We start from the raw sequence: 210,893 nt of genomic DNA, 5'->3' as shown, positions 1-210,893 counted from the left end.
TCCAGCTCTCTATCTATGAACCTATGTTGGAAAACACAGTGACTATCTTCATAGCTCAATGAATTATAATCATAAAGCTTAGAAGCCATTTACTCCAGTGCTGTCATTTTAGAAATGAGGAATGTTATGTGGCTTGGCCAAGGCTACAGAGGAAATAGGTATTAGAGACAGGATTCCATCCAGCTCCTCAGTCTAGAATAATCCCACAGTATTATACTATATCTTTGCCAAAATCAGCTCTCATGTCTGTTTTTATAACAAAAGGTCTGTATCTAAAAAAAGTTCTTATATATTGCAGAGGAAACAAGTTATTTCACAACAGACTTAAAATGTGATAAACATAGGACTCTTCAATGTTTTTTTACCTTATTTTTAGGGTTTTTTGTTTGTTTGTTTTTTAGCAATCCTTGCCCAGTTATGCCAAGCCCACAGAGTCCTTATTATGAAAACCGGAAAATACAAGTTTTAACTTAACTAATGGTCTTGGGTTTTAACTTAAATGGATTCCTGGGAAGGAGAGAGAACAGAACTCCTACCCATGAAATTTGTTTCCCACATATATAGTATTTAGTGGATTATAAGAAGGAAATAGGCTGTTGATTTATCAATGTAGATGATACAGTGACATTGACATCTGTTAAATCAATTAACTAAAAAGCCCAAGACAAAAGTATCTTCTCAGAGAATGATGTACAACAGTACCTGCCACCATAATTCAATTCACTTGAAACCATTTGTCAGAATGTGCTAGGCACTGTGTTAGAGAGTAGGAATCACAAAAGAACAATAACAAAATCATCTCTGCCCTCAAAGAGCTTAGATTCTTTTGAGGGAATAGCAACATAGTGTTGAGGTGTGAGAAATGAGGGTTGAGAGATCCCCTGGTCTGTGCTGCAGGTTCTTTAAAAAAGAATTCACAATCCTGAATATAGGCAAGTTTTGTGGCAAAAAAAAAAATGGGTTTATTACACTGAGAAAATAACTCAGTGGGCTCTTCTAAAAGGACTTAGTGGAGGTTTGGAGTTCACACTTTGATTATATTGGAGTTTTTTGGCCCAGAGATGAGGACCAATCTCCAGATGAATTTAAGGGATTAATTTTCAACACCATAAAGGGTGGTGACTAGATTACCTTTTGGCAGTTTCCCCTGTGAACAGGAGGATGGGGCCTCCCAGAGGCTGGGAAGGGTTTGAAATCTCTAACATGGGACCACCCTTCCCCCAAAGATCACAGTTTACATCAATAGAATAATGTATTTAAGTGTGAAAAGAACCTTAGAGGCCATCTAGTTCTGACAGATGAGCAAATTGAGACCCAGAAAGTGAAAAGAACTGACCAAAGTTACTTAGAATTATAGGTAGGATTTCATCCAAATTCCTATGGCTACAAACCCATCAGTTTTTGAACTACATTATCCTGTCATCATCAAGGACATTGGCAAATATGCCCTCAAATGATTTTAAAAGATATTCCTTTGGGGGAAGAACTTCCAGATAAGTTCTTTCTGTAGAAGGAAATCGGTCCCGTAGACAAATTCCCTGGCATTTACAAAAGTTCAGTGCTTGAGGGTGGATAATAAAAGGGAATTGAGAAGCAAGTAGGGCAAAAGGGGAAAGAATCAAACCATCTGGCGTCTTTTATTTTGAATAATTAAATTGTTTAACACAACTAGGTTGTGTTAAGTTCAGTAGTTTCCATTCTGAAGGAATGTTAAAGCTAATAATCATCCCTGAAGTTCTGGGTAGTGGTACAAAGCCCATTCACCCTATCCTATATGGTTGGCAGTGAATTGGGAGGACTGCTAATTTAGGAGAAACAGATTCTGTTCACCCTTAAATAGATAAACCTTCAATTCCTCTTCATTTACTGAGTCATGCCAGGAGGAGGCACATTTTGTTGAAATTTTCTATACACATTTTCTCTGGGGATTTTAACAAGTTAAGTCAACAAGCCTTATGAATTTACTGTGTTCCAGGAATTGTGCTGAAGTTAGACACTAAAAAAAGCAAAAACCAGAGAACCGTGTTCCCCAGAAGTTTACAGTTGCATACAAGAGACAATATGCGAATATCTACGTAAAAGTAAAATATATGCAGGGCAAAATGGTGAAAAATAACAGACGGAAGGCATTAGCATTCATATGCTCTCATTAAAGTCCAAAAATGGTAAGCACCTATGCACTGAGGATACAAAGATTTGTATCTTAAGAAGCTCCCAGTCGAACGGGAGAGTTGACAACCCATGTACAAAAATATAGACAGGATAAATTGGAGATAATCGATAGAGAAAAGGCACTAGCATGCATAGGTTCTGTTAAAAGTAAACAAGCACATTTAAGCACCTATGTGCCCAGTCTCGGCCATTCAAAGAAAGGCAAAAGACAGTCTGCTTACAATTTAATGGAAGAGACATACAGCCAGCTATGTACAAACAAGATATTGACGTGATAGATTGGCAACGGTAATCCTCTTCTCCCTAAATGGCTGAAAGGACACAGCAGAGAGAATCAAATGGATCTAATATAATCAAGCTTCCAAACTCTTAAGTCCTTCCTTTTACAGATAAGGAAACTGAGTTTCAGAGAGGTTCAGAGGGATCCAATTGACACTAGAATTCATTTTCTCTTCACGTCCTTTTAAATTAGAACTCGTCACTGGGTTTCTACAGATGCTAAATCAGCCTGGACCATTTGTTGCTCGTCTCTCTCGGAGGCAGACTGGCACCCTGGATTGCAACTCCACGACCTGCTCTAGATCGGGTGCTGTCCAGCGAACTAGGCTTCAATTCAACCGATGGCAAAGGCAATGGAGACCAAAGGATTGAAGTGATTTGGCAAACAGGAAGATGTAGAGGAGTGATGGTCCTTATGACTTTACTTGACCTTGTAAAACTCTGGGGAAGAGTCAGTGATTTCGGTAGAAGGACAAGGGAAAGGATAAGGCTTAAGAGCTAACTGCAGTAGCGCATTCTCCTCCCCATAATTTCCTTCTCCCCACCCCCCTCCCTGCTCTCTTCTCCTCCTCCTCCTACAGGGGCCAACTACTGCGACTGCGGCCAGCGGAGGGTGGCCATGGGGCGGGGCGGGGCGGGGCGGGGCAGGGAGAAAGTTGAGCTTCTGCCGGGGCGGGGATTCGGAAGGGAAGAGGAGATAAAAGGGCAGGTGGAGGTGAGGGGCGGTCTGAGAGCTAGAGTCGCACAGCATTCGCTCCCTTCCCCGGTCCCCGCAGTCCCCTCTCCCCGAGGTTGGGCGTCGGACATCCCTTGCAGCGCTTGTTTCGCGGCCCGTGCGTCCGGAGCCATGGGCGCTGTCATATCTGCCCTCCTGGTGGGAGGAGGTCTGGCCGGTGCGCTCTTCGTCTGGCTTCTGCGGGGGCATTCCGGGGACCAGGACGCGGGGACCGAGGAGGAGCGAAAGTTGTCGCCTGAAGAGGTGGCCGCAGCAGCCCTGAAAAGGGACGGAGGGAACGGAGGAGGAGATGGCGGGGACCCCTTTTGCCCCAAACACGAGCAGGTGACCCAACTCGGCGAGCAGAGGGAGGACCGGAATGTCAAGAAAGCAGCCGGAGGTACGTGCCTTCTAGCTAGCAATCCTCATTTAGGTGTTTGAGAAATCGTTAACGGTTCTAAAGAAAGCTGGGAGGGGGAGAAAAGGGTACAAGGTGTGAACACACCCCTAACTTTGCCTGGAGCTGAGTCACGTGGGTCCCTTCAGCCCCTTTTTCCTGGCGTTCCTTATGCCTGGATCAGCTTGGTTGGTGGATCACCCCCTTTTCTTTCCAGCCTCAACTTTCCAAAACGGGAAAAACGGTCAGAGGGGCCGAAATCAAGTATTGGTTCAGTCACTTATTACTTGCGTGACTTTGAGCAAATCAATTCGTGCCTCCAGGCCTTGATTTCTTATTCTATAGCAGGAGATGGAATTACTATAGGAGCCCCCTTCCACTTCTAAAATCTGAAGCCGTCTACTTTCCTCCATTCTCATCAGTTTTTACACCCCTTTCCCCGGAGCTACTTGAGGGGTGGGATGGGGATGGAGGAGTGTCTCTGTTCCTGTCCCTAGACCCTGAGAGCTCAGCTCAAGCTAAGCAGGGCGTGCTTCTCGCGCTCTTCTCCCGTCTCCGCCTTCCTCCCATCCCCTCCATAACTGCCCCCTTCCCTTTTCCCCAAACTGCACAAAGTGCCCAGAAATTCCGAGGCACTCTTCCCTTGAGGCTGGGAATTGGGTTCGGGAACCCCTACCATCTCTTCTCTAGCTTTGACAACTTGGGATGGTATGCGAAATCATCCGAGCTAAATTTGGGAGGGAGGTGAGTGGCAACGAAGGCCTGTCTCGGTCCGGAGGGAGTCCTGGACAATCCCATTCTAGAATTCTGCAGACACCGCCCTTCACCACCCCACACACTCTTCTCCCCCCCCCACCCCCCATTCTCCCCCCCCCACCCCCCATTCTCCCCGCCTCTCCCCCCCCTCCCCCGCAGTTAGTCGGCACAGACTACTTAGTTATTCCTTTTACTAATTTAATCTCTCCTGTTCTCAAAGTGCAGTCCTCAGAACCCTGCGATCCTGAAACCCTTTCAGGAGACTCTAGAGGTCGAAATTATTTTTATAATGCCAAAAAGTGATTTAAAATCTTGATTTATATAACTACCTGATTTGAGATTTTCATGAGCTTCAAAGTAGAATATTCATGTAGAGGCAGATATTGAAATCCAGTTGCATTCTATTAAGCCAGACTTTTGCAAGACTATGTAAAACAATGCTATTTTTTCTCACCAAATTTTTAGGAAAATTTTTTTTCATAAGTTTTTTCATAAAAAGATGCTATTTATGTTAACATAAGACATTTCATGTTACAAGATGTTATTTATGTAGCATATTGTTATTTTTAAAAATTAAAAAAATTTGTTTTAATTTCAAATACTGTAAAACATATTGATCACTAGCTATAATCCCCATAAATGAAAGATTTGAGGTTCCTTAATTTTAAGAATACAAATGGGTCCTTGACAATTTTTTAAAGCTATAAGGGGATTTTGAGATTGGGGTCAGGATATTTAGCTTTGAATCCCAGCTCTTTTCTAGAAGGCACTATCTTGATCTGAGGTGATCAAATCAAATAAAGTCTGAGGCCCAGTCTTCTACAAATCTTGTGACATCCCTTTTAGATGAACTAACTACTCTTTACTCTTGGGTTCCATTTTTATGGTCAAATTTGTATTCCAAAAATAGGGTAGCTCTGCCAGGGTCTTCTACACTATTACTTTAAATTTTTCTGTTCCTATTTTTTTTTTAAACTGAACCTCTGATTTCATTGGTGTAGACAAACTCCTTCTGCTCAATACGGTTGGCAACTGCTCTGCAATTTATAGATTTGGAAAGTTGCCTAGGGCATGGAGAGGTTAGACATGACCTCAGTCCCATAGCCAGTATGTGCCAGAGATAGGGCTTGAAAGCCAACTCTATCCATTACCTTGGCCTTTAGCCTCAAAAGAGTAGGGTAGCTTCCCATAAACATGCTCGGCTCTCCTATCCCAGGCCATCTAAATAGGACTCTGTCTTTCTAGCCTTTTACTTCCAAAACCCTTCAAAAAATTACCTATATTTTTCATCCCTGTTTCCTTGCCACCAACTCGCTTGTTTAATTTCTTTTTTTTACAAGCTTGCTTTCTTTTTTCCTTACTGCACTCTCTAAAGTTAGCAATGATTTTGATTGTTAAATTTGATTACCTTTTCTGTTTTCATAATTGACTTCTCTAACTTTTGCAACTGTTTGCCACTCCATTCTCCTGGATACTTCTGTATCTCCCATCTCTCTGCTTCTGTCTTGTTCATTCTATTTCCATCTCCTGGTCTTATGTTGATTATTGTTCAGAGCTCTGCCCCTGGACTCTTTTCTCTCTATATATGCACTCAGAAATTTCATCACTCATTCCCTGGGTTCAAGTATTTTTATGCAGATAGGTGCAGCTAGGTGATGCAATGGATAGAACACTGAGCCTGGAATTAGGAAGACCTAGTCTCAGATACTTAGTATCTGTGTGACTCTGGGCAAATCATTTAAATCCTCATCTGTGAAATGAGCTGAAAAAGAAATGGGAAGTATCTTTGTCAGGGAAACCCCAAATGGGATCACAGAGTCACATATGACTAAAAATAATATAAAAAACAAACATCTCAAATATGTCCTTCCATCCCTAATCTCTTTCTTGAACTCCAATCATACAACTTCCTGGAGATAATTCTTAGATGCCCTTTGGACACCACCAAATTTCACATAGATAAAATGGAGCCCTTTATTCGAGAATGTTAGAAGGTTCAAAAAGATGAATATACGTAAAGTACTTTGAAAACCTTAAACTGCTATATTAATATTATTATTGGTCTTTAGTCTGGTGATTTTCATTTGCTGTTTTCTACCATATGCCTGGTGAGCTCAAACATCTGTTGATAAGAGCAATACAAGGGTGTGAAGTAAATGTTTTAACAACTCGGCTGGGTGTGGGGGAAAGGAGAGAAATAGTATATAAACACTTCTAAATTTGATCAACTTTCGTCTGGACTATTCCAACAGATCCCTAATGGGCCAGCCTTTGTGTTCCAACCTACACTCCACCTAACTGCCACACTCCACCTAACTGATTAGGATAATTATCAAAACTTTCCAATTGCTCCACAATAGTTACAACATAAAATCTATGGTTCTTAGCTTGGCTTAAATGGAAAGCTCATTCCACACCCTGTTTCCAGCTCCATTTCTAAATTTTCTCCATTCAGTTAGCTATTCTCTAAACTCACCTTCCTCTTGCATTTACACAAATTACCCTCCTACATACTCTTTCTTTCCTTCAACATGGTAGTTGAACATTTTCAGTTCTCCTGATCTATACCTGGCCACTGGAAGCAGATGGCTCTGGAAGAGAAAATGAGACTGGTGACCTTGCATAGTCCTTCTTCCTCCCTTAAATCTAATTCACTTGCATATTGTGGTATCATCTCCCTGATATCCTGGTCATTTATCTTGGAGAAGGAAGGACAAACAACAAATGTTTTCTCTCTGAGATCTTCATTGATTCATTGATCTGGTAGAAGTTCTTTTCTCTTCAAATTTCCTTATATTTATTCTATGTTTAGAACATATATACTATATATAGACATAGTATAAAATTCCTTCCTGCTTCCCTCCCCTGTGCAAGCTCCTTGAGAACAGGGTTCATTTTTATGTTTGTATCTCCTGTAGCAAGCACTTAAGATGCTTCATAAAAGCTGATCTAATTGAATTAGAACATCAACCTAAATCATTACTTGCCTTCACAGTGAGTGGAGGAGGGAGAGAACTCAAAATTTTATAAATGTTTCTAAAAGTGATTTAATTTTTTAAAGGGGTTTTTAGATTTTTATTAGATTTTAGGAAAAATTTAAATATAAAATATTTTAGAAAACTTTAATTTTGCCAGAATCATGGTTTCTTTTTTATCTTTCCCCTCTCCAGATTTAGTCAAATATATATTCACACTCCCATCTTAATTCCCGAGGAAAAGCAAAAACAAAACACACACCTGATGTGTGATTTTTTTTAAGACCCTTAGAAAAAGGTGGGGGGAGGGCATTTAGTGTTACCAAAATGGATGCTTCCCCCCCCCCTGCTCCCAGCTATCAAAATACTTTCATTTTTTGAAAACATGGCTGATAGTCATTTTGAAGTCTTTATTCAATAATTTTGAAAGCAGGCAGTCCAAACCTTCCCAGCCTTGAACTCTGTTATTGTGATTGCTGGTGGAGCAACAACATATGACTTGGAATTGGGGGCCATGCGTCTTCTGGTCTCTGGTTAGCAGGAATGAGCATTGTTTGCAAACCCTGTCCTTGTTTGTTGTTCTTTGCCCCATAAACTGGGCAACATTAGGTCCTGTTTGATTGTTGGGCTGCTAGGTGCTCTGTCCTGAAATCAGTGACCTCTGTCCTTCTTGCTTCCTTTGTCACATATGGGCAATGGCTTATTTCTTGGTTTGACTGTAGAGTTATAACCTTGTTCTCAGTCAGAACTAGCATTTATTGAGCTAGTATGCTAGGCACTGTGCCAAGTACTAGGGATACAAAGAAAGAAAGAAAAACAAACCCAGATCAAGAAGTATGGATTTGTGCCCTGAGAGCACAATACTACAAATCAACTAAATATATTTAAGATCAATGTCTAGGGATATTGGAAGCTACCTAATCCAGCCCCCACATTTTTGGTGTTCAGACTAACAGATTGCTGGAACAAACTCATCCAAACAGGTCTTTACCTTTTTTCTACTGAATCAAATTAAATGATTAAACTGAAATCTAGGTCTAGGTCATATAGCTACGAAAGAGCAGAGGCAGCATGTGGAGCTAGTTCTCTGATTCTGAAGTGTTCCACTATATCATGGCTGCCCTATTTGACTTTTTATGGGATTCCTAATTTTTTGGGAAAAAAAAGGCTAAATTAAATGTTTGCTATTTGAACCCCCTCCTTTTTTTAGCTTTTGTCCCTCTGGGGTTTATTGACATCTGATCAGTTTATTTATCTGAGGTCCTTATCTTGAGGACCAAACTTAAGAACTTTCAGACAATTAACTGGGCATTTGTTTTCTCCTTTCCCAAATGAATCCTCTAATACTTGCAATGTTTTAATATTTTTTGTCTTTTAGAGCATCATCAGGAAAGTAATGGATGTTTGGTGTCTGAGTCCAAGAGCAGTGACCTTGAAGGTCCAACATGGAAAACGCAGAATAGTTCTACTCAAGACTTTGACTGTCTGAGATCAGGAGAGCAGCCCTTTTCCACTCAGCTGCTAGGGACAGAATCTCTGACTCTCTCGGGACTTACTAACTCTGTGAATTACTTGGAAGTCTTAAGTAGGGAAAGTCCAGAATCTTCTCATCCATCAGATCCTCTCAAAGGACAGGAGACAGCTGTGTGCTCTACAGGGAAGTTCCCTTCTGACAAACATGAAGAAGAATTGAAAACTCTACAGATGGAAGGTCCAGATTTGGTTGATCATGAGGACTGGGAAATGGTACCCAAGCACTCAGTATGGAGAGATGCTAGTAAGGGCAAAAGTTCTGAGCCTTCTCATGCTGGTGTATCGGTGTTTGAATGCCGGACCTCGAGCCCAAATCAGGGACTGGACTATGGAAGAGACTCCAAGGATGCCCAAGGTCAAGAAGTTCATTTGAAAACAAAGAGAGTGGCAGCAGTGTCCCCATTGTCTCAGCAAGTCAGCGTCCAGTTCCAGGTTCATTACATCACCACGTCAGATGCGGCGGTGGTGGCGGTCACTGGAGACCATGAGAGCCTTGGCAGCTGGCACAATTACATCCCACTCCAGTGTGGAAAGGATTGGTTCTGGTCCAGATCTGTCCCTTTGCCAATGGATATGGCACTGAAGTGGAAATTTGTGATAGTAGAGAATGGGAGCATTGTCCGTTGGGAAGAATGTAGTAATCGATTCTTAGAGACTGGGAATGAAGATATGGTCGTTCATAAATGGTGGGGCTGTCACTGACTGGTTTGGGGAGCATCCAAATAACTTGGGACTATTGTGCTTTTTATATCTATATCTATATCTATATATCTATATATAGATATATAGATATAGATATATATTACTATAGTTTTATTCCACAGAAACAAGAACTCCAGTGTTATCTTCAGTAGCTCTTTTAGCCTATGAAGTTCATCCAGAGTTATTGACTGCATTTTTGTGAAGTTGCTGCTGCTGAGAGTGCCCCCTCCTTTCTCTCCCCCAGCTCCATGGAGCTTTGTAGCATCCCATCCATTGATGCCTTCGTGCTGGTCCATTTCCACTTCATTGCCCAGTTGCTTGGGAGCAAGGTGCTGAGTGGGTCATAGTGGGAAGCAAGGTTCAAACCTGTGGGGGACCAGCATCTCCTTCAAAGGTCACCTAATTCTTAGCTAGTTTAGTGAATAATGAGGACATTGTTTGGACTGTTTTGAGAATAGAGGAATAATGTTGTTGCCTTTCCTTATATCTCAAGTGCCTGCTACAATTGCCTGTTGATTTAATGTAACGAAAGGGTCTTTGCCTTGTAGATGTCATTAGCTAAGACATGAATTAATATTTTATGTAGGGCCTAGGCCAACATTTTGAGCATTGTTTTTGTTTGTTGGTGTGTTCTTAGAGGGAGAATGTGTATTTTTAGCTTGGTTCTCTCAGTGACTGACAAGGTCATGGTAACTCCCCCAGTTGTACTTCCTCTGGGAATGGGGATGAAAGTGGGAATAGATTCAGGAATTGCGATGATACCACATGGATTCAACCCTAAAGCATAAACTTCTGGGTGCCCCATCTGGAACAAAGAAATTTCTGTAACATCCAATGTCTTCTATTTCCATCTTTCCCCACAGGCCCGGTCCAATATATATGTAACATGTATGTTTATGCTCCCAGTTCTGGCTGGCAGTTATGGGGTCTGTAATCATGGTATGATGCTAGTTGTAGACAACCTGGAACAATACTGCTATCCTGGAAATTATGGGGGAAATGAACTAAGTAAATAATAAAGCTTGCCATTTTCATATCTTTTACCATTGTTCATGTATTTGTGTATCAAACTTTGGAAAGAAAATATCAATAGGGTGACTAGTTATAAAACTAGAGGTGTTTGGGGGCAAAACGCAAAGGCAGAATTGAGATCATAGGGCTATGGGGTAGGGGAAAGGCCCAGGGAGAGGGTTGGAATTTTATAATTTTCTTCTTCGAGAAGGGAAAATTCAATCTAAATTTGATTTGGCAACTAAAAACAAAAGCAAATAGGTTTTTTAAAAAATACTTTCAAAATAGCCCTTTAAAGTCTTAAAGGATCCAATTCAACAAACATTTAAAGATCTTACTAGGTGCAAAAGAGAGAGGCAAGAAAGCACTTGTGCTCAAACTGAGTAAGTACAAAGGAAGCGCCAGGAGAGATAGGAAAACCTGGAAAACCTGGTTTTCCTGGAAGGTTAAGGAAAGGATCAGGAGGAAGTCGAGCCTGAGTCCTTGCTTTAAAAGGAAGAGACTTCAAGGTACATGAGAGCAGAGGGGAGATGTCACACCAGTCTCCTTTCCCTCCCTTCCTTCCATTGAGGACTGACTAGCCTTACACTTTATGGGGAAATTGAGGCTTTTCTTTTCTCTATTTCAAAATTCCTTGACATTATTCCTCCAGTCCAGACATCCCTCCAGATCTTTGTCATAAGACATTTTCTCCAGTGACCAGATTGTGGAATCATTCTCACTCCAGTATTCAGTTTCAGGAGCCCAGAAAAAACATACTTAAGAGGAACTTCCTTCCCAAAGTAGCGAGGTATATTCAGCTACCAAAATCTGAGTTTTATTGTCACATTCTCTAAAATTCAGCTCACTTTCTCCTTGAATCTCTGTGTCCTTATAGGAAAGCAGTTCAGATAATTTTTTTTGGGGGGGGGGTGTTTTATCAATTGCTTTTATCTTTAGAAAACTGATGGAAATTATTTATCTTAGAAAGATCCTTCTCCATACCTCAAAGCATTTCCCTAAAGTTCGGAGGGGAGATGAGCAAGTTCTGGAGGCCAGATCTACCAGTGCTAATGTGGCTTAGGAGAGGGATCCCACTCCACTCATTGGTCCTAGCGATAAATTGATGTTAACAGTAATACTTAAAATCTCATTCATCCCAAAGGCCTTTTATTATTCATTTTGAATAATAAATGAAAGGGTAACTCTTCTTTATGCAAGATTGCACCAACTCTAAATCTCAAACTTCCTGGTACCTCCTGCCTCTAGCACCCTCCCTTTCTCTAATTGAAAAGAGTGCATCCTCCCTTAAAGAGGAGGCCCAGAGTAGTCGGTCCATTTCCCATCTGGATGCATGACTATATCAGGTTGGGTACCTTTTGCCTCTGCCTCTCCTTCTCTCCTTCTGCTTCTGTCTCTGTCTTTCTCTGTCTCTGTCTCTGTCTCTCTTCATCTCTCTCTGTCTCTGTCTCTGTCTCTGACTCTTTCTGAATCTCTCGGTCTCCGTCTCTGTCTTTCTCTCTCCCTCTCCTTTTCTCATCCTCCCTCCCTTTCCTTCTCTTTCTCCTTCTCCCTCTCCCTTTCCCTCTGTCTCTCTCTCCCTCCCCACCTTCCCAGCTCTTTTGTATTGTCATCTTCCCATTAAACTATAAACTCTTTGAGGGCAGGAATTCTCTTTTGCTTTTCTTTGGTTCTGCAAAGTATTATGCTGTGTAGATACTAAATAGATGCTTATTGACTGATTAATATCAGATGAAAAAACATCACTCAGGCCTGGACTACCAATTTTTTTCCATTTCTTTGTATGTTACTTTTTATTTTACAGTTGTCTTTGGTCCCTGTGAACCTTGTCCACTTTGGGAAAATCTGGATCTCCAAGGTCTATTCTAACACAAAAATTCTATGATTCTTCTAGGTTTTCTAGATGTTGTATTGATTGCTCCATAACACTAATTCCTATAACTAGCATTAATGTTTGGCAATGTTTTTCTTTGGGAAATCATAGCCTGATTCTTTTTTGTAATCTTTCAGGTTTTTAAAATAGAAGGAAAAGACAATGACAATGAGTTCTAAGATGTGATTGACTAAGCTAAGCTTTGTCATCTCCAGCCATGAATTCAACTAGTTCCCTAAGATTTTCTTTACTAGGAAGTCATTGAAGAGACTAGGACTCTTTGGGGTGGGATCTTGCTTGTAGAACCAGAGTTCCCATTCAGCCCTTTGTCAAGGATTTATGATGAGTTGGAACAAAGCTTCAACTTTGTTGGAGTGAACTTTGTTCACAGAGGGAGAGACAGAGATAGTGGAGATAGTGACAGAGAGAGAGAAAAAGAGAGAGAGAGAGAGAGATCACATGAAAATTAAAATCAGATGAAAGGTTTTGGGAGGTAAGAGGCAGAGGATCTAAAAAAGTCCTGCTGAATATTTGAGTCAAGGTGAATCTTGAAGTATTCAGGGAGTGTCAGGAGAGAGTGCATTACATGTAAAAATGCATGGAGTGGAGCAGCTAAATGGTGCAGTGGATAGAGCACCAGCCCTGAAGTCAGGAGGACCCGAGTTCAAATTTGATCTCAGACACTTAAAACACTTTCTGGCTGGTGACCCTGGGCAAGTCACTTAACCCCAATTGTCTCCAAAATAAGTGACTAGAGATGGAGTGTCACATTTGAGGAAGAGAAAGGAGGCCAGTGTGACTGGATCTCAGAGTAGATGGAGGGAAATAAGTATAAGAAGGTTAAAGAGGTAGGAAGGCAGCAGGTTGTGAAGCATTTTAAATGTCAAGAGTATTTTGTCTAAATATTTATGGTACTAGGGAGCCACTGCAGTTCTTGGAGTCAGACAGTGACATGATTTGTGCATTAGGAAAATCACTGAGTGCAGGATGGATTGGGGGTTAGAAGAAGGGAAGAGAGCTTGAGATAGGGAAATCAGCTGTTGTAAAAGTCCACGTGAGAAGTAATGAGGATCTGCACCAGAACAGCATCTGTATGAGTGGAGAGGGGATAATGAATATGAAAGATAACTGTGACTAAAAGAACAAATTTAGCTATATCAAGTGAATGTAAGTAAGAATACTACACTGAAGCTAGGCTTGGGCAATTTGGAAGGCTGATGACTTCTCTGACAGCAATAATAAAGTTGCTTTAGAGTCTAAACAACATATATTTCTGAATATAAAATTACCTTTGGATTTGGGCAATTTTGGTATGCCATAATTAAAATAATGCATTTTTGACAAAGACCAATTCACTTGACAATGCTAACATATTGCTGAGAGGCCATCTTTATATCATACTGTTGCATAGCCAGTCTATTTCATGGAGAGTAGTTTGGCTGAGGGAGCACATTCTTCATCTCTTCAGAAAGGGAATAGGGAGAAAATTTCTTAAAAAGTCCTTCCCTCTCTCTGCCCACAGAGGTTGGCTTTAGGAGGTTGCCTTCCCTCTACCTCTCTCTCACTTCTTTTCTCTCTTTTGTCCTCTTTAAAGACAGGATGAATGGAAATTACCCAAGCCATCTTTGTTCAAAGCTTCTGGGGATATCATATAAACTCCTAGGTTTTTTTTAGCCCAGGTCAATGGCCTGTAGTTTCATATGTCCTGTCCCAATGCTATTTTCAGGAGCATGTTAATTCAGATTAATATTATTAGCTCAACCCCAAGTAGTTAAAATATTCAGTGACAATTTTTGCCACAGATGGGGATCCCCAACTCATAGAAATATTGTTTGTATTTAAACACCCAAAGGCTTTCTTGGTTTTCAATCTCTCCATATAATTTAAAATAGTATTTCAGATTAATCTGTTATCTAGAGAAAGCCAGATATAAATGAAACAATAGGAAGAGTTTAGCAAAGAGGGAAGAGGAACTGAGGCTTTAAATTTTTGTCCCTTCAGATAGAAAAAGGAGAAAAGAGATAGATGTTGTGGATTTCCTTGGAAAAGACCAAATTTATCTTCCCTAGTTGAATTTTCAATAAAATAGCTGAACTACCAGCAAAACTTCTAGTAGCTCATTATTCAAAATTAGTCTGCATGCAAAAATGTTCTTCATGGTTGCTGCTGGTGGCTCACTCTAGCATGGAGAGATTTGTTCAAAATTTGCCAGGCTCTTGGAATGGCCTCCCCCATTCTAGATCTTATGATGGTTCAGCCTCTTTCCAGGCTGAGAAACCACAACTGCCAGAAAGCCGGGCGGCTAATGCCTAATATAGGGTTACAGCTGTCGCCAAAACACCTACACCTGAAATTGTGGTATATGAATGTTATGGAATATTATTGTTCTGTAAGAAATGACCAGCAGGATGAATACAGAGAGGACTGGCGAGACTTACATGAACTGATGCTAAGTGAAATGAGCAGAACCAGGAGATCATTATACACTTCGACAACGATATTGTATGAGGACATATTTTGATGGAAGTGGATTTCTTTGACAAAGAGACCTGAGTTTCAATTGATAAATGACGGACAAAAGCAGTTACACCCAAAGAAAGAACACTGGAAAACGAATGTAAACTATCTGCATTTTTGTTTTTCTTCCCGGGTTATTTATACCTTCTGAATTCAATTCTCCCTAAGCAACAAGAGAACTGTTCGGTTCTGCAAACATATATTGTATCTAGGATATACTGCAACATATCCAACATATAAAGGACTGCTTGCCATCTAGGGGAGGGGGTGGAGGGAGGGAGGGGAAAAAAAAATTGGAACAGAAACGAGTGTCAATATAAAGTAATTATTAAATAAAAAATTAAAAAAAAAAAAAACACCTACACCTGCCATTTGGTCTGGGTGATGCGAGAATGCCAGACCAAGGGAAGCATTGGGAAACAAGAGGGAGCTCTTGGACAGCACCTCATTTAGCAGTTCAGGCCTAAGACAATATTTAGTACATTCAGCAGCAAACATCTAAGAACTGATTTTGTGCAAAGTACTATCTAGAATGCAGGATTTAAGTCAAATAGGAAAGAATTCTAGTCTCAGGCCACCTCCTCTTCATCCAAGGAACATTGAGATGGGTCGGCCTACCTTGGAAGGCTCAGATTGCAGCCAAACAGGTCAGGAAAAAAATGACATTGTAGGGTAGGTAGCATCCCACACTGTGTACCTTTGACCTATGCAAAGTGTGAGGGGAGGTATTTTCTTCCATCTTCTTTCTCCATGATTTTGCAGCCTTCATTTTGATTTATTTTCTTGGGATTGCTCTTTCCATGGATATTATTGTAGAGTTTGTGTAGACTGTTTTTCTGACTCTGTTCATATCCTAGTTCATGAAAGTCTGAGTCTCTATATCCCATTCCATGGGATAGAGGGAGAACAGAAGGAAGGAGGGAGGAAGAAGAGGAAGAAATAAAGGAAGATGGATGGAAAGGTGGGAGAGGGAGAAATTAAAGGAGGAAGAGAAGAGAGGGAGGGAAGAAGAGAGGAAAAAGACATCAAGAGACTACTATACGCAGGTTCTGTGCTAATGTGCTGAGTACCTTGCAAATATTATCTTATTTGATCCTCACAAAAACCCTAGGTAGGTATTATAATCCCCATTTTTATAATTGAGAAAAAATAGAAGTACAGGGGCTTGGCCAAGGTCACACACTAAGGAGGTGTGCTAAGGAATCCAAGGCCCAGTCCGGCTCACTGCCTGCAGTTTTGTGCTAGGATTTTGAAGAAACTGGAGTTGGGCTCAAACACTATTGACACTCTACAAATGTTTGCTGGCTTTGAGCACCCTAGAGCCATGATGCTCACCTTCTCACTGATACCCATAACTTTCCTGGAGAACTCCAAATTTACTCTAACATGGGTAACTGATTATGTGACATTCTAATTGTGTGCTATGTCCATGATGGTCCAGCTCTTGCATAGGCTGTTGAGATACATGTTAGAAATCTCTTCCGTAAAATGCCTGGAATATAATTATCTCTTGGGATATGTTGTTGTCCAGCATAGCCAGCCACACTCCGCCTTCATTCTTTCCTATTGAGGCAGAGTGGTGTCCAGTGTTCTAGGTGGAAAGAAATTAGAAATGGTTGGTAGAGCAGAGACACAGAAGAGTTCTTTGGAGCCCAAGATGGCCCTTATCCATAGGGCCATTGTCATTTTCTGATGCTGGTACAGGAGAATCCGGCTTCAAGGAAGCCCATGCCCAAGTTATTTCTCAGCTCCATTCAAACTGAATGGTTGACATCCTCATTTGTAATAGAATATGGTTTGATTTCCTATGGTTTTGTTCTTGCACTGGGTTGCTTTGATTCTTGGTTGCAAGTCCCCATGTCCTCAAGGAGGGACGGCCCTGCCCACTGGATCATTTTCAAGAAGACTAGAACTTCTGAGGTGGAATCTGGCTCATCCAGAGATGGTTTCTTGTTTTGTCTCACTGATCCATGTATCCTTAAGGAGATGCTTTGAGCCAAGCATGGATGATAATTGGTTTCAGACCCTATCCCACATCTCTGCTTTCTTAATGCATTGTAACAATTCTAAACAACCAAGAACAATGATATTAGTGTCAAAAAATGAATCCGTTTTAGTATTCTGGAACTGGTCCTTTTGCTGTTAGACCACATCTTTTTCTAATAGCTGGACAGTGTTTAAAAATTTCCATCTGAAACCAGATTTTCCCAAAATAATATTTAAAGTTCAGTAAATTGAATGGCCATGTTCTATATTCTCAAGAACAATCGGTATATATTACAACACAAGTAGCTCATTGCCTTAATGCAAAATAATACCTAACAAAACACAAATGCATTTCAAACCCAGCACAATTCAGGATTCTACTACAATATCACTATTGTTTTATGTTTTTATGATATTACATATAATTGTTACATGTAATATATGTTATATATTGTTTTTATTCTTATTCTATTTTATATATTTTCAGTTCTAAATTCTCTCCTTTTCTCAGCCCTCTTTAGACAAAAGAAAAAAAATCCCACTATCAGAAATATGTTCATGCAAAACAAATATCTGTCTTAGCCAGGTAGAAAAGCACAGTTCAAAAATTTGGGAGTATAGTCTAAACTTGCTTTTTCAGAAGGATTAAGACTAATTCATAGCTCTACCAACAACATATTAGTGTACCTATTTCCCCACATTCTCTCCAACATTTATCATTTTTCTTTTTTGTTATCTCAGTCAATTTGATGGGAATGAAATGATAGCTCAGCATTGCTTTAATTTGCATTGCTCTATTAATTTCAAACTTTTTTATATAGTTTTTGATAGTTTCAATTTCTTCCTCTGAAACTTACCTATTGATATTCTTTGACCATTTGTCAACTGGGGCATGGCTTTTATTTTTACAAATTTAGTTCTCCATATATTTTAGAAATAGAATATTGGAAAAACTTGCTCAAAAGATTTTTTCAAGTTTCCTGCTTTTCTTCTTGTTTTAGCTACATTGGGTTTTGTCCAAAATCTTTTTTATGGAATTATTTTTATGAAATTATTCATTCAAAATTATTCATTTGACCTCCTGTGAAACTTTCTATCATGAAATCTTCCTCTATTCATAGATCTGACAAGTAATTTTTTCTACTTGTTTATATCAACTTTTATATCTACTGTAACCATTTTGAACTGATGATCTTGGCAGGTAGACAACTCAAAATATTTTGTCTATAGTTATTTTAAATGGAATTTCTCTTATCTTTTACTGCTGGGCTTTGTCAATAATATAGAGAATTGCTGATAATTTGTGTGAGTTTATTTTATATCTGGCAACTTTGCTAAAGCTGTTGTTTTAAGTAAGTTTTTTAGATGATTTTATGTTGATTTATTAGAATGAGGTGTTAATCTATACCTAGTTTATCAGACTACTTTCCAGTTTCCCAACAGTTTTTATCCAATAGTAAGTTTTTGTCCCCAAAGCTGGGAATTTTAGGTATATCAAATAGTAGATTGTTGTGCTTATTGTTTCAGTTTAGTGTCCCTAAACTAATGAACATCTTTGCTTCACTCAGTCTTAGTGGAAGGTTTCTAAGAACCCTATTGCAAATAATGCTTGCTCTTGAGTTTAGAAACTTATCATTTTACAGAAAAAATGTATTCCTGTGCCTCTCCTATTATAATCTGCATTTGCAATAAAAGTTATGTGATAAAAGAGCTCTTTGAAGGGAAATGGGGATGGGGAGTCAGAACCAGAAGAATTTACAAGCTAATACTACCATTTAAAATGCTTTCTAGTATTTTGTCAAAAGCTTTGTCTGCATCTATTGAAATCATGAAGAACTAGATGGTAGAGTAGATAGAGTACCTGAGATCTGGTGTCAAGAAGACTCAAGTTCAAAACTGGCCTCAGATATGTGCTAGCTATGTACTCATAGGCAAGTCACTTAACCCTGTTTGCTTTAATTTCCTCAATTGTAAAATGAACTAGAAAAGGAAACATTAAACTCATTCAGTATCTTTGCCAAGGAAAGCCCAAGTAGAATCATAGATGGGTATCACTGAAATGACTTGAGCACCAACAAAATTGAAATTACATGATTTTTGTTATTTTCATTATTGACATGGCTAATTATACTTGTAATTTTCTTAATATTGAACCAACCCTGCATTCCTAGTATAAATCCAAACTGGTCATATAGTCTAAACTTGCTTTTCAGAATGATTGACTAATTCATAGCTCTACCAACAGTGTATTAGTGTACCTATTTTCCTACATTCCCTCCAACATTTATCATTTCCCTTTTTTGTTATCTCAGTCAATTTGATGGGTATGAAATGATAGCTCAGCATTTTTAAAATTTGCATTGCTCTAATTATTTTCTTTGTGATCTTTGTAATATATTGCTATTATTTCATAAGGAAGTATTTTAGCATTTACATTTTTTGCATCAATATCAGGCAAGTTGGTCTATAGTTTTGACTATCCCTTATTTAGGTATTAATATCATTTGCGTCTTAAAATTTGGTAAAGACTTTTTTACAATTTTTGTGGTACTGGAATTGGTATTTGTAAATCCATCTGGTCTTGGGTTTTGGTTTTGGTTTTTTCCTACCTTAGGGAATTCATTACTGTTTCATTTCAAACAAAAGATAAAACTAAGGTACAAATCTGAGAGCTCCTCTCTGAACTTCATTTAAAGATGGCATCCACAGAATTTCCATCATTCGCCACCCAGTTTCTTTACTGGACTTCATGATCTCCGGAAATTCTTAAAAATTAAATCCATTCAGAAATACCTTTTCGGTTAACCCTACTTCTGCAACCCTCCCCTCCTCAGTCTGATTGGAAAGGGTGGAGTATGGACATTGCAGAGCTTCTTCCTGGTTCTTTTCCATTTAAGGGTGGAAGCCAGGGAATTCTTACCATTTCCCACCCAAAGATGCATTTCTGGACTTCACCTGGGAATGCCCAGAAATTCTTTTATTCTGTAAGATGGAATGGAAACTCCCACCTCCTCAGATAATATTCCACAGGCTTCAGCATTTCATCATGCTCCTCCCCAACTTTTCAACTTCTATTTGCTCGCCCCATCACTTCCTCATATAAGATTATGATGACAGGGACTCTTATGCACAGAGTTTAGTGCAGTGCCTGGCATAGAGTGGGCGCTTAATAAATGTTTATTGACTCTGACTCTGACTCTTTTATTAAACTTTCACAGAAAAAAACCTTCCACAGAATAATAAGTATGTTTAACATGACAGCTAATCAGGCATAGTCCATATGTAATAATGAAGCAAGGGATGGTTCATTTCAATAGCATCTTCTCTTGATCTTTTACTTTTTGTATCCTTTTTTCTTGATTCCTGATCATTGAAGACATTGCTGAAAAAGGTAATAAAATACAAGTGAGTCTGGCTGAGCAGAGAAGCATATGAAATTTCAAGCTTCTCAAAAGCAGAGCTATAGCAATTTGGGGACACAGAACAAACTTCATGAACCATGCCCTCAAATGATCTTTTTAAGGCAAATTTATTGAGGAAGAGGCGAAGAGATACCTGAAGCTTTCATTGCTGACAAGGCTGCCTCCAAGGGATTCAAGGTGAAGGCAGCTCATGGAGTTCATGAAGAGGGAAGCTATCATAGACATACTAAATATTCTTGCTAACTAGGTGCAAAGTTCACTTGGCATTGTAGGACTCCAAATTCAGAGAAGGAGCTCTAAATTTCAATGCCCTGGAGCAAAACACCATTAACTTGTTCTTGTTACAGCTTTATTTAAAAAGTCAACTTACTTAAAGCCCAAGATAACTGTCTTCTGAGCTTGATCAATTTTATCTGGCTTCCAACTTCCCCACCATACTACCATTGCTCCCTCCAGGTCACCAAAATTCCCTGCCCCTTCCCTGATCTTTGCCATCCTGCTCTTTCTGGGTCTCCTGTGTGCTGAACTAGAAGCCCGTGGTTATCGTATTATGGCATCTCTGGCACTTACTACCGGTGAGATCTCCCGTAAGTCAACCTCCCTTGTCTCAGTTTCCTCCTCTGTAAAAGGAGTTTGAGCCAGATAGCTTCCGAGATCTAGTTCAGTTCTGCATCTATGATCTGTGACATGATCATAATTTCTAAATCAAAGAGACCAGAGGAGCTAGCATGGGAAACAACAATAACACATTTGTAAAGGCCTTTCGATCCTACCTCACAAGTCTCCTCACCAGCTCCTGAGTTTTACCTTGGACATTTGCCATATTTCTCTGTAAGATGCCAGCCCTCTAGGACAAGGTCTGCCTCCGTTGTATCTTTGGAAGCCCAGTTGCTGGTGTAGTTACCTGGCACCAATATTTACCTTGTGTCATTAAGGAAGGTTGAATTGAACTGAATTGGCCAAATTGTGTATTGCAACTGCACAAATCAGTCACCAAACCTCTCCTGTGTCGGTCACTGTGTTAGGTGATAAGGTTACAAAGACCAAGAATGAAACATCAGAGAAGAGAGCACTGAAAGAACCTATTTGGTTTTGAAAGACTTTTAAAAGATTTCTCTAATCATTTTATTTTTGTCTCCCAATTTCTTACTGTGTTAACACTGCTGGCTCTCCTCTGTTGCGATTAGGGAAGCAAGTTCTCACATCCTTCCCATACGTAAGGCACATGCTTATGAAGGTCACTTGTGAACACACTTAGAAGGCTTTTTGGAGAAGAACAAGCCAATTTTCTTAAAAGCCAGGAAAGGCTCCCCAATAGCATTCAGTACCTTGGTTTTTCATTTGTAAATCTTCTACCAGATTTTGTAAACTTTCCAGTCTGTTCTGTAGCTTCCTACAGGTTTTTCCAGTTGTTTCTACTGGTTGATTCTGAGAAACTAACAACAAAATTTAAGCATAAAATCAGAAGTTATTACCAAAAAATCCATTCATAGCCAACGGTTTTCCCTGTAAAGTACTGACTAAAGGGCCAGAGATCTCCTTTAAAGTATGTGACCCTGGTGGGCATGGTGGTGCCCTGGGCCTGAGGAGGCCAAAAGCGCTAAGCTGCAGTAGGCTAATGCAGTTGGGGGTCTGCACTAAGTCTGGCATTAGTATGAGCCAATGGGAGGGGGGACCACCAGGCTGCCTAGGGAGCAACAAATTCAACCAGAATGGAAAAAAAGCAGAATAAAGAGATCATGCTTCTTGGGACCAGACCTGTGAGTAGCCACTGACCTTCCAGTCTGGGTGAGAACAGGAGCCCCAGTCTTAAAAGCAAAACAAAACAAAGGAATCTTTCAAATACAAAGAAATACAAATAAAACCAAAGAAATGGAATTTGTTGTTTTAAAAAAAAAAGTCCAATTTACTCTCATCTAGGCCTGGGTGAAGGGAATACTCAAAATTTAATGAGCACTCTCACTGCAACAAAAAGTTTTTTATTAGCAAGCCTGAGTGACCTGGATATTTCCTTGATGGGGATTGGCCTAGCATAATTTAAATCAGGCATTTTATTTTTTCCCCTGAGGCAATTGGGGTTAAGTGACTTGCCCAGGGTCACACCACCAGGAAGTGTTAAGTGTCTGAGACCAGATTTGAACTCAGGTCCTCCTGACTTCAGGACGGGTGCTCTCTCCCTGAATGCAGGTATTGTTAACACTTTTGTGTTAGGGTCAGAAGTGAGGAGTGCATGATAGTGGGATGGTTGGAGGCCTGTTTTCAGCCTCTGAACTGCAGAGACGCCAGCCGAATGATGCATGCAGGAAGAGTAAGTATAACTGACATGATATCGTTGTGGCAAAAGTCAGAGAGGGTCAGAAACCAGTGTGGATCTCTTAGACTTGGATCCTAGACTTCATTAAACCCTAACAAATATTTGATCATGAAAGTGATCATTCAGGAACTAGAAAAGGAAGCAATCTTGAAGAGCTGACTGCGCTTCCTAAAGGATGATCTCACTTGATGTCTTTTTTTACAGGTGAATGAGACAGGAAGAATAGAGGGATGCTGGGATTGTAATTTAGAGATATTAGAAAAGGATTTGAGGAGGATTCTGCCACTTTTTTTAGATACAGATGAAACAGTTATAGATACATTTGGTACTCATTAAAATCAACTTGGGAAGCATTTTATAGTCTGGACTTGATTAACATATTTATAAAGGTCTTTTAATAAAGATACAGAGAGCCAATTTATCAAATATGTGAAAGCAATAAAAGTAGAGCCAATAGCTAACACATTGGATGATGCTGGTGGTTATTTTCTGCAGGTCCTCAAGACATAGTCCCTTTTCTCTTTTTCATTTCTCTTCCTTTCTCAAAAAAAGATTTCTGTCCATAGGCAGACAACTTTAATATGTATTTGATGTTCCCTCAAATATTCTAGCTTCCAGGTTCCTCAGTTTACTGAAGTCCAAAGATATACTGCTCCATACTACTCAAAGCTACACAGAGGGATGGGCCCATGTTCAATCCAGCCATCACTGCAAATAGTCATTTTCCATGTTATCTTTCTATCAGATCATCATCTCCTATTATTCCATATCTCCCTATGCCACATTCCTCCTAAGCCTAGAAATCTGTTCGTTCCCTAGTTCTTTACTACACAAAATTCCACATCCAGTATCTCTCCTGACCTCCAGCCCCCCAATCACCACTAGCCTATTGGACATTTCTAACTGGAGGCATCTCAAATTTAAGATATCAAAAACAGAACTCAGAATGTACTTCTCTTCCAAACTTTTCTAAAGCTGTTGAAGATATCACCATCCTTCTAGTCTTTCAGGTTTGTAATCTTGGTGTCATCCTTAATCCCTGACTCTCATTCATTACATATCTAATAGATTACTCAATCTTGTTTCTATCTCCATAGCATGTCTCACATATTCCCCCTTCCCTTGCCTTACATAGCTATAACCCTAATTCAGGCCCTCATCAAAACTCACCTGGATGCTTGCAATGACTTCCATGTTCATCTACCTCTCTCAGGTCTTTACCACTCTATCAGTATCAGGATCCATACTCTACACTGCTACTAGACATCAAACTAAATTGTTTTTCTTTTATATATAGTTTTCTTTCTGTTTATACAAGTACATTCATTTTTAAAAACACATTTCCTTATGAATCATGTTGGGAGGGAAAAATCAGAACAAAGGGGAAAACCACAAGAAAAAAAAAACAAAAGAAAAAAATAGTGAACATAGCATGTATTGCTTTACATTCAATATCCATAGTTCTTTCTTTGGATGTAAACGATATATTCCATCCAAAGTTTATTGGGATTGCCTTGGATCACTGAACCACTGAGAAGAACCAGGTCTGTCATAGTTGATCATCACACAATCTTGCTGTTACAATAAACAATCTATTCCTGGTTTTGCTTGTTTCATTCAGCATCAGTTCATGTAAACCTTTCCAGACCTTTCTAAAATTAGCTTCTTCATCATTTTTACAGAACAATAATATTCCATTACTTCCATATACCATAACTTATTCAGCCATTTCCCAAATGATGGACAACTAGTCATTCTCCAAATCTTTGCCACCACAAAAAAGAGGTGCTACAAATATTTTTACACATGTGGGTCTCTTCCCTCCTTTATGATCTCTTTGGTTTACAGACCCTGTAATGACACTGCTGGATACACAGCTTTATAGCCCCTTGGGTAAAATTTCAAATTGCTCTCCAAAATGATTGGATCACTTCACAATTCCACCAACAATGCATTAGTGTCCCAGTTCTCCCACATCCCCTCCAACATTTATCATTATCTTAGCCAATCTGGAGGTGTGAGGTGGTACCTCAGAGTTGTTTTAATTTGCATTTCTCTAATCAATACTGAACTAAATTGGTTTTATTTTCTTCCCTCCTTCCTTCTTTTCTCTTTTTTTCTTTGTACATGGTTCCTACATAGAGACATAAAAGAAATGATATAGATGCTGTTTCCCTGATTTTTTGTTTTTGTTTTTGCTTTTTTGTTCTTTTTTTCTTCCTTCCCTTCCTTTCCTCTTTTTTCTACATGTGTAGATGAGGGAAATGCTATAAATGTTTAGTTTTTGGCAAAGTATAAAGTCTCTCATGACAAAGATGAAGGGAAATGTCCTAAAGAGGAGGAGAGTTTGACAGATTCAGGACTGGCTGAATGGCTAAGCCCAAAGAGTCATCATGACTAGCTTAAGATAAGCATAGCAGGAGGTCCCCAGTGGAGGACTCCAGGGAGCTGGTCCTGTGTTGTTTAACTTCATTTACAATGAACTGGATAAAGAAATGTTCACATTTACAGATAAAAGAAAGCTGAGGAGAGCTAAACAGTGATGACAGAGACAGAATTCAAAAAGATAAACACATGAAAACATTGAGCTGAACTAAATAAAATTAAATTTAAATGAAGTTTTATTTTGGGATTCAAAGAACCAACTTCACAAGCACAACAGCAGAAAAGCATGAAAAGGCAGCAGTTTTCCTGAAAAAATTTGGATAACTCAGTGACCTGAGAGTTCAATAGGAATCAAAAACATATAATATTGAGCCAAGAAATGTAATGTGATCTGTTGTAATAAGTAAAGTATCTCCTTTAGCAACCTTAAAGTAAAAGTTCAGCCTTGCTTGGAATATTCGGTTCAGCTGTGATGACACATTTGAGGAAGGACATCAATAACCAGGAGACCATCCAGGGGGCACTGCTAGATGCTGACGGGACTCTCCTGCCGAGAGAGTGGCCGAGGGGTGTGGATGCCCAGATCCCACATACCGGCTCCAGAAAACCCCTGAGGCTCACAACAGACCTGGTAATGAGGAGGAAAGGCCATGACCAACTCATGTAGGTCAATGCTTCTGCTGTGGAACTGTATAAAAATTCAGGCCACAGGCAATGAGAAAAGAGGCTATCAGGCAAAGGGAGTCAGAGTGGCCAGAGACAGGGCATGTGTAGCCTGGGAGACAAGGTGGCTAGCCAGTGATCAAAGCCAGAAGCCATGGAGCCCAGGGCAGGCAAACAAGACACATACGGGACAAATTAGAAGTAATCCCAGAGGGAAGGCCCTGGTATTGAGAGATCAGGAAAGGCTTCTTGTATCTAAGACTTGAAGGAAGCCAGAAAAGCATGAGGTAGAGATGAGGAGGGATTTCAGGCATGAAGACATCCAGAAGAAAATGCCCAGAGTCCGGAGACGACATTTCTTGTTTGAGGAACAGCTTGGATGCTCATGTTACTGCATCATAGAGTCTGTATAGGGCAGTAAGGTATAAAAAGACTGGAAAGGTAGAAAGGAGACAGGTTATGAATACCTTTAAAAGCCAAAAAGAAGATTTTATATTTAATTCTGGTGCTGGGAGGGAATCATGGGAGTTTGCTGAATGGGATGGGGTGGGAAGATCAGTTTGACAGACTGCCACGGGGGAGAGGCCTATCTATGGCAGGGAGACAAGAGCAGCTACTGCAACACTTCAGGTGGGAGGTGATGAAGGCCAGGGTGGGGGCAGTGTCACAGGAGAGAGTGATTTGGCAGCCACAGGCACAGCCCATTTTATTGTGTTTCTCAGATATTGGGCTATATGTGGCAAGCTTACATGTTCCAAATCTATAAATGTCACTGTGCTGAGGCAGTTGGGGTTTAGTGACCTGCTCCGGGTCACACAGCCAGGAAGTGTTAAGTGTCTGAGATGAGATTTGAACTCAGGTCCTCCTGACTTCAGGGCTGATCAGGGCAGGACTGCGCCATCTTGATGGCCCTAAGGGCCACTTTCCCAACAGCACATGCTCATATTATGTCCGTGTCACATTTTGATAATTCTCACACTATTTCACTCTTTTACATCATTATTATATCTGTGATCAGTGACCTTTGATGTCTATGGTAAATGCTGTCATGCTCTGAATGCCCACTGTGCAGCAGTTCCTGTCTCAGTTTCTCCACCTTTCTCTCTTCACAGGCCTCCCTATTCTCTGAGATACACCAATATTGAAATTAGACCAATAATAACATTACAAAGGCCTCTTAAGAGTTTGAATAAAGGAAGAGTCAAGTGGCATAGCAAACTTCAATTAAGAAATTGCCATGCCACCTCAGCATCAGCAATCACCTTCCCTAATCAGCAGCAGCCACCAACATTACGGCAAAACCCTTTGTTAGCAAAAGATAGCAACGTGCTGAAGGTTCAGATGATGGTAAACCTCTTTTTTTAGCAATTAAGTTTTTTTAATTAAGATATATACTTTAAAAAAAGATACAATACTATAGTACACTTAACAGACAAGTGTAAATATCACTTTCATATGCACTGGGAAACAAAAAAAATTTCTGTGTCTCACTTTACTGAAATATTTGCTTAATTATGGTGGTTGGAACCAAATCCACAATATCTCTGAGGTATTCCTATAATTTGATAGGAGGTGAGAGAATGAGGAATTGACCATGATATCTAAGTATTACTTGGGTGACTCAAAATGGTGGTGATGCCCTCAATAGTAATAGCAAAGTTAGGAAAAGGGATAGGAGGTGGGTAGATGGTGAATTCAGTTTTACATATGTTGAACTAAAGATGTCTATAGAACATTCAATTCACAATGTCTCATAGGCAACTGCAGATGAGAGATTTGGAGATCAAGAGAGAGGTTAGGTTTGGATAAATAAATCTGAGAATCACCTTCATAATGATAAAAATGAGGAAAGCTAAAGAAGAAATAGGAAAACGTTCAGAATGGTGAGGAAACGTGTGGCTAGATTTTGATTTTGGCATTCTTTTGCTTTTAGATTTAGTAAAAGAATTGGTAATAAAAGAATAAAAACTTTTGACAAAGTTGTTTAATAATTCACATTGACACAAAGTGCCAAGAATAGTAACTTGCAGTTGCAAGAATTGGGACTGAAGAATGCTGAATTTAAAAGAATTGCAAAAATATTTAAACATAAAAGAAAAAGTATGAACTATTGATTTATAGGGAAAATACCAAATCAACTGATTAATATATGTAAGTTTTAGGCTACCTGCTTTAAAAAAAAAAAGAAAGAAAGAAAAAGAAAAAAAGGCTCTCATCAAGTTAAAGTATCAATGGGTTATTTTGGTTAATAAGACTAAGACCATAAGAAATCTCTATGTGAAAAGACATTTATAGTAACAGAAAAACAACAATAAGGTCTTTCCACATCATTGGGGTACCCATACCTTTAATGTCAGACGGATGGGTTAGTTTAGCAGCTCTGTAGTCTGATTTGGAGGATAGAGAATCTTCAGCTGAGCTGGTCAAGTGGGGGTGCGCTGGAGTCCTCTCTGTGCTCTTGGGCTCCTGGGAGAATTTTTTAGGGGAAGTGCCATAGCGGCTCCCGCCAGCTACAATTGAAGGACTTACTACAACACAAGCAAAATAGGAACCCATAGACTTGATGAAACATTATATTGACTTCAAAAACAAGTCTTTATCATTTTCTAGATAGCCTTTCCCTTTCTCTGCATGGCCTTCTCCCCGCCCCCCAACATTCCATTTCTCAGACTCATTAACAGCAATCACGAACACCAAAAAAAAAAAAAAAAAAGGTACCTACAGCATCTTGGAGCTATGATAGGCTGGTGTTTTGTTCTTTTTTGGTTTGTTTTCAGTGGACTGGGAAAAGACCAGAGTACCTCACTGGGAAGGAGGTATAGTGTTTCTGGCTATAGTTGTTCTTGAGTTGTTTCAGTCACGTCCAACTCTTAGACTCCTTGGCAAAAGGGATGTGCTTTACCATTTCCTTCTCCGGTTCATTTTACAGATGAAGAACTGAGGCAAACAGGGTTAACTGCCCAGGATCACACAACTAGGTAGATTCTGAGGCCAGATTTGAATGATTCCATGAAGTTTCTGATTCTGATTCCAAGCCCAGCATTCTATCCACTATGCCATTTAACTGACCCTACTGGACATGACACTTTGTAGCTGAGGACTCTGTGCAGATTACATAACATATAGCCGTTACTCATTAATATGGAATTTATTAGCTGATAGGACAATTTCCTCACAACAAACTTTGTGGAGCTCAGAGTACAAAAATGACAATATCACTTCTGATTCAAAAAACACTAAGTGAAAAGAAAGGCAACTGGGCGGCACTGTGGATAGGGTGCTGGATCTGGAGTCAGGGAGATTCATCTTTTTTAGTTCAAATCTGCTTTCAGATACTGTGTGACAGTTGTGTGCCACAGAACAAGTCATTTAGCTCTGACTCATTTTTCTTATCTATAAAGGAAAAGGAGAAAGAAATGATCAACCACTCCAATACTTTTGCTAAGAGAATTCCAAGTTGGGTCACAAAGAGTCAAACATGACTACAACTTAAGAACAGCAACGAAATGAAAGGAACTGTACTTGATGCTTTGATGATACCATGGTACCATCCCATAGTTTGCTGGAATGACAGCACTTGCTTATTATCACCATTGTATATGCTTAATATCCATTGTGATACTAACTATGAAGTATCTAGTACAAGTTTCTAAACATTTTTTGAATGTTGGCAGTATGTATTTTCATTTTATTTTTTATTTTTATTGTGAAGTTGGTACACACATCACCTAACATGAACATTTCAGTATAGGAAGAACAGAAAAAAAATGATTGTATATGAAGCTGTGAAGTTATGTTAAGTTCACTTTAAAAATGCATGTTAAATTTACTTTCCAAACTTTAACTTTTTGTTAGTTTCTTTATTATGAAAGTAACCAAAAAATATGAGCATTCCCTGAATCCTCTGAACTGAACTGAAAAAGATAAGACCATTCATCTTTGTAATCATCCAGTTCATCTGGTTAAGGATCCTGTTTCACTTAATAGGGTCCTGCTCCACTTGGCTGTGTCTTCTTTGAACTTCCTGCATTCTCTTAGTAATTCATTTTCCTTGAATTAATAATATTAGTAAAACCCAATTCCCCAAAGAAGCCAACAAATGAGCATAATTACATGAAACAATGCACAAATTGGCAGTGTATGAAAAAGCATGTTTTATTTTCTAATGGAACAATTAATTCTCTAGTAAGAAATGGGAAAACTCAACAGTTATCTGAAGTCATGATCAAATATTGTTGCACTATTTATAATTCCTAAATCTTTCAAAGTAGTTTTCCTTATTGTTGTTATTGTATAAATTATTCTTCTGATTCTGCCCATTTCTTTCTGTATTAATTCACATGCATGTCTTTTCAAATTTCTCAGATTCTATCTTTTTAACAATTTCTTTTGCATAATAATATTCCATATGATATTCATATATTTGTTCAGCCATTCTCCTGTTAGCACATTCTCTTTCTATTCCTTTGCTACAACAGTGCTGCTATAAATATCTTTTAAAAATATGATCAAATTTTTGATTGCCTTGAGATATATATCATGTAGTAGTAGCAGTGGGTTAAAAGAGTTGGCAATTAGTTGTTTTTTTGATTATAAATGTTATAATTAGGTAAGTAGACACCTAAATATTTTGTACATTTTTTGTTATTGTGAATTTTTCTATTTTCTATTTCTTCCTTTTGGGCTTTGTTGGTAGTTTATAAAAAAGCTGATTTTTGTTGATTTTATGTTCAGCTTCTTTGTTGACGTTATTTTAAATTAATTTTAGATATTTAATGTTCTATTAATAAGCCATTTTATCAGCTGAAAAAGTAATGATTTGTTTCTTTTTTGCCTATGATACTATTTCAGTTTTTGATCTTGTCATAACATAATTGCTAGTATTCTTAGAACTACATAAAATAATGATGATAATAAAATGTCCTTTCTTCACTCTAGTATTCCTAGAAAAGTCTTTAGCATTTCTACATCACAAACAATGCTAGTTTTGTATTTTAGATAAAAACTGTTCAGCTTAATCAGGAAAGGATCCACATATTCTATTTTATCAAAGACTTTTTCTGCATCAATTATATGATTCTTTAAAATGTTTTTATTAGTATGCTCTGATACTTATTCTTTTTCCAATCTTGACTCAATCCTATATTCCTGTCACAAATTCAACTTGATCATGTCATCTTTTAAATATGTTAATGTAGCCTCTTTGCTAATATTTGATTTGATGTTTTTCCATTTGTAGTCTTTCTCTACTTTGTCTTCCCCTGTCTTGGGTAACAGGGACCATAAAATGAGCTTGACAGAATCTCTTTTATTTCTATTTTTTTCCCCAAATAAATTTGAGTTAATATTCTTTGAAAATTTTGTAGAATTCACTTGTTATTTTCCCCTTTAATTTTTCTTGATACTGAGGTATGTGAAGTTTTTATTCTTTGTTCTATTAATCTTGGTATTTTATTTTTCATAAATAATAGTCCCTTTCATTTACATAACCAAGTTTCTGGCACTTAGTTGAACAAAATCATTTATAGTAATTTCTTTCATTTCCTCTTCATCTGTTGTAAATTTTCCTTTTTTAAAGTTAAGTAATTTGGTTTTCTCTTTATGAATCATGTTAGCCAATATGTCTATTTTTTGAGTTTATTTTAAAAGGGTTGTCTTATCAAGTTTTTGTTTTCAATGTTATTTGTTTTAATTTTCAGAATTATTTTTGTATTCAAATAGGTCATTTGTTTCTTTCCTAGTTTCTTTTTTTTTTAGTTGCATGCCTACATTAGTCTGATTTTTTCCCTTTTGTTGATAAAAACATTTATATAAAGAAAATTTCTTCTCATAATGTCTTTGGCTGCAACTCCCATATTTTTGGTATTTTGTCTGTCTGTTATTTTCCTTAGCAAAAGTATCTTATTTTCAGGATTTATTCTTTGGTACACATATTCTTTAGGAATATGTTATTTTTTTCTCCATTTAATTTGAATTGTTTTCCAGATGTCTTTTATTATAATTTTTAGTGAATTGTGATCAGCAAATAATGAATTCAATATTACTGCTTTTCAAAATTTGCTTATTCTCTATTACATATTGTTTTTAAAGATACTAAGCACAGATGAAAAATATGTATACCTCTTTCCAGCTCTATTTCACTAAACTTGAATACAATTCTATTCAGGTTCTTATCCCCTATCTTTCAGGTAGTCAGATGATTTAGATTTTCTCCAAAAGACTTATTTTTAGTAAGATATATTTTTTATGTATTTTTCAATCATTTAATTTTGTTCTGAAATTTGTTGTCTCAAGGAGTCATGAATTCTGTCTGGTTCATTCTAATTCTTTAGGGAAATTTTACTTATTTAAAGTTTTATAACAGTTGTACTAATTTTTTTAATTCTCTCTCCAAGTCTTTCCTTTTTAATATCCTTTTTCCCCTTTCTTTCCTCTAATACTCATTTAATTGGTTTTTTAAAAATTCTAGCTTTATTCCAGGAACTCTTGCCAACATTATGGCTGGGTTTGTTTGATGTATTGATTGTCTATAAAGTACAGTTATTTTCCTCTTCTGGGTTAGTGTCTTGGGAATTCCTGTATTCTATTTTTTTATTATTGGTGTCTTCTTTTTTCCCACCTAAACTGGGACTTTATGCCAGGTCCAGGCCCTTTGCACTTCTGGAGGGAGGGTGGGGCCTTATCTGGTTTATATCTCTGTTTGGGGTTTATTCAATTGCTGCTTATTAATGGTGTTGAGAATTGTGTTTTTCAAGTCACTCTAGGAATGGCATAGGCTTGAGTGACAAGACTGACACATGAATTCTGGTTGGAGTTGCTGGCCCCAACATGCTGGCATAGGAGGGTCAGTTGGATTTAAAATGATAGAATTGTAAGCTTGACTTGGCCAGTGCTCTCCACTCCTGCTATGCAGATGCATTTACCCTAGTTTGTGGTTTTTAATTCTGTTTTTAAAGAATCGTGTTTTTCACTTTCTATTCTAAGCTGGGTATTCTCCTTTCAATTTTTCCCAGGAGACCTTAATTTCATTTTTATCTTTAGCTTTATTTCTTCTAGCCACTCTTGAGTTCTTATTTTTTTCCTGAGGAACTACTACTTATATTTATTACAGAACTTGCTTTATTCTAAGCTTATTTATTGGATTTCTCTTTATCTACAACAGCTCATTCTATTTGGAATTTTCTTCTGTTTACTCATATCTCTAGTATCAATTCCTGGTTTTGGACTTAGTGCAATTCATTCAGGAGTGCTTCTGCCACAGTCCCAGGGAATCCCGGGCTTTCTTGCCTCTGTCTCTCCCCACCTCTTGGATCCACTGATGGCTTGTCCTAGTTTCAGCCCTCTGGGAAGTCCCTCTTCTTTGCAGGCAGGGCCTGCTGAGCTTCCTCCTCGGGAATCACCCACAAGACCTGGTCTTGTGCCTTTCCTTCAGGCCTCCTGAATGGTGCCAGTGTATACGGGCCTGCCTGCTGAGTGCCCTCCTGGGGGACACAGGAAGGGTTGTTGCCCCCTGTGGCCGCACTGACAGCATGGCCAGCTCCTGGCTGCTAACTCCAACAAACCAGAGTTTGTGCTTTGTGCAGGCCAGTACAGAGGAGCTTCCCGTTCTCTCCTTTGGTATTTACTAATCATTGCTTCTTTCTCTGCAGATTTTCTTGGGAGGGCAAGAAATAGGACATAAACTTTCCTGTCACCATATTCACAAAAAAATCATCTTGTCTAAAATATACAAACAACTTGTTGCAGGAAGCTTAACTTTGTTTCTGAGCCAATGCCGCTGCTTGAGAGAAATGTTCTTTTACACAACTTTTTATAAGCAGCATTCATCATTGCTTTTCTGTTCAAGGCACAGATCTGGTGGGAAAATTCATGCTCTGCCATCTGACTTCTTATATGCATGTATGTCTATGTATCTATATGCATATACATACACATACATATAATCTCATATATGTGCACATGTATTGTGTATACCTATACTTATGTAGGTAGATATTGATGCAGAAACAGGTACAGATAATCTTTCTGGCCTGACTCCTCCTCTGCACCACGTAGAGCAGCCCTTGGGACTGCTACCTGCACTGGGATGTTAGGATTCCTTCTCAGAACACAGCCTCTTCCCCAAGCTGAGATGGGCACCCCGGATCTCACAACACTCTGCTGCAGGGAGGCAGCAACATCCCTAGTGGTTCTTCCCTTGCATCCTTCTACCCAGAAGATCCTCAGTGGCCTCGGGTTCAGGATCCAAAGGTGGAGCTGTCCAGCCACGGGGTCTGTTATTTCCTTTTGAAGGTAGCACAGAGGGTGTGAAGCATATTGGGCTGGAATACAAGTACAGGGATTCTAATGCAGGGCTGGTCCTGACTACATCTGAGTGACCCAGGACAAATTGCTCTCTGGGCCTTGATTCTCTCATTCAGATGAAGAGTGTATTGGACAAAATGACCTTTCAGATCTTCCCATTCTATAACAGTGGTCCTAGAGACCTGTATTCTTTTTTTAATCAGATTAGTTCCCAATACTTTTCATCTATCTCATAGGACTGGCAGCTAATCACCTTTAAAGAGCATCTTGCCCAAAACTGAGTGTCTTAGAAAACATTCACCAGTATGTTTTGGGTAGAGCTATAGAACCTCTGCAATAGTTGTACTGTCTACACATTTTGGAAGCAAATTTGTTACTATTTTGCAGTTAAATATTCCACTTCACTTTTGTAGGTTTTAGATTTTGAAAGGCTGCCTGGACTCAGGATTAGATAAAAATCTTGCTTTTTAAAGACAGGTTTTTATATCATTTAGATTTCTACTATATCCTTACCTCCCAGAGGGGCACCTTGTAACAAAGAAAGGAAGGAAATCAATAAAACCAATCAGCACATTAAAGCAATATTCCACACCAGAAGATTCCCTCCTCTTCAGCAAAGGCCCAATAATGCCAGCTAATTTCTCTCACTTGGAACTCAGCTTGTACTTTGTTTAAGAGCATTCATTGTCCATTGTTTGCTGTTAGTTCTTTCCATTTGTCATCGTAGACATTATCCATTGTCTTCTTCGATCTGCTCATTTCATTTTGCCACAATTTATATTAATCTTCCAGTCTTCTTTGAATTCATCCTGTTTTTCACTCTTTACAGTCTAGTCATATTCTGCTTATTTTGTATATTCATGGACCATTATCTGCTTAGCCTTGCCCAATCAAGAGAGAATGGCTACTTCATTTCTAGTTCTCTGCTACCACTACCAATACTTGGGTATATATGTCATATATTTTAATCACTGACTTCCTTGACATGTATATCAATGTGGAAACTCTTAGTCAAAGCATGTGGATATCTTAACTATTTTTATAATTCCAGGCTGCTTTCCAAAATGGTTTTACCAATTCACAGTTTCACCAACAATGTACTAATGTTTCATGTTCTTCCCCTTTTTGCCCCAATAATTAACTAATTTTGCCTTTTTGTTATACCTTAATAATGTTCTGCTTAGTATTATTTTGAAATTTCACTTTTTACATCAAACATAAGTCATCCAATGTTAAAAACTCCCTGAAAACACACAGAATGCAACACTGTCTGCATAAAATATTTGTATACAATTTTTGGACAGAACTATATGAACTAAAAGGCACATAATTGTTATCTTAGTCAAATAATGATATATAATGAAAATGTCATTTTTCTAATTGTTTGTTTCTTCCTTTCTTTTTTTCATCTGTGTCTGGCAATCAGTTCAGTAATGCTGCTAGCACAAGCTGGCTATCCACCTGTTAGGAGCATATTAAAGGGAACTCGGGGCAGTAGGTCTAACAGTCCTTTTGACTCCATTATTCTATCATAAAAAAGGCCCCATCACATAATAGACAGAGGGTTGGCTTCAGAGCCTGGAAAGTCAGGATTCAAGTCATGCCTTGGACAGATATATGGTAGGTGTGCAACCCTACGACTGGCTCTTACTTTCATTGTTGTAGGCAACTCTCTAAGGCCTGCATTGGGGGAGGGATTGTTTGCACTAGGAATTCCCTATCCCAATGCAATCACTGGTCCAATCTTGATTTGATTTCATAAAAATGAAGAAAACACATTTTTTCTGACTATAAGTCAAACTATTGCTATAAATTGTTTATTTCCAAACATCTTTTACTTGTCATTGCTTCATGAGTCTGGAGTTATGCCTTAATTAGCTAAGTGTTTCCCAGCACTTATCACAGCACTCCCAATAATTAAATGTCTATTGAATTTGCTAAACTGAATTATAGACTTTCAATTTGGCCTACTGACAGCAACCGATTTTCAGTTTTTTTAAAAGATGTAAAGCCTTCGGTATAACTTATTGAAGTTATACTACTGAGCAACTTTCAAAAAATATTTCAAAATGTTGATTCCCATCCCAAATTTAAAATTTAAATCATTCTAAGTAATGTTTATTATGAACTGTATTAAATTGGTATCTATTGAAGAAATGCTAAATAGGAGAAAATATTTCATCATTAATTTTTTACTGATTATCTAGAAATTAACTGGAGCAAAGTTAGTATCTTGAATGAAAACACATTTTAATAAGTCCTGACTGAATTTGACTTCCGATAGTCTTATGAAGGAATTTTGTACTAAAAGACCTTTAAATATTAATTAAATAAAAAGGTACAAGAAAGAGAACAAAATCTCTTCCTCCTTCTTTCTGGTAAAATCCCAGAATGACTAAGATGTCAACCTGTACCTGACTGGTCAGTGCTAGTTTTAATTGATTAGCTCAACCAACTAGAACCATGTGATGGAAGTGAAGGAATCTGGATGAGCTCTTATCTCCCTTCCATTCTACAATACAAGAACTAGGACTGTAATTTGAAGCAGCAACATGTATGTCCCTGCTCTGAACAATCCCTGGGGCATAGTGCATGAAGCAGAATACTTGGACTGTGATTTGGTATCTATCTTACCATGTCTTAAGTAACTAGAGAGCATGGATAAGTGCAGATAGGGGAACTTCTGAGGTCTACATATCCCCCAAATGGCCCTAACCTAACTGAGTACTTTTTGTTTCTTTGTTTTTCAAACATTTTTCTATTGTTTTCAGTAAAAATAACATGAAACAAAATGCAGATCTCAACTGAATATATCTAATGAGAAACAAAGTAATTGGGCCAAATGGCCTGTTCATGCAGAATATCTGGATAAATTGTAATTGGAAAATACTCTCGTAAGCAAATAATAAACCAAGGTCATATAATTCGTGAAATTGTGTTAAGGTAATAAAAATGGATTTTTTGATTAGTAGAATAAATTTAAAAATAAAAAGTACATTTCCTCAAACCCTTTGCATATTCTATAAATATCCACTGAGAACTCACCAGTTGATGGAAAAGTGAAGGTAGTAGATGTATCCTCCAGGTCTCCAGCATGTAAAGTTGCAGGATCTCTGGAAGCAAAATAATGATGATGATAATAATAATAATAATAACTGACATTTAACATGCAAGAATAACATGAAGATTAATAGGAGCAAATCCAAAGGAACTAAAGTGGTCAGTGACAGTGGAACTGAGAAAATATAGACATCACCAAACCAAAAAGCTACCATGTTCTAGGAGTAGCTGCCTAGGAGATTCTTCGCTGGCACTCAGTCCTCATATCATGTTAATGAAATGTAAAAAATAAAACTGTGAAACTTAGACAACATATATTCTTGAGGGGGTGGAGGGAAGAGTTATTTCAATACAGTTATCTTTGTACATTTCAATGACATAAAATTTTGATGATTTAGGTTAGGAGACACAATATAAAGAAATAATTTTAAAAAGACAAAAAATATTTTTAAAAATAAAGTAAGTAAATGGAATCTCAAAGATCTATGACCATTAATTAATGAAAAAATGTAAATAATACAAACAGATAAATCATAAAAATCCTTTAAATTCACTCAGCTTTTATTTTTAAGACTTCAAACATGTTATAGATTAAATTAACTGATACAGATTTTAAAAGCTAGATTAACCACTATAAGCACATATTGTATATTCATTGCAAAATAATAAATTTATCGGATAATTCCTGATAGTATTAACCTAATTCAATGCTGAATTATCTTTAAGGCCTAAAAATTAATAGCAATTTCTTTCAATGATTCCCAAGCATATAATTTTTAAAAATTACTATTATGAAAACTAAACAACTTAACAACAACCAAAAGAAGCCCCTGAACATTCAAATCTATTTATTTCACTTCAAATTATCTTCCAATCTTTGTTAATGTGCAAGTGGAATGTACACTGGGTTTAAGCTACATGATTAGGTTTCTTATCCCACTTCTTATTCATGTCACCAGGGATAAGTCACTGTTTCTGAGCTACAAATGGGGATAATATTTGCATAGGCTTGTTGTAAAGAAAGCATCTGACAGATGTGCAATTTATCCATTTATATATGTAGATATTATAAAGTATGTCCACTCCAGTCTGACTGAATTTTTCACGTTGGATGTGTTTGTGAATAAATGCCGTTTATCAATGGAACCGCCTCATTAACTTTAGAAAGGGTCATCACCTAGTTGGATGCAGTGGAATGAATTTTTTGGATATAGCAACTCCCCAAAATCTTCTACTAAGGCACTGTGATCTGTCTGGATGGAGGAATACATACATACACCAACCAAATCAAATATGTAATCTGAAGTATGTGGTATATATACATGGCTACATACATAGTTGTACGTATTCCTTTATTTTTAATTATTTGACTCATCTAAAGTTCTTTACAATATATGATACAATAAAAGTATGGATTCAAGTTAATTCTCTCGCATATTTATAGCCAAGTTTCCCTATAGCATTTAGAAAATAGTGATATTCAAGTACATTGTTGTGTTAACTTTGTTTAGTTATGTGTTCATTTATGATATTAGTCTAAATATATTTCTAAAATTTGCTATTGGATTCTATTTTTTTTTTAAGTGGGAAAAGGTGTGTAAGATTCTAGGACATAATAGATTCTCTTCAGAGGCTTTGAGGGAAGACACAAATGGAAATCTCACAGGAGGATGGGCCAAACTAAAGTTGCAATCTGAAGTGATAACCAGAACAAAGGGACAACTTCCCTCATGCTTTAGTGTGCACACCATATTGGAAAAGAGAGATTTATGAAGGATCTTCCTTCCTCCCTCCTCCCCCACTTCCCTTCCACAAATATGTATTGAGAGCCTGCTAAGTGAAGGAACCTAAGCTATGTGCTGGGTGGACAAAATATGGCTCATTGTATTAATACAAATTTTCCTTTTGTCTTATAAAAGCTTTAAATACCTCACATCTCACAGAACCTTAGAACATTATTAAAAGGGACTTCTATTTTACTTCTACTCCATCCTCTTCATCTCCTCTCATTCATCTTTACAATACTCTTACAAGATGAGAAACAAAAAAATCAGCCAATCCACAGACACAGATTGTGAAGACTTCAAAAGACAGTAAACAACTGTCTACACCCAGTGATCCTTTAGCAAATGTGAACTCCTCTCTTATTGGGTCATGAAAAGAACAGCTGACTTGAGATCCAAACAAGCAATCTATTTTCCTCCCCCACCTCACTCTGGCTTTAATGAGGACAAATGTCAATGATCCTTCAGATGGACAGAAGAACTATCCAGGGATAGAGACTTACAGTTCAGAAGATCCTGGCTAGGCTATTGATGTAGCCAGTGGCGAGGGGAACAGGAGGAAAGGGAGACAAGAAAAGGGCTTCTTTCTCCTCAATTTTCTTATTTGAGAGACTGGACCAGTGGCAGGGAGCATTCATCCTAAGGACTTACCAAGGACCAGCAAGACCAACACAGACACAGAAGCCACTCCAAGAAATGTCACTTGTTACACAGATTTAAAAAGGCCACAATGGACTTGAGAAAGGACTTCCAACACCCAGAAGTTGTAAATTAATCTTTTGATCATATTAAGTTCTCTACTACCATTGTATCTTAAGTTTAAGCCCATTCTTTTCTCTAGGTGCTGAATACATTTGTGAGAGAATATAACCAGGCCTTTGGGAGGCTGTTTTGTTTGTGGTTGTTCAGCTGTCTGATTCTTCATGATCCCATTTGGGGTTTTCTTGGCAGAGATACTGGAGTAATTTGTCATTTCCTTCTGTGGTTCATTTTCTAGCTAAGGAAACTGAGGCAAACAGGGTAAAGTGACTTGGTTAGAGTCACCAAGCTAGTGAGTGTCTGAAGCCACATTTGAACTCAGGAAGATGAGCCTTCCTGACTTCAGACCTGGCACTCTTGTTTACTGTGTCACCTAGTCAACAGTGATGTTTTATACTGTTAAACTACACCTTGTCGATAAATACAACTTTCTAAAGAATGGAGAGCTGACTGATTAGTACTAATGGAAAGTACACCAGTGGGGACCTAACTTGAAACTCAGTGTGTCAGCCCTGAGGATACTGACAGCTACCTTCTGAAGAATCAGCCCATACAGCAGTGAAGGATATTTTAACAACAACAAAAAAAAATTTGAAATTCAAGGAAATGTTGAGTATAAGCACTTCTTACCTGCTATAAGTTTCACTTGACCTAGTGCTTTCAGGGGTTTCTCTAACTGAACTGCTTCTGTCAATAAAGGGGGCAGGAAGGGATGAAAGAAGAAAATGAATGAAACAGCATTTCCACCAAGGTTTGCGAGAGAATTCATTTAAATAAGATTGAGTGGAGAACAATGAAACATTACCACTGGGTATATGGGGAAGGGAGGGGACCCATTCAGTCTATATTCAATCTTTTCTCTTTTCATTTACCATAAATTTGTAGGATACTGTGTCTGGCATAAATTTCTCCTTTCTTGGTGACATATCTAGATTACTGACCTCATTATTTCCTTTGGCTATTGATGAAACATGAAGGTGATCTGAGATTCACATAAGCAAAAATTTCCTAATAAGAAAAACTAAGTTCTAATAAATGGGAATAGTAAATCCCATAAAATGGTTGTATGTATTCAAACTCACTATTTACAGTTATAAGTATTTAAAATATGGTCATTGGTTCCAGTCCAATGCAAATATGCAGTGTGAATTTAAATAATTCTATCACTTCATGGGATTCATTATTTACAGTGATTTGGACCTAGCCCTATTCAAAAGTAGAGTGGACGCAATTATTTTAGGAGGTAGTTCAGAGCTTGTTCCTCAATGGTTTTCAAATGGAGGTTGGATGACCACAAATTTAAAGGTAATCGAGAAGATTCCTAGCCATCTAAGAACTAAATGAAATCCTTTTCAATTAAGAGATTCTGATTTGGTGAAGTGTTTTTTTTTTTAAAAGTCTTACTACCTCAGCCTTGTTTTGGGGATGCTCAGGCTTAGTTTACCTTGTAAGCACAAATAAATATGTAGAAAGAGCCTCCTCTACTGCAGAGCTTCTTCAATTTCTTCCACTTGCAACTCCTTTTTGCCCAAGAAATTTTTATGCAGCTCCATTTTGAATCTGAGCTGGGGTGTTTCTGGCAGCATTCATGCATGCACAATGCAAAGTGCACATGTATGTTTAGAACTAATGCTGCAATGATGTTAAGTGATGCAACATGGGCAAACTTGCCAGAAACAGCTTGGTTCATTATGTGTTTGATTTTTTATTAATTTTTGGTTATTGTGTTCAGAAACTTTTTACTGTTGCCAAATTTTTCATGACCTTCATGTTCATGGTTACATGACACCAAATAGGTTTGTAACCCACAATTTAAGAAGCTTTGGTTCTACACTGAATCTGCTTTCTCCAAGATCAGTAGTGATAACCATCACCAAGATCAATGACCTTTGTTCACTCTTCATCCTCCTTGACTTTGCTCTGCAGGAAATCTTTCCCAATTCTCCTTTATTCTAGTGCCTTGTTGCCACTGATTATTTCATTAATCCTATATGTATCTTGTCTATCTAACTTTTTGATATTGTCTCCCCCATTAAATTGTGAGCTGCTTTAGGACATGGGCTGTCTTTTATCTCTCTTCATATCTACAGCACTTCTCACAGTACCTGCCACACAGTAGGCACTTCACAAATGTTTTCTGACTGACTTGGGAACTTATGTGACCAATGACAATCCATTCATGCCTTCTTAAAGAAAATCTTTCTTTCTGTGGTTTCTACAATACTGAACTATATATGTTTTATGAACTATATATTATTTCTCTTCCTACTTATTACTTCTTTTGTCTCATTTTCTTATTCCCATTCCCATGAATGTGGGTAATTCTAAGGTTCTCCCCTCTTTCCTTTTCCCTTTTCTCTCCATATGCTCTTCTTGGAGGATCCCATTTTCTAGAGTTTCCATCAACACTACTATATGATTACTTCCTTCCTAACAAACTATATCTTCCCCATCTTGAACTTGTGAAGTTTGGTTTAGGAGTGAACTATAACACATTTATCTGGAGCTGAATTACATCTTCAACTCACCCCAACACACTAGCCTTTTTTTTTTTCTCCTGAGGCAATTGGAATTAAGTGATTTGCCCAGGGTCACACAGCTAGGATGTTAAGTGTCTGAATCTAGATTTGAACTCAGGTCCTCCTGACTTTAGGGTTGGTGCTCTATCTACTGCGCCACCTAGTTGCCCCATACCCCAGCCTTTTAAATAACTTAACATCCTCGGGCTTGTCAAAGGAAGACCATTTTTTCTCCAGACTGTTTGTTTTCCATCTATCAATTCCTCATTTTTCATTCCTACAGCTATAATTTTAATTCAAGCTCTTGTTACCTTTTGCTTGGACAACTGTAATGACCTCCTTACTCCTAATTCTCTAACTGTAGTTTCTTCTTGCTCCCAAATCAGACTGAAATATTTAGAACTAAAAAGAACCTTAGAGATAAATCGATTCTGATCCTTTTATTTTACAAGTGAAGAAACTGAGGAAGCCACTCACTGAGGCAAGGTGAAGAGGTGAAATTATTTGATCAAAGTTTCTAGCGCTTTTAATATAACCTTGTTAATACAGAATACATCTTACATAATTCCCCCTACACCAAAATTTTCAGTAGTTTCCTCTTCTATTGGATTCAGCTCATCTACAAAGTGACTAGAATTGTACTTCTCTGGGTGAAATATGATGGTAATACAAGTTGCCACCTCTGCCATCTCAAGCCCACTCCTCAGTCTGACATTTGAAGGCCCCCTTAATGTGGATCCAACCTGCTTCATGAATCTTGTCTCTCACTCCATAATCTCCGTGCATCCCTAGCCAAATTGCACCATTCATCATTGCCTGATCTTTTCCTGTCTTTTTGTTTCTTTACTTTGTTTGTGTCTAGAATGGACACTTTTCACAGCTATCCCTGTATAAATGCTATTTGTCACCAAGGTCAGCTCTATGTCACTTCCTCCACATGGTCTTCCTCCTTCTGATGCTCTTCCCACTACTTGAATATTTTGAGTATTCCACTACTTGGAATTATCACTTTCTAATGTAATCCTAGTTCTCAATATACCTTGCCTTATCTTCCCCATCAGGTGGTATGATGATAATAATTTACATGTATATAGCACTTTATGATTTATAAGGTTTTTTCCCTCCTACCAGCTCAAAAGTTCCTATTAGGTCCATAAAGCAGGTGAGAACACTGAAGTCCAAAGACTTGGCCACAGTCACAGAGATGGGATATAGATCCTGGTTTTCTGACATAAAATCTGTTCTTTATTTAGGTTTTTATCCCAATGCCTAAATCAGTTATTTGCTTAAAATAAAGCAATCAGGAAAACTTAAAAGTCAGATGATAACTTTTTAGCAAGATGATTCCAATTTAGATGAGAAAATAGATTTCAGTGAAAAAAAAAAACCCTTTTCATTTTATCAACAACTTTTCTTTCAATTAACTAATGCCTTACAAATGCCTTACAAATTATTCATTTAAAAACACTGATCCCAAAACATGGTAAGGACTATATTAAGTTATGCAAAGTAAAGTGAGAAAAACCAACAAAATGAAGTGAGAAGAGCCAACTCATCGTGCGCAGTAACAACAATGATGAAATGATGATGGGTTGTGAAAAGAATTGGCTACTCTGATCAACGCAGTGATCCAAGACAATGCCAAAGGATGCATGGTGAAAAGAGAGAGTACTTATGAACTCTGAATGCAAAATGAAGTATAATTTTCTCACTTATTTTCTCAAGTTTTTTTTTGAAATATGGCTTTTTAGTATGATTTCACATGTATAATTAATTGATATCCTAATGCTTGACTTCTCAGTGGGTGAGAAGAGGATGGGAGGTAAGGCAAGAATTTAGACCTCAAAATTTAAAAAGAATGTTTAAAAAAATAATAAATCAAAATGCTAAAAACAAAAACAAAATATGTGGTAGGGAGGGGCGGGATAGGCGGAAAGGGAGGGAATATAAGCTCAACTGCTAGGCTGATGTTTTCCTAATTCTGGCTCTATAAACTACATTCAGAAACTCCAATTTTTCTTACCTGTTGAACATCTCTGTTCTCAGTTTAGAATCAGTAAGTGAATCTCTGACTGCATCATCTCTGTATGGACAAATATACCCCAAAGTTATTGGTATGAAGATCAGAAGTGTTCCTTATAGTTTCTAGATCCCCAAATTTCTCATATGAATATAACCTTCTATGAAGCATTAAGTAAGTTTCCAAAGTAAAGTTTGCAAAGAGAGCCTCTTGTCCCCAGGTTTCAGGGATTCATAATAAAAACCTTCAGAGCAGCAGCTAAATCTTTTCCGAGTTCTCCAAGTTACCTATTCTGTTCATGCTTACTACATTGCTTTATTTTAAGGCGTGCAGAGTTAAATTTTGTCATAAATAGATTAAACACTAGAGTAGCATAAAACCTGAGGAAAGTAGTTATTAGTGAATAGAACCAGGGCTAAGAGCCATGACACTAACTTAACTGACTGAGGGAGGTGAGTCTAGGGTAGGTTGAGGTCTGTTTTTCCTAAAGATGCAGCTTGAACATTTACACCTCAAAAATCTGCAAACACTTACAAAACAGGGCTTGATTGACTTGCTAGTTGTCTAGATTTTTAAAAACAATTGAGAAAATAACGATTTTGTAGATTAAATTTAAAAGCGTGTTGTTTATATGTGTAGATTTGGAGAGCCGGTTCTTAGACATTGACCAACCATCTATCAAAAGTAGATAAACATTGCCTTATTCATTAATCAAGCAAATATTAGGTTCCTGCTGTGTGCAATGCACTAGGCTTATACTGGAAAAGATAACAAAATAAATAAGACAAAGCAGGACAACAAAACAGATGCATAGATACTTATAACACAAATTAGACTAGAATAAGTACACAAGATGATTATAAAATTCTCTGAGAACAGAGGAGTGAGCAAAGTTCTAGCTTTGCCATTCACTAAATGTATGATAGGGCAAGTTATCTAACCTCATTAAGCCTCAATTTCCGTCATCTGTCAAACAGTTATTACTTGCACTACCTAACTCAAAGGGTTGATATTTTTAAAAGCAGCTTTGTAAAGTGCTCTCTTGGAATGAATTATCTAAGGCTGCAATCTTTTTTGACCATCATGATCTTTTTTCCTAAAAGAGAGATTTCTTATATTTGTGCTCTCCTTTCTCATCTCCTCTTTTCCCTGTTACTCCCAGACATCATTACCAGCCAAGACTCTTTACAGAGCAGCTCACAGGCAACCTGAGCAGCAAACCACTCAAACAGAGTCTGATTTTTGGAAGGGTGAAAAGCACATGCATCTTACGCTCCCATGTGAATGGCTCCTCCAGTGGAGGGTCTTCCAATGTCACCATCATTCTTAGGTAGAGACACAGAGGGCTCTTCATTGATGACACTTCTCAGCTCATGAAGAAGTTGTTTTAAGTCCCTTGTAGGGTCTTCTTTCAGGATAGCAACTTTGGCTGGTATCTGAATTATAACAATTGTTTACATAACAATTATAATGAATTAACTCTCTATACCTTCCAGATAGGTATATCCCCACCAATAAAGATGTTGCTAATTATATAGATCTGAATATGTGCGTGTGTGTGTGTGTATTCTAAAGAATTAAAGTATTTAAAATAGATATTAATAATTGCTTTTATCAGAAATATAGAATTTGGGCACTGGTAGAAACCTCAGGGGTTACGTGGAGTCCCTCATTTTACAGATGATGAAACTATTTTTTTAAAAATTTTTATTTAATAATTACTTTATATTGACAGAATCCATGCCAGGGTAATTTTTCTACAACATTATCCCTTGCACTCGTTTCTGTTCCGATTTTCCCCCTCCCTCCCTCCACCCCCTCCCCTAGATGGCAAGCAGTCCTATATATGTTAGCTATGTTGCAGTATACCCTAGATACAATATATGTTTGCAGAACCGAACAGTTCTCTTGTTGCACAGGGAGAATTGGATTCACAAGGTATAAATAACCCGGGAAGAAAAACAAAAATGCAGATAGTTCACATTCGTTTCCCAGTGTTCTTTCTTTGAGTGTAGCTGCTTCTGTCCGTCATTTATCAATTGAAACTCAGGTCTCTTTGTCAAAGAAATCCACTTCTATCAACATATGTCCTCATACAATATCGTTGTTGAAGTGTATAATGATCTCCTGGTTCTGCTCATTGATGAAACTATTTTTTTAAAAATTAGCCCTATATAAAAGTTTTACTGATTATATATAGTTCATGTTTTGGTAGTCCATTTGCTTTTGCACCAAAAAACCCTAACACAGCCAAGATTAGAAGGAAAGCACAAAGCTGGGGAAAAAATTTTTACAGCCAGTTTTTCTGATAAAGGCCTCATTTTAAAAATTAAAAACTATATCAAATTTATAAGACTACAATTTTCCAATTGATAAATAGTCAAAGGATATGAACAATTTTCAGATGAAAAAGTTAAAGCTATCTATAGTCATATAAAAACATTCTAAGTCATTATTGATTAGAAAAATACAAATTGGGGCAGCTAGGTGGTGCAGTGGATAGAGCACCAGCCCTGAAGTCAGGAAGACCTGAGTTCAAATATGATCTCAGACACTTAACATTTTCTAGCTGTGGGATCCTGGGTAAGTCACAACCCCAATTGCCTCAGCCAAAAAAAAAAAAAAATTATACACACACACACACACACACACACACACACACACACACACACACAAATTAAAACAACTCGGACCACCTCACCTCTCATATTGGTTAAGATGACAGGAAAGTTATCATAATGATAAATGTTGTAGGGCATGTGGGAAAACTGAGAAACTAAGACATTGTTGGTGGAGTTGTGAAATGATTTTGGAGAGCAATTTGGAACTATGCCCAAAGAGCTATAAAATTGGGCAAACCATTTCATCCAGCAGTGCTCTACTATGTCTGTATCCCCCCAAAAAAATCATAAAAGAGGAAAAAGGGCCCACATGTACAAAAATGTTTGTAGCAGCTTTTTCTGTAGTGACAAAGAATTAGAAAATGACTAGATGCCCATCAATTGGGAAATGGCTGAATAAGTTATGGTATATGAAAGTAATGAAATATTATTCTAATAAAAATGATGAACAAGCTTATTTTAGAAAGGCTTGGAAAGATTTACATGAATTGAGCAAAACAAGCAGAACCAGGAATAGACTGTACATAGTAACAGCAAGATTATGTGATGATCAACTATGACAGACTCGGTTCTTCTCACTAGTTGAGTAATCCAAGACAATCCTTATAAACTTTGGATGGAAAACACTATCCACATCCAAAGAGAGAACTCCGGAGACTGAATGTAAAGCAACACATGCTATGTTCACTTTTTTTTCCTTTTTTTTTCCTCTTGTGATTTTTCCATTTTGATCTGATTCTTCTCTCCCAACATGATTCATAAGGAAATATATTTAAAATAATGAATGTATATGTATAACCAAAAAAAGTTGTTTTTTACATATAACCAGGGAATAAACTTTTAAAAGAGTGAATTAAAAAAAACCCACCAAAATTAGAAATATTCTTCAAGAATTTATAAATTTTTACTAATTGTAGTCCATTTTTTTACATAATAAACTTTTTGCATTCTTCCTTTTTACAGCAGTGATATAATTTTGTAAAATTGTTTGGTATTTATCTGCTGTTCAAATATTTCAAACCTAAATGATTTATCTAAAGTTTCTTAAAAAGAAAAAGAAAAGAAAAAACATTCATTTGAAATTAACTCATTTAGAATTTATAGTTTTAAAAAACGTTGATATCTTCTTTTGTTTTTCCATTACCTACATGGCCTAATATAGATCTCTTCTACTCAATAAACTATACCTTTCTCTTTATTTTAAAAAGGAAAAAAAAAACAGGTCAAGAAAATCAACACTGCCAGAAGAGAGAGAGAGAGAGAGAGAGAGAGAGAGAGAGAGAGAGAGAGAGAGAGAGAGATCTCTACCACTGCATTTTCTTACTCATAAATGTGAGGAATTCAAGCTGATGGTTGTTGTTTTTAAGACGGTGAAGGGATCTTTCCATTTATATTGCTATAGTCATGGTATAGTCAGACTAAATGCTGTAGTCTGCATATTGCTATTCCGGCTTTGCTCATGGAGTTTACTTTTGTGTTAGCAAGGCAAGGGCTCAGCAAAAGTGTAGTGTGAACAATATTATAAGAGGAATATTTTAACCTATTTAGGAAAACAAGTTGCTTTCAAATACAAATTCAAAGCTGCCGGAAATGTCAGTTCCTCAATCTTCTTTAAGTCTATGATCTGTTCCTTTACTCCATCCTGGTATTCACCACTGTGCATTCAAAAACTCAAGACTTTTCTCTATTTGACCACAACCTCTACTTAGCTTATTCCTTTTCCCCCTACTCTATCCTTTTCATCTTTCAGACTTTTCTGATTTTTGTTATTTCCTTTCTAATCTTGGACCCTCACGTTAATCACTGTCTAATTCTACACTGCCTTCTACTTTTAAATCCCTTGCCCTCTAGTTCTGTCATCCCCTGGACAATCCTCAGCTTCACAGGCTGCAGAACAGAGCTTGATGGGATCATGACCATGCCATCAAATTCAGGTTATCCAGCTTCAACTTTGACTGTTTGCAACAAGGCATCCTTTTATTCCTCTCTCATAGATTCCTCAACTCACCCCCAACAAAAGTTATTCTGAATCTCATCTTTCCTAAAGTCTCCCACAATTCCTTCCTCCCTCATCTCACTGAAGAGTTGCTCACTTCTTTCTTTACTGAAGAAATGGCGGACACTCACTATGAGTTCCCTTTTCTCCCTTTTCTTCATCTCAAAACCCTTGCTACCCCACTTTCCACTTCCTTTCACAATTCTCTTAACAATGACACAGTTCTTTGGTTTTGCCCAGGCCTACCCCTCCATGTATCATTGAAGGCAAGTCGAAAAGTTATTATTAGCTTCTCAAGGTTTCATCTAGGAAATGTCTAAGCATCTGAAGTCTGTCCCTACAGCAGATCCAGGGGCTCTGTGCTGGAGCCAGCTCTAACCAGTTTGGAAGAGTATTTCATTTTCATTGTGAGCACGTAAAACTTAGAAATCAACACTCTACAGGTCAGGGCTTGATTTATTGTTTTGTAGGCAGTCTAGACTTAAGAAAATTTTAATAATGCAGATTTAAGCTCAAAACATTGAGTGCCCACATTTTTCCCCACCTGCTTATTAATGAAATACCGGCACAGTCTTTTATGCTTTGTAAACACCTTTTGACTTCTGCAAAGATACAGCAGAAGACTCAGGGAAGGATATCATCACCCTATTGGACACTAATAAAAAAAAAAGCCAACTGGTATTTACATTGCAAAGGGCTTTGTAACTTTTCTTTCATCTGAGCCTCACCAACGCTCACAGCCCAAATCCAGGCTGTGCCTCATCTGTCTCCTTTCTCTATCCAGGTAGCATATGATATACACCTATTGATTGACATTTACCCAAAGGGTCTCTCCCACGATGCTGTCTTTTTCTGGTTTCTGGATCTCCTCACTAAGATCCACAAATTTTAATAAGATATCCTCACTAAGTATATCTTATTAAAATACAATGCTAACATGACTAATATGGAAATGTTTTGTGTGACTACACATATGTAAACTATATCAAACTTGTCTTTTCAAAGATGGGGATGGGAATGGAGGGAGAGAATATGGAACTCAAATTTTTTTTAAAAGGAATGTTAAAAATTGTTTTTACATGTTATTAGGGGAAAATAAAATGCTAAATAAAAAACATACAAAGCCTCAACAGAAAACAATGCTACTCTATTTTATTTATCCCATTTTATTTCTTTTTTTAAAAAAAGTTGGGGGGAACACTTTTCTAGAGTGGCATTTCAATTATGGAGTTCATCCCACTAATTCTCCTTCCTTGTGTGGAGATCTGTAGCTCCTCTAGCTTTTTCTAATTTGTACACTTGTGCATAGCCAGCTGAGATCAAGGACTCTTCCACTGGCTTCTTTCTTGTGTCTTCCCCCCTGGTATCACTTGGCTATATCTAGTGCTCCTCTTATACTTGCAATATAGCTACAGGCTGTGGTATCCAGTGTAGTGGATATACATGAGTATTTTTTTCATTTGGGTTAAGGTTCTTTTGATTAAATTTGCAAAACTCTAAGAAATATCTTGCCAACCCTTTTTAGATGAATTCTATTCTACACTATTTTATACTTACTTTTTGTCATTTCCTGTATCTGCCCATGACCGTCATTAGCCCTACGCCTTTCCACCGCCATGAGTCCCTCCTCTCTGAGATCATCTTCCATTTATACTGTATATGTCTTGTATGTTCACAGCTGTATGTTCCCCTTAAGACTGTGAGCTCCTTGAGGGTAGGGGCATATTTTTTTTTTATTCCTAGTGCTTAGCACAGTGCCTGGCATATGAGTAGTAAGCATTTAGTAAATGCTTATTTTTAGACTGAATGATATAAATTACGATTATCTCAAATCCTGAATCACTGCAGAGCCTCCTAGAGGAGATTCATAATCACATAAAAGTATTCAGCCCAACTATATACACAGGAAAATAAAATCAAACACAAGAAGAGTGGATGTTATCCAGACAGATGTGATACTCCGTTACACAAAAAGTTCCCATCATATCTACTTTGGAAAACACTGTCTGTGTACATATGAATCATCCACTGAGTGTGAACAATGAACTGGGACTAGAACTGAAAAGGAGAAGAGGAGAAGAATTGTTTTTTAGCAAAGTGCACGATGATTGTAATGACGCCAAAGTTTCTCCCTGAAATAACTTCCCATCTTTTTTACAACTTAATTCTCCTGGTGATGCTGCATGATTTCAAGCCACAGAACCCCAAGATCTCTGAAGATGACACTGTTCTACTGGAAGGGGATAAATGATGACATCAGAGAGATGGATAACCAGAAGAGGAAAGCAGAAAAACTGCTCTTTAACTGACACAAATCAAAGCACTATCAAGACACCATGTACTACACAATATCTTCACATTTTTTTTGGAAGAATATCTAGCTCTACAACCTAGCAATTAAAATGAATAATTCCCATGTACATGCATATATTTTTTTTTAATGGAAGCCGTCTCCAGATAAACTTGCATATGTACATTCTCTTTTTTGCCACAGGATTAGAAAAGGTACTTACGTGAGATACATAGCTGATGGCAGACTGGGAAGTTGGTAAATTAGCAGAGTGGGGTCGGGAAGTAGGCAATGATGGTATAAGGCGCTGTTTCACTGAAGAACTTGAAGTATAGCCTGGACTCTGAAGTTCCTATATATTAATGTATAGATAGGCAAAATATTCTGAATAATTTCTGGCCTTTTGAATACAAAAAAAATTGAAACCCAACTATAACTTTATGCTATAAAATATCAAGCATTATTTGAATGTGACATATGAAGAATATAATTCTTTTTAATATCACAAAAACCTACCCCCTAAAATTGATATATTAAGTCCATTCAGGATTGATTTTTAAGTTTCTCTAAGGAAGTCAGACTCTTGTCAGCATAATCAAACTAATGCTCTAGAGGCATTAGTATGTGTCTTGGCTGTCTTTGGATTATTTTCATGATAAAGGTCTAGAAGAAGTGATACAGACAAAAGAAAACATTGATATGACCCAAGCTCCATTCTGCAAAGGGTATCCTACTGTTGAGAAAATGGAAGAGAGAGTACTAAATGAGACCCAAACTGATTCAATATAATGTACAAAATAAACAAGGCCTTCTTATGGTCACGAAAACAATGTATGTCAATTTTAGACAGTTGGATCATGACAAAACTCTAGAGTTGAAATGAAATAAATTCTACTGACTTAAGAGAGCAGCAGGTATCTGTAGGAAGTGCGAGATCTGAGCTCAATATGGCCAAAGGAAAGTGCTACTGTCTTGTCCTATTTACCTTTGGATTTTTATACCATTTTGCAGAGAGCTAACATTATAAAGCAATATCTAGGGACTATATCATCTCACCTAGGGTGCTGAGATATACCCAGCCAAGAGCCAGAAAGTTTCTACAGAGCACAGAACTAGAAACAAGAGTGTGGAATTTGTTGATATGGATGGATTTGCGGGAGAAATTTTCTAAGAATTAAAGCAAAATTAAAGTCCAAAAGTGAAATGGGCTACTTGTGTAGGTAATGAATTTCTCCTTCTTGGAGGAGAGATGATCAACTGTCAGGAATATTGTAGGTAATCAAGGAGCTCCCATCTGACTCCAAGAGTCTACCATTTAAATATTGTATCAATCAAAGGAAAAAAATTCTGTTTTGTTCTTCAAAAGATCCATATGTGTGAAGCTAAGGGGTCAAGGTTAGGTAGTGTATATGAGAGAGGAAGAATGTCTTCTCTTTCTTTTTAGTGGTCTTGGCTAGATGTGAAAATGTTTCATTATTTACAAAATGCAATCTTTTATCATAATGTAAGCTGGAAGAATTTAAGGCACCAATAGAAATATTCAAAATTATTTCCAGGTTGTCAGTATATGGAAAAGTAGTGGTATCCCCTTTTTTTCCTGATCCTCCCTGATGGAACACTCCTTCACATTGGCCAGACATCTTATTCCTGGTTGTTGGTACCATGAAGACTTCTGGTGTCAGAATCCATTTTCAACTACTCTTGGGAAACAGTTATTATAACCACTAAGAAGAAATCTCCAAATCCTACGAATTCAAATGTAGCTGGAGTTGATGTGTTAGACAAACATATAGAGTCCACTGGAAAATTATAGACAAAGACTTCCTAACACAAAGTAGGGAATGTCTTTTATTGTAAAATCTCTTATTGGGACAGCAAGAACCAAAGAATACAAGTAAGAACATTTTATAGCTGATCCCATTGAAAAAATTAAATTGGCTATTATTTCATTTACAAAAACAATTTTAAGAGACAAGAGGCTTATTTTGGCTCAAGAAGCCAAGCACTGTGAAAGGAGTAAGCCTTAGCAGTTATCTTAAAAGTATTGATGGAATAATGTGATATTATTTAATATTAATTAATAAAGGTAATGAAGGTAAGAAGTAGGGTAATTTTTTAAAAAAATTATTTCAATGTTTTCTTTTTCCCCAATTACTTGTGAAAACAATTTTGAATACTCATTTTTAAAATTTTGAGTTCCAAATTATAGGTTATATGTGCAGTCACACAAAACATATTTCCATATTAGCCATGTTGTAAAAGAAAACAGGTAAAAACAGTATGCATCAATCTATATTCAGGTTCCATCACTTCTTTCTCTGGAGTTGGATGGCATTTTTTCATCATGTGTCCTTTGGAATTGTCTTGGATTACTCATTAAATTAGCTGAGAATAGCTACATCTTATATCATACAACATTGCTATTAATATATACAATATTCTCCTAGTTCTGCTCATTTCATTTTGCATCAATTCATGTAAATCATTTCAAGTTTTTCTGAAGGCATCCTATTCATCATTTCTCATATGCCATATCAATTATATATTACAAGTTGTTTGGCCATTCCTCAGTTAATAGATTCTTTGCCATCATAAATTTCTAATTTCTAAATTTCTAATTTTTTGTCATCACAATAGAACTATTATAATAAATATTTTTGTAGATATAGATCTTTTTCCTTTTTTTTCATCTCTTTGGGATACAGATCAAATGGTGATATTTTTGGGTCAAAGGCTATGCAACTTTATAACCTTTTAAACATAGTTCCAAATTCTTCTACAGAAAGTCTGAATCAGTTTATACCTCCACAGTGGATTAATATCTCAATTTTCTCACATCTCCTCCAATATTTGTCATTTTTCTTTTCTGTCATAATATACAAACTGATAAGTATGAGGTGATATCTCAGACTTATTCTAATTTCCTTTTCTCTTAATCAAGAGTACTTTAGGGCATTTTTAATATGACTATAACTTTCATTACTTAGTCTGAAAACTGCTTGTTTTTATCCTCTGACTACCAATTTGGAGATGACATGTTCTTTTTTTCTATTTAAAAAATTATTTTTTAAAATTTAAATACAAAATTGAAAAAAGAAAAAAAACATTGCCCAAAAGCCTATATAATAAATATGACACATTGTGTTCAGAGTTGACCATCTTTTCTTTGTTTTCTTGTAGGTATTCTTTTGTTCTCTGCTATGTCCTTTTTACTTTATTTTTTCCCCTTTCCCCACATCCCATAATTAAGCACGGACACACACATACACATATATACACATATACATTCATATTCTATTTACAGCTGCCCTAAATTTGTTTAAACTTTGCTTCTCTGGTGGATAGGTGGATAGGAAGGTGGATAACATCATCCTTCATAATAAGTATATCTTTCCATATTTTTCGCAATCCACTGGTTCATCATTTCCTACACCACAGCACTATTCCAACCCTATACTGTCTAGTTACTTGAAATTGTCTAAAAATATATAGATTAATATGACTGACTTATAGTTTCTCTTTTGATTACATTTATTGTAGCTTTAACTTTGTGATCAATTATTACGAACCCTGATTTTTTTTCTCTAAGAAATTCTAGTCCTGATCATTATGAGTTTGTATTTCTTATTTCCAGTCCCTCCTGACACCTCTGCTTAATTCTCTGTGCTGCCTTGCCTTGCTTTTATTACTTAACCTAAACCTTCTCCAAGGATCTCTCCCTTATCTTCTTCCCCAAGCCTTTATTTCTCTCTTTATGCCATTCCTGCTAATCTACACACCTTTCAATACTTCACTTTATGCTATCCTTTCCCTCTCTAAAAATAAATTTAGAAGACTTTTATACCCTTCTAAATAGACATGTGTATTATTCCATCTTTAATCCATTCTTGATGAGAGTAGAGTTTCAGAACTATCAGTCCTCCTCCCCTATTTCATCTATGTCAGTTCTTCCTCTTGCACCTCATTCATATAACAAATTCTTTTTATCTTTTCCTACATGGTTTTGCTTTTTAGAATTACATCATACTCAGCTCTACCCTAATCTTTCTTTTGAATTACCCAATTACTAATGACAATTTTAGATATATGCTTCACATTTCCACACATAAAACTTAAAACAGTTTGTCCTTAAATCCCTTGTAATTAGTTTTTGATGTCTACTTTTCATTTCTCTTGGATCCTATGTATCCTATTTTCTATTAAGTTCAGGACTTTTGCAACAAAATCCTGAAAATCTGACAATTCATTGAATCTCCATTTTTTTCCATTAAGGATTATGCTTGTCTTTGCTGAGTATAATACTTTTGGCCACAACTCTAATTCTTTTTTTTCTTTGATATACACTGTTCCAAGCCCTGCAGTTTTTGTTTTGTTTTTTAAGTAGCTACTGGTACGTTTTATGTGATTCCAATTGTGGCTCCACCATATTTAAATAACTTTTTTTTCTTTTTGCTCATAATATTTGTTCCTTGACTTGGAGGTTTCAGAATTTGGCTATATTGTTCCTATAGGGTTTTCTTTCAGATGGAAGGAGGTAGGATCTCTTTCAGATGGTGATTGGTGGATTTTTTTTTCTATTTCTACTTTCCCCCTACCCCCACTCCTAACACTTCAGGACAATTTTCCTTTATTATTTCTTGCATTACTCTTTCAAAAAAAATTTTTTATTGTAGCTTTCAGGTAGTCTGACTAGTCTTATGTTTTCTCTTTGTGATCTTTTCTTCAGGTAAATTCATTTTCTTATGAGATATCTCACATTTTCCTCTGTTTTTTTTTTATTCTTTATATTTTATTTTATTATTTTTTGGTCTCTTAGTACTTCACTAGCTTCCCTTTGCCCAATTCTAGTTTTCAAGAAGTTATTTTTTTCTTTAATTAAGATTCTGGACCTCTTTTTTCCACTTTAATTGACTTTCTTTTTATAATCTTTTTTTTCTGGGATTGTTGTTGTTGTTAGCTTTTCCTCAATCTCTCTCATTTGATGTGTAAAGTCTTTTTTGAGTTTTTTTAGGAATTCTTTTTGGGCAGAAGACCACTTAATGTTACTTTTTGGGGTAGGACTGACTTTTTTTTTTTTTTGCTTCAGGATCCTCCTCTGAAGATGAACCATGATCTTCTCTATTCTGATAATAACTTTGTACAATTGGGTTCTTCTTTGCTTTCTCATTTTTTTAAATTGATAATAGGTGGTTAGTATAATCAACTCTAGTTCTGGGATATGGGGGATGGTGGTTCTGTCCTCAAGTTCTGTTGGAATTTTTACAAACTGATAAGTCATTAGAGTTGATAGAGACAATAATTATCTAAGTTAGCATGGTTCAGTATCACTGATCTGATCTTACAAGGAGATGTTATGGGCCAGAACTTGAAACAAGGTACTAAGTAGAACTAATTGATACAATGCTTGTGTTCACACTTTTACTCATTGGAATTCACAAGTATGGGAGATTCACAAAGTAAACTTTATAACTTTGTGAATTCACACCTCCCTTAGGTGTGCCTCCAGAAGGAAGCGTCAACCTTTGGGAGATGATATATAAGAAGCAGACTCAGTCGGGAGTTCAGCTGAATTTAGATTGAGAGGGGAGTGTCAAGTGAGTTCAGCCAGAAGCCCTCTCTGAGTGAGGAGTTTTACTTCGGAACATTGACTGGGGTCGGAGAGGAGCACTCTGGGAGGAAGCCCAGAAGCCCTCTCTCAGAGGCAAGACAGATTCACCTTTGTGGGGCTGGGCTGAAGGACAAACCTTTGGATTTGGAGACATTCGGAGGGAGCTCTTGGAACCAAGCAGAGAGATAGGTCTCTAAGCTAACGGGGCTATATTGGAGGCAATAAAAGATCTGAACTTATATCACCTGGCCACGTTTGGGGTGATTATTACTTTCAACTGCAACTAAGGCTGCCTCCAGAAAACCTCCCCTGAGAAACCTGCTCTCTCCCAGAGAGAACTATTATATTTCAAAAGAAGAAAATCACCACAAAGTTCTCCTTCAGTTCTCCCCTCTGGCCTGGAATCTGAAACTAATAACTTTTTCTTCCTGTAAGAGCCCAGTCAGCACCATTCCTGCTTCATTGCTTTTGCACTCACCTGGTTCCTTCTCACTCAGAGCCACATTTCTGCAGCACAGCTGTATCCTTATCAGTAGAAATTCCCCACTCAAGCCCAAATCCTCGCACTGTCTTGGGAGATGAAAATTCCTGTGGCCTGGGTAAGGCTATTTCCTAAGCCAGCTAAAATCAAGGCTCACCATTTTCTTTTTCAGCAAAACTAGGAGATAGTTTTCATATGGGCCAAACTTCTGTCCTGTATCCTTCTTCACATCTTCTCTGATTGTTCCAGGAAGAACATAGTTCTGTCCCAACTCTTGTTTGTTTTTTATATTCACCCTCAGGTGCTACTTTATCTTGTTTGTGGGGGAGAGCTAGAAAACTTGGAATTTTTGGATGTATTGCACCATCTTCCCAGAATCTTCTCCAACTTCTTATAAATTCAGTTTTCTATTTATTTAAGAAATGAAGCCTTTATCAGAGAAACTTGCTGTAAATTTTTTCATAGTTATGATTACTGTGTATTTCCTCCATCTTACTTTTCCATTTATTCTTCTCTTTCCTTTTCATCCTGTCCATCCTCAAAAGTGTTATGCCTCTGACTACCACCTTCCCAATCTGCCTTTCCTTCCATCAGCCTTCTCCACCATCTCTTATCATCTTCTCTATTTCCTCATAGTGCAAGATATATTTCTATACTCATCTGAGTGTGTTTCCTCTGAGCCAATTCTGATAAGATTAAGATTCCAGCATTCCCTTCAATCTCTCCCATCTTTCACTCCATCATAAAAGGTTTTTCATTCCTCTTTTATGTGTGATAATTTATCCTATTCTACTTCCCCCTTCCTCATTTTTCCAGTGCATTTCTCTTTCTTATTCCCTAATTTTATTTTTAGATAGAATCCCATCATATTCAATTCATACTTTATTCTTCTAACTGACCTAGTAGTGAAAAAATTATTAGGAGTTACAAATATCATCTTCCCATATAGGAATATAAACAGTTTAATTTTTTTTAATTCTTCATGTATTCTTTTTCCTGTTTATCTTTTTATGCTTTTCTTGAATCTTTGTATTTGAAAAATCAAATTTTCTACTTATCTCTGGTCTTTTCATCAGGAATGCTTGAAAGTTCTCTTTTTCATTAAATAGCCATTTCCTCACCAAAGCAGTATATTCAGTTTTGCTGTGTGGGTGATTTGTGGTTATCTTCTTTGCCCTCCAGAATATCATATTCCAAACCCTCTGATATTTTAGTGCAGAGATTGTCAAATATTGTGTTTTCCTGATTCTGGCTCCATGATATTTAAATTGTTTCTTTCTAGCTGCTTGCAATATTTTCTCCTTCACCTGAGAGCTCTGGAATCTGTCTATAATATTTCTGGATGTTTTTATTTTGGAATCTCTTCCAGGAGATGACTGTTGAATTCTTTTAATTTCATTTTACTTTTTGATTTTAGAATATCAGAGCAGATTCCTTCAAATATGATGTCTAGATTTTTTTTTTAATCATGGCTTTCAGACAGTCCAATAATTTTTAAATTATCTCTTCTCAATTTTCTCTTTAGGGTCAGTTTTTTTCCAAAGAGATAGTTCAATTTTCTTCTGCTTTCTGCTTTCTGCAAATTTCTGCAAAATTCTTTTGTTTTTATTTCATTGTTTCTTGATGACTTCTAATTTTCAAGGATCTGCTCAAGGTGCTTTTGTACTTCCTTTTTCCAATGGACTATTTCTGCTTTTTAAGGAGTTGTCTTCAGTGGATTTTTGTTCCTCTTTTAACTATTTGGTCTATTCTGTGTTAAGGTGATATTTTCTTCAGTACCCTTTGTACCTTCTTTATTGAACTGTTCATTTTTTTTCATAATTTTCTTGCATCATTCTCATTTCTTTCCACAGTTTTCTTCTCTCTCTCTCTCTCTCTCTCTCTCTCTCTCTCTCTCTCTCTCTCTCTCTCTCGCTTAAGTTTTAAAATCTTTTTTGAGCTTTTCTGGGAATTTGTTTTAGGCCTGAAATCAATTTACATTTTTCTTTGAGTCTTTGGATGTAGCAGTTTTGACTTTTTATCTTCTTCTGAGTTTGTTTGATATTCCCTGTCACCATAGTAACTTTCTATGTTTTGGGGGAGGTTTTGCTCATTTCCCAGCCTATTTATCTTTATGTTAAAGATGGGCCCTGATCCTATGGTATAGAGGGCATTGTTCCAAATTTCATGGGCTTTATACAGCTACTTTCAGAGCTGATTCTGGGGTCTGCAAGTTTTCAGTTCTTCCAAGATGGTATGATCTAAGGAGAGTGTGTTTACTATTTTCCTGGCTTGTCCTATGGTCTGTGAAGGATCACAAGCATTGTTTTCCACCATGGAACTGTGATCAGGTCCCCTACTTCTTTGCGATTACAAACTCTAGTGTATTAGTGTTCCTCCTCCTCCTGGGAGTATAAACAGGACTGCAATCCAGATCTGTGTATCCAGTAACAGCAAAGGAACCCTTGCAATTGCCTTCTGACCAGTTGTTCAACCCTTTACCATTTGTAGGTGGAGAGCTATGGAAGTCACTTTTGTCAATTTGCTCCCAAAGCTCACTGCTATCTTGTCCAGGTGTTGCCTGCATTGGACTGTGCTTTATTACACCTAGTACAACAGACCTTTCCTGTCAATCTTCTAGATTATCTTGGGCTGGAAAATTGTTTCACTTCGCTTTGCCGCTCCAGAATCTGTTTTGAGACATTATTTTTAGGTTGTTTAGAGGAAAATTTAGTTATGGTCAGTGACTCTCTACCTTTTCTCTACCATCTTTGTTCTGCCCCCAGGAGTGAGATAATTAACTAATTAAATGTTAAAACTTAAGATTAACAGCTTCAATAAAAGGAAGCAATTGTAAAGAAATCATGGTGGCTATGATATAAAACACGAAGAGGTCTACCAGGTTCTCTCCAAACAGATAATACATTTGTTCATATTTGTTATTTAAGAGGTATATATGTATATTAGACAGATACTTAGTTAGCTTGGGGAGAGGCTGAAATTTTTGATAAAAAAAAAAAAAAGATGGAAAGGTACAGACCTGCCAAACACAGGGGATCAAATGGAATTAACATTACGTGAAAATGTAATCCAAAATCAAGTTTGCAATATTTGAAGAGTTAATGATATTTCAAATTTGCTGACTCTTCCTAAGGTTGAATTTTCATAGCATTTAATTTAATACAGTCTATCTGGCTTTTGACTAACTCCAAAACTGAGCAGAGTTACCTTTTCTAAGATGACTGCCCTGTTATATTTGATTTGATAAGTTTCATATTGTAATATTTTCTCTTGAAAGAAAATGAATTACTTAAAATACACCTTTTATTTGTCAAAATTTGACAAATCTTTGACAAGATTTGAAAAAATCTAGATTCAAGTGAAGCTAAGATGGAGCATTAAAGGCAGCAACCCAGTTGAATTATCTCTATATTCCCCTTCAAACAACTTTAAGATAATGCCTCAAATTGAATTTTGAAGCAGCAGAGCTAATAAAGATTTCAGGTGAGATAGTTTTTTCAACCTAAGACAAATTAGGAAATTGGCAGGAAAGATCTGTGACACTTTGGTGGGCACTAATCCTGAGTGCAGCAGGAGCCTCAGTGATGGGCTTTGGGAGACAGCTGTGGTATCAGCCATAGCATCATCTTCAAGAGCTCTCAGCCCAGAAATGGTAAAGGGATTGGACAATTGGTCAGAAAGAGATCACAGGTGACCTTTTGCTGGCACAAGATACAGCTGGTGCTGATTGGCAATTCTATATACGGTTTGGGGTCATAGTTGCAGCCTGGAACACTTGTGGTAGGTCATAAGGGAGTAGGGGTCCAGGTGTCCATTCCAAGGCAGAGAAAAGTATTGGTAAGGTGATTGTAGAGGAACAAGGGATCTAGTCAAAGTTTCAGAGTTAAGAGTAGTGCTTGTTACCCTTTCAGGGTAGTAAGGATCCTTCCTCAATAAAAACTAGAGTGCACACCAGGAAAGCAATGACCATATCACTTTTCCTGGATCATATGTTAGAAGCAACAAAAGCATGCAGACCCCCAGAAGTAGCACTGAAAACAGCAGGACAACAAAGCCTGAAGCATGGAGCAGAAGCCTCTCCAATCCCAGGTGAGCAGGACATAGATTTAACATAAAGTTCAAAGTCAAGAAATAAGTTGGAAAAATGATCAAATAAACAACAACAACAACAAAAGAACATGACTATAAAAAACTACTGTGGCAGGAAAGACTAAGACACAACCTAAGAAGATAACAATGTAAAAATACCCAAAACCAAAGCCACAAAAGAAAGATGCTAATTGGACCCAATCCCAACAAGAATTTTTGAAAGCATTAAAGAGATAATAGTGGTAGAGGAAAAATAAGGATGGGGGCAAATGAGAGTGATACCAGAAAATTATGAAAAGAGAATTAATAGCTTAATAAAATGTGCAAAAAATACTGAAGGAAAATAGTATCTTAAAAAAAATTGAATTGGCTTAAAGGTAACAGAAATACAAACAAAATGAAAAGAATGAAAAAAAATTTTTTTTAATGTGAAGTATCTCCCCAGGAAAGCAACTGACCATGAAACTAGATTGAGAAGAGATAATCTAAGAATTTTTGGACTAACTGAATGCCATAATAAATAAATAAAAAAACCTATAGATCATATTTGAAGAAATTATCAAAGATAACTATCCTGATATCGTAGAACCAGATGGTAAATTAGAAATTGAAAGAATCAATTGATTACCTTCTAAAAGAGATTTCAAAATAAAAATAAAAATATCATAGCCAAATTCAAGAGCTCTCAGGTCAATGAGAAAATTCTACAGGAAAACAGAAACCATTCAAATATCATGAAGCTACAGCCAGGATCACACAAGATTTAGCAGTTTCCACATTAAAGGAGTTGAGGTCTTAGAATATTATATTTTAGAAGGCGAAGGATCTAAGATTACAACCAAAAATCATCTACCCAGCCAAAGTGCTGTAGGGGAGAAAATGGATCTTTAAAACTTTTCAACCATTCCTAATGAAAAGATCAAAACTGAAAAAAAATATATAACTTTGAAATACAAGACTCAAGAAAAGCATAAAAGGGTAAACATGAAAAAAAATCTAAGAGATTCAATAATGTTCAACTGTTTATATTCCTATATGGGACAATACATGTAATTCCTAAGAACTTTACTATTAGTAAGGAAGTTTGTCAATATATAGAGAGGGCACAGTTATGAGTTAAATGTGTTGGAATGATCTAAAAAAAACTAAGGGGTAAAGGAGGAAGGTACTGGGAGAAGGGGAAAGGGAGAAATAGAACAGGGGAAGTATCTTACATACTTTTATAGAGGAGGAAAAAATGGGTGGGGTGGTGGGTACTGATTGTGCATGTATTTATGTGTGTGTGTGTGTATACATACATATATATATATATATATATTTATGCATATGTCCATGCATATAAACACACAGAGACATACGTATACTTAGTTAAGTATAGAAATCTACCTTATGGGAGATAGGGGAGAAGAAAGAGGATAAAAGAAAGTAGGGGAATAATCCAAGAGAGGGTAAATTAAGGAAATTAGTGGGCAGAAGCAAAACAGATTTTTGAAGAGGGGCAGAATAAATAAAGAAGTATAAATAAAACAAAAAATAGGATAAAGGAGAACACATAGTAATCATAATTATAAATGGGAATGGAATGTGCTCACATATAAAATAGCAGAATAGGTTACAAACCAGAATCCAACAATACACTGTTTACAAGAGACACAAATAAAAAGACTCTCACAAAGTTAAAATAAGAGGCTAAAGCAGAATCTATTACGCTGTAGCTAAAGTTAAAAAAGGAGAGTAGCATTCATAGTCTTAGACAAAGCAAAAGCAGAAAGAGCCCTAATTAAAAGAGATAATCAGGGAAATGATATTTTGCTAAAAGTTACCATAGACAATGAAGTAGTATTTAAAATTTTTGTAGTAAATTTCTTTGATAAAGGCCTCTTTTCTCAAATTTTTTAGAGAACTAAGTTAAATTCACAAAAATTAGGACCATCCCACAACTGATAAATTGTCAAGGATATAAAGAAAACTTTCAGAAAAAAAAATCATAGCTATCTATATTCAGATGCTTGCTCTAAAATCACTATCAGTCAGAGACAGGCAAATTTAAACAACTCTTAGGTACCACTTCTAACCTATCAAAAATGGCAAATGCTGAAAGGGATGAAAGAAAATGGATACATTAAAGTTGTGAAATGGAAAATGGAACTATGCCCAAAGGGATATGAAACTGCATATCTTGTGACCTAGTAATACCACTGCTTTATCCCAAAAAAATCAAAGGAAAAGGGAAAGAACCTTTATGTACAAAACTATTTCCAAAAGCTCTTCTTCTGGTGACAAAGAATTGGAAATTAAGGTGATGTCCATCACTTGGGAAAAGGCTGAACAATTTGTGGTATGTGATTGTGATGAAATACTATATATACAGAAGTATAATGCTATAAAAATGACAAGCAGAATAGTTTTGGAAAAACATAGGAAGACTTATGTGAACTGAGAGAAAGCAAAGTGAGCAGAACCAGATAAGTGGATACAGTAATAGCAATATTGTAATAATTGTATTAGACTTGTAATTGTCTAATTGTAAAAGACTTGAATATTCTGATCAATACAGTGATCTAAAATAATTCCAAAGGAGTAATCATAAAATAAAAAATAAAAAAAGCAATCCATTTCCAGAGAAAGAATTCTAAATGCAAAATAAAATATAGCTTTTTCACATTTTTTATTTTTCTTCCCTTTTTTTGATTTGGCTAATATGGTAATACATTTTACATGATTCATGTGTGTAAATAATACTATATTGCTTGCCATTTCAATGGGTAGAGAAAAAATGATAGAAAGGGAAAAAATTTGGGACTCATTTTTTTAAGTGTTAAAAAAAATACCTTTTTTAAAATTTATTTTAAAAAGAACATTTATGCATTCTGAATTGGTACTTAGGTGTTATTTTTGTAACCAATACTATCATTATAATTAATTCATAATTACTATCAATGCAAATAGAATGACATTATTTTGCAGAGCATTATCTGCATTTCCTCAAATTTTATGATTTAATATAGTCTTGTTCTAGCTTGATACTGCACTTGCAGAAATACCTATGACTTAAAGTACTGAATTTTAAATTTGGAAAGGAACCAAAAAAAAAAACATTACATGAATTTAAGAGCATCATAAAATTTTAACATCTGTTTGCATCTTTTACACATTTCATATAATGCTTAATTAACTTATACAAAAAGTGTCATGCTTCACTCATTGCTATGGCATGAAGACATCAAATTTTTTAATTTTTTTAAAAATTATTTAATTGTAAAATAGGTAATCACATTTTTTATTATATAAACTGACCACAAACAAGTTTTTTTTTCCAATACAAATCTGTAGATCATTTGATTAATTTCAGACTGCTTTGAAGTATAAATCCTTGCTATTTAGCTCTCTTTATAATCCTACAACATCACTGACCAAAAAAGGGAACTTAACCACAACTAACCACTAAGAGAAGTTGCCCTGAAGTTCTTTTTTTGTATGGAATAATTATTTTTCCTGCTAGGGGTCAACTGGAATATCAAAAAAGCTACCTTAGAAAACTTTGTATTTTGTTGGATATTTTTCAAAGGAGGTAATTGTTAGTTGCCAGTCACCACTTTTTTATTCCTGTCATTTTCCCCATAATACTGAGGTTGCATTCTAAAAGACAGGAAGCTCTTGCTTTTTGTAAATGCAATTCATATTTATTAAGCTTTGTGATCGTTTTGTAATAAGAGATTATTTTTACAATTTAAGAACATTTTAGCTATACAAAATATAGTAGATTTTAATACTTAATGTTAGATATGTATAATTTCTGTAAGTTTTACTTGTTTTGAAAGAGATACAATGTTCTAATGATAAGAAAAATTCTTAAATGAAAAAAAATTATCTCCAAAATATGAAGGTATAAAAATTGATGGGAAAAATGTACATATTATTGAGTTAAACTGTGAATTAAAATAAAGATGTTACCTTTACATCTATTGTGTGTTGCAGTTTCAATCTTACTGATTCTTGCTCCTGACGCTGGATTATGTCTTGACATTCTGCAAACTGCAAAGATGCCTATAATCAAATAAGCACACAGATATTAGACTTAATCTTGACAGTAAGCCAATTAATTTTTCAAAATCTGAACAAATGCTAAGAGGTCTTGATTAAAACATGGGAGGTAGAGTTAGATTAAAATATACATGAGTAGTTTGGTGGTACAGTAAATAAAAGGGTGCTGGGCCTGGAGTCAAAAAGACCTGAGTTCAAATGTGAAATTAGATTACTAGTTTTATGACTCTGGGAAATTCACTTAACCCTGTTTGCCTCAGTTTCCTCATCTGTAAAATGAATTGGGAAAGGAAATGGCAGGCCACTCCAAGAAAACCCCAAATGGGGTCAAAGAGACAACAGAAATACACAAAATGAAGGATGAATTATGACCAGGGAAACTTATTAATAAGGAAGTCACCATTTTTAGAGAGAATAATGCATAGTTAGAATTACTCAGATTTGGATTAGACAGAATGAGGCACATTGAGGTATCCTACGTACTTGTAGGCACAAGGAACCTAATGCTGTTCTTCCACTTAAAATGGCCTAATAATAAATAATATTGGTAAAAACAATGTCTCTTTAGCCACATATAACCCTCAAAAGAATTTAAAACTTCTGTCATTGCTTCACTTATTACACTAGTCTTACTTAATGGAATCTCTAGTGCTAAGTATTCTTTGATAACAGATGTTTATACAAATTAACTAGGCAAATTAATTCAGGTCACTAAGGTTACACTTAGGCATATTCCTATTCTAATATGTCCTTATTATTAACATAATGAATAGTGAATAGCCTTATTACTCTGAACTAATTTTAGAAAGGCTGATACTTTTGTTACTTTATAGATTTTTTAAGTTATTAGATCTATAAAGGCAATGGATTTTTCCTTTGAAAAAATGTAAAAGCAAGAAAAATTATTATATATGCATATATGGTTAGGAACTTGCCTATTTAGGCGTCCTTGGCATTATTATAATTACCAACTGGTATCTTGCTACCTTCTAGTTTTTGGATTGGGAGACCGAAAATTTTATTCTTTCTTGACTTCGTTCCAGTTAGAATAGGAAGTGTTGGAAATAGCCGGCAGTAAGAGTGATTTGCTAAACTAAGGGGGGAATTACTTGTTTTAAAACTAATTGTAATAAGCTGCCTTGGACTATAACTGATTTGTCTTTTGCAAAGGGGAAGAGGCACAGTGGTGGCAGAGGGGAACCCTTCCTGACCCTCGGGTCTGGCTGGCATCAAGCTTGGAATGCAGAAGGCATAGTCTCTGGAAGCAGTCTCTGGAAAACAAAGATAACGACCTACTAGACTGAAGACCAGCATCCAAGAGGCACAGTCTTTGGACATTTCTTCCGGGCCCTCCTAATGTACAGAGCAGCAGCTGACTTGCATGCCCTTGTACAAGGTGAGTCCAACTGGCCCTCGGAGGGTTTATAGAATTCTACTGTAGTTAGGGAATGATGGCCTGCTTGACCATATGGTACTATGAAGAGGTAGGTGCTTGAACTACTTTCTAAGACTTGGAAACAGGAGAGAACAGGGTTCAAATCCCAACTTAGATACTTAGAAGTTATGTAAAAAATATTCAATTTGTGATCTGTAAAATGGCGATAGTACCTGCCTTATATAGCTGTTACAAAGAACAACTGAGATAGTAAATTGAAATGCAAACCTTAACAAACTATGTGAATATGATCTATAGTTATTTAGGGCTATTGTAAGAATAATATTCTTTATTTGTAGAGGTAATTAAATGTCTGTTAAAATTCTTGGGCTCATTTTACTATTGTTCATTTCCTAGGAGAACCCATCCTGCTAAATAAGAAAATGAAAGTCATCTTCATCCTTAAAAACTCTTCCTAGGACACTAGTACTTTTAAGTAATCTAGCAAAGAACGTGGTTTTGCAAGATTGGGTTTGTGATTTGTTTTTTTAAAATGATTTGTTTTGAAATTGTCCAAATGGATGAATTCAAATGAAAGAGGCCTAAAGTTTGTCTGAAAAAGTTCTTGGGGTTTTCGTGGGAGGTAAGTTCAACATGAACCAGCAGTGTATGGTAGATTCCCCAAACCCAAGGGATGAGTGCAGAGCTTCCAGCTATGAGGATTCTTGTAGTTCTGTGTAAACTGAGCTGGGGCAGATGATTGTGGTCATTTTAGGGCATACCATTTTAGGAAAGACATTAATAAACCAGATAATGTCAAGAGGAGGGCAAGCAGCACAGTGCAGGAAGATCTGCAGAAGGGTCTAGGAAAGTTTAGGAGGCTGCCTTCAAACTTCTGGTGGGAAAGAGACTATTGTGTGCTGATTAATTTCAAAGAATAGATCTGAGCTAGGAGATGCAAAGACATAAAGTGAGGTTTGAAGGCAGGAAAAACTTTCTAAAAATGAATTTCCAAAAGGGAGGGGCTGCCTTGGGAAAGACTATGATTTCCTTCTCACAATGAAAGACTTCCAGCAGAGATTTGATGACAATTTGTCAGCTCTGTCATAAAGGGGACTTTTGCTTATGAATAGGGTGGCTTAGATGGTCATCAATGTCCCTCCAACTCTGAAATTCTATGTTTCTGTAAATTATACCGAGAAATATTTTGAACAGAAAATGAAATAATGGGTACTTTTAGTCAAGTTGACTTCCTGAAAGGCGGCAGACTTCACTGTTTCTCCACATCTACTCTAGCCAAAACTGAACAAATACACCAGAAAAAAATAGTGATCAAGAAATTCAATGAGAAAGTAGAATAAAAGCCAGCATGAGCACAGGCAAATCAGGAGGCTCTCAGAATGATCCGAGAAGAGACAAACAATGGATAGTTTTGAAAGTCTGTGTCCAGAAGCAATAAGAGCAGGGGCCCACCTCCTTCCCACAAAGAAAACCACAAAGAATCACACCGCGAAGAGTCTGGGAACCACTGAGATTATTAGAAGCCATTGTAGTAAGGACAGCACTATTACTAGGACAGATCATGGACCCAAGGACCCCCACACTGTGTCCTGAGACACTAGACAAGAGTCTTGAAATATTCAGGGCACTGAAACTCAAAGAAGTAGGTGCCTTAAGCATAGGAATTGAAGCTCAGCACAGGAATCTAAGAGACCCAGGACATGACCAGAAAGGGCTAGCTACTCCTCCCATAAATGGGGAAGAGGGCAAAGCCTGGCCTTGGTGCAATACTCTGAAGAAATATGAGAATAAACTGAAAGGTGAAAAAATACAAGAAAATATAAAATAAAAGATATTTAAAACAAACTGGCCTGCAGAACAGGTTAAGGGGGGATAATTTAAGAATAATTGGAAACTGTAAAAACCATATTTTTTTAAAAGCCTCCACATTATGTTTTTAAATTTTTTAATGAAAACCACCCAAGTTAATTAGAACCAAAGGGCACAGTAAATATATATTTTAAAATCTACCTATCATTTTCTGAAATAAACCCAAATCTTGAAAAGAAAAGCCTCAAATACAAAAAGTGCAAGCAACCAGAAATAATCAGTTCAACTACCTAGGAGCTAGTCAGTGTCAAACAAGACCTGGAAGCTTCTACTTTAAATGAGAGGAGAGCTTGGAGTATATCTTCTAAAAGACAAAAATATGAGCTAAAATTAAAAATAACTTGCCCTGCAAAAACTTAGCCATTATTGGGGAGTATATCTTCTAAAAGACAAAAATATGAGCTAAAATTAAAAATAACTTGCCCTGCAAAAACTTAGCCATTACTGGAATAGAAAAATTTCAAGTACTTCTGATGAAAAACTCAGTTCTAGCTGAGTAGAAATTTTGACATGTAAATGTCCAGAGATACCAAAAAGGCAAAAATATATGAACAACTGGAAAGGATTCTATGATGATGAAAGGTTACCATTCTAATGGGATGAAGAAACAATTGTCCCTTTAGAACATTGATGTTTTCATAGATTAGTGAAAGAATTAAATTAAGAGGAAAAAAGCTTAAAACCCAGGAATAGACTGTTTTAATTCTACATTTAATTTAAATAAAAGGATAAAAACAAGTGAAAGTAAAAGGAATATATTACTATGTAAAGAAGGAAAAAAAAGGCAGATCTTGAGATTCTGCAAAATTAAGATGAATGAGAAGACTTTACAAACATGGAGGAAAAGATGGGGGAAACAGGCATCATATGAATCTGAGAGGGACAAAGGAAGATTGAGCATATACACATGCACATACACACTCTCAAAGTCTAGTACATAAATACATTAAACTCCACAGGCAAACTGAGGAAGACAGAGAATAAAGTTCAGAGAGAAAACCATAACAGGAAGGAAATATTAAACAAACAAAATAAATTTACTGATCACAAAGGGTTTAAAAAAAGAAACTTTGTGGGTATTCAACATTTGGATAACAGCTGAAAAAAATTGTGATATGTAAATGTAATGGAATTATTTATTGCACATGAGAAATGATAAAAGGGATAATTTCAGAAATTCCTGGGTGTAGAATGAAGTAAAAGAACCAGGAGAATAATTTACATAATAATAACAATGAAAGACTTAACTTTGATCAATGCAATGAAGAACCATGTCTCCAAAAGACTTTTGATGAAACATGTTTTTTGACATGGTCACAATATGAATTCATTTTGCTTAACTATATTTATTTATTACAAGAGGTTTTTTTTTTATTTTAATTTTTTTAAGTGGAATAGGGTTAAGAGAACGAAGGGGTTAGCAAAAAGAAAACCACTGAAATATTTTTCTACATCCAAAAAAAAGAAAAGAAGCAAGTTTGGAAGGAACTACAAACAAATGAGTTTTGAAAAGGACATGTTAAACTTAGTAAATTTAAAAAAACAAGCATTGTGATACAGAGAATCATGATTTCATTGACAATCCTTTTTTTGTGCCCTCTATGCATATGGAAATATTCACTCTGGAGATGTTTGTATTCAGAATAAAAATATTTTTCTTTAAGTTAAATGATCAGTTCAAATAACAATTACCTTATCAAGAGCAATTTCCATGTTAGCAACTTTTTCTTTCAAACGCCGCTCTTGGGATCTCAGGATCTCCAGCTCCCCTGCCATTTTGTTTTTTTCTGTTGCAACAATGTTCAATTCTTGACTTAGTTTATTTTTCTCTTCTTTTAAGAAACGCTTCTCCTATGATTATAGAGAAGAAAGCATCTCTGGGATAATCTGACTGCTATTACTAGGTGATAGAAATGTAAGCTATTGATTCAGTGAAACCTAACTTTAATGTTAAATTATTTTATACTATTCAATTATTTATTTATTAGCAAGACTGAAAGGAAGTAACTCATGTTTATATAGATAATACATTCTTATTTTCCTCACTGCTAGATAGCCCTATGATTATTTCTCTTAAGTTTAATAAATATAATATTTGATTGAAGACCACTAAAGAGATATTAACTATGTATTTACTTGTTAAAAGAATTAATGCTTCTCAGAACTGCAGATATCCACCGTACCAAATTTTATTAAAATCCAATTATTACTATAGAAGATATGTCCATTTGACATTTTTTGCCAATTTCCAATTTTTTGAGATTGTTCAAAACTCAACTGAAGGTATATTATTACTTAACTTGCATCAAAATTACTCAACCCCAAAATTTATTATAAAATATGGAGATATGCTCATAAAATGCTGAGCACATTAGAGCTGAAAGTTGAAAGAGATCCTAATTAGAGAGTCCAAGGACCTGAATTAAATTCCTACTTAACTATCTCTATTATTTTGGTCAATTTATAGTCTCCCTTCCCCTAAAAACTTTAATACTCTCATCTGTAAAATGAAGAGGTTGGATTAGATGATCTCTAAGGTGCCTCCCTAACAACCCCAAATAGTATGCAAAAACTGAGCCTGAAGCAGTTAAATGATTTGCCCAAAGAATCAAGATGTTATGGCTGAGTTTAGTATTTGTGCCTGGATCTTCTGACTCCAGTTTAGTTTTCTTTCCTCCAAGTCATTCAAATATTCAAACTTCAATATCAGTCAACAAAGCAGTCAATACAATGTACTTCAAGTATCAGTGGACAGATGAGGGGGAGAGATATATGAAAAATATAGGAGTAAAAATACTCTCCCTATTGATATCACTTTAAGTTATTTTTCCTTTTCTGATTAGGTAGGGCAGACTGGCCTTACATGGGGCTAAAAATCAATGTATATATTTGCCTATTTTTTGATAGGATTTTTCTCACCAAATATTTACTAATAGTTGACTGAGAAGACATTTCCTGGAACTTAAAGCTGCCCTAGATGCTAGTACCTGGGATGGTAGAGAGTTCCCCTTACTGAAGAGGGGATTCTTTAGTTGCCCCAATGTATGGAACTGGTAACACTGCTCCCATGTGGCACATTCTCAGATTCCTTGACCCATTTATTTTACTTTTCAGTTCCTCATCTTCCTTTCTTATCCTGAGCTTTTTCTTTTTCCCATGTCTATGCCTTAGTCTTGCCAGTGGAACCTACTTGGAGGGGGCTTTCATAAGATGATTGATGTTGACTGTCCCAGACAAGGGAGAAGAGAGGCCTTAGATTAGTTCTGCTCAGAGGAAAGATGGGACTAGCCTAAGGTCAACTCAGAATCTCAGACTGGGAAAGGTGACCTCAGTTCCTCTTGCCTGACTTGCACCTGCCCTAAAGAATTCCCTGTCGACATTCCTGACAGCCTTGATTCAATATTTCTGACCCTTGACTTCCAGTAAAAGGAAATCTACCACCATCCCAGGTTCTAGCACCTAGGGCAGTTTTAATTTCCAGGAAATCTCTCCCCAGTCAACTATTAGTAAATATTTTCTGAATTAAATTCCATGTAATTAAGTAAAGTCACATTTTTTACTTTATAAAACTTACTTTTATATATTATATTTTATAACTATTTAAAATTTTAGTTTAAGCTAATATAAGAAAATGCTTTTGTAAAGCAAATACACTTCAATGTGATTTCTAATATAATTTTAATATCTTCTTTTTATTATTTCTCTTCTTCTTGTTCCCTTTGTATCTTACACTTCCATATACTATTTGCTCAGGGCTAACAATAGTCTCAACTTCTCACCCTCCTTTATTGCATATCAAAAGGGTACAAATCTAAAAAACATATAGATAACATTTTCAGGGTTTTGTCATAGCAAAAAGTTATCTGATATCACGAGGGGGTTTTGTGTGTTTATTCCTAAATCTAATATCTTTTGCATCCATCTTATTATTCTCTGCCCTCGAGGACCTCCACCTAGGTCAGGAACAATTATAAAGGCATCCCACCTAGTTTCCCAACCTTCAGCCTTCCCACACTCCATCCTCCCCACAGCTGCCATAGGACAATCCTAATCTACTGCTCTGAACACATCCTTTGAGGCTTAAGAAACTTCAGTGGCTTCTTTTTGTCCTCAAGAATAAAACTCAAACTCCTCTGTTTCTCATGTAAAGCCCTTCATTATCTGGCATTGCTAATCTCAGAACTATCCATCATGACCTTGGGCAAGTCACTTAAGATTTGTTTGCCTCAGTTTCTTCAACTGTAAAATAGGGATAATAATGGCTTCTGTCTTCCAGGATTGTTGTAAGGATCAAATGAGGGATGTACCTGGCACACAGTAAGCTCTATAATGTTTATTGCCTTCTTCTGCTTATTGGTTAGTTGGGCCTTTGCTGATTTCCCTAGATTATATTGCTTTACCCAATCCTCAAATTATCTTGTAGTCAGAAACCATTGGTCATATGAATCATACTTTGTATTTCTTCATTGATGTCCATGAAGGGATCTTTAATAAAATGTCCATTCTGCGAGGGAAGGGACTGTTTTATTTTTGTCTTCCAATTCTTACATATAGAGGGTGTTTAATAAAAATTGCTGAATTGAGTTGGATTGAATTATGTTAGATTCAGTTCCTAAAAACACTAACTATAACGTGTTGACATTTTCTAATTCTCTGATGAAATGAGATAGCAATATGCTCCTTCTTCCTAGGTACAAAAGCTCATAGAAGCAAATAATTCCTTAAAAATCTGTATTGGTTAAATGGAAGCTTAATGACTTCAGAATATATCAAGAATCAATTTTAAAAAGTCAAAAGAATGGGAAAATGGAAGAAAATGTGAAATATTTCATCAGAAAAACAACTACTCTGAAAAATAGATCAAGAAGAAATAATTTAAGAATTACTGGACTACCTAAAGGCATAACAACAACAAAAAAAGCCTAGATATCATCTTTCAAGAAATTATCAAGAAAAATGCCCTGATATCTTAGGACTGAAGGGTAAAAAGAAACTGAAATAAACTACTGATCAGCTCCTGAAAGATATTCCAAAATGAAAATTATAGCCAAGTTCCAGAGCTTGGCTATAGGTCAAGGAAAGAATACTTCAAGTAGCCAGAAAGAAACCATTCAAATGTTATAAAGCCAGTCAAGATCACACAAGATTTAGCAGCTTTCACATTAAAGATATGAAGGATTTGGAATATGATATCTTGGAAGGCAGAGGAGCTAGGATTATAACCAGGAATAATCTACCAAGCAAAATTGAGTATGAACCTTTACGGAAAGAAATGGATATTTAATGAAATAAAGAACTTTCAAGCATTGCTGATGAAAACACCAGAGCTGAATAGAAAACTTGACTTTTAAACACAAGACTCAGGAGAAGTGAGAAATTATCAAAACTTAATAAGATTAAGTTGTTTACATTTGCAAATGGGAAGGTTATGGGAGGCAACAGTCCGAAGCAAAACAGACTTCAATGTTAAATTACAGGAGAAAATAGTAAAACAATAGTGGAAAACTTTAATTTATCCTTCTCGGATAAATCAAACTATAAAATAAGTAAAAACTTAAGAAGAAGAATAGATTGTTAGAAAAGTCAGAAAAGAAGACTTCTGGAGAAAAATGAATGAGAATAGAAAGGAATATACTTTTTTTCTTAGCTTCACAAAAAATGTGTGTTAGGGCATAAAACCCTCACAAACAAATGCAGGAAAGCAAAAATCTTAAATATATCTTTTTCAGATTATAACATAATAAAAATTGCATTCATTGAAGAACCTTGGAAACATAAATTAAAAATTGTAAACTAAATAATCTAATCAAAAAGAATCAATTGTCCAAAGAATAAATCACAGAAACTATCGATAATTTCATTAAAGACAATAATAATAATGATATACCAAAATTTGTGAGATTACAACTAAAGCAGTATTTAGCAGAACATTCAAATTTCTAAATGCAGGACAGTTCTTCCTGGTTTTGTCCCTAATAAAATGGATCCCCAGTCACTACAAATTGTGCTTTTCTGAATTGAGATGAGGAAATCTTTATAATAACAAAGTTCCAAAATACAAGTTTTCATTTTTAGAATAAAAAGGTACTTATTTTTTTCCCCAGTATAAAGCAATTCTTAGGATGAATTGGGCCATTTCTACTTTGAGGTCTTACTTCACCTTAGATGCATTTGTCATTGCTTCCTCCAAGAACTGAATCTTGCTCTGCAGGGCATCTATTTGTCCTCTTTTGGCAGTGATTTGCTTCTGCATTCCCATTGCAACTTTCATGGCTGTAAAAAGGAAGTGCTAATTGCTTACTTATTTATGAACATTCTATAAACTATAAACTGTCTGTTTATTTGTTTTAAACTATGTGTTCCATAAACTATATGCTTTTTTTCAAAGCCATTCTAAGTTGCAAACTAACAAACTTATAAAGTAAGGAGACATAATAATAATAATTATATGGATTCTGCTGTGCCTTGAGATTATAAATCAATGGGATCCCCAAGGTGGAAAGGATTGTGTGTCATGGCAGGAAGAAAAAAGAAAGGAAACAAGCACTTATTAAGCACCTACTATGTGTCAAGTAATATGATAAATGCTTTACAAATATTATCTCCTTTGATTTTCATAACAACCCTGGGAATTAGGGCTACTATTATTCCCATTTTACAGAAGAGAAAATGGAAGCAAGCTAAGGTTAAATGATTTGTAAGTTAAATGATTAGTAAGTGTCTGAGGCTGGATTTGAACTCACGTCTTCCTGACTCCAGGTCCAGCAGATAGGTGCCTCCAGAAGGCACTGTTTCCCAAAGGTTATGGACAGGGGAAATCCAATAACCATTCCTTGTGGCTTTGTTTTTGCCAAAAGAATTAGCTTCTTTGGTCCAATGGAACATAGTTATCTTGTAAATTATACAATGGTTTAAACTTTTTTTTTTGGTGTCAGTTTTCTTTATATAATTGAGTTAAGAACAATGATCAGACTCATAGTTACGGACATACATACATATATGGAGAGAGAAACTTAGATAAAAGGGATATCTTATAATTGTTCATCAAAATGATTTTCCTTGATCACAGTGATACTACTACATAAGAAATCAATGTTCTGTATATGCCTTAAGATTCCAGTGACATCATAAAACATTCAATTTTCATTCTCCTGGTTACTGTTATGTGATTGGAACTCCCTGTAGTCATGAGAGTACAATGAAAATCAGTCACTAGTATGAGCCTGGATGTGGCTATGATAGTGAAAAATGATAAGGGTAGAATTGAAGAGTGGGAATGGTCGTTTATTAGAATGAAGCTGAACTTCTCATAGCCTACAACCTTGAAGATGTGGAAAGGGCTGGATTTTTATAATAACCTAACTGAAAAGATCACTTAGCTTCGTTCTAGTTATGCATAGTAAATAACCTGAATCTTCATGTTAACCAAAGAAATAGCCTTTAAAATAGCAATTGTTTGCTTAGAAGAAAACAGGTATAATCCAAATGAGACCAAATGGGGGGGAAAAAAAACAAGGAAAATGTATGATCCTTTAAAATCAAAAGAAAGGCCCTGACTTGTGATTCTTTAAATACCATTTGCTTGATTTTTTAAAAAGGCATTCAATAAATGTAGGATATAATTAATTGGTCAAAGGCTCCAAGATGATAATTATGATCTGTTTGGCTCTGTGTGTTCACCAGGTATTATGTGGATGGCGTGTGGCTTTCAATGAAAATTTCATTAATGGCCTTTTGATTTATAAAATTACCAGAAATTTGTGAGAAATAGAAAACTTATACTCGGTGTAGCCAGGTTTAATTTGGCCTTCATGTGTACTTTTTAAACTTATAGGTCATACTGTGGTTATTATGTAGATCAAAAGAGAATCCAGGTCAATCCATTAACTTGAATAAACCGGGCTGACCTGGGGTGAGAAATAGATCTGGAAATAGATGGCCTAATGCATTTACCATCATATTTATCCTACTTACCATCAAAATGCTTATTTATTTGGGAACTTAAATAAGTACTTGACTTATGGGTTAGGTCAGTAACTCTACTTCTAGAACTTGGGCTTTAATACTTGTGGCCCCAAATTTTCAAGTTATATGGAGCTCACAAAGGATATGATTCACATGTGGGTAATCAAAAAGGTATTATACATTCTTTATAATTAGTTACATTCATGTCCATTTCTATATAAAGAACTGGGATTGGAGACATCAGAAATAGTCAGAAATAACAGCTGTGATGACAATAACAATAGCTTACATTTGCATAATAAACCTAGTCTCCTCTCATTTGACCCTAAGAACAACTTCATGAAGTAGGTTATATAATGCAAAAGCTTTTAATTCTGCTCATTTTACAGATGAGGAAACAGGCTCAGACATTCCCAAGGTTCTAATAACCTTATTCAGACTCGTGCCTCTTGACTCTGGACCCAGTTGGACCCAGTGTTGCATGTGCTGGTTTGGTCTGGTTTATATAATACCACGAGAACGAAGGTGCTCCTACTTTAGGAGCAACTACTCCCTGCTTTGAGGGAGTAACTTTGAGGGCTGGAAACAGCCCTACACGTCATCCTTGGGCTCTCTCACTGGGGTCCACCAATTCTTATGTGTCTGAGTGCCTGGAAGCATTGGCAGAGTAGGTGAGGTATATTTGCAACTCTAGACCAGTAGAATCAGAAAGATTCTACAGAAAGAAAAGAAAAACAGAAGAAAGAAAAGAATCTGTTGACTATATCATACCATGGCCATCGGATCCTTCCATTGTCTTTAAAGTATTTCTTGTTTGCTCCAGTTCAGCCTGTGCAGATTTCAATTGCATTTTCAGCTTGTTTGTGGTACATTCCATCTCTTCACTTTTGTTTCGATAATTTCTTTTCAAAACTTCATAGTCCTCTGCACAATATAATACCAATTAACTGAAGTTGACCTATCTTTCCCATTGTCATAAATGTAGATTTATCACAACTAATGAAAGATGACCTATCACATGTACTTGTTTACACATTAGCAGATTAAAGGAAATTTGTTTTAACAAATGATTAGGGACAAAAGATTACAAATAATTCTCAAGTTAAAGTATCTGAACTTGGAATTTGGTTTGTAGGGTGGGTTACATCACTTTGGGTAAATCCAATGAAGTTGTTCCTTGTTCTCAGACACAATCTATTTCTGGAGGTCCTCTCTCAAAATTCAAACACCAGAAGTCAAAAAAAAATTAACTAATATTCAGCTTGTCTGCTAAGACACTGACAGGCAGAAATCACTTCATGAGTGATTAGATAAGGGAAATCTTGTTCTCACTAGGAGTTGTCGAATGAGGGACAAGTGAAAGATGGAGTGAAAAGGAGAGAACAGATGAAAATCTGAATTCATTCAACACACACATAAATTAAGTGAAACTAGTGGCTGACAAAAGGTTTCTTAATTTATAAAGAGGACTCAGAAGAAGAAGGCTTGAAACTGTCAATTCCCCTAAATATGACTTTATCTACGTTAACATTTTGAGAAATATTAGAGACATATTATATTAATCATGAAATGCATTCTTAACTCCTCCCAGTTTTCCTTCCAACAAATTCCCAAAAGACTGTTCACACTTTGTGCTTCATTATTAATAAACTATTAGTGAAACTGCAAGACAGCTCATGTTTATTAATCAAGTGCTAAATTTTACTGGCTGAGGCCTCTCGAAGTTAAATGTAGTAAATATAAGACAAGTACGCATGTAGAACATACATATCAGGTCCATGTCATAAGCTTAGTCCTACCTATCAGAAATCCATCTGAATGGCCCCATTGCGACAGCAGGACTAGTGGCATTGGTATTCTCGCCACAGCTGAAAACCAGCTTTGTCCTGCTTTGTTTGTCCTGTTCCTAGAGTCCATGTTAGGTGCCAGGAGATATAAGTGCCTGCTTTCATCAAGGCTCAGCCTCGTGGGCAGGCCCGAGGGCCCCATACCTGAAAGACTGGAGAGCTCATTCCGACTATTTTTCACCTCAGCTAAGAGCTGGTCTCTCTCCTGTTTTATGTCTTTTACTGCACGGAGCCGTTCAGACCCAGCATTCACCAGCTTCACCTTTTCAAGTTCCAAGTCACTTAGCCGGGCTTCAAGCTCACGTATTTTTGAATCTTTCTTGTCTTTTATAATCTAATTGCATGAATCAATATAAAGGATTCAGAAACACATTCTATACATGCACATATTTATAATAACTGTTAATGAGTCATTTCAGTCATGTCCAACTCTTCATGACCCCATTTGGGGTTTTCTTGGCAAAGATGGTTTTGCCATTTCCTTCTCCAGCTCATTTTATGGTTGACAAACTGAGGCCTACAGGGTTAAGTGATTAGCCCAAGGTCACATAGCTAGGAAGTGTCTGAGGTCAGAATTGAACTCAGGTCCTCGCACCAGGACCAACATTCTATCCACTATGTCAGCAAGCTGCCTTATTACTCTTATTTAAAGCATTAATAGAATAAAATTAGAAGGCAAGGAAACCCTTGCTTAGTGCGGAGCCAGAGGCACCCTTTGTAGCTACTTCAGTAGAAAAGTGGCTGACATTAGGAGAAGACCCATGCCAGCCAAAGACCAAAGATCTGAAGACAGAGAACCTCATCTCAAAGCCCACCCTGGGCAGATTCCCTGCGTCTCAGCTTGTTCATTGGTAGATGAAGGCTGGCCCACTTAGGCGGCCTCCACGAGGCCTCTTCCAGCTCTCGTGGTTCTATGACTCTGACAGTACGCCCCTACATGCAGAGCTGCATGCTGCAACTGGCGGAGCTTTCCCTCAGACTAACAATAGGCAGAATTATCCCTTCCACATAGCAACTTTCCCCATCATAATTTCAATATATCACAGATAAGAAATTAAATGTGAATTTGGGGGGAGTTTTGCAGAAGTAGTAGATGACTTGCACAGGGCAGCACATGACACAGAAAAATTTCAGATACTCAGAGATGCAGAATTGGTACTTTTTAAAAAAAGATTCCAGTAGACCAGGGGTCCTCAAACTTTATTTAAATCGAGGGCCAGTTCACTGTTCCTCAGATTGTTGGAGGGCTGGACTATAGTAAAAATAAAAACTTTGTTTTGTGGGCCTTTAAATAAAGAAACTTCATAGCCCTGGATGAGGGGGATAAATGTCCTCAGCTGCTGCATCTGGCCCATGGCCATAGTTTGAGGACCCCTGCAGTAGACTCTGGAATTATATATATATATATAATATAATATATATATATATATATATATATAGCTAAGTCCTTATATGATTTCCTAAAGGGAAATGAAGATAAAGGGTTTACTCTTATAGATTATACATGGATTTTCCAGATTTGGAGGGCACCAAACCCTTAGTTTCCATGATGTAGAAGGGATGTGTTCCATTTTTCATTCCTGATTTCTGCTAATAGAATTGTCCTTTTCCCAGTTACTTATACTCAAGACCTCAGATTCCTCTGACTTCCAGTTGTGTTCCTTTCCTTCACTTACTGTATCTAATTGGTTATCAAGCCCTAGTCTTCCTATCTCAGAACTTTTGTGCCAGCCTGCTCCTTCCATGGCCACTGCCATTAACACTTTGTCTAAGGTATGTACACTTCTCACCAGGATCAGTATACCTGTCTCCTTAAGCTTTATCTCTCTGCTACTCCATACTACCATCAGATTTAATTTTTATGAAATTTTATAAATATGAAACTTTATCATACCACACCCTGCTCAAGAACTTCTAATAATACTCTATATTTGGAGGCAGGGGTTTTTCACCATTTTAGTCAGTCCTGGCCCCTTCGTCAATCTGGTGAAAACTATGGACCACCTCTCAGAATCATTCTTAACTGCATAAAATAAAATACACCATTATCAAAGAAACCACTTAGGTTTAAATACAATTATCAAAAAATAATTTTTTAAAGTTCATGAGCCCCATTTCTACACAGTGAGTCACATTGCTGCATTACATTAATCCAGTTGTCTTACTTTATAATGCTTCCACTGCTCAAAAATTGACTGGAGAGAGAACATTTTGATAGAGCATAATAAACAGTTTTTCAGAAGCTCAGTCCCTGAAGACCCTCACATACCTTGAATTCCTGCAGTTCTAGCTTACGATCGTTGATCTCTTTCTCGAGCTGATTTTTTTCCACCTGCATAGCCCCAGCCGTACGCCCATGCTGGCCGACTAGCTGAGTCATGTTCTCGATCTGCTGACGCAAGATCTCAATCACCTTGTCCTTCTCCACCATCTGCAGCTTGAGGGCCTCACATTCGGACTGCACATTTCGGAGGTGGTCCCCTTCATTTTTAAGGTGCTGGAGCTCCTGTAACTTTATGTCAACTCTAGAACGGAGCTTGGTGATCTCTGCATTGGTTGCCTCAATGGCTCGTTCTTTCTCTTGCAGAGACAGTGTCAGATCAGACACAGTCCTCTCAGAACTTTCCAGGGTCATCTTCTTGGCAGTCAGCTCCTCTACAACTTTGCGGAGCATTTCTTTGGTAGATTCCAACTGAGCAGTCAAGGAAGACACTTTCTCTAGGCTTTCATTCTTTCCCTGAATTGCTGCCATCTGAAGGTTGATAGAAAAGAGAGTTTCATGGATTTGGAAGAATTACAAATAGATGCAGGAAACATGGTAAAGGTAAGGATCACTTAGTCTATGTGAATAAAGTAATGAATTGATTCAAGTATGAAACAACCAAACGCAATTCACTTAAGGCTTAACTTAGATGGAAGAAGAGAAGTCTAGCATATGCTAATTTCAAGTCAGTTTGATAAGATGTTGGCAAGGAGGCTGGAAAAGGCTTAATAAAGTTATAAGGTCTAATGGGTTGCTCTTCCAGGATGGAAGGCTGGGAAGGTTCCTTTCCTTTGAGAAAGTTGTGGAGACTGATTGGAACTCAGACAAAACTCTAGAATGTGTTATTAAAGAAGTGTTGAGTGAACTTCTAGAAAAACTAGTGGTGATCATAAAGAGTCTGCCTGGCCTCCCATCGAGAACAAGTCTTGCCTGACAAAATAGCTCCATTTCTTTTTGTTAAGGGACTGCCAGTCTCAGAGATCAGAGAAATGGTATAGATAAAATTTATCTGGAGTTTAGCAAACTCTTTCATTCAGTGTCTCATACTAAAATTGTAGAAAACATGGAAGTATATAGGCCTGAAGGCAAGACAGTTAGATTGAATGGCCCAACTTAAAAAGCAACTTTTATTAACTCCAGGTCAACTTGGAAGGAGATCTCCAGGGTCATACCCCAGGTATCTATGCTGTTTAATGTTTTTTAACAATGACTGGGACAAAAGCAAAGATGGAATACTTATTAAATTTGCAGATAAAACACCTTTAAGGATAATTAATATAGTGAATGATAAAGTCATAGGATCTCAATAAAGTCAGAGGATGTCAATAGGTTAGGATACTAGGCTGAATCTAGTAACAAATTTTAATAGAAATCTCACCCTCTAATTTGAAAAATCAGCATTATAAGTACAAATATGGAACTTGTGGCTAAATGGAAGTTCATATCAAAAAAAGATCTGAGAGGGAGAGGATTCTGGGAAGATGTTGGAATAAGTTAGTAAATTTCAAGTTCTCATGATTTCCCCTACAAATAGGAAAAAGATAATAGAATAAACCCAAAAAGCCAATGCAACCCAAAAAGATCTGAAGAAAGACTCCAGGTCAGTGTGAAGTTCAAACACCTTCAGGTGAATTCTGAAGAAACACCAAGTAAGGAGCCCTGGGATAAGATGGATGTGGCTGGAGCCTTGGCAGAAACAACAGGAACTTTCACCTGTCAATCTCTTTGTGGAATCAAGATCTGAATCAGGGCAGAATGAATTAACCTTGGCTAATTAGGAACATCGGCCCAGCTGTGCTGCAGAGTTATAGCCCTGGGGGAGAAGGAACCAGCATTTGGTGAGTGCATAGATGTGGGGCACTTGCAGGAGCAGGGAACTCTTGATTTGGGGTTCCTGGTCAGAGGGAAGAGCTCAAGTGAAGCTAGAGGCACCATCCCCTTCCCATCCCAGGATTAGAGGTGCCTTACACCAATACCTCTTATTTAAAAAAAAAAAAGTCAATTGGCAAAGAAGAATCTTGCCATAGAAACTTACTATGGGAACAGAGATGACTGGGGGAGGAAGAGGTTGGTTCATCTTCAGAGGAGGACACTAAAGCAAAAAGAACTTCTTCTATCCTAAAGAGTAATATGAAATGGCTCTCTGCCCAGAGAGAATTTATAGAAGAACTCAAAAAAGAATTTAAAAATCAAATAAGAAGCAATGAGGAAAAACTAAAAAAAAAAAAATAAAAACCATCCAAGAAAAAGAAGATTATGAAAAAGTTTACCAGCTAGAAAAGGAAATATAGAGTCTCAAAGATGAAAATAAGTCTCTGAAAATTAGAATCTGGCAAGGAAAAGCCAGTGAAGCTATGAGAGATCAAAAAGTAACAGAATAGATTCTAAAGAATGAAAAAATTAGAAGAGAATGTGAAACATAAGAAAAATGACACATCTGGAGAACAGATCAAGAAGAAAAAATATAAGAATTATTGAACCTAAAAGTTGTGAACAAAAAAAGAATCTTAACACAATAATGTAAGAGATAATCCAAGAAAATTGTCCTAAAATGATAGAACATAAGGGGAAAGTAAAAATAGAAAAAATCCACCAATTACCATCTCACCGAGATCTTTTGTAAAAAACACATAGGATTATTGCCAAATTTCGAAACCACCAGATCAAAGTGAAAACTTTGCAAGAAAAAAGAAAAAAACAATTCACTAGAATTGTACAGGATTTATTGGCAGCCACAATAAAAGATCACAGATCCTGAAATCATATCTACTGACAATCAAAAGAATTAAGTCTGTGACCAAAAATATTATATCCAGCAAAATTATAATGTTGAATGAGGGAAAAAGTGGGCATTCAATATCTTTGAATATCTTTGTTCACGTCTATTTCAAACTTGAACTTAGGAGAAAATTGAACATATAAGAGTCAATATCAAAGATCAATTTCAAGGAACTCAATATGGACAAACTGTTTATGGTTGTTTTTTTTTTTTTTAACATGGGTAATGTGTTTAAGATCGACATCAACAATGCAGTAGTTCAAAAGAAAGATAGGATAGAATTAAGGTAAAAATAGTAATTATGTTATACAAATGAGGTACAGAGGAAGAATAGACTCAGAAACATTAGAGGAGAGAAGAGGGCCCATAGTTCTGAAAACCTACTCACATAGGAGTGGGTTAAATATATACCATGAATATGGTATAGCACTCTCCAAAATCTATAAAGAGTAAGAGGGGAGGAATGGGAGAGAGGGGAACAAAGGCGAGGGGAGAGAGGGATTCATGGGAAGTTAAGTAATAGAAAGGCAAGTTAAAAAGCAGAATTAAAGCAAAAAGTCAGCAGGGATAGGAAAACTATGTGGATGTTGATATGAGAGAGGGGTCAATGTGTATTTGTATATCTTTGTGTATATATGTGTATGTATTATATATATATCACTTATATATCCTTTCTTAACAATAGACTGCTCAAAAGTAGTGGGGGTAATGAAAAAGAGGGAAAAGAATAAAAGTACGCAGCAGAAAACAAAAGAACAATGTACAAGGAAGTAAAGAAAAGATGGACATCCAGGAATATAATTTCTTCTAATACACATATACTTTCTTGAACTGGTAATTTGTTGTTATATATTTTGAATCCTCCCTGATGTTCTGCTGGGCACATGACAATGTTCTTTTTTGTTTTGTATTCCTTTTATTTTTTTTCTTATTATATTTTTAAAAAATAAATCAGGGAATTTCCATTAGACTGCAAGTTCAATATGAGTCAATAGCAGAAATATATCCATTAAAAAAAATTTCAACTGCACTAAGAAAGTCATCCATAATCAATCTGGGGACCAGGAAACCTTGCTGCACTCTGTCTTAGTCAAAACCATTTGGGACTCTTGTGCTCAGTTGTGGCCGTAACACTGAAGAGCTAGAGAACGTCTATGAGAAGGATGACCAAAATGAAGAAGGTCTCAAGACAAGGTCTTAGAAGGATTCACTGAAGGAGTAGGGATATTCAACTTAGAGAATACATGGAATTGGGAAGGAAAAGAATATTATACAATCTTTAAGTATTTAAAAGGCTCTCAGGGAGAAAAAGGATTTGACTGGTTTTGCATTGCTTCAGAGAATAGAACTAAAAATCACTGGGTAAAGCTGCAGGACATTTTCCTAACTTTTAGAACTTTATAAAAATAGAGGACTATCTCCCTGAAGTCTTCAAGGAAAAGCTCATTACTATTTGTTGGACTGGGTAGAATGGATTCCTGCTTGGACAGAATAGATGTCCAGCTCTGGCATTGTGCAGGATTGAGACTTGACCTTTGTGTGAGCTCAGAATAAGTTAAATGGTGGGTGTTAGCAGGGCCTTGTTCTTTTACAGAAGATGAGTTCTCATGTAGAAATGCATGATTAATGTATATCTATAATTTAAAAGTAAAGTAAAATCAGAAAGAAATCAGGTTGTTACCTCTTTTCCAGAAACCCCTAAAAAGAAAGACAGCAGCCATGGCTCCATGATCTCACCTGGCGCTCCATCTGCCCTTGGCACTCAGTCTTCATGGTTTTTACTAGTGTTTCCAGACGTTGCACTTCCATGTTCCTGTCATCCAATTCCCGGCGTAGATGATCAATGGTAATGCTGTTGCCAGTGTCTCTGTCCCAAAGCCTCTTGTTCTGCTCCTTTTCCAAACTTAGCTCCTTTTCCCTTTTATGTAAATCAGCCTTCAAGAAGGGAGAAATGTCTTCTTTTAGCTCACATTAAGCAAATTTATACTTTTCCTCTGATGAACATATATTAATCACAGAAATTTTTATGAAACTCAAAAAAACCTTTTGCATTGGCTCATTTGTCATTCCAATTGATTTGAGTATCTGACTTGTTCCAACAGTCTGAAAAAAGAGCTTGGAAAATAAAAAAGAACCACTTCAAAATGAGACTAGAACATTGTTGTTATTTTTTAAGGGATAAAGAATTAATATATAGCAACAAAATTGATGTGACAATATATATTTTAGATCATGTTAACTTGAGAACAAAAGTACTACTTTTTAACCATCAGACCTCTTGGAAGCTCTGGGTATTTTTGGAAACCTGGCCATTTTGTATCTAATTAGGTACTAAAAAGCAACGATCATATTTAACTTGGTAACTACTATATTTTCCATATAGAATCTCCCCTAGAATTGTTAAAAAAAAATCACTCCTCTAAGGCATGTTGATATTACTCGGCTGTCTAGCTCAAAGGTAAGGTAGGAGTAGAATAGCAGCAGGTGGTCCATGGTCTGATTCTTTTGAAGGACTCCAGCATTGCCACATCTCCCATTCATGTCCCCTCTGGGTCTGTGGAGATATAACAATTATGTCTTCCATCATACCCTCTACCTGTGGGCAGCTGCTGCCAAGAGTGGTCTAATTGCCTTCATGCAGCACTGCCAAAGGCAGACAGAGGCTCAGTCACCAACATGAGGAAAGTGTTAATTCTTTTATATATTTATGGCAACATTTGTATTTGGCATCAAGTGTACAACTGAACTACTGGTTTTCAGTTTCGAACATTGTGACTTTATGTTGAACACTGCTTTTTGCATATATAATACATTATTTAGCAGTTTGAAAGACTTTCTTTCCTAATCCTTATTTGAGCAGTACCAACTGTAAAATGAAGGGCTAGCAAATAGGTACAATTTGAAATTTTATTTACATAAAATTAGAATCACTACCTAGAAAAAAATTGTGTTTCCATGTCAAAAACCAAAGATCACAACACATTAAACTGTCATTTAGAATTTTTAAAATGCAAATATAGTTCTGAGGAAAATTTCACTGACAATTGAAAAAAAATTTCCTTCAAATCTTTTTTTGTACTTCCTATTTTAAGTACATAGTCCTACCAGCAATTTCTGAAGTTGATCATCCAGGTTTCCAGATTCCTGACTGAATTGATCACGCTCAGTGCGGGCCTCGGTCAGTTCTGAGTTGGCCAAGACTAACTGCTTCTCAAGATCTTCTATCTAAAGGGTAAGCACAAAAGAACTGGAACCTTATTGCCTCAGTGACTAATAGAAAAAAAAATCAGTCATCAATATTGTCCTTTGAATAAAATGAATAAGTTAAGAGCCAAGTGTTCATTAAGTGATATGACTTACACTTGTAGACACACAGCTTAGATAACAAATGCTTCTCCAACAGGACTAGAAGTTTCAGGAGAAAATACCCAATTCCTACTCCTTGCATTTTCATACTAGTGATCAAGATGAAAAGTGGTCTTGGTCCAAGATCCAAAGTCCAAACCATAGCCAGATCTGAAAATTGCTTGTACATTTTCAACATTGGCTACGACTACTTAAGAATGGCAAAAATATATCTTTATCATTGGTTGTCAATAATATATAAGTTCTGGAGGACCAACCCTTTGTGATACAGGAAATATTTTTGGCAAATATCAATAATATTAATAACAATAATAATCAGTCTTCCTAGACATGATTTGGATTAACCTCAGAGAATCCAGAACTTTTCATCAATTCTGAAAGGACTAAAATTCACTGCATCAGAAGTCCCCAGACTTAGACATGGTATGCAGTTTCTAATATATTTATTTATTTATCACTTTGCACAGTGAAACTGACCAATGTTGAAAAATAATGTGACAGTGTCAAATATGGCTCAAATTTGAGTCAATATCTAACTCAACTGTTTTTCATTTTCATCTTTTTTTATTTGATATGGTTACTCTAAACTTGACTTAATAGTATTTTTCTTTGAAAAATTATTTTCTTTAAGAATATTTGGATTAATATCAAATCAATAAATGGCAAAATATTAAACACATTTTATATCTTAATATAGTACTATTTGAATTTGTCTAAAAATGTTTTTTCCCTTTGTTCTCTTTTATGGCTTATTTTTTCTGATAGCTATTTTTTAAAAGTATATCTAACAGTCTCAAGTCTATTATAGACAGCTTTAGGCCAGAAGGAATATGAAAAAAAGTGCATTGTTAATAAAATTCAGGTCATAAATTATCTGGGATGTGAGTTGTAGTCAAACCTTAATGCTTTCTCTCCATTTCCAAATGCAATAGTAAGACATATTTGGCTGTCCAAACTTGAAATACTGTGATTATTTTTCACTTTTTATGAATATAACCTTCTGGTTTGAGTAATTCATGTCAACAACCTTTCATAATGATTTTTATAATAAATAGGGCAAAAATGTTTACTGTGAGAGACAAGATTAAATCGGTAAACATCAAAGATTTAGTGTATGATAGGTCCCTATGGATTATGAAAACCAAATAATCTAATTTTCTCTTGTTATATATAAAGATAAATTAGTATACCAGTGAATGGAGAAACCAGAGATTATCTATATAACCTAATCTATAGTATTAACAATTTACCTAATTATTAGATATTAGATATACCTAAATTTAGTACTTCTATTGACAAGGAATTATATCTTTTTAAGTGTCCAAATTTTCCTACTTATTATGCTAGTCAACAGATTTCCATTAAGTTTATTCATCAATTTGAACAGATGCTGAATTTTGCATTATTTGCTATGGTCATCAGTTTACACCACTATCAGTAGCCACTTTTCAGTGATTTCTGTTTGAAATAGTGTGTTGGAATAAGGGAAACAATGGAGTTCTTTGTTCCTAGTGATCAATTCTTCATTTTTTTGTTTAGCTATACAGTGTTATAATGGGTTTCAACACTGAGCTTGCTTTTGAAACCTCTACTTTCAGTAGTATATATGTATTATAGTTTTTAATTATGATGTAGTAAATATGCAAAATGGAGTACCAGGCCTGGAGTCAGGAAGACTTATCTTCATGAATTCAAATCTGGATTCAGACACTTAACTAGCTGTGTGTCCTTGGGCAAATCATTTAACGTCATTTGCTTCAGTTTATTTATCTGTAAAATAAACTGGAGAAGGAAATGGTAAACCACTCCATTGTCCACTAAGAAAACCCCAAATGGGGTCACAAAGAATTGGACACAAGTGAAAATGACTGAAAATGACACAAAAAATATTCAAAACCATCATTCACCTGGTTGACTTCCTTTATGGTTATTCACTTTATTTTTCGCTTACCTGAAGAAAACTTACAAACAAACATACCATAATTGTTTCTTGCCCAGTGAAACAGTTTGATACTAAAGGAAAATTTCTGATGCTCTTGGATTCTAAGGATATCAGTGCAGATTTTTTTCCCCCAACAAGGAAATTGAATCAGGTGATCTTTAAAGTCACTTTCAACTTTAATTCTATTTAATTATAGTAGATTTATTTTTGATAACTATTATATAGTCACATCTTAATTATCTAAGATATAAGATAACTGTGATAACATGGACAAGCTTTCTTTTTGCCAGTCTATTTTTCCCCAAATTTGGGTTTGTTATTGGGTGTTTTTTTTTTTTTTGATAAGCTGACAAATATCAGATTCATTTAGTTTTCTTTCCATTCTCTGGCCTTTGCAGTAATGTTAAAAATAAAGAAAGAAAATGTAAGCAATTAAAGGATAAAAGGAAAAGAAACAAGGTACATCATAATCCCCAAACTGAATGAATAGATAAGAAATAACCCAAAATTGTTAATGTTATGTCAATGCAAATTAAATTCCCAACTAGAAAAAAATAAGCAAGATCATCAATTCAGTCTTCTTATATTTCTATCAATATCTAATGATTTATTGACTCCATCTAAGATGTTTTGCCCTCACTAAAATTAAAAATATTAGTAGACGTGTTTAAATCTACATCCCTGATTATGACTTCAAGAATAAGTTAGAACAAAAGAATAAATACCATTTAATTGAATAAGCCATATATTATTTCCAAGTACCTAGACTCAATATCATATATTCAGGACAAAAAAACCTTTCTGATTAAAAACTTGCTAACAGTTTATTTCACTGATATCCCTCTGACAATAGCAGAAGTTTGATCATTAGCACATTAAATCACAGCTGTGTCTTTGCCCTAGAGTGCCCAAAGTAAAGGGCGTTGACAGTAGTATAGAAACAACAGAGATATTAGCATGAAGAATAAAAATTAAACTTGGTAGCCACCAGATGACCCACTGAAGTGACCTTCATCTCTTCCTCTTCAACAAGACATCCACAAAGGCCAGTATAAAATGTCCTACCAGGAAGCCTCTTCTTTAGCTATTACAGCTCTTTTAATGAAGTCAGGGGAAGGGATAAACACCTATTTGAGCTAAATATTCTCAGAAATTGAATGAGAAAGGATTACTGAATGGCAATGCTCATATGATCTGCCACTCACTACTAGTCATAGGAATAAAGTTATCATTGGGCAGTTGGCAATTCCCTCATCTTACAATTACAAATTTTATAAATCTGACTTTCCCATGGTCACATAAACAGTAAGGGACAAAGCCCAGGATTTGCACCCAAGTCTTTGTTTTTAAATCCAATAAACCTGGAAGAAGACAAGCCAAGATGATGGCAGAGGGAAGAAGTTTCCCTTGGAAACAATGCTAAATCAAGCCTCTAAATTGATTTTGGAGTGACAGAATCCATAAAAATTTGGGGTCAATTTTTCAGCTTAAGATATCTTGGAAGGACTTCAGGAAAGGTTTATCTCACTTGGCATAAAGGGAACATGGCCCCACACAGACACAGTGCGGGGAATCTAGCAAGAAACAATTAGCCAAAGCATAGACCAATAGTGAAAGTCCTCCATCCTAGCTCATTAGGCCTAGGGCTCAGCATGCCAGCAATGATACCCCAACCCCAGTGTAGAAGACAAATTGCAAGCCCCCAAACCCCAGCACAGCAGATGGGTTAGACTAGTTCAACCTAGCATAGCAGGAAAGCTGTGGAAAAGCACCTCCAACCCAATGTGGAAAGTCAGTGAAAAGTTCCTATCCCTGAGCAGGACCAGGAGATCATTATATATTTCAACAACAATACTGTATGAGGATGTATTCTGATGGACCTGGCAATCTTCAGCAATGAAATGAACCAAATCAGTTCCAATAGAGCAGTAATGAATTGAACCAGCTATGCCCAGTGAAAAACTCTGGGAGATGACTAAGAACCATTACATAGAATTCCCAATCCCTCTATTTTTGTCCGCCTACATTTTTTATTTCCTTCACAGGCTAATTGTCCAATATTTCAGAATCCGATTCTTTTTGTACAGCAAAATAACTGTTTGGACATGTATACTTATTTTGTATTTAATTTATACTTTAACATATTTAACATGTATTGGTCATCCTGCCATCTAAAGGAAGGGGTGGGGAAAAGGAGGGGAAAAATTGGAACAAAAGGTTTGGCAATTGTCAGTGCTGTAAAATTACCCATGCATATTACTTGTAAATAAAAAGCTATTAAAATTTTTAAAAAAATAAAGTATGTGGGAGAAAAACAAAAAACAACAAAAAAAGTTCCTATCCCCTTGCAACAGAAGCTTGGGATAATCTTCCCTTTGCCCTAGGAGCAGAGTTCAACTTTTAAAATGATCAAAAAAGCAAAAAGGGCCCTGACTATAGAAAATTACTATGGCGACTGGGAGATCAGAACACAAACCCAGAAGAGGATAGTAATGGAAAAATACCTACATATGAATCTTCAAAGGGAAGTATGAATTGGCCTAAAGCTCAAAAAATTCTCTTGGAAAAACTCAAAAAGGATTTTAAAAATCAAGAGATATAGAAAAAAAGTTGAGAAAAAAGAATTATGCAGGAAAATTATGAAAAAGTCAACAGCTTGGGAGAAAAATATCAACAATTTGTAAAAGTACAAAAATTGACTGAAGAAAATAATGCCTTAAAAAATAGAATTGGCAGAGAGGATGTGGGAACACTAGGACACTAATGCATTATTGATGGATTATTGTGAAATGATCCAACCATTGTGGAGAGCAATGTAGAACTATGTTCACATTGCTATCAAAGTGGGCAATAGTCTTCAATCCAGCAGTGGCTCCACTCAGTCTGTTTTGTAAAGAGATTATAAAAGGAGAAAGGGCCTATGTGTGCAAAAATGTTTGTAGCGGCCCTTTTTATCGTGGCAAAGAACTGGAAACTAAGTGGATGCCCATCAATTGGAGAATGGCTGAATATACAAATGTTATGGAATATTATTGTTCTGTAAAAAACGATCAGGAGGATGATTTCAGAGAGACCTGGAGAGAACTGATGCAAAGTGAAATGAGCAGAACCAGGAAGGAGATCATTGAACACGACAACAACAAGGTTATGTGATGATCAACTGTGATGGATGTGGCTCTTCTCAATAATGCAATGATTCAAGGCAACTCCAATAGTCTTGGGATGGAAAATGACATCTGCATCCAGAGAGAAAACTATGGAGACTGAATGTGGATCAAAGCATAGGTTTTTTTTTTTATCCTTTTTTTTTTCTTTATCATGTTTTTTTCCCCTTTTGATCTGATTTTTCTTGTACAACATGACAAATATAGAAATACATTTAAAAAGAGAGATAATTTAAGAAATATTGGACTACCTGAAAGCCATTATCACAACAAAAGCCTGGACAACTTCTTTCAAGAATAGAGGTAAATGATCCTATGTTCTTCTAATTTGTTTAAAATATCTTTCTTTATGTCTGGATCATGAACTCACTTTGACCTTATCTTGGTACATAGTGTTAGGTATGGGTCTATGCTTACTTCCTGCCATACTAGTTTCCAATTTTCCCAGCAGTTTTTGTCAAATAGTGAATTCTTATCCCCAAAGCTGGTGCCTTTGGGTTGCTATAGTTATTGACTATTTTGTTCTGTGAACTTAACCTATTCCACTGATTGACTACTCTATTTCTTAGCTATGGTGGATTCTTTCAATGATTATTTTATCCTCTGGTTCTAGGATATCAAGGCAGTTTTCTTTGATGATTTCTTGAAATGGCTTTGGGGATAAGAATTCACTATTTGACAAAAACTGCTGGGAAAATTGGAAACTAGTATGGCAGGAAGTAAGCATAGACCCACACCTAACACTATGTACCAAGATAAGGTCAAAGTGAGTTCATGATCCATAAAGAATTATATTTTAAACAAATTAGAAGAACATAGGATCATTCACCTCTCAGGCCTGTGGAGGAGGAAGGAATTTGTGACTAAAAAAGAACTAGAGATCATTATTGATCACAAAATAGAAAATTTGGATTATATTAAATTAAAAAGTTTTTGTACAAACAAAACCGATACAGACAAGTTTAGAAGGGAAGCAATAAACTGGGAAAACATTTTTATATCCAAAGATCCCATAAAGGCCTCATTTCTAAAATATATAGAAAATTGACTCAAATTTATCATAGTTCAAACCATTCTCCAATTGATAAATGGTCAGAAGATAGGAACAGACAATTTTCAAATGAAGTGAAACTATTTGTAGTCACAATTTTCAAATGAAGAAAGTGAAACTATTTGTAGTCACATGAAAAGGTGATCCAAATCACTGTTGATCAGAGAAATGCAAAATAAGACAACTCTGGCATACAACTACAGACCTGTCAGATTGGTTAAGATAATGACCAATGTTGGAGGGGATGTGGGAAAACTGGGACACTGATACATTGTTGATAGAACTGTGAACGGATCCTGCCATTCTGGAGAGCAATATGGAACTATGCTCAAAAAGTTATCAAACTCTGCATACCCTTTGATCCAGCATTGTTTCTACCGGGCTTATATCTCAGAGAGATCTTAAAGGAGGGAAAGGACCCACATGTGCAAAATGTTTGTGGCAGCCCTCTTTGTAGTTGCAAGAAACTGGAAAATGAATGGATGCCCATCAATTGGAGAATGGCTAAATAAATTATGATGCATGAATGATATGGAATACTATTGTTCTGTAAGAAACGACCAGCAGCATGATTTCAGAAAGGCCTGGACAGACATGAACTAATGCTGAGTAAAATGAGCAGAACCAGGAGATCATTGTACACGGCAATAACAAGATTATACAATGATCAATTTCCGATGGATGTGGCTCTCTTCAACATTGAGATGATTCAAACCAGTTCCACTTGTGCAGTGACGAAGGGAGCCATCTACACTCAGAGAAAGAACTATAGGAAAAGAGTGTGGAACACAACATAGAATTCTCACTCTCTCTGTTGGTGTTTGCTTGCATTTTGTTTTTTTTCTCAGTTTTTCTTTTTCTTCCTTCTTGATCTGATTTTTCTTATACAGCAAGATAACTATATAAATATGTAAACATATATTGGATTTAGCATGTATTTTAACATATTTAACATATATTGGACTACCTACCAGTTAGGGGGAGGGGAAAGGAGGGGAAAATTTGGAACAGAAGGTTTTGCAAGGGTCAATATTGGAAAAATTACCCATGCATATGTTTTGTAAATAAAAAGCTTTAATAAAAAAGACAAAGAGGAACCTAAAAAAAGAGAAAGAATCTACCAATCACCTCCTGAAAGAGGCCTGAAAATGGAAACCCCAAGAAATATTGTAGCTAAATACCAGAATTATCAACGCAAGCAGCTAAAAAGAAACAGTTCAAATATTGAGGAGATACAAACAGGATTACTCAAGACCTAGAAGCTTCAACATTAAAGGATAAGAGGCCCCTAACCCTGACTATTCCAGGAGACAAAGAGGTTTGGACTATATTCAAGAATCAACTACTCAGCATAATTGAGCAGTATCTTTCAGGGGGGAAAAGATGGACATTCAATAAAATAGGAAATTTTAAATTATTCTGATAAAAAGACTGGAGTGAATAGAAAATTTGATCTTTAAATACAAGACTTAAGAGAAGCATAAAAAGGTAAACAGAAAAGAAAAAAATGTTAAAAGTTAAATTGTTTACATGAGAAGATAATAACTTGTAACTCTTGAATTGTATCTTTGTTAGGACAGTTAGAAAGGGAATTTACATAGTAGACTTTGAGGTGATGCAAAGGAGTAGAAAAGGGATTGTATTGGGAGAAGAGAAAAAGGAAAGTAAAATGGAGTAAATTCCATCACACGAAGAGGCACAAAATTCCTATTACAGGAGAGAGAAAGAAAGAAGGATGAGCATTGTTCAAACCTTAATCTCACTGGATTTAGCTCAAAGAGGAAATAACATATATACCACATTAGGAATAGAAATGTGTCTTACCCTATGGCAAAGTAAGAGGGGAAAGGGATAAGAACAAGGGGAGGGAGGCTGTTAGAAAGGAGGGCAGAATGAGGAAGGTGGAGATCAAAAGCAAAATACTGGTGATGTGAGAAAGAGTGAAAGGAGAGAAAAAAGTATAAATGAAAAAAATAGGATGAAAGGAAACACAGTTAGTAATATAAGTAATTATGTGAATGGGATGAACTCTTGCATTAAACATAAGCAGATAGTAAAGTGGATTAAAAGCCATTATATTTGTCTGTGTGTGTGTGTGTGTGTGTGTGTGTGTGTGTGTGTGTGTGTATACATATATACACACACACAATCAGGATAGTGATTCTAATCTCAGACAAAGCAAAAACAAAAATAAATATAATTAAAAGTGATAAGGAAGAAACTACAAGTTGCTAAAGGATACTGTAGATAATGAAGCAGTATTAATACAAAACATACAACAAGTATAACATTCAAATTCTAAGAAGATAAGTTAAATGAGTTGCAGGAAGAAATAGACAGCAAAACTATATTAGAGGGAAATCTCAACCTTCCTGACTCAGAACTAGATAAATTTAATAATAAAATAAACAAGAAAAAAGAGAATAAAATTGTTGAAAAGTTTGGTATGCTAGACCTCTAGGGAAAAAAATGAATAAGGATAAGTATATATGTGTGTGGGGTCTATACATATGTATGTATGTGTGTGTATATATATATATATATATATATATATATATATATATATATATATATATACATATATATACATATATATACACACACACCTTTTTCTCCATGGTACATGGCACCTCCACAAAAATTAACTATATATTAGGGCATAAAAACCTCACTATCAAATGAAGGCAGAAATACTAAATGCATCCTTTTCAGATAATGATGCAATAAAAATTACATGTAATAAAGAGCTATGGAAAAATAGACAAAAAATTCATTGGAAACTAAATAATCTAATCCTAAAGAAGGGATGGATTAAGCAACAAACCATAAAAACCATACTTTCATCCAAGAGAATGGCAATGAGACAACAAATCAAACTTATGGACTGCAGCCAAAGCAGTTCCTAGAGAAATTCTGATATCTCTAGATGCTTACATGAATAAAATAAGAGAAAGAGATCATCAATGAATTGGGCATGCAACTAAAAAGCTATAAAAAGAATTAAGACCTCCCAATTAAATACCAAATTGAAAATTTTGACAATCAAAGGAGAGATTAATAAAATTGAAAGAAAATTATTGAATTAGTAAATAAAATTAGGAGTTGGTTCTATGGAAAAAACCAACAAAATAGATAAACCTATGGTTAAATTGACTAGAAAAAATTAAGAAAAAAACCAAAATACTAGTATCAAATATGAATAAGGTAAATTTACCACCAATGAGGAGGAAATTAAAACAAAAATTACGAGTTATTTTGTCCAATCATATGCCAAAAAATCTAAATGAAATGGATGAATATTTATAAAAATATAAATTGCCCAGATTAACAAAAAATAAAATAAAATATTTCAATAGTTCCATTTTAGAAAAAAAGAAATTGAACAAGCCATCAATGAACTCCCTAAGAAAAAATCTCCAGGGTCAGATGGATTTACAAGTAAATTCTACCAAACTTTAAAGAAACAATTCTAATATCATATAAACTATTTGAAAAATAGGCAAAGGAGTCCTATCAAATTCATTTTATGACACAGATATACCTAAACCAGGAAGAGACAGAGAAAGAAAAGTATAGAATAACTTCCCTAATGAATGTTGGTGTAAAAATCTTAAATAAAATATTACCAAAGAGATTACAGTAATTTTTCAGCAGGATAATACACTATGACCAAGTGGGATTTCTGCCAGGAATTCAGGGCTGGTTCAATATCAGGAAAACTAGCAACATAATTGATCACATCAATAACAAAACAGAAATCATATGATTATCTCGATACAGAAAAATCATTTGACAAAATACAATACCTATTCCTGTTTAAAATGTTAGCAATAAATAGAATTTTTTAAAAATGTTAAGTAGTATCTGTCTAAAACCATCAGCAAACATTATCTATAATGGAGAAAAGATGAGAGCATTTCCAATAAGATTAGGGGTGAAATAAGTATGCCCATTATCACCACTATTATTCAATATTGTACTGAAATGTTAGCTTTAGCAATAAAAATAAAGGAATTGGAGGAATTAAGAGTAGGCAATGAGGAAACAAAACTATCACTATGTAGATGATATGATGGTATATTTAAAGAGAATCAATTAAAAAACTACTTGAAACAACAACTTTAGCAAAGTTGCAGGATATAAAATAAATCCACATAAATCAATGGCATTTCTATATATTACCAACAAAAAACAACAGCAAAAAATTGAGAAACACCTTTAAAAAAATTGTAGGCAATATAAAATATTTGGGTGTCTACCTGCCAAGACAAACCCAGAAACTATATGAATTACAAAACACTTTTTATACAAACGTCAGATCTAACAATTGGAAAAATATCAATTATTCATGAGCAAACCTAGCTAATAAAAAATGATATTTCTACCTAAATTTACTTACTCAGTGCTATACTGATTAAACTGCCAGAAAACTATCTTACAGAACCAGAAAAAAAAAAGAACAAAATTCATCTGAAAGAACAAAGGTCAAGAATATCAAGGGAATTGTTTTTTAAAAATTCAAAGGAAGCTGGCCTACCTATACTAGATCCAAAACTACACATTATAAAGCAGCAGTTATTAAAACCTTTTGGTATTGGCTAAGAAATAGGATCAGTGGAATAAGTAGTCTATTGTTTGATAAACACAAAGATTCCAGTTTCTGGAATAAGAACTCCCACCATTTTATAAAACTGCTGAGAAAAGTGGAAAATAGTATGGCAGAAACTAGGCACAGACCAACATCTCACACACTATACCAAAATAAGGTCAAAATGGGTTCATGATAATGTGATATTATAAACAAATTAGGAGAGCAAGGAAGAGTTTACCTGTCAGAACTTTGGACAAGGGAAGAATTTATGACCAAAAAAAAAAAAAAAAACTAGAGAACATTATGAAATGTAAAATAATTTTAATTACATTAAATTAAAAAGGTTTTGCACAAACAAAACTAATGCAGGTCAAGATTAGAAAGGAAGCAGATAATTGGGAAACAATTTTTACAACAGTGTTTCTGATAAAGGCCTCATTTCTCAAATATGAGAGAACTGAGTTAAATTTCTTGGTCAAAAAAAATACAATTCATTCCCCAATTGATAAATGGTCAAAAGATAGGAACAATTTTAAGAAGAAATTAAAGCATTTATAGTCATATAAAAAATGCTCTAAATCACTGTTAGAGAAATGAACAACTCTGATACCACTACATACCTCTCCAATAGGCTGAGATGACTGGAAAAGATAATGACAAATGTTGGAGGGGATGTGGGAAAACTAGGACACTAATACATTGGAGTTGTGAACTGATCCAGCCATTGTGGAGAACAATGGAACTATGCCCAAAGGGCTATCAAATTGTGCATATCCTTTGATCCAGCATTGTCTGTACTGACTCTGTATCCCAAAGAGATCATAAAAAAGGGAAAAAAGGTCCTACATGTGCAAAAATGTTTGTAGCAGCTCTTTTTGTGGTAGTAAGGACTTCAATACAACATAATTCCAATAGACTTGGGTTGGAAAATGCCCCCGCATCTACAGAAAGAACTATGGAGACTGAATGAGGGTCAACACATACTATTTTTACCTTCTTTTGGTTTGCTTTTTCCTTCTTGTGGTTTTTTCCTTTTATCTGATTTTTCTTTTACAACATGACAAATATGTAAATATGTTAAAAATGATTGTACATGTATAATCTATCAAATTGCTTACTCTCTTGGGTAAAAGAGAGGTAAAAGAGGAGAAAAAGTTTATAATTTAAAATCTTACAAAAATGAATGTTGAAAACTATATTTATGTATAATTGAAAAAATATACTACTGAGGAAAAAAAATCCAATAAATCATTAAAACGAAGTGCCAGAATGCAAATTGTTTGTTGAACTCAAATCGTTTTTTGGTATCTTTCCATTCTGTCTCTCGTTAGGGTGAATGATCTGCTAAAATAATAACTGTCACAATGCTTGGCCTGACATTTGAGGCCCACCCAATCTGGTTCCATGCTCCTTTTCCAACCTTCTCTGACTCCTCTGTTGCAGCAGAATGGGAAACTCCATTTCACCCCTCCATGTATTTTATATATAGGCATTCATTCAACAAAAACAGGCTATTGTTGGTGCCTGGAAAGCACCCCTTCCTCACATTTGTCTTTCCAAAACCTTATCTTCCTCCAAGGTTCAAGTCAGGTGCAACTTCCTTGATCCATCCCTTTTACCTGCCACTGCCATGTTGTATACTTTCCCTCTTCAAATATCTCATGGTGGACCTACTTGTGTACATGTTTATATTCCCACTTGATACACCAATAGACTGAGGAGCAGTAGTGTCACAACTCCAGAAGAACAATTTGTACATAAGGATACTGGCTTAACTTTAAAATATATTCTCTATGTTTTATTGTATTTTTAGTTCGTTAAGTATTTCCTCCTTACATTTGGCACTGGAAGTGCTGTGGGCCTGGCCATGTCTTCCGTCTACATGTTTAACACGTTTTTGTATGAGGCAGGGACTGTTCCATATTTGAATTCCCAGTAGCACAAAGCTTTTATACATTGTGGGCACTTAAGATTACTGAGTCTGAATTATCTGAATGAAATATATATGCATGTATATGAACATAAATAAGTGTGTATGTTTATACACACATTTCTAGGATAAAAGCATTAAACAAAACTTCATTGATGACCTCCTTCTGAAGGAAACCTATAGCCCTTCAACCTGAGTTACACTTGAGATAATTAAGATACTTGCCAATGGCCCTGTGGGATGATTTATTCATTTTTGCACATATTAAATAAATGGAAATTCTGCCTAATTGACCTGGCCCTGTGGAAATAACCCTGCAATGGTGAGAAAAGAAATTATTTGCTTGAAAAAACCAGATCACATCACTGTGAAATTCTGAAATTGTATTTATCCTTTTAATTACCTTATTATTTCTAAGAGAAATCTAAGCCTTGACTTAGTGAGATCTGCTGTGTGAATCTCACATAATTTAAATGGATTCACAAATTATCCTTTCTATTAATTGAACTGAACCCACTCTGCATTACATACTGCTTCCTTAGAAATATCATACATAAAGAAGTCTTAAAAGAACCTGGGTCCTCAGGAATTTTTAGGTTATCATGAATTATTGGAAATAAGACCAGAAATATGGTTTTGGTATCCAAGAAGATTAGGTTTAACTTAGAAAACTATTATCAATTTATTGGCATGATGCTAATCTCCAAAGGTTGTAATGACTATGAGTCATCTCCCTAACATTATGGAGATCCTGAAGAATAAATAATATAGAGGAGAGAGAAATGAACATAGGGAATATCAAGGCATACAAGAAACAAAAAGAATAAATGGGACAAAAATAATAAACATTAAAAGAAAAACAATTTATTAGGAAAAAGATAAAGGCAGCATAAGTAAAATTCTGAAAATGATAAAAATCATTAATTCCCAACTGGTCCACAGTAAGATGCAGACTCCTACTGGTCTACAGTTATAGCTATTTTTTTTGATAGATCCATACATTAATCCAAGGCAACTTAAACTTTTTCCATTCAACAACTTTCTCCCCATCCCAAGAAAATTTTTGTGTATGGCATGTAAATATATAAAATAGGTACACAAATGAAACACTGATAATAAATCAAAATTTTGTGATCCCCACATTCAGTTATGAGACCCCATATGAGGGTGTGAACCACAGTTTAAGAAGCTGGGGTGTAAGAAATCCCTACTAACTCTGTCCATGCAGATAAGTCACACAACTTAACAGGGAATCAGACCTAGAGCTGGAAATGACCATAGAGACTATCTGGTACAGCTTTCACCTTACGTGAAAATTAAAAGATAATTTCTGAGGACTAAGATTTCTCCATGTATAAAGTGACTTTTCCAAGGTCATATGAGTAGTAAATATCAGAAATAAAATTTGAATTTGGGTCTTTTGACTCCAGAGTCTACTATAACACATCAAAATAATTTATCTTGGGGCAGCCAGTTGGTGCAGTGGATAGAGAGCCAGCCCTGAAGTCAGGAGGACCTGAATTCAAATCTGACTTCAGACACTTAACATGTTCTAGCTATGTGACCCTGGGTAAGGCACTTAACCCCAATTGTCTCAAAAAAAAAAAAAAAGAATTTATCTTGTTTGAAAAATCTCTCAAGGACACTGAGGTGGAAGGACTTTGGTGATGGACACAAAGATATCATGTTTCTGAGCAAGTGTTGAACTCAGACCCTTGTGATTCCAAGGCTGGTCCTAGATCTGTACTATCATATTGTGCTGTTAATTTTTATTCCTCTAAAAAAATTTTTTAACCATCAAACCTCCTTAATATCTAAAGCTTTAAAAGCTAAAACTACACACACGCACATACTCCATCTTGTCTTCTTGTTCATCCTTACTCCCTCTTCATCCAGTCATCAAGAGCTGCCATGAGCAACTGTGTTTGGGATAAGTGTCTGGGATATAGAGAATTTGAGGTTTTATTTTCCTACAGTATAGTTTAGAGCATAATCAACTAGGAATCTAATAGCTGGGAAAATAGTGTTAAGTCTTCTAAGATATCTAGCACTATGCTTTCAACAAGAGATTTCCAATAAAGAATTGAACAATTTATTAATGCAAATATATTACATTATATATAATTATCAACTCATTTGACACCCAAGAAATTATCTGACAATCTCTTAAACATAATTACAGCCTAGTAGTTGACTCTGAAATCCAAGTTCAATTACTGATTTGCCCAAAAGACAGAATTAATGATGGAAATAGAATTCAAATCTTCTAACACCCAATCTTATGACTTTTTTATAAACTATCTATATATATTTAACATTCTTTAGAATAAACATATTAATATTTTAAAGCTGTGTCTCTTTCCAGAAAAGGTGATGCTGATGTATATAGTAAATTTTATTTTCATTATTATATAATTCCAAGATTACTAGGACAGAGACTTATAATTCATGGGCCTCATATTTAAACCACATTTTCATTTTACTGTGCATTTATCTTCACATAAAGGGTGTTGTTTCAAAAGGGGCAGCTGCTTTTCTTTCTGAACTCCTGGGATTCCTTTTAAATCCTATCTAAAACCTCACCTCCTATAGGAAGCTTTTCCTAAACCCTCTTAACTCTAGGGCCTTTCCTCTATTAATTCTCCTATTTATCCTGTACATAATTTGTTTTGTATATATTTGCTTACATATTGCCTCCCCCATTAAATTGTGAGCTCCTTGAGCAGGGATTATGTTTTGCCTCTTTCTGTATTCCCAGCATGTAGCACAATGCTTGGCACATAATAGGCATTTAATAAATGTTTACTAATTAATTAGAGAGAGAAATAATACAGATAATAACACATCTATATTGTACTTTAAGATTTACAAAAACAATTTCCACACAACCTTGGGATACGAACTACGAAACCCAAGTATTATGGAATGCATTTTAAAGATGAAAAATGGAGCTTAGAAGGATAGGGATCTCACAAGCTGGTGTCAGTCTGAATTTGAAACCAGTTTTGAATCCTGATCTTAAGAGTTAGTTCACTAACACTTTTCACTGCCCCCGGAGCTACTACAACTCCCATAGTGGCCAAAAAGGAATCATTTCTCAAATCGGCTCCTTCTCCTGGGGTTTAAATGCAATAATTCAATGACTCTGTAGCTCAATGACTTCCTGGGAAATCAATATAGATTAATATTGTCAACAGATAGGAATCTTTTAATTTGCAGTAGCACTCTCAGGGAAATAAAAGTCCTATATACATTTTTTTAGGTATATTTTTTTCAAAAGAAAGCAGGAGCATTAAGTTAAACAAATTTCCATTTTTACTGGAGAATTATTAACAACAATAAGGCACCTCACCTCTTTGGGCCTCTCTGACTAGGGTTTTTGGTTTTATTTTGTTTGGGGTGAGGAATGTGTATTTAAATGAGGGGAAAAATTAGCTTTTTTCCTAGGGTTCTTTCCCATTATCTCCCCTTCACAAACATGACTGTTAATTTATGACTAGTAAAGTTATGAAATGAACATCATTTGCTACTAACCTGGTAGAAATCATAACTGACCTCAGCCAAATGTCCATCTGACTATGAGAAAGAAACAACCTACTTTTACTTTGGACTTTGATATTATAGGCTTATGGCAGGGTATTTTATTGATCATATCATTTAAAAATACATGGCATCACATAATCCCGTTGTGCACAACACAACTTAGTCTTAGCTTTCTGCCTTGGCATAGTGAGGAGCAAGAAGTTCCTCCAGACCCCTGTAGGAACATTTGTTTTGTACTTGTCAAAACTGGACTCAACTGCTATAGCTTTGCTTTTACCTTTCACTTTTTTTGGGTGATAATTACAATTTTTTCTGACTTAATAAAAAAAGGTAATTAATGGAGAGTGAAAGGGAAAACCATTGAAATAGCAGCTGAGTTGATATTGACAGCTGTCAAAACACTGTAAAGAAAAGCCTTTTTAAATGTTCAGAATAGATGTTGATAGCTAAGACCTCTCACAGGGTTTTTTTTTCTTTATTTTTAAATAGCAGCACTGGTTTTCCCTTTCACCTTCTAGGTGGTATTATGTGTAGATGTGTGTGTATGTGTATGTGTGTGTGAATGTGTATGTGTCTAGACAAATTGTGTGTGTATGTTAATTTGGATCACTAGATAAATGAGTCTGAATAGTAGGATAAAAATCCTACAATAATCTCAAAATAACATGGCCAATCATACCAAATTGTATTATTTTTTTATTTTTATGGGAATAAAAAACACACAGGCCTGGAGCAGATGGGGATGCTGCAGGTCAACACAGAGGTACTGTGGCACAAGTGTGCCAGGAGGCGTGCACAGTGTCTTCCTGTACTGTCCACAGCTCTAGCCAGTGCTACTAAATCCTCACTTTGTGAGTACCAAATGCAGTCCCAATTTTCTTTTCAAGTAGGAAAAAATAAACTAAGGATCAAGACCATGATTTATTTTTGTTTTCAAAAAGCGAAAGTTAAGAGTAAAGCCAAAACTACAGAGCCAATAATGACAGCTTCTACTGGTCCAAATTCATAAAGGGGATCTGGAGGTTCTCCTAAAATAGAAAGAAAAGAATGGGAAAAGCATTACAGTAAGATATTTTTTTTCAAATGATAAGCTACATCTAAAAAGTTGTTTCATACACAATTTAATTTCTGACCAATATGAACATCCTGTTTTTATTTCAAAAGAAATGTTCCCAGCTGAGCCACCCATCTCTTTCTAGGATCCTGCTGTCTGAGAAGTGAAGGGTACTCCTACTACTGCCCCTGTTGTCCATTCCTCTGAAGATTCAGTCCATCTTTCAGGAGTCAGAACCCTAAACAACTGAGGGACTTCCACCACCTAATAAATTCCTTCAGTGCCCAGTAATGCTCTCCATTACAATTTACAGTTTTTTGGCACTGACAGGATATTTCTCTTATTTCCTCTTCACCTCATTACTCTTATTGCTATTTGGACCCAACACACTCTACTTTCTATGAAATAGAGCAAAATAAAATGAAGTTTTAATATTTTATAAGCATAAAAGATGAAAAGACTAGGTAAAAGAAAATGAAATTTCCAATGATTATTTAGCTCTACTCATTAAAATAATCATAAACATTAAAGCATAAATAACTTGAAAAAATTATTTTTATTCTTTATGACACAGTTATGCTAAATATAAATTAAGAAGGCCATGTTAAGAGAAGGAAATGATTTGGCTTGGAATGGACATTTATTAAGTGTCGACTAGGAGCCAGGCACTATGCTAAAGCATTCAACAAATATCTCACTTGATCTTCACAACAACCCTGGAAAGTAGGTGCTATTATTACCTCCATTTTACAGTTGAAGAAACTGAGGCAAACAGAGATTTAAGTGACTTGCTCAGGTTACCCAGGGAATTCCTGGGGCTGCTTTTGAACTCAGGTTTCCTGACTCTCTACCCAGGGCAACATTGCTTGATATCAATAGGGATATAAAGTCATGCATGGAAAGTTAAATTTCAAATAGGACATTCTCACTTACATTATTTTTAAGCATTTTAGAATCTAAATAAAAATTTTCCCTGATCAGAGCTTATTACCCTCTTCACATAAATTTGATACCGATCAGATTATGATTTTAAGTAGAAAGCCATGCCTTATGTATATTAATAATTGACTCAATACAGACTGATAACCTAAGTTAGGATTTATTAAGATATAGCATATTCTTTTCCTAAGTTTGGTTTCTAATATTAATTGGAATTTGTTTATTATTTAATGTTCTGTCACAAGTTACTGGTGATCAGTGGAACCACATCAAAACCAGAAAGAATATGAGCCTGATTATCATTGTACATATGGCGCTAAATTCTGAGATGATGAGAGAAAAATAGTTATTCATTCACTTATTTCAGCAATAGAATTCCAAACATCTGAGTATCTTCAGACCTTTAGATATTGTCTGGGTCCAGCTAAAAGTGTTGGGCTTCTACTCTGCCATACCATTAATGTTGTCTAAATAATTATTATTTCATTTTAAGGGGTTTGGGGCATCAGAAAGGCACCCCACTGCATAAAAGGTCTGTTCCCTAGAAGGTCCAGGGCTTTTGATGTGTTTAAAAATAGATCAAAACTCTACTCTAAAGTTAAAACCATAAGTGCAATCATTGGCAAATAACCAGTAATGCTTTTTAATACAGAAGTAGCTTTTCTAAACAGCATTCCCAGGGAAAGAAACAGGAGCTAAAAGTTAACTTGTGAGAAGTTAACTCTATCAAGTCTTGGGATTTGCTGAATATCTACAATAACTTTGTAAATGGTTTCAGGTACATATGTATACTTTATAGGTATGAAAGCACACAGCACTTTATGTGAATTATAAAGCTTATTAATGGCATATATTTGGGAATTTTATCAATTTATCATGGAGTTTTTGTGAGGACAAATTATTAATGAAAATGTACTATGAAAAATGTAAATTTAATTTACATAAGTCATGCTCATTTATGTATTTCCTACCTAAATGAACTTCCCAGATCATTAATACTTATTCCTTCAAGAACTGAATTATTTCATTTAAATTTTTCTAAAATAAATTCCACATTTCTTTGCTTTCTCAAATATAGTATATTGAATTTAATTTAGCCTTTCCCTAATGATTCAGGGGCACCAATAAGTACATTAGCTCTGCTAAAACAGAATAGTTACATAACTAGTCTTCCAACCCTCACCCCTGTTGTCAGTCTTTTATAATGGTTTCAAATTTGCGATGATCAAAGAAAACAGGTCATCAAAATTACTAAAATTATGTGAAAAATATTAGTAAGCTCTAACTACCTGGAAGAGACTTCACTAGCCACCTAGTCCGGTGGCTCTATTCTATTCTCCCCCCGACACACACATCTTCCCTAACCCCAATCACTTTAGGTTTTCTGCACAGTTCCAAAAGATTGGGCTTGCCAGAAGCCTGACCTCTAATTAAGCCAACTCTTAATCAAGAATACCAGTGAATGGGATCTGTTGTATTAAGGATTTTAAAAAAATAGATGAAAATCTTTTGAATGATTTATACTTGGCTTTGGAATGCATTATGCAATGATTTTGGTAGTATACTTAAATTTTATTTTTAATTATCCTTCATTCATTCTTTAATATTTATTATTGACTTGACTTTAATTATCTTTTACTAACAGAAAATTTTGGTCTAAAAGATTAGAAAAACCAGAGGAAAGCCTCCTGTGAACTGAGTGGATCTTCTATATTACATTTATGAAAAGTCATGGACACTTAAAAAATAATTTATTGAAACCATGATTTTCTAAAAATAAAAAAGGTAAAAAATAAAAAGAGTGCAATAATTATACAGGACAGGGAGTTCAGAAGAGTTGTGATGCATTAAAAGTAACACTAAGGTGGACTTGCTTTTCTAGGCACAGACCAACAGCTGGTGTAAAGAAAGAAAGCAAGTCAAAGATATGCTGAGTCATGGTGGGGACAGCACCTTACAATCAAGAAATTCCTGAGAGACTTTCCAAAGGGACAGGAGAGGACACTAGGATTTCATTCACTTTTCACTTTGCTGTCTTTCTTCAAAAATTTGAAGCTAGAAAACCATCTATATTAAGAGTTGTTACCTTGAATAGGAAATTCAACTAAAAACATGGTATCCATGATTTCTAAATGGTGTGTAAATAGGACCAAATGTATCTTTTAATCCCAGTTTGGAAGTGCTTTTAATTTTGAATTAAAGTGTACAAAAGTGACCTCACTCTTAGAATACAAAGGATTGAATTCATATGAATTAATTTCCTCAAGTATAATGCCAAAACCTAAACTCACCTTGTCTTCATACATCCTTTTGGCTTCTCTTAATTCAGAACGTAGTTGAGAAACAGTAGATTCCAGTTCACTGAGCTGACGCATATACATTGAATTTTGATTCCTTGCTTGTTCTCTAAGAAGGGTTTAGAAAAATAAAAAGCAAACCACCACCTAAGAATAACAAATATGACATCTAAGGGGACCACAGCCATTAAAAACTAGATCTCTTCACCTGACATAACTGTCCCAAAATGATTATTAAAATTTCAGTTCAAATTATAAATAATTTATAATAAAAATAAATATTTCTAATAATTAATAATATACTAAATATCTTGGAATGTAAAACTTCCTTACACTTTTTTATTTAAAGAGGCTCAAGAACTTAGCTAGTGGTAATCTGATGAGAATAAAATACTACATATGTAATCATATTTAGCTGTAAAAGTATCTTCTATTTTTAAAAAGCCAAAAAATGTTATGGCATTGTTGGATTCTTAAGAGAGATGAGCAGAAAATTAATGGAAATCTAAAAAAAAGAAGCTAACTGCATATTGGAATCAAGCAACTAGGACACATACTGAATGATTTCCAATTGACTCTGGATACTGTTAGCTTGGCTCCGAGCACTGCTAGCTTTCTCACTCAGTCCTGTTATTTCAAGTTCATGCTCATTCATTAATTGCTCAATCCTATAAAGGAAGAAAAATGATCAGATTTGGGACACAGAATTTCACCAAATTATAAATTGTTCCAAAAACAGATAAAATTTAACTTATAAATATTATAAATGATAAGAGTCAAAGAAGTTGGAACCCACCATCCACGAAAGGAATCCCTACTTAAAAAATACTTTACAAGTCATCACCCAGCCACGACTTCAAGATCTCCCTGAAAGGGGAACTCACTACCTTTGAACAGCTCATACAGTGAGTTCCAATTCCATTTTGACCCTAAGACACCACTCATCTTATTAGAAATGATAACATCACTGGCTATCAGAGTAGTCAGATCCCCAGCATCTCCTTGGATTATTGCAATAGTGTCCTCATTGCCCTGTATCTCCATCTCAAGTCTCTCTGCCTTCTCCAGTCTATCTTCCACGGAGGGGTCAAAGTGGTATTGCTACAGCACAGTTCTGACCATGTCACTCTCTACAGTTCCCTACTGCCTGCAGAATAAAATACAAACCTTTCTTTTTGGCATTTAAATCCCTTCTCAAGATGGTACCAGGCTATCTTTCTAGGGGTATTATATATTACCTACTATTTCTTACACCACACTGGCCTGCTTATTACTGCTGCATACATAACCCTTCATTTCTTCTCTTTGCACCTTTGTCCAGATGGACTCCCATTTCTGGAATACTCTCTCTCCTCACCTCTGCCTCGTAGAATCCTTAAGTCTCTCCAAAGCTCAACTCAAATGCTATCTCTTGGTAGTCCTCATGTACTAGTGGTTTCCCATACACATATACCCTCCCAACAGAAGTTACTTTTACTGTGCTAAGGACACATTTTGCATTCACTTGTGTGTGTATATCTGGTTTTTCCTAATAGATGTCTCATGAAAGCAGGGGATCTTTTTTGTCTTTGTACCCACAATATGTATAAGCACTTAATAAAGGTATATTTTATATATATGTAAATATAAGCATTATATATTATATACTTATATTTACATATATATAAAATATAATATATATACAAGTATAAAGCATTTAATAAAAAAGCTTAGCAAATAAAAGCAACAAAAAAACCTAATTTTCCCAGAAACATAGAGATTTTTAAATGATGATGATAATGATAAATCACTAACATTTATTTAATGCTTTAAGGTTAGTAAAGTACTTTACAAATATTAAGTCATTTGATCCTCACAAAAATCATTTTATAGATGAGCAAGCTAAGGCAGACAAAGGTGAAGTGACTTGCACAAGGTCACACAGCTACAAAGTATATTTAATAACCAGATTGAAACTCAAGTCTTCCTGACTCCAAGCACAGCCCTCTGTCCACCAAACCCTCCCCCCAATCCCACAGTCGCCTCAGTGTCTTAAACTAAATAAGGAAAGAGGCTTACCTATCTTGATGCTGCTGAAGAAGCAGTTCTATTTTGTTCTGTGATTCAGTTTTCAATGATTCAAGTTGATCTTCTACCTGTTTTGTTTTGTGTTTTTTTTAAAGATTGGGATGAGTTAGTGAGAAGCATATTCAAGCCTTTGATCAGGTGATACTGAAGTTTTCAATAAAACTGAAAACTAAGGAGCTACTAGGACTCTATTCTTCTAGCTTCTTGACTACCCTTTAAAGCTAATACAAGTTAAATGACTCCAGCGAGGGTGGTGAGCATAGAAGAAAGCCACTGGGGCAACAGCTTTATTAACATACAACAAGATGGGAGCTTATCCCATCATTAATATGTGCTAAAAAGCAATGTTATTTCAATAAATTTTAAAGTACCACATATAAGAAGCATCTAAAATTAGCTGGTAAAAAAAAAATAGTGTTCTCACCACTTACTGGAAAAATCCTCCCTTTAAGATAAGACACTTCCGTGTCTAATTCTCTTAGAAGTTTACTAATAGCTGTGCCCAAGTTGCGCACGTGGAGAGTAGAGATGGTCTCATGCTCATATATTCTCTTGCCTGTGGTCTCTTCATAGTCCACAAGAATGGCTCGGATTTCCTGGAGCACTCCTTCATGACTGAGCATCACCTTTCTGAGCTGCTCTGTCTGACTGGTGCTCTCCCTCAGCATCTCTTCCTGAAGGCGTTTGGCAGTTTCAAGTTCATGAATTGTAGTTTGGAGTTGATTTCTTAAATCCTCCTGAGAAAGCGTCTCCCTTCGTCTATGGAACAAAGTAAAAGAGGAAAAAATTACTTAAACTCCTATTCAAAGCTGATTTTATCCTGGCAATAGGTAATTTAAAAAATTTTGGTGAACATGAAAGTTAAATTATATCTGAATAATATTTCTCCCACAATATTTACTCCAGCAAAAAAAAAAAAAAAAAAAATCTGCTAATTTATAGCAGACTGAATAGTAATCAAAAAACTTGAGGGGAATAAATGTTGGACCTGAACAAAAAAAAAAAAAAATCAGGCAAAGTCCACAGGCAGTAGGAAAAAAGACTAGCAGCAATGTCAGAGCCAGAACCCTTAATCCTGTTGATAATGAAAAGTCATCCAGAAAAACAAAACTGTGTGCAGCAATTTGTGTATGGAGGCAATAAGAATGAAATGCTCCATAGCAAGTTCTGGGGTAGTCAGGACTCTCTAGGTCCTGAAAAAGCTCCCAGAGATCTCAGAGGGCAGTTAGATAGCATAATGGGTAGACTCCAAATCTGGCCTCAGACACTTATTAGCTGACGTCTGAACAAATCACTTAATCCTTTGCTTTAGTTTCCTCCTCTGTAAAATGAACTGGGGAAGGAAATGGAAAACCACTCCAGTATCTTTGCAAGACAACCCAATGGGGGCATAAAAATGAAAATAACTGAATGACCAAAACAAAGATCCTAGAAGCTCTCCAAAGTGTAGCAGCAACCAGTGAGGCTCAGGAGTGCTCAGACAAGGGCAGCCCAAAGCAGAGAAACTCTGAGGCTTAAGTCACTGTCCCAAGATACAGGGCCCTGATGATTCAAATTATGATCCTCAAAGATCGTGGGAACCTAAAGCAGGTTATCACAGAAACTGAGATGATACAGGAAAGATCCCAACAGGGCCAACCATTCTCATTCCAAATCACAGCCAAGAAGCAAAGCCTGGCCCTTACAGTAAAGCCCTAAATCAGGAACTAAAGTTGGAGATGTGAGCAAACCAAGGAAAACCCTAATCAATGTAAAAAAATTTTACTGTAAATCTAGAGATCCCAAAAAATCCCACTTAGAAATAAAGTATAACTGTTATTATTTTTTTAATATTTTATTTTATTTTATAATAACTTTATATTGACAGAATCCATGCCAGGGTAATTTTTTACAACATTATCCCTTGCACTCGCTTCTGTTCCAATTTTTCCCCTCCCTCCCTCCACCCTCTCCCCTAATGGCAAGCAGTCCTATATATGTTAGATATGTTGCAGTATATCCTAGATACAATATATGTTTGCAGAACCAAACAGTTCTCTTGTTGCACAGGGAGAATTGGATTCAGAAAGTAAAAATAACCCGGGAAGAAAAACAAAAATGCAAATAGTTCACATTCGTTTCCCAGTGTTCTTTCTTTGGGTGTAGCTGCTTCTGTCCATCATTTATCAATTGAAACTCAGTTAGGTCTCTTTGTCAAAGAAATCCACCTCCATCAGAATACATACTCATACAATATCGTTATTGAAGTGTATAATGATCTCCTGGTTCTGCTCATTTCACTTAGCATCAGTTCATGTAAGTCTCTCCAAGCCTCTCTGTATTCATCCTGCTGGTCATTCCTTACAGAACAATAATATTCCATAACATTCATATACCACAATTTACCCAGCCATTCTCCAATTGATGGGCATCCATTCAATTTCCAGTTTCTAGCCACTACAAACAGGGCTGCCACAAACATTTTGGCACATACAGGTCCCTTTCCCTTCTTTAGTATCTCTTTGGGGTATAAAGTAGCAGCACTGCTGGATCAAAGGATATGCACAGTTTGATAACTTTTTGGGCATAATTCCAGATTGCTCTCCAGAATGGTTGGATTCGTTCACAACTCCACCAACAATGTATCAGTGTCCCAGTTTTCCCACATCCCCTCCAACATTCATCATTATTTTTTCCTGTCATCTTAGCCAATCTGAAAGGTGTGTAGTGGTATCTCAGAGTTGTCTTAATTTGCATTTCTCTGATCAATAGTGATTTGGAACACTCTTTCATATGAGTGATAAGAGTATAACTGTGTTATAATTGAAGAGACTCTAATGGAAAAAAAAGATCTTCTATAAGGATATATGAATAAGCAAAGAGGATTTTAAAAATGAAATAAAAAGCTTGAAGGCAAGAATTAGAAGAAGAAATACCTTAAAACAAAAATTATTAAAATTTATCCAAGTAATAAACTCTCTGAAAATTAGAAGAAAGTTATCAATGACTCTAAAAAAGATAGCAAGAGATTTGAGAACAAAATTTTTAAAAACTGAAATAGACAAAAATATAAGATATATGTCAAAAACAACCAAACTGGAAACCAAATCAAGAAGAACTACTTGAAAAATCAGTAAGACTCTTGAAATCCATTATTTTTTAAAAGCATGAAGCTTATAATCATCATACACATAATGAAAATAGCCAGAAAACATTAAGACCAGAGGGCAAAGTAAAGATAGAAATTTATTATCACCTTCTGAAAGAATCCCCAAAAGGAGAAATCCCAAAATGTCATAGCCAAAATCCTGAGCTTCTACATTAAAGGAAACTTACTGCAAGCACCTAATGTACAAAGAAAACACAGTCAGGAGTCAGGATTATATTAACCTAGGCAGCTTCTTCTATAACCCCAGGAAGATGCTGTAATATGCCAAAAGCATGGAATAAATCATTTCTGACAAAAAAGTAGCAACTTCTAAACATAAAGGGAAACTAAGAAAGGTAAATTTAAGCAATTGAAAGGAGTTATATGATGTTGCTGACAATTTAGTGAAGGAAGAAAAACAAGTAACCTTTTAGAACTTTATTATTTTCAAAAGGTATTAAGGGAATTGTTTGTCTGGTTGGTTTTTTGATGGACCTAGGGGAAAGCTGGTTCTGTAATAAAGATTTTAAAGGAAAGGGGGAGCAAGAGAATGAGGAATATACTAGCACAGTAAAAAGAAAACGGAGCTTATTATTTTTGATCTCCCTCAAAAAGGATGCATGAGAAGCATATTCAAATATGAAGAAAAGGACGAAAGATGGGTATAATACGAATGTCAATGTTACTCATATAAATCATTCAAAAATGGATGAATACACATTTGCAAACAAGACAGGGCAGAAATATATTAAACAGGAAAATAAGTAGGGATTAAGGAGGTGATAAATACTACTGAAGAAAGCCCTCCAAAGCAAAACAAATTTCTTGGATCCTGAAAATGGGGTTAAAAGAAGGAAAAGAAGCAAAAAACTAGATTTTAAAAGGATGCCCATGAACTGGGAAATAGCTAAACAAATTGCAGTATAGTAGAAATATACAAATGATTAAAAAGATTGCTAATTCTGGAAGTGAAGCACAGTGGAAAAAGGGAATTCTTGGGATAAGTCTTACATGGCAGGGGCAAAGAACCTACAGGGGAGAACCTAGAATGGATATCTTAGAAGCTTGGACTGCATGAAAAATGCAGAGAAAAGAAAGACCAGATAATTAGAGGTAAAAAATCAGAGAATGAGGTCCTAGAGGAAACAAAAAAAGACAACAAATGAAGAGAAAAAAAATATTCTTTTAGAAAGGGGCTTAATTAAATTTTTAAAACTAAAAAAGCTGAAGAGAAGAAGGGACAATCTAAATGAATTAGAAGGGAAAAAAGGGTAAGAAAAATATAACCATATAAACGAGAAAAATAAACTAATAGGAGAGCCAGTGGGAACAGAACCACCATAAGGACTAAGGTAAAGTAACTGAATGAACATAATACTATATTTGCAGTAAAAAAGGAAACCTGAAACTGAAAAGCTTCTGCACAGGTAACATTAATGCATCTAGGATAGGAAGCAAAGTAGCCAAATGGGGGAAAAAAATATTGTAGCAAATTTCTCTGATAAAAAGTTTGCAATCCAAGAAACAAACAATTAATAAATATTTGAAACTAATAGTCATTCCCCAATAGATAAATGATCAAAAGAATATGAACAGCAATTCTCAAAAAAAAAAGAATTATAAAATATTCACAACATATTGGTTCAAAATCACTAATAACAAGAGAAATGCAAATAAAAACAACTCTGAGATTTTACCTTACATCTACTCCAAAGTGGCAATATATGAAATGGCAAGTCAATGTTGGAGGGATTTTTGGAAAACAGACACACTAAAATATTTTTGGTAGAGCTGTGAAATAATAAAAAATAATTTTGGAGAGTGAATAAAATGTCCCCATACACTCCTAAACATTTATAACAGTACTTTATGTGATAACAAAGTACTGGGAAACAAAATAGATGCCTATCAATTAGGGAATGAAGTACATAAATGTAATGGAATACTAATGTGCTGTAAAAAACAAAAACAAAAACAATGAATATAATGAATACTGAGATGCCTAGGAAGATCTATAGGAACTAAAGAAGAACAAAGTAGAACCAAGCCCATTGTTTAATGAAGTGTTCAGCATGCAAACAACTATGTGCAAAAACCAGTATGGAATGTTTATATGGAATAAATTGTGGCTAATCAGAGAGGGAAAGCATAAAGGGGCCAGGAAAAATGGGGAAAGTCTGCTTACAGAAAATGAGACTTTAGTTAAAACTTGAAATAACTATTCAGTCTCTCTTTAGCTAATATAATAAATAGGAAAGACAAAACACTGACAACCAAAACCTTCAATTTAGTTACAAACTTTTTCAATCTTCTACAAGGCATTTATTTAACTTTTCCTCCTTTGTTTAGTCTAAAGGACTTTGTGATTCAGCAGGAAAAAGTGCTGTCTTAAAAGACGCTGAGACCTTAAATCCAAACATCAGCTTTGCCCCTTATTTTTGGTATGGTCTTGATAAGTCACTTTACCTTTGTCTAACCTCAGCTTCCTCATCTGTAAAATGAAGGGGCTAGTAATCTGTAACCTCAACATTCTCTTCCAGTTCTAAATCTATCAGGCTAATCTTTAAGGTGATTCTTGCTCAAAATTCTATGGCCCTCAATACATTCTAAGTATTTTGCTAAATTATTCCACAAGAGCCTTTTCACATAGATGATTAGAATGTACTCAATTCAATAGCAAGTCCTGGATCAGGAAATCAAGATACTGGATTCAATGGCATCTGGTGCTCCCCACTTATCAAATTATTTTCTAATTGGTAAGAGTAGAAACATAAATATTTTCACAGATGTTCAAGGAAGGTACTAATATTAAATGCTGCATTGGTTGTCTCTTTGTCAACAAGATCAGAAATTCAAATATATTAAAACAACTACTACAAAAGTGAAAGTATTGAATATTTTGATTATTTACACAAAGTATCATTTAGCACCTACACAACAATCTTTCATGGCAGAATAATGTAGTAAATCATTGCAAAACAACAGAATCCAGTGTTAGAATGGAACACAGAAATCTACTCGTCCAATCTCCTAAGCAGCACAGAATATAGAGTAATAGGCTCAGAAATTAGGAAATTCACACCTGGCTTCAGATACTTCCCAAGTGTGTAATCATGAGGAAGTCATGATCTCTGTCTCAGCTTCCATTTCCCTATATAGAGGACAGTAAGAATAATCTCTCTCACCCAATTGTAGTGATGATCAAGGGAAATCAGTAATTTTTATTTTGAAATTTTCACAGTACTCTACAAAAGCAGTAACAGACAAGGAACTTCAGTGTAGCTTGGAACGAGATCACCCTGTTAGTAAGCTATTACCATCTCCAATGTTTGTGATCCCGAGAGTCACACTCACTGTAGTCACCAACCTGATATCAGCCAAGGCATCTCTCTCCATTTGCATCTCTTGAAGCTTTGTCTGCAAGTCAATGACTGACTGCCTCAGATGGAATTTCTGTTTTTCATGAAGCTCAGCACTCTGAAAGGTTGCAAGGACAGTCCCCACATATAGTTTATTCTACACTCATTTTCATTGCTTTAGGTACAGAAATTAACATTCCTATACACTAATGTCTCATTACCTAACACAATCTCCCAGGTCTTAAGTCACATCACATTTTAGGTACCACAGGTTATGTGGTCTGAAGCTCTCTGGGTGGGGTTTGCTAACACAAGGCAGATCTTATCAGCAGCATTTCATGATGTCATTCATTTATACTTGCCCAAACTCCACTATAAAACACAGATAGACCCATATGGTGTCTGCACTTGACATCCTGCTGTGGTGTCACTCATTCCTGATCATGCAGCTCTTGGGCAGCTGCACCCATAGGTTTTCACACACCAACTAACAAGATTTTTTACTTGTCTCCAATTGTCCTGAGCATTCTTTCTTTATCTCTAGAGAATTTGACACTTAAACCCAAACTTACCTGCTACTCTTAACACACACAGTACTATGTTAAGTTTTAGTACATTATTTGAATCAATTCCTAGTTTATTCTTATCAAAAACTCTAAAAATCTGAGTTCTGGGGAAAAGTTGTGGGACAAGTTTGAATATGCTAGAAAGAGCAGGTGGTCCATTCATTCTTATAACCAAAGTTATGAGTGGTCGTATAAGAACAAATGTCAGAGGCACTATATCTTAAGTGATATGTTTCCTATCTATATTCTTACTTAGGATGATTTTGAATAATTTTCAGCAACCTAATTCTGTTCAATGGAAAATCAAGCACATGGGAAGTAATATGATAAATAAGGCTATAGCTTCTTTTCTCCACCTTTCTTTTCTCACACTAAGTTCTCTTGAACATCAGGGTGCCCTGGAAGGCAAAAGAACTCACTTCATTCAGTCTTCTTTGTAAGTCTTTCACTTGATGTGAGTACTCTTCTAAAACCCGTTCAATATGTTCCTTTCCAGGGTAAGGAATAAGTTTTCGCTGGCTTTCAAGTTCCATTTCATATTTAGTGAATAAAGAGTTCTGTGCTTGAGTCACAGGTGCAGAAGAGTTTTCATTCACTGCACCACGAAGACAAGCTGACACTAAAAATGGACTGGTAGAACCTGGAAAACAAGAGAACAGTCACTGCACATTTTTCATCTCTCACCAGTTTTAGGCAACTTCTAGATGAGGCTACCAGAGGAGCCAAGAGCCCACACCCCTTCAGAGGCTGTCTGGCCCTGCTGCAGAAGGACTTAAATTCTGTTGAGGCAGAAGGCTAAGTTCATGTTTCCAGTGCCAGTGGGTCCCTGGCTGGCTAGCCATTATCCCTGGCACAGGGTCTTTTGGCACGTCCATGTGACTGTTGCCTAGTCCTCATCCCTCCTCCTCAGACACACTTCACCCATTCTACTATACCTTTAGAAATCATACTTTAATTCATTACATTCTAGATTTTTTGAGCAGCATTTCCACTTATTTTAATGAAAATCTGCCTCTCCAAGGATATTGTGATAGATGGGCCCCAGGATGGGGTAACAAAACAGTTTATTTTCTGTAGAGAGCTAGAATTCTGAGAATTCAAATAATAATCAACAAAGTTGCTTAACAGGTATTTTCAACTGCTCTGAAATGGGTCCCTGTATCCTTTTCAACCAAGTCTTACCACAGACCCCAATCTGCTCAAACTAGTCAGGGTCAATGACCTAGTAAAGGCAAATGAGAAATGAGCATGCTTAACAGGCTAATTGCATTTTAACCAAGTTGATACCCTGTAGGAGGAGTTTTCTGTCATCTTTGAACATGGGATGCATAGAAGGCATGAAGAAGGCAGAGAGGGAAATATTGCCAGTCAACAGAATACTGACCAATCAGGAACAATTGCGAGGAGATGATGGCACATAGGAGGGGTTTGATTAATATATGCACACTCTCTCTTCTGTACCAGCGGGCACTCCTCCACCAGAAGGATGCACCCACTTCCTGCAAGAGCACAGAGCAAGAAATGCTTGTTCACTCACTGCAGAAATTTTCTAATGTTTTGGGGGGCCTTGGACCATTGATCAAGTTCATAACCACATGGGGGCTCCCTCAGGATCCCAAACCCAGAGGGTTGGCCCAGGTTGTGGAGATATAGAAAAGTCATTTCCAGCAGTACTCACTTCCTCCTTCAGGCTGGCCCCTGCGATTAGGAGCCCAGAATTTTCGTTAGCACCAGGAGTAGAGTGACTGAACAAGAAAGACAAGGAAGATCTGGACAGAACATGCAAGCAGAGATCTCGAGCAAGGCAAGAAAACAGTAGTTTAATACTGCTTTGATGGTCGGGGGTACATCCTAGCATGAGAGAGGTGGGGCTTCTTGGTAAGTGTAGGATGGCAAATAAGAGCTCAAAGAGAAAGAGGGAAAGGATCCCCAGAAATCTTCAATGACAGACCACTGGGGAGGATACTAGCAAATTGGGAAGAGAGTTCACAAACTAGGGGTAAGGGTAAGAAGAAAATAGTTAAAAATCAATGTTTTTGTGAATGCAATTTAGCTGGAGGTAGGCATTCCTGTGGGAGCAAGACCCATAAAAAATTCAGAAAGAAATGAAGTCTTTAATTGGGGATCCAATAGGATTGGCTAAACAGATAGATCAATTCCTAGGACCAGTTTTCTATATCTGCGCTGAACTAATATTCAGTCTAAATTTATTGTTATGGAGAGGAAAAAGGAATGATTAGGAGGCAACCATAGAAACTTGGGAACTGAGGCATCCTCCTGGTCCAGGAATGATAGCTACTGAAAGGAATTTCCCCAATAAGGACTCCGACAATAAGGACAACAACAATTGAGTTCAAAGAAAGGACATGCAAGGAATTGATAGTGGAAGGTATTGAGGGCTCAGTCCCAAAGTTACAGAACATCAATAAGACATTTGAGATAAATCAGGAAAAAAATGAGTCACCCTCACAGTTCCTAGAGAGAATGAAGGAAAGGATGAGAAAATATTCAGGACTAGATCCACATGATCTAGTAACATAGGGTATGTTGAAAGTAAATTTTGTGACCAAAGCATGGCCAGACATTAATAAGAAATTACAGAAATTAGATAGATGGAATAAGAAACCATTGGATAAATTGCTCAGAGAAGTCCAGAAATTGAGACCCTCAGCCCTGGCTTAGTAGCAGAGCAGATCTGTGGGGTAGCCTTTAGTCATGACAGAGAAGGCAAATTCTCAGCCTGAGAAACCAGGCTGTTGCCTAGAGAAAGAGGTAGGGGTTATCCTTGCCGTGAGCAAGATATCAAACACAAGGGACCCCATGCTCAAAACCAAGGCTTAGAGAGTAGCACAAGAAGCTTGAGACAGCACCCTCTATACCTCAAAAGCAGAGCTCAATCTCAAAAGTCACAAAATAGGAAAAAAAGAAAGAAAGAAAATGAGCAAGAAACAGAAAAGAACCTTAACCCCAAAAAGCTAATTTGTGACAGGGAAGACCAAAACATCAACTCAGAAGAGAACAAAATGCTCACATAAAAAAATCTCAAAGGGTGATATGAATTGTTCTTAAGCTCAAAGGGGCTTCTTGGTAGTTTTCATAAAGGATTTAAAAGGCAAGTAAGAAAGGCAGAAGAAAAATCGGGAAAAGAAACGGAAGGTGTGCAACAAAGAGTCAATAGCTTGGAAAAAAGGACAAATGTTGACTAAGGAAAACAATTCCTTAAACACAATTGGCTAAATGAAGAAAGAAAGAAAGAAAGAAAGAAAGAAAGAAAGAAAGAAAGAAAGAAAGAAAGAAAGAAAGAAAGAAAGAAAAAGAGTGAGAGAGAGAGAGAGAAGAAAGAGAAAAAGAAAGAAAGAAAGAAAAAAGGGAGGGAGAGAGGGGAGGGAGGGATAAAGGGAAGAAGGGGAAGGAGGAAGACAGAGAGGGAGGAAGAGAGGAAGGGAGGGAGGGAGAGAAAGAAAAAATGAGGAAGGGAAGGAGGGAGGGAAAGAGGAAGGAAGGAAAGAAGGGAGGAAGGGAGGAAGGGAGGAAGGGAGGAAGGAAGGAAGGAAGGAAGGAAGGAAGGAAGGAAGGAAGGAAGGAAGGAAGGAAGGAAGGAAGGAAGAATCCTCAAGGAGCTTACAATCTAAATAAACTCACCTCTGAAAGGGAGAAGGGGGGACATTGTCTTGAAAAGTAGAATTAATCAAATGGAAAAGAAGAAACAAAAGCTAACTGAAGAAAATCATATATTAAAAACTAGAACTGGGCAAATGGAAGCTAATAATTCTATGAATCATCAAGAATCAAGGAAACTAAAAAGAATGAAAAAATGGAAGAAAATGTAAAATACCGGAAAAGCAGCTGATCAGGAGAGACAATTTTAAAATTATTGGTCTACCTGAAGACCATGATCAAAAAAAAGAGCCTGGATAGCATTTTTCAAGAGATCATCAAGGAAAACTGCCCTGATATACTAAAGGACAAAATGGCCTTTGAAAGAATCCATCAATCACCTCCCAAAACACAAGGAAAACCCCAAGAAACACTGCTGCAAAACTCTAGAAATATAATTTAGAACTATAAATTTAAAATGCTTCAAGCTGCCAGGGGAAAAAAAGAAAAAGGAAACAATTTAAGTATCAAGGAGCCACAGTCAGGATTACCCAGGATCTGTCAAGCTTCTACAATAAAGGATCAGAAAGTCTAGAATACCATACTCCAGAAGGCAAAGGACAAGGGATTACAACCAAGAATAAACTACGCAGTAAGACTGAGAATTATATTTCAGGGGAAAAAAACGTATTTTCAATGAAGAAACTTTCAATCATTTCTCTTGAAAAAAACAGAACTAAACAGAAAATTTGATCTTCAAACATAGGACTCAAGAGAAGCATAGAAAAGTAAACAGGAAAAAAAAATTGTTTAAAAGTTAAACTATTCACGTCCCTAGATGGGAAATGATACAATTGCTCATGGGTAGGCTGAGCTAAAATGACAATTCTAAATTAGTCTACTTGTTCAGTGCTATACCAAACAAACTCCCAAAAATTATTTTATAAAGGTAGAAAAAAAATAACAAAATTCATCTGGAAGAACAAAAGGTCAAGAATATCAAGGAACCAAATGTTTGCCTCTTGCCTTAAGGAGAATCTGTACAACTTGTAGAAGATATGGTTATCACCACATAAGATATTATTTGGACTACCCTACTTAGGACTGTCAAAGGAGCTACCCACCTTTTGAGATCAAAGATCTTGCGACACGGACACTTATGTCCTGCCAGTATCATCCTCTCTTTCAGATCTTAGATGGAGAAAACTACTTACCCAAAGCCCACCTTTTGGAATTTTCTCTACACTCTTTCCAACCAAGAGACCGGGTACTGATTAAAACTTGGAAGGAAGCAAAGCTGCAATCTAGCTGGTACTACCTGTTATGCCTGACTAGGGAAACCACAATCTGAATTGCCAAGTGAGGTTGGACTCATTTCACTAAGGTAAAGGGACCAATGAAGCAGGAGAAGTTGACTGTCCAAGCCTGACCCTCTTGAAAGCTGTATCTTCTGTGAACTAGAGGCTGCAGACTCAGTCTCAGGACTTGGAATCCTTCTGTGAACTAAGGGGTATTCAGTAGACAACTTTTTTGTACAGAACTTCATGGAAAGAAGGCAGTTTACAAATCCTCAAAATGACTAGACCTGAGGTACTGACTTTGATATTTGTGTTGTCAATATTGGTATTTGGAATCTGCGGGATTATATTTTTATGCCTCCCTCTTAGAGATATTCAAACTCAAAATGTGTTGGGGCTCCTCCTCATCTGAAGTTTAGGGATTGTGAGAGTGCAGGGCAAATCTGTGGCTGAGTTAAGAGAAGAAAATAAGGGTTATGGTGATAGTACACTCTGGGAGAGGCTCTTCAAGTGAAGAGGTTAATTTGACAAAAACAGGAGACCGACAAATGCTTCAAGTTGATTCCTGTCAGATAATTGAATATGGAAACCATATTGATTGATAACCAAAGGAGGCTTAGAAAGTGAACATGAATACCTTTGTATGGATAACAAACCAACCAGAACTCCAAATGTGGAATATAGAGAGCCCCCCCTTTGTCCAGCTTGGGATGATGTGTGGTAGACCACCCAGTATAGGAGTTGAACTCAAAATAGTCAAGAAGGGCTCTCAACAGGAATTAAAAGATGACAAAATTTAGGTGAAGGAACCTAGGATGCAATCCCATATATATCAGAATCAAAAGGGCAGACTAAAGTGTGAATAGGACCTTTAGATTAGGAACAGATGTTAATGGGAAAAATCTTCAGGGCAGATTTAGGAATCTGGGGCTTAGGGAAGATTCTGGGAAGATGGTGGAGTAGGTTGGTAAATTTCAAGTTCTCCAGATTTTCCCCACAAACAGAACAAATTTGCACCTCAGAGTGAATATAGACTGATGAAAAATTAAGACAATTTGAGGCAGAATGGGATCCTCCTGGTACAATCCTACAAAATCTGAAGAAGGACCTAGCTGAGATTGACCCATGAGAAGTGCAAACACCTCTTATGCTAGTTTCGAGGAAACACCAAGTGGGGACTCCTCAGGCAAGGTAGTCTCAGAAATGGCTGGGAGTCTCAGAAATAACCATAGAGACTTTCACTTCCACAAAAGATGAATGCAGAAGTGGTGGGGCAGGGACTCTGCTGGCTGTGAGCACTTGAAGGAGGATGGAGCGTTTGATTTGGGGTTCCTTGTCAGAGGTGGGACTGAAAGGAAGCTTGAGGCACTATCCCCCAACCCATGATTAGAGGTGATTACACTAATACCTCTTATTTTTTAAAAAATGAACTGGCAAATTAGAGGAAGACACTGGAGCAAAAAGAGCTTCTTGCAAGAAACTGGAAACTGATGGATGCCCAACAGCTGGGGAATGGCTGAATAAGTTATGGTATATGAATACTATGGAATATTATGGTTCTATAAGAAACAATCAATGGGATGCTTTCAGAGAGTCCTGGAGAGACTTACATGTACTGATGTTAAGTGAAATGAGCAGAACCAGGAGATCATTGTACACAGCAATAGCAAGATTATATGATGATCAACTCTGATGGATGTGGTTCTTGTCAACAATGAGGTGATTCATGCTAGTTCCAGTGATCTTGTGATGAAGAGAGCCATCCACACCCAGAGAGAGGCCTATGGGAACTGAGTGTGGATCACAACATAGCATTTTTACTCTTTTTTGTTGTTGTTTGCTTGCATTTTATTTTCTTTCTCATTTTTTTCCCCTTCTGGATCTGATTTTTCTTGTGCAGCATGATATTTGTGGAAATATATATGGAGGAATTATACATGTTTAACATACATTGGATCACTAGCTTCCTGGGGGAGGAGGAAAAGGAAGGGGGAAAAAATAGAACCCAGGGTTTTATAGGGGTGAATGTCAAAAATCATCCATGTATATATTTTGAAAATAAAAAGCTTTAATTAAAAAAAAAAAAGCTTTGCTAAAAATCTAGGTAAACTGTATCCATAGCACTCTCCTTGTTTACTAATTTTAAAAAGGAAATGAAGTTAGTCTGACATGACCTATTCTTAATGATGTTTGTAATTACTGCTTGCTTCCTTTTTCAACCATCTCTTTAATGATGTAATATAAAATTTTCCTAAGAATCAAAAAACAAAAAACAAAAAAGAGTTTCTTCTACCATAAAGAGTAATGTGAAATGGCTCCCTGCCCAGAGAATTTATAGAACTCAAAAAAGAATTTACAAATAAGAGACAATGAGGAAAATTTAAAAAAAAAAAAAAGAAAAAAAAGAAAAACAGGATTATAAAAAAAAAGTTAACCAATTAGAAAAGAAGCTATAGAGTTTCAAAGAGGAAAATAATTCTTTAAAAATTATTATCAGGCAAGGGGAATCCAAGTGAAGCTATGCGAGATCAGAAATAACAAAACAGATTCTAAAGAATGAAAAATCAGAAGCAGAGTGTGAAACATAAGAAAAATGACAGATCTGAACAGATCAAGAAGAGAAAATACAAGAATAATTGGACTGTCTGAAAGTTGTGACTAAAAAGAGAACCTTGTCACAATAATGCAGGAAATAATCCAAGAAAATTATCCTGGAATTATACAATACATGAGGGGAAAGTAGAAATAGAAAAAATCCATTAATCACCACCTTAAAGAAACCACCTTTATGGGAAACAGTCCAGGAATATTATTGCCAAATTTTGAAACTCTCAGTTGATCAAAGATGGACAGAAGCAGCTACATCCAAAGAAAGAACACTGGGAAATGAATATAAATTGCTTTCATTTTTGTTTTTCTTCCCGGGTTATTTATACCTTCTGAATTCAATTCTCCCTGCACAACAAGAGAACTGTTCGGTTCTGGACACATATATTGTATCTAGGATATACTGTAACCTATTCAACATGTTGACTGCTTGCCATCTGGGGGAGGGGGTGGAGAGAAGGAAGGGAAAAATCAGAACAGAAGTGAATGCAAGGGATAATGCTGTAAAAAATTACCCTGGCATGGATTCTATCAATAAAAAGTTATTTAAAAATAAAATAAAATATCAAAAAAAAAAAAAAGGGGAAGAAAAAAAAATTTTGAAACTCCCAGATCAATGAGAAAATTTTGCAAGAAAAATGAAAAAAACAATTTAAATATGCTGGAACTACAATTAGAATTGTACAGGATTTATCATCAGCTACAATAAAAGACCACAGGTCCTGGAATCATATCTACCAACAATCAAAAGAACTAGATCTGCCGCTAAAAATATCACATCCAGCAAAAGTATCTATAATAATGAGTGAGAAAAAAATGGACATTCAATGAAATTTTCAGGACTTTCTATCAACCAAACCCGAACTTAACAGAAAATTTAACATAAAAGAGCCAGTATCAGAGATCAGTTTCAAGAACTCAACATGGACAAATTGTTTAAACATGGAGAAACTGGGTTTTTTTTTTTTTACATGGGAAATATATACTGTATTTAAGATTCACATCAACAATAGGATGGCTCAAAACAAAGATTAGCAGAGTTATGGTAAAAATAGTAATTATGTTATGCAAATGAGGTACAGAGGAAGAATAGACACAGAGGTATTAAAAGGAAGAGAGCTCATACTTCTGAAAACCTACTCATATTGGGAATGGGTTAAATAGGCAACACTACATATCTACCAGAAGGGTATAGCACCCTCCAAAATCTATAAAGAAATAAAGTGGGGAGGGATGGGCGAAGAGGAAAGCAAAGGTAAGGGAAAAAGACAAGGGAGGAATCTATTGGGGGGGGGGGTTAGTAATAGCAAGGCAAGTTAAGGAGTGGAAGTAAAGCAGTCAGGATTAGGAGTAGGAAAGGGGTGTGTGTGTATGTGTGTGTGTGTGTGTGTGTGTGTGTGTGCATGAGAGCTTTTTTTAACTACAGCTTGCTTGGAAGTGGTGGGTAGGATGAAAAGGTAAAAAAAAGAATAAAGTAAATAAGGTGGACAGCAGAGAACCAAAGAACAATTTATAAGGAAGTAAAGAAAAAAATGAACATTTATGAATATAATTTCTTCTACTAATATATATACTTTCTTGATCTGGTAATTTGTTGTTATATATTTTGAATCCTCCCTAAGTTCTACTGGGCACATGACAATATTTTCTCTTGTTTTGCTTTATTTTATTTTGTATTCCCTTTGTTTTTCTTTTTTTCTTATTCTGTTTTTTCAAATTAAAAAAAGGGGAAAAAAGGATTCTGGGGTTTGATGCGCCCCAAACCCATCCTCAGTCTGGAGGCCAGACCATCAACTTCCCTGGGCCCAGTAACCATCAATTGGAGAAATGCTAGATGTAAAAATCACTCCTATAAATGACCCCAAAGGTAGTAGAAATAATACTCAAAAGACAATAAAAATAGAGATAGGATATGGGGATACTAATACCTGGATGGAATAGGTCAAATATATTGTTAGAAATTTAAATAAGAGTGAATTATGCTTATGTTTCAGGTAGACCCTATTTCCCTTAGGACTGAAGGTCATGAGACTGAATTTAAGTCCATGGTGTGGCTATTCCCCAACAGCATTGCGAAAAATTGTACTACACTCTCCCTTCCATTTCCACTGGTCAAAGTAGGTACCGGTAAGGATATTCCTTCCATTATCTCTGGGATTGGCAATCATTCTGCCTGCCATTCAAGACAATGAGGACTTTGGGACCAAAGCAGAATGCCTTCTGCACTCAGCAGTGGAATATGACTATAGATAGCAGTAACAATTTATAGAAAATGATTACTCCAGGTCAGATTTATGGTGGCTCTGTAGGGGAAAACACTCCAATCAACACTCTCTCCAGATGGAACAGGTATTTGTGTACTGATACAACCTTAGCATATCAGACCCCAGTGAACCATATGAGGATGGTCAAAGGAATAAGAGATGAAAAAGGGAGGTTGAAAGTCCCCATGGTTCATTTGATGACAGAATCTATTTAGATGCTATTGGAGTTCCATATGGGATGTCCAATGAGTTCAAAGCAAGGAACCAAGTAACAGCAGGATTTGAATCCCTCCTCTTTTGGTGGTCAACCATCAGTAAGACTATGGAATGGATCAACTATATCTAATAGAATCAACAAAGCTTGATACAGTCAAGGGTATAACTAGTCAATTAGATGCAACCAGCAGAACAGCTTGGGAAATAGGTTAGCATTAGATATGATTTTAGTTGAGCAAGGTGGTGTATGCAAAATGCTACCAGAAGGGGTATATTACACCAAACAATACTACTTCTGATGGAACCATTACTAAAGCACTTCAAGGTTTAACTGTATTAGCTGAAAAATTACCTGAGAATTCAGAAACAGAGAACCCAATTATGGGGTTGGAAAGAAACAGTGGTGTCCACTCTAACCGCCCTAACAGTAGCAACTGGAATACTTATAGCAATTGGGTTTTGTGTTATATCCTGTATAAGGGGTTTGGTACAAAGATTGATTGAAACATCAATAAGTAAGGTAACACCTTTTGGAATACAAGTACAAGATTCTGGGAATGTGAAGATGATATCTAAGGAAACTTTGAATTCATCCTGAGATGATATGAAGAAAATTTGGAACCAAGTAAAGTAAAATGTAGAAACCAAATTAATATTAGAAGAAAAGGGGAGAAATTATGGTAGATGGCCCCAGGATAAGGATAACAAAAATATGTTTTCCAAAAAGAGCTAAAATTCTGAGAATTATAATTATTAATAGTCAACAAAGTTGCTTAACAGGCAGATCCAACCAATCAGAAATTAATTCCTGTACCCTTCTCAATTAACCACAGTCTTATCACAGACCTTGATCCAGCTCAAACTAGTTGGGATCAATGACCTGGTAAAGGCAAATGAGACATAAGTTAATTGCATTTTAACCAACACAACCCAGAGGAGTAGTTTTCCACATCTTTGCACATGGGATGCATGACAAAGGAGGGAGAACATATCTAGGAGGACATGAAGAAGGCAGAGAAGGAAATACTACTAGTCAGCAGAAAACTGACCAATCAGGAACTGGCAGGAGACTGTGTAGCACATGGGAAGGGTTTGATTAACATAAGCATACACTGGCTTCTGTACCAAAGAGCTCCTCCAACATAAGGACCCCTCTGTTTCCTGTAGGAATGTAATAAACGCTCCTTCACTCACTTTTTCTTTTGGGGGGGTTTCAGACCCTTGATTACATTTATGATAGATATCATATACTTTATCTTCTTTTCCAGTGTTAATAACTCTCCCCCCATCCATTTATTCAACAAGTAAGCAAGCATTTATTAAATGACAACCACTTTCCAGCCATTGTGATAAGTCTTGGGGATACAAAGACAAAAATAAAAGTCTCTGCCCTCTGCCCTCTGCCTGTATTAAATATAGAACCATAAGTTCTACTGAGGGAAATGATGTATATGCTAATATAAAACATATACAAAATAAATACACATCAGGAGGAAGAAGAAGAGCATCCTGGGAGGCGGAGGATCAGAAAATACTTTTGTGGGGCCAAAAGGGATGATGACCTAATCTTACTTTCTTTTGCTGATTCGATGACTTCTCTCCCACAATCCTTCTAGTGGTCTCTTGTGAACCATGAAATCTGCTTGCACTACCATCTATCTCTCCATCCTTACTGCTAACATTTACTGACTTCCAGGTCATCTTTCTAACTTTCAAATAACTTCAGAATGCAACTGTTTTCCTCTCCACCTATGTTCCCTACCATTATCTTCCAGAATGTTATGTTTCTATTACATCCTTCCCCAGGCTGACTATACAATTCATTACTTTCCTCAATTCCACTATTTCCTTCTCCTCCTTAATGACACACTGATTTAATCACATCTGAGACTTCAGTAGTTCTAGAATTAAGGCATCTCCAAGGACTAGAATTTTGAAATTCTACTTTAATACAACCCCATCTATCTCCCACTTTCTCTTATATAAAAATCTCTTCACCTTCCACAAATTTCTAATTCTCCCCAATCTATCTCCCTTGCCTTCAAACATGGCTTTAGCTTTGACAGTTTAGTGTTTAATTATTATTCTAGAATTTCTTGTTCCCAGACATGATTTGGACACCTCCTATAATTCATATAAAAGAATCTCAGTTGGATCCTTAAAACTGTTTGACAATCTTACCACTGTTTGTTAACTAGATCTTATTCCCCACAGCAATACTCCAACGTTTTTCTTTTCTCTTTCATAAAGAAATGGCCTACTCTATTACTTCGCTGAGAATATGGAGGCTTCTGGAGAGCCTCTAGCTTTCCTCTTTTAAGATTCCTCCAAATGTCTTAATGTCATAGCACTCCTCTCTCTCCTCTGGTCACAAATGAATCTCCACTACTTGCTGTATCTAGTCTTCTCAATTTTCTAGTTCTGCCTATCGATCTGACTGTAGTAATCATCCCCTCTCTCTCAGGTATCTTTAATCTTGTCCCTATTACGACATTCCTTTTCTCAATCTACATTCATGTTCAGGCTTTCTCAAAGTTTAAAAATATAAAAAAGATTTTCTTGTATTTTGACCCCATCCAACAACTAGTAAATCTCTCTCCTCCCCTTCATTGCTAAATTTCTTTAAAAATATTGGGTACCTCTCAGTCTCTCTCTTTCCTATCCACCTTCTCCTTAATCCCCTATAAGTAGGTAACCACCCTTTATCCTCCTACAGAAGGGGTTTTAAGATTACAAATGATCCCCTAATTTATAAGTCCAATGGCTTTTCCCCAATTCTTATCTTCCTTGACTTCTCTGCAGCTTTTTCATTCATTTAAAAAGCCTTTATAAGGCACCTACTATGTACTAGACAATGAAGTTACAAAGACAAAGAGGAAGCATCCCTTGCCTTTGGGAAGTTTCCAGGATTGTTCTATACTCTCCCCTTGCGAGGTCCTGAGCTACTCCCAAAGCCTCTTAACACATGTCCCCATTTCCACCCTCTTTTTCTCTCTAATCTATGCTTCATATTTCAGTACTGCCTGACTGTGACCCCATTTGAGATTTTCTTGATAAAGATACTGGAGTGGTTTGCCATTTCCTTTTACAGCTCATTTGACAGATAAAGAAACTAAATCTAACAGAGTTAAATGACTTGATCATACTCTGAAACCAGATTTGAACTCAGGAAAATGAATCTTTTTGGTTTCAAATCTGGCACTCTATCCATCTATCACCAGCTGCCCTCTATTTTTCTATATCCTGCTATTTTAATTTTCCTTACTTAGCCCTGCTCATTTCATTCCTCTGCTTAAAATTTCCAATAACTTTTGAGAAAGTCCAACTTCCCCTAGTGGGCATTCAAGGGTCTCTACAGTAGGGTTCCTATTGATGTTTTAATTTTATTGTTATTTATCTCATGCTATTTTCTTCCTCTGGGCACTCCAAATATCAACAAACACCTTCATCCCCCAAACACCTCATGTGCTCTCAGTAACTGACAATGTGTCCATCTAGTCTTTTCCTTTCCAGAGGATGCTTTCTCCCCTCTCTCCCTTCTTGTTTTGAGGTCTCTGAAACTCCACATCCATCTCGACAACCAAGTGATGTCTTTATTGTAAAGCCCTGTAAAGCCAACTAATTCACAAACATGGCTCCTCTCCGGAGTCCAATTTTTTTTTTTGTTGTTGAGGCAAATGGGATTAAGTAATTTGCTCAGGGTCACACAGCTAGGAAGTGTTAAGTGTCTGAAGCCAGATCTGAACTCAGATCCTTCTGATTTCAGTGTTGGTACTCTATCCACTGCACCACTTAGCTACCCCAAGCAGGTGTTCTTTACAATTCAATTCAAACCACCTTTCCCAAGAACCTTCTCCAGGAGCCTCTCTCCATCCATGAGGAACAACCTCTCCCCTTCCTTGCCCCCCATTTCTCATTCCACTCCACTCTGTTATTGCTGTGAGGCTCAGGGCACTGACTTTCTGACCCTACCACTGCTGTAGCATGGAGTGTGCTTTGTGTTTGAATCACATGGCCTCAGGGCTTCCTAATAAAGACATCACATCACTGGCAAGATGGTTGTGTAGCTGTTTCAAAGACCTCAAAGCAACAAGACATATGCCAATTCATAATAATTAAAATGCTGATAATCAGAGGAAAAGAGAAACAACCTCCACTTTTGTCCAGCCAAGGAGGAAGGAGAGAAAAAGGCTCATGAATTCTGAGCAAATGAGAACAAAAGGGCTTTATCTTTAGCATCCAAAGAAAAGTGGTCTACAAACCAGCTGTGGTCATTCCTACTATTAGACTTTATAAAGCCTGGTCCTCACATATTCTAACTTGCAGAAACTGAAACTCCTTAGCCTCAATGGTCCGTACAGGAGAAAATAGGCCCAAGCATTGAAAGGAGAGGAGTCTGATGCAAACTAATAAAATGGAAAGAAAAAAAGCTGAGATGAAAATATAAAGAGAAAAAAACAACATATAAATGCAGATGAATCAATAGTGAGACTCTTGAAGAAAAAAGGAAAAAAATGAATAAATATTCTAGAAAAGTCCATAAAGCAATAAAATTTTGTTTTAATGAAAATCAAACAAAAACTGCCAAAATAAAAGAGAACAAGACAATAAACACTACAAATTTCTTAGACATAATGGAATAGCAATAAGAAATTTCAGATTTGTTAGAAAGAGAAATAACACTTTTTCAAATTTATTTTTGTTACATTTTGACTTCTGAGTTGCCTCTCTTATCCCTTCCCAAACCTACATTAGAAAAAGCCAACATTTGATATAAAATAAATATATGGAATCATATAATCCATATATCAGTTATTTCTCTGAAGGTAGAAGATCCTTCATAGTTGATTTGAATGATCATAATCCTCAAGAGTAACTTAAGTCATTCACAATTACTCTTCAAACAATATTACTTTACTATATATATATATATATATATATATATATATATATATTTGTCTTGGTTCTGTGTGTTTCACTCTGCATTATTTCATGAATGTCTTTCATATTTTTTCTAAAACCAACCTGCTCATCTTTTCTTATAGCACAGTATTATTTTATCATTATCATACATCACAATTTGTTCAGCCATTCCCCAACTGATGGATATCTCCTCAATTTCCATAAAGAAAGCTACTATAAATATTTTAGAACACATAAGTTCATTTCTTCTTCCTTGATCACCTTGGAAAACAGAGCTAATAATGGTATTATTGGGTCAAAGGATATACACAGTTTTCTAACTCTTGGGGCAAATCTGAAATTTCCCTTCAAATGAAGAAATCAAAATTAGCTCATAAATCAAAAATCTGAAAGAAAAAGCAATACAAATAAAAGAGTAAATAACTTGAATACAAAATAGAAAAGATTCCAAAATAAGACAGCCTCTGAGGATAAAAAAGATATTAGAATAAAAAATGCTGAGAAGTTGACTGAACAGGAACAAATACAATTCTGAAAGAACATATATACTGAATACAAATAAAGGTTATAGACCTCAAATACTGGGTGTATACAGAAAATAGAAGGATCTTAGGTTTCCAAGAAAAACAATCTAAGTTTTAAATGCCTTAAAATTAAACTGCAGGAAATCATACAAGCAAATTGTCCATTAGTTTAGAAAACAGATAGCTAGTACTGATTGACAGAATACACAAACTACCAACAGACACAAAACTCCAAGGTCAAATGTAATTGAAGTTTAAAATTTCCATACCAAAACAAATTTTGCACATGAGAAGACAATTCAAATATTCCACATCTATGAGAAAGCAAAGAAAAAATTGGGAAATGATATGGGGGAAAAAGTGGAAAGAAATTGGAATATACCACAAAATAAAAGCCTGCAAAACTGAACCTAAACATCAAAAATAGATTTTCAATAATAAAGCCATCTGAGACATTCCTCTGAAAGAAACCAGAGAAGTGAGTGTAACATTCAATTTACAAACCCTTAAAACATGAAAAACAAAAGAAAAATAGGTAAACACAATTATCAAGAATAGTCTAAGTAAGGTAATCAATTATCTGGTGTTTCTTAGGCAAGATAAAGCCATTAATTTAAAAAAAAAAAAAAAACTTTGATGTTAAGATTATTTTGATCAATGGTTAAAAAAAAGAAATCAAAAAAAAAAAGAATCTTAGAGAGACTTTAAAGAGTCAGAAGAAAGGAAGGAAGAATACTTCAATTAATATTCTATAAAATAACACATATTTGCCTATAATTATAAATCAATTATTTTTTAGGAAGGAGGGAGGGAAAAGAATCAATCACACAAAGAAGTTATCTGAATCAGAATATAGGAGAGAAGAGATTAAGATACATTTCAGATAAATACAGGGGAGGAATGAGGTTGAGAATTGTGGCGAGTCCCTAGAAGGGAAAATAATGGGTTTCATTGAAGCACATTCCCAAGATTTGGCAGATGATGATGAGAGGTCTCTCATAACACATTTCATTTGAGGGATGAGCACCTTAGAAGACCACCTTCTTCAAGCAATAGTCATGTTTCTTATAATTGAATTCTCCCCTCAAGAAGAGGGAATATATAGGATCCTAAAGGGTTTTCAAAATCCTGGGTAAAAGGGGGGACATAGATCCAGAAGTAGTATATACTGGCCTGTTGATGTTTGTAAAGACTGGGGGTAGGGCTGTGCCTCATGACTCAGGATACAGAGAGACTCCCACCACGATACACTTTCTCCTTCATGAACTGGAGTTTCTAGGAGTAAGGCACAACAGAAGGCCACACAAAAACAAAACAAAACAACGACAACAAAAAGAAAAAGAAAAAGAAAAACAAGGGAAAAGGTGGATAAGGTTAATATCTATACATATACTATCTTGGGAATGGGATAGAATAAAGAGTTCAACTTTTGCCTTTCAGAAGCCCTATCTTTCATGAAGGACAGAGAAAATAAGGAACATGTAAACATATAGCCCATGAACAGGAAAACAGAAGTCAGAATAGATGAGATGAGGAAATAAATAGAAGAGGGCAAAGTAAATAAATACTTATTGGGAAAGGATATCACAAGTGGATATTACTCAGGTTAGGATGTTGGACAAGGGCATGGGTTTAGGTTAAGGACTGTTATAATCTTTTCTGGTAAGGGACAGGAAAAATCAAAGAATCAAAGGAAAAAAATGAAAAATTCTTCATCTATAAAGAAGCAGACTCAATGGTCTCTTAAGGGCCCTTCAAGTTCTAAATCTATGACACAGTAGTACTTTAAACATAAAGTACTTGGTTTGAAATGGCAGGTAAATAGGAGGGAAATGCTATATAAAAACTATAATCAAACTTGTGCATACAAAACTAATTGTACGTATTCTATAAGAGAAATAAATGTAGCAGAATACAAAATTAACAACCATAAACAAATATCAATGAATTAAACGTCCTACAAAAAAAAAAGTCCCCCCCCCAATTAATAAGAATTCAGTATTTTCTAACATAATGGTGGTGAGATAGTAAGAAGGAAGATTAGATAATTTACCCTTAACTTTGTAAAAAGTCAAGGTATATTTTCATATACTTTTCATCTTGCATTTTTTTAGTTAACTTTTTTATTATCTAAAGATTTCTGCTCATCCAAAGTAAATATCATTAACTTCTTTGTAATCTTAAATCTTTCACTGTCATTTTGACCATCCTAGTTTTTTAACTCGTTTTCAGTTTAGAAGGCATTTAGAAAGCTTCTAAATCTTCCTTCTCCAAGACATTCTCTTTTCTCTATGTTTTTAGGATGCTGCTTTCTCTCAAGTGCCTATTTACCACGCAACTACTCCTTAGTCTTTCTTTGCTGAATCTTCACCCATATTACACCCACAAACTGTGGGGGATCCCCCAGGCTCTGTTCTGGATTCTCTTCTCTTCTCCCTCTATACATCGTTTTATTTGGTAATCTCACTAACTCTAATGATTCAATCTTGAGGAGTCTCAAATCTACTCAGTCAACCCTACTGATCTCCATTACCACATTTCTACCTGCCTTTTGGACAATTTGAACTGGACATCCTAATGATATCTTAAACTCAGCAAATCCAAAAATGAATTCATTATCTCTCTCTCTAAACTTTTTCCCCATTCCTTATCTTCTCTATTACTATCAAGGGCACAACCATCCTCCCAAGTACTTCTGGCTTGCAACCTGTTATTCTCAACTCCTCACTCTTTCCCAATGCTTACTTATCCAATCTGCTACCAAGGCCTCTTAAGTTTATCTTTTAACATCTTTCCAATATTCTCCCTTCTTCTGGTGTGAGTGTGTCACCGCCCTGATACAAGTACTTATCTCATGCTTGGATCATTACAAAAGCCTACTGGGTGATCTCATTTTGTCCCTCCCCACTGTGGTGCCTACTTTGCTCAGGTGTTAAAATGATCTTTCTCAAGTACAAATCTGAATGTGTCATCAGCACCCCAACTCAAAAAACTTCACTGACTCTTAGTCCACTTTTAGGATCAAATATAAATTCCTTTGTTTGGCATTCAAAACCTTTCATAACTGGGCTCCATTCTACCTTTCTAGTCTTCTTATACATTATTCAACCCTATGTACACTCTGGTTCAGCAACACTGGCTTTCCTCTCACAAGCATTTTCTCTGCTGTCCCCCATGTCTGAAATTCTTTCTCTCCTCATCTCTACCTCCTGGATTCCCTGATTTTCTTCAAATCCCAGGTAAAATTCCATCATCTATAAGGCAGCTTTTCCATTCTCAACTCTAATGCCTTCCGTGTTTGATTATTTCCAATTTATCCTGTATATAGCATGTGTGCACATTTTTGCTTATTGTATCTCCCTTTACACTGTGAGCTCTTCAAGGCAGGGACTATATTTTCTTCTTTATTTATAACCCCAGTGCTTAGCATAGTGCCTGGAACACGGTTGGCACTTAATAAATGTTTACTGCTTGAGTTTTAAAACATAAAGAAAACAATTTAAAACTCAACAAAGGATAAGAAAAATACTTTGCAAACTGTTATAGGATCTGAAATGCTGTTTTTTTCTTTAGAAAAGTCACTATTAGACAAAACAATCAGCATATGCCTATAGCTTATCCCAGTAATATAATCATGCTATTTAATTTAAATGGAAATTGGGTTTTGACCCTTGCATAATTTTTAATATTGTTTTAAATAATACAAGTTACTTACTTCCACTTGATCTGATGCTGCTCAATGAAGCATCTTCCTGATTTGCCTCATGCCCTTTTGCTTCCATGCTGATAAAAGCTCTTCCTGGAGTTGGAGTATCTTTTGAGTTTGCCTTTTTAGCTCTAATCTAGTAAAGCCAAAGGAATAGACCTTTCTTCAGATTTTAAATTATTTTATTGAGCTAAATTCAATTGTTATTTACAATATTTGTATGCTATTATCACTTGGATATTAAGAAAATAAAATTCTTATTCAAGATGGACATTTTTAGTAGCCTTAATGATGTCTTTTATCCAAAATGATACTCAACAAGAGTACTAGTACTCTGTGATTTGACTACTTATTACAAGTAACAAGTAATTGTATCACTTATTCTTCTGTGCAATGTAGACTTCTCTTTTCTAGCTCTCTTTCTATTACAAGGTCATATTTCCAAACATTAAAAGAAAAGCTAATAACAAAGTCAAGATGGGCAAAACAGGAATTAATATAATTAACTCAAAAATTATTTAAATTAAACCAATACTAATAAGATAACAAAGGTCAGGGTGCCTAAAAAACAGATAGGCAGGGATCCAATCTAGATGCAACATTCAGAATTTTAACAATAAGTATATGTGAAAACAGACTGATTTTAACCTACTCTTAATTGGAAAAGGGAAGAACTTTGGCAATTACTAATTTAGGCCAAAAAAAAACCCCAAAAAATAAGTACAGACTCCAAAAAAAAAATTTCTTGTCTTTGCCTAAAACATCCCCTAACTCAACAAGTTTAAGAACAGAAATTTGGCTTTCCATGCATAATCACACTTATAAACATTTAAAGTTTTACTTACTGAAGAAAACTTATTTACAAAAGATAAGCTAGTTGGGAAACATAGATCAGATAAGTTTTGGGCTTTGACAAAATAAGAACATACTAAAATTATTCCTTCCAAGCAGTATAACCTTAGGGAACTTATCTTGAACATCCAATCAAAATCTATAGCCACAGAGAAGCTGAGAATTCAAGCACCTAAAATGCATTATACAGAGGTGCTGAGATTAAATTAAAAATCAAGTTACTTGTTATAAGGATCTCAAACCTCAAAATAGTTTTTTTTTTTTAATGTGATTTAATTAGGCAACCTATCAACTACAGATATTATTACTAAAAAGAATTTGCCTTTATTTCACTCACCACTTTTCGCTTTTGTCCACTGAAGTATAATCTGTCAAAACTTAAATTCAACAAGTTCTACCTTAATATGTTTAGAGTTATCATTTTGGGAAATAAACAGCAAGCAGAGAGATATTACATTAAGAATTCTAAATGGTATGTTTGCCAACATTGCTAGGCAACTTCAGTGTTCTAATGGAAGAGAAGTTTTCAATTAAATAGAGTTAACATACTGTATCACAGCACACAAAACTGATTTGAATATTTCATCAAATTAGGTGCTTTGAGATACTTATGGTATACAGGGGAAAGCAACAGATTTAGAGTCACATCTCAGATCTGCCCTTTACTACTTGTAGGTTCTTCAAAGTTATTTGACCTCTCTAGGCCTAATTTTTTTTTATTTATAATTTATTTATAATGAAAATTGAACTCTTTTATCAGGGCCCTCCTGTCTTTAAATCTACACATGATCTTCAGGTTCAGGCACTAAGGAAACCCAAGAATCATTATGGTTCTATGCACCACTACAGCCAACAGGATTGGGACCAATGCAGAAGGAGTAAAATAGTCAAGATCAAAGCCTGGCAACCTCCTACAAAACAAGTCCTCATTCACTTAGGTTCCTTTCTTTTACACTAGCCTTTGAATTCATTGAAGGGAATTAACAAATAGAAGTCATCAGCAATCTAAATAGTTGGAACTGAGTCTGAACAGGGTAGGAAAAACCGGGAAAGCGTGCGGTCTAAAAAAACCAATTTCATCCCAAGGTAAATTTTCTTTGTTATAAAAATAAGAATTCTGCAAAATTTTATTCATTTAATTCCACTCAATTGAAATTGGCAATAGAAATTCATATTTATACAAAAATTATCACAACTCCCAAGAGATAATTTATATTATTTTATAGGTGAAAAACTCAGATTCTGAGGCTGAGTCACTAACATAATGTCACAAAACTAACATGTGTCAGATGTGGACCTGACTAGAACTCAGGTCAGAATACTGCAACACATGATAGGATAGAGAGGTAATAATTTGTAAAGATGGCAGTGAACTAAAGAAGAGGGCAGAAACATATTTCATCAAACATTTTGGAAGGTATCCTGTATATGTCAAAAGTTAAGAGGGTGCCCCAAATTTACAGAATGTTTTGTAACTGCTATTGCATCATCTGAATAAATACTTTGTACTTGTTATCTACTGATTAATTATTCATGGAAAGCACACCACCAGTGGGTGCTAATGAGATGTTAGTGTTGGATGAGGTGTTAGAAAGCTGATGTCGCAAGGCAGAGCCTAGCAACTTGACCAACAACTGGACCTCTGGGTGAGTGTAAGGGAAGTCACGAGTGAGCCCCAAAAGTATGTGTCCGTGCACATAATAACTTCACTGAATTCTGATTTATAGGCCATACTGAAAAGGCAAGGACTGTAAGTAAGCTGCTAGATAATTGTGGGCTAGAAGATATTTGTATCCAAAAAGTTGATTAGGCTACTTGTTCCAGTAATAAAGTTTTTATCTAATGCTTCATAATGCTATGAAGTGATCACAGCTGTTCAAAGGCCTAGATAGAGTACGGGTTTTGGCAGGTATGATCAAACTAGTATTAGCAAAAGACTATCTGTTCTCTGAAGATCAAACTAATAAAGTACAGATAGGCTTTTCATTACTAAATTGGCCAAATTGGCCACTGGACAATGAATTCTTTGATCATGATGACACATTAAATACAAATATAAATTCAAAAGGCCCCATATAGTCCCCTTTTGACTAGTCATGTGATCAGAATTCAGGCAGTTTATCTCTTCTCATCTGGATTAATTAGCCTCTCTGCCTCAGGACTCCCTCCTAGTCAAACAATCCATCCTTCATAGGTACCAAAACATCAATCTGTGACTCTTCTTTGCTCAAAAACTCCATTGGTCTTCTCCAAAATCCAGTGGCTCTCTGAAAAGATCAAAAATTCTTGTTTTGTATTTAAAACCTTTTACAGTCTGGTTCCAAACTACCTTGTCATGCATTCCTTCCCTTCACAGTTTCTTTGGAACAAATTTACCTTCTTGCTGTTCTTCAGGTATAACATCCCAGGTTGTCACCATAGCTTGAGGTGCTCTCCCCCTTTTCCTCTGCCTCTTAAAATCCTGAATTTCCTTCAGAATTCAACTAAGAGATCACCTCCTTTTAAGACTTTGCCAATCACCCAGGTGAAAGCATCTTCCCCCAAATTGCTTTCTATTCATTCATATATACTTTTATGGGCATACACTGTCTCTTCCATAAAATATAAGCTGTCTGAGGGCTGGTATTGTTTCTTTTTTTTTTTTTTTTAAACTCTAGCACCCTATCATGGGTGCCTAACAATGATTTATTGATGGACAACCTATATGCCTGATATCTACACAACGTCAACAAAATGCAAAGAAGACCCTTAGAGCACTGAGTGGGCCTCATGTGGTCAATCTTCGGGAAGCTATGGATGAGATTCACATATAGGATGGGCGAAGATCTGGGTCATTCAAGTGAGTACACAGACTGATGAAATTCTAGACTCACGGGAGTAAGAAAGTCAAGTAGAACTGGAGCTGGAATATTTTAGAAACAGATGATGCTAGAGGATATAAAGTACTTTGTCTCTAAAATGACAAATTCTACAAAATGACTTCATGCTTGATAACAATAATTCTTACGATTATATAATTTCAAAATTCTATAAGACAAGTATATTTAAAGGGAGAGAATTATAGCACAGTAATAATACCTTAATTCTTGGAGATTATTTTCACTTATTCTAGTAACACCTGTAAAAATAAAGTAAATCTTTTAGACATCATCATCAATATTTTTTCCATTGTCATGAGTATTAATTTGAAAATAGGTCCAATCAATACTGAAATGACTCGATTCCAATAGTGACAAAATTTTCTTACATTTATTTGCTGAATCATCAAATAAGTTTTAAAATATATTTATTTTCTCATTATATTTCCACAATTCTGACTAAGTATTATCATTCCCATGCCGCAGGTAAAGCAACAGACACTGAATTATTAAGGGACTAGCTTAGGTAACAGAACAATAAAGTGACATGCAGGTTCAAGTCCAGAGCCCATACCAGGGCATCTTTGTGCTATACTTCATTATAACTTTATTATCTATTCTTGTTTCTAGGAGCATTTATCTTATCTAAGATGGGTGGTGAGCCTTGCATGCATCCATTTGCCTTTCTTCAAATGCAAAGTAGTGACTGGTATTCCAGAACTCTTCATTTGTATGAATGAACTAAGGATATTCCAGTTTCTCAAATTCATTTTATTCTAAGTAGTACATGTGTTTTGACTTTTACCTTTTCTTGTTTTCTCTGCTTAACAAAAGAATCTTTTGAGGTAGAAGAGAGAGAAAAGATAGCCAATAGTAACTGAAACCTAACATATAGGGAATAGTTAGTCATCAGACTCAGACAACTATATCCCAGGGTAGAGAAGAAAGTGACGGGTGTGATTATTAAGTCACTATCAGCAAGTAGGAAAAGATATTAGAAAACAAAAGAGGTACCATGTAATTATTTATCAAGTGACACCTCAATCACCAAAAATGAGAAAAGAATGGAGTCTGCAAATTATTGGCCACTAAGACTCTAGGGATGGATGGTAAATTACTATCTAGAAAAAAGAGAAGTGATCACATGTCCAACTAAATTTCCATGTTCAACATGGTGAGTGGACTATGAAATCAGGGAAATACTGTAGGTATAGTTTACCTAGATTTTAACAAAGTCTCTTATGCCATTCTAGTGGAAAAGATGGACCCTGTGGTATCTAAACTGTAGTATGCAAAAGGATACATTAAGGTACAAAATAAAAACATTAGAACTTTTATCCATTTTCTAAATTCTAAGAATTTTAAAAATAAAGCTCTACTAATATTTATTGTATCCATATTTCATATAAGCACATGTCACATATGGTACCTAAGATATGCTAAGGGAAAAGTTGGAATTCCACTATTTAAACATTTGCTTTCAGTGTATTGTAATATAATACAATTTATGTACACCCAATTAAATAAGATTTACAGATATCTACTTTTAATTAAAGTAACCTTCCCAAAATGAACAAACATCCTTAAAAGGTTCTGCAAAAAAGGCCTTGAATTAAAGATATTGTTAACATAAGTAAACAGCAAAACAGAGCAAAGCCAACAATTCTAATCCTAAAATAAGTTCACCAACCAAATTATAAAATAAAAACAATGACTAATCAGATCTGAGTTGATCAAAAAAAATTCAAAATGAGCAAGGAAACCTTTAACTATGAATGTTGTTCATATCTGTTGTCATTATCAACAAACCTCAAGCATATACTATGAGATACTAGCTGGGTTCAAAAAAGCCACCATGAGGAAACATTTTAAAAACCAGGTTTTTTATTGTCAAAAATGTATGCTCCTATAAAAATTCTCATCTTTGTATACTTAATATAAATCCAAGTATTTATTAAACACTTATTAAATATGTTCAGTGCTAATACTAGCCACACAAATACAAAAATCAAGGTAGACCCTCAAGAAGACTACATTCTAATAGGGGAAGATAGTGGTGGGCAGGGAAGGGTTTTATAATCAGGAATACCACAGGGATGGTGACATAATGTAACTGACATGTACTTTCCAGGAATGGCAGTGTAGACCATTCCCAGACCCAAGAATGGAAAGGGAAGAGGTTTTTGGAACCATTTGTGAGGGCCTAGGTCATGACACCCTCATAGTTGTTAAGGATAAAGGATAAGAATAAAGAGAAGCATAAAGATTGCCAGAGAGCAATGTGGGGAGCTTGGCTATTTGTGATATATATATTTTTTTTTACCAAAACTGGAAGCCCACAGTAAGCCTCCCAGGCTGGAGGTGTAGGATGAAGTAAGTTATTAGCATAAGAATGGCCAGTGTGGTAGGTTAGGAAGGGATTAGTCCGCATGATGATGTTGTTCATTCAAGATCCCAATTAGGGCAAAGATACTGAGGTAGTTTGCCATTTTCTTCTCCAGCTTATTTTACAGATGAGGAAATTAAGGCAAACAGGGCTAAATGACTTGCCACGGGTCACACAGTGACTGAGACTAAATCTGAACCCAGGTGCTCCTGACTCCAAGCCCAATACTGCCCTTTAGTTTAAAAGTCCAAGAGACTTGAGTAGGAATGCCAGTTCCAAGTAGGTATAGAATTCAAAAGTATGATATGAAGCTGGAAGGGAAGCAACCTGGAAAAACAATTTGCTATTTAAAAACTGTCCAAATGAGTTTCAGTGGATTAAGAATTCATTTGTTAAAAATATAAATGTAACAGATCCTGAATTAACTCATAAGAGCAATTTATTGACATCAGGGAAATTGAAAATGTACTTGCCAAATCTGACCAAAAATATTTGCACCATTGGTAGAAGAGATTGGAAAATTGATATCATGACTTAAGTATCTCCAATGATATTTCTTCCAATTAGAACTTAAATCTCAAATTTTTATTTTCTGCTATGACAGCCATTAAAATCAAGAACCAATTCATAAAAAATGTAAAACTAAACCTCTAAACGACCACACTACAGAGTGGTAAGCAAAGACTTTCAAAAATAATTAAAACATACTCAATTACATTGCTCTAGAAAAAATTAGTAGTTATATTTTAGTGAGAATAACTAGGGATTTTCTATCTTTCAAGAGGTTTTGTGTCTTTCAAAAAATAAAATTTATTTTTAAAACATTTATTTCATTTTAATCATATCTTTTAAATTCTTTTTATATATTCTATAATGTATATATTAGGACAGCAGTATAATTTGTAAATAAATATACCTATAGTGGAGGCTGCTGCTCAAAATTTTCTCAGTGACAAGAGTATATATTCTGTTAGTTAATAACCCAGTTAGGCACATGGAGAATAGCTTAATGGCCAGATTAATGTAAAGAGTATGATGGTTCAAAGACAAGGTAAAAGGTCACCAGTGGAATGCTCCAGAAAATTGGACTTGGACCTAGGCTAATAAACATTTCTAATACTGTTGTTGTTGAGTCAAGTCCATTTCTTCATGATTCCATGGACCATACCATTCCTGGGTTTTTCTTAGCAAGATCCTGGAGTGGTTTACCATTTCCTTCTATGCATTAAGGCAAAGAGAAGTGACTTGCCCAGAGACACATAATTAGTATGGGGCCAGATTAGTAGGAGGCCTAGTTAGAACTCAGGTCTTTCTGACTTCAAGCTCAATACTCTTAGGTTCTTCCTATTCTTAGTCTTAAATTAAAGAATAAATGGCATGTTTATCAATTATATAAACAACACCAAGATATGAAGTATAAATTAGAATACTGAACTAGTCAGGATTCAAAAGATCTTATCAGATTTAACACTCAGCTTCAGGTATTACTAACTGGATGGAGCAGAGGTTCAAGGCAATAAATTTAAATCTCATTTCAGACACCAACTGTATGACCCTGGGAAGTCACTGAGTCCTATTCATCTGAAAAATGAGTATAAAATAGCCATTCTCATTATTGTGAGGATCAAATGAAATAATAGAATTACCAAGTTCTTTAAGTATTATTCAAAGAGCAATTATAACAGTACTAATGATAATGTACCTAAATGTGTTCAAAAAACTCAACTTCACAAATACAAGGTATAGAGGAGTACAAATTTAATGAGTAGACAATGTGATACAGCAGACAAAAACCAGATTCCATTTTAAATTGCACGAAGGCAGGCATAGGGTTCAGGATTAGAGGAGATCACCTTGATTTACCTATTCTGCCCAGGTTAAACTATCTCTAGAAAACTATGTTCAGAGTTGGGAACCTCCTGGATGTTGGCAATTTATAGAATGTCCAGAGAAAAGCCAAATACCCCAAGAACATGAGGAGATGAAGGAAAAAATGTTCAGCAAAGAGAAATCCCAGGTGGGATACAGTCATTGTCTTAAATGATTGGAATAACAAGCAGGGGGAAGGCAGAGTCAGTTGATTTTTTTCTGATTCTACCCAAAGGTGAGATTCATGTGTAGAAGTTACAGAGAGGCAGATTGAGCTTTGATGTCAGGAGTAGGCTGCCTCAGGAAGCAGTGTTCTCTCACTAGAGGTCTTCAAAAAAGGTGGATCACCATTCACAAGAGGACTGTTGTTCAAGCAAGAGTGAATGGTCAAAGAGGTCCTTGCTACCTTAGGAACTGTGATCTTTTCAAAGCTCTGGACCTGATCTACAGGAATCTGAAAATTCAAAGATGTTAACAAATAATCCATTAATGGCTTTGCACAATATGTACATGTTCAATAGTAAAACATTATGAACCAGAAAACTCAAGTCAGGATAAGTTTATCCATATTGAAGGCTGGCCAGACTTGCAACACACAAAACTTTTCAACAGTGAGACTGAAATGAGATTGAAAGGTAGAAGTCCTGAGAAATTTCTGCAAGACTCAGGAAAAGAGACCAACAAGCAGATCTATAACTCATGACGCAGTTCCTGGTCAGAGATACTAGGTGAACTAAGGTGACTTTGTTGTTATTGTTGTTCGGTCATATCCAATTCTTCATGTCCCTTTTTAGAGTTTTCCTGGCAAACAGTGATTTACAATTTCCTTCTCCAACTTATTTTATAGATGAGGAAACTGAGGCAAAGAGAGTTAAATAATTTGCCCAAGATCACACAGGTAGTAAATGTCTGAGGTCAGATTTGGACTCGACTCCAGGAGTGGCGTTCTACCCACTACGCCACCTAGCTGCCATTTGTTTGTATGAAGTGTGTGGGGTGTTCAGGGAGGATTAGCAGCTTGGGGTGAGGGCCTCCAGAGCTCTTTTCAGGGCTACTCATCCACCTTTGGTTTCACCCTCTCACCTGTGGCTCCAACAAGAGGTAGCATGCACAGCAGTCACACCCTGAAAAAACCATCTCAGCAGATGGGCTAAATCAGGCTGAGAGTGACCATCAGGCCTCAAACCCATCACTGAGTTAGGGGGAAGTCTATCCCAAGCATGTAAAGACTTTAACCAAAGGGGATGAAAACAATTTGCTATAAATGGCCATGAAGGCAGCTGAAGCAGGCACTATGGAGGTCTTAGAACTCAGTCAAACATCAAAAACCGCCAAGGACATCCACTGTGTTCCAGGCCATCACCAGCTGTCCTGACTTTTGTCTTGCCATTAGACTGATGACTCTGGAAGAGAGTGAGGCTGAAGAATTTGTGCAACTCTGCTTCACTTAAATTCAATCTACTTAAGAGTCAAGACCTCACCCTAATGATGCTATTGATCCTCTTCAAAATGAAGGACAAAAACATGCTCAACAGGACTGGATTTTCTGCAGCATATAAACCAGATCTGCTAAATATTTACAGGAGTTTGAGATGTCAATGTCAATACAGAAATTTGGATGTGAAACAAAAAAGTATACAATATATACCAAAATTACTATTTACAAGAGACATTAATAGCAATACAGGGACTTGTATGTGAAACAAACAAGCCTTCATTATGCAAAACTAATTTTCTTCTAAGTGGCTAATCTTTTTTCATTTACCAACAGACCTTTTCAAAAAATTCTGTCAGGACTTCCAAAGCCTGTAGAACAAAGGCCATTTCAAAATGAAAGTCTACAGAGAGCTTTTTCTTGAAAGGAATGGAATCTAAGCTGAAATTTCCTACGGGTGACCTAGTCTGGGAGCAAACAAAACTTGCACAAAAGGTTTAAAACAAGTTCTACCTAAAAAGTTTTTAAGTGGGTTTAAAAATTATGATCTAAGATATGCATAAGAAGAAGGAGGTGGGTTAGTCAGGTAGCAATAATAACCAATGGCCATTTTACTTGCTCTTCCTAAAGCAAAAGTCAGATTTGTCATCTTGGACTCTATAGTCAAAAATCTTCTGTACCTCATTTCCTATAAAACACAAACTCATCCTGTTAAAATCCTAAACAATGTTTCCCATCTAATTTTCAAATTCAAGAAAAATCATTACCTAAATGTGATCTTCCATCTGTCACATCTGTACATTTATACAAATCAGCTCCCATACTTTGAAAGTACACCACTCTCACTGCCACTTTTTAGAAATGATTTCTTCTTTCAGAATTAAGCTGGGATAGAAGACTTAAAACCACCTATCTTTGTGGCATTATTCTTGATTTCTTGACCTTAAGAAGCTATTAATGGAACTAAGAGAAGCAATTCAAATCTCTTGAATGCCTTTCATGTGCAAGGCTCTATACTGGATGTTATTGTTCATCCTTCACTCTCAAAGCAATGACATAAACAATGTGATGTTTTCAGGTGCCGATGAATTGGATTTCAATGAGTCAAAACTCTGCAAAATATTGTCACCCTCGATCTCTCCTCCAGTTATTTGAGTCCAGTGGCAAGACCCTTTACTAATATGAAGACAAAAAGAAGTCCTCAAGTTTACATACCCAACTGAGAGAATGTACAATATATTAGTTGTTTCAGAAGTCTTTTGAGACACCCCATATAGCATATGTAGAGAAGAGGGGGGAAAAGTCTAATACAATGCAATGAAAACTGAGGATAGAAAGGGCACTTTCAGTAGGAGGAATTCAGGGAAGTCTTCCCTGAATTCCTCCTACTGAAAGTTTTTTCCCCTCTTTTAGGCAAAAAAGGTGCCCAAATTATGAGATCTATCCAAGCTTCAAAACAGAACTTTTAAATCAGTTATCTTCTGTATAATGAGAGGCAGGAGGGTTAGGGACCTGTGATTTTACTAATGAAGTAAACTCTAGATGAGGAAGTCTGGCTCTACGAATGGAGATGAAAAAGCTGGCCCTCATTTAAAATGTTTAAATTTTTTTTTTTTTTGCTTCAAGACAATGGAGTTGTGAAGTTGTCCAAGGTACTGCTAGTCCATGTCAGAATCCAATATGAGTAAGGTAGCCCTTACTCAGAGGCTGGACATCTGTATTTACCAATACACACCCACACTATAATGAATGCATCATCCCAGCCTCTAAAATCACAGATTATGCCTTGGAAAGTATCTTGAAGATCATCCAGCCTAAAACCTGAGAAACTGTGCACACTCACTAACTGGGAGACGTTAGGCTTAAGTTTCACCATCTGCAATGACATGGTGAGACTAGATAACAAGAGCCAATCCAGAACTAAATCTATGAAACGATGAGATTTGATCCCTTCAAGCAGTCATAAAGCTGGTTTACTCTAACTACACATGGAGTGGGTAGAGGGATAGAAAATGAGTTTCTATTAAAGATTTTTTTTAATAGAAAGAATAAACTGGGTAAAAGGAACTATGCTGACAGTTCTCTAACTTCAGAGGTTAATGACTGACAATAAAACCCTGTAGACTTGGGAGAAGGGTGGGAGTTAGGACGAGAAATCCCTTTTGCCCAAATTTGGCAGGGGACTGGGCGCTTTGTCTCCAGATACTCAGAGCTCCTACCATGAAACGAATGGATAGTTTGATTTTATCCTTAAGCACCAGCGCTTCATTGGAGGCGGGGTTCGTCTACCCCCTGGGTCGGGTCGAGTCTCCGCCCACCGTGACACATGCGCAGAAAAGGCTTTGCATTCCATGGGGGGAAGGGAGCGCAAGAAGGCCACCTTCGCCCCCCTCCCTCCCTGTTTGCGTTGCACACCACAGAGAGCCTATTGCAGCCCCAAACTACAGGAGCGGTTACCACTACTCTCCCTTGCTCCTCAGGCGGCCGGAGGCAATGGGGGCGGCCCCCCAGCCTGACAAGATCCCTCCCCCGCCCTTGCCTCAATGGCCGCCCTCTCACACCAATCCCACCATCCCACCAGTACCCGTCCCGGCGTCTCCTCTGTTTTACCTGAAAAAATCCACCCCATCCCAGGAGACCTGCAGCATCACCGGGGGAACTCAGGAGGGCTTGGCGGCCACACCTGGAGCGACTCAACAGTGGGGGTGGGGATGTTCCCCGTTCTCCTTCCCCCAACCCCGGCGATGGAGGCTCCTCGTTGTTAACGAGGACGGGTGGTTACGGCCTTCCCCCCCCTCCCTGCCCCTCCCACACCCCGACCCGCGCGCGCGCGCCCCGGCGCAAGACCCCAGATTCAGTCCTCGAGCCTGCCTAGACGACCGTTTGCCTGCACGAGACGGAGGAGGGGCTCTCAACCGCTTGCCCATCCTCCTCATGGCGCGCCTCTCGACGCTGCAGTAACCCGGAGCAACGGGGCTACGCGAATGCCAAGGCGATGCCCAGGGCGATCTGGAGAGTGGGAGCCAATAAATGCACTGCAGTTCGCTCCCAGGAGGTGGGACTTGCAAAATGCCACACCCCCCGGGCGGACGGAGCGCTTGGAGTTTGCGTAGCACGTGGCGCACGATCCTTCATGGGATTGTGTCTGGCGCCCTCGAGAGCCTCCCAGCCAACTGTTCTACCCCCACGAGGTGCCGCCCTGCCGAGGCGGCTAACCCAGTGAGAGAGAGCCTGGATTCGAATTCCATCGCTCTCACGTGTGTCCATTCGGCAGAACCCCTTAATCTGGGTCTCAGTTCTCTGCAAAATAAAGAGGCGGGGCTAGCAACTTTATATTCTCGGGACCCCTTTATACGCTGAACAATTCCGAATTCTCCCACAGAATTTTTTTTAATGTTAATTTTGTCCCTATTTACCATATTAGACATTAAAACGTCTTGGTATGATGATGAAAAATCATGATCTAATAGACCCACACACATTACAGGGGTCCTTAAACTACGTTGGCGGGCCAGGTGCGGCAGCCGAGGACGATTATCCCCCTCAGCCAGGGATATGAAGTTTATTTAAAGGCCCACAAAACAAAGTTTTTACTATAGTCTGGCCCTCAACAGTCCCAGGGACAGTGAACTGGCCCCTATTTAAAAAGTTTGAGGACCCCGGTGCCGGATAGGCCCTAAATAGTAAGCCACACCCCCTTCCTAGAACCATAACTCCCCTCCCCTTTTTCATTTGTGCAATTAAACTTGGAAAATGGAGTTTAAAAAGAAATTTTTAAACCTTGAGGCTCTGACTCCCCTTCACATACCATTTCGACTCAATGAAGGATAGAAAAGAAAAACAATCTCCAGATGCTTGCCCCTCTGACTTCATCCCAGTCCAAAAACTACCCTGGGAATAGAACTATTGTCAAGGACAATCTCGTGTCCTGCAGTTATGCCCTCGTTATAACCCCTATCTATCCAAGAATAGTTCCACTCCCCTGTCTGACAGGGTTTGAGCCACAATCTCCAAACTGGAAATACCAAGTTAACTCCTCTCTCCCTGCCCTCTCTTTGAAGTAAAGATAACAGCTGGAAGACTAATTGCCCTCTTGAGTCTGTATTTTGCTTGCTTAAAAAAAAAAAAAAAAAAAAAAACACCTTATATAAACAGTGTGCCTCAGTTGTTCTGGACCCAGTGCTTTGAAAGTATATTCCCATTTCAGTCGCTAGCTTAAATTCTCCATATTAAAGATTAAAAACAATCTTTTCTGCCTCAGATTCTCTGGTAGTACACCCCCATCTCTAAGTCTAGGACTTATTCATTCCTTGAAGTGGGTAGGTTTGAGGCAACACATTCCATTCCTGGCTACTTAGTGTTCTAACATTTGGAGAAAAAAGAAAAAGTCTCCCAATGTCTTTAAGGAAGAGGGTGACCTAAATAGGTAGAGAAAGGCTCCCCCCTCTGCTTGCCACTGAATTCTCAAGCCTGAATAGAATTTGTTTCTGCAGTGATTGATGGTGGCAGAGTGGGAAGCAGGAGTTTGGGGTGGGATATGCATTGTTGGAAAGGATCTAGGCTGAGATGGATCTTCTGAAGCCATTTGTCAAGCACATGGGAGAGGTTTTTAGTCCCCTCATCAATCCACAAGCATTATTAAGTACTTACTCAATGTTTGCTACTTAGAAGTGGGTTGGGAGCTGAGCCTAAAGTCAAGAAAGACCTGAATTCAAGTGTGACTTCAGACATTTGTTGGCTATGTGACCTTAAGTCATTTTACCTCTTATTTGCTTCAATTTCCTCATAATAATCACCATAATAACACTTTAAAAAAAATAAATCTATCTCCCAGGGTTGCAGGGGAAAATAATTTAATATAAATACTATTATTATTATTACTATTAGTAGCAGTAGAAATATAATTAGCTATAAAGACATTAACAATTAGAAGATCTGGAAAAACTTCCTTTAAAAAATGAAATATTGAGATAGATGATAACATGCCTTTTGGGAGGAATGGGAAAAAAAGGAATTTGTAATCTGCCCAGTCCACAAGGTTTCATGATTTCCTCCAACTTTATTTAGCTACATAGAAATAGGAGTGGTATAGAAGGGGCAGATGGTGGGAAGAATCAAGGGTTGGAGGCTTGACAAAGCCTGAAAAGGTTATAGGACAAAGGGAGTGAAAGAACTAAATTAAATTGTTTAATCAAGGAGTCAAGATAGGGAGGGGAAAAGAGAACAGGCTTTGCAAGGTTCATAGTAGGAAAAAGAATTTAGAAAGGAAGAGATTGGAGGTTGAGCTAAGGATGAAGAGGACTAGAGAAGAAAAGATGGAATGATAGATCTTTAGATGAAGGAATTTTGGAATATTGTACATAGATAGAGGTGAGATCAAGGGACCATCTCTGTGTGTAGCTAAGCTGGAGCAAGTCTTGGGAAATGAATAGATTGTGTGTCCAGTCATATCTTACTCCCACGGACCACAGCATGGCAATATAGTCCATGTGATTTTCTTGGAAAAGCTATTGATGTGGTTTGCCACTTCTCCCAGGACTAAGTTAAACAGGGCCTAAGTTAAGTGACTTGCCCAGTGTCACACAGCTAGGAAGTATCTGGAGGCTACATTCAAATTCAGTCTTCCTAACTCTACCACTGTATGTCAGTTTCCTGAATGCAGGAATCCAAACACCAAGAATTTTGACATTAGATCTTCTCAACCAACATTTTATTAACTGAGTTACCTAGCTGCTTCTTTGAGTACTTTAAAGAACTTGAAATTGGATATCTGAGAAAGTATTGTAATGTATGGTAATTTTCCTTAGTAACTGAGCAAGAGATTGGGAGAAGAAAGTCCATGAGCCAGACACTGAAAGAAAAATTGATGGCCCAGACCCCTAAGGAAGAGAGGTAGTTTAATAAAGGTGGGTCAGGATGTGGCATTGAGGAAGAAGGACTATAAAATGGAAAACTAATTATAATTCTACTTTGAGACTTAAATCAAATTAACTTGGTTTAATATTCTCCACACCAAATCATTCCAATCTCCTTACCTTATTAATGTCACCCTTCTATTACATTCTGGTAGAAATTTACTTGAAAGACAAATTATTGTCTTATAATTTACCTCCTCTCTGGACACAATTCTATTGTGAATTGAATTGACTCTCCACCCTCAAATTGTCTACCTCTGTAAAGGTTTCTTGGCTAGGAAGTTTCTGCTCAGTCTTTCTAACTCATCTTCCTGCGTTTAAATATGGCCTGAGACACCTGCTAGCTGTATGACCTTGGCCAAATCACTTAACTTGTTTGCCTCGATTTCCTCATCTGTAAAATGAGTTGAAGAAGGAAATAGTACACCATCCCAGTATCTTTACCAGGATTGAAACCAGTGAACAACAATAAAAGCTGCCCTAATTCCATCTCCTCATTAAAATGCCTGCCAATTGGGATTGTTTTACCTTGACCAAAGGAGGTCCAAAAAGGATGTACTATCAGGTCAATCAAAAGGAAGATACACCTAGGCTTAAAAGATCTAGTCAGCCTTCATTTGGGATCATTTGGCAGAACTTTATTAACAGATTCGTGGTGTCTGTTAATAAAATGATAAAGCTCAGAAATTTTGAGCCTCCGTCTAGTGTGAAGCAATTAGTCATTGTGGATAGAGCACTGACCCTGGAGTCAGAAAGAGCTAAGTTCAAATCCAGCCTCAGACATTCTGTGTGACATTGAGCTAGTCATTTAACCTCTTGATTGCCTCACAAAATGGACCTAGTAGATCCAATGGAGAAGGAAATGGCAAACCACTCCAGTATCTTTGTCAAAAAAAAATCCCAGTGGGGGTCAGGAAGGGTTGGATATGACTGAACAACAACAGACTACCTTTATTAATTTCTATTCTCACAGAAGTATTCTAACCCAATCCACCCCCACCATTATGACCAACAAGTCACTGTAGCCAGTACTGGAATGGGTAAGGAGGAAAATGATATTGTCAACAGAGAGCCATGTCTCAAATAGGAAAGGTTTAAAATAAAAGGAAGTTTGACAGTTGTGGAGCAAGCATTCCAGAGGGCACATCTGGTTAGCTATATTGGAGAGAGAGCAAAGGTGGATAGGTATAAAAAACCATCAAGTCAAGAATGGGGAATGGGGTTTCTATATTGGGAGAGATTCAGGAACATTTTTTGTGAGATGAAGTTGGTCGATGTCCTCCTATCAACTGTGATGTCCTGTTCTGGGAGATTCAAGGAGGAAATGGGAACCTAGTCATGGTGCCAGGGTGTTTAGCTTATTATCCTGGAGAAGTACTTGGGGACAAGAACTAGAAGGAGAAGGTCTTGGTCAGGGCCCCAGTGGAATGGGAAGATGATGACCCCACCCAATTACATATACAAAAATAAAAGGAAGGATGGGGGTGGAAATGGGACTTAGTGATAAGAAAAACCATGGATCCGAAGGTTTTTCTAAATTATTTTGCCATTATGTACATTTGATTATGTTTTGTGTTATGTTCTAAAGATGATGCAGTGTATAGAACATTGAGTCTGGATTCAGTAAAACATGAGTTCAAGTCTGGCTTTAAGAGATTGCCTAGCTGAATGACTTTGGACATGTCATTTAACCCATTTGCTTCAGTCTCCTCAGATGTTAAAAGGGAATGACAACAGCACTTACCTCCTAAGGCTGATCCCAAGGATCAAATGAGATAATTTACAAAGTACTGAGCACAAAAGCTTCTTCCCTTTCCCCTTTAACAGCAGTGACCTTGGCAAGACACTTTGCACTATGACTCCTCCCGTTGAATGAGAGTTCCTTCCGGAAAAATTATATGTTTTAACTTTTGTTTGTATCCCCAGAACTTGGCATACTATCAGGAACACAGTACACATCTAATAAATACTGATATCAACCCAACTGTACTTATGTAACCTTCCTAGAATCTACAGACAGTCTGAAACTGAAAGGAAGTTCTCTATCTAATCTGTGTCTCTCCTCAATATTTTATCTGAGAGACTCTTCATAAATTGATTTTTATCAATATTCTTTATATAAGTTCTTTTCCTACCCCTTTACACAACTAAACTATTTGTATTTGACAGAGGAATTTCTTCTAGTGAATATTTACAGCCCTCTGCAAATTATTTTTTCCAGTTTATTTTTTTTAAATGTTTCCTTCTATAACCACTCAATTCTATTTTATTTTCAATTCCACATTCTTTCACTTCCTCTCCTCCCCCCTACTCATTGAGTAAGCCTCAGTAAATTAAAAACTTTGACTAGAAGACTAATAGACAAATATCATTTAACTAAAAAAAAAGTCAAGTACTCAGTACATTGGCAATAGATCATTACAAAATAATTTTTCATTAAAAAAATCAAGATTGAACATATAGAAGAAAAAGTTAACATTCTTTTTAATGACTATAAATACTACTATATATAAGCAATAGAATATACCATTTTCAAAAGTTTGCATATGCAAAAGATAAAATATTAGTACACATTACTAAAATATGTAATCTATATGCAGAAAGCAATACATAAAGGCATTTGTATCAATATTTTATAAACAGTTTAAAAAATCATGTATTTCAAAAACAACATGAATAGTATAAATTACAGGGCAAAATGTAATTTTATTATTACATTTGCCATTGCAGCATTGTGCTTGGCTATGTGAGTAATCACCTTTCTGGTTTTACCTGGTACATCATAAGTAGGTTTAGCCGCTGGCTTAATAGTTCTGACATTCTGAGTTTCTAATTTCTAGGTTGTTGTTGGCTATTATTATCATATAATTATAATTGAGCTCACTGAAGACTCCCCCACAGCTGTACCCTGTTTTCTCTCTATGACTGGTATTGGGTTAAAATGGGATTTAATTTTTCCTTATCATCTGAATTCACATTTCCATGTAACTGAGATCCATTGGACTGAGATCTTTGTAACTCTTGGGCATAATAATATATAAGCTCATCTTTGCCAGTAAAAAATATTTTTGAGTTATTTACTTCCACAAATCTTTTTGCAATATTTAGATGAGTTCCTTTCCTCTGAATCTGTTTACTATCCATCATTACTGTATAATGGCTCCATCAAGAAGCTTGATTAACTTCCCCATGAGTAATAGAAGGCTTTAGGTGTGTAGGGACCTGACCAATTTGTTGGTCAAAAGCATTCATCATCACTATTTGGGGTTTACTTGGCAAAGATACTGGCATTATCATTTTCTTCTCTAGTTCATTTTACAGATGAGGAAACTGAGGCAAGAAGAGTTAAGTCTCTGTCTTTCTCTGTCTCTTGTCTGTCTCTGTCTCTCTCTGACTTGGCAGGGAGTGGAGAGGGGGGTGGGGGGGAGCATGAGATAGAAAATGAATTTACAAAGGACCTACACCAACCAGAAGGGGGTTCCCACAACTTTCTACCCTGCGCAGAACCTCATCAACTTGCCTCCAGCCAGATCTCTAGCTTCTGCTGGTAAAAGAAATGCTCCTTCCCCCTCAGTGATGAAAATTCTGTTCATGTCTGGTCATACCTTCACACTTCAGTAACTCTGAACTCCTGGAGATCATTACCCAAACCTCATTAACCAACCTACCACCAAATTCTTCATTTCTTCCCACAAAGATTCTACTGAATTCTACCTAGTCCTTCTATTGTGCCCTCTGGAATACCTGTCCTATAGACAACAAATTTAATCTTAAAACTTTTTTTCTCTCACCTCTTCAATCTATTACCTTTTTCTGAAAGCTGGCATACTTCTGATGATATGACCTGCTTGGTCATCCTCTCCAATAATAGCTGCACCTTCACTCATTTTCCTCAGCTCACTGGTCAAAACAGAGGAGTTAGAGTACTCCTTGCTCTCCATTGACACTTCCATGTTCTCCTCCTATTCTCATCTCTCAGTAATCTCCCTTCTTTTGAGTTCATGCTATTCATGTCTACCAACAAATCCTGGTCAGAATATCAAAATCCTGGTAGCTGTTGTCTATTGACTGCCAGTTCACTTTCTTTCTTTGCTCACTGAATTCAATACCTGGCTCACAATTTTTCACTCCTGCCCAATTCCTGTGCTTATTTTAGGGGACTTCAATATACATATGAACTTTCCTCAAATATCCTATTTACTCAGTTCCTCAACCTCCTCATCTCCCATGAGCTACTCTTCTACCTTACCTGTCACACAAAAATGACCAATGCCATGACCTTGTCATAATTCACAAATATATTGTCTTCTTCTATGTTCATAGATTCTAAAATACCTTTATCCAGTCACAATCTATTGGCTTTTTATTTTTCCCTCTGCCTTCTCTTACAAAACTCTACTGTTCATCTGTACCATGACTTCCAATCTCTTAATTCCAATTCCCCTTTCTATTCCCTCCTCTTTTCCCCATCTTGATCCCTTAGTGAACTAATTCAACTCTTCACTATCCTCTCTTAAATCCCTAACCTCCTTTTCATATAGCCAATTTTGCCCAATCCAAGTTATCCTTCTATCACTCCCACCATAGGAGCTGCTTTTGCTCCTACATATATTCTATTGAATAAAAAATGAAAAAAAAACATACAACCATTTTGTGTTCACTCCAAATTTAAATTGCACAATCTCAACTGAGCCCTCACTACTGCTAGACAATTCTACTATACCTCCCTTATGAACTCACCATCCCATTCTCTACTGTGGCCCTTCCAATCCTTTTCATTTCTTCTCAAACTTCTCATGGATCCCCCTCCTGAGTGGAGACTCAGGGGAGAATCTAGATTTATGTTCTATAGAAAAAAAACTGAAATTATTTGCCATAATCTTCTTCTTCTTTCTTTTTCATCTTCTATCATTCATATGCTTTCTTTCTCTATCTTTTCCTTCAACCCATCTCACAGGATGAAGTAGCTTTATTCTTACTGTCAAGATATTAGGAGACATTCTGTTTTCCAGTGCTAAAATCCAGCAAGAAATCTGTGTCAAAACAACAATCCTTTGAACTCATTCTCTGGATGATCTCATCCTCTGGTGAAATCATACAATTTTTGTATTGCTTTGATCTCTTTTTGCCCTGGAATCCTAAAGGAGTTGGTACTGAAGCCAACATACCATTTTCATGATCAATTAAATCTCCTAACCTGATAAGTGAACCAAAATGTGCTTTGTGTCTTCTGTTCCCACCATACTAACTCTGGTTCTGTGCCCACTGAACAACTGAGATTTAAGACAATCAATTTGGAGACTGTTCCCAAAAGATCTACAAATGCCTGTCCCAAGAATGGCAACAGTGGAAACTGTTTCCTGAAGACTGTATTGGGTTCCTTTTTTTCTGGTTTTCATGTATAAAAGCCCTACACCTGCCACAAACCACAAATAAGCCTTTTTTTTCCTCAGGAGGACTTCTTCATGCAAGCATTTCCCTCACTTTGAAATTAAATTTCTGTTTGATTCCTGACTCTCCTGTCCTTAGTCTGCTTTATTCACCTCTGGCCACTCACAGGTTAGGTCTGATTGACATTTTCAAGGCCAACCCTTCTGCTTATTCAAGTGCTTTCATTCTACTCCATGTCCTTAACAGATTACTTCCTCTGTCATCCCCACTCTTTCAATTATTTTCATTCTCTCCATCTAATAGCACATTCCCTACTGTCTATAAACAAGCTTATGTCTTCCCCAGCACCTGATCCTTCTATCTCCAGAAACTATCTTCCTATATCTCTGTTCTTTGTAAGGAAGCTTACAAATAGGTAATCTAGAATAGGTGCTGCCACTTTCCTCCCACTCTCCTTAGATGACATGATAAACACCTCAGTGATGAAAATTCTGTTCATGTCTGTTCATAGATTCCCAAATCCTCATTTCCATTGACCTTTCTGTAACTCTTTGTTGATCGCTTTCTCCCCTTTGATATGCTTTTCTATTTAAGTTTTCAGAAAATCACTCCTACATGATTCTTCTCCTACATATCTGACCTCTCATCTATCTTTTGCTGGATCCTCTCCCAGATCATGCTTTCTAACTATAGATGTCCCTCAGAGTTTTTCCTGGACCCTCTCCCCCTATATTATTTCACTTGGTGATTTCATCAGCCCCCTTTAATTATTATATTGATGATTATCAGATCTACCCATCCTATCTCAAACTCTGTGCTAACCTCCAATCTTGCATTTCTAACTGACTTTCAGACATCTTGAATTGGATATCCAGGAGGTATTTTGCATTTAATACATCCAAAATATAATTCATTATCTTTCCCCCTAAACCACTCCCTTTCCCATCCCTATTACTGCAGAGGGCACCAGCATACTCTTAGTCCCTCAGGCTTACAACCTAGGAGTCTTGTTGGGTTTCTTACCATCTCTCATCTCTCATATCTAATCTATCACTAGAACCTGTCCCTTTTACCTCTGTAGCATCTCTTCAATAAGCTCCCTTCTCTCTGACATTGCCACCATTCTAGTGCAATCTTCATCATCACCTCATGCCTGAACTATTGTAATAGCATGGTGGGTATAGCAGCCTCAGATCTTTCCCCTTTCCAATCTATCCTCCATTCCACCACAAAAAAAGATTTTCCTATAGTAAGTTTCAGAATATTTTACCCTTCTGCCCACACAATAAACTCCAGTGACTCCCTATTCCCACCAGGATCAAATACAAAATTCTCCATCTGGCATTCAATGAGCTTTGTAATAGCCTCTTCTCACATTTCCAGGATTCTTAGTCCTTGACATATACTCTTTTGTCCAGTAATACTGGTCTCCCTCGTGTTCCAGAAACAAGACACTCTTATTTTGTAGCTCTAGCCATTTTCTTTGGTTTTCTTCCATGCCAAGAATGGTCTCTTTCTACCTCTCTACCTCCCTGGTTTCCTTTAATTCCCAACTAAAATTCCACCTTTTACTGGAAGCTTTCCCCACATCTTCTTAATTCTAGCGTCTTCCTTCTATTAATTTTTTTACTATTTATCCCGTGTATAGTTTGCTTTGTAAACATTTATTTGCACATTTGTCTTCCCCATTAGATTTTAAACTCCTTGAGGGAAGGGATTATCTTTTGCTTCTTTCTGTATCCCCAGTTCTTAGAACATAGTAGGAGTATACAAAAAATATATATTTTTTAGATTTTTAGGAGAGTGTAAACTCAAAATGAGTCATCAGTCAAAAAAAAAAAAAAAGCTAATTCAAACAGGGCCTGCATTAGAAGGGAATAAGGAAGTGATAGCACCATGGTAATCTCATATGGACCTCATATATGTTTAGTTCTGGGCACCATGGATTAAGAAGGATGGTGATAAGCTGTTGAGTATACAGAGTAGCCTAAGGGGGTCGGTGAAGGGCCATAAATCCATGGCATTGGTTGAAGGAACTAGGGGTGTTTAACTTGGCAAAGACAAATTTCAGGAGAGAAGAAATGTAAGAGAAAAGCACTTTATTAAATATGTAAGTATTTAAGCCTTTACAAGTATAACCTCATTTATACAGCTAGTACAGGAGTTTATAGTTATACTTGTAAGCCTTTACAAGTATAACCTCATTTGATTCTCATAACAATTCTGGAGCATAGATGCTATTATTATCCCCATTTTACAGATAAGGAAACTGAGGCTAAGAGGTTAAATTACTAGTTCAGGGTCACACATCTAGCAAGGTTATTTCAGATCCAGCCTTATATCCACTGGGTCATCTCACAACCTAAAATAGCTGCTTCCAAATAGTTAAAGCACTGTCGTATATAGGAAGGATTAGATTTGATCTGCTTGACTCCAGAGGACAAAACTGATAGCAATGGATGGAAGTGACAGACGTCATTTTAGGCTTAATGTTGGAAAGTGATTCGGTCTTTAACTGTTTCCTATTTTTACAAAACCCCTTAATGTTCCTGATGTGTAGTTACCTAACCTCTGCCTGAAGATCTCTGTGGAGGAGGACCCTGGCCCAGTTCTCTGGGCAGCCCTGTCCACTCCTGAGGCTTTCTAGCCACTCTCTGGACTGTTTCTCATTAACACAAAATAAATACAAGGAAGTGGATTCCAGGGAGTCAGATGGGAGGGAGTCAAGGACTAGCTGCTGGGGGTGGGGGAGGGGAAGGGAGGAGCTTTCTGAAAGTCTCTTGGAGACCAGCTCAGCTGTGTCATTTGGTTTTGATTGTTTTCTTGTCTTTTTTTTTTTTTTTTTTTTGCCATTGGCATTGTTTTCCTGGTTCTGCTTACTTAGCTCAGCAATCAACTGTGTCGTCAAAGGAAGAGAGGAATTCTAACCCATTAGCTTTTTTTTGGCTGCCAAATCACATAGCTGACTCCTAATTCATCCTCTTAATCTATTAACCACTTTCTGCCTCACCTACCACATTGATGCTTTTCTGCCTGAAATTTTTGTTTGGGACTCCTCTTTTAATACTGTCCCTATGAAAATAATTGAGCATTTAGATGCCTCAGTGGATGGAGTACTAAGCCTGGAGTGAGGAAGTTGCGGTTGTTATTACCTGAAGTTGAAATCAGACTTCAGATCGTTACTAGCTGTATGACCCTGGAAAATTCATTTAATCTCCATTTGCCTTAATCTAGTTGGAGAAGGAAATGGCAAACACTCAATATCTTTGCCAAGAAAACCCCACAAATGGTATTGGCATGGTGTGGTCCACAGGATCAAGAAGAGTTGGACATGACTCAATAACAACTACAAAGACTATATTTTAAAATGATTTTCTTTAGCCAATATATGGAGCTAGGTGACAGTATTAGAGGACCTGGCCTGAAGTCAGCAAGACCTGAAATCGAACCCAACCTGAGACAAGAGCTGTATGCCCTTGGGCAAGTCACCTAACCTGTTTGCCTCAGTTTGTTCACGTGTAAAATAATCTGGAGAAGGAAATGGCAAGCCTTTCTAATATCTTTGCCAAGATAACTCCAAATGGGGTCATGATAAGAGATAATTAGTTATTCTCTCCCCATCTCCTTCTGTTTTCTGTTCACTCTCTTCCATATTAAATTATACATTCTGTCTTTTCACCTACTTCTCAGTCAGTTAACAGACATTTATAATACATCAGGCATTATGCTAAACGCAGGAGATACAAAGACAAGCTGAAAAAAAAATCTACTCGCATTCTATGAGTACATTATTTTGACTCTCCTCGCTTCCCATTCCCTCATATCACCATTCCCAAATCTCTTTTTGTTCTCCTATTTTATCGTCTTTGATGTCTCTGTGGTATTCCGTTTCTCTGAGGTACTACGGTTTGGGCAGACAGCAGCTAGAGCACTGGCTTCCAGAGCAGAGGGTAAGCTCACCTGGCGAGGCTCAGCCTTACATCCTTACACTTGAGTTTTTCCTTAAATCCACGGGAGCCTCCGGCCAATTTGGCTCAAAGTACCAGGATGTCCTCTGCCAGGAGGGTGTCGGCTCAGGCTGCCTGAGCAAATAGAAGGGCGTGAGTGCTTGGTTTCGTTTGTTAACAGGATATCTCAGAACTGAGCGAAAACCCCAAAAGAAATAGGAGTAACTGATAGGAGGGGTGGGACTCGAGGAGGTAGAGGAAGTGGGAGGGGGATGTGGCTGTGGTTCAGGTAGGAAGAAGAAAGAGGTCGGGAAAAAAAGAGGGAAGGTGAAGGAGGAGGGGGAGGAGGGGGGAGGAGGAAGAGGAGGAGGGAGGAGAACGAGGAGTATAGGGAGGAGAGCGAGGAGGGAAGGGAGGAGGGGTTAAGAGAAGAGGAGCTCTGAGGAGGAGGGGAAAAGGGTTGAAAGAAGAAGGAAAAGGATCCGGAGGAGCAGACGCCGTTCAGTTTCCCTGTGCTGGGGCCCGGCTGCTTCCCGAGCAGCCCCCAGAGCCCGAGATGCATCCCGGCGGCCCAGTGTCGGTGATGCTGCTCCGGGTGCTCACGCTGCAATTGATGGGGCTCCCCCGGCTGCTTTCAGGGAGCCCTCTGGCGGTGACGGAGCCTCCTCCCAAAGTCCTGAAGCTCGACCTGCGCACCGACGTCCAGGTGCAGGAGGTGAGCCAGGCTTTTCTCTCTATTACCATCGACGCCAACCTGGCCACAGACCCCAGATACATCACATTCCTCGGGTAAGCTGAGACATTCACCGGACCCCTTTCCTCCATATATTGTCTGCTTTCTCTTTGTTTCCTACCTCCCTTCCTTCTTGTACACCTGAACACTGTCTCCGGCTCTCCCCACAAGGAAATACTTTCTTTTTTCCTTCTTTAATCAGCAACAACTTTGTTCTCCAATCGCGTTACTAGATGCTTTCTGATTGCCTGATTGCCTTTATTGTCCTATGCGAGATTAGTCATGCTGAATTGCCTTTTTTCTCCTTTTTTTTTTTTTTAAGTGTAGGAAGGGGTAGTACTACTACAAGTGTTCTTAACAGCTCCCCGAAAGGGATCTCTGGAAAGATTTCAGGAGGTCTGTGAACTTGGATGGGAAGGAAATTACATCTTTATTTTTACTACTCTTTAACTGAAATTTGGCTTTTCCTTCAATCATTTAAAAACATTATTCTGAAATGGGGTCCATAAGCTTCACCAGACTGCCAAAAAGGTTTGTGTGTGTATGCGTGTTTCTCTCTCTCTCTCTCTCTCTCTCTCTCTCTCTCTCTCTCTCTCTCTCTCATACACACACGAACCTCTGACCTTGCTCAGCTCTCCCTTACTTAAATCCGATTCACTTGCATGCATCATCTCCCTGATGTCATGGTCCTCTTGGAGAAGGAAGGACAAACAAAATGGATAAGGAACTAGAAGATCTCTAGCACTAAAGATTTAGCAATCAATGAAACACATGGAAGGGACTAGTCTCAGTAATTGGGAAGTGCCTAATAGATAATTGTTATTTCCTAAATTAATAGGGCTTTCCAATTGAGTTCTGGAAAAGGGATTCACTTTTAGATTTGAATGAAACATGTTCAAAATTGAACTCCTGATCTTACCTTCAAAACTTTCCCCTCTTGTCTTTTATTATTAAAGATACTAGGACCTTCACAAGCTGTCATCCCCCCAAACCCGTCATCTTCTACTCATCACTCTCACATCCAATCTGTTGCCAAGTCCTATCAATTCTACCTTCATAGCATCTGTTATATGCCCCTTTCTCTCTTCTGACACCATCACTCTCCTCATCGCCTTATGCCTGAACTATTTCAATAGCTTGATGGTAGGTGACCCTGCTACAAGTCTCTCCTCACTCCAGTACACCCTCCTTTTAGCTATTAAAGTAATCTTCCCAAGATGGGGGATGGAGAGAGGAAAGGGAATGAGCCTTTATAAAAAGTGCCTATTTTGTGTCATATACTGTGCTTTTATATATATTATCTCATTTACTTAAAGCATAGGTCTGAACTTGTCACTCCTCTTTTCCAAATTCAATAAGTTGAGTTCTTGTTTCATTTTTAGTAGTGTCCAATTCTTTGTGACTGTTTGGAGTTTTCCTGGCAGAGACATGGTGTGGTTTGCCATTTCCTTCTCCAGCTCATTTTACAGATGAGGAAACTGGGGCAAACAGGGTAAAGTGACTTCCCTTAGGACCACATAAATAGTGTTTGGGGTTAGATTTGAACTCTGGAAGGGAATCTTCCGGACTTTGGGCCAGCTACTCAATAAGCTCTAGTGGCTCCCTAATTCCCTCCAGGATCAAATATAAAATCATGTCTTTAGACATGATTTTTAAAGCCCTTTATAACCTTATTCCTTCCTACCTCTCCAGTATTGTTATACCTTAGGTCCTCCACCTTCTTAATTACTCAGTAACAATGGCCTTTTTGCTCTTCCACATCTCACCTTTATATTTTCAGTGGCTGTCCCCTTATCTTAGAAAGCTATCTCTCCTCATCTCTCTCTTGAATAAATTAAAGTCTAAACTAAAATCTTGAATTCAAGAAGAAAAAATATTCAGAAGAGGGTGGCCAAGACTGAAGGGAAGTGAAGGAGAATGAGGATTGAGAAAGAGATCATTGACAACTTTGAAGAGAGGAGTTTCAGTACACTGACAAGGTTAGAACCCAGAAAGCAGAGGGCTTAGAAGAGAATGAGAGGTGAAGAAGTGGGAGCATTGGTTGTAGCTAACTTTCTCAAGGAAAGGGAAGAAAGTTATATTCAGATTGGTAATAGAACAAATCAACTGAAGGATGTTTTTATTTATTTGTTTGAGGGTGGGAAAGATTTGAATTTGTATATAGCAGTATGTAGCAACAAGTAGATATTGAAATAATATAGTGTGCATGTAGAGAGATTTGTTTTGGCAAGGAGAATGGCTGCCTCTGTGTGAAATGGGGATGAAAGAGGAGATAGGTAAGATAAGAAAATGATGGGAGGACAAGAGGGAACTCTCACTATGAATGCCTTCTTTTTTAAAGTATTGTAGAAGGGATGGTTCTCAGTTGAAAGAGGGGTAAAAGGAGAGCTACGGGAGGTTTGAGTAGAGATGAAAAGATTTGGAATAGCAATTGTGGTATGTGGAATAGTGAATTGATTAAAAAAGGTTAAATAGTTTGCCTTGCTGCAGTGAGAACCCCCTTGAGTTTATGTAGCATAGATCTATAATTTCTTTAGTGATTTTTAAAATTAGCTCCATCTAACATCATGTGAATAGAAAAAGGCAGAAAAAAGTGGGAGTATTCTAGGGTTGAAATTTGGCAAGAATATGATCAGCGAGATAATAAGACAGCAAAGTACTTAACTATATAGAAAGTGTCCAGAGGACCAAGATAGGCATCAAATCTGGCCTCAGACACTTCCTAGTTGTATGACTCTGGACAAGTCACTTAATCCTGTTTGCCTCAGTTTCTTCATCTGTAAAATGAACTGGGGAAGGAAATAGTAAAACATTCCAGTATCTTTGCCAAGAAAACTCCAAATGAGATTAGGAAGAGTCAGACACAATTGAAATGATTAAATAATTAAATTTCTTTTTGAGTATATGATTAAATGCAGCTTTCAAAGCTGCCCTGTTTGTGTTTTTTTTTTTTTTTTTCAGGCCTTCCTTGAACTTTTTTCTCTTAGACTGGATAATCTTTAAAGTCCCTTCTGGCTAAAAAATTATAATTCAGGTCTTTTTTTTTTTTTTTTTTAATCTAGTAAGAATTTTTTTAAAGGCCTAAAAATACTTAAGTTGCATTTTACTCTATGCTATTGGAGTTTTCTGCTAGTACATGCAATGCCTCTTTTCTTGACCATCATAAAATCTGCCTGGGTTGTAGTCTCTCCTTGCTATGAAAAAGTTGTGCTGCATGTCTGATGGAGACAAATCATAGCTAGAGGACTACTTTGGCCCCTAATGTGGCTAGAAGTCTCTACCTCAAAATGTGAAGCTCTCTTAACTAGAAAAGAGTGAGCCATATAGCTATAAGAGAATACTTTTGATCTTGCCATATTCAACTGCTCCTGCAGTTTTCTCATTTATCTAAATTTTATTTTCTATTTATTCTTCTTACTATTGGTGACTCAAGACCTGGGGAGTCTTCAAAATTGAATATTTTCCGAATGCTAGAAACCTAAAGTTTTTCCAGGCCTGTTCTAATCCAGGAATTCTTGATCTTGTATGGGGTGTGTGTATGTGTGTGTGTGTATGTCCTGGATTCTTTTAGTTGTTATCTCATAAGCCTATGGATCTCTCCTCTGGGTAAATGTTTTTAAGTGCACAAAGTATATAATATTTTTTTAAAAACCATTTACTTTGAAATATATTGTCAAGATATTAGAACAAGTTCATAAGATCCTAGATTAACAACCTCTGCTCTAGGGGAAGTCTGGAATACTCAGTCTTAATTAAAATAGATGGGAGTAAGTGCTTAGTAATTGCTAGCTTATTCATTGGTCACTGACTTGAGCAAATCGCTTCTGCCATCTCATTTTCTATATCTGCAAAATGAGAATAATAAGAATTGTTATTCTTCCAAGGTTGTTGTGAAATTACAATGCGATCAGTCATAGAAAGCACTTTGCTCATTTTTCACGTCCTAAATAAATGTCAAGTATTGTTATTAATCCTACTTTGGATGCCGGGAGTGCCACTAACTTGGAAAAGGAAGTGAACGGAAGTCATTAAGATCTTTAGATCTTCAAGTTGGTTCTGATCCTTAACTTCTGGTCCTTGAACTTAAGAAAAGATAAGCTCAAATCTGTCAGTGAAAACAATTTAACTATACATAGGTTTATGGGGAAAGGAACAAGTATTTATTAAATGCTTATAGTGTACCAGATACTATGCCAAACAAATAGTACTAAATACTATCCCATTTAATCCTCATAACAACCTTGAAGATGTGGTTGTGGATGTGGTTGTAGATACTATTATTATTCCCGTGTTACAGAGGAGGAAACTGAGGCAAAAAGGGTTAAGTGATTTACTTAGGGTCATACAGTTAATAAATTTCTGAGGCCTGATTTAAACTCAGGTCTTCCTGTCTCCAAGTCTGCTTCTGGTTATACTATTTTCTCTTTGTCCCTAAGAATCAAACCCTGTTGATAATAAAGAGTATTTCATCATTTTCAAGAAGAAATGAAAAGATACTTGATCAGGATCAAGAATAAGAAGGAGATATGGAATTTCACAATCTTTGTCCATCTATATTCCCTATTACCTGGTTTCTCACTTTCCTCTGCCAGGAAAACTCCAAACAGTCACAAAGAATTGGACACTACTAAAAATGAATGTTTTTGTACTTTTATATTGTGAACTCCTCAAAGGCAGGAACTGTTTTTTGCCTCTTTTTTGTGTCCCTAGCACTCACCCCAGTGTCTGGCACATAATAGGTACTCAACAAATGTTTATTGATTGATTGATTGTGTGTATATCTGGAATGTCAATGACTCTCTTAAGGTAGGTGCCTTAACTATATTATGTTTGTGTTTGTATGTGTGTGTGTGTGTGTGTGTGTGTGTATGTGTGTATACTTCTCTTAATACTGAACTGTACTTCCTATAAGTAAGTACATCTTGACTTCAAAATAATGTTAACATTATAGAGGTTACTGTGGTAGGAATTAAGTAACCTGTAAAATTTGACTTTCCACCTCAAAGGTACACCGTTTTTCTTAGGAAAGTATCTATTTGAGATATAGATTTTTGAAGGTAAAATAGTGGGATGGATGGGGGGGGGATTTGCCAGAACACTGGCCTTTGAAGCAGAAATACTCATCTTCTTGAGTTTATATTTAATCTGACACTTATTATCTGTCAGTCCCTGAGCAAGTCACTTAACCCTGTTTGACTCAGTTTCCTCATCTATAAAATGAATTGGAAAAAGAAATGGCAAACCACTCCAGTATCTTTTCCAAAAAAAAAAAAAAATCCTAAATGGGATCATGAAGAGCTGAATATGACTAAGAACAATATAAGAAGATCTATACCCAATTCTTTTTTCCCTCCCTCCATAATGTAGCAATGATTTTTTAAAATAATGTGTTTTCTGCTATCAATTTAAATATTGTCTATAATCAATAATGCCCCTATTTACAGTTGGGGAAACTAGGGGACATACTGTCATTTGATTCAAGGAATCAGTATTGGCATTGTTAAAGTTTGAGAAAAACTGAATACAGCCAGGGTGGGTTTTTTCCCTCAATACTATTTTATTTTTCCAAATACATGTAAAGATACTTTTCAACATTCGTTTTTTTTTTTAAATAACTTTTTATTGATAGAACTCATGCCAAGGTAATTTTTACAACATTATCCCTTGCACTCACTTCTGTTCCGATTTTTTCCCTCCCTCCCTCCACCCCCTCCCCAAGATGGCAAGCAGTCCTATACATGTTAAATAGGTTACAATATATCCTAGATACAATATATGTGTGTAGAACCAAACAGTTCTCTTGTTACACAGGGAGAATTGGATTCAGAAGGTATAAATAACCCGGGAAGAAAAACAAAAATGCAAGCAGTTTATATTCATTTCCCAGTGTTCTTTCTTTGGATGTAGCTGCTTCTGTCCATCCTTGATCAATTGAAACTGAATTAGATCTCTTTATCGAAGTGATCCACTTCCATCAGAATACATTCTAATACAGTATTGTTGTTGAGGTATATAATGATCTCCTGGTTCTGCTCATTTCACTTAGCATCAACATTCATTTTTTGTAAGATTTTGTATTCCAAATATTTTTTCCCTTCTCTCCTCCTTCCCCAAGATAGCAAACGATCTGATATAGATTAAACTAGTGCAATTCTCTTGTCTATTTCCCTGTTTGTCATATTGTACAAGAAAAATCAGACTAAAGGGGGGAAATCATGAGAAAGATAAGGCAAACAACAACAAAAAAGGTGAAAACATGGTTTCAATTGATATTCAGTTTCCATATTTTTCTCTCTGGATGTGGATGGTGTTTTCCATCCCAAGTCTACTGGAATTGCCTTGGATAACTGAATTGCTGAAAAAGACTAAGTCTGTCATAGCTGATCATCACACAGTTTTGCTGTTGTTGGTTACAATGTTTTTCTAGTTCATTCAGCATCAATGCATGTAAGTCTTTCAAAGCTTTTCTGAAATCAGCCTGCTCATCATTTCTTATAAAATAATAATATTCTATTACATTCATATACCATAACTTATTTAGCCGTTATCCAATTGATGGGTATCCACTCAATTTCCAATTTCTTGCCATTATAAAAAGAGCTGCTACAAACATTTTTGCCATGTGAGTCCTTTTCCCTCTTTCATGATCTCTTTGGGATATAGACCCAGTAATGATGCTCTGGATTAAAAAGTATACACAGTTTTATAGCACTTTGGGCATAGTTTCCAAATTGCCCTCTAAAATGGTTGGATCATTTCACAACTCTGCCAACAAAGAGGTGTGTGTGTGTGTGTGTGTGTGTGTGTGTGTGTGTATACACACACACACACACACACACACATATATATATATATATATATATATATTATAGAGAAAAAAGTTGAATCAAAGAAGGAATAGGACATTGGTTTGGGATGGATAGAGTGGTAACTGACCACACAAGGAAGGTAGACTGTTCATTTATTTTGGTTCTAGTTTCTCTGCAAAGGAGAATAACCTTTATGGAAATGATAGAAAGAAACAACAATAGGAAGCTGAAATCTAAAAAAAAAGTAAGGAGACAGAGCATATCTACCTACCTTTGAAGAGTTCAAGTCACCTGGCTCAGGTGACACACACACACACACACAAAATGTAACCCAACACAAGTCACACATATCCTGTGTTACTGAAAAAAGTGGTTGATATGGTGGCTGAACCACTGTTGGTAATATCAGAAAAAAAAATGTTTTCCCAATTTTTAAAGAAGAGGGAAGAAAATCAAGTCTACAAACCAATGAACTTGAATCTGATTCCTTAGGAAATTCTCACATGTATTATTAAAGAGATGTGTAGCATCTATCTAGAAACAAAAGTGGTTGTTACAAGGAGCCAGCAGAGTTTCGTGAAAAAGTTCAGATAAGACCAGAGTAGACTAACTCTTTTTGAAAGGGTTAAGCGACTTGCCCAGGGCCACATGGACAAGCTATTTCAGAGATGGAACTCTTTCTTTGTGGGGAAGGGTAGACAATCAGAGTTAAGTTATTTGTCTGAGGTCACACAGCTAGTAAGTTTTCTAGGCTGGATTGAACTCGGGTCCTCCTAAATTCATGCCTGTTGCTCTATTCATTGTGCCACCTAGCTGCCCCAGAGGACAATTCTTTCTCAACTAAGGTGATCAGAAAAGTACTCATGTAGATGGTTTATATTCCAGTCTTTCTCCCTCCTACCACCTCTCATCATAGGTGTATCCTTTCATATTTTCAGATGACACAAAACTGGAAGAGAAAACTAATAATGGATGATAAAATTAGGAAGCAAAATGATCTTGACAGGCCAGATCATTTTAACTGAATTAAATATGATAAAATTCAATAGAGATAAATGTAAAGGCATATACTTGAATTTAAAAAAAAATCAACTTCACAATTGTACATAAGCAGGAGGCAAGCAGGGTTAAAGATCTGTAGTCATGAAAAAAGATCTCCAAACTCTGAGTCAACAATGTGATAGAGCAGCCAACAAGATTTGTGTGATCTTAAAACATTATGGGATATATAAAGAAGGACATAACTTCCAGGAGTGAGGAGATGCAAGTGATTCCATATTTTGTACTAGACAATCCACACTTGGAGTATTGTATTGAATTCTAGGCTTCATAATTTAAGGATATCAAAGAATTGGAAAGCATACAGGTAGAGGATAGCCAAGAAGGTGAAGAACCTTAAGCCCATATCATAGGAAGATCAATAAGTTGAAAGAATGGAGGATATGTAATCTGAAGAATGGAAGATGTTGAGAGAAATAGTGGAGGAAAAAATATAACTTCTTCAGATATCTGAAGAGTTGTCATAATAATGCGGGCTTTTACTTCACTTTGGTTCTAGAGGGCAAATTTGGAGTTGATATCAGGAAAATCGTCACTCTAGACATTAAAGCTGACCAGGAATGGAATGGGTTTCTTTGAGAGATGGTGGCTCTCTTCTTGGAGATCTTAGAGCCAACACTGAATAATCATTTGTTGGATATATCAAAGTGGAACTCAATCAAGTTATGTTTTAGTGGGGGGAATCTTTCATATATGGTTTGGATCAGATAGCTATTGAGATCCTTTCCAACTCCCAAATTCTATGTTTCTCTGCTTTTATTGCTGGATCTGTAGAAACTACATTTTTAATTAACTAATAACTGAAAACAAATCCATTGACACGTCAGATTTTCTTAATGAAAATGTACATTTTATTAATTTGAGAAAATCATGTTTTTTTTTAGTTCCGAAAGACTTCGAACCTTAGCCAGAGGCTTATCTCCTGCCTACTTGAGATTTGGTGGCACCAAGACAGACTTCCTGATCTTTGACCCAAAGAAGGAATCAACCTATGAGGAAAAAAGTTACTGGGAAGCTCAAATCGACCCAGGTGATTTTTTGAAATAGGATAATTTTCAAACTGTAGCTTCATTTTCTTGAATTAGTCCTGTATCTGCTTTGTAGTTTGCTGTGTTTTTGTTTCATTTGGAGAAATAGGAACAGTTTGTGGGTATTGTAGTGGGGATACCTCATCTAAGCCTATTGTAAGAATCTGGAACCAAATGGGAAATGAACATTTTCTTGCATCCCTTGCTAGTTTTTCTCTAGAAGGTACAGTGTGGTACATATCAAAAGATATCAACAGTACAGCTTATTAACAGTGTAATACAGATGAGGGAATGAAATTGGCTTGGAGGAACATAAAAGTAGGAATGGATTGAAAATAAGAATTTTTAAAAGTTTAAGATGTGTCAAATGAGATTTTATGCTTTTTTACACTTAGGAAGGTCAATGATGTGTCCTTTTAAGGGTGTAATAAAAATGAAAGTGCTACATATTATAATTCTACTTTACATATGTGTCCATTGCCAAATTACAATCTCTAAGAGATCAGTGGGAGAATTCACATTGAAATATGCTTGAAATAAATATTTATTTTAAATGTTTTTTATGGGTTTATTTAAGATCCTCACCTTTTCTAAAGAAGTAGCTAGGAAGATTGGGAATGTAGGAATTGGAGCCAGCAATCAGAGAGTAAAGGTGGATTTTCAAAATTTAAAAAAGAAATTTATTTTAATTTTTAAAAAATTAATGATTATATTAGTCTTTTCCCAGTCACATATTTAAAATATTTCTAATTAATTGAAAAAATACTCTTAGAAAAAGATACTTTTTTTTAAACTTTTGATAGGAAAATCTGTCTTTTATTCATCAAGAAATTTTGGTTGTTTCTTGCTCTTTGGGCTGATGTCTGTGGTATTATTCATGCTGTTCTTGAAACATTCTTTTTAATGGATCCCAGGGATCTGGGCCAGTAGCCAAAGACTAGATTATGCAGCTTTGATGATGATGACGTTCAGATGGAGTGATCTGAATGTCAGCTACTTTTAGCTGCACATGAGTGCGGGCAGCTGGTAGCACAGAGAAGTGAAAGCTGGGCATGGGATAAGGAAGACCTGAGTTCAAATATTCCCTAAAATATTTACTGTATGACCTTGGGGAAGTAATTTAATTTTTGTTTGCCTCAGTTTTCTTAATTGTAAAATGGAGATAATAATAGCACCTACTTCTCAGAGTTACTGTAAGGATCAAATGGGAGAGTAAAAGAGTTTGGCACATAGTAGATATCATATAATTTCCTTTTTTCTGTCTCCCTTTTTCTGACTTGGATAAGCATCACAATCTAATGGGATGCTTAGAAAGGACTTTTATCTTTTATCTGGGATACCATTGTCCTCATTTTATAGATGAAGAAATTGAGGGCAAGTGACTTCTCCAGAATCACATGGTTTATATATATCTGATGCAGGATCCAAACCCATGTCTTCCTGATTACAAGTCTGATCCTCTATCAACTAAACCACCTAACTTCCTTTCATAGATCACACAATTTCTGAAAAGCATCAAAGCTAATTCAAAATTTTTTTCTCCCACTATAGATACTTGCAACTTGCGTCCTATCCCTTCTGCCGTAAAGGGACAGTTACAATTGGAATGGCCCATCCAGGAAGTGCTGCTACTCAAAGAACAATATCAGAACAAGTACAAGAATGGCACGTACACAAGTAAGATATGCAAGGTGTTTCATAGGTTATTCTGGTCTTAGAAGCAATGGGCTTTCTAGGATTAGGCAGCCAGCATAAGCTAGAAATCACACAATTGATTCTGCAAGGTAGGATCCTACTATTAATCTAGAATTCACAATTGTTCTTAACCTCTAGAATTCATAGATGGCCATAGTGAATTGTTGGGAAGTAAATTGAGGGGAATGAACTACAATACTGATTAATGGACTTCATTGGGTAAGCATTTATTAGTCAAAGGGGTTGGAGAGTCTTCAATCATAAAATGTTTTCCTACCAAACTGGTTTCTTTTTTGCATCTTCTATGTCTTAAATTACCCAGGGTTTTGCAAATATGGAACGCACCCAAGTAATTTACATTCCAGCTAACCTGAAATTACTTATATTTGACTTGCAAAACTAAATGACAAACAGTAGAATTTCTGGAAAAAAAAAGTGATTTGCCCACATTCAAATTAACATTTTATGTCAGAGTTATTTTAGAGTGAGATTCATATCTCTACACTTTTGTCTTCTCAGTTAACAGAAGGCTTCATTAACATAAAACAAATGGAAGTGGGGAGAAATAGCCTTTGAATTCAGCTAGTTTGGGGCATCTAACATTTTAATTAAAACTACATCTTTACAAAACCAATAATTTTTTAAAATTTTTATTTTTAAGTTAATTACCCAAAAAAGCATTTTTATATATTCAGTGGAACATAAAAGTTTATTATAAAGCCTACATATTACTTTCAAATCTGTACTACTTTTCTGTGTTTCCTTCTAAGTTTCCAGTTTCTCTTAAAATGTTTCAGTGGCACTATTTTATATTTCTTCAGTACTATTAACTCTCCCTCTTCCTAACTAAAAAAAACTGAAAGAAAAACATAAATAAAACTTGCAATAGATAAACACAAAATGAATCCATTTAGATATCATCCAATAATGTCTGTCTCTCTGCTCCTTGAATCTATTGCCTCTCTTGTCAGTCAAAGAACAACCTGCTTAATCAGAAGTCCTCTGGAGACATGGCTGGTCATTATCAGAGTTTTTATATATTTCAAAATTGTTTTTCTTTATAATAGTGTTATTTTTGTAGGAATTGTTTTCCTGGTTCCATTCACTTAACTGCATCAGTTCATACTACCCAAGATTCTCTGCCATAACTCTTTTATCTTTAGTATGTTCTATCACATTCATTCATACATTAATCAACCATTCTCCTATCTATGAGTCCCTCTTCCCTTAAATTTTAGTCCTCTTTTCTTTCCTTCTACTCCCTGTCATTAGCATGTTTCTTCATGGTCTTTTTGGGTCACAGTGCCCTAGTTTGTAAAGTGAAGGGATGATTATTAAAGCAAGACTTTGAGAGTGGTTTCACACAAGGGAGAAATTCTTTTACATGTTTCAGAGAATTTTTTAAAATGAGGTATTAATGTTTAAGGCTGAGATGAGAATATATCTTCCTGAAGACAATGTTGGCTGGCTGAATGTATCCACAATTACCCATTAAAATGAGTATTAACCTGTCTATAAAAGGAGAGCACTTTATGTTGTTGTCTGTATAATGCTTTTGATTTTTCTGTTTTTCAAATTCTCCCTAAAATGAAGGAGCTGATTTATTGCCACTGCTATGGATTTTTTTTTAAATAACTTTTTATTGACAGAACCCATGCCAGGGTAATTTTTTACAGCATTATCCCTTGCACTCACTTCTGTTCCGATTTTTCCCCTCCCTCCCTCCACCCCCTCTCCCACATGGTAAGCAATCCTTTACATGTTAAATAGGTTACAGTATATCCTAGATACAATATATGTGTGCAGAACCAAACAGTTTTCTAGTTGCACAGGGAGAATTGGATTCGGAAGGTATAAATAACCCAGGAAGAAAAACAAACATGCAAGCAGTTTATATTCATTTCTCAGTGTTCTTTCTTTGGGTGTAGCTGCTTCTGTCCATTCTTGATCAATTGAAACTGAATTAGCTCTCTTTATTGAATATGGATTTTCTTTACTTGCAAAGTTCTAGGGGGAAATTTTTCCCTTCAGAAATCAGAGCATAGAACTATAGCATGCAAATATATAATGTAAACATTATATATTTACACTTGCAGAAAATATTATTGTGTGGCTGGAAATGTAGCATCATCCCCATTTCTTTGTATCAGTAGTAGTAAAGATCTTTGTATCAGTAACAAGGGGAAATGCCTACTATGTTACAGATAAAGAAGCTGAGATTCAGATCTCAGTGACTTGTCCATGTTGAGTTGTGTTTATTAAGTAACGAAGACGATACTTGAACTTAATTAAGTCTTTAGACTTCCAAGTTCTTTAGGACAGCATAGATGAGTTCTGGAAGTTCTATTCATGTAGCCCCAGAAACATGACTATAAAAAAAAAAAAACTTTGCTAGAGTCTTGCAAGAATTACTGTTGGTATAAAAGATATGTCCGGCCAGCTCCAGATCCATCTTGGTATTTAACTATCTATATTAAAATCAATATTAAAAATAACTAGTATCAAATCCTTACAAAGGGATTTTACTTATAGAATAATGAGCAGGAGTGGATTCTGATCAATCCCCCCTCAGCATCCTTGTTGGGTAACATTGTACATTATCTATCATTATTTCTGGCCTAGCTCCATAAGGATAGGGACTAAACTTTGTATTCCCCATCTCATCCTTAGTCCCTTTTGTAATGCTATGCAGACAGTAGGCATTTAATGATTACTTGTTGATTAGAATATAGTTATAATGGAGATTTCCAGGGGAGTAGTTAGGAGGAAGTAATGTTTTTACTGTGTTTTTAATATTTTTAACTTTAGTTTGTGAAGACTTGATTCCTCACTTGAAGTTAACACTAGATGAAGAGACTTTTCTTCCCAAAACTTTACTGCTACAGTATTGTTTACATGAAATCAAACATGAGGCTGAAAATAGATTAGTTTTTGGAGTAGAAGACCATTTGGGCCTGTGATTTCAAGGGTATGGAGAACTCCCAATGTGAGTTCATCCTCTATCATTGCAAATCATTACCCTGTTACACTGGGCAAGGTAAAAGGAGTAGACTCTGATGACAACATAGTGCAGTGCCTGATACTTAATAAGTATTTATTGACTAATTAAACCTGACAGGATACAGGACTAGAATTAAAGTCTTCCTGCCTCAATCTAGCTCTCTCTACTATGTCATGCTGCTTCAATTGATGACTGATTCAAAAATGAAACCTTGATTTTTTAAATGAATTTTATACAAAAACCAAATACTTTAAAATAGCAGGATTTAGCTAAAATTGTAAAACTTTCGTTTCCTTGACACATTTTTCTCTTTGGATATTTGTAACCATGGTGATGTGCTATTGAAACAAATGGACATTTTTACATTTGGTTTCTATTTACAGAGTTGTCAGGAAGCCATTGAAAGTGTTAGAAGTTGAATAAAGCTTCTAAGATGGAAGAGTTAGCAGGGATAACTTTACTTTGACCTTTGGATAAAGCTCAAAGTCACTTCATCCTTAGAATAGAAATTATAATAGGTGTCAGTACATGTATTTGCCCTCATTCTCTTTTAGATGTCACGGACAGCCTCAGTAGAAGGTGACAAAAACATCTGGCAACAGGAAATGAGCTCATCTAGCTCAGACTAGTTTGGGCAAGTTACTGGAAACAACAAATGCAATCTCTGCCCTAAGGTGGATTCTATTATTAGAACAATAATCTTTGGGGTTAATGTGGAGCAGCAGTGGCCTAGAAAATACAGAGCTGGCCTTAAAAGTCAGTGTGTGCCTTACAAGTCATTTATCCTAAGACTACCAGTTGTAGAAGAGTTTCCTCATCCTCTCCTAATGAAAGCACAAGTTGAGGGTCCCTAACTCTTTCCTACCTAGGGTAGAGTTCATGATCTGAAGGGTCTTTCTAGACCTGAGCTCAAACCTGCTGTGTGACCCTGGATAAGACATTTACAACTTCTGCCTGCCTCTGTTTCTTCATCTGTAAAATAGGGATAATAATAATATGTAACTCCCAGGTTTGTTGGGAGAATAAAATGAGACAGTATTTATAAAGCATTTTGTAACCCCAGACGGCTATATAAATGTTGGATATTACCTATATGATCCCCTGTCACCTTGAATTTAGTACAAGATGGGATTTACCACAAGCCATCTAAGGAAATTACCAGAAGTATCAGAAAGACTTGCTTCTGCTTATGATATGGTACCAGTTCATAGGCTCTAAAGGTAATGAAGTTCCAGGAATATTATTAATAGTAACAGAATTGGGCAAAGAGAACAATATTCGTTGCTAAGAGTCATGCTTTTGGGAGTGGTAACAGGAGAAAGAAGTAATATAATACTTGCCTTCATAATTTTGCTCCTCATTGGTCTGAGATTTTTTCATTCTTCCATGCTATCATAATAATACTAACAAACATCCTTGATTTCATTGGTGATTGATCTGTAACTGTGTGGATCTGAAAAAGGTCTTCATGAGTTGCATTGGTCAAAACAAGCAAAGGAAATTCTTTCTTCCCCTGCTGATGAACTTCTCTAAACTTAAGTGACAGACATCCGGGGTTATCTAGTTTGGTAGTAGCTGCCAGAGATCATTTGATACCTCTATCAAAATTTTTGAAAACTCAAGGTTTCCTCTCTGTCATTTGAGGCATTTCAAAAGGGTCTCAGTGAAAATGGTAGTGAGGTAATATTTAGGAAAAAGTGATATTGACAGGTAGATATAAATATAAATTTATGATAGCTAAAATTCTATTGTTCTTTAAAGTTTGCCAAGTATCTTCCATGTATAATTCCACTTGATCTTTACCACAACCAGCTTATTGGTATAGTGGATAGAATACTGGCCTGGGAATCAGGAAGAACTGACTTCACAGCTGGCCTCAGATACTGACTCTGTGATCCTAGCAAGTTATGTCCTTGATAGTCTGCAGACATTATGGAAGTGAAAAACACATGGAACAACTAGAATATATCCAACAATCTGATAGATTCAGATTTTCTGCCCTTCTCGTTTCTTCTTCTTCTTCTTCTTCTTCTTTTTTATTATAGCTTTTTATATACAAAACATATGCATAGGTAATTTTTCAGCATTGACCCTTGAAAAAACTTCTGTTTCAACTTTCCCCCTCCTTCCCTCCACCCTCTCCCCTAGATGGCAGGTAGTCCCATACATGTTATATATGTTAAATACAATATATGTATGCATATTTATACAGTTATCTTGTTATACAAGAAAGATCAGATTTAGAAAGAAGGCAAAAATTACCTGAGAAGAAAAAACAAAAATTCTGCCCTTCTCATGAAAGTCAGGTCAACACAACTATAGTTATTCAAGTAGCTCAGGAAAACTTTTTTTTCTTCCCCCTCAAATATTGAGGAAATGCTAAGGAACAAGATGAAATAGGTTTGATTCTCTTTAATGAAGTATATACTAAATATAAATATCTTTGTATTACCTCAATTTTCTGAAATGCCAAAATGGGGATAAGAATATCACGTACTTCCCAGGATTGTTGTGAGGATCAAGTAAGATGATATTTGTAAAATAAGAACTTTAAGATGATATGTAATATTATGTAATAATATAATAATGATATATAATATATACGAATTATTAACAACTCTTTGAGAAGAAAAGCTTGGTAGCATTATATAATAGCACTTTAAGGTTTCCAAAGCATTGTATATATGCATTTCATTTTCAGACTCTTTGATGTAGGTACTATTATTATCCTCATTTTACAGATGAGCAAATTGAGGCTGACTTGTCCAGCTTCACATAGATAGTAAGTGTGAAAAGAAAGATTCTTCCCAACTCCAAACTAATGCACTCCAGCTATTTTATGGAAAGCTTTGTCCTTTTTTTTTTGTTGGCTTGGCCTACCTAAGAGTAATTAACATTTACTCAATTATTTAGATGTGCAAACTTCTCGTGTGTGTCTTGACAGATTCCTAAATATTTTATACTTTCTATAATTATCTTAATAAGTTTCTCTTCCTGTTTCTTCTTGCTGGATTTTGTTGGTAATATACAGAAATGTTGATGATTTGTATGGATTTAATTCAAAGTTCATCTATTTCATTTAGATCATGAGTTTTATTGATATATATCTAGGGACTGGGGGAGTTCAATTTCCATTGATTGTAAATTTATCTTTTTTGTTTTTGACATTGGTAATTTGGAATTTTTTTCATTCTATAAGTTTTATTAAAAATATATATATTTAAAAACTTTTTAATTGTAATTTTTTCAATCAATAAAAACCAACTTTTCTCTTTCCAATTCCAACTTCTTCCTACCCAAATGAAAGTGATAGGAAAAACAAAACCCTCATTACAAACGTGTATGGTCAAACAAAACAAATGTCTATGCTAGCCATATACCAAAAAATATTTGTCACATTCTAGATTCTGAGTCCCTCACCTCTCTATCACAAGGCAAATAGCATTTTCATGTAAAAAGGGATCAATGTGTATTGAGGCCTATCATTGTGTGGCTCAAATGGGGTAGAATAGATATCTCAAGTCCTTCTTCCCCCCACCCTTCTCCAAGGGAGGTTTTAATTCTTGTTGAATGGAGCTGGAGGTTAAGGTCGAGGTTACCACTCTTGCGAGGTTACTCAGAAAATGGAGTATCTGGCTAGAATAATATCTCTCTGCTCCTTTAAATATTATTAATTTAGGGGATATGATCAGATTCCATTTAGTTTCCATTTGTCATTTTGTGGAGGAAGGGTGACCCAATATCTATATCTAATGTTTTGACCTATTTCTCACCAAATTTCAATTATATAAGAACTACTGCAAGCTCTCCTTGATTCTATTGCTGGTCATTCCACTGTAGGCCTCAGCTTGGATTGGAAGCTAGAATACAGTTTGTGCTCTGTTCCTGGAGTCAGTGTCCCACAACTTGGTTTCTGACCTTGTTTATTGATCAGTAGAGAATTAGTGTCTATAACTCCTTCCTTTTATCACCCCTAGTCAACAGCTCTCCACAGGGGTAGCTAGATGACACAGGGGACAGAGTATTAAGCCTAGAGTCACTAGTGTGTGACCCTGGGCAAGTTACTCAATCCTATTTGCCTCAGTTTCCTCAGGTACAAAATGACGTGGAGGAGGAAATGGCAAACCACTCCACCATCTCTGCCAAGAAAACTCCAAATAGGGTCACAAAGAGTCAGATGCAACTGAACAACAAAGTCACAGATCTCCTATTCAGTCCACCCTGGATCTGTGATCAGGAATTGAATCAGGAGTGACAGAGCTGCCGGATGGACTCCTTTCCTGCATCCTGCACTAGTGCAGTCTTTCTAGGATTTCTACCTGTCTCAATACTCTTTCAGAATCTGGGTGCTAGAAAGTTCTGTGTGTGGAGCTGAGGTCCTGGCTAATCCTAGCCTAGCCTAACTTGGGCTTTCCAAAAAAAGATTTTTTTTTTCCTCGAGTTTCCAATCAGGTTTCAGTCTGGTGCATTTTCTAGAACATTGTGGAGGAGGCTTAGTGGAAGAGGTGGGCAGTTCTCCATCTTACTCTACTATTTCAACCCAGTCCCTTCCCAAGAGATTTTTTCAGTCCTTAATAATTATAATTCCTTGATAGGCTGCAGATATTATGGAAGTGAGAGACACATGGAACAACTAGAATACACCCAACAACCTGATAAATTAGTTTCAGCTTTTCTGCCCTTCTCCTCATTAAGGCCCAGTCTTCACAGCTATAGTTATTCAGGTAATTCAGGAATACTCTTTTCTTCCCCCTCAACTATTGAGGAAATGCTAAGGAATGAGGTGAAATGGATTTGTTTGTCTTTATGCTATTGTATGCTATTATGTTAAAGCAGTTATATGTGCAGTTTTGTTTGCTTTTAAAAAGTAAACTAGCAAAGACGATGTATATTAATAGATATATGAATATAATAATATATGAATACATAATAAAATATATTTATATTTAACTTTGGTGAGCCCACTCCTTTAAAGTCCTAAACTACCACCTTTATGAACCAACTATGATCAAATAATTAATTATGTTAACATTTTGTGATAGAATATTATTCTACTTGGCAGTCTTTGATACAGTTTCAACTTAATATTTGGTTAAAAAAAAAACCTTTGTCTGGAAATCTAAAAATTTTAAATTTACCTTAATACATTTCCCTATTCCAAATCAAAATTAATATCAAGAGAAACTGTAATTGCCTTATCTTACAAAGCTTGCTTTTAACAGAATTAGATGCTGGACCGCAAGGCACAATGTTCTGTTGGAGCCTGTTATCTTGAAGCCTTTTTATTGTTCAAGCCATAAATTCTTTATGCCTTCTATGTAAAATAATCCTACAGATAAATTATAGCAAATAGAGAAGATAAAATTGTATTAGTCAATCGAATGTGATCATTTTCTTATAAACAATTATTATCACTTGCTGGAGCTATAATTCAAAAGGTTTGATGATGATATGATGAAAATAGGGCTTTGTGTAGGGCATACTTTCAGGTTGTTTCTACCCTAGTGACCAGATTATTCACTATTAAATTATGCTTTTGTTGATACAGAAAGCACAGTGGATATGCTGTACAGTTTTGCCAAGTGTGCAGGATTGGATCTCATCTTTGGCATCAATGCCTTAATGAGAAAGAGTAATTTGCAGTGGGACAGCTCAAATGCCAAATTATTCTTGGATTATTGTATTTCCCAGAAGTATGACATTTCCTGGGAACTTGGCAATGGTAAGTACACTTATCATTTCATTCATCAAGGAATACTCTTTTATTATTATTATTATTTTAATTTAATTTTCCCCCAATTACACGTTGAAACAATTTTTTGACATTTAAAACAACTTTTGAGTATTAAATTCTACCACTCCTTCCTTCTTTCCCCTCTCCTCCAGGGAGTACTCTTTAGCATCATATAACACAATTTGCTTGATTACAACTAGAGCCAGCATTTATATAACTTAAAGTTTGAAAAGTATTTTTTACATTTTGTCCTCCACAAAATCCTGGGAAGAAGGTGCTGTTTTTATCTCCATTTTACAGATGAGGAAACTGAGGCAGACATAAGTTTAGTGATTGCTTATGGTCAAAACACACCAAGCAGATGCCTGAAACTGAATTTGAACTTAGGTCTTCCTGCCATAGGTCCAGTGTGCTAGCCAATTGCCTATATTAATTTTTTTTCTGCTGCATTGAGATGCCTTTTGAAATTGCATGTAGAAAACAATTTCCCTATATCTTCTTGGATCCACTGCTGAGCCCATCTTACCATCTGCTTGACTAGAGAATTATTTAGCTGGGGCCATCAACTTCTGCATCTCCTATCTTTAAGAAGTTCCATTGGTTTTAGAGCTACTCATAGCTGACACCTAACAAAACTTTTAACAGACAGTTTATTTTCATCCTTCTATTTCCTTTTCTTCTGACTTACACAGCATCCCCCACTCTCTACCTTACCACCAGCTCCTAAAAGCCTGAATACTCTGATCTTATCCTGCAAGGTATCTTGAAGTCCTTAATATGAATCTACCCTTTCTTTAGAGCCAGATAGCATCCCATACTTTCTGTCCTCCAAAACTTTACTTATAGTATATGCCAGAGGCCCAGACCTCTGTTAGGGAATTGATAAACTATTTCTAGAAAATATGTTAATGATTAGCTTTTCTGTTATAGGCCTGACCTTATTCAACTAAGCCTAATGCTTGAATTTGGAATTGGGACACGATTAGACACTTGTAGTCCATCTAAGAATGTAGTCCAACCAAAAAGGTCTTTACTTGAGTGTTGAATGAAAAGAGTATTCAATAAAAATACAGCATTGATTTAGTCAAGCATAATTTTCTGACTTCTATGTTTACCATGCTGATTTGCCTGAGGAAGTTGTTGCTTATTCCTTGTACTGGCTTTTTGCCATCCATGATAGCTTTCCTCCTATACCTCTCTTTCCCTTCTCTGATAATCTCCCTGAAAACTTAGTGCCTCTACTTCCTTTCTTCTCACTCTCTTATGAACCCTTCACACTTCCAACTACTTCATTTACCTGAACTTGTTTTCTCCAAAGTCACCAAATCTCTTAATTGACAAATATAATAACTTTTTTCCGTTCTTATCTCTGCTAATATACCTTGGATATATCGTTGCAATATATAAACTTTATCCTCCTAGGTCCTTTCAATCTCTTGGTTTTTGTGATACTGCTCTTCTCTAATTGCTCTTTAAACTTACACTATGAAAATGTTTAGATAATCAGAGCATAATAATACCCTGATGGAGCTGGGTATTAGACCAACAGTTCTAGAAAATAATTTTACATTATGGAAGAAAAGTCATTAAATTGTTCATCCATTTTGACTCAGTGATCCTACTTTTAAGTATGTACATCAAGGATGTTAAAGACAGAAAAGAATTTCCTATTTACCAAAATATTCACAACAGCATTTTTTTGTGGTAGTTAAAAAAAAAAAAGGAAACAAGTGGGTACTTTTCAGTTGGGGAATGATTCAGCAAATTATGGCATACAAATATAATGAAACACTATTGTACCATAGAAGCTGACATTGTTGAGGAACTGAAAAATAAAATAGGAAGGATTCTAAGAATTGAAACAGAAAAAAAAAAAGCCTAGAAACAGAGAACAATTTATACCATGATAATAATAATATCCATGACAACGACATTGAGAGAGTCAAAATACAACTAGTTGCAGGCTAATCTTTGTGAGGAAAGAAAGGGAGGGAATCAGCATTAACACAGTATCTGCTATGTGTCAGGCACTGTGCTAAGTGATGTAATGATATTAATCTCATCATACTCACAACTCTATGTTATTATCCTCATTTGACAGTTGAGGAAATTGAGGCATGCAGAGGTTAAGTGACCTTCCCAGGATCAGATACTAGTGAATAATTGAGCCTGGATTTGAATTCAGGTCTTGCTGTATCCTAGCCCAGCCCTCTATCCACTGCACTAAATTTATGTCTCAGGGAGGACATAGGAAAAATAGTTCACATTTCTTGATAGTGGTGAAGTTCTATGGATGCAGAATGTTGCTAGAGCTATCAGATGCAGTTCCTTTGTTTTGCCTACTGGTTTTCTATAGGAAATACCAGGAGGGAAAAGGTTATATATCAGTAAATGGTTGTGATTTTTAAAAATTATACCATTAAACACTTATCCATTATATAATATGAATAATCAGGGTTATAGTTGGGAAGAAACTTAGGTTCATCTACTCCAGCCACACACACAATTTAGATACACTTTTGAGAATTTAGAAAGGTTTGAATTTGACTAATTAGAAAGAGAATCCAAGCCTCCTATCTCATGCTCTTTCCACCACACAATGCCCTGAAATGAGCACATATTATATTCTCATATTGTATAGGCCATTCATGGAAGACTTAGGCCCAGGCTGATTTGCAGTAGTCCAAATCAGGAATGACAGATATCAGATCATACTCCTTGGGAAAATGAATAAAGTTAATTGAATACTTATTCACCTCCCTTTTCCCATATCCAAAAACTTCTCGTAACTTCCAGACATTAGTACTTTTATGCCATTCTCTGATTATCTAAACATTTTCATGGTGTAAGTTTAAAAAAAGACTTTCTAAATAGCAAACTTGTTAGGGTAGTAAGGCTAGTGTACCACTACTAGGTCTATATCTCAAAAAGACTGAAGAAAGAAGAAAAAGACTTATATGTACAGCAATATTCCTAGATGTTTTATGGTGGCAAAGAACAAGAAACTAAAGGATCTCCATCATATTGGGAATGCCTAAAAAAAATCATGTTATATGAATATGATGGAATGCTGCAAGAAATCCTGAAAAGAATAGTTTTACAAAAATCTGGGAAAACTTGCAAAACTGATGCAAAAGAGAGTTCTGAGAACCAAGAGAAAAATGTATCCCCCTTCCACTAAAAAATTACATAAACAAAGACTTGAGAGAGATTTAGGAAACCTTATCAACACAATGATCAAATATGATGCCAGAAGAACAATGATATGCTTGCTAACTGAAATTAACTTTTCAGCCCTTTGACTTTCTTGAACTAATGAATCCCCAAACAAGCAATCAATTCATTCTTCAGGCTAACCTTTTAGCTGGATGATTTAACTCAACTTCTACTGTACTATAGTAGAAGGCATGAAATCCACAGAGATTAGCTTAGTCCTTTTAAAGATTTTATGCATTTTTTTAAAGCTTTTAAACTCAAATTAATTTCCATTTTGGAAAGATAAAAAAGTCCTTCTACTCCCAGTTTTCCCTAGCCTTATAGTGGATTTCATAAGTGGGTAAGATTTTCTTTGTAGCTAATTTTGAATATTTGTTGTATTACAATTGTTGATTTGTTTTATTCTTTTTTTGAAGTAAGATTATAATCTCCTTTAGAATCAAGAAATCATCTCATCTTTATGGAAGATGTAAATTTTAGAGATAAGCAATTATATAAAGAGAATTGTTATCTTTCAGAACCCAACAGTTTTAGGAAGAAGTCTGGAATTTATATTAACGGGTCTCAACTGGGAAAAGACTTTATTAAATTGCATTCACTTATAAAAATGTATGATTTCAAAAATGCAAAACTATTTGGACCTGATATTGGTCAACTTCGGAAGAACAGTGAGAAGCTGCTAAGGAGGTAAGAGAATTTCTTTTTTAATCTAAAAAAAATGAAGGCCTAAGTTTAAACTATTAGAAGTAAGAAATGCTTTTCTTTTTGTGGGAAGTGCCAGGATCTCTACTTTATTAGATCTGGAGGAAGTAAGAAGCAAATTCAAATTCCTGTTTAATTAGAAGTTTTGCTGAAATGAAACAATTGAGGTGGGGACAGGCTTTGGCAAGCCTACAGTGGGGTGTAGTGCCTTTAACAAAGATCATTGGGGAATCATTGTAAGTTACTGAAGCCTTAAAGTTTGCAAACATTACTTACAAATATTTCATTTTGCTTCTCACAAGCCTGGAAGGGAAGCACTATTATTAACCACATTTCACCGATGAGGAAATTGAGGCAAACAGAGGCTAAGCGACTTTCTCATGGTCACTCAGATAGTGTCTGAAATCAAATTTGAAGATAGGACTTTATGACTCCAAGTCCAGCATTCCATACATTGTACCACTTAGCTGCCTCAATAACTCTGAAATGTACTAGATTTTTTATTTCCAGATTTAATTACTAATCCACTAACTGATTTTTTTTTAAGCATTTCCATATGAAGACTGAGAAATGATATAATAATGCCTTTTTTTTTTTTAGCTTTCTGAATGTTGGGGGAGGAGTAATTGATGCAATTACATGGCATCAGTAAGTATGTTTTTCACTCTTAATACTATTAAAGAAAGATTACTAGTCATCTGTGGTCCTAAATTTAAAATTTTATATATATATACACATACATATATATATAATGTTAAATATTCTATATTTAATATTGAAAATCTTGCTTCCATATTTATTGTTTAAACAGTTTTAAAATTTTCCCCATTCACGTAAGAACAATTTTTAACATTTTTTAATTTTTTAGTACCAAATTCTAATTCCTCTCTTATTGCCTCCCTAAAATGGTAAGCAAATCTGATATAGGTTATACATGTGAAATTGTGTAAAATATTTCCATATTATTCATTTTGGCTTCCTATATTTATTAATATATTACTATTTTTATATATATTATTATCCTACTGTCTGCAAGGCTCTATGCTAAGTGCTAAGGATGTTTCCCTATTCCAACAGAAACATGATTCCACATCCCTTCTCATATAAATCTGCCATATTGGCTCTATCCAACATGCTTGAGACTTTCTTCTATCCCTTTTTATATTTCATAGGTACCAATGAAGTACCTTGGCTTAGAAAGAATATGAAGATTATAAACTCACCAAGGGCATGGTCCATGTCTTTTGTTTCTGTATTACTTTCATTTCCATTATATTTCTCCTCTCTTTCCTACTCTAAGAACTATCCCTCATAGCAAAGAATCAGAAAGAGAAAAACAAAACAGTTAAGCCAGTCAGTGGAATTTGGGAGCATCTTCAATGTTCTGTACTACCTAGAGTCCCCCACTTCCAAAGAGAAATTAGTTTTGTGTCTCTCTCTGTGCCTAGAATAGTGCCTTGTACACAGCAAGCTCTTAATACATGTTTGAAAAATGAATAAATGATTATCACATTTATAAGTGATAAGGCTAGTTGAGATAATTGTGTTACTGAAGTCCAAAAATGATTTCCTATGACTTGATTTATATAGGTATATATATATATATATATATATATATAGGGATTTATATCACCTTCTTACCAGAAAGCACTTAGCACTTTTATAGATTGTCCCAAAAAATCTCAATGTGTTTTAAAGCTCTGAGAGTGTTTAAGTTCCAACCACTTTAAAGTGCACTAACACTTTCAGTCAGGACACCCTTTGTAACAGTGATATCTTTATCTCATTTCAGAAAAAAAAAATCTACCACTTTTCTCCAGGCAATAGGATGTGGTAGAATATACTTTTCCAAGTCTCAGTCTCTTTCTTGTGATAAATTAGAAAGAAAAATTTTGAAATTCCCATGTTGTGATGTTGAGTAGTAGGGTGAGCATTGCTGATTTATATAAAAAATAAAAATTTAAAATCTTTACTTTTTAAAAACTCTGCATATATTACATGTAAGTATGTATTTCAGCTACTATGTGAATGGACGAAATGCTACCAAGAGGATTTTTTAAACCCTGAAGTGTTGGATACATTTGTTTTCTCAGCACAAAAAGTTTTTCAGGTACATTTTTTTTCTTTTATACAACAAAAATTGTAAAAGTTTTATTTTGTAGATTTGCCTGTTCTAAGTTTTTTGGTTAAAAATGCAAATTTCTCACAAAACAAGAAACATTTCTAACATTGCTATCAGATGACTGACTAATTCATTCATAGGTCAAAAATTCCCCTATTCACTACAAAAACAAGTTTCTCAGAGCATCTTTGTTCCTACTGAATGAATGATTGAAGAAAAGTTAGGGAGGGAGTAGTGCTACCATGCCTTCAGATGCCATCTGTAGGGCTGGGTGCCATGTTATAGAAAAGACATTGTAGAAAAGACACACTATTTGCATCCAGAGAAAGAACTGATAAATACACATTTTATATATATATATATACATACACACAGACACACACACATATTTGTATCTAATGGTAGCCATCTCTGGGGGAGAGGGGCAGAAAGGGAGAAAAATAGAAGAAATAAAGAAATTTATGTGGTAACTGTACTACATGTTCAAAAGGAATAACAAGTTGTACATAACAGATTTAGAATTGTGTGTGCAAACATCTTTTTTTTAAAATTATACTATATTATGGAAGTGCTTATTTTATTCCATAAGTTAAAAATAAAACAAATAAATGTTGTGAGCTACCTCAAGGAGTTTGGAGGGCTCCTTCTCGATAAAGATAAATCTGATCAGTGGTCAGATAAGTTGTAAAGGGTACTTATCCAGATACTATTGGTCAGTTAGTCAATTAAGAAGCAAGCTTTAATAAGTATCTACTATATGAACCTACCATATGCTAGGCATTATGCTAAGACATGTGGAGACAAAGGAAAGCATAAGACAGTCCTCACCCTCAAGGTCAGCTGAGAAGACACATTAGTGAAGGAGACTATGCAAGAAGCTATAGACAAACAAAATATGACAGAATAAATTGGAGCTAATTACAAAGGGAAAGAAATGTCATCAAGGGGAATTGGGAAAGGCTTTATGAAAACAGTAGGATTTTGACTGGGACATGAATGAACTGTGTAAGCCCAGAGGGAGAAAGAAGATAGAATTGCCTATGCTATTTCTCCCATCTCTTAGATTCTGCAGTTTTGGGGAAGAAGAGAATTTGGAACTCAAAATGAAAATAAAAATTTTAAAAAATATTCTATAATTCTGTGATTCTGTGATTATATCCCGGGTTGCAATGGAAGAAGTTCCTTTATATTTTCTTTCTTTCCATTCCCTAATAATAGAAATAAAATTAAATAGTTTCCAAATAAAATTACCCAAAGTATATCATTTTTAGAATAATTTCAGAATTTTTCTGACAGTGTTAGGAATGAGATTTCTGAAAAGTCTGTAATTCATGATAATAGAGCTTATGTAATATGCCACAGGAATATTTAATGTCACAAATTATATATCTTAGCTGTTTTTATTTGCAATCACCAAGTAGACTTTTCTGTTCTGCAGGTTGTGAATGAGACCAGACCTGGCAAGAAGGTTTGGTTGGGAGAAACAAGCTCAGCTTATGGAGGTGGGGCTCCTAAGCTCTCAGATACTTATGCTGCTGGTTTTACGTGAGTATATCTATGCTCATCTCAAGTTATAAACAGATACCAGAACTTTGGGGTTTCAAAGTATAGTATGTCACAATATCTACCCTTTTTACCAGAAAACCTGTACAAAGGATGCCCTTTATGGCAGAGGATAATACAATATGCTTAGTTACAGATTTGGATGAAGATAATGGTACTTTGCACATTATATAGACTCAAGGATAGTAAAATTATTTTAAGAAAAAAAATCTTAAATAAACAAAAGATGCATTTCTATAAATAACTGCACTTAGAAATAGTGTATCTTAAGAGTTTTAAATTTGAGAACATTGCTTATATATATATATATATACATGTGTGTATGTATACATGTTTTATTTAGGTATATAGAATGTGTATATGTATATATACTTATACATGTGTATATCTATATTTACATACCCACATACACATATACACATAAACTCAGAGGGAGAAGTTCTATACCTGTGATGCAGGTGCTAGGTGCTTTTGGATACTGATTGTCATTTACTTTGTTATGACTTGGTGTCAACCACAAATATAATGATCATGCCATCCATATCATACAAAATATTAAGAGAGACTGCCAAAGATCCACAAAATACTGTTTTTACATAAAGTGCACTTCATTTAAATAAGTTCTCTGCATTTAAAAAACACCACTTCCTTAGAAGGCCATTAATCCTACCAATAGTTTATTCATCAAAGTTCTGTTCTTTTGAAAAAAGTATCTAAGTTCTCCTTTCTCTTTAGGTTCTAAGAACAGAACAAATAACTATGCAGGGGGGATCAAAATTGTTTGTTCTAAAATTAATAAGGAATCCTTATCTGAAAATTTTTACTGAATGCCCCAAAATACCAACAGTACTTCTGACAAGAAAAGTCATGGCAAATGAAAATCATAAATAATGTTGAAATTAAAATTATTTCTCTCATCCAAGAAACAATCTTAATGGAATTTACTTTGGGGTAAAATGAGTGAAAAGTTCTCTGGGAGTCAATAGACATCCTAATCTTCATTCTTCCACCTTATTCCTTTGAGCTTCTGTTTCTTCACCTGTGAAAGGAGAGAAAGGAACTAGATGACCTTCAAAGTTTCTTTGTCCAATTCTAAAATTCTCTGATTAGATCTAGGTTTCTTTTGCTAAGAAGGTTTGATTGGACTAAGTGATTACACATTTCCTTCCTTAACTTAACAGACTGAATCTTCTCTTAGGTCCTCTGATTACCTGTCTGATGATGTAGTGAAACCAATTTTTACATCATGATAGACTTGGTAAGGGAAGGAATTTAATCTATCAGTTATAGGAATTCGTCCAGCTTCCCTGTAGAAAATTGGCTGGTCCTGATTGTGAATTCCCTTTTTTTTTATTAGTCATTTAAAGCTTATGCATTGATTTGAAATTCTTTACTTTTGTTGAAATATGAAAATGAGAAAGGAAGATGATTCTAATGATCTTGTGTGAGGAATATAAGAAATCCAAAGAAATTTGGATAGATCTATATGAACAAATGCAGAAAAAAGTAAACCAAGAAAATAATATATATAATGATGACAATTATGAAAGGAAAACAGCACAAAGAGATCAGAATTCAGATCTCCATATATTTAATAATTGAAATAATAGTTATAATTTAAAACACTTAATTATTTCATTCCTGTTTTTGCTATACTTGAAACTGAGTTGTTTTCTTCTGCTTTTTAAAATCACTCTCTGTTGACTTAACTGAGTTTCAATGGATAAATGATGGACAGAAACAGCTACACCCAAAGAAGGAACACTGGGAAATGAATGTGAACTATTTGCATTTTTGATTTTCTTCCCGAGTTATTTTTACCTTCTGAATCCAATTCTCCCTGTGCAGCGGGAGAACTGTTCGGTTCTGCAAATATATATTGTATCTAGGATATACTGCAACATATTTAACATATATAGGACTGCTTGCCATCTTGGGGGGAGGGGGTGGAGGGAGGGAGGGGAAAAAACGAAACATAAGCGAGTGCAAGGGATAATGTTGTAAAAAAATTATCCTGGCATGGATTCTGTCAATACAAAGTTATTATTAAATAAAATAAAATTTAAATTAAAAAAAATAAAATAAAATCACTCTCTGTCTATTTCTTTAATAGGTGGTTGGACAAATTAGGTCTGTCAGCTAAAATGGGCATTGAGGTGGTAATGAGACAAGTGTTCTTTGGAGCTGGAAATTATCACTTAGTAGATGGAAACTTTGATCCCTTGCCTGTAAGTGACTGTTATTTCCCCATTTTTTTTGTTAATTGATTGTAGCTGGTCATTCTAAGAAAGCTTATCGTTCTTTAATGATATGTAGTCATCTATGTTGTTATGGATTATTTGACAATGTGAATGAAAGCACAGAAATGCATTTTTCCTTTATTCCTAATTTGAAGTTTACCTCCTGTTAAAATGAAAGAATTAATAGTTTTTTAATGGTATGAGGTACATAACTAAAAATATGAAACCACATTGTGTGGTTCGGGTGCCAGACCTCCTTACCCAAACTGACTATTCAAAGGTATCTTCAGATACAAACAGGAAGAGTTTATATTTGGTCCTTGCAAGGAGAGGCTCAAGCACACCTGAGCAGACATAGAGTCCCTCAGCTTCCATCTCCTAGCATGTGCCTGGTCTAGTGAGCCGGAAATTGTGAATCTGATTAAATAGCAAGAGACTTGGATTCATTAGATTGACTGAAAAGGTATTTCCTGTTTATTACATAACTTCCTGAAGCTTAGACTACTAAGCTTTGACCTTTTCTGCCTTACAGACCTTTCTGCAACTTGGGCCTAGGGTCTGACCTACTCTATCTCATAGACTTTGAGAAACTTCACCTGGTCCCATTCAGTCCCCTCTCTTTTTCATCAGTTTCAGGATTTCTCACCCCAATCCTGATATATATTTCTTCCACTAGGGCATCTCTGTGACCTGGGCCTTCAGGCTGGTTCCTCTTCAGTACTAACTGTAATCCACTCTCTACCATTTAGAACCAATACCTGCCCATCAGTGGAAGCTTTCAGGAACCACTTTAGCTATTCCTGAATTCGGCTACATCTTGAACTACTCTAATGATTAAGTGCATAAGCAAGAGGATGACAGGATATTGCTGCTTAAAACAATGAGCAGGAATCAGAAACCCACTTCCACCAACTCCCACTCTCTGCCTTGGAAACCCTGTCATCACAGAACAGATCGGCATCTGGCAGCCATAGAACTACAGCACTCAGGGCCTCACGGCCATTATCACATCCTTCCTACCTCAAGCAGTCTGGACCCAGATTTATATGAGACAAAGGGATGGAGGTCTCATCTTCTGGAGCTACTTCAGGCTGACAAGGGGCATATAGCTGGCCCTACCCAGTGGGGTCCAGACTGAAGAAGGGAGACAAGTGAGTTGTAGGCAGCAGGAGCATCTGGTGCTAAATGTCAGAATCAGGCATTAGGTTGACCAAGTGATTGGAATTTCATGATTCAAAGTCTGGAAGAAACAATTCTCACAAGTAGATTAAAATACAAGGACAAAATATGAGCAAAAGAGAAGGAATAAACAAAAATGTAGTTAATATGGAGGTTACTAGGGACAGTAATCAGAAATCCCACCCAGAGGAAGGCTGGGGGGGAGATGAGGCTATCATAAATGCCTCTTATCCAAACAGCTTTTCCTAGGGTAAATTCCCTAGGAATTTTTGCTTTTGTTTCCTCAAAGGAGAAGGGGCAATAGGTGCAATATTGTGCCCTTCAGTGAATATATGATCTCCTTTAGTAAAAAATCTAGAGCCTTTTCATTTTACAAGAGAAGGCTTGTAAATGTAATCCAATTAGTACAGGTGTTAACAAAACCAAAAGCAGTTTGAAGCCTCTGCAACGGGGCAGGCTTTTTTAACTGTCTTTTCAAAATTTATTTGCCTGGCTACTATATGAGGGAATGTAGGAATCAGGAGTTGGGGAATTAAAGGTGCTATGGTTAAGGGCAAACAGCACAGGCAGCTGAACCTGCAATCCTGTTTCCCTTGGTCTAAAGTGAATCCCCCTTTCTTAGGAAATATAATAGAAACCTCTCTAGGTTCATGGACAGCTTGCAGTAATTGTTCCCCTATGTACTTAATGGAGGAATGTTTGGCTGTAGAAATTCTCCTTTCTTTCCATATAGCCCCATGGGACATGCAAAACAGGTTGAAGTCAGTATAGATGTTCACTCTCATTCCTTTCCCCAATTCTGATACAGGCAAAAATGCTCTGAAGCATTTGTAGGGGGTGGTTTGAATCTCCACTAATTGGCTCAGGATGAGCTTAGGAGTTTCCTCAATTAGAAAGGCTGTGGCAGCTAGCCGTAAGGCAGGAGAGTCACCCCCAAAGACATTGAGTTTCTTTGAGAAGTAAACAAAGGGCCTAGGATAGGGTCCCAAAGATCTCTAGGACCTGGCCCCACTTTCATCTCAGGATACAATGTAAAAGGTTTTAGGTAGGGCTAAGGTCCAAGAAAGAGGTTAGTTTAGCTTTCAAGTTTCTAAAAACCTTGGCCTGATCAGGGTGTGCTAAGACTGTCTGCTTCCTCTCCCAATGAACAAGAGGGAAGTGAAAGGTGGCCCAAATACTTGGACAAAGTGGGCCTTCAGACAAAGAAATTCTTGTCTCAGGAAGCAAGAAAGTTGAAGGTTTTATAGCTGTAGCCTGAGAAGCCTTCAGGGGTGACCTGCAGATCAAGATGTCATCTACATACTGTTATTGTGCTTTACATCTTCCACTGACCACTTACTTGTGATTACAGAAATTTGCTATGAGGAAAAAGCATTATATTATATTATAATGTTATAATATAATCAGTCAAAAACTGATTCTTCAGGTTCTCATTGTGAGGACACATACATCTCAGGATAAAGCATTCTTAGCTCTGACAACCAATCATGCAGTTTCCACCTCATAGCCAGACTCAGGAATAATCAGGTGGAAAGCAAAGAAAAGGAACTGAGAAACTGAGTCAGAAGGATCCCACTGTAAGCAGAGGCTAAAGTTGTCTCCCAACTCTTGCCTAGATAAGACACCCACCTGAGTAACTTATGGCATTTCTCTGGAATAGTGGTTTACTGACTTAATGATCCATCAGGCAATCATCCAAATTGGAAACTCAAAACAACATTAGTTAGAGTCCCAAGAAATTTCATCTCAATAGCAAATTTCACCAATCAGTTAATATATTTATATTAACACCATATAAATATAAGCTATTCTTTTAAATAACAAAAGCAATTAATGTTAAAGTAATTTCATTTAACCAGCAAAGGGGGAAAGGGGGAGGTGAATTCCAATGAGTAGGTTTGTTGTCTCACTTCTAAAAAGTAGCCACACCTAGTGGGAGTAGGGTGAGTTAAATCTTCACCTTTCCAAGGACCGATCTTTCCCTTTCCCCTTCTTGGTAGAGTCTGCCAGCCAAAGATATGCCCCAGCCTTATGGGGTACCATGGCAAGTACCACTAGGAGCTTTCCCTTTTCATTATAAATCTATCTTTTACCAAAGATAATGGTCAGTGTGAATAACTCACATGACCAAACTCTAACTTTGGTGCCTATCATCATCTGGTGTCTACATAACCCACATAATACCTAACAACTTTTAGGTTTCAATATTATGACAATAATCCTAAGTAATTTAGTTAGCAATTTCACAGTTTTCATAAGTGATAGCTAAATAAACATAATATAGGCTACCACAAAAATGAATAGGAATCTCACATAATTTATAGTTATTTTCAATTTCAATTTCAATTCAAACTAATTAAAAGTTATTTCAAAAATAAGTACTTTACCTTGTGATATTTAACTAAATGTTCCATTCAAGTGACCAATTGCTTTTGCAAATAAATTTTTCATGTCCCTTGTTTTGAAAATTACCTCTTTAAAAAAAACTTTAAGATTTAGCTAATTTCTAAATAACTTTGGACCAAGTTTCATAAAATTTATACATGTGCCCAGCATAATGTTTTTACAGATTACCCAATATATATTTTAGAAAGCAATATACTTCATCTAATTAGGGGATACAAACATGTGACCCCCAAGGTAAGCTACCAAAACTTTGTTTTAACAACCTATTTTTAAAATTTTATTAAAACTTTTTATTTATAAAACATATGCATGGGTAATTTTTCAATATTGACTCTTGCAAAACTTTCTGTTCCAAATTTTCCCCTCCTTCCTCCCACCCCTTTCCCTAGATGGCAAGTAGTCCAATACATGTTAAATATGTTAAAATATATAAATAATCTATGTTTTAAACTTAAAACCAAATCAAATACAGATTTAAATTTCCAGTAGTAATGTTTCAATATTTGCACACGAAGTTCTCAGATTTTTTGCTTAAAGTAAACAAACTTACAATTCTAGCACATACCATTTAATAGTGATCATCTCCATATAATTGTAAGAAATTCATCATATAAAATTTACAACTCATCTTGATATCTGAGGAGGTGGCCTTAAGCTCAACATTCTTAATGAAAAAGCCAATCATTATAAGTTGTTCCTATTTAACAAAGTTGTAGATTATCAGTAAACTCATTCCTTCATTGGGACCTATATAACTTAAAGAAGTTATTTCTCAAGAATAATAACCCTACAAAATATTTTTAAGAAGCTGAAAAGCTGAGGGGAAGTCACAGATCCCAGAAGAGCTCCCATAAGTTGTGTGGTTCGGGTGCCAGACCCATTTACCCAAACTGACCTTTCAGAGGCATCTTCAGATACAAACAGGAAGAGTTTATTCGGTCCTTGCAAGGAAAGGCCCAAACATACCTGAGTAGACATAGAGTCACTCAGCTCCCATCTCCCAGCATGTGCCTGAATTAATGAGCCAGAAATAGTGAATCTGGTTAAATAGCAAGAGACTTGGGTTCATTGAATGGATTGAAAAGATACTTCCTGGGGGTCATGTAACTTCCTGAAGCTTAGACAACTAGGATTTGACTTTTTCTGCCTTACAGATCTCTAAAAGGGACCATGTGACTTCTTGCAACTTAGGCCTAAGGTCTGACCTACTCCATCTTTTGAAACTCTTTACCTGGTTCCATTCAACATTTTCAGGCCAGAGAGAAAAAATCATATTTGAATTTTCTACCTTTAAAACAAAACATAACTTTTTATTGATTTAAAAAAAAAAAACACTTTGCTATTATTTCCCAATAAATACCCTTCCATGGAATCCTTCCTCACGGATGTAGAATAAAGCAAACTGACCCACTGATCATGTCTGACAATATATGCCTCATTTTTTACTTGTAGACCCTCCATCTTTAATGAAAGGGTAAAAGTATGTTTTGTTGTCAGTCTTGATTGGCCATTTCGTTGATCTAAATTCTGATATCTTTTTGTGTTGTTTTCCTTTACATTACTGTAGTCATTGTGTATGTTATTCTCTTGGTTCTTCTTCATCATTCTTCCTAAGGTTCTCTGAATTCCATATACTCCTTGTGCATAATAGCAGTCCATTGTGTTTATATACCAGTTTGTTCAGATATGGATGGTTGTTTTGTCTCTACTAATTAGTTACCACAGGAAGTGCTGCTATAAATATTTTAGTATATATGGTAGCTTACCCTCTGTCTTTTGTTTCATTTAACCAATTAGCAAGTATTCCTTAAGTGTCAAGCCCCAAGGATTCAAAGCATAATATAAAACAGCCTCTCTTATTAAGGAGTTTCTTCTTGTACTATTGGGTTTATACACAATACATCTTTGGAAGGAAAGAATAATTTAACCATCTTAACCATTTTTCTCATACAGTTCCAAACACAGTGAATACATTAGTGTGCCTATCTTTGGACCAATTCACAACTGCTTTAACAGTGAATAGAATAGTGTGCCTAACTTTCCACAGCCCTTTCAATATTCCTTTTACAGGCCACATGCTTTTTTTTCCTCCCTTATGTGCTTATATGTGTCCCCATATGGTAGGTGCTGAGAGAAATTCAAAGAAAAATAAAATGGCCCCCTGCCTTTCTAAATCTTGTCAGGGAGATAAAACATATGCATGCATATAGTTAGTCCCTCTAATCTTGACTTCACATTTTTAAAATTATCTTGGCCAGTTTGGCAGATTTGAGGTAGCTGTTTTAATTTTAATTTCTCTAATATTAGTGATTTTCTTTAGTCTTTCATGTGATTGTCAATTCTTTGCCTTTTTTTTCCTTGAAAGCTACTAATTTATATCCTTTGACAACTTGCCTATTGGAGTCCATGGTCTTGGCTGTATCATTGGAAATCTTATTACCTTTATTATTGCATCTAAAGTTAAATAAGAAATGTAGCTCTAGTCATGTCTTACCCTCCTCCCAGCTGAAAAATCTTGTAATTCTTCAAACTAGAAAAGTAAAAATGTATGCGACAATGCTAAGAAATGTTAGAAAGAGTTGAGAGGAGGTGCCAATAGTATGCCCAGCTTGTGTGGTTTGTGGGTAGATTTCCCAGCAAACTTGCTCTTTATCTATAGTGGTCCATGAAGTTTAAAAAGTCTTTGACTAATGACCTTATGAAAATGTAATTTATCTATTTCCTACATGTATCCTGAATTGAGCAGCCTGGTATAGAGCTGGTCTCAATGTGGGGAACATCTGGGTTCTAATTCTGCCTCTGATACCTACTGACAAGTTATCAGTCAGTGTTCTAGGATCCCTCCCCAAAGCCCTAAGTTGTAGAGAAGATTCCAGCCTTAATTAATAAAGGGGTTTCCATACATGAGAATTTCCTGTACTAATGAAAGTACAATTCCTATCCCCTGTGCCCATTATGAATTATCTCTGTAGTTAAACCAAGCATAACTAGCTCCCTGAAGTAGTACCCCAACTCTTTGAATACCTGGCTTTGTATGGACAATATACAAGGAGAGCAAATAATTTCAATATAGTTGATGTTAACAGACACATAGAAGATAATTCTTATATCTACTAAGGTTTCCATGACAGTTACTGGCTGATTATTATGTTGATTCAGATTCTTGTAATAACTAAGCCCTTGTCTGAAGTAGGGGATCCTTGGAAGGATCCTGGTGATCTCCCTCTCCAGGCTGTCCCATCTTTTCTCCTGTCTCATTTCAAGTCCTTTCTCTGCAAGAAGCCTTTTCTAATACTTCCTCATCTTAGCACCAGAACTCTCAGATGAGTTCTAATTTATCCTGATTAGGATTGCTTTGTACATAGTTGTTTACTTATTGTCTCTCCCATTTAGATTATAAACTCCTTGAGAGCAGGGGCTATCTTTTGCCATTCTTTGTATCCAGAGTACTTAGTATATTGTCTGGCATACAGAGTAAGTGCTTAATAAATGCTTATAGAGTCTAACAGGAACATATTAATGCCAATGCCCTTGCTTTAATATAATCTCCAATTTATTCTGTCTCCTGTATACATTATTGTTTGCATGGGGCTTTTTTGGTTTGTTTTCTGTTTCTTTTTTTTGCCTTTCTTTGTATCCTCACAGTTCCTGGTCCTTGATTGGTATTTAATACATACTCCTTTGTCTGACCTGAGACAAACATCAGCCTGCTACTTTTAACCTTAACAAAACAAATAGAACCTATTTATTTTTTCATATAGGATTATTGGCTGTCTCTCATGTTCAAACAACTGGTTGGCACCAAGGTGTTAACAGCTAATGTGGAAAGTCCAGACAAAGAGAAACTTCGATTATATCTCCATTGTACAAACAATAACCAGTAAGTATTTTGAAGGCTCCGTCAATCACCCAGTATGTATTATTCTTGATATCTTTTGACTCAATAAGGAAGCATAGTGTAGTGGAATGAAAACTGGCTAAAACGTCAGGATGTCTTGGATTCAAGTCTCATCTCTGATATACCTGGCTGTGTGACCCTGAGCAAGTCATTTAACCTCTTAGTGTACCAGATAATTCTCTAAGACTATCAGTTGCAGAATAATTGCTTGATCTGAATTAGGAGAGAGAATTTCCTCAGTGGTAATCAATAGAAATGTCAATAAAAATGAAGTCAAGTCAACATGCATTTACTAAGTCGCTTCTATGTGCCAGACAGTGTACTGGAATTCAGATACAAAGGGAAAAAAAAGAATTTTCTTATGGTAAAACCTTATTAAACAGTGTGTTATAATATGGACCCACTTATTTGACTAGCCCAGTAATATTCTCTATGCTACATAATTTAAATAGATTTCAACTAAACCTGATGCTATCCAGAGTGGTGTTATTGAATTAGTACCAAATCCAGCAATTGATCAACCCACATGAATAATACCTTAAATTCAGTTTTTGAGCAAATCTTGTGAATCACAAGATTTTTTTTCATTTGCTAGCTCTTTAGTTCAACTAGTTAATATTTGCCACGACAATTCTTATCCTAAGTAATTTTAGGAAACTTCTTTCATGTAAAAAATTATGAGAATCTAATCTAGAAGCCAAATACTATTACTTGAAATAAACAAATCATAACTAGTAATAAGTCCAAAAATTATCATAGTCTGATATACATGTCTCTTTGTATTATAGTTTCTGCTTAAAATTGCATTTATAAATGATAATGATAATTAGGATTCATTATTATTATTAATTAGTACTTTAAGGTTTTCAAATAACTCTATAAATAGTTTTTCATCCTTACAAGAACCCTATGAGAATGTTATTATTATTATTATTCCCATTTACAGATAAGTAAACTGAGATAGACAGTGGTTAAATGATTGCCCAAAGTCATACAAGCTATCTTTTTGAGGCAGAATTTGAATTCTGGTCTTCCTGGCTCTATATCTAGCACTTTATTGTTCTAAGTGTTATGAAAGTGCTTTTTTTTTTTTTTTTTTTCTGAGTGTACTTACCATTTATAAAAGCATGATCTCCATGGTCTCCAAAATAATTAAACCTCATCATTTTAAAAAAGCTGGTTTTTGTTTTGAGGATTTATATCAAATCTTTCTTATTAGAGAAGATGGCCTCAGGTTATTGTCTCAAACTTACTAGGTCTGCCAAATTATATCTTCATCATTCATTGGTGATAAGTACTTATAGCACAAGGACAATTTCAGCCAATTCTTTGACTTCCCATGACCATACTCTAAGTATTTGGGGAATGGGACAATTGGATAAAGTTTAGGGAAGAGAAATAGCTTTTTATATTTTCATTATAAACTTTCTACACATAAACAGTTCTTACTGAATGGGCTTAAAGTCTGAATTGACATCAGTGATAGCCATATTATCCCATTTCCTTTCTAAACCTGGATATGAGTAAACTGAGCTAGTAGTTGCCCATATTCTCAAAACTTCCCTTGACAAGGGAAAGTAATCTATTTATTTAGTGCTATACCAATCAGACTCCCAAGAAACTATTTTACTGACCTAGAAAAAATAACAACAAAATTCATCTGGAAGAACAAAAGGTCAAGAATTTCAAGGGAACTGACAAAAAAAAAAAATCAAATGAAGGTGGCCTAGCTGTATCTGATCTAAAACTATATTATAAAGCAGCAGTCACCTAAACTATTTGGTATTGGCTAAGAAATAGACAAATTGATCAGTGGAATAGATTAAGTTCAGAGGACAAAATAATCAATAACTATAGCAATCTAGTGTTTGGCTAACCCAAAGACCCCAACTTTGGGGATAAGAATTCATTATTTGACAAAAACTGCTGGGAAAATTAGAAATTAGTATGGCAGAAACTAGGCATTGACTTACCCTAACACCATACACCAAAATAAGATCAAAATGGGTTCATGATCTAGGCATAAAGAATGAGATTATTAAATAATTGGAAAAACATAGGATAGTTTACTTCTCAGACTTGTGGAGGAGGAAGGAATTTGTGACCAAAAAAGAACTAGAGATCATTATTGATCATAAAATATATCATTTTGATTATATCAAGTTAAAAAGCTTTTGTACAAACAAAACTAATGCAGACAACACTAGAAAGGAAGCAATAAACTGGAAAAACATTTTTACATTCAAAGGTTCTGATAAAGGCCTCATTTCCAAAATATATAGAGAATTGACTCAACTTTATAAAAAATCAAGCCATTCTCTAATTGATAAATGGTCAAAGGATATGTACAATTTTCAGATGATGAAATTTTAACTATTTCTACCCATATGAAAAGGTGTTCCAAATCATTATTGATCAGAGAAATGCAAATTAAGACAACTCTGAGATACCACTACACACCTCTCAAATTGGCTAAGATGACAGGGAACAATAACATGGAATGTTGGAGGGGATGTAGAAACTAGGACACTGATGCATTGTTGGTGGAATTGTGAACGGATCCAACCATTCTGGAGAGCAATTTGGAACTATGCTCAAAAAGTTATCAAACTGTATGTATCCTTTGATCCAGCAGTGTTATTATTGGGCTTATATCCCAAAGAGATCTTAAAGAAAGGAAAGGGACCTGTATGTGCCAAAATGTTTGTGGAAGCCCTTTTTGTAGTGGCTAGAAACTGGAAATTGAATGGATGCCCATCAATTGGAGAATGGTTTGGTAAATTGTGGTATATGAATGTTATGGAATATTATTGTTTGTAAGAAATAACCAGCAGGATGAATACAGGGAGGCTTGGAGAGACTTGCATGAACTGATGCTAAGTGAAATGGGCAGGACCAGGAGATCATTATACATTTCAACATCAATACTATATGAGGATCAGTTCTGATGGACGTGGCTCTCTTCAATAGTGAGAGGATCCAAATCAGTTCCAATTGATCAGTAATGAACAGAGCCACTACATCCAGCAAAAGAACACTGGGAAATGAGTGTGAACCATAACATATCATTTACACTCTTTCTGTTATTGTTTGCTTGCATTTTTGTTTTTCTTCCCAGGTTATTTTTACTTTTCTAAATCCAATTTTTCTTGTGTAGCAAGACAACTGCATAAATATGTATACATATATTGTATTTAACATATACTTTAACATATTTAACATGTATGGGACTATCTGCCATCTAGGGGAGGGGGTAGAGGGAAGGAGGGGACAAGTTGGAACAGGAGTTTTTGCAAGAGTCAGTGTTGACAAATTATCCATGCATATGTTTTGTCAATAAAAGGCTATTAAAAAAAAAAAAAAAACTTCCCTTGACAAGTTAACAAACTTCTCAGAATGCTTCAATCGGGGGGGCAGCATTCTAAATGAATTGAAATTGGATCAATGGGTGCATAAATTCTCGATCTTCATAGCCTATAACTTGAAGCCTTTGAGTAGATGGTCTCATGTTTCTGTGGTTACTTCCTCCTACTAAAAAAACTACCAATTTTTTTTGGTCAACCTTCTAATAGCAAACTTGTCCAAACAGCTAGATTGGAGTCCTCTGATCTGAGGACATTGTAAGATCTTCATTTAAGCTTTTCTAGGAGAGTAAAGCCTTATAAAATGTGTTCTCTTGGTACAAACTACTGGAACTAGAAGTATCAGAATTTAAGAATATTTTGAAGGACCAAGCTGCATTAATTGATACATATAACCTTAAGGTAAAGAAAACAGGGATAAAATAAACATTTTTATTTCATAGTAAAATTATAATAAAATAATAATATAATATAATAAAACATAATAAAATTAAAATAAAATTATAAAAAAATTGTCAGTTAACATTCCTGGTTTTTCTAGTATTAATAAATGTTTGTTGACTGACTAGTATAACCTCTGAGAACACAAAGTCATCTCCATTCCATGTTTAGGGGTGAGAGATGGATTTTAATGGAAACTGATAGTAATAATACAATTATGTTTTTGCTCCATAACCACTTGTGTGTCCAGAAAACACCAGTCGGTGTCCTTTTTGTGATGACTTCTAGCTCCCCATAGTAGTCAGTCCCAGTAATTCTCCTAACACTATCCTCGCATATAATTAGGAGTCAACATGGTTTGACCCTGGCTCACTGGGTATTAGGCCCAGCAGTACCAATCCTGGGTAGGCAAGTTGCAAGCTACTGATGACTTGAAGAGAGGTGACCCTAGGTTCTTGAAGGCACAAGTTCTGGCAGGTTCTCCCCAAATCATGAAGTATTTGAGTGTAGAGCCTAGGAGTCTTGTAGCTCTATCTGAGAACCACCAGCAGCTAAATTCTTAGGTGCTCATCTCTAGGTTGACAGCATTAAGTTGGACTTGTCAGATATAGGAACATTCTCAGATATTGTGTTGGTTTCTATTTCAGTAGAAGGAGGATCTTCAGCAGCAAGATTGTGGATCCTTAAAGAACTAAAATTTCATAGTTCCTTTCTATATGTTAATATTGAAACCAAGACATCAACAACCCTTGTTTCTCTTTAATGCATTGCTTATGGCAGGTGCTAATGACCTACTAAATAAATAAATGAATAAATCCAAGTCTGAATGGTGTACCTATGTGTGTGTTCGTGAAATTTGTATAAACTAAGCAAATGCAAAGCTATTAATAATTTAATTTGTTTTGTTTTAGTCCAAAGTACAAAGAGGGAGATTTAACTTTGTATGCTCTAAATCTGCACAATGATACCAAATATCTACAATTACCGCCTCATTTAAGTGACAAACGTGTGGAAAAATACATCTTGCAACCTTCTGGATACAAAAATCTACTTTCTCAGTAAGTGATATCCCATACTCCTCATACTATCAAATTCATCAGTGTTTGACCAGAATGTTACTAATAGTTGGTTGTTAGAGAAGTGGAAATAGTGCAGCCTTTCCAAGTTCTGAATACATTTCCTTTTGATTAGAGGTATTTTTAAGGAAAAGTAAGTGGTTAGCCTTTTGAATTTGTGCCAAGTTATAGTATTACAGATATTTCCCTAATTTAAAAAAATCCCTATACATAGGAATTTAGCAAACATGGTTACCAGATTGCCCTCCTTTATATAAAGAAAAACAATTAAACAAAACCATGCTTCATAGTGACCACATCTGAAAAGTATAAGTGACATTTTGTATCCTTCTCCACTGAGTAAATCAGAGCTTCTTAAACTTTTTCCATTCACAACCCATTTTCGCCCAAGGAATTTTTACTTCACTCTGGATAAATGGGTATATGAAATAAGTGTACAAATCATACATTTACTGATTATAAGTCATAATTTTGCAACCTCCACATTGAGTTACAAGATCCCATATGGGTCCATGAATCACAGTTTAAGAAGCTGGGGTCTAAATGTTTTCTGCTTGGGACCAAGATTTTTGTAAACTTGCTTTTCCCTACACAGTTTCTTGCTATTTTTGTAAGCTCATGGTCATTTTTACAGATAGATGAGACACTGCAGTGGACCTTTGTAAAGGTTGTGATACTTAGGATTTAACTTTAAAAAACAAAAATACTTTATGAAAACATGTTACCAAGAAATCCCAACTTTATCCATTTCTTGTAATGTCAAGTCAACAAGCATTTATTAAGCACTTATAATATGTCAGACACTGTTAATGAATAGCAGAAAATGTCATAAAAGGATGGTGAAAATGGCTAAGTGTATCTTGAACAAATGAGTATACTCATATTTTAAAGTTAGAAAGAAGCTTTTCTATTTTATTCTTATATATTGCCTAATGAAAAATTTAAGTAGCCCATAGGATTCTCATTAACTTTTCCTATACTTGAAAATATAGTACCATAATCTGACAAGTGTAATGATAGACTAATTGTTTCAGATTCTGATCAAGAGTTTGGAAAAAATATATAGCATAGAATTACAATACATTGGATTTCATTTCTCTTAAAATTCTTAGAAGCTTCTTTTTTCTTTTCCTCATGAAGGTCAGTTACCTAGGTTTATTTTACATATATAAACCTCACTGTTGTTTTATACACACACACACACACACACACACACACACACACACACACACACACACACACACGTGTATATATAAACTCACTGTTGGAGAAAAGATACCCAGATTGATTTGTGATCTCTTCTCTGTGTCTGGATTCCTTCATGCAGTATTGATCCTAACCCTTCTTTTCCCCTATCCTATGTGATTCTTATTTATTTTATACTTTTGATCTTCCCTTGTGGATCCTTCCAATGTACTGAAGTCCTTCCTCTATTTTTTTCTCCAATACTTTGAGATCACCAGTGATGAAGACAATGTGAGTTAAGTGTTCATATCCTTTCTTTAATCAGAGAAGTATATATTCCTGTCCTACTTCCCCAACTTTCTCCCTAGCTTTTATATCCCCAAATGGTATTCTCTCATGTCCCACAAGATTCTATGCAGCTAAATCACACTAATCTACATTATGCTTGGGTAGTCCTTAATTAACTGTCCTTTTTATGACAAGATAACTAAACTCAGATACTTTGTACTTGATGTTGTCTCTTCCTTAAGAGATGGGAACCTCTTCTTAAAGACACCTTTTCTCCTGCTTGGTTAGCTGCTTATTTCTTTGTATGTTTTTAAATAAAGCTGTGCACAATCTTAATGGTTAAAACAACAAAAAAATGGCTCTTATTCCATTCCATTCCATTCTCTCTTCTCATTAGTATTACACAACAGGCTTACCTCCTTTTTCAGCCAAAAAAATCATAGAATCCTAGAGCTAGAGCTGGATGTAGCTTCAGATATCATCTAGTTCAGTTTTTGATGCTTTTTCCCTATTGTATGTCTGGCTTGCAAGTCATCATGAATTTAATATACTACAGCCCACTTATACTAGGAATCAATCTTATCCTTTGGGTCACTTGTAATTCTGATTCTCCCTAAGTCTCCTTAAGTTCATAGGACACAGCCATGTACTCACCTTGGGAGAATGAAAGATGTTCTTTTACAGCAATAGTTAGCTTGGGATTCTTGAAAGTATTGTACATTTTCTGAAATGTGATTCCAGCCTGATCTCCTGTGATTAGAGACAGTTCATTATCCAGTTACAATGTATCTGTCAAAGACACACATTGATGGACATCAAGTTAGACATGATAATCTGACCATTAAACATTTTTCATCTAGGCAGCCAGTTGAGCAGTGGACTTACAGTCAGGAAGAAAGTCCAAATCTAGCCTCAGACATTTACCAACTTAATGATCTTAGACAAGTCACTTAACCACTTCTGCCTCAGTTTCCTCATGTGTAACGTAGCATCTATTTTCCAGGATTATTGTGAGGATAAAATAAGATATTTATAAAGTATTTTCAAATATTCTATAAATTCTAGCTATACACTTTGCTTTTTCCAGCATGTTAGAAACTGAAACTGTATCTTGAAACTAATTATGAATTTAGCCAATCCTGAATGAATTGATGAAAAGGAATATTTTTCTTAAATATTTTTATAGAATTTTGAAGATAAGTCCTATATGTCGATTCTTCTTATGATTTCATCATCTTAATAGAATCCTTCATAGATTTAAAAGCCTCTGCTTTTAGTATCCCAATTAATTGGTAGCACAGTAATTCATAAGGCAAGAATTCTTTTTTTTTAAATACTAAGCCAAAATCTACCCCTGTTTCAACTTTCATTTTTACTTACAGAGCTTGGGTCTTTCAGTTAAAGATGGCCACCATATGTCTCCCAAGTTTTCTCATGTTCAGGCTAAACATTCCTCTTCCTTACAACTTTCTTCATATAGAAAATTCTAGACGATATAGTAGCTGTGTAATCCTGGGCAAGTCACTTAACTTCTGTCTGCTTCAGTTGCATCATCTGCAAAATGGAGAGCATAATAACAACCACCTTCCAGGCTTATTAGGAAGATCAGATGTGATAGTATTTCAAAAGCCTTTTGTGCAAACTTTAAAGCTCTAATAGCTAGTTAGAACAATAATACAACTTGAGCAGCCAGCATGGTGAATAGATGAAGTGTTGGACTTTACATCAGGAAGCCTTGGACTTGAATCCTTCTTTGAATACTTTCTTTGTGATCCTAAGCAAATTACAACTTTTCCAAGCCTGTTTCATTTTATAAATGAATATATTAATAGCATTTATTGTGAAGAACAAATGAAGTAGTAGGACACGTAAAGTGCTTTGCAAACCTTAAGGACCATATAGAAAGGTGAGCTGGTATTATTGGGATTCCCTGTTTGTCTTCCATAGGACTAGACATTGTTGCAGGAAATCACTGAGTTCACTAAACTTTATGCTATTTGAGCTCAACTGGGCAAACCCAGCTACATAATAATCCTTGTATTCATCTCTTATAGATTATATCATAGCCCCCACAGAAGCTGTTGTTGTTGGGCATCATACGGTTCTTCACCCAAACAGAAATTCACCTAATTATATAGAACCCATATTGCTGCCATTCTTACTGTTTAATTCACCTTTAATGGGAAATTACACAGAAAAACTGTGTTCATCTCTCTGAAATGGAACTTTTAGCAAAATACTTTTATCAAGTCTTTCTTCTGTGAGGCCACAGGCTGTCATTTATTTTATACTGAGATGACATTTAGTACTTGTGGTTTCCTGATGGTGGTATGTGCTAAAAGCAAAAATGGTATTGCAGCAGAATTGCTATGTCAGCTTCAAGGATCTCATCTTGGATCTTGGATACCACATAACCTGCCATGTCATATCTTGAATATGTAATATAAATATAGATGAAAGAAATCCTTTTTGAATTCCAAATTAAACCAGGCTTTGTACCAGGGAAGAAAGTCTGAGGATTTTCTGTTTACATCAGTCTTTTAAATTTCATTTTTTACAAGAAAGTAAAGAGAAAATATTTTCTATTGATTCTTTTAAATACATTGTTTTTAGATCTTGTTAACCTACTTTGTTTCATTGGTCAAGTTTTCTGTTTCTTTTATTAATGCCTTAATTACATGGAATTAAAAACTTATTGAGTACTGGTTTTATTCTCTTATCCTCTCTAAAAGTTCTATTTAAATGTCTTTTTCTTTTTAACATTACGATTAACAACCACTGATTACTAACTCCCTCCTTGTCATTTCCAAGAAAATCCTCCATTGGTGACTCTAGGAGAGGAGAAATGAAAATGTTAAGTTTGGAAATAAAGATGTTAAAAACAAAGAATAACAACACATGTTTAAAAGAATCCTTTCAAGTAACAAATAATTATAGTCAAGGAAAAAAAACATTGACTATGCCTGAAAATGTGTGCCTCATCCCCCATCTGTAGTCCACCTACTATGTCTTCTCTGAGAGGTGAAGGACATATATCAATATCCATCCTCTGAAGTCACAACTGGTCATTGCTTTGATTCAAATTCTAATCTTTCTAATCTTTATCTTATTGTGCTGATTGTGTGAATTATTCTCCTGGTTTTACTTATAGTATGTGCCTCTTGATTGATTTCTATTTGTGTGAAGAATGATACCTATAATGCATGTTAAACAAGGTATCCCTTTTTGTAACATCCAAGAATTTTCATCAGTGATTTTGATGAAGATGCATAAAATATGCTGATCAATGTTGTAATTCCACAGATCAATAGTTAAAACAGCAGTTATATATAAAAAATGGAACACACAAAAACTCCAGCTAGATGACATTGAATCACATCCACTCTAACATCCTATATTTAGAATCACCTCAGTATGGTGTCTATTCTGCTTAAGATGGGAGAGAATACTCCACATTGGATAACTTTAAAGTCAGGAAGACCTGACCTCAAGTCCAAGTAAAAATTCCTTCTTTTCTAAATTCTTTATATTCATCATTTCTTAACCTGCAATAAATTTCCACTGTGTTTATATACCACAATGTTCAACCAATTTCCAATAAAGAGCATGTACCTTCCTTTCAATTATTTTGCTGTTACAAAAAGGAGACTCACAAATATTTCATAGCTATAGCATCTTTCTGTTTTCTTTGACCTCTATGGGGATATATGTCCCAAAATACTATCACTGGATCAATAAATCACATTATAAGGACATTAGCAACAACAGAAACGTTTATAAAACATTCATTATGTATTAGGCTAGGTGGCAGAGTGGTCAAGCACCTAGCCTGGAAATCTCGGGAGACCTGAATTCAAATTTGTTCTCAGACACTTACTAGTTGTGTGATCCTATATAACCCTATAAAATGAGTTGGAGAAGGAAATGACAAACCACTCCAGTATCTTTGCTAAGAAAACTCTAACTGGGGTCACAAAAAGGTTCAAATGCAACTAAACATGTGTCAGGCACATGCAAAGTGCTTTACAAATGTTGTCTTGGGAAGTAGGTACTCTTATTATCACTACCTGACAGATGAGGAAATTGAGGCAAACGGAGATTAAGTAATTTATATAGTATCATATCAGGTCGTATTTGAACTCGGTCTTCCTGACTGGAAATCTGAATTCAGGTATGCTATTTATTGCCAATATCTTATTTACTATTGATTTTCATTCTTAGAGTTGAATTTGATTTTAGAAAATAAAATCAATTAGATTTTCTTTCCCTGTGAATAACAGAAATAGCAAATAACTCTATAAAATAACAACCCAGTAATGATAACAAACAATTAGTTTTTTAACACAAAATGCAGTGTAGCACATTTATTAGATTATATTCCCGTAATACATACTTTCAGAAAGTTTAACTTGTTGAAGAAAAACTTTCAAATAAGCCTTTTGTGAATAGATGAAATATGAATTTTTCAACTAAATCATCATCTTTCCCCCATTTACTTTCAGATCTGTGAAACTGAATGGCCACATTCTCAAGATGGTGGATGATAAAACATTGCCAGAACTAATTGGCAAACCCCTCTGCCTATATTGTCCATTGACTTTGCCACCTTTTTCATATGGATTTTTTGTTATAATGAATGCTAAAGTAGCTGCTTGCATCTAAATGGTGAAGGCTGATCAATTTAATCCTGTGGATGAATTTTAGGAGTAATGATGGAAGTAAAGCACAACTTGAAGCAGTATGAGGTCGGGCAAATATATCATCACATATCATTGGATGAAAGCTTCCAAGAGACAAATCCTGGATCTGAATGAATACATACCAAAACATGATTTTAACTTCATAGCTACAGAGCTTACATTTTTATGTGAATGTTTTTATATTTTCATATTTTAATAAAGTAATTTATGGAACCTTAATGTTATAATTTTATTTTTCTCAAAAAGTGGAACCTTAAAAAATTTAAATAAAAAATGTTTTTAATTTAAAAAAAGTGAAACCTTAAGAAAAATTTTTAAATGCTTAGACAAGAAAAATCTCTAATAGACTAGAGCCAAGATGATTGAGTAGCAGGAAGTTCAGTGAGTTTGCTCTCCCCTCCCCCCAACCTCCCCAAAAAATTTCCTCCAAAAAATCAAGAAAATGCACCAGACTTAGTATTGACCAGAAAATCTAAGGGGTCTAGGAGTAGGGACATTATACAGTGAGCCATTTTTTCTGGTCTCCCAGGAAAAAAAATGCCCTGGGGATGGGGTATAGCCACAGACACACAGTGCAGAGCATGCCAGTACAAGGAAAGGATATGAACCCTGGCAATATGAGGTCCCAGAATAAAGAAGTTTAAACATGGTATAGAGTTCAGGAACAACTACCATCTAAAAGCTTTATGGCTCACTCCCGAGTGCCAAGGTACAGGTCCAGGGGGAACCAAGGAGAGAACCTGCACATAGGTATCAACCAAGGAACAGCAGCAAGGAACAGATGCAAATAGCATCTGTGTGGCTTGGACACCAAGAGCAGACTGGATTCTAGCCTCTGTCCCATACTAAAGCCTAAAAAGGAATAATCAGATCAAGAATCTCAGACCAAAAGAGGAGCCACAGTTCTATGCCTCTAACAGAACTTTCTAGCTGGCTGATGGCGGCTAAGTCCAGCAGCAGAGTGCTGTAACTCCTAGGTCAGTTGTTCAGACCCAAACCCAAATCGGGAAATTGTAGAGTTGAGAATAGAGTGGGGAAAGCAAGATTTTGTCTTGGAGCAAAGCACTTTTGGAGCACTGAAATAGTATGGAGTAACACAGCATTCAGTAATCCCCCAAAAATCACAAGAGGAGGACTAGACCAGACCTTTCCTTCAGAAATATACAGAGATTGACCTCAAAATAAAGTCAGGAAGCAGACTAGAAGAATGAGCAAACAAAAGCAGAATTCCGCCATTAAAAGTTATTAGGGTTACAAGGACACTTAAAATACAAACTTAGAAAAACGAATGACTTCAAAACATCTATGAGCAAACCCTCACAGCAAAACACTGCTTGGGCACAAATTCAATTAGATTTCCTGAGATGAAGAAAGAATTTTTAAATGTTTTTTATAAACAAAAAGAGAATACCAAAGGAAAAACATTTTTTAAAGCATTATAGAAGAATTACAAAAGTAATTAACAGCTTTGCATAAGAGATTTAAAACCTTATCCAACTTATCACAAACTCCCTGAATACTAGAATGGGTCAAATAGAAAATAAAGACATCATGAGGCAAAAAAAACATTAAAAACAAAGTCCAAAAAACAAAAACAAGTAACCTAGAAAACAGATTAGGACAAAAAAAAATTTAAGATGTGAGTTTATAGCCAAGAATCACTTCTCCAGAAAAACTGAGTATAAACCATCAAAGATTATTAAAAATATATTTTTAAAAGGGTCTTTAATGAAATAGATGACATTCAAGCATTCCTGATTTAAACACACACACACACACACACACCCCTATATAGAAACTGAAATGCAAGCACAGGATTTAAAAAAAACTAAAAAAGTAAGCTTGAATGAGATAAACTACTTATGTTCTAATATGGGAAGATATTACATGTGTCCCCTTTGAATCCTATAATCATCAAGGGTCATTGAAGGGGGCTAATTAGATATAAAACCTGGAAATGATTCTGTTATGTCTTAACGATTTTAAAAGAACAGAAAGAGAGGGAAAGGGAAATAACCTTTCTAAACTGAAGAAATAAAAGGAAGGTTGGGGCAATTATCACAATTTGGAAGGAAGAAGTAGGAGAACAGCTAATATTTGAATTTTATTCGTTAACTTGTCAAAGGAAAGAAAGAATCTATACAACCACAGAGTGGGATTTTTGCATTTTGCTCAACAAGGAAAAGGAAGAATAGTGGAGATGGAAGAATTAAACAGGGTAGATTATCAAAGAGATTAGTACTCAATAAAGCAAACTCTAAGGACATAAACAAGTATA

The 210,893-nt window shown here is 36.1% G+C and overlaps 3 protein-coding genes and 1 long non-coding RNA gene across 16 annotated transcripts; 3 read left to right on the top strand and 1 right to left on the bottom strand.

Annotated features, from left to right (window-relative positions):
- Window positions 1-3,134: 3,134 nt before the first annotated feature.
- STBD1 (starch binding domain 1) lies at window positions 3,135-10,572 on the top strand. Its single transcript, XM_051964393.1, has 2 exons — window positions 3,135-3,566; window positions 8,673-10,572. Exons 1-2 carry the CDS (start codon window positions 3,299-3,301, stop codon window positions 9,527-9,529), a joined length of 1,125 nt encoding a protein of 374 aa, XP_051820353.1. The 5' UTR covers window positions 3,135-3,298; the 3' UTR covers window positions 9,530-10,572.
- A 9,520-nt stretch (window positions 10,573-20,092) lies between these two features.
- On the bottom strand, window positions 20,093-147,888 carry CCDC158 (coiled-coil domain containing 158). Of its 12 annotated transcripts, none has more exons than XM_051967409.1 (27): window positions 147,806-147,888; window positions 139,456-139,495; window positions 138,576-138,644; window positions 135,535-135,661; window positions 132,993-133,094; window positions 116,810-117,030; window positions 115,833-115,942; window positions 109,770-110,097; window positions 109,330-109,406; window positions 107,829-107,939; window positions 107,266-107,380; window positions 86,500-86,619; window positions 85,132-85,329; window positions 80,622-81,104; window positions 78,497-78,686; window positions 77,277-77,429; window positions 74,701-74,813; window positions 70,233-70,391; window positions 65,186-65,278; window positions 51,277-51,405; window positions 45,419-45,582; window positions 44,150-44,209; window positions 40,238-40,294; window positions 37,050-37,117; window positions 28,046-28,228; window positions 21,667-21,774; window positions 20,093-20,298 (listed from the first exon to the last, which is right to left on the bottom strand). In XM_051967409.1, the coding sequence occupies exons 3-27, from the start codon at window positions 138,615-138,617 to the stop codon at window positions 20,222-20,224; spliced, it is 3,588 nt and encodes a 1,195-aa protein (XP_051823369.1). In that variant the 5' UTR covers window positions 138,618-138,644; window positions 139,456-139,495; window positions 147,806-147,888; the 3' UTR covers window positions 20,093-20,221. The 12 variants fall into 12 exon arrangements, with proteins under 12 accessions (XP_051823369.1, XP_051823368.1, XP_051823370.1 ...); XM_051967408.1 differs by lacking the exon at window positions 147,806-147,888 and adding an exon at window positions 147,536-147,732; XM_051967410.1 differs by lacking the exon at window positions 147,806-147,888 and adding an exon at window positions 147,536-147,732 and having other exon boundaries at window positions 40,238-40,291.
- Window positions 81,494-86,724, top strand: LOC127541999 (uncharacterized). 2 transcript variants are annotated; one of them, XR_007948521.1, is made up of 3 exons: window positions 81,494-81,792; window positions 85,087-85,240; window positions 86,494-86,724. It is a non-coding gene; the product is annotated as an uncharacterized LOC127541999 (long non-coding RNA). The 2 variants fall into 2 exon arrangements; XR_007948520.1 differs by having other exon boundaries at window positions 86,487-86,724.
- Window positions 147,889-160,581: 12,693 nt separating the features above from the next.
- HPSE (heparanase) lies at window positions 160,582-208,834 on the top strand. Its single transcript, XM_051964573.1, is given in 13 exon segments — window positions 160,582-160,967; window positions 169,664-169,809; window positions 171,359-171,484; window positions 180,052-180,225; window positions 183,972-184,140; window positions 184,756-184,803; window positions 186,173-186,198; window positions 186,201-186,265; window positions 187,716-187,822; window positions 189,954-190,068; window positions 197,427-197,545; window positions 202,278-202,424; window positions 208,418-208,834. Coding segments are annotated over 13 exon segments (1,635 nt in total). The 5' UTR covers window positions 160,582-160,734; the 3' UTR covers window positions 208,578-208,834.
- The last annotated feature ends 2,059 nt before the right edge of the window (window positions 208,835-210,893 follow it).

The sequence above is a fragment of the Antechinus flavipes genome, chromosome 6 (assembly GCF_016432865.1).
Source record: "Antechinus flavipes isolate AdamAnt ecotype Samford, QLD, Australia chromosome 6, AdamAnt_v2, whole genome shotgun sequence".
In the NCBI taxonomy this organism is placed as follows: Eukaryota; Metazoa; Chordata; class Mammalia; order Dasyuromorphia; family Dasyuridae; genus Antechinus; species Antechinus flavipes.
This window is presented reverse-complemented; position numbering and strand designations above follow the sequence as displayed.

Bases quoted from the DNA above. Each gene is read 5' to 3' on its own strand.
- STBD1 (XM_051964393.1), top strand. From the start codon at position 3,299: ATGGGCGCTGTCATATCTGCCCTCCTGGTGGGAGGAGGTCTGGCCGGT. The intron at 3,567-8,672 runs GTACGTGCCTTC...TTTGTCTTTTAG, and splicing joins TGTCAAGAAAGCAGCCGGAG to AGCATCATCAGGAAAGTAAT.
- CCDC158 (XM_051967409.1), bottom strand. From the start codon at position 138,617: ATGGAGTTTTTGAGCAAAGAAGAGTCACAGATTGATGTTTTG. The intron at 110,098-115,832 runs GTTGGTGACTAC...TTTGTTCCATAG, and splicing joins GATGCCTTGGCTGATATCAG to ACGAAGGGAGACGCTTTCTC. The intron at 81,105-85,131 runs GTGAGATCATGG...ATCAACCTTCAG, and splicing joins AAGGGCAGATGGAGCGCCAG to ATGGCAGCAATTCAGGGAAA.